Source organism: Microcaecilia unicolor, chromosome 10 (assembly GCF_901765095.1).
Source record: "Microcaecilia unicolor chromosome 10, aMicUni1.1, whole genome shotgun sequence".
NCBI lineage: Eukaryota > Metazoa > Chordata > Amphibia > Gymnophiona > Siphonopidae > Microcaecilia > Microcaecilia unicolor.
This window is the reverse complement of record NC_044040.1, coordinates 84,442,510-84,730,867: the sequence shown is the minus strand read 5'-3', so window position 1 is coordinate 84,730,867 and position 288,358 is coordinate 84,442,510. Positions and strand designations below refer to the sequence as shown.

The 288,358-nt window shown below is 44.6% G+C and overlaps 1 protein-coding gene and 1 pseudogene across 2 annotated transcripts; both read left to right on the top strand.

The window, feature by feature from the left end:
• The first annotated feature begins 97,351 nt into the window (after positions 1 to 97,351).
• On the top strand, positions 97,352 to 277,951 carry RASSF3 (Ras association domain family member 3). Of its 2 annotated transcripts, XR_003943545.1 has the most exons (6): positions 97,352 to 98,116; positions 229,355 to 229,462; positions 238,174 to 238,438; positions 263,341 to 263,456; positions 275,136 to 276,046; positions 276,114 to 277,951. XR_003943545.1 is itself a non-coding variant. In XM_030216006.1 (5 exons), the coding sequence occupies exons 1-5, from the start codon at positions 97,991 to 97,993 to the stop codon at positions 275,283 to 275,285; spliced, it is 765 nt and encodes a 254-aa protein (XP_030071866.1). In that variant the 5' UTR covers positions 97,352 to 97,990; the 3' UTR covers positions 275,286 to 277,951. The 2 variants fall into 2 exon arrangements, 1 of the variants encoding a protein (XP_030071866.1); XM_030216006.1 differs by having other exon boundaries at positions 275,136 to 277,951.
• Positions 229,629 to 231,326, top strand: LOC115478510 (annotated as a pseudogene).
• Positions 277,952 to 288,358: the final 10,407 nt, after the last annotated feature.

Sequence of the window (288,358 nt, the reverse complement as noted above, 5' to 3'; positions counted from 1 at the left end):
TGGAAGTGTGAAGCGCCAGAGATATCCGGTTTCCCCATGAGTAAAGGAAAACAGCACAGCACGAAATCTCTCTCTCTGTAACAGTGAAGGACTCAGAGGGGGAGGGGAGAGAGATGCCCTCACTCTCTCTGTAACACAAACACAGAACAGCAGGAAACTTAACACTGAAGGACTGGACTCCAAGGGGGGAGGGGGAGGGAGAGAGGGCAGGGACACACACTCCCACATGCACACTCTGAAGAAAACCTTGCTAGCCCCCGTTTCATTTGCATCAGAAACGGGGCTTTTTTACTAGTTTTTTATAATCCGACCCTTCCTTGGGTCAAAACAAGCCCCCTAACAGTATTTTCAATGAATCATTGGTGGTGCAATGGTCCCCGATGCTCTGTCACAACTCTGGAGCCATCGGACAAATCTAGAGTGCTGCGCATGCACCGACAACATCATCAATGACATCAGCACGTCTTCCAACGTCGCGGACCCATCGGCAACGTTCCCCAGGCTCCTGCAGGCCTTAGGGAGCTGGGGCTTTTCCTATTTCCAGCTTCCCTCTTCACCAGAGGTGATCCGGAACCCCACAGTTCATGTCAGATGCGGGATCCCACAACAGACCCACCCCTAAACACAAAATGCACACCGGAGCCTCCCTACAACTCCCAGGGGCCAGGTAAAATAAAAAAAATTTATTTTTTCTTATACTGGTTACATTAAGCAAGAGAACAGTATGGACCCCAGACCCCCTTCAAAAAATACTTGTGGTCCAGTAGACCCCCCCCCCCCCCCCCCCCCAAAAACATGGCCCTGGTGGTCCCGTGGTCCCCTGACCCCCCACCCTCCCCATGAAAAAAAGATAAAACCCTGGTGGTCCAGTTACTTGATGCTTTGACTGCTCTTTCATTGGAACAGATTGTACAAGTTGCAGCTCATCATGTGGGGCATATTTTGCGTTTAATATTTGTTCCTTCTATTTGGGCTATAAAGATGTGTGTTGAATTTAAGATGTTAGGATGGTCAGATCATGCTATTTTGCTTTGTACTATCCCTGATATGAATGTTGGTGAGGGACAGATTCCACTGTCCCACTTGAAGAGTCATTGGGTAGAAGGTGACCTATCTGTAGAGGAGTGGGCCCCAAAATTAGGTGATATCCAATACCAATTGAACCAGTAGTGACTCACTGGAATGATACTCTAGACTCTAGAACAAGCCTTAGATGTTATGGCCCCAAGGTGGAATTATAAGGAGAAGGGAGGTTGTAGATCTACACCCTGGTATCGAATGGGATGAGACAGGTTGAAAGGGAGATGTGCCATGCTGAGCTGGTCTGCTAAGGATGAGGATATAAAGGATGATTGTATAGTAAAGAGCTTCTTCCTCTATAACATTAGCAAAATTCGCCCTTTCCTCTCTGAGCACACCACCCGAACTCTCATCCACTCTCTCATTACCTCTCGCCTTGACTACTGCAACTTACTCCTCACTGGCCTCCCACTTAGCCATCTATCCCCCCTTCAGTCTGTTCAGAACTCTGCTGCACGTCTTATCTTCCACCTCGACCGATTTACTCTTATCACCCCTCTCCTCAAGTCACTTCACTGGCTTCCGATCAGGTACCGCATACAGTTCAAGCTTCTCCTACTAACCTACAAATGCACTCGATCTGCAGCCCCTCCTTACCTCTCTACCCTCATCTCCCCTTACGTTCCTACCCGTAACCTCTGCTCCCAAGACAAATCCCTCCTTTCAGTACCCTTCTCCACTACTGCCAACTCCAGGCTCCGCCCTTTCTGCATTGCCTCACCCCATGCTTGGAACAAACTCCCTGAGTCCATACGCCAGGCCCCCTCCCTGCCCATCTTCGTCCTTGCTCAAAGCCCACCTTTTCAATGTCGCTTTCGGCACCTAACCACTACATCTCTACTCAGGAAATTTAAACTGCCTCAACTTGACATTTCATCCTTTAGATTGTGAGCTCCTTTGAGCAGGGACCGTCTTTCTTTGTTAATTTGTACAGCGCTTCGTAACCCTAGTAGCGCTCTAGAAATGTTAAGTAGTAGTAGTAGTAGTAGTAAAATTGATGGAATATAGTGTTGCAATTAAAAATGAACAAGAGATTTATTTTCAAAAATGCATTAAGGTATCGGGTAGTATATTCTCTTATGCAGGTATCTTCTGAGGCTCATTTACTATCTCCTTTTACATCTAAAGAGCTTATGGATTATTTTGAGTTGAGAACAGATGATTTATCAAACAATCGCCCCATCTCAACCTTGCCAATGTTAGTTAAGATCTTAGAGCTTGCAGTTTATAATCAGTTTTATGATATTTTGCAAGAGCATTCAGTGTTAGATGATTTTCAGTATGACTTCTTTAGATTGTAAGCTCCTTTGAGCAGGAACCGTCCTTCTTTGTTTATTTTGTACAGCGCTGCGTAACCCTAGTAGCGCTCTAGAAATGTTAAGTAGTAGTAGTAGTAGACTTCTGCAGGGCACACAATACGGAGGCTTGGTGGCAGCTACAGTTGATATGGTTCAGATGGGTCTGGATAGGCATAATAATTATTTTTTTGCCTTTCTAGACACATCTGCAGCCTTTGATACCCTAAATCATGCTATTTTGCTTTGACGACTCTGTGCTTGTGGCCTTGCGGGAAACATCCTGAAATGGTTCCAATCTTTCTTAGCAGATAGGAAAGCTATGGTCCCGCAGGGAGATAAGTTGTCAGTTGTTGATCTATTGGTGACAAGGGTGCCAAAAGAATATGTATTATCTGCAGTTTTATTTAATATGTATCTGTCCCTACTGTGTCAACTATTACGATCTTTGGGGGGGGGGGGGGGGGTTGAAAAGGATTTATGCAGATGACATACAGTCCTTTTTACCTCATCTCCTGCTGATGTCAATGTGGCATTTCAGCCACAGACAAATTTTGAAGCTGTCACAACATAGCTGCAGCAGAATAAGCTACAGTTAAATGTTTCAAAAACTGAAGTGATGTGGGTGGTTTCAGATGGTACTATGATATTGCCTAAAACAGGTGAAAAATTTGGAAGTTCTTTTGGACTATCTTACCTTTCATCCCCAGGTACGAATATTGGTTATGACTGTATATTTTAAATTAAGATTGTTGAGTAAACTGAAGTCTCTTCTGTCTTGGGTTGATTTCAAGAGGGTGGTGCAAGTAATAATATTCAGTACTGTAGATTATTGTAATATCATTTATCTTGGCCTCCCATGCTTGTGTCTTCAGGCAGAAATCAACTCTACTGCACAACTTGTGTTGGGCCTTTCACAGTTGGAATATCTGACTGTCCACCTGAGTATGTCTGAAATGATTACCAATGTGTAGCAGAATTTTGTATAAGTTAATTATGCTCCATCAGGCATATTAGCAGGATTCTACATACTATTTGCATCATATTTACTGTCTTGGTCTTTAAGATCTCAAGACAAATGTGAACTTGTTGTTCCTGCACATCAGTATATTCGATTAGAGATCAAACAATCTGGTACGTTTTCTGTGTGTGGACCTACTGAATGGAACATACTGCCCTTGTGGCTCAAACTTGAAACTTCTTTGTCCAGCTTTAAGAAAAATTTGAGGGACTACTTGCTATATCATGCTTATCATAAATCTATTTGAGAGGTAAATGTTGGATGGGTACTGGACTCCTTGCTGACTCTGTGTATTGTCATTATTTTTTATTTGTATTTTATATGTATATTTTTGTCTTTTTTAATTAATTATGCATGTTTCTTTTGTACCCCACTCTGGATAAGGGTGGATTAGTAATAATAAATTTAAATTTCAATTATTAAATCTCCTTGGTTTAAGCACATGCTACACAGCAACCACATGTTTGGGAACTTTCTCACCTCAAGTAAAAACTTATTTATTATTAGGGCTCTCAAGGAAACTAACATCTCCAACATATCAAAATGAGTCTCATCTGAACTGTGTGCACACCCCTCAGAATGGAATGCTTGTTTTCTGTTTATTTTTCTTTTAGCCCCTTATAGCTGCCAGCTCCTACAGCTGGGTATTTGACCTTGGTCAGCACTAGAGTCCCCTACCAATGCTGCAAGGCCAGTACTCATTTGTGTTGAAACTAATTCCAATGCTATATGTTAATGTTTGCTTAATGATCAAACTGATTGCTTATTTTCTTGTAAATACCTATAGGCTAAAGCGTACAGTAGTTAATAAGTGTATGCCAGTGTAAAGCTGTTTGTTATTTAACACTGTCTGTTCTTTGGTAAATTCTGGTGTGCAAGGGGATTTGTCACAGAGTTCAAGGACCAACTGTGTCTTTTAATAGCAGCCATCCACATGTTAGCAGACACAAGTCTGAGAAACCTGATTCCTGGTACTGGAAAGCAAAAACCTGAAGATGTATTGGGGCCTGCCTCACAGGGCAGATAGGGTGGGCCTGCATTATGGTATATTTATTTGACATACCATCATTTCACGGATATCACAGCAAAGCAATTTACAATAAAAATCATAAAAAAGAAAAATTTAAAAATAAATATGCAAACAACCTAAAACCAGTTTATAAGCCAATATTTTCATAAATTTCAATGGACAGGGGTAATGCTGTCAAGCAAATAACTAGTAACCCAACATCTCCAAATTTTCACGTTACATAGAAACAATAATTCCCTTTGTAATAAATATGTCACAGACCTCAGTGGCGACTCGTTTCACAAGGGCAAAACTGGTTCGTAAAGACTTCTAACACTTAATAATTTAATCTTTTAATACAATAGTATTCAAACTTAGCTTCATGTTGAGAACTTCTATAAATTTTAAGCAATTTTCTTCATATTTTTCATAAAAAGCCTTTAAACTAAGGACTTATCTTAATAAATTGGGGGCCCATCAACTGACATGCGGCATGTTTCTCATCAGCTGCGTCAGGGACTGGTCCTCTAAAAAAAATAATAAAGACAATAAAAAAATAATGTAAAAATTGTATAATTACTATTACACCCATTCTATATAGCACTCACCAAACTTTGCACACCAGAAACCCGTCATCTTTGCAATGGCAGCGCACACCACATATTTAAATATCTTTAGTTATCTGATTCCCACCCAGTCAGAACCCTAAGCAAATCCCCATTACATCAAGGAATTCCAGTCCAGTTCATTGTTTAACCCACAAGGGGTTAAAGTGTTCAACCCACAACGGTATGCTGGCCAGAATGTCTGCCTCAGACCCCACTGAATTTACATACATGGCAGAACAAGCATCAACTTTATTACAAAGATCCTCTATCTTGGATACGGAAGTAGCGTCTTCTAGCACTAATGCATGGCTGGAATTAGAGAATCAACACAAACGCTTAATTAGAGCAACTTTACAAGGGGTTACTTTGGCCCATTATGTTAAGACTCATATAATTCCTATGGGCCTTCAAATTTATAAACCTCCTAAATTATTTACAGCTGATAGGCATTTGTTCATAAGTGGAATGCTATATTAAACAAATGTAGCACAGACCTGATGCTACTGATTGTAGAGTTCATGGCAAAGTTAGAAAGTGAGCTGAAAATAATGACTTCCACAATTGTGGAGAATCTTAAACAAAGTGTTGTTCTGGATGAGTTTAATACATCCCATACCAAGCTTCTAAATAAATTACAGACTTTTAAGGAGGAGCTTCGCGCAACAAAAATTAAAAAGCTGAAGCGAGATGAGAGAGACTATGAATTACAGAATGTGTGTAATTGGACGAATAAGGATAACACCGCTCGCTTTAACCCTAGACCAGCATATAATTCTGCGTCATCTGATTCAGATCATAGTGGAGGCGAGCAGCATATTGAGGCTCAAAAAATGATCGTTCTTTTACAGGGGGCCGTCGTCCTCGTGGTCGCAATAAGGGGAGAAGTCAGAATGCATTTTCAGGACCAACAGAGGGGGCCAAATACCAGGGCTTGGACATATGTGAATCAACAGTAACATTGATAGCTGATTGCAGGATCACCAAAGCCCAACAGGATGTTCTGGAGTTGGGATTGGAGTTTGTACCCACTTCAAAGTATGATTCGTTTCACATGAGATTGGCAATTGAGCAGTTTATTCAGAAATTACAGTTGAGAAAGTTTTTTGAACATACAGAGACCGCTGTAGATGTTTTCCTTGTGAGGCTTAAATCCAGTTGGTCGCCACTGGGAGCAATGGATCCTGCTATTCAGATCTATCATGACTTACTAGCCAAGCATTTCTGAGAGTTTGAAATGCGATCTACAACCTTTACTGGGAATAATCTGACTTTTGAGCAGAGGCAAGCATTGGACACTAGAACCGATCATCATCTTGTAGTGTTAAAAGCAGATAAAGGAGGAGTAACTATGGTTCAATATTCACAGTTATACTATCATGAAGCAGTAAAACAACTGTCGAATCAAACTACGTATTGCATCTTATTTGATAACCCCTTGCAAGAAATACAAGAGTTGATTTTGGATACTGTAATGGAGGTATACTTGCAAAACATGATTACACAAAAGGAAATGTTTTATTTGATGAAATATCTGAAGACGCCCAGACTCCTTGTACCCAAGATACATAATAATATCATCAACCCTCCAGGCTGTCCAATAGTGGCATTAAGAGATATGGTTTTGGAACCATTAAGTAAGTGCATGGACCTTTTTTGGTGCCTTTAGCCAAACAAGTCCCTTCCTACCTGCAGGACACTACACATTGTTTGTGGGACATTAGTGATTTTCATTTGATTGAAACTGCTATGTTTGTGTCCATGGACTTTGTTTCTCTATACACCCAAATTCTTCAGGGTGAATTATTGCAGGTACTTGCAAAATGTTTGGATGTTCACCATGCACCACAGAGAATTTCATCATTTATTTTGATAAAATTGGTGACATTGGTAGTTGAACAAAACTACGTTCTTTTTGGTGACCAATTTATACTACAGACACCTTCTTTGCAATTCACTATCAGGCTTATTTTCAAAAGAGAAGGACGCCCATCTTTTAACACAAATCGCAAGATGGGCATCCTTCTCACAGGGTCGACCAAATTGGTATAATGGAAAGCCGATTTTGGGCGTCCCCAACTGCTTTCTGTCACGGGGACGACCAAACTTCCCGGAGGTGTGTCGGAGGCATAGCGAAGGCGGGACTTGGGCGTGCCTAACACATGGGCGTCCTTGACCCATAATGGAAAAAAAAGGGCGTCCCTGACGAGCACTTGGATGACTTTACCTGGTCGTTTTTTTTCTTATGACCAAGCCACAAAAAGGTACCCGAACTGACCAGATGACCACCGGAGGGAATCGAGGATGACCTCCCCTTACTCCCCCAGTGGTCACTAACCCTATCCAACCCTCAAAAAATTTATTTTTAAATATTTTTTGCCAGCCTTTATGTGAGCCTCAAATATACCCAGCTCCATGACAGCAGTATGCAGGTCCCTGGAGCAGTTTTGTGGGTGCAGTGCACTTCAGGCAGGCGGACCCAGGCCCATCCCCCTTACCTGTTACACTTGTGGTGGTAAATGTGAGCCCTTCAAAACCCACCAGAAGCCCACTGTACCCACATCTAGGTGCCCCCCTTCACCCATAAGGGCTATGGTAGTGGTGTACAGTTGTGGGTAGTGGGTTTTGGGGGGGTTGGGGGGCTCAGCACACAAGGTAAGAGAGCTATGTACCTGGGAGCAATTTCTGAAGTCCACTGCAGTGCCCCCTAGGGTGCCCGGTTGGTGTCCTGGCATGTGAGGGGGACCAGTGCACTACGAATGCTGGCTCCTCCCATGTCAAAAGGGCTTGCATTTGGTCGTTTCTGAGATGGGCATCCTTAATTTCCATTATCGCCGAAAATCAGAAACGAACAAGTCTAAGGACGACCATCTCTAGGGACCAGGGACGTATCTGACCTTCAGTGGTAGGGGGGACCAGAGCTGAGGTGAGGGGGCACATTTTAGCCCCCCCCTGGCGGCGGCAGCGCCCCCGCCCTCCCCGCCACCGCCATCGCCAACACCCCCCCTGCCGCCGACCCTCTCGACCCCCCTGCTCGCGCGCCATCGCCTATCTGGGCTGGCGGGGACCCCATCCCCCGCCAGCCGAAGTCTTCTTCCTTCCTTTCAGGTTTCTGAGTCTGACGTCCTGGACGTTGTACATGCAGGACGTCAGACTCAGAAACCTGAAAGGAAGGAAGAAGACTTCGGCTGGCGGGGGATGGGGTCCCTGCCAGCCCAGGTAGGCGACAGCGAGTGGGCAGGCGAGCGGGTGGGTCGACAGTAGGGGGGTCCAGGGCCAAATCTACGGGGGCCCTGGCCCCCGTGGCCCCATAGCAGCGACGCCCCTGCTAGGGACGACCTAAATGTCAAGATTTGGGCGTTCCCAACCGTATTATCAAAACGAAAGATGGACGCCCATCTTGTTTCGATAATACGTGTTTCCCCGCCCTTTCTCCAGGACGTCCTATGAGGACGTCCTCAGGAAAACTTGGGCGCCCCTTTCGATTATGCCCCTCCACGTCTTTTGACCATCATAAGATTGATTTTCTAGATGTCAGAGTATATAGTTTTGATATCAAGACTCATACGACATTATACCGCAAACCAGTAGCCTCTGTTTTCTATCCATCCACCAATTATTAATTCACAACAGGGTACTGCCTCTTATTGCACGATTCTTTAATTTTCTCAGGAGTCAAACGCTTTCAGAAAATCTAGATGTGCTACATCAACAAACTCACCTTTATCCATAAGTTTATTCACGCATTCAAAGAAATGAAGCAAATTGGTGAGGCAAGACTTCCCTTGGCTGAATCCATGTTGACTCTGTCCTATTAAACCATGTTTGTCTATGTGTGCCCATAGATAAATTAAAAGTGCTTAATGCAGACTGATGAAATGTAGTTATTGAGTCTGACTCTTCTATGGTCTTCCTATGCATAGCTACTGTTTTCAAAGCTACAGCAGCAGTGGTTGCAGGCCAGGCTCAGTCTCCCCCCTCCCCCCAAACCACCACCAAATAAAAAAGCCTCCAGACAACAAAAGTGGCCGAAAGCTCAGCTGAAGTGCTTTGCCTCCACTCCAGGTTTCAGAGACAGGGTGCACAATTGAACAGCCCTCTGCTGTGTTGTGCTGTCTATGCAGGAGAAACAAGACAGGTCTGACTTAGGTAAGTAGCATAAAGAGCAGCTACAGATGTGCCCCACGGCCATGTGAAATAGTGATGTTGGCTCGGAAGCATGTGGCATGTGTAGGCCTGGCTGAGCACATGGTGGTGTTGCAGTGGACAGGGGACTGTGGATGGTGGACTTGGATTGCCAATGTGTATAGTATACTCAAGTATCGCTGCAGCTTGCAAGTGTGCAGATCATACTGGAAACAGGCTAGCCCATGTCCCTGGAAAGAATTTATCTGGGCTGGTGATGCTCACCCCTATACCACTACTGGGTAGGGATGCACACTCTTTTTGAAACATTTCCCATATTATTTCGTGTTGTTTCAAACAAAAATCACAAGAAAATACACATAATTTTGTATTTTTTCATATGATGTAAATAATATGCATTTTTCCAAGAAAGTACACACTTTCAAAAATGAACAATTTTTTCAAACAGTGGCACTATTCACAAACAGTGCAAAATGGTGCACTCTTTTGGAAAGATGGCTTTCACATGTGTGCACTATCAGGAAACAATATGCACAATCTTTCTGAAAGAGCATACAATCTTAATGACATAGCTCCCATAATGAAGAAATGTCAAAACTCCCACCAAGAAAACCCACACATTCCTGTAAATTGCATGAGAAACAAGAAGACACAAAAACTTTTGGGCTGCGTACCCCTACTACTGGGCCTTGACTGGCACTTTGACTGTGGTCTGATTAATCCCTGCACAGGTATGAAAGAGCCCTGGACTCTTGTCCTGCAGTCAGACAGAGAGGGCAGTCACAGTCCAGTCCTAGTGAGATGTGCTGACATCACAATCACCTGCATGCAGCGTTGCAAAGCATACAACATCAGCATTATTGCGGGTGGGGGTGGAATAACTGGCTTACGGATATATGGGTGCCTGAGACATAGGATCCAGCTCCTTGGTGCCAGTGGGTGCTGAGGACATTGATCAAGCACCTTCTTTATGTCCAGTGAGAAACAATTTATATTGTTTGGCACCCCTTCCTCTCCCAATTATTTTTGAAATGTTAGCACGGTAGCACCTATACTTGTAAAGATCAAGAATAGGGGATAACAAGAACTATGTATGTGTGTGGGGGCTGAAGGAAGCAAAGAGAAGACATCATTAATATGAATGAGCACACTGAAGACACTGAGAAAGAAATAGAAGATTGTGAGTAATTCTGTGTGAGAGGCAGATCAATTGTGATAAATAAATATCACATAAATAGCAGGTCTATCTTTGACTGCTACAACTTAGCTGGTCAGCCAATGAATATTGGCTTAACTGGCTATGTATATAGCAGTCAAAAATCCCTGGAATTTCAGTGTCTGTTGCTGGATATGGCCTAGCATTGAATTTCCAGGTTTACTGCCAATGGTGGGAGTTAGTCAGGCCCCAAGCAAAAAACAGAGGAAGAAAAAACTTCATGTAAACGTGAGCGACAAACAAAGAAGTGAGGTGGATTCAAGGAGGATATCAAGAAGTCTTTGATATGAACAGCATGAAAGTGACCTGACACGGCTGTGTGAGACGGTGTTTGCAGCTCAGCAGTTTTTCCTACTGAGAATTTCACAGAGGTTCAACAGCCAGGACTTTAACTTTACTCTTATGTTAAGCTTTTTCACCATAATAACACAAGAGATCAACCTGACCCCTAAGGTAGGCCTTTGTGCTGAAACATAGCCATGTCAGGTCGCTTTCATGCTGTTTAATATAAACTTCTTGGTATTCTCCTTGAATCCACCTCACTTCTTTTTGCTTGTCACTCAATATCGGCCCCACAGTCCCTATTGGCAACGCTATACTATCTCTTATCCGCAAGCAATTGCATAGTTTGACTATACAAACTGCATGCATTGTCAATCTCATTTTCCAGAATGTCTGTGGTAGCAGATGGCAGTGCTAGTTCTGGTGTGCTCCAGTGTTCAATCAAATAAAAGTTGTAGACCTAGCTGAAAATGTTGTCTTCCATGCTGATGGTTGTCTTTTATAACAATCTGTTATCAACAATGTACGATCATCTGATAACATCTCAGAAACTGGCTTGAGAAACCACAGAAATGTGTTTTGACCTCATTCTGGATGCTTTCTGGGGTCAATGTGACTGGAATTCATTTTGCATTCCTTTCCCAGATAACAGGGTCCTTTTCAGACAAGCATGCTTGGACATGTTTCCAACTACAGCAGAAATCTGGAGAAGTCTTTGAAGCAGGCATGACCCATCACAAATCATAGCAAAGGTCTCTGTATTGCAGCATAGTACACTGCAGGTTTAGTGATCTGAGGCCAACAGAGATAGCATGGCAATCTCTGTAATGCACTTACTATCAGTGGCAGGGGCTCTCACCCCTATAGAGAGAATTCAAGCATGTGTAAGAGGAGACACTGGTAGAGAAAGGAGAGAACAGGAAGGTGTATGTATGTGGAGAGGGGGTAGCAGTGAAAGGAGAGCAAAAGAATTAGTTATTCTGGGGGCACATAAATAAGAGAATATGAGTCTGTGTGAGGCAGAGGAGATCAAGAATTGGGATAGAGCAAGAATGTGAGTAGTGGGGTTGGAGATCAGTGAGAGCAAGAGCAAGAAAGTATACATGTATGTGTGATGTGGTGGGGGGGGGGAGTGAGGTACACAGAGAAAGCAAGAAACTATGTATTGACAATAATCTTTCTAATGAATGACCATTCTTCAGCTACATAATGGGCATTGCTTTAAAATAAATCTTTTAGCAATGATATTGTATACAGTTCTTTATATGGGGCAGGGTTAATGTTGGAAAAATAAAAGGGTTCATTCTCACAAGTTTTCCCATGGCCCCTTGAATGGTTAAAGCAGTCCTAGTTATAAGCCACATTCAGAAGCAAAGACTTACAACTTTGTAATCTAGTTCATACACACTAAATCAACTCCATCATAAACATATACAAGAACTCCCAGGTCTTATGGTGGGGAAGGAGAAAAAGCAGAGGGAGTGGGCTAGGGGAGTGAGAGAAAATGGAGTCATGGAGGAGGAGAGCACATGGAATGATTGTTGGGGAAAGGGGAGGGGAGAAAGAACCCAGAGGAATTGTTTGGGGGGAGGGGAGCATGATGGGGTAGCAGAAGGGTAGGATTTGTAGCTGCGTCTCAGAAGCCCCTTTGCGGTAGAAGAAGGGAGAGATTATGGAGACATTAATGGGGGGAGGGTGGCATAGAGAAAGCATGGAGAATTTGGTGGAAGAGGCACAGAGAGATCACATGCGGGGCATATTAAAGGACTGGTGGAGGAAGAAGGGACAATGCAGATGTGTTGGGCCTGGGGGGAGAGAATAAAAGGGTCAGAGATGGAAGGAGATGTATTTTAGGAATGTAGCATACCTTTTTTGTCCTCTTTTGGCTTACATTTCTTATTTTAGTATTGGTAGTTATCATACGTATATTCTCTTCTTGGACTATCTTTTATGTGGGTTTTCAGCAATATGCTTTTGACAATGGACTAGAGTTATGATTCAGGTTTTTGGAATGTATTGTTTCCTTGTTGAGGGGTGTGTTTATGTGTGTGACATACATACATACACACACACACACACACACACACACACACACACACACACACACACACACACAGACCTCCCTCAACAAGGAAACAATACATTCCTTGGAGGAGTAGCTGGAGTGGAGGAGTAGCCTAGTGGTTAGTGCAGTGGCCTGAGAACCTGTGGAACCAGGTTTGATTTCCACTGTGGCTTCTTGTGACTCTGGGCAAGTCATTTAACCCTCCATTACCCCAGGTACAAAATAAATACCTGTATATAATATATAAACTGATTTAACTGTAACCCACAGAAAGGCAGTATATCAAGTTCTATCCCCTTTCCCCTTATATATTGTGCTGTCTAATTCAAGATGTATACCTTTTGAGGGTGTTTTTTGCCCAAGCACTAGCACCTAATCAGGAAGCTCCATCTGTCAGACTATTTTTCTACCTTTCATATGCATAAGCACAAAGAAACACAGACATGCACGCAGATACCGGTGTCATCATAATGAGATACACTTTACCATGTCTTATTATACTCAGTCCCTGAACAGACATGCATGAGTTGGCAAATGGAAGAAGGGGAAATACACTATTTTGTCACACTGTCAGGCTCATTTTTGAAAGAGAAGGACGCCCATCTTTCGACACAAATCGGAAGATGGGCGTCCTTCTCACAGGGTCGCCCAAATCAGTATAATCGAAAGCCGATTTTGGGCATCCCCAACTGCTTTCTGTCGCAGGGACGACCAAAGCTCACGGGGGCGTGTCGGAGGTGTAGTGAAGGCGGGACTTGGACGTGCCTAACACATGGATGTCCTCGACCCCTAATGGAAAAAAAAGGGCATCCCTGACAAGCACTTGGACGACTTTACTTGGTCCTGTTTTTCATATGACGAAGGCACAAAAAGGTGCTTGAACAGACCAGATGACCACTGGAGAGAATCGGGGATGATCTCCCCTTACTCCCCCAGTGGTCACTAATCCCCTCCCACCCTAAAAAAAAATATTTAAAACTATTTTGTGCCAGCCTCTATGCCAACCTCAAATGTCATACTCAGGTCCATCACAGCAGTATGCAGGTCCCTGGAGCAGTTTTAGTGGGTGCAGTGCACTTCAGGCAGGCGGACCCAGGCCCATCCCCCCACTACCTGACACTTGTGGTGGTAAATGTGAGCCCTCCAAAACCCACTGTACCCACATCTAGGTGCCCCCCTTCACCCGTAAGGGCTATGGTAGTGGTGTACAGTTGTGGGTACTAAGTTTTGTGGGGCTCAGCACACAAGATAAGGGCGCTATGTACCTGGGAACAATTTGTGAAGTCCACTGCAGTGCCCCCTAGGGTGCCCGATTGGTGTCCTGGCATGTGAGGGGGACCAGTGCACTACGAATGCTGGCTCCTCCCATGACCAAAGGGCTTGTATTTTGTCGTTTCTGAGATGGGTGTCCTTGGTTTCCATTATCGCCGAAAATCAGAAATGACCAAGTCTAGGGACAATCTCTAAGGATGACCTAAATTTCAAGATGGATGTCCATCTTGTTTCGATAATATGGGTTTCCTCGTTCCTCCATCGGGACATTTTGTGAGGACGTCCTCAGCAAAACTTGGGCGTCTCTTTCGATTATGCCCCTCCACGTGTTCTTTTCAGGTTAGAATATTTATTTTAAAAAACACACACAATTATGCAGAATTTTAAAATATTCTATGTATAGCTTCTAATTTTTTGTACAAAACTGATTTTTTTGTTTTTGCACAGTATTCACCCAAGATTTAGCAACACTTTTTGTTAGTGCTTTAAAAATGTACCACAGCCTACTAAGACTTTCATGAAACTCAGAATTATAAGAAAACCATACAATGTACATTTTTTTTATTGTTCACATCCAAAAATCTTTAATTTTTGTGAGCCTACGAAAATGTCTCATTCAGTTTCCAACTTCTGTTCAGTGACAGTTCTGTTCTTTTTTCCCTAAAAAAAAAGTCCTGCTAAGCATTGGACTGGGATAGCTGAGCTTTGGAAATGCAGGTGGCTGAAAATCTAGGCTAGATATTAAAATTTCTTATTCAGCCTATTGAATTGTAAGCTCACTCCCTTCTGAGTATTCACTCTACTAGCACATGCTAAGATGGGAGGAGTCTCTTGGACTTCATTTCAGAGCATGAGACTAACTGCTTTTCCCCTGCCCAATTCCCCAAAGCTCAAAGTATCATGTCTGACATGTACTGATCTTATTATCTGACCAGATTTTAGCCAACAGTTAGGGAATTCAGTGCAGGATGGGGAAAGAGCTATAAATATTTTGCTTCTGGACAGTGAAGGTTTGCATCCCTCACAGGCATGATGTCATACTGTTTGCTTTTGGGTGGGGCACACAGATGTTTAATTATTGCAAATCCTATAACTGTAGCTTCATGAAGAGTAAACATTTACTTCTCATACTGTTATGATTTGGTTCCTTTATGTATTCTCTTTGATACTTGTCTTACAGGTCTTTCAGCAATAATATCCACTGCACTGTTTAAATTAAAGCTAGTGGCCTCTCTCTTTCAGCAGTACATATGACTGAAATAAAAATATAGCACCAAAATCATTAGGTTGTCTCAGTGCTGGTCTTGCATGCAGTATATACTTTCTACCATGAGTCTGTGCATGTCCTACTTAGCCTTGCAGTCATAATGAAATTATATTTCTCCATTAAGTAAAATTCTAAAGACTTTTCCCTAGTTTGGTTGAACAGTGAGAAAGCATAGTGAGTTTGGGAATAAGCACTGAAATGGTTAACAGCTCATTAGTTCTACCTGAGTAATGTTGAAAAACAGCCTTTTTCTACATTTTCTTCTATTAACTTTTTAATGGATGCACAGTGTCAAAGTTTCTTTCTTTAATATTCTTTGGGATATGTTTTTCATTCGAGAACATAAAACGTATCATACTGGATTATACCAAAGGTCCATTAAACCCAGCATCCTGACTCCTACAATAGCAAATCCAGATTACCTGTCCCTAGTAGGATCCCAAAACGTACAGTGGTGGAAATAAGTATTTGATCCCTTGCTGATTTTGTAAGTTTGCCCACTGACAAGGACATGAGCAGCCCATAATTGAAGGGTAGGTTATTGGTAACAGTGAGAGATAGCACATCACAAATTAAATCTGGAAAATCACATTGTGGAAAGTATATGAATTTATTTGCATTCTGCAGAGGGAAATAAGTATTTGATCCCCCACCAACCAGTAAGAGATCTGGCCCCTACAGACCAGGTAGATGCTCCAAATCAACTCGTTACCTGCATGACAGACAGCTGTCGGCAATGGTCACCTGTATGAAAGACACCTGTCCACAGACTCAGTGAATCAGTCAGACTCTAACCTCTACAAAATGGCCAAGAGCAAGGAGCTGTCTAAGGATGTCAGGGACAAGATCATACACCTGCACAAGGCTGGAATGGGCTACAAAACCATCAGTAAGACGCTGGGCGAGAAGGAGACAACTGTTGGTGCCATAGTAAGAAAATGGAAGAAGTACAAAATGACTGTCAATCGACAAAGATCTGGGGCTCCACGCAAAATCTCACCTCGTGGGGTATCCTTGATCATGAGGAAGGTTAGAAATCAGCCTACAACTACAAGCTTGACGGAGTTTAAAAAGGGGTTAGATAGATTCCTAAAGGACAAGTCCAAAGACCGCTATTAAATGGACTTGGAAAAATTCCGCATTTTTAGGTATAACTTGTCTGGAATGTTTTTACGTTTGGGGAGCGTGCCAGGTGCCCTTGACCTGGATTGGCCACTGTCGGTGACAGGATGCTGGGCTAGATGGACCTTTGGTCTTTCCCAGTATGGCACTACTTATGTACTTATGTACTTATGTAAGGGGGGAACTTGTCAATGATCTCAAGGCAGCTGGGACCACTGTCACCACGAAAACCATTGGTAACACATTACGACATAACGGATTGCAATCCTGCAGTGCCCGCAAGGTCCCCCTGCTCCGGAAGGCACATGTGACGGCCCGTCTGAAGTTTGCCAGTGAACACCTGGATGATGCCGAGAGTGATTGGGAGAAGGTGCTGTGGTCAGATGAGACAAAAATTGAGCTCTTTGGCATGAACTCAACTCGCCGTGTTTGGAGGAAGAGAAATGCTGCCTATGACCCAAAGAACACCGCCCCCCCTGTCAAGCATGGAGGTGGAAATGTTATGTTTTGGGGGTGTTTCTCTGCTAAGGGCACAGGACTACTTCACCGCATCAATGGGAGAATGGATGGGGCCATGTACCGTACAATTCTGAGTGACAACCTCCTTCCCTCCGCCAGGGCCTTAAAAATGGGTCGTGGCTGGGTCTTCCAGCACGACAATGACCCAAAACATACAGCCAAGGCAACAAAGGAGTGGCTCAGGAAGAAGCACATTAGGGTCATGGAGTGGCCTAGCCAGTCACCAGACCTTAATCCCATTGAAAACTTATGGAGGGAGCTGAAGCTGCGAGTTGCCAAGCGACAGCCCAGAACTCTTAATGATTTAGAGATGATCTGCAAAGAGGAGTGGACCAAAATTCCTCCTGACATGTGTGCAAACCTCATCATCAACTACAGAAGACGTCTGACCGCTGTGCTTGCCAACAAGGGTTTTGCCACCAAGTATTAGGTCTTGTTTGCCAGAGGGATTAAATACTTATTTCCCTCTGCAGAATGCAAATAAATTCATATACTTTCCACAATGTGATTTTCCGGATTTAATTTGTGATGTGCTATCTCTCACTGTTACTAATAACCTACCCTTCAATTATGGGCTGCTCATGTCTTTGTCAGTGGGCAAACTTACAAAATCAGCAAGGGATCAAATACTTATTTCCACCACTGTATATCCATTACTTGTTAGGACACACTCAGAGATAAGCAATGGCTTTCTCAAGTCTACTTGGCTAATAGTTTATAGAATTTTTCACGTTAAAAGTACAGTGGGCCTCGAGCAGAAATTTGGGAAGCAGTCTTAAATTTAATCTACTGTTTAGATGCTGAATCCCTTAGTTTTGTAAGGTCCTCTTGCAAGTCTTCACAATTCCTTCATGATTTTTAACAATTTTGAATAATTTGTGTCATCTGCAAATTTGATTAGCTCATTTGTTGCTTGACTTTCCAAGTCATTTATTAATATGTTCAAAATAACTGGTTCCAGTACAAAAGCCTGGGCATTCCACTCTTTAACCTTTTACATTGGGAAAACTGACCATTTAGGTCTACTCTCTGCTTCCTCTTTTTTAACTAGTTACCAAACTACAATGGAACATTGCCTCTATTCTATAACCTCACAACTTTGCAATTTCCTAAGGACTTTCTCATGCTAAGGACTGTCAAATGCTTTCTGAAGTTCTAGACACTATGGTGCTTTTCTATGCATATGGACATCTCAAAAGGCCGAAATGGACATCCATGTGCTTGAACCGTTCAAGTACTGATTTTGCAAATGCAGAAAAGGGACGTCCAATACTGCAATATGTTCAAATAGCAAGAAGGCATGTTGGTGTGTTTTGGGCGGGATTAGGGAGGGCCTGATATCTGGACATTCAAGAGTGATTACTAAAGAGGAAAAAAACGTCAACATCTAAAGAGAAGGATGTCCTTATGTAGACCTGTTTCAGGCACATCCAGGGTACAAAAAGGTGGCCTGATTTGAGCAGCTGTCCACTGGAGGGATTAAGCATGACACCTCTTTAACCTCCCCCACCAGTGGCTGCTGTCCCCTTCCCTCTCCCCTGAAAGTGAAACCAAAACCAGGGTCTATGACAGCTTCAGATATTATGGACATTCTTAAAGCAGGAAGCTAAATCTGAGGAGTAGCCTAATGGTTACTGCAGTGGACTTGTACTGTTCAAGGCAAAGTGTAGTGTAGCTTAAACAGCCAGCATAAACCATCCCCAAGCAGAAGCTTCACCAGTAGACTCTCAGTTCTAAAGCAAATCTTCTTTATTTTAGTACTCAGAATAAACAAAGAAAATCCAACTTACAGTTCAGTTGCTTGTAAAAGAATTGTGGCGTAGAACTACTGTGACATACTCTGAAGATCTGATAACTGATAAGAGTCCCAGATGGAGGGGGAAGGAGAGTGAAGTATGAGGAAAAAGAAATATATGGAGAAGATGGGGGGGAGCACAAGAACCAGAGGGCTTTTCCTTGGCACTAATTGTTGAATTGGATATAAGTTTGGGGGGGTGGGGGGTGGGAAGGGTAGAGTGAAGGGGTAGAATGAAAATAATTTTCAACGACTAGAATGTTAGATTATACTAGGTGGTTATGGTAAAGCTACAAGCTGGATTTGTTGGCTTATAAAAGATGCATTGTTCCATGTTCATGGATAATAATACATAACAACAACAACAAACACAAAAGTAAAAGTACCATTCAGGGGAAGGATAAAACATGAAAAACTTGTGCTTATGAAGAAAACTGAAAAAGTGTTTTTGAGTGCACAAGGTTTGTCTTTGTATTGATCTATGTGGACTACGTTGCAGTGGCCTGTTTTTAGTTGATAAGATTGTGAAGTTTGTGAGGATTGTTGAACATAGGTGGATCCAAGTATTGCTGCCAAGATGCACTGGCTTTTAGTAATTTTTTTTAGTCTTGTTAGGCTCTAACATTTATTCAACTCAGTCCATAGGGGATTGCAATTTAATTTTTCCACCTGCTTTTGTAGATGGTTTAGTGAGACTGCGTCAAGAAAGATATTGTTCCTCTGCAAATTTGACAGATTGTTCTTTGATACATAATCATAATATCGAGGTCATTGTAGGTAATTGGCCTTCTAAGTGTAAGCACTACTAGGCTGAGAATAAACCTTGGTCTAATATTGTTATTAGGCCTGCATTTCAGCCTGTTTTCTGAAGTTTTAGATTCTGTGTTGCCAATACATTTTTATTTTAATGTTCATTCTGTATGTAATAAGACTACTGTTATTCATGATTTGATAGCAGACTCTCAGGTTAGGGTTAGCTTTTATAGTTGACTTGGATCCCCCAATCTAAGCTCCCCCCATTTGTTTAATATGTGTCCATCTGGCTATAATATAATTATAATTGTCCTCTCCCAGACAAAAGGGGAGGTGGTCTAGCACTCATTTTAAGAGGGGTTTTTTTCTGTCTCTTTGACTAAGAGTTTTGTTGAAACATATTTGGAGTTAATGGTTTGCAAATTGTCTGATCCAGGAAATGGTTATTCATTGGGTTTAGTATTAATTTATAGACCACCTGGTAGTTGGGTTATGGCTCAGGGAAAATTGTTTGAAATTATTTCTTATTATGCAGCTTACTTTGACAAGCTTATTGTTTTAGGTGATATTAATTTGCATTTGGAATGTGAAGGTGATCAGGATTCTAGACAACTTTTACGATTTATGAGTTCATTGAATTTTATGATAGGTCAAATTGCACCAACTTACATTAAAGGACGTGCCTTAGATTTTATATGCTGGTTGTCAGATTTATATTCCTCTTGTGAACCATCTGGATTGGAATTTAGTACCCTGGTCAGATCATTACCTTTTAGATTTTTTTGTGAAATTACCTTGTTCAGTTAAGTCATTAAAATCAAAGGAGATTTCTATCACTAAACATTCAAAGTTCAACCCTGCTATATTTTGGAAACAGCTAGAATTATTCTTAAATAATGACTCAGGGCTTCTTTTACAAAGCCACACTACTGATTCTCAGTGCAGCAAATGAGAGGAAGGTCCTATGGGCTTCCTCTTATTTTTCATGCGGGACTCGCTAATGGTGCTTTGTAAAAGAAGAGGCTTGGAATTCTGGGGTGTTTAAAGTATTGTCAGATTGGTCTAGGTTAAAATTAACAAAGGTTAGGCAATGTAATAACCCTTGGTTTATTGAATCCTTAGTTCATTTAAAAAGAGCTTGCAGGAAAATAGAGCATTTGTGGAGAAAGACTAGGGACCAGTCTCGTTATAAGGCATGGCATGATAATATTAGGAAGTACAAGTCTGTGGTGTCTTTGGCTAAGGTTGAGTATTATGATCAGTAGATAGGGCACTCAGAAAACTCTAAAGAGTTATTTTGGATTTTTAATAAATTAACAAATGTTGACAATATAGTCTCTGTCCCACAAGCATCTCAACCATCTGCTGAAAGTTTAGCCAGCTTTTTTCAGACTAAAGTACAGAAAATTAAACAAAGTTGTAATATAGGGAAGGGGAAATGGGACTTGATATACTGCCTTTCTGAGGTTTTTGCAACTACATTCAAAGTGGTTTACATATATTCAGGTACTTATTTTGTACCAGGGGCAATGGAGGGTTAAGTGACTTGCCCAGAGTCACAAGGAGCTGCAGTGGGAATTGAACTCAGTTCCCCAGGATCAAAGTCCACTGCACTAACCACTAGTCTACTCCTCCACTCCATATAGGAAATGATGCTTGGTTAGATCTCTGAGACCTCTGAGGTAGTGGAAAATATTCCAGGACATAGGCTCTGGAATACCTTTTCTGAGGTTTCTACAGAGACTGTCACTAAATTGTTACACGCTCTAAGAAATCTTGTACGTTGGATGTCTGCTCATCTTATTTGTTACATTCAATTCAATCTAACCTGATGCTTTGGCTGACTGAATTGATTAGGTCACTGTTAAAAAAGGGTTGTTATCCTGAATCTAATTCTGAGAGAAGCCTTACCCCAATATCAAAATCTCCAAGTGCAGATCTGACCATAGTAGAAAATTATAGGCCTGTTGCAGGTATCCCTTGGATTGCTAAACTTATGGAATTTATAGTTTATCAGCAGTTTCAAGCTTTTATTAATGACTGGTTACATTTTTCCCCAACATGGTTTCCATCCTTTATATAGTATTGAGACCTTGCTGTTGACCTTAACAGCTGAAGTCAAAGATATTCTAGGTAGGGGTGGTCAGGCTGCTCTTTTACAGTTTGATATTTCGGCAGCCTTTGATGCCATAGACACTCACTAATGCTTCATCGTCTTGGTGAATTGGGTATGGATGGATGAGTGATTACGTGGTTTGAGGAATTTTTGAAGAAGAGAATATATAGCATTCAGAAAAATGGTGGTGTTTCTGGGCCCTGGCTTCTGGGGTGTGGTGTTCATCAGGGGTACCCCTTGTCTCCTTTGCTTTTTAACATATATATGAGACCAATGGGTGCATTCTTAACTTTACTTGGTGTTCAAGTAATGTCCTATGGTGGTGATATTTCTTTTTTGTCTAGCATTTGACACCTTTGAAAACACTGTAGCTATGCTGACTGAAAGTTTTTTATTGATTGTCTCATGGGATTATAAAAATTTTCTTAAGTTAAATAGGCTGCTAGCAAATATTTTCTGGTTTGGGGATTTTGATTCATTGCCGCAAATATTCCTGCAACTTACTACAGGGGAAATTTTAGATATCACAAATAAGTCTAAAGTTTTAGGTATTATACTGGATTTGAAGTTAATCTTTAAAGACCACATTAATGCTCTTAAGAAGTTTCATTTTCATCTTCGTCAATTAAGGGCAGAATTACTATGAAACTTTTAAGGAGACTACAGCTACTCCAGATCACAGCAGACAGATTAGGGGCCCTTTTACTAAGCCACGTAGGCGCCTATGCATGCCCAATGCGCATCAATTTTGAGTTACTGACCAGCTACCACGTGGCCCTGTTTGATGCGTGTCTGCTAGTTGCGCCGGAAAATATTTTTATTTTCTGGCCCATGGGCGGTAATCGTCATTCTACGTGTGCAGACCATTACTACCCGGTTACCACGTGAGACCTTACCGCTAGGTCTCAGACCCAAAATGGATGCAAAGCAATTTTCATTTTGCCACACATCCATTTTCAGCAAAAATAAAAAAGGCATTTTTTACAGATGCGCTGGAAAATTATTATGTGTGCACCCAGAACACGCGTCTACACTACCGCAGGCCATTTTTCAGCATGCCTTTATAAAAGAGCCCCTTAATTTTTAAGTTGAATACATTTGAGTTTCTCCACTCCTTAAAAAATTACACTGTCTTCCAATCTCATCTCCTATAAAGTTTAAAATCGCTTGTATGGTTTTTAAACTTTTGATGGGTCCAAAACTCATGAAGCCTATCTAAATATTGTCTTTTGTTTTCCTCGGGTAGGACTTCTCATGCAATTCACTCTTACACTTTAATGTTTCTGAGTGCTAGAGGCATGTGCTTGAAAAGCTATTTGACCAATTCTTTTAAATATTTGGTTGTAATGATCTGGAATGATATTCCCCACCAGATTAGGTCTGTTTGTTCTTACTGTGTATTTAGAAAGTACTTGAAGGCTTTTATGTACTTATATACTGATTCTGTTTGATATTGTAATTTTCTTTTTTCTTTTTTGCTTTGTACTTCTGTCTGAATGTGATGTTTTCTTCTCTTGTAATCCGCAATGAATCCAAGTGAGATATGACGGAATATAAGCTTTGAATGGAATGGAATATGCTCATGAATAAAAAAGATAAAAAATCCTATATAATAAAACTCACCCTCAACATTCTGAGGACACTGACGTCACTGTCAGGTCCTCCGGCCACTTCCTTCCAGTTCAAAGCCTTCGTGGTGGTGAAGCCACCGAAAACACTGTATTGGGGCCCCGCCCTCGCGTCAAACGTGATGACATCGAGGGCGGAGCAATGTCAACAGATTGACGGTGGCTACGTGCCGAGGTCCGCAACAATGGCAGACGAAAGCCGACGGGGTGAGTAGGGAGGGGGAGAGGTCTGGGCGCAGCAATGTCAGAAGATTGACGGTGGTGTGCTGAGGTCCGCAACAATGGCGGACGAAAGCCAACGGGGAAGTATGGAGGGGGGGGAGGTCCGGACGGAAACCGTGCTAGCGCCCGTTTCATTCCCGCAAGAAACGGGCATGTTTTACTAGTTTAAAATAAAAGTTGGTATTATATTGGCCACCCTCCAGATCTCGGATACCGTAGCTGATTTTAATACAACTAATAAGTAACAGGTTTACAATTTCATTTTTTAGTTCCTTCTCAACTTTGGGGTAGCTATGTAGTCCTGGTAACTCCCAAACTTTTACTATGGCGGAATCCCTAAAATATTTTTCATACACTGAATAACTCTCAGTTTATGTAAATATATTCATACAAACAGATTCTATAATCTAATTTCTTGATGAACTCCTGAAGAAAGTTTGAGGAACCCAGTTTGGGAATCATTGTTACTCTAATTTTTTAGTTTGCTCTATTACATTTTCCAGGTTTGCTTCAGTTCCTCTGAATCCTATCAAAGAATGATTCAGATGTGCGTTATCTCCCCATCCTCTTCAGTAAAGAATGAAGTAAGAACTAATTTGCTTCTCCCACTATGCCCTTATCTTTGAGTGTCTGTTTTAGTCCTTGGTCATCTAATGGTTCGATTCACTCCCTCGCGGACCTTTTGTTTCAATTTCTATTATGTTTTTGCTCCTGTGGCAAGTGGGCCTTTTCAAATTTTTTTAGTCTGCCTTATTAAAGCTGTATATCTAACTTAGCAATGTTTATCTTCTTTCCTATTTTCTTCATTTGAATCTGCAGTATTTTCCATGTTTTGAAAGATGTCCTTATTAGCTTTACTAACCTCTTTCATCTCCACATTTAACCACGCTAGCAGTAGTGCATTCAGTAGCATGCATTCATTTCATTAAGGTGTTTTAAAAAAAGTTTGTGTAAAATTGATTTAATGCATACTAACATACAAATTAATATGCATAAAATTGATTTCCACACATTAAAAAATTCTAAACTAGGTTAATTTTTTTTAAATGATATATTAAGGCAAATGTGTGAAACAAATGGAAAAAAAATCAATGGAGAAAGACACATTTTCTGCAAAGGAACCACTTTTTTCCCCTTGTGCACATCCCTACCTGGCAGTTGTCTGGCATTCATTACAAAATGTTTTCTACCTTTCCAGAATGTCCCCGGTGCTGATCTTCTGTCAGAATAGCTGTGAGAGCCAACCTGACAGCATCACTGCTGAAATCTGAATAGCTCTGCATACGGCTAGCTTAAAATGTGAAGGGCGATTCTATAACAGGCGCCTGGAGGGCACATGATAGGAGTTTATTCTATAAAGGAAAACAGATGCCCACTTTTCATTAGAGCATGATAGGAGTCTATTTTATAAAGAAAAAAAGATGCCCGCTTTTCATTAGAGCCAGGGGTTCTGAACCCAGTCCTTGGGATACACCTAGCCAGTCAGGTGTTCAGGATACCCACAATGACTATGCATGAAATAAATTTGCATGTGCTGCCTCCTTGATATGCAAATCCATTGTGGGTATCCTGAAGACCTGACTGGCTAGGTGTGTCCTGAAGACTGGGTTGAGAACCCCTGCATTAGAGAATATCAGCATAGCCAGGTATATAGGCACTTATATGCAAGCACTTACACCAAACATAGAGCTGGTGTAAGTATTAGCACCTAAGTGCTGCAGATGGATACAGTATTATGTACATAAGTTAACCTTTAACCCTCACTTAAACCTCTACTGCCTCAGTTAGAAACTTAGGGGGTCTTTTACTAAGCACAGGCCCCCTTTTGCCGCAGGTTAGTAAAAGGACCTCTTCAATTGTATGCCCCCCAGTGACAGGAAAATACCTACTGCACCTGAATGTAACTCACTTTGAACTACAGCTGTAAAATCCAATCCTATCCAAGCTAAACCAGTATTTATATTCTGTCTTATTTCATCCATGATTCAAGGCAGAACACAAGTTAAGAAGTTAGCACAGCTCTGTTACATTAACTTAGATCATAAATATTATCAAACATTACATAAGACATTCTATCAGAACCCATATGATAACAACAATAGATGGGTTTTAAGGGTTTTTCAAAACAAAACGTGGTGTTAGTTAATTCCAAAAATCCCTGGGGTCAATATTCAAAGTGATTTAAGCAAGCAGTCTGGTTGCCAATATTCAGCAGCACTTGCCCAGACAGTGTTGCTGAATATTGGCACTAACTGGCCATCACTGAATTGGGCAGGAGTAAGGCATTCCCAGGACAGAGTCAGGAGTTATATGGATGCCAGCAATATTGATTACCAGTGCACATATATCTAAGTAGGCAGGCAGGACTGCACAAAAGGCAGTCCTAACTATGCCCACTTAGCTATGTGGATGCCACACTGAATATCAGCTGGCATTTGCATAGTTTCTGGGTCCCAGCCTGTCACTGTCCTTATCCTTCTCAGCCTCCCACTCAGCCTCCCAAAGTGCCTAGACTGTCTTTCTGGCCCCTCCCCCAACTCCCACCTTGGTGGTGTTGGTCCAGTGGCAAAGCAGGGCAGGAGTGGCCCCCAGTGGCTCCTGCTCAAAAATAACAGCTGCACCCTCTAGAGGTAGTAACATGAGTGGGATTTACTCCTGCCCCACTTAGTTGCTGAACCACCAATGAAGTTATGGTGGGGGAAGGGGATACCTACTGGGACTTGGGGGGGGAGTTTGGGGGGGTGCCTTCTGTTGTTGGGGGTGGGGCTGAGGAATCTGATATCCCCTAATGAAGATCCTAAGATCAAGGTAAGGTATACACAAAAAGTAGCACATGTGAGTTTACCTTGTTGGGCAGACTGGATGGACCGTGCAGGTCTTTTTCTGCCATCATCTACTATGTTACTAACCAATATTCAGCTGGCACACATGTGCCTTATTCAGGTGCTGGTTGAATATTAGGTGAATAAAATGGGAAACAAAATCTACACATCTTCCCCAACAGGAAATAACAATAATACAGTGAATAAGTATGACACAGGGCAGACCCTAAAGTATCAAATTAAAAAAATTCAAACAAACATCTTTTGGACTAATTAAAAGACACAACAGCATCGGATGTACATAGCAAAAGCTATTAGATCTCTCAGGGGTCCTTTTACTAAGCTGCGTAGGCACCTACACGCACCCAACATGCGCCAATTCAGAACTACCATCTGGCTACCGCATGGCCCGGGCAGTGATTTCATTTTTTACGCACGCCCACATGTGCCGGAACATGTCTGGCACATGACGCTAATCGGGCAGTAATCGGCATTGTACACATGCTGATGATTACCACCCGGTGAACACGTGAGACCTTACCACTAAGTCAGTGGGTGGTGGTAACGTCTCAGGTCCAAAATGGACGCACACCAATTTTCATTTTGCCGCACGTCCATTTTTGGCCAAAAAAAGGCCTTTTTTTTGCAGGTTTGCTGAAAAATGAACCTGCACACGCACTATACAAGCATCTACACCAGTGCAGGCCACTTTTCCACGCACCTTAGTAAAAGGACCCCTTATAGTGCTCAGCAGTGTTGCCAGATGGGTGGGTTTCCCGCACAATTAGGCTCCTTTCTGCGACCCGCTGCGGTGTTTTCACGCTGTGTGCAGGGTGCGGGTTTTTGGGTGGCTTTCATTTTTGGCCGGGCAGGGTTTTTTTGTTGGCTGAGCGTGGTTTTTCGCTCCGCAGGGGTGGGGCTAATGACGGAGGTGGGGTTAATGACGACAGAGGTGGGGTTAATGATGGCGGGGGCGGGGTTAATGACTGCGGGGCAGGGTTGATGATGGCGGGGGTGGGGTTGATGTCGGAGGCGGGGTGTGCAGTTTGGGCGGGGAAATTTTTTTAAATCTGGCAACCCTGGTGCTCAGCTATTTTAGATCAAAGCTTAGTAAGTTGTCAATCACTTGCTGAGGTGTCTATTATTTAACTCTTTAATTGTGTAATTGAAACAATGAATGAAAAAGAAAAGAAAGTGACTACTTATCTTGAATGTGCCAAGTGCACTCCATGCTAGCAACCTGACAAATACTCAACACTCACATTGAGAGAACAATAGCATTTCAGTCCATGACCTGCGTCTAGGGTTAACAGAGGTAGTCACAAATACAATCAAAGTTGCTGGCAATTAAATGACTAGCGAAAGAATGCTCTCTTCACAGGGGACCTAGGTTTGACCCTTCTGAACTCTGCCTCAGCTTTGCCCATATTTCCCCCCCCCCCCCCATTGCAAATATATTCTGTATAGGGTAAGTGAGTATTTACAGAATAGCGTTTAGGTTGGTAGTTAGCATATGTGCATAGTCTGTACACGTGCATAAATGTAATTATTCTAAACATGTACACATGTAATGGGTGTCTAAATGTTAGAACTTTTGTTATAGAATGGCCACCTGGCTAAGTGGTCATCTAGGTTGGCAACTTCTTAGAGGCGGCAAAAGATACCTTCTGTCAAAACAAAACAAGAGGCTGTAATAGCTTTATAGACTCTTGGAGCCATCAGCTTATTCTTTTACAAGCAGAGAGGTGAGTAATTATCAAATAGATTATTTAACTGGGTAAATAGCACTTGGAAATTGCCTTCATTATGTTGTCTATTATGATGTTCTACTGTGTATTGTGTTGACATTATAAGTCACATACTGTGTTATAATATGTTCTTGCTATTTAAATATATTTTCTGCTGTAATTATCTATTGCCTATGTCCAGATTGTTCTTGCTGTACACCACCTTGGGTGAATTTCTTTAAAAAGGCTTTAAAGAAATCAGCCCTGAAATCTACTGGACCAGTGCTTCCCAAACTGGGTGCCACAGTGAATTCACAGGGGCACTTTGGGATATATGTGGTTTTTGAGGGAGATGCAGCGGTGCTCAGTGCCTGTTGAACACCGTGCAAACTGCTGGCAACTTGTGGGCACTTAGAATTTCAAGAAGTTGCAGGCATGGCCAGGGGTGCAATTGAGAACATCATCAAGGGGAGGTGTGGCACAATCTAATTTTGAGGCTATGAACTGCCTCAAGCTAGTGGCTAGTACTAGCTGGCTCAAGGTGGTTCACAGTTTTGGCGCTAGATTGTTCTACATTTCCTTTCGGTGACATTCTTGACTGGGATGTGTTCTTATCTGCTTGTGCTTTCTGCTGCACCTGTGGCTTGTCCGGGTTTCAGGTGTCTGAGAGCTCCTGGTGGTTCTCGTGGTATATGCTGGGTGAACTTTTGTAAGGGTTGATTAGTATGTCATTTCAAATAGGGGTGTTCCCTAGAAATCTGAAACAAACTCAGTTTCCATCCACCCCTACCCCCGTTGTAGAAGGAAAAGTTAAATTTGAGCTAGCCTGTCCACTTGCCAGAATTATTATGTTGATTTGTGCAGAAAGTTGTGAAGAAACAAAAATATCAGAAATATGATGATACTTATCTAGATTTTGGTTTTACTTTGGTAGATGTCAATCATAAAGAGCATCTGCAGTATGTACTATGTCTGAAAATTTGGCTCCAGAGTGTATGATTCCAAGTAAACAAACACCACTAAGAGACCAAATATCCAAATAAGGCTAGTAAATCCCATGATTATTTTACAAGAAAGTTTAAAAATAATTCAAAGAACAAACATGTACATTTTTTAAGCAAGCATCAATACCAAGCAATACTTTGCTAGCATCCTACAAGGTGGCATATAGAGTTGCAAAGTGTAAAAAAGCCTCATACCATTACAGAAGAACAGATTTTACCAGCTGCAGTGGATATGGTCAACATTATGGTTGGTGAATCTGCAGGAAGACTGCTTTCAAAGGTACCTTTATCCAACAATGCTATCAGTTGTAAAATTCAACACATGGCCGAAGACCTCAATGATCAACTAATTGAAAAAATGAAATGGAAGGAACTTGGATTATAGCTACATGAGGCAACAGATAGTAATAAGGATGCTCATTTTGGGGGGGGGGGGTGTCTTTTATAAAGGCACAGTAGCGTTTTTAGTACGCACTAAAAGCTAGAGACTCCCATAGAAATACAAGGATATGGGCATCTCTAGCATTTAGCACATGCTTATTTTTAGCAAATTTTGGAAGACCTTCTCTTTTGTAAAAGTATCACTTCAGGTATAAAGGCACAAGACTTGTTTGAGATCACTGACACTTTTTTGTGTAAACACAACTTAGACTGCACTAAGTGCACTGGTGACTGTACTGATGCCGGTCACTCTATGTCAGGCTGTTACAGAGGACTGCAGGCACTCATATGAAACAAAACCATTGATACACTGTGGATCAGGGCCAGTCCTAGAGTCTTTGGTGCCCCCCTGCAGACTATCAGTTGGCACCCCCCCCCCCCTTGGCGCCCCCCCCCCCTTGGCGCCCCCCCCCCCCCCCCCCCCCGTCTAGCACTCTTTCTGTCCTGCAGGTCTTCATCCCTGGCTACTCCCTTCTAAGCATGTGACACTGTAGCCAGTCGCTCTGGAGCTCCTATGCTGATAGTCTGCTCATTCCACTTAATGGAGGAGCCCTGCAATACATCCAAATCCTGCCATGCCCATGCAGCACCCTCTGCCTTTTAAGTTCTGAGAATCCCAGGTCTACCAAAGCACCTTTCTCCTTCCCTTCAGTGCCTCCTATTTCAGTACAATCCCCCCCCCCCCCCCCCCAATCCAGGTCACAAATACCCCTCTCACATACACACACACACACACGTGCAAGCTCTGCAAAAGACTGCAATACAACTTACTTATGTCTGACTCCTGAGTCCTGATTTGAATGCAACTGCCAGAACTGACTGAGACCTCCCACACCGGGCCACACACAGCTCTGCGGCAGAGCGTGCCGGCCTGAGGACTCAGAGAGATGCGAGAGATGCTTCAGCTTCAAGCAGGGGCCGCAACCGGAAGGCACACACTGGTGCGCGCGCACGAAGGTGCCACAAGGGGAGGAGGCGTTGTCATGACATCGAGAGTGGAAGGCTGGAAGGAGACAAGAGAGAAGCAAGAACAGTGCTGCATTGCGGGAAGCAAGCTAGGAACCGGGAAGGTGCATGGGCAGGCAGGTTTGCACCTGACCCGTCATCGAACAGCTGGGTGGGCCGCGGGAGGGAGGCGCCCTTGAAGGCAGGCGCCCCCCTGCGGTGCTTACCCCGCTTACCAGGTTGGACCGGCCCTGCTGTGGACCCACTGCATAATCCACAGGGAAGGCCCTGTGTCTAAACAACTGAGTCCTCCACTGAAGCTACCAAAGAAAGTGGTTGAAAGTGGTGAACTTTATAAAAATTCAACTGCAGAAGGCTAGGCTTTTATTTATTTTTATTTTAAATGTGTGAGGATATGGAATCTGAGCACACAACTTTGTTGTACTACTGTAGCTCATAAAGACTCTCCTGTGGCAATGTACTGTCCCTTGTGTTCGAATTATGACAGGAACTCTTATCTTGAAGAAGAAGAACATGAGTGTTCCAAAAACTTGTTGGATACTGATTTTTTGTCAAAATTAGGATACCTGTGCGATCTGTTGCAAGGAAGCAACATGCATATTCTGAAACTCACAGAGAAGGTCTCAGCCTTAAAAAAAAAAAAAGTTACTGCTACAGAGAAGACAATTAAATGAAGATGGTTGCAAAGATTGCTGCAATAGAGGGAAACAGTTTGTTACATCCAATGATGTTTATTTGGCTCATGAACTTAAAACACAGCTGAGCCACTGGTTTCAAAAATACTTTCCAGAAGATTTGGAGAAGTTTGTATGGGTCCAAGACCAATTCAAGGCTAAGGCCCCATCTGAATTTACCTCTGCAGAAGAAGACAATCTTATTGAGCTGTCTTGTGACAAGACCTTAAACACAAAATTTGTCAGAATGGAACTGAGTTTTGGATATCAATAAAAGATGAATATCCCCTGCTAAATGCTAAGGTTCAGCGAATCCTAATTTCATTTACGATGTCATATCTTTACAAAGCAGGATTTTCTGTGGTTGCTGTGATAAAACTCAAGTACTGCACAAAAATCAATGTGGAACAGGAAATAGGAAATGAGGGTGGCGGTGTCCAATCTGATTCCAAGATTTGAGAACTTTTGCAGTGTCCAACAAGCGCACAGATCCCATTAGTAAGTAATTGTGGTTATTTAAAAATAAAATATTATTTTTCTTTCAATTTATGTGTACTGTTTTTTTCTAATGGCTACTACTACGTTTTTAGGTTAGGTAGGACATTTAGAGGCATATTTTCAAAGCACTTAGACTTACAAAGTTACATAGGGGCTCATTTTTGAAAGAGAAAAACATCTAAAAAGTAGCATAAAGCAGCATTTGGACGTTTTGCTTGCCAAAAAGTTCAAATCGCTATTTTTGATACCTATTTTGCAGATGTTTATCTATGCATTTTGTCTGCTGTGCATCCAAATCACAAGGGGACGTGTTGGGGGTAGCTGTTAAACTCATTCTGGGCAGATGGAAAGGTCATTCGCCTTCTCTGCCAAGAGCACTAGCTACCCATGCAGGTCTGCATTCAATATAAAATTGTAATCTTGATACACAAGACTCCAATCACTGGCCAGTCTCCCATCCTCTCTCAGTATCGTCAGACCTACATTCCCTCTCGGGCTCTTCATTCCACCACACACCATCTTCTCGTTGTTCCTACCCCTCGAGAAGTATGAGAAGTACCCTTGGCTAACCACAGGAAACTAACTATTCACTATGTCTTAGCATCTCTTAGGATCAACCTACTTTAGTACTATCTTACTACTATCCTAACCACTGAACCATATTTTCTGAAACTGGTCCCATGCTTTGGAACGCTCTCCCTCCTACCCTTCGCATTATATTATCCCATTCAGAATTTAAGACTGCCCTTAAAGAATCATTATGGGACCTCAACCTAACTCTTTTCTGCCCAAACAGGAATTGGGAACCATAATCTGCTACGACTTCTGCTGCCCTTTCCCTAATCTGCAAATTACCCCCCTCTCCCTCCTGTCTCTCTTTTTCCAACTTTTGCTTTCCTTTCCTATGCCCATTGTAGTTCCTTTCTGTAACTCTGTCACTCATGAATTTATGTATATTTGTAAACTACTCTGATGATAATTAACCCTTTAGCGGTATTTCAAGTAATAAAGAAACTTGAAACTTGGGATTAGGGCGTTCCTAACACTTTGACATTTTTCTGCCATAATGGAATAAAACCAAAATGTCCAGGACTAAAACCAAGACGTTCTGAGTTAGACCTGTTTTAATAATGACTAAGCCAGAAAAAAGTGCCCTAAATACATAGTAGATGATGGCAGAGAAAGACTCGCACGGTCCATCCAGTCTGCCCAACAAGATAAGTACATAAGTACATAAGTAGTGCCATACTGGGAAAGACCAAAGGTCCATCTAGCCCAGCATCCTGTCACCGACAGTGGCCAATCCAGGTCAAGGGCACCTGGCACGCTCCCCAAACGTAAAAACATTCCAGACAAGTTATACCTAAAAATGCGGAATTTTTCCAAGTCAATTTAATAGCGGTCTATGGACTTGTCCTTTAGGAATCTATCTAACCCCTTTTTAAACTCCGTCAAGCTAACCGCCCGTACCACGTTCTCCGGCAACGAATTCCAGAGTCTAATTACACGTTGGGTGAAGAAAAATTTTCTCCGATTCGTTTTAAATTTACCACACTGTAGCTTCAACTCATGCCCTCTAGTCCTAGTATTTTTGGATAGCGTGAACAGTCGCTTCACATCCACCCGATCCATTCCACTCATTATTTTATACACTTCTATCATATCTCCCCTCAGCCGTCTCTTCTCCAAGCTGAAAAGCCCTAGCCTTCTCAGCCTCTCTTCATAGGAAAGTCGTCCCATCCCCACTATCATTTTCGTCGCCCTTCGCTGTACCTTTTCCAATTCTACTATATCTTTTTTGAGATACGGAGACCAGTACTGAACACAATACTCCAGGTGCGGTCGCACCATGGAGCGATACAACGGCATTATAACATCCGCACACCTGGACTCCATACCCTTCCTAATAACACCCAACATTCTATTCGCTTTCCTAGCCGCAGCAGCACACTGAGCATATGAGATAAACTCATATGTGCTACTTTATGTGTATACTTGACCTTGATTTGTATCTGTCATTTTCAGGGCACAGACCGTAGAAGTCTGCCCAGCACTAGCCCCACCTCCCACGACCGGCTCTGCCACCCAATCTCCTCTAAGCTTCTGAGGATCCCTTCGATCACTGGAGAAATAAAGGAATAACTCCATCTTACTTCCCTAGTGGTTACTAACCCCCTCCCATCCCCCACCCCCAATGATGTGAAAGAAACAGTACATAACAGCCACTATGAGAGCATCAGATGTTATGGCTAGTCCTATTAGAGCAGCAAGCAGGTACCTGCAGTAGCCTAGTGGTTGATGCAGTGCCCTGTGGAGAAGGAGATTCAGGCCCATAATCCACTCTAACTGCTATACTTGTGGTAAAAAGTATCAGCCCACCAAAAACCTACAGTACCCACATATAGGTGACACCTGCAGCCATAAGGTATATTCTAGTGGTGTATAGTTGGGCACAGTAGTTTTTGGTGGGTTTTGGAGGACTCCCCATATAATATAAGGGGGTAACAGTGAGATGTGTACCTAGGTTTTTTTTAATGTGATGTCTACTGCAGTGCCCCCTAGCAAGTGGCCATTTTTGAAAAACATTTAGCTGTTTTGAAAATCGCTATAAAATGCACCTCATAGTAATCTATGGAATTTTGTAAGTCTAAGTGCTTTGAAAATGAGCCCCTTTGTCATTAGTTAGGACATAAATTTTGGATCTATCTATTTAATAAGCAGAACTGTTAGGTATTTCTTTTGGCTTAGGGTTGCCATGAAAAAATTACCGAGACGCTAAGGGCACTGTGAACTGAGAAATTTTGAGAACCACCATGCTAGACAATGCATCACAGTCTGGAGGTTTTGAAAGTGAGTCAGGTGATGGTGAAGGTTTGAATGGCTGGGATTTCGAGGGAGCACTTGTGGGGGACTAATTTTATAATAGGGCACTTCTATGAAAAGTCCAAGGAAACACCTATGTGCCTTTAGAAATTTGGCTTGTGTTGTGACTCCCAGTAGCTCACAAATACTCTAGCACAAACCTACGTCTGCTCTGAAGGTGTAAATGTGTGCACATAATCTATGCATGTTTAAATGAGTATAGAGAGCTTTAATGGTTCTTCCAGGTAAACAAATTGAAATTGATGGAAATGAAGAATTTTCTATGTCTGGAAAAGTTCCAAATAGTGAGGCTGGAGTCTCATGTATTGGGAGAAGAGGCATATCTACCCCATTACAATGGGGAGGGAGTTATTAAAAGGAGAGTCAGAGATCAGGGTGAGTCTTTGGTTGAATGAGTCACTGACCACTGAAGCTGAGCAATAAGGAGGCAGCTAAAGGGGCTGTGTTCAGCTTGTGGCCTTCTGGAAGTGTTCAGAAAAAAAAACCCTCAGCTTTCCAGGGAGAGAACGAGACAAGAAGAACTGCTGCACAGTAAGGTTATCATCCCTAGAAGTTCAATCAAGTCAGTGTTCATCCAAAGTACTTGATTGTGAATGTTTCAAAGGAGAGAAGAAACATAACTGCTATATTTCTGAGGTTTGAAGGAGAGGAGCTTCAGGGAAAGAATGGGAAGCCAAGTGATCAAGTCTGAAGAAACTGGAGGAGTGAATTGTAAGAGGATTCTGTGTGTTTTCCTGATTAAGACCATAATCTATTTTAGATTGTCTGCTGAAGTTTGTTTGTTAAAGAACACATCAGTAGTTTTTTTTTGTTTTTTTTAGTGTGATAAAGAGTGAAAGATTCCTACATACAGGCATCTCAGTAGTAGCTAGTTCTAGCCCAAGAATACAGAAACCAATGGCTACTGTTTTGAGTTGTGAAATGAAGTGCATTGCCTCTGTCTCCCACAAGGGCATGCACTCTGCAAGGGGTGTGAGACCTGGCAATTACCTAAGTATTTATAAAATACATACATACATAGCAATTCTGCTCCAGCTCCGCCTGAGCCATGTTTCTAGGAATATCTATGCACAGATTGTGTAAAAGTAGGTAGCATTTTGGAGCATGTCTAGTTTTCAGCACGTGTATCTGTTCAGACTAACTGTGCTTTCTGCTTGTGTGTGAATGGTTCTGTCCTATCTTTTTTATTAGAATTCTTTTCCGACTTGATTTTATTTTTTATTGGATTGTAAACTGCTGTGATCTTATGATTTAAGCCTAGCGGTATAGTAAATGAAATAAACTGTAACTGTATAAACATGTACAATTTTATGAGTTGCTTTCTGTGTGTACACTTGGAAAAAACATTTATAAAGTTACACCCTAAATTTGTGTCAAGGACACTGTTGCCAAGTCTATGGTTTTACCCTAAAGTGGGTTAGTTTTAGAACACTGGTAGTTTTTTTTTCCTAGCTATATTATTATTATTCTTATTTTCAAGAACATATCAAGTAAAATCAATTTCAAACATATCATCACCATGGAAAGCAGACTGTGGAGTACCGCAAGGATCGCCGCTATCACCGCTCCTATTCAAATTAATGATGACCCCACTTGGCAAGTCCTTATCAAACCATGGCCTTAACCCTTTCATATATGCAGACGATGTCACAATATACATTCCATACCACTGGCATTCCTGGCCTGGATGGCACCCGGGGCGGAGCACCGATGCGCCCCCCCTCCGGGGAAATGACACCCCCCCCCCGGGTGCATGCCACTGGGGGGGGGGTGCCGCGGCGCGTGCCTTCTCCAAGTTCGCTAAACGTCGCTTCACTGCAGCTCCCTCTGCCCCGGAACAGGAAGTAACCTGTTCCGGGGCAGAGGGAGCTGCAGAGAACGAGCGACGAAGTTTAGCAAACTCGGAGCAGGCGCGCGCCGCGGCACCCCCCAGCGGCATGCACCCAGGGCGGACCGCCCCCACCGCCCCCCCCTTGGTACGCCACTGTTCCTTACAAAGCCAAACTGACAGCAATCACCAACGAAATCAAGCTTGGCCTGAACATCATGGATTCATGGGCAAATGCATTTCAACTAAAACTCAATAAAGAAAAAATTCATTGTCTCATCCTCTCATCCCAACACAGTGCGGACATCCCCACAAGTATGAACTCCCCAGATCACACCCTTCCTATCTCAGACAGTTTGAAAATGCTCGGCGTTACAATGGACCGTAACTTAACACTAGAGAGCCAAGTGGCATCCACAACAAAGAAAATGTTCCACTCTATGTGGAAACTCAAATGTGTGAAGCAATTCTTCCTGAGGGAAACATTTCGCAACCTGATACAATCATTGGTACTAAGCCACTTAGATTACTGCAATGAAATTTATGCGGGATGTAAAGAACAAACCTTAAAGAAACTTCAGACCGCTCAAAACACGGCAGCTAGGCTTATATTTGGTAAAACGCGATTTGAAAGCGTAAAACCCCTCTGCGAAAAACTACATTGGCTCCCAATCAAAGAACGCATCACCTTCAAAATCTGCACCTTGGTTCACAAAATCATCTACGGAGAAGCCCCGAGTTACATGACAGACTTGATCGACTTACCAATTAGAAATACATCCGAATCAGCACGATCTTACCTAAATCTGCACTACCCAAGCTGCAAAGGACTTAAATACAAAACAACTTACGCATCTAGTTTTTCCTACATAAGCACACAACTGTGGAACGCATTACTAAAAGCCCTGAAAACAACGTTTGACCACCTAAACTTCCGGAAATCACTAAAAACCAACCTGTTTAAAAAGGCATATCCTACCGATCCAACTTAAAAGCCTAATCTCTGCAACACAACCAAACTAAAGCACATAATGGACATAACACAACTCTTCTGTTCTCTGATTCCCTAATGTGGCTGTGCCACATGAAGTTGATCTTACCACAACATCACTCTGTATTTGTTCACACCGGAGCCTGTAAAGGCCTCTCCGGTACTATGTAAGCCACATTGAGCCTACAAATAGGTTGGAAAATGTGGGATACAAATGTAATAAATAAATAAATAAATGCACTGCTTCTGACAACATCCAGTGTACCTGAATGTAACTCACCTTGAGCTACTACTGAAAAAGGTGTGAGCAAAATCTAAATAAATAAATAATCAGGACTTTACCCTCCCTGTTTCCACATTGTTACCCAGTTGCTCCATATCTGCAAGGAGTGGAGAAAGGGAGGGGAGCATGCAGGAAGCTGCCATGTGTACACACACGTGCACCCACAACACAAAAATAGTGAGCTCTGTACTCTGCCCTACAGGCACTTCATGGGAATCTTCATAGCCCGAGTTGACATAAGCTGCTCTGCTTCAAGACAGCACAGGACAACTGGAATGTGTTTTAGTTGCTGACCACAGTAAAAACAAAGGTGGAGCTGTTGGATAATCACATGAAAAGCAGTTACAAGGCGTGAGAAGCAGCCTATGCACTGTTTCCAGCAACAGCTATTGTATACCAAAAGCTCAAGAGAGATGAGCTGCAAGGTTTTTTTTTTAATGTTTTGCGTATAAAAGGAGAACATAATAAAACAATATTGGCAAATCAGTAAATAGCGTTGGGCAAGGATCTTTAGTATTGGGCAAGGATCCTGAGGGTAAAAATAAAAGTGAAAAATAAAAACAGAGTCTCTTCAAATTTTTGCGTCTAACCAAGTTTTTCATCTAGCCCAATGCTAATGAGCAGAGCAGAAAATGGATGAAGCTGGGGTGGGGGTGGGGGCGGACAGCAGAAAAGGGGGGATAGAGCAGGAGGAGGATGGGAGTATGAATGAAGATGTGAAATGGGAATGAGAGAAAGGGGATGAAGGCTGGGGAGAGGATAAGACATGAGGTAAATGACCTATAGAATGGTAGAGAGGATGAGAGGCAGTGAAAAGGATTTGAAATAAGAAAAGATAGTGATGAGGGTGAGTTAGGGTGGAAATGGGGCTGAAAAGATGGTAAAAGAGTGGCAACAGGAGGTTGGATAGAGAGAAAAAGATAGAAGAATTGTCTGGAGATAAGGAAAGTAATAAGAGACCAAGAAGGATCTGGAGCTTGTGAAGAGACAAGAGGCAGAGTAGATGAGGGCTGAAAGGATAAGTACAGAAAATGGAAAAGGGAGACATAGGGAGTGAGTGAAAGATAGAGAGGATACAGGAGAGTGGGGAGGGAAGAAAACAGAGGGGACAATGGAAGTGCTGGAGAGAGGGTGAGAGGGAGATTAGAAAAGCCCATAGGTAAATGAGAGTTGAAAAGAGAGAGACTAAGGACTAGCAGGTGAGAGAAAAGAAGGATGAATGGATATAGAAGGAGAAAACAAAAATAAGCATAAAAGATAGGGTTGGACAAATGTAAAGAAGGAAATGAATAAGGCAAAAGGAGAGAGAGAGAAAAGGCAAACCTGGTAAAGAACTTAGGAAAAGAAATGAGTGGTAATGAGAGACTGGAACCAACCCAATTAGAAAAATAAAATGCACAGACTGCAAAGGTAGAAAAGGTATATTTTCAATTGTTAAAAATTAGAATTATGGCTTTGGGACATATGCTTTTCTGTTTTTGTATTTTGCAATACACAGGAGGAAACATTTCTGTTTCTCTTTTTTCAGTAGTGCACTGCTCATAATGTCTGGATTTTGGGGGGGTTTCTGTTTCTTATTTCATCTTAGGTGAGGTCTGTTAATGTTCTGCATATGTGACAGTGGTAAAAGGTTCAGTTAGTATGTAATTCCTTTGTAGGAATCTGTAGGATTCCTATTTATTCTGTTTCCCCTGTTGCAGAAGTACGAGATGTTCTAGGACCTGCTGTAATCTTTTCATAGGTAGTGTTGTTACACTTTCAGGCTTATTTTCGAAAGAGAAGGGTGCCCATCTTTCGACACAAATCGGGAGATGGGCATCCTTCTCTCAGGGTTGCCCAAATTGGCATAATTGAAAGCTGATTTTGGGTGTCCCCAACTGCTTCCCATTGTGGGAATGACCAAAGTTCCCGGGGGGGGGGGGGTGTTTGAGGCGTAGTGAAGGCGGGACTGGGGCATGCCTAACAGATGGGCGTCCTCAAGCGATAATGGAAAATAGAAGGGCGTCCCTGACAAACACTTGGCTGCTCCCCCAGTGGTCACTAACTACCCCCACCCCAAAAAAACCAACTTAAAAAACTTTTGTCTTTTTTGTTTTAGAGTATGGGTGAAAGATGTCCTTTGCTATGCCTCCGTCCCTGTGACAGTAGTTGAGGATGTCCAAAATGCGGATGTTTCTGTGGGAAGGACAGTATGCAGGTCCCGGAGGGGGGGGAGGTATGTGTGTGTGTCAGCGGAGGCATAACGAAGGCGTGGATGTCCTTTCAAACATTTTGGACGTCCTCAACTGCCCCCTCCCCCCCACAGGGACAGACAAATTTCAAGGGCGTGGAGTGGCAGAGTGGCTAGAGCACTGGTCTTGCAATCCAGAGATGGCCGGTTCAAATCCCACTGCTGCTACTTGTGATCCAAAATCCAAATAAATAAAGGGGGTGTCAGAGGCATAGCAAAGGCATGGACATCCTTCTCACAGAAACATCCACATTTTGGACGTCCTCAACTGCCGTCGCAGGGACAGAGGCATAGCGAAGGATCCTTCACCCATACTCTTAAAAAAAAAAAAAGACATCCCTGACAAGCACTTGGACATTTTCACCTGGACTTGTGTTTTTCTAACGGAGGCATAGCGAAGGACATCCTTCACCCATACTCTTAAAAAAAAAAGACATCCCTGATGAGCACTTGGACATTTTCACCTGGACTTGTGTTTTTCTAACGGAGGCATAGCGAAGGACATCCTTCACCCATACTCTTAAAAAAAAAAAAAGACATCCCTGATGAGCACTTGGACATTTTCACCTGGACTTGTGTTTTTCTAAGGTTGTAGATGGTTATTATACCCGCAGCTTGTCTGCATGTATGAAGCCGTCTTTGGCATGCACAGAGCAGCCACACATAACGCTTGGCTGCTGTGCACTGGCTTCCCCTCCTTAGGAAGGAAATCGTTTCTGAGATGGGTGTCCTCGCTTTCCATTATTGCCGAAAATCAGAAATGACCAAGGCCTGGGGACGACCATCTCTGCTGGGGACATCTCTAAGGTTGACCTAAATTTGCTGATTTGAGCGTCCCCGACTGTATTATCGAAAGGAAATATGGACGCCCATCTTGTTTCGATAATACAGGTTTCCCCGCCCCTTCGCGGAGCCGTCCTGTGAGGACAGCCCCAGGAAAACTTGGGCGCCCCATTCGATTATGCCCCTCTTTGAGTACTAAGAGAAAGTGCTGTTTGGTAGGATGTTTGCTATATAGGTTCTGAATGTCTTTTTTTGCAGGGTTGTATGTTACTTCACAAAATGTCTGGCAGTGGAATGAATCATTTATTGTTTATTAAAATTTACTAAATGCATCTTTATCACTAAAACAAATCAAGGTGGGGCACAATAAAATAAAACTAAAATAGGAAAGGAACATCATAATCATATATGGATAGATCAGCATACAACCAAGAGTTTTATACATTAAACACTCTGTGACAGCCAGATAGATATATGTGCGTCTCCCATACAGGAATCTCCATGGGATATGAAGAAGAAAGACAACCAAACTTTATTGGTTAAAGATCCTTCAAATGCCAGGTTGAAAAAATAACTTTTAAGTACGATCTTAAACTGTCGAAAAAAGGGTTCTGATCTAAGAGAAACTGACAATGAGGTCCATAGAAAAGGGGCAGTGAAGTAGAAGGCACACTTTTGAGTAGACATTCAATAGACTTTGGACATATTTGGTAAAACCATCCTATGATCATTAGTGTAAATGTGTCATTCCTGAGATCCTGAGTTTTAATATTTATATATTTTGAATAATTAGTTGGGGAAAATGTCCTTCCCCCATTTCTGTGAGAATGTGGAGAGTAGAACAGAACCGAGATGTGTATGGTTTATACTGAGATTCTATCCCATTCTGTAAAGACTCCAAGTAGAAGAAGTCATTAAATGATAGTATCAAATAATTAAAATAGTACTTTTATTGGGTGTCTGAAAATTAATTGCCATACTGGGACAGACCACAGGTCTATTTAACCCAGTATCCTGCTTCTAAGAGTGGCCAAGCCAAGTCACAGGTATCTGGCAAAATCCCCCAAAGCAGGAAGGTTCTATGCTACCCACCCCCTGGGATAAGCTGTAGTTTTCCTCAGGTCTACCTCAACAGTTCATGGACTTTACCTCCAGGTATTTGTCCAAATCTTTTTTAAACCCAACTACATTAACTATTTGTACCATATGTTATGTTACTTTATGTTATGCAGAGTCTTATAGCCCACCAAAAACCTTTTTATATATGGTTCATGGCAGCTTACAAATTAAAGAGGCCAAAATTTACCTAGAAAGAACAGTTATATGTCAATAATGTAACTAAGTAAATACAATATCTCTTATATCTTAGAATCTTAATGCTTACGCATCATTAAGTCTTGTCTACATATTTTATAAACATATGAAAGGCAATCCTATAAAGGGCACCAAGTGTAGCAACAGCTTACCTATAGAGGTATGTCAAAATGTAATGCCAATATGCCGTAAAGGTCATGCACCCTTTAGTGGCTTATGCAGAATTGGCACCTAGTATCATGCTAATCTGTGTGCCCCATGGTAATAAAGCACCCACTCACACTACAAAGTATGCACAAACTATTACGTGACATACACGTTGACATTGCAGATACAGGACATTGCAAAAATGGCATCTTTCATGAGAATGTTACCCTTCAGTGAAGCTGACATCCTCCTATTGGTCAGGCTGTTTCTCTCTCAGCTGACAAAGCTGTTTCTGCAGCTTGGCTACAGGAGGGACTACATGAAGTTGAGGAGGGCCTAGCAGAGGCTGAGGACAAGTTTCAGCAACAGAACTATCATCCACAGAGAAGTCCCACAGAGTATCGCTGAATTTCATATCTTTAAAACAAAGAAAATCATGACTTGAAACCTTGTAATTAATAGTGGTGGTAGTGTGCTCATCAACATTTTGAAGGACTAACATTGACCATCAAGGTTTTTTCAATGTCCAGCAGAGTTTAATCATTGCACACTGCAAAAAAAAACTTTTTCCTTGCATTTCAAATTATATGTAAATCTAACAGTGAAAAACTTCAAAACTTATTTCACTTATCATAATGAGTCTCTTGGGTCCTGACATGGACCATGTTTTGCATGCCACTTTGTTCAAACATATCTTAAAATATAAACTGGTTAAAAATCATTGAAGCAAGAAGGAACAAGGGGCAATACTTCACATGACTTTCTTAAACCCTCACAGTTTTGGATGTATATATAATTTGAAATGCTTCGAAAAAGTTTATTTCGCAGTGTGCAATGATTATACTTTGTTGGACATTGAAAAGACCTTAATAGTGTAAAACCCCATGCAAACCTCCTCTCTGTGGCACTGAGCCAGCGGCTGGCCTACCCATGGCAATTGAGTGGTAGGGATAGACTGGAATCTTGTATGTGCACACCACATGGCATGTCAGACAAAGTCTCCTGAATATACATATCCCTGTGCTGGCAGGAAATTCCACTGTGTCCTGGTCCCTGCCATGGATAGGATGTGGTGTGTGACCATTCAAAACAAATCAAAGCAGGGAAGAACTTCCACAATCAAAACAGATAAGTACATAAGTATTGCCATACTGGGAAAGACCAAAGGTCCATCGAGCCTAGCATCCTGTTTCCAACAGTGGCCAATCCAGGTCACAAATAACCTTGCAAGATCCCAAAAATGTACAAAACATTTTATACTGCTTATCCCAGAAATAGTGGATTTTCCCCAAGTCCATTTAATAACGGTCTATGGACTTTTCCTTTAGGAAGCTGTCCAAACCTTTTTTAAACTCCGCTAAGCTCACTGCCTTTACCACATTCTCTGGCAACAAATTCCAGAGTTTAATTAAAAAGTTTCTCCAATTCGTTTTAAATTTACTACATTGTAGCTTCATCGCATGCCCCCTAGTCTTGGTATTTTTGGAAAGCGTGAACAGACGCTTCACGTCTACCCGTTCAACTCCACTCATTATTTTATAGACCTGTATCATATGACAATAGTGCGACCTTTACCATCTAATGCATACATGTAAAGAGAGACTTACCTGCCTTGGTGTATATTTCCATAGCTGAATATCACCCAAATGGACCCCCTGAAGGTACTGTTGCAGGTCTGGCCTCAGCTTCCCAGGCCCACCCACTGCAGAAGGAAAGGGAAGAAGAAGAGGAGGCGGAGGAGACAGAAGCGGACACAGAGGAAGAGAAGGAAGAAGGAGAGAAGGAAGAGATGGAATTCCTGGAAGAAGGAATGCAAAGGATGGAGGAGATGCAGGAGGAAATAGATCCAACACCTGTGACTGGGGAACTTCCTGGCATTGCACCCGCCCCTCCGTGCATGCATCTTCCAAAGCAGCTACCTCTGACTCACCTTCCCAACCACTGCAGCCTGTTGTACCTGTGATTCAATCCCTGGGGGAACAGGATGATGTTCAGGTGGTAATTATAATAAGTAATGATTCAGAGGAGGAACATGCTCCCCCCCACCAACATCATCCGTCTTCTCCACAAAATGCTAATGTTCCAGGGGCAGCTGCTGGTAATGCAGCACCTTAGCCTGCACATGTCTCTGGAGATGGTGACATAACATCATTGGTAGAGGAGGTAGAGCTGATGTGGGAAGGCATGGACCACAGGCTGAGGGCCATAGAGGGTCATGAGGAGGGTCTCCAGTACACTCTAGGGAAAATGTTGGAGGCACTGGTGAACCTCAACATGCCCTACAACATCCACCAGCTTGGGCCCTTTTATGGCCTATAGCCTGTGCACTGTCTGGCTCCTGCTCTCCCTAAGGTTGCCGCATTCCCTCCCACAAATCCTCCCTCGCTTTACTCATCCTCCTCCCATGTTGCCTTATAATATGTATATATACACATAGATGAGGAAGACTATACATATTAATAATTGTTTGTAAATATTGTATGCTTGTGGTAACACTGAAAGTCTTCCTCTAAAACCATAAGTAATGTCACATAACAGTACACACAATCACTCGCCAAATCCCAAGCTGGTCGCATACATGCTGTGCTTGCTCAAACAAGGCCACAACCCGATAACTCAATGACATTGACGGTGCTGTATGTTGGACCGTGACGCCTTCAGTGACACTGAATTGTCTACTATACAGACCATGTGGAACTTCACATGATGGCCTTCATCACCCTAACACATTTTCAAGGGATGGCAAAAGGTTGTTAGGGCAAGTTTGAATAGAGGAGTGCTATGGAATAGCCTGACACAGGAGAGCTGCATGTGACCCATATATGATTACCTGCCCAAACTGACCTATCAGTGCCTGGAATAACAGTTCCCAAATCTGATCTGTCTGCATCCATCCATGTTGTGTGGCTCAACAAATCTATAGAGAGGTGTGCATTTCCAGAGGACCCAGGAAATAGTGGCCTCACCTCCCATGTGAACTAAGAAGTCCCCACTAAATGCCTAGCAGGTGGGCTAGGCAACTGACACTATGTACATATGGATATAGAATACTCCTTATCCAACAGTGCACCTATAGGGTGTCATCACAAAATGATTATATGCATGTCCCAGCGCTGTCTTTCTCCTGCTTCCACATCCTATATGTGAAAGGATAGGTGACACAACATTTTCCCTAGCCTACCCCATTATGCAGTTCAACACAGGGGCTGAAAGTGTACTTGTGTTTGTTCAGGAGAGGACCAGAGGCCAGGGGTTGCATGCCTCTTCTGCTGAATCTGAAAAGGTAGATAGTTTGGAAAGCTCACTCCACATTATAGACAAACCAGCAAGTAGGATAACTGAGAAAGTGGATGTTTTCTCAATAGGCAGTGAGGGAAAAAGGCAACACAGGAAGCTTGGATTCTATATGAGGGTTTCACACAGGTCAGATCTGGTCATCACCAAGAGTGAATACAGGTGTTTCTTCCATGGAATGAAAGAACAGGTTTGTGGGGCCTGATAATCACTAACCTTGTCCCCCTGCTATCCAATCATTGCAATATGAGGTGCTGGTTGAAACACATTAGTGTGAGGACAGCTGCTGAGCCTTTCCATGGTGCCAGTGGTATGGAATTCTATGGCTCAATACATAGTACTTCAAACTATGGGCCACATGGGTGCCTATTTGGTAATGCATGCATGTATTGGCACTATTCTGTAAATGAGTGCACCAATTCTTGGAGGGCATCCCTGGTGCCACATTCAAGAGCCATTACTTGCTTCCTATACTTTAACTTCAAAAAAGGAGACTATGATAAAATGAGAAGAACAGTGAAAAAAAAAACTTAGAGGAACAGATGCGAGGGTCAAAAATTTATATCAGGCATGGATGCTGTTCAGAAGCACCATCCTGGAAGCCCAGGCCAAATATATTCCATGTAGTAAAAAAGGAGGACGGAAGACCAAATGACAGTCGGCATGGTTAAAAAGTGAGGTGAAGGAAGCTATTAGAGCTAAAAGAAAATCCTTCAGAAAATGGAAGAAGGAACTGACTGAAAATAATAAAAAACAGCTTAAGGAATGTCAAGTCAAATGCAAAGCGCTGATAAGGAAGGCTAAGAGGGACTTTGAAAAAAAGATTGCGTTGGAGGCAAAAACACATAGTAAATTTTTTTTTTAGGTATATTAAAAGCAAGAAGCCGGCAAAAGAATTGGTTGGACTGCTAGATGACCAAGGAGTAAAAGGGGCAATCAGGGAAGACAAAGCCGTAGCGGAGAGATTAAATGAATTCTTTGCTTCAGTCTTCACCGAGGAAGATTTGGGTGGGATACCAGTGCCAGAAATGGTATTCGAAGCTGACGAGTCGGAGAAACTTAATGAATTCTCTGTAAACCTGGAGGATGTAATGGGGCAGTTCTACAAACTGAAGAGTAGCAAATCTCCTGGACCGGACTGTATTCATCCCAGAGTACTGATAAAACTGAAAAATGAATTGCGGAGTTATTGTTAGTAATATGTACTTTATCCTTAAAATTGAGCGTGGTACCGGAAGATTGGAGGGTGGCCGATGTAACGCCGATTTTTTTAAAAGGTTCCAGAGGCGATCCGGGAATTTATAGATTGGCGAGTCTGACGTTGGTGCCGGGCAAAATGGTAGAGACTATTATTTATTTATTGCACTTGTATCCCACATTTTCCCACCTTTTTGCAGGCTCAATGTGGCTTACAAAGAACTGTTATGGTAATACCAGGGTAAAGAACAAAATCACAGAGCATATTCAAAAGCATGGATTAATGAGACAAAGTCAACATGGATTTAGTGAAGGGAAATCTTGCCTCACCAATCTACTACATTTCTTTGAAGGGGTGAACAGAAAAATCCACGATCAGGCGGAGAACTCGAACGCCCCACAGGAAAGCTTTCAGTGATTTGTTATGAGCAAGTGCGCCACAAAAGGTCTTTTTCAAGACCACTTCTGCATACAGCCAATCACATTACACGGACTAATTGTGTTTTTGGCACCTAAGATTCACATATGTCAAGCCATTGAGGCAGACTCCTGATGCAGGCCTGAAGGCCGAAACACAACAGTTGTGTCAAGTCTTTTCATCAATAAAGAAGCTTTTTTAGATATTCGTCTCCAGGATTTGTATTTCCGTGGTCAAACATCCCACTTTTACCTTTATTTGAAGGGCTGAACAAACATGTGGATAAAGGGGAGCCGGTTTATATTGTGTATCTGAATTTTCAGAAGGCGTTTGACAAAGTACCTCATGAAAGACTCCAGAGGAAATTGGAGAGTCATGGGATAGCAGGTAGTGTTCTATTGTGGATTAAAAACTGGTTAAAAGATAGAAAACAGAGAATAGGGTTAAATGGTCAGTATTCTCAATGGAGAAGGGTAGTTAGTTGGGTTCCCCAGCGATCTGTGCTGGGACCGCTGCTTTTTAACATATTTTAACATATTTATAAATGACCTAGAGATGGGAGTAACTAGTGAAGTAATGAAATTTGCTGATGACACAAAGTTATTCAAAGTCATTAAATCACGGGAGGATCACAAGAGGACCTTACAAGACTGGGAGACTGGGCGTCTAAATGGCAGATGACGGTTAATGTGAGCAAGTGCAAAGTGATGCATGTGGGAAAGAGTAACCCGAATTATAGCTACGACATGCAAGGTTCCAGGTTAGAAGTCACAGACCAAGAAAGGGATCTAGGTGTCGTCGTTGATGATACATTGAAACCTTCTGCTCAGTGTGCTGAAGTGGCTAAGAAAGCAAATAGAACGTTAGGTATTATTAGGAAAGGAATGAAAAACAAAAATGAGGATTTTATTTATTTGTTACATTTGTATCCCACATTTTCCGACCTATTTGTAGATTCAATGTGGCTTACATAGTACCGGAGAGGCCTTTGCAGGCTCCGGTGTGAACAAATACAGGGTGATGTTGTGGTAAGATCAAGTTCATGTGGCACAGCCACATTAGGGAATTAGAGAACGGAAGAGTTGTGTTATGTCCATTATGTGCTTTAGTTTGGTTGTGTTGCAGAGATTAGGCATTTAAGTTGGATTGGTAGGGTATGCCTTTTTAAACAGGTTGGTTTTTAGTGATTTCCGGAAATTTAGGTGGTCGTACGTCGTTTTCAAGGCTTTTGGTAATGCGTTCCACAGTTGTGTGCTTATGTAGGAAAAACTAGATGCGTAAGTTTTTGTATTTAAGTCCTCTGCAGCTTGGGTAGTGCAGATTTAGATAAGATCGTGTTTATTCGGATGTATTTCTAATTGGTAAGTTGATCAAGTTTGTCATGTAACTTGGGGCTTCTCCGTAGATGATTTTGTGAACCAGGGTGCAGATTTTGAAGGCGATGCGTTCTTCGATTGGGAGCCAGTGTAGTTCTTCACGGAGGGGTTTTGTGCTTTCAAATCGCGTTTTACCAAATATAAGCTTAGCTGCCGTGTTTTGAGCGGTCTGAAGTTTCTTTAAGGTTTGTTCTTTACATCCTGCATAAATTCCATTGCAGTAATCTAAGTGGCATAGTACCATTGATTGTATCAGGTTGCGAAATGTTTCCCTCGGGAAGAATTGCTTCACACGTTTGAGTTTCCACATTGAGTGGAACATTTTCTTTGTTGTGGATGCCACTTGGCTCTCTAGTGTTAAGTTACGGTCCATTGTAACGCCGAGCATTTTCAAACTGTCTGAGATAGGAAGGGTGTGATCTGGGGTGTTGATACTTGTGGGGATGTCTGCGCTGTGTTGGGATGAGAGGATGAGACAATGAGTTTTTTCTTTATTGAGTTTTAGTTGAAATGCATTTGCCCATGAATCCATGATGTTCAGGCCAAGCTTGATTTCGTTGGTGATTTCTGTAAGGAGTGTATATTGTGACATAGTCTGCATATATAAAAGGGTTAAGGCCATGGTTTGATAAGGACTTGGCAAGTGGGTTCATCATTAAGTTGAATAAGATCGGTGATAGCGGTGATCCTTTCGGTACTCCACAGTCTGCTTTCCACCGTGATGATATGTTTGAATTTGATTTTACTTGATATGTTCTTGTGGTTAGGAAGCCCTTGATCCAGTTAAGTATGTTTCCACCAATCCCAAACTTATCTAGTAATCTTATTAATATATTATGGTTTACCATGTCGAATGCACTAGACATGTCGAATTGGAGGAGAAGGATGTTTTTGCCTGTTGCTATTTCCTGCTTGAATTTGGCTAGCAGAGTGAGTAATACTGTTTCTGTGCTGTGGAGAGGGCAAAAGCCTGACTGTGATTCATGTAATATTGAGAATTTGTTTATGTAATCTGTAAGTTGTTTGGTTACCATGCTTTCCATCAGTTTGACCACCAACGGGATAGATGCTACTGGACGGAAGTTAGTGATTTCATTTGTTTTTTTCTTGGTATCTTTTGGTATTGGGGTGAGTAGGATATTGCCATTTTCCTTAGGGAAGAGGCCTTGCTGAAGCATGTAATTTAGGTGGGATGTGAAGTCTGCTATGAAACGGTCAGGGGCGGATTTCATTAGGTAGCTGGGACAGGTATCTAGTTTACAGTGAGTTTTGGAAAACCTACTAATCACCTGGGTAACTGTTTCGACGGTAAGGAGGACGAAGTTTAACCAGGTCCGATCTGCCGGGTATTCTCCAATGGGTGGGTCCAATTCATTAAGGAAGTTTTCAATGTCAGTGTTGTTCTGAGGTAGCGTGTTGCGTAGGTTTACAATTTTTTCATTGAAGTATTTTGCAAGTTTATCTGCAGATGGGATGTCTGTATTTATGGTAGTGACCAAGTTGGTGTCTAGGAGTTTGTTCACGAATTGGTATAATTTCATCATGTCTTTGTAATCTGTCCTTATTTTGGTTTTATAGTATGATCTTTTGGCCTGTCTTATTGCGTATTTGTATTTTCTTTGTATTTGTTTCCATGTGTTGAGTGTATGATGCTCGTTCGAGTTTCCTGGTTTGTGTTTTTAACTTTTTCAGTTCATCGTTGAACCATGGTGTCGATTTATGCTTCCGTGGGGTTCTTGTTCGTAAGGGCACAATTTCATCTAGTATGCTTTTGAATCTTTTGTCCCATTCTATGAGGTAGTATATGGAGTCTGTTTGTGTTGCCTATTCGTTATTGTATATTAGTTGCCAGAATGTTTTCGTGTCTACTTGACCTCTTGTGCTGTAGGATGTGTGTTTTAGTATTCGTTGTATACCCTTCTTCTGCCAATGTAGGGATAAGTTTAGTTTGTAGTGGTTGGTCCAGGGTGTGTCTGTCCATTTCGTATTTGTTATTCTTAGGTTCTGGTTTGTTGAGAGTTTGTGTGAGATGAGATAAAGTGTGTGCCCTTTGACGTGGGTTGCTTGCATTTGTGGCAATTTGAGATTGCATAAATGGAGAAATTCCTTACATTCTCGTGCGTTGATAGAATTCGGGTCTTCTAAGAGAAAGGTTGATGTCTCCTAGTACTAGTGTATTGGAGTTGGTTACACATGTTTTTGAAATGAAGTCCATGAAGTTGGTCTGACCTTCGTTCCAATTACCTGGAGGTCTGTAAAACAAGACACAATTCAAATAATCGCGTAGGGTTTTGTTGTGGATTCTGATTGAGGCAATTTCAAGTTGAGGTGTTATGGACTCGGCAGTGGTTTCGGTAGTAAAGTGGGACCGATACATTAGTGCTATGCCTCCGCCTCTCTTTTCTTTTCTGGTCCAGTGTGTGATTTTGTATCCTGGAGGGCACAGGTCTAGAATTATAGGGTCCTTTTGGTCATGGATGTTATAATGCCTTTGTATCGCACCATGGTGTGACCGCACCTCGAATGTTGCATTCAATTCTGGTTGCTGTATCTCAAAAAAGAAATAGTGGAATTAGAAAATGTGCAGAGAAGGGTGACGAAAATGATAAAGGGGACGGGACGACTTCCCTATTAGGAAAGGCTAAAGCAGCTAGGGCTCTTCAGCTTGGAGAAAAAGCAGCTGAGGGGAGATATGATAGAGGTCTATAAAATAATGAGTGGAGTGGAATGGGTAGATGTGAAGCGTCTGTTTACGCTTTCCAGAAATACTAGGACTAGGGGGCATGCGATGAAGCTACAATGTAGTAAATTTAAAACGAATCGGAGAAACCTTTTCTTCACTCAATGTGTAGTTGGACTCTGGAATTCGTTGCCAGAGAATGTAGTAAAGGCGGTTAGCTTAGCGCAGTTGAAAAAAGGTTTGGACGGCTTCCTAAAGAAAATATCCATAGACCATTATTAAATGGACTTGGGGAAAATCCACTACTTCTGGGTTAAGCAGTATAGAATGTTTTGTACTTTTTGGGGATCTTGCCTGGTATTTGTGACCTGGATTGGCCAGTGTTGGAAACAGTATGCTGGGCTTGATGGACCTTTGGTCTTTCCCAGTATGGCAATACTTATGTACTTATAAAATAGGGCATTATTATGTGCCACATCCTGCACAGTGCTATGATGGCAGATAACATGGCAGCACCAAGGATAAGTGGTTTAAAGAAGCCCAACTTCTGTTTGGGTGAGTTATGACTCCTAGTGAGGGTGGTAAAGAGGCACTATGACATCCTCTATAGAGAAGCAAGGTTTACAGTCACATGCCAACATCAAGCTAGCTTAGCGAGAGGCTTTTAGGAAAGCCTTAACTCCATCTATTGCCAAAAGTGTGATATTGAGAATCTCAACAAAGTGGCAGGATTTGTGCTGCAGGGCCTGCAATAAGCAAGCTGCCTGGCATCTTGAGGGCCCTGCCAACTCCATAGCCCTTACCACCCTGAAGAGGGAGGTGCTGGTCACCTGTAGCCCTGACACTGTTGCAGGGGTCAGCCAGCGGGACACAGCTCACCAAAGAGAGGGTAAGCTGATGCCTGTAGATCATTTGGTTGCTTTTGTGTAAGCACTTTGGGTACATGTGCAAAATGACAGGATAGTGGATACACTCTACTAGTGAATAATGGCACTCACAGGTCTAACCATGTAAGATAGTGAGTGATAGAGTTCTGAGACACCAGCCTCAGTGCATGGCACCACAATATCCTTTCAGAGTGGTAACATGGGAGGGTCTATATATAGCTGATACAGCTATATGTCTGCCCTCAGACAGAATATGCTATATCCTCTTGATCTTAGATGCAGGTCATGTAGTGGCACATTTGGGGAAAGTGTTGGGGGGGGGGGGGGGGGACCATGTCCACTGCAAAATACTAGCTGGTTACTGGAGAGAGGCAGTTTCATCTGCACATCTGTTGAACATGCCCTCTCCCATATAGCAGTATTATCTGTTTATGTTCTACTCAGTTGCTTCAGGGCAGGTTCTTCTAGGCATTAAGAGGTTGGACAGATACTTGGCTAGAAACAAAATGTCAACTGAGTTTCTCCTGCCTTGTTACTGTCTGCTATGTGGAGGTGCTGTGTTCATGAAGCTGGTGGCTTAGACCACTACAATTGCAAACTCTCGTAGCCACCCTGTTTATTGACAGAGTGGGGATGGATAAAAGGAGAAATGTCTGGGCATAGCAAAACCTGAGCAATAGAACTGTATCATGAGTTCAATGAAGCACTGTGGGTCTGTATTCAGCATATTGCTCGTAGTGCTGTGGGCCTCATTGCCTTTAAGAAAATGTGTATGTGGAAAATTATCAGGATCAGATGTTGTAAACAGTTGGTGTGGGTACTACATAATCAGAGCTGAGGTGTTAGAAAAGGGTTTTGACCAGCATGATGTCACCGTGTAGGTTGTATGTACATGTTATCCTTTTACTGTACTACATCCAGGGAATTGCTAGTACTGATGATCAACTGTTCTGTATTCTACAGAGATTGTAGGAGAAAGCAGCAGAAAACAGTGCCAGTGCATGGGGGTTACTAGTCCCTTCTCACAGTGTCTGAGTACAAATACTAGAAATCTAAAAAAATAAGACACAAGTGTGACAGGCTGCATATCTTATCACAAGGCAGTGAGGAACACCAGGCTGGAAGATGTGATAAAGATTAGAACCACCTGGATTTGAAGTTAGTCCCACAACCCACCCATACAGTTAGGGTGATGCCCTGGGACCCTTGTATGGGAGGTAGTAGCTTAGCAGGGAAGGCCATGTGGGAGGTGAGGGGGGGGAGGACTAACCCTTCTGGGATCTGTGAGGATAATTCCCTGAGCACTGGAAGCAACAGGCAAGCAATCAGTGATTGAAGTAAAAGCTCATTAACATAAGATTTACATAGGCAAGTAAAGCTATGGATATTCCTTGCTAATAGTGTTGTAGAAGGGAGAAAGGCCCCTGTTAGGCCCCAAAGAGGGGGTATCTTTTCCCCGCTGGACTTTGTGGGCCCAGTCGGGGTGGATTGCTGGGTGGTTACTAACTCACCCTAACCATAAGGTGGAGCCAATTCAAGACCCTGAGGCATTAGAGAGGGTTTTCTCTCCTTATTGTAAGGCTGTGCTGCTGGAAGGAATCGTGGATGGCCTGTTAGTGGATTTTAGTGAAGTGATTGCAGACTACTCCTTGCTCTGAGCTATTATCTTTGCTGTGGAATTTTTGTAGTTGCTTTGAGCTATGATACAAGGATCATAGACTGGCCACTTTTGCTGGGTGATGCAACTGGGGTGGTGTTGAACTTGGAAGAAGAGAGATCTACAAGGTTATTTGGCCCACACTATTGGGTGTGCGGTGGCATGACAAGTTGTGGCAGTGGTGGGAATAATTGAATCCGCCTGGAGAACAGCGTATAAATGTCCCCTTGGGGAAGGCTCTCCTACTCAGGAAAACCAGGTAACTGGTACCTTGGCTGGGGAGTGTGTGCTTGAGGTATTTCTTTGTGATACAGAGGAACAGAAAGTTCCCATATTAGGAGATCCGTACTTGGGTTTTATTTTCTTCATTCCACAGGACCATGGCATCGGAAGCCTTTATGAAGTGGGGTGTGGAGCAGATGCAGGCCCAGCAGAAAGCAATGGACTTGCAGTTTTCAAGAACTTTGCAACAGCAGGCATAACAACAGCAGTTACTTCTATAGCTGTTGGAGACCCAGACCGAGGAACTACAAAAACTTGTGGCTGGACTGCACCAGAGGCAGGTACAACAAAGCTCTAAGGTGGGACATTTAGTTGATGGAACCGGGACACCTACAGCAGAGTGGCAGAAGGGATTGGTCCTCACTAATGGGCCGATGATCAAAAGTCCCACGTTGTTCTGAATAGTGCTGTAAAAATAGTGCCGAAACAGTACGGGGCAATAGTGCCCCTATGATCAAAGCTAATAACATGCAAACGTATGCACGCTATTAGCTTCAATTATCAGGGTACTTCTACTGGAGGATTGTGCCTGGGCACAATCCTATTGCAGAAATTGTTTGACAGGTCCGGACTGTCAAAAAAATAAAAGCCCAGACCTGTCAAACATACCGATGCAGGCTGGAGGTCCAGTAGACCTCCACACCCCCGAACTCCCCCGACAAAGGCAATAGTGGTCTAGTACCACTGCTCCCCCTGGCACAGGAATGACCCGACCCCCCCTGACACAATGGTACAGGGGGCTGGAAGTCTGGTGGATCTCTAACCCCTTCCCCCCCTGACAGAAGAGAAGGCTGGAGGTTCAGTGAACCTCCAGCCCCCACCTGGTGGTCTAGCCATTTTGGAGGCAACGCTGGAAGAAGGAGGGAGTGCTACTCCCTCTTCTGTCTTCTTCAGGTACAGGGGATTCAGGGCCACTAGACCACCAGGATGGGTGTGGGGGTGGTGGAGGTACGGTTTCCCACTGGGCCACCAGGGAGTTTTTTTGTGTCCTCCAGCCCCCCTGCACCCTTGTGTTAGGAGGGGTCATGGGGCTGGAGGTCCACCAGATCTCCAGCCCCCTGTGTCAGTGTCTGGAGGAAGTGAGGGCTTGGAGGGGTACTAGTCCACCAGGGCCTTAGCCATTGGAGGTCTGGGAGTCCACTGGACCCCCCAGCACTGACAGTGGCAGCCCAGGCTGACATTGACAGCCTGGGCTGCCTGGCTTGGTGGGGGGAGGGCGGGGAACAGAGAGGGAAGTATTAACCCTAATGCCAGCTCTGAGCTGGCATAGGGTTAAGGCTTTATTCTGCCCGTACGATCAGAGCACTGATCTCTGATCATACACGTGGAATACCGCAGAGCTCATTTAAATCTAATTTTAATGATCTCTGCAATAGTTCCTGGCACACTTGTTGTTTGTTGTGCTAGGGTCCTCTCATTATGCCACGCTAGTAAATGCAGGCACTAGTCCAGCATTAGTGGCCTCTAGCACCCGCATTTATCTTTGATCATCGGCATGTCAGTTGGGATCTGAGGATGATCCAGAGGCTTTTTTAACTACTTTTGAGCGGGTAGCTAATGTTGCAGGCTGGCCTCTGGAACAATGGGCTATCCAATTAGCCACTTATTTATCTGGACAGGCCCAAACGGCTTATAGGGCTCTGGATAGTGCCAAAGCCCTGGACTATAATTCTTTGAAGTCAGCTATCCAGAACAGATTAGGCCTCACTAAGGAAAGCTAATGGAAGAAATTTCAAGGCCAGATTTTTTTGAAAGGGCATAGGCTGAGGGCTGTGACCTAGCATCTAATAGACCAGGCCTCCAGGTGGTTGGAGCCAGAGAAATGGTCTGGAGAGGAGGTGGCCCAGCTAATAGACTTAGAACAGTTTTTGAACATTCTCCCTCCACCTGTAAAGAACTGGGTGACAAGACAGGGTCCCAGGTCTATTGAGGAGGCTACCTCACTGGCTGAGCGCTACATAGAAGCAGAAGAAGATTGGAGGGAAAAGAAAGATGAGCTTGTCCAGAGAAAAACCCCAGTCAACCCAGTAGGGGGAAAAGGAAGCATACTTTCCTGAGGGATAGAGAAGAGGGTTCTGAGAAAGCCAGAGGGGGTCCTAAACCTTGGGAACCCAGTAAGGTGAAGTGGGAAACTCAAATCCCTGACCCAGACAGGACACTTGCCCGAGCATTAGGTGCTTTGTATGTGAGGAGGAAGAACACTTCCAAGAAGACTGCCCCCAGATGGACTGTTCACTCTCAGGAATGGGGATAGGACAGCCAGGGAGGCTCCCAGGAGACAAGAAGGACCCTGAGAAGGGGGGGGGGGGTGCCAGTGACTGGGGTAGAAATTGAGGCTCTAGTAGATACTGGGAGTAGCCATTCGCCTATGTCAGAAATCCTGGACAGGAGTTGGGAAATATTAAAGGAATAGTGCAGGTCTGCTGTGTCCAAAGGGATGCTTGAAAGTTTTTTCTTTTCCCACCCAAGAGCTTCTAGGAAGTCCCAGGAAAACCAGGAAGAGTAAGGCCAATGAGACAGCCAAAAAATGGAAAGGGTTGTTGTCCCCAACGAACATAGAGGCCCTCAGTCACGATACAATAGATTGTTCTCTAAGGAAATGCTTAAACCTGTCAAAGGACCCAACTCTTAAAACATACTGGGACCAGGTCATAGAGGAGAAGGATGAGGGGGAAGATTGCACTCTCTACTAAGATAAATGACTTATTATACTGGGTGGAAAAGAAAGGGGAGCAAGCGGAGCGCAAACAGCTAATGATTTCTAAGGCGTTTAGGAGGACCTTAATCATGATAGCCTATGACCAACCCTTGGCAGGACATTTAAGAGAACACAGTACCACCAGCCGCATTACCAGGAGGTGAGAGAATACTGTAGGTCATGTCCAGTGTGCCAAAAAGTGTCTCAGTGGTTCCCTGAGAAAAGTCCTTTAATTCCCCTGCATATGGCAGAACAACCCATGGATAAGTACATAAGTAACATAGTAGATGACGGCAGAGAAAGACCTGTACGGTCCATCCAGTCTGCCCATCAAGATAAACTCATATGTGCTACTTTATGTGTATACCTGACCTTGATTTGTATCTGCCATTTTCAGGGCTCAAACCGTAGAAGCCTGCCCAGTACTAGACCCGCCTCCCACCACCGGCTCTGCCACCCAATCTCCGCTAAGCTTCTGAGGATCCATTCCTTCTGAACAGGATTCCTTTATGTTTATCCCATGCATTTTTGAATTCTGTTACCGTTTTCATCTCCACCACCTCCCGTGGGAGGGCATTCCAAGTATCCACCACTCTCTCCGTGAAAAAATACTTCCTGACATTTTTCTTGAGTCTGCCCCCCTTCAATCTCATTTCATGTCCTCTAGTTCTACCGCCTTCCCTTCTACGGAAAAGGTTTGTTTGCGGATTAATACCTTTCAAATATTTGAACGTCTGTATCATATCGCCCCTGCTTCTCCTTTCCTCCGGGTATACATGTTCAGGTCAGCAAGTCTCTCCTCATACGTCTTATAACGCAAATCCCATTTTTTCCCAGAGTTCCAGGTATGACTCCTAAAGTTTTCCTCAGAAATATTTCCTTAATTATTACTTCGAAAGGAGTGAAGCCTGTGGAAACTGGGATTACTTTAATCAGTGGGATTTGAATTAGAGACTTGAGTTTAGTATCGTTAAATAATTTCTGGTTTTTAAAAGAGAGAGAAAGTAATCAGATGTATTATTTCTAAATAAAACCTGGACAATAAGTATGTTCTCAATTAAATGAATTGACTATATGCCGTATTTGGTCTTGAGGAAGCCAACCAGATGATCAATGTGGAATAATGTATTAGATGAATAATGTCTGGGGATAATTATTTATTTATTATTTATTGCATTTGTACCCCACATTATCCCACCTTTTTGCAGGCTCAATGTGGCTTACAGAGTAAGGTTATGATAAAGTCAGTACATGATTTAAATACAGTTGACCATAAGCTGAGGTGAAAGAGGAATTTAGATGGGCGGATGTTGGATCGGTTGTGTGAGAAGTGTTTTAGGAGTGTTTGGGTGGTTTGGGATGATTTGTATCATTGAGGGTGACTTTTGTAAGCTTTGTTAAAGAGGTGAGTTTTCAGAGCTTTGCGGAAGCTGGTTAGATTGTTCATGGTTTTCAGGGCCTTGGGTAACGCATTCCAAGACTGTGTGCTTTTGTATGCAAAGGTCGTAGCATAAGCCTGTTTCTATTTCACTCCTTTGCAGCTGGGGAAATTCAGATTGAGGAATTTGCGGGCCGATATTTTGGCGTTTCTGGGCGGTAGGTTAATCAGGTTAATACCATGTTTTCTTTTTTCTGTTTACTGTTTAATTGATCTCCTTGTCTTATTTCACTCTCCCTACTTTTCTTCACTTTGTGGTCTAAGAAAGAGAAAGATTGTATACAATCCATATATCTAGTTGGGATTGTTTTCTTCTTATATTGTATTAATGTGCAATCATCTTTGTATTACTGTTTGCAAGTGACCCTTGTAAAATGAAAAATTATAAATAAATGATTTAAATAACGCAAATCCCATACCATTTTTGTAGCTTTTCTTTGCACCACTTCAATTCTTTTTACATCCTTAGCAAGATACGGCCTCCAAAACTGAACACAATACTCCAGGTGGGGCCTCACCAACAACTTATACAGGCCATCAACACCTCCTTTCTTCTGCTAGTCACACCTCTCTCTATACAGCCTAGCAACCTTCTAACTATGGCCACCGCCTTGTCACACTGTTTCGTCGCCTTCAGATCCTCAGATACTATCACCCCAAGATCCCTCTCCCCGTCTGTACATATCAGACTCTCACCGCCTAACACATATGTCTCCCGTGGATTTCTACTCCCTAACAGGCAGATGATCAAAAGCCCTGCGCTGTTCCAAACTGCTCTAAACTAGCGCTTGAACAGCGCTGGGCGCTATTAGACCTATGATCAGATATAATGCATGCAAATTTAAGCAGCACAATTATCTCTGATCATGGGGTAGAAATGCAGGCAAATTGTGCCGAGCATGCGCTCAGCACAATCCTCCTGCACTTGTTTGACAGGTCTGGGCTGTCAAAAGCCCAAACCTGTCAAACACAGGGGCTGGAGGTCCATGGGACCACCAGGCCCTGACTACCCCTGCCCCGAGCAACGAGGGCTGGAGGTCCAGCGGACCTCTGGTCCCCCCCGACAATCCCATCCCCCCAGGTTCAGGGAGGGCTGGAGATCCGGTGGGTATCCAGCCCCCCAAGCCCCCAAAAAATGGTTCCTGGTGGTCCAGTGGCCGCTTAAAAAGTGGTTGTTAAAAAGAACCCCCTCCCGGCCCCCCTACCTTAGTTGGAGGAGGGAAGTAGCCTGCCTCCCTCTTCTTCCTTGGGTTGATGCCGCTGCAAAATGGCAGTGCCCAGCCCCTCCCATGCATCCTGGGATGTGCTGGGCGGGGCTACAGACCATATAAGGCTCCCTAGTGCTTTAAAAAGCTAAAAGGATCAGTCACTAAGGCTAGGACTTTAAATCAGGCCATGGGCATTGCTATTCTTTCCACCTTTATTAATACATGGAATACATCTAGTCTGGGCTTCCAAGATGGTATTTTTAAACAAACAACAGCCAGCATGGTTAAAGGAAAAAGTGAAAGAGGCTATTTAAGCCAAAAAACATCCTTCAAAAAAAACTGGAAAAAGGATCTGAATGAAGAAAAGAACACTGGCAAGTTAGGTGCATATCATTGATAAAGAAGAAAAAAAAAAGAGAACATGAAGAGAAACTTGCCAGAGGTGAAAACTCATAGTAATAACTTGTTCAGATATATCAGAAGCAGAAAGCCTGTGAAGGAATCCGTGTGACCAGTAGATTATCATGGGCACTCAGGGAGGACAAAGCTGTATCAGAGAGACTGAATGAATTCTTTGCTACCATCTTTACTGAAGAAGATGTCAGAGATCTGCTTGTACCAGAAATGGTTTTCAAATGTAACAATGTGGAGGAACTGAAAAAATTCTCAGTGGACCTGGAAGATATACTGAGCCAATCGATAAAATAAAGAGCAGCAAATCACCTGGACTGGATGGTACATAATCCAGAGTACTAAAAGAACTTAAATGTGAAATTGCGATCTGCTGTTAGATATCTGTAAAGTGTCATTAAAATCATGTGTCGCACCTGAAGATTGGAAGGTGTCCAATGTAATGCCAGTTTTTTAAAAGGGCTCCAGGGGTGAAATGGGAAACTACAGAACAGTAAGCCTGACATCAGTGCCAGAAAATAATGGGAACTATAAAGAATAAAATTACTGAGCACATAGACAAACATGGTTTAATGGGATAAAGTCAACATGGATTCAGCCAAGGAAAGTCTTGCCTCACCAATTTGCTTCATTTCTTTGCAGGTGTGAATAAACATGTGGATAAAGGTGAGCTGGTTGATGTAGTGTATCTTGATTTTTAGAAAACTTAAAGTCCCTCATGAGAGACTCCTGAGGAAATTAAAAAGCTATGGTAATTAGGAACTGGTTAATGGATAAAAAAAACATGGGGGTGGGGTTAAATGACCATTTCTCTCAGTGGAGGATGGTGAATAGTAGAGTATCCCAGAGATCTATACTGGGACTGGTTCTATTTAACATATTTATAAATGATCTAGAAATGGGAATAGTGAGTGAGGTGATCAAAGGCTCCTTTTACAAAGCTGCAGTACTGTTAGCGATGTGCTAAATGTGAAGAAGCTTATTCTATTCCCATGGGCTTTTTTGCATTCACATACGGATGATCAGAAGCAAACGCCGGTGCTAGAGGCTGTTAGCGCCATACTAGCACCTGCATTTGCTACCACCCCATGATCAGAGTCTCTGAGTGCATGAGACAACACGCTCGTGGGCTCCGAACGCAACTAGCATGCAAATGCATGTAAAACAGGGCTTTTAGCATAAATGGCATGCAAATGCATGCTAAACCTATTCATCCCCAATGATCAGCGACCAGCGTGCCAAAGATTGGGTCGCTGACCACGGCAAACCCTATGCCAGCTCCGAGCTGGTGTTAGGGTTTGTAGACCATTGGGGAGGAATGGTGAGCCCTGTCCAGCATGCATTTGCATGCTAGCAGGCCCCCATTCTCCCCAATGAAGCAACCCCCCCCCCCCCAGGAACTGATGACCCCCCCCCCCCCAGCGACGGGGCTGGAGGTCCGGTGGACCTCCAGTCCCCCCGATGACCCCCCCAGGTTCAGGAGGGCTGGAGATCACTTATGGTGTGAAGCTTTTTGCTGGCCTCCCACTTAGTCACCTCTCCCCTCTCCAGTCGGTTCAAAACTCTGCTGCCCGTCTCGTCTTCCGCCAGGGTCACTTTACTCATACTACCCCTCTCCTCAAGACCCTTCACTGGCTCCCTATCCGTTTTCGCATCCTGTTCAAACTTCTTCTACTAACCTATAAATGTACTCACTCTGCTGCTCCCCAGTATCTCTCCACACTCGTCCTTCCCTACACCCCTTCCCGTGCACTCTGCTCCATGGATAAATCCTTCTTATCTGTTCCCTTCTCCACTACTGCCAACTCCAGACTTCGCGCCTTCTGTCTCGCTGCACCCTACGCCTGGAATAAACTTCCTGAGCCCCTACGTCTTGCCCCATCCTTGGCCACCTTTAAATCTAGACTGAAAGCCCACCTCTTTAACATTGCTTTTGACTCGTAACCACTTGTAACCACTCGCCTCCACCTACCCTCTTCTCTTCCTTCCCGTTCACATTAATTGATTTGATTTGCTTACTTTATTTATTTTTTTGTCTATTAGATTGTAAGCTCTTTGAGCAGGGACTGTCTTTCTTCTATGTTTGTGCAGCGCTGCGTATGCCTTGTAGCGCTATAGAAATGCTAAATAGTAGTAGTAGTAGTAGTAGAAGCCCCGACCAGCGCATTCCAGGATACACTAGGCAGGGCTGGGCACCACCATTTTGCAGGCGGCGTCAAAGGAAGAGGAGGGAGGCAGGCTACCTCCCTCCTCCAACTCAAGGTAGGGGGTGGAGGTAAGGGGATTGACACTGGACCACCAGGCACCCCTTGCTAATGCTGGGGGGGTTAGGGAGGGCTGGATCTCCAGCCCTCCCTGAACTGTGTTGGGGGGTGTCGGGTGGACCTCCAGCCCCCCTGTCACTGGGGGGGGGGGGGGGTTGGTCACCCACTGGTCCACCAGGGACTTTTTAGAAATGCTGACGGGAGTTAGGGGGGTTGGAGACTCACCGGATCACCAGCCCTCCTTGAACCTGAGGGGGGTCGTTGGGGGGACCGGAGGTCCACCGGACCTCCAGCCCCCATTTTGCCATGCTCAGGGCAGGGGTAGTTGGGGTCTGGTGGTCCCATGGACCTCCAGCCCCTGTGTTTGACAGGTCTGCGCTTTTGACAGCCCAGACCTGTCAAACAAATGCAGGAGGATTGTGCTGAGCTCATGCTCAGGCACAATTCTCCCGCACTTCTACTCCATAATCAGAGATAATTGCGTGCTTAAAGTTGCATGTCATTATCTCTGATCATAGGTCTAATAACGCCCCGTGCTGTTCCAGCGCTATTTTTAGAGCGCTGTTTGGAAAAGCGCAGGGCTTTTGATAATCTGTCCGTCAGTGTATCACTAATGGTAGGGCAGCTTTGTAACAAAAAAAATGTTAAAAACTGTTAAAACGCATGCAGACTGTAGAAAGTTGCAGGAAGACCTTAGGAAATTGGAAGACTGGGCATCCAAATGGCAGATGAAATTTAATGAGGACAAATGCAAAGTAATGAATGGAAAGGGATAGAAAATAAGATACAGAATACTATAATGCCTCAGTATCGCTCCGTGGTGTGACCTCACCTTGAGTAATTTGTGCAACTCTGGTCACCATATCTCAAAAAAGATATAATGGATTTAGAAAAGGTTCAAAGTAGAGCAACCAAAATGATTAAGGGTATGGAACTCCACTCATATAGGTTAGGGGTCTTCAGCTCGGAAAAGAGATGGCTGAGGGAGGATATGATAAAGGTCTACAAAATCCTGAGTGGTACAGAACAGGTAAATGTGAATCAATTGTTTATTCTTTTGAAAAGTAATAAAATTAGGGGACTCAATGAAGTTACATGGTAAATAAATAAATAGGAGGAAATACGAACAGTTACGCTCTGAAACTTGTTACCAGAGAATGTGGTAACAGCAGTTAGCATATCTGACTTTAAAAAAGGTTTGGAAAAATTTCTGGAAGAAAAGTCTATAGTCTGTTATTGAGATAGAAATGAGGAAAGCCACTGCTGTTCCTGAGATTGGTAGTATAGAATCTTGCTATTATTATTTGGGATTCTGCCAGGTGCTTGTGGCCTGGATTGGCCACTGTTTAAAGCAGGATACTAGGCTAGATGGACCATCGGTCTGCCCTAGTATGGCTGTTCTTAGAGCAAGCACAGAGATGCCAAGCAACAGCAAAATGCACCAAATAACGCACAGGAGTCATAAGAGATGCTTCCTGTTTTCTTTAGTTGCTATAAGTAGATATCACTGTTGCTATTAACACGTGCTGGGGCTTCCTTCTACCTATCTAGTCAGTAGTACAAACCCTTGAGATGGCTAAAGTGTACACTAGTAGAAGTGATTTGGAAGCCCTGTCTTTCCTCATCCCTTCCCTCAGGTTAGTGGCAACATTGACAAGGACAATATTTAACACAGTAACATAGCAAATAATGGGCGCACCTATTTCACATCACACACTAACACATTGTTTACTGAATAGGCTGTGTGCACTTGCTTTCCAATCATGCCCTGCTCATGCTGCCCATTGTCCATACCAAGCACATCCCCTTTTCTGGTGCATACATATGTGCACCACGGCGTCTTTATAAGTGCATTTCCTTCATTTTGTCCCCGTATCTTCTATTTTCATGTGTGGGGCCTAGGGTTTATAGAAAATGCCTCCATAATAAATTAAACTAGCTTGTAATAATCGAGGACAGGGTTCCCAAACCTGTCTTGAGGGAATCCCAGTCAGTCAAAATTTCAGGATATCTGCAATGAATATATATGAGAGAGATTTACATGCAGTTGGGGCAGTTCATGCAAATCTCTCTCATGAATATTCATTGTGGATATCCTGAAAACCCATCTGACTGGAGGTCTTCCCCCCCCCCTCCACTACAGGTTTGGGAACCACTGCTCTAGGAATAGAATTCCATTCATGAGCTGCCATATACATAAGTGAAAAGTCAAATTATTATGAGAATGTAATGACCTATAATAAAGCAGAAAGCAAAGTATTGAAAGCATATAAGATGGAGCTAATCCATTTATAATTTTATAAATGAAACACAGAAGTTTAAACTTAGAGTAGGCAATCATAGGGAGTCAATGAAGATGGCGTAGAAGGGGCAAGATCTCAAACTTGCAAGTTCCAAAAATTAGCCATGCTGCTGTATTTTGTAAAACTTGTAATTTATAACCCATCTATCTATACCTAAGTGTAATACATTATAGTAATCTAATTATGCAAGTATTAGAGCCTGAACTAGTATCCTAAAATGAACCACAGAAAAAGTAGATCTAAGTAGATGAAGCTGGTGGAGATACTAACAGAATTTCTTAATCAACTAATTAACCTGGGCTTTCAATGTCAAAGTGGAGTAGAACATACTCCCCAGAATTTTCAAAGATGAATCCAAAGAAATCATCTCCTCTGGCATCGAGTTCCAGAGCTTACATAAGTATTGAGTGGAAAAGTATTTTCTCCTATTTGTTTTAAAAGTATTACTATATAACTTCATGGCATGTCCCCTAGTCCATTTGATTTGCATTAACCTATTGTGGTACTGTGAGCGAGCATTGAGGGTGGGCCTTCAAAATAACACGGCCAGACAAGGTTGTAAGCACTTTATTCAGTTTATCCTGAAGCCTGTTATTTCATAGGGTCAGGTAAAGTCCCTATATTTCTATGGAAAAGTCTCAACATGGGCTTCAGGCTGACAGCATGAAAAGTCAAACATAGGTAAAAAAAAAAAAAAAACATTACAGCAGTAAAAATATTCAAAAACTGTACATAGTATGCTGCTTCCTACGTCAACACAATATGAAATAAATCATCTTAATAAAGAGTATAGGGTGTAAGCAAAAGTGGGACACAGAGATAAGATAGAGTAAAAGGAGCTAGAAAATAAAGGGACTAACTCAAAGAAAGTTATACGTGAAGTCAGAAAGGTGTAGGAATATAATCTCATTTAGTGTAGGAGTGGATAAGCAAGTCTTGTTACAGTATGTGCAGACCAGTGTTAGTCCTTGTGTGTGTGTGACTAACAAGTTTGGGGGTCGATATTCAAAGTGATTTAAATGGCCAGAAACAACTCCTGGCTGTTTAAATTGTGTGACCGGGCTAACCGGGTATATTCAGCGGCACTTAACCAGATAATGCTTCTGAAAATGCCAGGTTAGCACCTAGGCTATTTTGTGGGCATTCCAGGGGTGGAGTCAGCACTTAGTTAAGTTCCAATATTTAGCCCGTAACCGGCTAAGATAACTGCATAAGTAGAACTGCATAAAACACAGTGCCTAATTCTTCCATTGCAGAACCAGTCTAAATCAATGCGTAAAAGCTTGTTGAAAAAGGTGGGTTTTTAATAGAGTATGGAAGGTGGTGTAATATAATTTGAGCCAAAGATGTTGTGACAGTGCATTCCATAAAGCTTGTGCAGTGAAAAAGAAAGCACTGGATCTAGTGGATTCCCACCTGGCCTTAGTGGGATGAGGGAGTACTAATCTATTGTCATTCAATGAACAGAGAGTGCAGGAAGGCATAAAGGGGATAACCAGAGAAGCAAGATAGGCAGGAGAACCACTGGAAATTCGCCCACTGGAAATCATTGTGTCATCCCCTACTTCTTCCTTGATCCTTTTGGTCACGTTGTAGGGATCCTTTTCCTGTCTTCTGTTGTGCGTATTTTTTTTTAACAACAATAGAGAGAGTAGTAGCCAAATGGACAGAAAGAGTTCAGTTAGGCCAGTTCACATTCAGTAAGCCAAGTTTATTCTAGGCAAAGGAAATCAAAACTGAAAGACTAGATAAGGTCAGTAATTACCTGTGTTTTAGAGTGCACATTTAAGTAGCCAATTTTTAAGGAGATTATGGTATGACAGGAGAAATAGGAATTTGATGTTAGTGGTTTTATATGTGTGCAGTACCATTTTAGATAAATTGTGGAAGTTGCAATATAGATGTTTTTGCTGAAACATACAGAGCCTGTGAATATTTTACAAATGCAGGGCTGAACGTATAAGTGTATTTTAAAATTTACATATCTCTACTCCATGAGCAAGACATCGAAAAGTCCATCAAAAACCTATGGCACATCAATGACAAGGTCTCAAAATGTGTGAATGTGAAATCTATTAATAGAGAAGTGTACCCAAGGTTGCCCAGGAATCTGAAAATGGCTCACATGAGCCCAGAGCAGAATGTCCTGCCATAAGGTCCCTGAGTTGTCCCAGGTGTCCATTCAGTGCCTGCAGAGGAAAATGTCTAGCGCCGCCTACAGTGGAGACACAAAATGTATAACGCTAGTCTAGGGCACAAAATACATAGCAATAGCTGTCTTGTACAGGGTGCAAAATACATAGTGCCACCCATGGGTGGAAGATGCTTAGCGTTAAATATCTTGCATCTAGCACAAGATGGATAGCACCATCCATGAACGCAAAACATATCGTGCCAAACATCTTGTTCCAGGCGTCTATTGTCCTCCCCTGGTGTTTCCACCATTTGTTCAAGCTGCCAGGATGGCAGTTGTGATGACAGAGGACTCTTTCAGTACTGAGAGCTCTGGTCAGAGTGATGGACATGCTGCAAACCAGAAAGCCAGAGTCTAGGGGTGGACCAAAAAAAATCTTCACAGCCAAATATAGTTCAACAGAGTTTATTCAGCACCAAACGTGTACTTGTCCCGACACAGGGCTGTGTTTCGATGGGACTTACCTGACTGCTTCAGGGGTCATACACTATGACATAAATAAAATACATAAATTAAGATCTTGTTAAAATGTCATAACAATAAAATCAATGTCATTACAAAACTTTAAAAAATATCAAAAACATAACAATCTAAGATAATTATCCAAATAAAACATTAATACAATAAACAAGAAATAAAATAAGAGATGAAAATATTGTGTAGAAAACTAACTTCAAAGTTGAAAACACAAACTTGCAAATGCAGAAGAATAACACTGGTATGTGCGAGAACCTAGGCACAACAGATAAAAAGATGTATAACAGTGATTGAATAAACTCTATTGAACTATATTGGCCATGAAGATTTTTTGGTTCACCCCTACTTTCTGGCTTTCTGTTTTGAATTTCATGTAGGGGTTTTTTACCTTTAGCCTTGGGTTTTGTTTTATGCTGTGAACCAGCCAGGATCCCTGAATGGACCTGTTGTACCCCAGAGGGAAGGGGAGGGCTCAGGTGATGGTGGAGGGATCATTGTGGGCACATAGGACTGAAGGTGAGTGTGGCACAATGGAGAAAGGAACAGGGAATGGGCACTGAGTTGGGAGTATGGCCTTGTACATGTTACACTGTTCATACTGAGTACAAATTAAATTCACAGAAAAGCTCTGTGTATGTGATTAGCCCTTACTGCAAATGCATGGCATAGGTTTCATTCTTTACTCAGGAGGCATTTTCACTCTTAGTCCAGATGATGATATTGCCTCAGTAATGTACTCTGGGGCTGTGTTCTAAACATCTTAAAAATCTTCAATTATTAGAAAACTGCACTGAGGTTAATTTTTAGGGTGAGTAAGTTTACTAATTTTTCTGAATTTATGACAAAACTAGTAAAAAAAGGCCCGTTTCTTAATGCAATGAAACGGGCGCTAGCAATGTAATGAGTTCCTGCCATTAATGTTTCCACGGTTGTATTCTGAATATAATTGTTGTTTACATGTGTAAGATTTCTTTATGTACAATATTTTTTGTGTAAACTGTGTTACAATGTGGTAAAAGTTTTCCTTGTTCAGGCCCTTCAATCAGTTTAACAATCACATCAGAAGAGCTCCTTACTTGTGAGAATGCAACATACAGTTCCCCATGTGACAGACTGAGAGTGACAGTGTGTTTTACAGACAGTGTAAGAGAGAGATACACAGAGTGATTGATTGAGTGTGTGTGTGTGCATGATGTCTGTGTGTGTGTGTGTGTGTGAGTGACAAAGTGACTAAATGTTTGTCTTCCCTTCCGTTCTGTGCACTTGCCTCCACTGATGTTTGTACCTCCCTGTATATGATTGTTTGTTAGAGATTCAATCCACTCCACTTCCCTCCTCCAAGTTCCGTTCTGTCTGAATGGGTCTTCGTTCCTGTGATGTCGCATTTGTTTGCTTGGCAACTATGCAGCGTTCTGTTTCCTCGACGTGAGGGCAGGGACAGTGAGAGCCAATGAAACGCTGAACTACAGACTTACGAACCCTACACTGCCTCAGTGCCACAGAGTCAGCTTCAGAATGTTGGAGGTGCTTTTTATTATATAGGATTACATTGGCTTCCAGTGGCTGAATGTATATTGTTCAAGGCATTTTGTTTGTTGGTCCAGATTATTTATGACTTTACTTCTCAGCTGTTAACAAATATGGTTTCTAAAGCACTGTTTGGTCACTCTTCACGACTGTGGGATCAACTTATCCTCTGTCCTCCCTACTTTAGGAAAATGTGCTTTTTGAGGAAAATGAATACCATTTTTTCTTTATCATTATTGCTGAATGGAATTCTCTTCCATTAGTTATTTGGATGGAACAGAACTATTTGAAGTTTCGCAAAATGCTGAAAACATTCCTTTTTGGTCAGATCTAGTCATTTTATTGATAGAATTACTTGTTGTCATGATGTGTTAGATTGTTACTTGTTTATTTGTATATGTACACCACATTGAACCCTAGATTTGGGAAAACAGTAGTTAAGAAGGATCTCATTGACATTGACATTGATTGTGCAGGATGGAGCAGGCAAGGAAGATCTTGCATAAAATTTCTGGTTTGTAGAAACGCTTCCCTCCAGACTTGTCCAAACACCTGAAATGTGTCTGTAGCAGTCCAAATGTTCTTTCTAAGATGGCCTTCGTGTCCTGGTATGCCTCATGTAGGATGGCCTCCACAGTCCAGAGATTCAGCGATTCTCATGGTTTGACTATCCCACCACCAACACCCACAGGCACAATAGTGATAATGTGAAACAACATAGACACTGACAATCAAAAGGAAAGAACTCTTTTATGTCCCTTCTCTTGCATGCACACACACACACACAGACTGAAGGTGGGCTTGGAGTGTGAGATAGGCTGGGCAGACGCTGGCACCAAGGGTCTGGGATGGAATAGAGGAGGGAAGGAACATGGAGAGGGCTCACAGGTAGTTATGGGATCTGGGGGGGAGGGGCTGTGAAGGCAGGTCAGGGCAGGGGAGTTGGAAGGCATAGGATGAAAGACCTGGGAGAACAGAAATTGCAATCAGGCTCATAGACTCTCTCTCAGCTCTCCGGCAGTCAGCATCAATGCAAGCAGTCACAGGGGCCTTCTGCAACAGCATTATTTGTGATTTAAAGGTAGTCTAAGTCCTGATGTAGATCTTGTGTTGTCTGTATGTCAATGTGCTATCCGGAATTGGGGCTACACATAGCTTCCGGCAGCCCTAGACTTTTTCGCGGCTTAAACATTTTGCCCTGGCCTTTTGTAAAATGCCGGTTCAGATGTTTTTGCTTGTAAAATGACCACAATAGTGTACATCACTTTGAACACTACCTTGTATTAGAGGTATAAAAAAATGAAATAAAACCAACAACCCATGAAGTTCACTGAAGGAGCCTACTGGTTCCCCTTGTCCCCACGGTAAGACACCTCTCCTCAACCTGACCCAAACACTAAGGTTACCAGACATCCCAGATTTTCAGGGATAGTCCCCAAATTTATATAAGTCCTCAGTCAGTCATTCCCAGTAAAGCAGGTGTCCCATATCGAAAAATGTTCAACTTGCACATACACCTTTCCTTCCCTCTTTCTCTATGCAACACAAGAGACCAGTCTTTGGTATCATAATCCACATGCTGCTGTATGCAACCCATAGCAGAGAGAGAGAAGAAGAGGTGAAAGCATAACCCCAGAGCTTACTGGTTGGTGGAACAGGAAGCAGAGTTGCTGTGCTGAAGAGGAGGACAGTAGCCACACACCTGGCCTAATCCTGGCCCCAGTCAGCCTAAACAAACAAGCTTTTCTCTAGTTTTGCACTTCATACACAGTCTGGCTTACTGAGTTTTCCAGTTTAGCTATTGTTTGCATATTTCAGTTTCTAATTTGTGGTCCCTTGTTCTGTATTTGGTTTTGCATGTGTGACCAATATGCGTGATTCTGCTATTTTTTTATACTGGGGAGGAAAAGAAGGGAGGAGAAATTATTGGAGGGAGAGTGCGAAAAAGAAGGCGAGATTGCGCATAGGGTTGGAATAGAGAAAATGCAGGAATAAAACACTGGAGGAGGAGAAGTTGAAGAGAAAACTCATGAGGAGAGAACAAGGGTGAGGAGAGCAGGAAAGATAGGAAAAGGGTAGAAAAAAACAGAGAAGGAAAAGTAATAAAATATCCACTAGTGAAGGAATGATACAAAAAAAAAGAAGAGACAGAGTTGAAACAGAGAACAAGGAGGAAGACACCACAGAGCAACAAAAGGAACAGATAAGACCAAATAGCAAGAAGAGAGGAGAGAAATATTGAACAATAGAATCAGGCCAGAGAAACCAAAGGTTGGATATTTTCATTGTGTGATTTATAACTTATCAGTATAAAATGCATTAGGACTCAGTTCAAGGTTTCAGAACCTAAGTATATATATATCTCACATTATGTTTACATGTTGAACAGCTGGATTTTATCTTGGCTTTTCATTGCATTATGCAGGACATGTCAGCCAACCTAAGACTGTGGTACAAGATCATAAATATGTTATGTTAAAAAGCACAAATAATGTATTTTTAACATATAAAGGAATAGAATTTTTTTAGTAGATTATAATTTTTATGATGGAAAGTTGCTGGGGGGGGGGGGGGGGGTGCCAGCACCATGCCCCTCTGTGCGCTACCCTGTCCTGCTTAAGTGTCCCAGATTTATAAAACAAAAATCTAGCAACCTTTTAAAAAAACACACACACACAAACCCAGAAGTCCATTTGGGGGGGGGGGGGGCACTAGAGTTGGACTGAGTAGGACACGTATTTCTTCTCAACTTTCTCTGTGCCCCCCTACCTATGTTTAAAAATCATACCTTTGCTGGTGGGGATGCCCAAAACCCATCAATCAAAGAGATCCGTTGCTCAAGCCCCTGCCTCTGCTGCCTGGGCCACATGGAAGTAGGCAGCATGCTTCAGCTGCCGAAGATGGTACTTCCATGCATGCTTAGTTCAGTGAATTGAACTGAGCGTGCGCAGGAGTGCCAGTGTCTGCTGCTGAAGCACGCCGCTGACTTCCACACTGCTCAGGCAGCATGGGCAGGGGCTCGAGAAGTGGATCTTTTTGGCTAGCAAGGCTTGGGCATCTCCACCAGTCACTCTCTGTCTCGACCACGACCCCCCCCCCCCCCCAGTTGTCATACCATGTTCTGCAGTCTCTCATCCAGCCTGGCAGGAATCAAGAGAAGCAGCTCTCCTCCACTGTAGTCATATCTATTAGGGGAAGTGAGAGTATTTTCACTTGTGTCTATGCATAGAGGCCAGAGGAGAGTGGGGGGGGGGGGGGGGGGGGGAACCAAGGGTTGCTGCATAGTGTTGTATGTAAGGAGGCAGATAAGGAAAAAGCAGTAAGGCCAGCCACTTCCTCCAGCAAGAGCTGTAACCCATCTGTGTTCTTTTCAAAATAATAAAGATCATTGTTTGTTATCTACTGAGTCTCATTCAATTAAAAGGCACCCTGCTTCTCCCTCCCTTCATGGGAGCTCTGAATGCTGCTAGAAGTCTTGGGAGAGACTTCCCGTCAACTTTCCTCAAAGCAATGAAGCAGGGTACCTACAAAAAAATCTTTTGAGGAAAGGCATAGCAAAAAAAAAAAAGGGGGGGGGGGTTATGAAAACAAAATAATATAAATAGTTCCAAAAACATTCATTAAAAGCAAAGGGAGGGGGGAGCATATGACCCTCTCTTATGCTACCCTAACAGCACTCATGGAGTGAAGTCACCCAAGAAAAATATGAAAAAAATGAAGAAAAAAAAAAGAGAGAGAGAGAAAACTTTTAAAAAGCACATGTTTTTCAAATCCAGTACAATAGCTTCAGCTTTGTTACAAGAAAGGATTTTCCTGCTCTGGGGTACAAAGATCATGTCAGGGAAAGAATTGCTGGAAGTAGCTTGGATGAAGTTCAAACTAAACAGAAGAACATATGCCTAAACCTTTTTTTTTTCTCTACTTATTGCTGCCAAAGAACACAGGTGTCATACAAGAAATGAAAATGCACCACGGAATACCGAGTGATCAGGAAACATTAGAGCCACAGCCTCAAGCAGTTTTCCAGCAAAATGCTGCTACATCAGCACATGCCAGCTTTTACTGAGTGACAAACAGAAAAATCATGTGGCGATAGGAGGCTTAGGCTGTCAAGGGACATAGGTGCATTCAATGTGTTGTGCCTATATGCAACTATGTGGGTTTGTAAAATTACCCCCAAAAAAGTAGGAGCACACGTTTACATCTGCTTTGAGGCAGCTGTAACTATGTGCACATATGTGCCAGACAAAATAGGTGCATATGCATGCTTTTAATACAGTAAGTGCCAATCCCCACCCCAGGATTGCCTCTGCATATCTACTATAATAAAAAGCACCTCCAATGTTCTGAAGCTGACTGTGGCACACTTTAAGTGAAGCTTTTGTATGGTTCATCAGTCTGTCACCATCTCTCTCTGTCCCCCCCCCCCCCCCTCATGTCAAAACTTGATGACGTCGAGGGCGGAACAGTGAGAGGGAAGGGCACGTCACACACATGAGGGTGTCGTCATTCCTCCCTTCCTCCTGTCCAGTTTCAGGCCCCCTCCCTCCGATTTTTAAAAGTCATCTTCACTTACCAAGTCAGGGTTACGGCAGCCAGCAGCAGCGGTAAAACGCGTGCAGGCTCGGCCCTTCTCTCTGTCAGCTGTGGTCCTGCCCTCATTTCCTGTTTCCGCAAGAGTGGGACCACAGCTGAGAAAGAGAGAGAAGGGCCGAGCCTGTACGTGTTTTACTGCTGCTGGCCGCCGCCGTAACCCTGACTTGGTAAGTGAAGATGACTTTTAAAAATCAGAGGGAGGGGGCCTGGAACTGGAAAGGAGGGAGGAAGGGAGGGACAACGACCCTGGAACTGGGAGCGAGGGGGGCCCCTGGAACTGCGAGGGAGGGAGGAGGGGGGACCCTGGAACTGGGAGGGAAGGAGGGAGGGGGACCCTGAAACTCAGAGGGAGGGGGACGACCCTGGAACTCGGAGGGAGGGATGGAGGGGATGACCCTACCCTGGAACTCGGAGGGAGGGGATGACCCTGGAACTCGGAGGGAGGGAGGGGGGAACGACTCTAAAACTCGGAGGAATGGAGGGAGGGGATGACGACCTTGGAACTCGGAGGAACGGAGGGAGGGAGGGAGGATGACAACCCCGGAACACAGAGGGAGGGGGGACACTGGAACTGGGAGGGAGGGAGGGGGGCCCCTGGCACACACTCTCAATCTCACACACACACTCTCTCTCTCTCACAGACACACTCGCACCCAGTCTCACTCTCTCTCTGTCACACACACACACTCGCACATTTATCGTCTCTCTCTCACACAGTCACTCTCACACACACTCTCTCGAACATACACACTCCGAGGAAAACCTTGTTAGCGCCCGTTTCATTTCTTTGAGAAACGAGCCTTTTTTTACTAGTCTTTTAAAAAAGCAAGCACATTTAGATTGTGTAACAAACTGGTTATTGATCACAGACCTAGTGCTTAACAAAGGAAAAACTGTTACATGTTGGATTACAGGCCATCTCTCTCCTCCAACAACCACTATTTTGTTGTTTGGTAATCTTATAGTGCCAGTTGAATCCTTTAAATATCTTGGAGTGATACTTGATTCTAGATTAACTTTTGCATCACAAGTTTCACAACTGTTCAAGACTAGCTTTTTCATTCTTCGACAACTACGATCAGTAAGACAGTAGACAGTTCTTTGATAACAACACATTTCATGGTCTTATTCTATTCCTTCTCATAACCAGGTTGGACTATTGTAATATTGTCTACGCGGGTCGTACACATTCTTTACTGAAAAAGTTGCAGACTATTCAAAACATGGCAATCAGAATTATCTCATGCGAAGAGATCAGATCATGTCGCCCCACTGTTAAGAAAGAATCATTGGTTACCTGTGAAGCAAAGAATCATTTATAAAATTGTTTTTCTCACTTTCAAAGCATTTAAAATGGGTGTCCCAGATTATTTAGCTGCCCTTACCATTCCCTATACTCCGGCACAGGTTCTTCAGTTTATTAATGACTATCATCTTATAGTTCCTGGATATAAGTACATAAGTACATAAGTAGTGCCATACTGGGAAAGACCAAAGGTCCATCTAGCCCAGCATCCTGTCACCGACAGTGGCCAATCCAGGTCAAGGGCACCTGGCACGCTCCCCAAACGTAAAAACATTCCAGACAAGTTATACCTAAAAATGAGGAATTTTTCCAGTCCATTTAATAGCGGTCTATGGACTTGTCCTTTAGGAATCTATCTAACCCCTTTTTAAACTCCGTCAAGCTAACCGCCCGTACCACGTTCTCCGGCAATGAATTCCAGAGTCTAATTACACGTTGGGTGAAGAAAAATTTTCTCCGATTCGTTTTAAATTTACCACACTGTAGCTTCAACTCATGCCCTCTAGTCCTAGTATTTTTGGATAGCGTGAACAGTCGCTTCACATCCACCCGATCCATTCCACTCATTATTTTATACACTTCTATCATATCTCCCCTCAGCCGTCTCTTCTCCAAGCTGAAAAGCCCTAGCCTTCTCAGCCTCTCTTCATAGGAAAGTCGTCCCATCCCCACTATCATTTTCGTCGCCCTTCGCTGTACCTTTTCCAATTCTACTATATCTTTTTTGAGATACGGAGACCAGTACTGAACACAATACTCCAGGTGCGGTCGCACCATGGAGCGATACAACGGCATTATAACATCCGCACACCTGGACTCCATACCCTTCTTAATAACACCCAACATTCTATTCGCTTTCCTAGCCGCAGCAGCACACTGAGCAGAAGGTTTCAGCGTATCATCGACGACGACACCCAGATCCCTTTCTTGATCCGTAACTCCAAGGTTGGAAAGTACAAGGCATTCTGCCTTTTATTTTTTGGCCCCTATTACCTGGAATAATTTGTCATTAACTCTTTATGGTGTTTCCTCATTGAAAGAATTTAAAACTGCACTACAAACCTGGCTTTTTGGGCAGCCATTTGCTACTGACAGAGAGTTGGGTGAGGGCTTTCGCTTTTGGGCTACAGCATTCCTACAATTTTTAGTCTTTTGTTGATGTAATTTTTGTTTGTCGTCCTCCCTCTTATGCTTCGCAGTTTCTTACTTTAACATCCTCTTTCAATCTTCAACTGTACTCCACTGCCCCCACTCACCAGAACGGCCACTGTCTTGATCTTATCCTCTCCTCAAACTGCTCACTCTCCAGTTTCTGTGCCTCAACTCTTCCCCTCTCTGACCATCATCTGATAACTTTCGCACTTAAACACCCTCCTCCCCAGTCCCGTCCAATCTTAACCAATACATTTAGGAATCTTCAGACTATTGACCCTTCTACTCTGTCCTCCAATGTTTCAAATCTCTTCTCTACCACTATGTTATCCAAGTCTGTCTCTTCCTATAATACTATTCTCTCCTCTGCTCTGGATACTCTCGCTCCTCTCATTCCCCGTTCTGTAAAACGTACCAAACCCCAACCTTGGCTGACCTCTAGAATCCGCTACCTACATTTCTGTGCCCGCTCTGCCGAACGCCTTTGGCTGAAATCCCGTGCCCATTCTGACTTCATACATTTCAAATTCTTGCTGACCTCCTTCCAAGTCTGCTCTTTTACTTGCCAAACAGGACTATTACATCCAGTTGACTAATTCTCTTGGCTCAAACCCTCGTTTTCTCTTTGCCACACTGAACTCTCTCCTCAAAGTGCCTTCACCTCCAACCCCCCCTTCACTTTCCCCTCAGACTCTGGCTGAGTTCTTTCATGATAAGGTTCACAAGATTAAACTTGAATTCTCAACCAGGTCACCTCCACCTCTCCTCCCCTTAGTCCATTCTCTCAGCCCTCCAACCCTTGCCTCCTTTTCTTCCTTTTCTGAAATCACTGAAGAGGAAACTACACATCTTCTTTCCTCCTCGAAACTAACTACCTGTTCCTCTGATCCTATTCCCACCCATCTACTTAACACTATCTCTTCTACTGTCATCCCGTTTATCTGTCATATCCTCAATCTTTCACTGTCCACTGCGACTGTTCCTGATGCCTTCAAACATGCCGTAGTCACACCACTCCTTAAAAAACCTTCTGAAAATAACAAGAAACAGCATAAGGAGTGTCAAAGCAAATGCAAGGCGCAGATTAAGAAGGCCAAGAGGGAGTATGAAAAAAAGATAGCATTAGAGGCAAAAAAACATAGTAAAAAACTTTTTTCGGTATATTAAAAGCAGGAAGCCGGCAAAAGAATCGGTTGGGCCGCTGGATGACCGAGGGGTAAAAGGGGCGATCAAGGAAGACAAAGACGTAGCAGAGAGACTGAATGAATTCTTTGCTTCGGTCTTCACCGAGGAAGATTTGGGTGGGATACCGGTGTCGGAAATGGTATTTCAAGCGGACGATTCGGAGAAACTTACTGACTTCACGGTAAACCTGGAGGACGTAATGGGGCAGTTCGGCAAACTGAAGAGTAGCAAATCTCCTGGACCGGATGGTATTCATCCTAGAGTACTGATAGAACTGAAAAACGAGCTTGCGGAGCTACTGCTAGTGATATGCAACTTATCCTTAAAATCGAGCGTGGTACCGGAAGATTGGAGGGTGGCCAATGTAACGCCCATTTTTAAAAAAGGCTCCAGGGGAGACCCGGGAAATTATAGACCGGTGAGCCTGACGTCGGTGCCGGGGAAAATGGTAGAGGCTATTATCAAAAACAAAATTACAGAGCACATCCGAGGACATGGATAATTGAGACCAAGTCAGCATGGCTTTTGTGTGGGGAAATCTTGCCTGACCAATTTACTTCAATTCTTTGAAGGAGTGAACAAACATGTGGACAAAGGGGAGTCGGTTGATATTGTGTATCTGGATTTTCAAAAGGCGTTTGACAAGGTACCTCATGAAAGGCTACAGAGGAAATTGGAGGGTCATGGGATAGGAGGAAATGTCCTATTGTGGATTAAAAACTGGTTGAAGGATAGGAAACAGAGAGTGGGGTTAAATGGGCAGTATTCACAATGGAGAAGGGTAGTTAGTGGGGTTCCTCAGGGGTCCTTGCTAGGACCGCTGCTTTTTAATATATTTATAAATGATTTAGAGATGGGAGTAACTAGCGAGGTAATTAAATTTGCTGATGACACAAAGTTATTCAAAGTCGTTAAATCGCGACAGGATTGTGAAAAATTACAAGAGGACCTTACGAGACTGGGAGACTGGGCAGCTAAATGGCAGATGATGTTTAATGTGAGCAAGTGCAAGGTGATGCATGTGGGAAAAAAGAACCCGAATTATAGCTACGTCATGCAAGGTTCCACGTTAGGAGTTACGGACCAAGAAAGGGATCTGGGTGTCGTCGTCGATAACACACTGAAACCTTCTGCTCAGTGTGCTGCTGCGGCTAAGAAAGCGAATAGAATGTTGGGTATTATCAGGAAAGGTATGGAAAACAGGTGTGAGGATGTTATAATGCCGTTGTATCGCTCCAAGGTGCGACCGCACCTTGAGTATTGTGTTCAATTCTGGTCGCCGCATCTCAAGAAAGATATAGTAGAATTGGAAAAGGTGCAGCAAAGGGCGACTAAAATGATAGCGGGGATGGGACGACTTCCCTATGAAGAAAGACTAAGGAGGCTAGGGCTATACAGCTTGGAGAAGAGACGGCTGAGGGGAGACATGATAGAGGTATATAAAATGAGTGGAGTGGAACAGGTGGATGTGAAGCGTCTGTTCACGCTTTCCAAAAATACTAGGACTAGGGGGCATGCGATGAAACTACAGTGTAGTAAATTTAAAACAAATCGGAGAAACTTTTTCTTCACCCAACGTGTAATTAAACTCTGGAATTCGTTGCCGGAGAAAGTGGTGAAGGCGGTTAGCTTAGCAGAGTTTAAAAAGGGGTTGGACGGTTTCCTAAAGGACAAGTCCATAAACCGCTACTAAACGGACTTGGAAAACTCCAAAATTCCAGGAATAACATGTATAGAATGTTTGTACGTTTGGGAAGCTTGCCAGGTGCCCTTGGCCTGGATTGGCCGCTGTCGTGGACAGGATGCCGGGCTCGATGGACCCTTGCTCTTTTCCCAGTATGGCATTACTTATGTACTTATAATTGGACCCTACCTGTCCTTCCAACTATCGCCCCATCTCTCTCCTCCCTTTCCTATCCAAGATACTTGAACGTGCTGTTGCCATTGCCTTGACTTTCTTTCATATCAAGCTATTCTTCATCCACTTCAATCTGGCTTTTGCCTCCTTCATTCAACTGAAACAACGCTTCCTAAAGTCTCCAATGATCTGTTCCTAGCCAGATCCAAAGGTCTCTATTCTATCCTCATCCTTCTTGATCTATCTGCTGCTTTTGACACTGTTGATCACAGCCTACTCCTTGATACGCTGTCCTCACTTGGATTTCAGGGCTCTGTTCTTTCCTGGTTTTCTTATTATCTCTCCCAGCGTACCTTTAGTGTATACTCTAGTGGATCCTCTTCTACTTCTAAACCACTGTCAGTTGGTGTACCTCAGGGATCTGTCCTGGGACCTCTTCTCTTCTCCATCTATACTTCTTCCCTTGGTACTCTGATCTCATCCCATGGTTTTCAGTATCATCTTTACGCTGATGACTCCCAGATCTACCTCTCCACATCAGAAATCTCAGCTGAAATCCAGGCCAAAGTATCAGCCTGCCTGTCTGACATTGCTGCCTGGATGTCTCAGCGCCATCTGAAACTAAACATGACCAAGACTGAGCTTCTTATCTTTCCCCCTAAACCAACCTCTCCTCCTCCCCCATTCTCTATTTCTGTGGATAACACTCTCATCCTTCCTGTCTCATCAGCTCGTAACCTTGGGGTCATCTTCGACTCTTCCCTCTCCTTCTCTGCACATATTCAACAGACTGCTAAAACCTGTCGTTTCTTTCTCTATAATATCAGCAAAATTTTCCCTTTCCTTTCTGAGCACACTACTAGAACCCTCATCCACGCTCTTATCACCTCTCGTTTAGACTATTGCAACTTGCTTCTCACAGGTCTCCCACTTAGCCATCTCTTTCCTCTTCAATTTGTTCAAAATTCTGCTGCATGACTAATATTCCGCCAGGGTCATCATGCTCATACTAGCCCTCTCCTCAAGTCACGTCACTGGCTTCCTATCCGTTTCCGCATACAGTTCAAACTCCTCTTATTGACCTATAAGTGCATTCACTCTGCAGCTCCTCAGTACCTCTCCACTCTCATCTCTCCATACATTCCTCCCCGGGAACTCCATTCACTGGGTAAATCTCTCGTATCTGCACCCTTCTCCTCCACTGCTAACTCCAGACTCCGTTCCTTTTATCTTGCTGCACCATATGCCTGGAATAGACTTCCTGAGCTGGTACGTCAAGCTCCATCTCTGGCTGTCTTCAAATCTAAGCTAAAAGCCCACCTTTTTGATGCTGCTTTTAACTCCTAACCCTTATTCACTTGTTCAGAACCCTTATTTTATCATCCTCACTTTAATATTCCCTTATCTCTTGTTTGTCCTGTTTGTCTGTCCTAGATTGTAAGCTCTGTCGAGCAGGGACTGTCTCTTCAAGTTCAAATGTACAGCGCTGCGTACGTCTAGTAGCGCTATAGAATTGATAAGTAGTAGCAGTAGTAGTGAAAGGGAATGGGACTTGATATACTGCCTTTCTGTGGTTTTTTTTTGTAACTACATTCAAATCAGTTTACATATTATATACAGGTACTTATTTGAACCTGGGGCACTGGAGGGTTAAGTTTATTTGCCCAGAGTCATAAGGCGCTGCAGTAGAAAGCAAACCTAAGTCCTCAGGATCAAAGTCTGCTGCACTAACCACTAGGTTACTCCTTCACTCCAGCAAATCTCAGTAAATAAATACAGTGCACTCCATTTAAGTGCACGTCGGATAAGCGCATGCTCTGTTTAACTGCATGCCATAGTTCGGTCCCATTTTTGGTGCCATCAATTTCTATGGGGACAAACTTCGGTTTAGCGCACCACTGATAAGTGCAAGATTCATTTACATGCATGGTTTAAGACCACTCCTCTGCAGGGAAGACTCCGCATAAGTGCGTGCATGGAATATGGAAGCCGATTGGCGCATGACAACCAACAAAATTTCAAATTTACCACCCCTTTAGCTGCAACAGGCAGAATAAGTGAAAGAATGTAGTTAAGAGTGTACACTGGGGTCACCGTCATCGCGGTGGAACTGTAAGACTTTAACACTGGCTGGACGAATAGAAGTTCTTAAAAAATTAGAAAACAAACAAAGTCAAGCATCTATTGCTAAAGAATATGGTGTCAATCCCAGTCAAATTTCACGTGTCTTGAAGCAGAAAGACCAGCTTCTGGAAGAATGGCAAAACAATCCAAATCCACAACGGAAACAAAAACGGGCGGGAAAAGCTGAGGAGGTAGAAGATGCTCTTCTTCGGTGGTTTTCTCAAGTCAGGAGCAGACAGTTTCCTGTCAGTGGTCCACTGCTTATGGAGAAAGCTAACCAGCTAGCTGAAAGTCTTGGACTAACTGAATTCAAAGCCACTGTTGGATGGTTGGAAAGATGGAAGGAGAGCAACAACATAAAATTCAAGAAACAGCATGGTGAGAAACAAGATGCTGATGACTTTGGTGCTGAAAATTGGGTTGTTTCAGTTCTTCCTACCATCTTGAATGAGTTTGCACCTTGTGACATTTTCAATGCTGTTGAAAACGGTCTCTACCGGAAAGCGATTCCTGATGGAACACTTGCATTCAAACATGCCGAAACTACTGGAGGTAAAACATCGAAGGACCGACTGACGAACCTCCTTTGCTGCAATATGGATGGGAGTGAGAAGTTGGAACCCCTCGTCATTGGAAAGAGCAAACAGCCCCGTTGCTTCAAGAAAGTAAAGCGACTTCCTGTGTCATACGAGGCTAACGCAAATTCATAGAGGACTGGGGAAATTTTGAAGCAGTGGCTAAAGAAGTTAGACACTAGAATGCGGGCACAAAAGCGTCAGATTTTGTTGCTTGTGATAATTGTGCTGCCTGGATTGGCCGCTGTCGTGGACAGGATGCTGGGCTCGATGGACCCTTGGTCTTTTCCCAGTATGGCATTACTTATGTACACAGGGATGATGTCAGGCTGTCTAACGTCAAGGTGGTCTTCCTGCTACCAAACACTACCTCTCTGATCCAGCCAATTTCAAACAACATTATCGGGCTCTTGTGCTACGTCATCTGATGAGCATTATGGATGACCAGACTGGCAAGGGGCAGCTTTTTTTTTTCCAAGAGGAAATTATGGCCTTTGAAACCGTGCAGGAGATCTATAAGTTGGAACCACGGAATTATTTTGGGTATCTGCAGCTGAGGCATTATCATAATAAAAGGAAAATGGATGCCGAAGGTAAAAAATGTATTTTTGAGGCGCTGTGATTCAGATTATCAGGATGGAAGGGCACTATATTTAAATTATATACATCGCTGATAACACTGCCCGTATCTAGGCCTAGGCATTATCAGAGCATGCTAGGAGTACTTGGAGGAGCCTCTAGAAGACAAGCAATGGGGGAAGATTTATAAAAAAATCGCAAAACTTTCCACAGCATTGAATTTGGTTGAAACTGAGTACAAATGACTTATAGATGGCACTTAATGCCCTTGCAGCTACACAAAACTTATGGTAATAGCTCGAGTCCTGGAGGAACTGTGGGAGATTGGAACCTTTCTCTGCATGTGATGGGAATGTGGGAAGATAAAACCATTCTGGGATAAAATAATGCAATGGAGGAGATCCTGTCGCAGCAGCTAGGCTGGGGTCTGGGACTTCCTACTAAAGAGAGAGGGTCCAGATAAGGGGCAGAAAGACTAACTGTTCCTACAGTATCTTCTGGCGGCAGCACATTGTGAAATAGCAGCATGCTGGAAAGAGGCCAGGGAGCCCAGCTTCCAAAGCTTTTGTAGCAGAATGAGTAATTTCTACTTGTTGAATAGATTAACAGCCCCTTCGATAGGCTAAAGTGAAGGACATGAAAGGAAGATGGAACAAATATCAAACATGGAATGGAGTGGAGGAGTAGCCCAATGGTGCAGTGGGCTGAGAATCTTGGGAATTGGGTTAAATTCCCACCTTGTGACCCTGGGCAAATCACTTAACCCTCCATTGTCCCAGGTACAAAACACATTGTGAGGCAGGTAGGCAGGGCAGCTGGGAGGGGGGGGGTTGCAAAATTCCCCGGGCCTGGCCTCCAAGAGGGCCCAATGTCGGAACCGGGGTCTCTCGCATTCTCTCCTGCTCCTGAAGAAAACTCCAGTGCTGGGCTGGGGAGGAGCAGACACAGCAGGGTTTCAGGTTTGGCCTCTGGCTTGGCTGGCAGGGGTCCCCCCCCCCCCCCCAGGACCCACCAGCAGATGAGGTCTTCCTCCAACAGTGATTCCAAGGGGCAGCAGGGGCGACGATCTGGGGGGAGGGGGAGGTCCTTTCCCCCGGGCCCGGCTCAGTTTCTTGGCAGCCCTACTGGTAGGGACAGAGAAAGTACCTGCATAGAATATGTAAACCACTTTGTTTGTACCACAGAAAGGCAGTATATCAAGTACATGACCCTTTACATAATTTAAGACAGCAATAACTCCTTCAAACATTAATGGGACAGTAACTCATAAGAGGTATTGGAGAAGTCACTTGCTGGCTACTTTGATCATTTTACCATGTGTGTTTTAACTCTCACATCAATGTTTCGAGTTTGTTGAATGTAGATTTTGGGGGGAGGTGGTGAAGAGGGCTCAGAAAGGGTGACCTGTTTGTTAAGGGTAGATAACCAATAGTACTGAGCATAGTATCATTGGAATTCTTCTTGGAATGTAATTTTGGCTCAGATGTTGAGATGTGCTTAATACTCGATAAAACATTAATGATTAAAAAAAATTAAGAAATTGGTTTTCAGCACTAAGGTCATGAGTTTTACTAGGAAATCAGTTACAACTTGTGGTGGGTATGGATCTGCATAATGGGGCGATTTGGCAATTGTGATCATAATGTGATCAAATTTGAATTAAAATCTAGAGGCAGGACACTAAAGAAATCTACTGCTCTAGCATTTAATTGCCAAAAAGGAGTGGAGGGGCATTTTCGTTTTACAAAAAACGTCCAAAATCTGAATAGGAAAGAAGGTAATTTTCAAAAAAAGAAAAACGTCTATCTTTTGTTTTCAAAAATACTGTTTTGAACAAGGTTTTGTGATTTGGAAGTTTTGTTTTTTGGTCCATTTTCAAACAAAAAAGGTCCAAGTGCAAAACGCACAAAATCAAGCCATTGGAATGTAGAAGGAACCAGAAATTTTAGTAGACTGGTCCCCCAGACATCCCAGGAAAGCAATAGGGCACCCTATGGAGCACTGCAGTGGACATCATAAAATGCACCCAGGTACACATCTCACCATTGCTCCCTTATCTTGTCTGCTGAGCTACCCAAAACCCACTACCCCCAACTGTACACCACGATCATAGCCCTTACAGGCGAAGGGGGCACCTATATGTGGGTACAGTGGGTTTCTGGTGAGTTTTGGAGGGCTCACAGTTTCCTCCACAAGTGTAACAGTTAGGGAGAGGTATGGGCCTTGGTCCACCTGTCTGCAGTGCACTGCACCCACCACTAGACTATTCAAGGGACCTGCATGCTGTTCTAATGGACCTGATTATAACATCTGAGGTTGGTATAGAGGCTGGCTAGTAATGTTTTTAATCACATTTTAGGGGGAGGGAGGGAGGGAGGGAGTTAGTGACCACTGGGGGAGTAAGGGGAAGTCACCCCTGATTCCATCCAGTGGTCATCTGGTCATTTAGGGCACCCTTTTGTGTTTTGGACGGTTTTGTTCTGTTTCATTATGACTGAAAAATGTCTGTTAGGAATACCCAAATCCCACCCTTAACACGCCCCCTTGTGATTTGAATGCACTTCTGATGGACTTCATAGAAAAATGTCTAAAAATTGGTTTTGAAAATGCTAATTTGGATGTTTTTGTGAGAAAAACGTCCAAATGCAGATTTGAGCCACTTTTTGTACGTTTTTCTCTTTTGAAAATGAGCCCAATAGTAACATAGTAAGTGACGGCAGATAAAGACCTAAATGGTCCATCCAGTCTGCCCAACAGTCACACTCATTATCAATTCATGATTAAATTAACAATGGATGTGATATTATATACTTTATCAAGAGTCTTTCATTGGTGTTTCTGGGACATAGACTGCTCAACTCTGTCCTTAAATTCCACCTACTAGAGTTGCCGTCAAAGCCCATTCCAGCCTTTCCAAATCCATCCTCTCATTTGCGGGACCCAAACTGTAAAAGTCTTCCCGGCACGGTCCTTGGTTCCAGTTATTGAAGTTGCCATTGAAACACACTTTCCAGCCTATCCTAAACTTTTTATTTTTGTTTTATACCATCTTTTTCTAAATAGAGATAGTCTGTGTTCATCCGATGCCTTTTTGAATTCCGTCACTGTTTTTGTCTCTACCACCTCCCTTGGGAGGGCATTCCAGGCATTGACCATCCTCTCAGTGAAAAAGAATTTCCTGACATTACTCGTAAGTCTACCACCCTGCAACCTCAGCTCATGTCCTCTAGTTTTAAATTTGCCTTTCTCTGGAAGACATTTGTTCCTATATAAATATCTTTCAAGTATTTAAATATATCATATCTCCCCTGTCCCTTCTTTCCTCTAGGCTACACATATTCAGGTCGTCTAGTCTCTTCTCATACATCTTGTGGCGCAAACCCCATATAATTTTTGTCACCCTCCTCTGGACCGCTTCCAGTCTTTTTACATCCTTAGCAAGATATAGCCTCTAAAACTGAACACAGTACTCCAGGTGGGGCTTCACCAGCGACTTGTACAGGTACATCAACAACTTCTTTCTTCTGCTGGTTGCTCCTCTCTCGATGCAGCCTAGCACCCTTCTGGCTACGGCCACTACTTTGTCACAATGTTATTTCGCATAATCCCAAGGTCCCTCTCCCTGTCTGTGCATATCAGCCTCTCACCTGCTAAGACATATGGCTCCTTTGGGTTTCTACTCCACAAATACATCACTTTGCACTTCTTTACATTCAATTTTAATTGCCAAACATTAGACCATTCTTCTAACTTTTGCAGATCCCTTTTCATGTTATCTACACCCTCCGGGGTGGCCACTCTATTACAAATCTTAGTATCATCTGCAAAAAGCAAACCCAACCTTTCAATCCTTCAGCAATGTCACTCACAAATATGTTGAACAGAATTTGCCCCAGCACTGATCCCTGAGGCACCCCGCTACTCACCTTTCCTTCCTCTGAATGAATTCCATTGACCACCCCCTAGTGTCTGTCCATCAACCAGTTTCTAATCCAATTCACCACTTTGGGTCCTAACTCCAGCCTTTCAAGTTTATTTTAGAGCGTCAAAGGCTTTGCTGAAATCCAAGTAGATTACACCTAGTGCACATCCCCCGATCCAGTTCTCTGGTTGCCTAGTCAAAGAATTTATCAAATTTGTTGGCAAGATTTACCTTTGATAAAACCATGTTGCCTTGCATCTTGTAACTCATTGGATTCCAGGAAATTTACTATCCTTTTCCTTCAGCAACGCTTCCATTACTTTTCCAATAAACAAAGTGAGGCTTTCAAGCCTGTTGTTTCCCACTTCTCCTCTGTCGCCACTTTTATGAAGAGGAACCACATCTGCTCTTTTATTGAAGTCAATATGTTTGTAATCCAGGACTTTAAGTTTTGAGTGGCTGCTCTCTACTCTAGCTGTTATATCAAACCAAACCATTTGATGATCACTACTGCCCAGATGGGCACCTACTCAACAGACATTAGACATACTTTCCCCATTTGTGAGCACCAGACCCAGCATTGCTCCTTCCCTTGTGAGATCCATCACTTTGAAAGGCACCCACTATCTCCCTACTTCTTTTGGATTCCGCAGATGGAACTTTCCATTCCACATCTGGCAAGTTGAAATCTCCCAGTAACAGCACTTCACCTTTTTTCCCCAACTTTTGGACATCTACAACCAGATCTTTATCTAGCTGCTCCAATTCTGTTGGAGGTCTGTAGACAACATCCATGTGGATAGAGGTTCTGTCTTCTCTTTTCAAGGCAATCCATATCGCTGCTTCTTTTCTCCAGACCCCCTGAATGTCAGTCGCTGTGATATTAGTTCTCAAATATAGAGCTACTCCTTCATCTTTTCAACTGTCTCTGTCCTTCCTAAATATATTATAGCCTGGTATGTTTGCATCCCATTCATGTGAGTCATTGAACCATGTCTCCGTGACAGCAACAACATCTAAATCTGCACCTACCATCAGGGCTTGCAGATCATGAACTTTGTTGCTTAGACTGCAAGCATTTGTGGTTGTTGCTTTCCAGCTACATCTCAGTGGCAGTCTCATCTTCTGTTTAGTTTTAAACAAGTCTCACCTACTATGGTATTGCTGAGAAGTGAATTGCCAAGATTGTTGTTTTCATTGTTTTCTGTACTACTGTCACAGCTTGACTTTAACTGGGGGTGACTACCTGAATTTACCTGCTTCCAACTACCACCCCCCTGCTTCTAGTTTAAATGCTTAGATACATATTGTCTGAATCTCTCACCAAGGATTGTTTTTCCATGCATTGCCCCATCCTCCATTGTACTTGAAACCTTCTTGGCAACACCAGGCTTTTAGCCACTTATTGAAGATCTCAGTATTTTGTAGTCTTTCCTCTCCCTTTCCATAAATTGGTAGAACTTCAGAAAAAGCTACAGTTTATACCAAAGGGTTTACCTCCTCTCTCAACTCCTGGAAAGCTCTCTGGGCTACAAGCAGGGTATTATTGGCTAGATCATTTGTGCCCAGATGGATAACAACATCAGTGTTAAAGACCATATTCTATTCTCTGATAATAGTCAGTATTTGACTGGTACTCCTGTTACCTGAGGATAATGGAAGGCATTTTACGTTGTTGGGTCCCTGTTCCAAAGTTAATGCCTCTGATAATGGAATCCCCTAGCAGCAACAATTTTCTGGTTTGAGTTTTATTTATGCTTTGGGAGTGTCTTTTCTCTTGAGCTACTTTCATTGGTTCTGGTTCCATCTCAGTTCTTTTTTCTTATGCATCACAACACTCTAGTGCAACAAAAGAATTATGTAGAGGCAGCAATTGTGAGGACAGATGTTTCTGTGTCACATGTCTTAATCTGCCCGAGCCTACTGAGACACATCTATTCCTGGGTTGTTTTAGTCTTCGAGGCAGGGGTGGTAAATTGGTATGATTCTGTGTAGTGGTGGAAGCTGCTTTAATTGCATCCAATTCCTGCTTAAGCTTGCTGAGCTAATTTTCTTTTTTAAACCAAGTAATCTCAATAAATATTGCAGTTTCTTTAATCCCAATTTGCAGGATCCCTACTACTACTGCTGCTTTTCATTTCTATACTGCTACAAGACATACGCAGCACTGTACACTTGAACATGAAGAGATGGTCCCAGCTCAAAAGAGCTTACAATTTAGTCAGAACAGACAAACAGGTCAAATAAGGGATAAGGGAATTACTAAGGTAGGAATGATAAAACAGACATGGGTAATGTACAAGTGAATAGGGGTTTGGAGTTAAAAGCAACATCATAAAGGTAGGCTTTTAGCCTAGATCTGGAAACGGCCAGAGATGGAGCTTGATGTACTGCAGTTTCTTTAATATAATTTCTAACTATAAATTAGGCCAGTTGAAGACTAAATCTACTCTTTACGTAGAACTAGCAATAGAAAATAAACCTTGCAGAGCCAAAGTTAGGAAACTTCAGCAAGAGTTAATAAAGTGATAGACCAGAGACTGTTTGAAATGCATATCCTGTATAAGAGCTAGGGAGCTAAGCAGAGGAAGAGGGGGGGGGGGGGGGGGGTGTTTTTTTTTCTAGGTTAGAAGATAGAGCAGTGCAGCACAATATAGATACAAATATAGATACAATCAGTACAATTTTACTAAGCAGTTAAAGTCCACAGAATAGATAGGCAGCTAAACATATAGCTAGACAGTTGAAATTTTAAGAATAAAAATCAGAAAATCACTTAGCTATATTGCTGAGGTCCTTAAAGGAGGGCACAAGTTTCAAAGTAGCCTGTGTTTCACTTTGCAGACAGACCAGCCCACCTACTACAGAGACAGGTGATTGCCTCCCACTGATTCAGCCAAATACCACAATTAAATATGTTCTCTGGGAGTGGCAAGCAATGAGACAATTTGAAACAAAATCCAGGTTTTGCTAGAAATCTAAGTTTTCTCCGTTAAACCAAGTAATCCGAGTAAAATGGTTAGAAAAAAAAAAACCTAAAAGGAACAGCTGCAAGGGTCAAGAGTTTATGTCAGTCCTAGACCTTGTTTAAAAATACCTTCTTAGAAGCTCAGACCAGATGTATTCCATGCGTTTAAAAAGGCAGAAGGAAGCCAAATGACTACCAGAATAGTTAAAAGATGTATTTATTTATTACATTTGTATCCCACATTTTCCCACCTATTTGCAGGCTCAATGTGAAAGAGACTATTGAATGGAGAGTTGCACAGGGACAGAAATCTAACCTGTTCCCACCCATCCCCGTGGGGAAGCTAACCCATCCCTGCCCATCCCCACCTCAAGTAATCTCCTCCATCCAAGCCCGCCCTGCCTTTGCCGTGCCACAGTCATCTTGACCTCCTTCCAAGAAAGCCAGATTCTAAAAGCAGTAAAAATACTAGCAAAAGTAACATAAATAATTTTCTTCTGTACTCTGCTAAATATAAAATTAAGTAAGATACACATATCCATGAGCAGCACGTCCCCCTCTCCTCTCCATCCCCTTCTATCCCATGTGCTCTATTTCTCCTTTTCCCTTCCCCACGCCTCCATGTATGTCCGCCTTACCAATCTTTTTTCCCTCTTCCCTCAAACCTCACCAGCTGATGATGATCTCCTCCCATTCCTCAGGTCCAGCAACCAGAATTCTCCAAGCTCTGCAGCCGGCAGCAGTATTTCAGAGCTGCTTCTGCCACCCCCCCCCCCCCCCCCGGCAATACCTGCTCGGCTTTCATGCACGCATAAAAACATAACATGCATGGGGGAGGGGTGGAGGCAGCAGTGACAGCTCGGGGATACTGCCACCAGCTGCAAAGCTTGGAGATTTCTGGCTGCTGGACCAGAGGAGGAGGTCTTCAGTTGGTAGGCTTTGGAATCCCCATCAGCTCAGGTATATATATTTTGCATTTGGGAGAGGAGACAATTTAGTGCCTACCCATTTTTGGCTCCCCCCAATCAGCTATCTGGCTACACCACTGAATACAGTATAAAAACATCTGTGATGCACATATCCCAAAGCTAACATATTCCAGTTATTAAATTCAAATAAAACACTATTTTCTACCTTTGTTATCTGGACATTTTGTTTTCCCATCATCTTGGTCCCGGTTTCTCTTTTCTGCTTTCCTGTCTGTCTTCTGCCAATTCCCTTTCCAGTGTCTCCTATTCATTTTTCTTTTCTCCTCTCTTGTTCCATTCCCTCATTTTGCATGTCTCTGACATATTGATTTTTCCCTTTCAGCTCTTTACTTCCTTTTTTTTAAAATTTTCTGCCTCTGTTTACTCAAACTTTCACCCTTCTTTTAAATTTTCAGCTTCCTATCAATTTTTCACCTCCTCTCAGTCCCTAGCTCTCCCATTTCCCCTCTCACTCCTTTCCCAGTCTCCTATTTCCTTCAATCTACTCCCCATTACCACATTTCTACATCTATACTCACTATTCTCCTCTCATTCATCTCCTTGCCACCCCTCCTTTTGACCTCTCACATGGTTCCAACATTTCCAGAATCCTCCCTCTCTCTCTACTGTTGTAGCCCACCCCACTGTCATTGCCTGACATCTCCCTATCCCTTTCACTCCAACCCCTAGAATCTTCTTATCCAACCTCTCTTCCCTCCTGCCCCAAGGGTTCATCTCTCCTCCTCTCATTGTCCACCCCTATGGTCCACCATCTCTCTCTTTCTGTTCTCAACTGCCCTTCCATCCAGCATTTCTTCCTCCCTCCTTATCACCCCTGGGTCTACCATCTCTCCCTTTCTCTTCATTCAGACTGCTATCCCATTGTCCACCATCTATCTCTCCCTCCCTCTCCTCTGTTTCTGGGCCCATCATTTCTTCCCCTTTACCTTCTCCCACCCCGGTCTGGCATTTCTCCCTCTCTTTAACCCCCCCCCCCCCCGTCTGTTTTAAAAATAGCTGGCATGTCTTCCCCTTCTCTCCACCCCCGTCTAACACCAGCCCTGATCATATAACAAAATTCCTTTCTGAATGCAGAGGAACAATACCATGCAATGCTTTAAAAAAAAATTCAACACCTGGAAATTAATTTGAGTCGCCATTAGAAATCAATGTAATGTTTTAAGTTAAGGAGTAATATGATCCTGTTTAGAATAACCAGCCATTAATCTTGACATCACATTTTGAAAAACTTGCATAGAACATATCATAAACCTGGCAGCACAAGATAGATGATGTTGCAATAATCAAAGGTTGATAAAAACACACTTTAAATCACAGTACAAAAATCTGTAGCTGATAAGAGAGGCTGCAATCATCTTAATATTTGCAGCTTAAGGGATCAAGAAATAACAAAGGTTAAAAATGTTTTCTTATGTGGAAATAAGAGTCAGATAAGGTTGTAGAAATACCCAGTGTACCTAAATGTAACTCACCTTGAACTACTACTGAAAAGGTGTGAGTAAAATGTAAAATAAAATAAAATAAAAATAAGTAAATGACATATTAAGTTATCTATTTATTAGATTATATTTCACAACTTTCAAGAGTTATCCTGTCTTCAACAGGTCAATGAAGAGACAATGCAGTTAACATTTAAGGTCTTAGGCTGTCTGCATATGTCATTACAGCTCACTAAAAGGGGTGGGTAAACAGAGGTGATGAGAATAATAAAGACATCTTCAAGAAAGCTTGAGACAAGTACATAGGATCTCTAAGGTAGAGGAAGGGACAGTAGATGGCATGGATGGGCAGACTGGATAGGCCATATGGTCTTTATCTGTCTTCATTTTTCTATGCTTAATTTTTTTAATGTAACATTTTACACCTGCAAAGCCCTATATTATGCCTGATAATGGGTAAGAAAGCCAATGTATGAAACTAACAACAGGATTCAATAGAAAGTGATCATTCCAATTTCAAATAATTTGAAATGATCAAACAGAAAAGGATTTGAGATATGGCTTTTCACCCACTTTCAGACATAGGGGCTTTTCAACTATAAACTGTTACTGTCTCATCCCTTCTGTCTACCCTCCACTCCTCTTTTGCTGACCTGTAATGAGATTTGCAGACAGCATATGCTGAGATGCATTTGTACTATTTAAACCCAGCTTAACTGCATTACAAGTTGTAATATATTGTATATCATTTTGTTGTGGAATATCTTAAAAACCATTTCAGATGTAACATAATGAATGCTGATCTATAGTGCTACAGGGGTAGTCATTATTCTGAATTTTCTCACCTCAGTTTAGATTTTTTTTGTTTAAGTTGAACTTGTGGCATTTTATTGAACCTGCACAAGATCAGCTTTCTAGCCTGAGCGCGTTTCTTTTGCAGATATTATATGGAAAGTTCATGTACATCTTTTGATAAAGTATCCTGGAAAAAATAAACTGCAAAAATTGATTATAAAACACACTACATAAAAAGTCAAAAAGTGCACACCTAGTGTTACACAATGGCAGATTTCCCCTGCCAGGAGCAACAAAACCACCAGAAGGTGGAAAAGAACAACAGTGTCCCACGGAAAATCTCAGGAGGAAGAACAGGAGTGGGAACGGAACCAGGCTCTTCAAAAAACAGACCAGAGACATCCAATATTTGAAATATAATTTATTTGAGAGAAGACTCTACAAGGTACCCTGTTTTGGCACTGGTGGTGCCTTCTTCAGGAGTCTGGATGTTGTCTTGAGAAGTTAATGGGCAAAGCGCTCAAGATGGAGTCTCTTGTGAGTAGCGTTAGGGTCTTGAAAAAGACCTTTGTTGTATATTTGAAGATGCGGCTGCTGCACGTCGCTAGTTTGCTACTCATCTTGAGCGCTTTGCACATTACCTTCTCAAGACAACATCCAGACTGCTGAAGAAGGCACCACCAGTGCAGAAACACATGCCTGTAACTGCCTGACATGACCCAACCCACCCATGCCTCTCCCAGGTCCATGCCCCTCTTGAAGTTGCAAACTCTGAAATTTGAATGCACAACTTATAGAACAGAGACTAAGGGCAGTTATGTGCATAACTGCTACCTGGTGCCAATTAAGGTCAATATTAGCCAATAATTGGCCACTAAATCTAATTAACAGCCAATTATTGAATTAGGTTATTCATGCCACTGACCTTATTCTATCACTGTGTGCACAAGTTTATAGAATTAGAGCGTATGGGGGTTAGTTATTGTGTTACCATGGGTTACATACTAATGAGATGTAAAACACGTAAGTGCACATAAAAACTAATTTGTATGTAAATTTAATATTGTGGCTGGCTGTGAACACTGCAAGCCATTTTCCATCCTGGGAGCACTGGGCTGCTAAGCTGTAGCTGATGCTCCTGGGCACTTCTTAAAGGGGCCAGCCAGGTGACAGTGAGCTCCCCACCCCTATTACTTCCCCAATCACAGTCTCCTCCCCAATGTCCTACCCCAATGCAAGATCCCCTCACTTGGAAGGATCTCCCTCACCCCAAAGACCTCCCCTCTACTCTGCAGACCCTCCCCCATGTAAGGCTTCCCCCATATGGAAGGCCTCTGAATCAGCAAATGTCACACCCATTTGGAAGGCCACTGCAATCATCAAATGCTATCCCCAGCCAGAAGGCCTTTCCAAAGAGGAAATGTCTCTCCATTAGCAACTGCCCCCTCCTCCTTGAAATATCTCTGGTGTCTAGTCTGGAAAAGCAGGAGCAAAACCCAGTCACTCCTGCCTGTACCAGGTTCAAAATGGCAGTATTCTAAAACTAACCCCTGCAATTGCTGCTGCACCACCATCACCCCTACATACTACTCTTCCCAGAAAACAACTATTCCCACAACTGCCCCACCATTCCCCAAACTGCTCCTATCCTGACAATCTACCACCCAACTGTCCCACCACCCCATAAACTGTTTTAACCCCCTAAATCTACTCCCACACTACCCCACATTGTAAACATCACCCCAAAAGCTACCCCTAGATCTGGCCCTTGCAAACTACCCCTACCCCTCTGCCCGCTAAACTGCTCTAAACCCCAGATATAACCCTCCATTGTCTCAGGTACAAACTTAGATTGTGAGCCCTCCAGGGACAGAAAAATACCTATTGTACCTGAATGTACACTACTTCGATAGGCTTTCAGGTTGTATATTAACACCCCCCCCCCCCCTCCACACACACACACAATCCCCCTGGAACTGTCCCACCATCCCGCAAACTGCCCATATTCTGAAACATCTCACCTCACAGCTACCACAACCCACAAAAACTACCCTTACATCTGCCCCAACACATAAACACCTACATGCAGAGGGGTTGTTAAAAATTCCATGAGGGGAGGGGAGGGGAGGAGAGAGGGAGCTCTGAGACCAGCAGGCAGACGTGGGCCTTACTGGAAGGTGTAGCAGCTGACCCAATTGCATCTCTGCTTTCCCGCGGCATCTGACATCATCTCTGAGGCAGCTGGAGTGCTCCCATAAGAGCAGGGGAACTCTGTGGCACGCCAAAGGGGCAAGTCCTGCCCCTTGGAGCACAAAGAAGTTTTAAAGTAAGACTTATATCTTCCTTTCCTCTTTTGTTGGGTTGCATTGGAAACGTTTTCCTCTTTGTTTGACTTTTCTGATATGGAAAAGGAAAGTCAAGGCCAAGCATGTGGAATCCTCCACTCCGGTTGGTGGAGGCCCTATGGACAAACATGTTCTTAGGGGAGAGATGTTACCTGCTTCTGTGGGTGGTCCTTCGTCCAGTGAAACTTATTTTAGCTGCACTTGAAGAACTCCTCCACCTCAAACCAAATTGTTGTCTGATTCATCTCTGAGACTAGGAGGACCTCTGGAGACTAATACCCCAGAGGTTTCCTTCTTTATGCCTAAAGAAGTGTTGCTTCCTACTGAAACTGGCACATCTGATGTGGTGGCATTATCTGAATCTCAAGAAGTTTTTCTTAAAGACATCTGGGCGGTTGTTTTGCAAACTGAAAATTACATGTGGTTCCACAATTATGTCAGCTTTCCTCTGAGGTTGTTGCCAAGTTTAAGGAATGTGATGGAATTTTATTATTTATATCATCTCAAGTCCAGGTTATGGAATCAAGAATTGCTTCATTACAATCAACAAGTACCAGGGCTGGCTTAACCATTGGACCAGGTGAGGCTGTGGCCGAGGGCGCTGGCAACTAAGGGTGCCAAAATACTCAGCCTCTGACCTCACCTGGTCTACAGGTTAAGCCTTTTCTCCCCCTTCCCCCTCGGTCCAGTCTCTCCCTTTCTCTCTTCCCCCTCCCTGTGGATCTGGCACCGTTTCCTCACTTCTCTCACTCCATCATCTTGTAGTTTGTTGATTGCCGGTGGGAGCAGCAGCAGCAGCAGCCTAACAGGCTACCTTCAGCCAGTCCACAAGAGGAAGAGATGCCGAACCCCACGGGAAGGGAGGAGGGAGGTGGTGCCAGAAGCAATGCTATGAGGTTAGGGGGCACTGCCAAAGCAAGTTGACTCAGGACGCCACTATCCCTCAAGCCGGCCCTGACCAGTACTTCAGTGATTACGGATAGCTTAGTCCATCATAAGATTGAGGCTATGGAAAACTCCTCAAGGGCCAGGAACCTTAGGTTTGTGAATTTTCCTAAAACTCATTTACTGTCTGCTGAAAAACTACTTCACAAATTTCTTAAGGAAGTTTTATGTTTATCTAATTATGAACAAATTTCTCTTGTAAACTGTTACTATTTACCAACTTGGAAGGCCGAAGCTCCAAGACAAGAGGAGGATATAGCCCCGTTGGCTCTCTCAGTAAGTGTAGATATTTTCACCTTTCTGGAGAATTCAATGGATAATATTCCATCTACAGCTACTCTCTTGGTGTTTAAAATTTTTTTTTAATAAGGGTGATAAAGTAGCAATTATGAAATCTTATTTTAAGAACAAGAGTAAGATTTTTTGTGGGAATACTATGCAAATGTTTCTAGATGTTTCTCAGGTACACAGTTAGTAAGGAAGGCCTTCTTGGTCTTGCACTCTTGAGTCTTGGCCAAGGGTGCCTCTTTCTTTCTTTTCTTTTTTAATTCCCCTGTAAGTGCTTAGTCATTTATTGGGAGAATCAATATATTCTCTATAACTTTTTACAACTGGAGAAATTTCTATCAGGAATTGATAACGTCACTTAGGGGGCAATGCATTAAAGTTATCTGACCAGCAACGTGCTTTTTTGACCAGTTCCAGCCGGTTTAGCAAGCACATTATTCAGTAGGAGATGCACAAAAGGGGTCTATCGGCTTTTTAACGTTCGTGGCAGCAGACGAGAATAGCATACTAATTTATTTAAATGTGCTGATCTATATTCAAATGTGCATTCTGAAGGATGCACAGCTGTCCCCGTGTGATGCACTTAAAGAAATGCTTAACTTTTACAGGGGAATTTTAACGAGTGGTCAGGAGCTGTTATAGCAATGCTACCTGCATTACTTTAACTGCTCAGGTGTTCCAGCCTTCTTGTGGACGGCCAATATCTTTCCACTTGATTGTTCTAACCATGCCGTAGATGAGGCACCAATATTTTCCACGTATATCTGCACACTCCTACCAAACAGGCCATTTGGATCAGCCATGAGGGAGCCCATAACTGAGCATGCGTGCAAAGAAAAGCAAATAACCATGGTGGAGGCTGCATGCTTTCACCATGCTTTCTTGTTGATTGGCATGTATAGATTGCAAGCAGGAACAGGAAAACAGCAATGAGGCCAGGTCAGAGTGTATTAAAGTTCTATTAAGCTCTCTGGACCCCTGTGTGATGCCCTGTTACATCCATAGTATTTCCTACCTGCCTGTGTCTACCTTCTTCTTGCAGGGCGTTTGTCTTGGGACAGGGATGGGTGGGGAGCTGTGGTGGCCTGGAACAAAAAAGTTTTGAAAAAAAAAGCAGCTACACATGGCTTTTATACATACTGCTTTACATGTCAGAAACAGACAAATGATCTGTTTTGCTACCATATGTGACACACACATATGGTAGCAAAACAGATCACGTGTCTGTTTCTGGTGTGTAAAGCTGGCGTGTATGGAAGCCATGTAGCAGTGGAGGCTGTTCCGTTTCTGGGCATGTGCATAGCAGCTATGCTTACTGATTGACTGCTATGCCCATGCCCTGACGCTTTCCCCCACCACAGTAAAAGTCCGTACAGCTCATTTGCATGCAATTTCTTTAGTGAATCACCCGCTATTTCCACCTCGGTAATTTTTACTGGGGTTAGCAGGCAGTTTCTTCCTGGGACTTTAATGCATCGGCCCCTTAGTGGGTTGCGGTTTGATTTGAGGAGAAAATTTGTTAAAGGGTCTTAAATATGGAAACTATTTCTATTTGCATATAGATTTGTTTCTTAGAGGTTTACTCTTCTCTGTTCTTGTTTAAAGTTTTTTTTTATTTTGAAAAAACAAACAGTTATTTCTATTGTTTCCTCAAATTTTGTTGGGTATGCATTCTCATAAAAGCAAATAAAAAAAAAAAATATCCAGGAGCCATGCTATGCATGCTTTCCCCACTTACTTTTTTTTTTCCAACTTCTCTTGGGTTAGCAAACTGTTTTACATACTCTGTATTTTATCCTACCATAATCATTATGCTTTCCTCCATAAAAAAGTAAAATAAATAATAATAATTTAGTTGGAGGATTAAGGTGAACCTAAACTTCACTCACTTGCCATTGAAAAATCACAACAATTAGTTTTAGTCTGAAGCCTGGCAAACTTTTATTTAGGCGAATTTTAAGTATTCTTCGGCGTGTTTTCAACACGAAGTATTCACTTCCGGACATATTCTGTAACAATAGCGGGTAGTAGTATTTGTGGGAGAAAAGTAATACTCCACGTGCCCTACCCCGGATTCTGTTTTCTTTTGCTTTATGTTTCACTCGTTTGCGTGGGTGTGTAATAGGCAGCGGCTCCTTTACTGATCGCCGGTGATGACTGCGGCCGGGAGGATCTTGGGCTGCTAATGGGCGTTAGAGCCAGAGGGCGGAGAAGCAGCGAGCAGGAAGCGGTTACCGTCAGGGCATAGCCATAGTGACTTCATCATCAGCCGTTTGTACAGGAACATCCCGAACTGGAGTCTTACCACGTCGCATCGAGAGGAAGCTCATAGTTCCGCATTAGCCGGGAAAAGTTTGGCCTCTGTATAAAAGCACCGCTTCAGGCTTCAAGTTTGGGTAGACGGACAGACAGGGGCCAGGAAGTTGTGAGTTGTCAGATCGGAGCCAGCTGGAGACCGTTTCTAGCCGGGAGGGAGGGGACGGTGGAGGGTTGGCAGCCAGGGAAGGTGATCCCTGGCCCCGCCGGGCAGCTGCAGAATGTTGATGCGGCGCGGCGACGGTGGAAGCAGGTGAGGCAAGTTCGTGGTGGTGGGGGCCCCGGTGCAGCCGATGACGTGGACCAGCAGCATGAGCAGCGGCTATAGCAGTCTGGAGGAGGACTCGGAGGAGCTGTATTTCACCGCCAGGACTTCCTTCTTCAGGAAGCCCCTGAGCAAAACGCCCCGCGCCCAGCAAGTAAGTACAGTCCGTGGGCCCTGCCGCTTGCAAAAGTTTGTGGTGGACTTGGACAGAGAGAGGCGGGGCTGCTGTTTAGGTTTGGCACGGCTGAAGCCTTAATTGCAGTAATTGAGAACTGAAAGGGTGTAATTTAATTGAGGACTGTAAAGGTGTAATTAGGAATCTTATTATGGACTGACAGAAGGAATAGTCATGCGCCAATTATTTTAAGGTGCAGTGTGTGGTTCCTTTTTAAGTGAGAAACTTTGATTGTTATAGTGACTTTTTAAAAATTTCTTTTTAGAAGGTTTGGGGTTGATGGGCGGTTATGGATGTGACCATGAGTTTAATTTCCGCTGGTTTATTTTCATGTGTTTGTGTGTTTTTTTTTTTAAATCAAAGGAGTTACTACTAGTTTCTCTAGAACATTGAAATAGTGATTTGGCCTCGCAAACTGATTCTTGTTTGCTGCTATCCTGAGATTAGTTTGTAGACTAGGCTAGCCAAGTTTAGTGTCCCATGCTATAGGTATCAGGAAACATGTTCTGTCTTCTGTCCGCTCCTTTTTTTTTTTTTTAAGAAGTGTTCATGCAGTCTGGTCATAAAACTTTTGCTTGGCCATATCCTGGAGGTGGTTCATAGTTTTGTTGGACACTAACTAACTTGTAAAGGATTTGTGGGTCCTGTGTGAAGTGAAAGTGCCATAAAAAGCATCTGATCTCTTGGTGAAAGCTTTATTTTCTTCATGTTTGGTAAAAAATAATTTATAATAGGAAAATTAAAAAGACATTCTGTTTTATACAGTGGTAAAATATAGACCAGTAGGAGTGGGATGAAAGCAGTGAAGACTTAATGTTCAGAATGAGAGCAAACCTTTAAAGCTGTTTAAAATAAGACATGATTTTCTTGAAAGTAGCATCCTTGCTAGACCGGAAAATGGTCATACAGGGCCAATTCACGATAGCCTATTAAAATGTCTTTCAATCCTGCTGGGTGTTTGTATCTAAGAGAAACATTCATATGACGTTTTTCAATGAGTAGTTTTGGCTATAGTTTGTAGATTTCAGTCATTTTTAAGGCTCTAGGCGGGTTTCTACTTTGACATGCTAAATCATGTTTAATTATGCATTTGTTGATTAGTTTGAAAAAGCTTACTTTAAAAGCTTACTCCTAGAATATTTTCTGTAAGCAAAAATGTTTTGTTGCTTTTTTAGCTTTAGACCACAAGCCCATCAATGGCATACATTTAATGAATTGGGAACAGGGTTAGATGTACATTTTTATAACTGACCTTTTTTTTTCAGGTTATACAGTTAGGTAACCCACATCATAATAAAGTTTTAAACATTTTGAAATGGGGATGCTTTTTAATACTATACAAAGAAATCAGTGGGATTAAAATAATTTATAAAATGCTTTGTTTTGTATTCATTTTGCATTGTTTTCCTGCTTGAGTGACCCGTGGAGGGGCATTTTCAAACGGGGCCGACCATCTCTTAAGGGCGCCCATCTCCAAGGACGGCGCCATGAAGGAGTGGGGCCAACCATATTTTCGAACGAGATGGGCATCCGTCTTTCATTTCGATAATACGGTTGGGGCTGGCCAAATGTCAGAGATGGCCGGGTTTAAGATGGCTGGCCTCGGTTTTTGCCGATAATGGAAACCGAGGCCAGCCATCTCAAAGCCGGCCAAATCCAAGGCACTTGGTCATTGGAGGGGCTAGCATTTGTAGTGCACTGGTCCCCCTGACATGCCAGGACACCAACCGGGCACCCTAGAGGGCACTTCTAAAAATTAAAAAAAAAAAAAAGCTCCCAGGTGCATAGCTCCCTTAGCTTGTGTGCTGAACCCCCAAAACCCACTACCCACAACTATACACCACTACCATAGCCCTAAGGGGTGAAGGGGTGCACCTACATGTGGGTACAGTGGGTTTCGGATGGGTTTTGAAGGGCTCCCATTTTCCACCACAAGTGTAAGGTGGGGGGGGGGGGGGGGGGCTGGGTCTGCCTGCCTGACGTCTACAGCATCCACTAAAACTGCTCCAGGGACCTGTATACTGCTGTGATGGACCTCAGTATGACATTTGAGGCTGGCAAAAAAAGTTTTTAAAGTTGTTTTTTTGAGGGTGGGAGGGGGTTAGTGACCACTGGGGGAGTAAGGGGAGGTGATCCCTGATTTCCTTCGGTGGTCATCTGGTCAGTTCGGGCATTTTTTTAGGACTTGGACCTGAAAAAAAGGGACCAAGTCAAGTCGGCCAAATGCTCGTCAGGGCCGGCTTTCTTTTTTCCATTATCGGGCGAAGCCGGCCATCTCTTAAGCATGCCCTGGCACGCCCCTGTCCTGCCTTCGCTACCCTTCCGACACACCCCCTTGAAGTTTGGCCAGCTCCGTGACGTACTGCAGTTAGGCCGGCCAAAATCGGCTTTCGATTATGCCGATTTCGCCAGCCTTGAGAGATTTATTTTGTTACATTTGTACCCCGCGCTTTCCCACTCATAGCAGGTTCAATGCGGCTTACATATTATATACAGGTACTGGGGCAATGGAGGGTTAAGTAATTTGCCCAGAGTCACAAGGAGCTGCCTGTGCCTGCAGTGGGAATCGAACCCAGTTCCCCAGGACCAAAGTCCACCAGACTAACCACTAGGCCACTCCTCCACTTGGTCGGCCATCTCCCGATTTGTGTCGGAAGATGGCCGGCGATCTCTTTCGAAAATAAGCTGGATAGTGACTTGTGGGCCACTTACGTGCCCCTTGGCAGTTATGATTTGAGATGCCCTATTTATATTTTTGGTAGAACAGCTCCTTAGAAGAAATAAAGTATTGAAGGCAGCATAGGTGTATTCTGTTCTATAACAACATAGTAACATAGTAGATGTCGGCAGAAAAAGACCTGCACGGTCCATCTAGTCTGCCCAACAAGATAAACTCATATGTGCTACTTCTTGTGTATACCTTACCTTGATTTGTATCTGCCATTTTCAGGACACAGACCGTAGAAGTCTTGCCGAGAACTAGCCCCATTTTCAGGACACAGACCGTAGAAGTCTTGCCCAGAACTAGCCCCACCACCCAAATTTGAGCATTAAAATATTTTTGTTGATGTAAGACATTGTTTATCCAGTTTTGGTCTTTTCATTTGCTTTATTGTTTTAATCTTGGAATGGAGGAGTAGTTAATAGAATAGTGGGCTGAAAACTAGGGAAGCCTGGTTCCAGATCCCACTGTGGCTGATTGTGATCTTTGGCAAGTCATTTAACCCTCCATTGCATCAGATACAAGCTTAGATTGTAAGCACTCTGGGGATAGGAAAGTACCTGCTGTACCCAAAAGTAACTCACCTAGAGCTACAGCTGAAAAAGGCACGCACTAAATCCAAAACCCCTTTCTCTTCAGTGATGAGTTTGGGGGAAGTTGTCCTTAGCAAGGGCTGCAATAAGCAATAGTAGTGGAAGGCAAACTGTAGATTTTCTGGAAATAACATTTCAGCTTTATCAAGTTGAAAGGACTGATATTAAGTACATCTCTCAATTACCTCCAGTTATCTCTCAAGTGGGTTGTGTGCTAGCTTCAAAGCAAAGAACATGTGAGCGAATCAGGCTGCTAGATTAATGTGTCCCAACAAGTGTGCCATAGCAAACTGATGTACCTTTAGACCTTCTGTGTGTGCCACAGAAAAAAAAATCATTGCTCCCTGGTGCTGAGGCCCAGATTAGCCCCTGGGTTCTGTTCTCAGTACCTCCCAACAACAAGACTTACCAGCGGCAGCTCTTAAATATACAGAAGCTCCTTTCTGAGCAAAAATGTAGCAACACATGTCTTTCTGTTTCCTAGATTCATCCATAACCCTAGATTGAGGGAATTAACAGCAGCATGTAGGATGTAGCTTTTGAGTCCTAGCCTCTGATGGGACTTCCATTGTCTCCTTAGCTTTTCTTTTGGCCTTATGAGTCATAAGTACATACATAAGTATTGCCGTACTTGAAAAGACCAAAGGTCCATCAAGCCCAGCATCCTGTTTCCAACAGTGGCCAATTCAGGTCACAAATACCCTGGCATTTTATACGGCTTATCCCAGAACTAGTGGATTTTCCCCACGTCCTATGGACTTTTCCTTTAGGAAGCCGTCCAAACCTTTTTTAAACTCCGCTAAGCTAACCCCCTTTACCACATTCTCTGGCAACGAATTCCAGAGTTTAATTGCACGTTGAGTGAAGAAATATTTTCTCCGATTCGTTTTAAATTTACTACATTGTAGCTTCATCGCATGCCCCCTAGTCCTAGTATTTTTGGAAAGCGTAAACAGATGCTTCACATCTACCTGTTCAACTCCACTCATTATTTTATAGACCTCTATCATATCTCCCCTCAGCCGCCTCTTCTCCAAGCTGAAGAGCCCTAGCCGCTTTAGCCTTTCCTCATAGGGAAGTCGTCCCATCCCCTTTATCATTTTCGTCGCCCTTCTCTGCACCTTTTCTAATTCCGCGATATCTTTTTTGAGATGCGGCAACCAGAATTGAACACATTATTCGAGGTGCGGTCGCATCATGGAGCGATACAAAGACACTATGACATCCTCATTTTTGTTTTCTGTTCCTTTCCTAATAATACCTAACATTCTATTTGCTTTCTTAGCCGCAGCAGCATACTGAGCAGAAGGTTTCAACGTATCATCAACGACGACACCTAGATCCCTTTCTTGGTTTGTGACTCCTAACATGGAACCTTGCATGACGTAGCTATAATTCGGGTTCCTCTTTCCCACATGCATCACTTTGCACTTGCTCACATTAAATGTCATTTGCCATTTAGACGCCCAGTTTCCCAGTCTCATAAGGTCCTCTTGTAATTTTTCACAATCCTCCCGTGATTTAACGACTTTGAATAACTTTGTGTCATCAGCAAATTTAATTACCTCACTAGTTACTCCCATCTCTAGGTCATTTATAAATATGTTAAAAAGCAGCGGTCCCAGCACAGACCGCTGGGGAACCCCACTAACTACCCTTCTCCATCGAGAATACTGACCATTTAACTCTACTCTCTGTTTTCTATCTTTTAACCAGTATTTAATCCACAATAGAACACTACCTCCTATCCCATGACTCTCCAATTTCCTCTGGAGTCTTTCTTGAGGTACTTTGTCAAATGCCTCTCATGTCCATACTGTTTGCCACACAGTGTGGTTGGCGTGCCACATAATATTTTTGAAAATGTCAGTGTATATTAAACTTGAAAAGGCTGGTAATCACTGTGCTAGATTACCAAGGAGTAAAGGGGCACTCAGTGGGGACAAGGCCCTAACAGAAAAAGCAATTGAATTCTATTGGGGTGATACTTATACTGAAAACATTCTTTAGTACTCATGATTCAGAGGAACTGAAGCAAATCACAGTGAATTTGGAAGATGTAATAGAGCAAATTGACAAACTAAAGAATAACAAATCACCAGGACTGGATAATATACATCTCAGACCTGAAAAAAAAATCTCTAACGTGAAATTACATATCCATTATTAGTAATCTATAACATATCAGAATTGGGGTGAGACCAATATAATGTGAAGATTTAAAAAATGATCCTACGGTGATATGGGAAACTATAGAATGGTGAGCCCTGTTGTCAGTGCCAGGTAAAATGATAGAAACTATTCAGAAAAACAAAGCTACTGACATATGAATAGATGTAGTTGAACAGGCTCTGAGCAGCACACAACAGCAGAGTTAGTCCAGAGAATGAGAATACTATCAAAGGTTTGTCTCGTGCAACTTTATTGTGCAGTGACCTGGCTTGGCCAAGTTTTGACACTATCGGGCTTATTTTCGAAAAAGAAGGACGCCCATCTTTCGACACAAATTGCAAGATGTGCGTCCTTCTCACAGGGTCGTGCAAATCTGCATAATCGAAAGCCGATTTTGGGTGTCTACAACTGCTTTCCATCGCGGGGACGACCAAAGTTCCCAGGGGCGTGTCGGAGGCGTAGTGAAGGCGTGCCTAACACATGGGCATCCTTGACGCATAATGGGAAAGGGCGTCCCTGACGAACACTTGGACGACTTTACCTGGTCCTTTTTTTCTTACGACCAAGCCACAACAAGGTACCCGAACTGACCGGATGACCACTGGAGGGAATTGGGGATGACCTCCCCTTACTCCCCTTACTCTCGCCTGGACTACTGCAACTTACTCCTCACCGGCCTCCCACTTAGCCATCTATCCCCCCTTCAGTCTGTTCAGAACTCTGCTGCACGTCTCATATTCCGCCAGAACCGATATACTCATATCACCCCTCTCCTCAGGTCACTTCACTGGCTTCCGATCAGATACCGCATTCAATTCAAGCTTCTCCTTCTTACCTACAAATGCACTCAGTCTGCTGCCCCTCACTACCTCTCTACCCTCATCTCCCCTTACGTTCCCGCCCGTAACCTCCGTTCACAGGATAAATCCCTCCTCTCAGTACCCTTCTCCACCACCGCCAACTCCAGGCTCCGCTCATTCTGCCTCGCCTCACCCTATGCTTGGAACAACCTTCCTGAACCCTTACGCCAAGCCCCCTCCCTGCCCATCTTCAAGTCTTTGCTTAAAGCCCACCTCTTCAATGCTGCGTTCGGCACCTAACCCTTACCGTTCAGTGAATCCAGACTGCCCCAATTTGACTGCCCCGATCGGACCGACCGTTCACTTGTCTATTAGATTGTAAGCTCTTTGAGCAGGGACTGTCTCTCTTTGTTAAATTGTACAGCGCTGCGTAACCCTAGTAGCGCTCTAGAAATGTTAAGTAGTAGTAGTAGTAGTAGTAGTGGTTACTAACCCCCTCCCAACCTCAAACAAAATTAAAAAAAAAATTTTTTTTTGCCAGCCTCAAATATCATATCCAGCTCCATGACCAGCAGTATGCAGGTCCCTGGAGCAGTTTTAGTGGGTGCAGTGCACTTCAGGCAGGTGGACCCAGGCCCATCCCACCCCCATCTGTCACACTTGTGGTGGTAAATGTGAGCCCTTCAAAACCCACCAGAAACCCACTTTACCCATATGTAGGTTCCCCCCTTCACCCAAGGTGGGATACAAATGTAACAAATGAATAAATAAGGGCTATGGTATTGGTGTACAGTTGTGGGTAATCTGTTTTGGGGGCTCAGCACACAAGGTAAGGGAGCTACGATCCTGGGAGCTTTTTTCTGAAGTCCACTGCAGTGCCCCCTAGGGTTCCCGGTTGGTGTCCTGGCATGTGAGGGGGACCAGTGCACTACGAATGCTGGCTCCTCCCATGACCAAAGGACTTGCATTTGGTCGTTTCTGAGATGGGCGTCCTTGGTTTCCATTATCGCCGAAAATCAGAAACGACCAAGTCTAAGGACGACCATCTCTAGGGATGACCTAAATGTCAAGGTTTGGGCGCCCCCGAGCGTATTATCGAAATGAAAGATGGACGCCCATCTTGTTTCAATAATACGGGTTTCCCCGCCCCTTCGCCGGGATGTCCTGCGAGGACGTCCTCAGGAAAACTTGAGCGCCCATTTCGATTATGCCCCTCCATGCCTTTGGCAGGGGTCTAAAGTCGTACATAAAATAAATTACAAAATATAACAATTAATATCCGCTAAGTGTATAAAATGGCATATATAACGTAGAAAATATCATTACCAATACATTACAAGCAAGATGTAATGTGCAGTTTTTTGGTCACCCTATCTCAACAAAAAGAGGAACTAAAAATAAAAAAGTACAAAGAAGGGCAACCAAAATGATAGAGGGAATTGGGCAGCTTCTCTATATGAAGAAAGTTTGAACAGGTTAGGGCTTTTCTGCTTAGAGAAGAGATGGCCAAGAGGGATTATGATAAAGGTCTATAAAATGAGTGGGATGGAACAGGTAAATAGAGAATGGTTATCTACCTCTTCAGATAGAACACAGCATTAATTCTTAATACCGAGGGTGTTGGAACATGGTTCCACCCATTTGCTTCCACCTACAGTTGACAGTTAAAGTTTATTTAATATACCACAAAAATACCACTAAAAATAATCAAAGTCATCTAAGAGGTTCACAAAAAAAATGTAAAATAGAAGAATAAAGGAGGAAAACATTTAAGCAATTGGATTACAATGGGGCATAATAACTAAAGCTTAAGGAAAAAGCAATAGTTTAACCTTAATAAGGAAGGGGGAAAACACAATAGGTGGGGAGGAAAGTGAAAAGAATAGACCAGACAGTGATAAAAATGGGATTTTGCTGAAATGGGGTAGCGATGGCAGGGTTAATCTACCTATATATTCTGGAAAAGCTTAAGAAATGGGCCTTTATGATTGCCTTAAAAATTAAAAGGAAAAGTTCCGACCAGAAATGAAGAGGGATATTATTCCAAAGAGGGGGAGACCACTGAAAAAGCAGATGTTCTAGCTGAATGCAAGTGAATCTGTAGAAAGGTAGGCACCACAAGGAGAGATAGCTGAGATGAGCGCAATGAACGGATTTGAAAGTAGGGAATAAGATGCTTAAATAGAAAAAGTGGAATGCCTGAATGTAGAACTTGAAAGGTTATGACAAGAATTGTAAATCAAATGTGATACTGAGAGCCAGTGTTCCGCAAAAAGTAAAGGGGAAACACTGTATTAAACTTTCTAGCTCCATATATCAGCTTAACAGAAGTATTTTGAACCAGTTGTAAGTGGCGTAGTTGATATTGCTGTACACCATGAAGAACAGAATTACAGTAGTCAAGATGCGCATAACAAAGGAATGAATGAGAAAACAGAGAGCTCTAGCCAGCCAAATTTGATGCAGGACAAAAAAAAAGATTTCCGGACAATGGCAAAAATATATTTTTTAAATGTCAGACGATTGTCGATAAGTACTCCCTTCTCCTAATTAAATGCTGGCACTGATGGGTTTTTTTGTGTGGTTAAATTTCAGAGGCGGTATTAGAATTTTCTGAGATTTATGCTTTATTGATGATAGGAGACTGGTAAAGGACATATTTCTATAACTAGTGGGCGAGGCTATTGTGGATGTAAATATCCAGTAAGGAGAGATGAACAACAGCTGGTGTCTATTCCCCTGTGCACATATGATAACAGTATTGAGGTCACAAGGAGGTGTAGTATTAATAGTATGAGGAAGAGGGTAGGAGGGAACTGCAATCATATTCTGATTCTTTGTGTAGATCTGCTAGGAATATTCCACACTAAAAATGCTTTGTTGCTTTCATATTAATGCCTGTTTAGTGTGTGCCAAGCCCTTATCAGGGACATGATTAAAGTTATGCAGGTGGATATAGGTCCAGTGTTGGAAACACTTGTAACCACTCGCCTCCACCTACCCTCCTCTCCTCCTTCCTGTACACATTAATTGATTTGATTTGCTTACTTTTTGTCTATTAGATTGTAAGCTCTTTGACCAGGGACTGTCTTTCTTCTATGTTTGTGCAGCGCTGCGTATGCCTTGTAGCGCTATAGAAATGCTAAATAGTAGTAGTAGTAGTCCACCAGATTTAACTTAGAACACTGTCTCTGGGAGGGTAAAAAAGAAGGTGCAAGTGGCAGACCTTTTTATAAGGATAATAAAGAACTGCACTCCGTTAGAGATGTGCAAGTTTGGGTCTCATGGATAGGATTGGGTTGTTATGCTTTATTACTCCCAAGAGGTTCAGGATTAGAGAATGACACAGGGACAAAGTTTATCCCCATCCCCACCCTGTCCTGTGAGCACTGTCCTTATCTGCAGAAGCCTCAAACACTTATTTTTCAGAAGGCGTTTGACAAAGTACCTCATGAAAGACTCCAGAGGAAATTGGAGAGTCATGGGATAGGAGGTAGTGTTCTATTGTGGATTAAAAACTGGTTAAAAGATAGAAAACAGAGAGTATTTTTATTTATTGTACATTTATACCCCACGTTTTTCCCACAGTTGTGCAGGCTCAAAGTGGCTTACAATGCAATTAAATTCAAATACAATAAAATTAATTAGAATAGGAGGAACGGGGAAGAAGAAAATAGGGAAGGAGAAGAGAGTCTAAAATGGTCCGTAGGTGGAAAATTGAAAACTTAGAGAATGGGGCAAGAAGTTTAAATTTAAGAATTATTTGAATTTTCCTTTTCTTAAATTTACCCCTTTGACAGACTCATTTAATAAGTTTCTTAAAGAAGTTTTTAAGTATTCTGAAGATAATTTCCCTCCCATTCAAAAATTGTATATTTTGCCTAATCGTGGTTTAAAATCAAAGGAACCAGTTTTAGAGACTTTAGATGTTTCTGCTCTATTGGAGCAGTCACAAGAAGATATTGAATATAGATCTACTTTACTGGTGTCTTTTGTTTTCCTTATGGATAAAGAGGCTTTATTGAGACAATACTTAAGACAAATTTCTTCTGTTATATATATATGGGCGAGAATATTCAGATTTTTCCGGATGTATTCAGAACCACGCAAGAAAGGAGGAAGAAATTTCTTCTTTTACGACAAGAGACAATACAATTGGGGGCTAAATTTCAGTTAAGATTTCCATGTAAATGTGTTGTATTTAAATGGTCATTATTCTCAATGGAGAAGGGTAGTTAGTGGGGTTCCCCAGGGGTCTGTGCTGGGACCGCTGCTTTTTAACATATTTATAAATGACCTAGAGATGGGAGTAACTAGTGAGGTAATTAAATTTGCTGACGACACAAAGTTATTCAAAGTCGTTAAATCACGGGAGGCTTGTGAAAAATTACAAGAGGACCTTACGAGACTGGGAGACTGGGCGTCTAAATGGCTGATGACGTTTAATGTGAGCAAGTGCAAAGTGATGCATGTGGGAAAGAGGAACCCGAATTATAGCTACGTCATGCAAGGTTCCACGTTAGGAGTCACGGACCAAGAAATGGATCTAGATGTCGTCGTTGATGATATGTTGAAACCTTCTGCTCAGTGTGCTGCTGCGGCTAAGAAAGCAAATAGAATGTTAGGTATTATTAGGAAAGGAATGGAAAACAAATATGAGGATGTTATAATGCCTTTGTATCGCTCCATGGTGTGACTGCACCTCGAATATTGTGTTCAATTTTGGTCGCCGTATCTCAAAAAAGATATAGAGGGGGATAATCGAACGGGGACGCCCATCTCCATGGCCGCTCATCTCCGAGGATGGGGGCGCGAAGGGGCGGGACAGACTGTATTATCGAAAAAGGTGGGCGGCCATCTTTTCTTTCGATAATTCGGTTGGTGCCAGCCAAATGCCTAGGATTTGGGCGGATTTGAGATGGTCGGCATCGGTTTTCAGCGATAATGGAAACCGAAGCCGGCCATCTCAAAAATGACCAAATCCAAGCCCTTTGGTCGTGGGAGGGGCCAGGATTCGTAGTGCACTGGTCCCCCTCACATGCCAGGACACCAACCGGGCACCCTAGGGGGCACTTTTAAAAATTAAAAAAAAAACATTAAAATACCTCTCAGGTGCATAGCTCCCTTACCTTGGGTACTGAGCCCCCCAAATCCCCCCCCCCAAAAAAACCCACTCCCCACAACTTTACACCATTACCATAGCACTTATGGGTGAAGGGGGGCACCTAGATGTGGGTGCAGTGGTTTTTTTTTTGGGGGGGGGGGGTTTGGAGGGCTCCCATTTACTAGCACAAGTGGAACAGGTATGGGGGGAGATGGGCTTGGGTCCACCTGCCTGAAGTGCACTGCATCCACTAAAAACTGCTCCAGGGACCTGCATACTGCTGTCATGGAGCTGGGTATGACATTTCAGGCTGGCCTAGAGGCTGGCAAAAAAATGTTTTTAAAGTTAGTTTTTTTTTGGTGGGAGGGGGTTAGTGACCACTGGGGGAGTCAGGGGAGGTCATCCCTGATTCCCTCCGGTGGTCATCTGGGCAGTTTGGGCACTTTATTGGGACTTGGACCTAAAAAAAAGGGTCCAAAAAAAGCGGATCAAATTCTTGCTAGGGCCGCTCTTTTTTTCATTATCGGCCGAGGGCACCAGTCTCTTAAGCATGCCCTGGCACGCCCCTGTCCCACCTTCGCTACCCTTCCAACATGCCCCCAAGAACTTTGTTCGTCCCCGCGACGGACTGCGGTTGGGGGCGCCCAAAATCGGCTTTAGATTATACCGATTTGGGCACCCGCAAGAGAAGGGCGGCCATCTCCCGATTTGGGTCGGAAGATGGACGTCCTCTTTCGAAAATGAGCCTGATAGTGGAATTAGAAAAGGTGCAGAGAAGGGCGATGAAAATGATAAAGGTGATGGGACGACTTCCCTATGTGGAAAGGCTAAAGCGGCTAGGGCTCTTCAGCTTGGAGAAAAGGTGGCTGAGGGGAGATACTATAGAGGTCTATAAAATAATGAGTGGAGTTGAACGGGTAGATGTGAAGCGTCTGTTCACGCTTTCCAAAAATACTAGGACTAGGGGGCATGTGATGAAGCTACAATGTAGTAAATTTAAAACGAATCGTAGAAAATATTTCTTCACTCAATGTGTAATTCAACTCTGGAATTCGTTGCCAGAGAATGTGGTAAAGGCGGTTAGCTTAGCGGAGTTTTAAAAAGGTTTGGACGGCTTTCTAAAGGAAAAGTCCATAGACCGTTATTAAATGGACTTGGGGAAAATGCACTATTTCTGGGATAAGCAGTATAAAATGTTTTGTACTTTTTTGGGATCTTGCCAGGTATTTGTGATCTGGATTGGCCAGTGTTGGAAACAGGATGCTGGGCTTGATGGACCTTTGGTCTTTCCCAGTCTGGCAATACTTATGTACTTATGCACTTATGTACTTGTGATTGTCGAATATGTTTACCAAGACTCCTGAGGCAGTCGTGCTGAACAATGGTACCGTGTCAAGTCATCATCAAATGATGGACCTTTGGTCTTTCCCAGTATGGCAATACTTATGTACTTATGATTTTGTATTTAAATCTTTTTAGTAAAGTATAAAAAGGAACAATATTCTGTGCAACTGTTGTTAATAAATTACAAATAGAAAACAATAATGAGAAACTGTAATAAACCCCACCACCGAACCTCAACAATAGCTGACTTCTACTACCCCAAGGAATCCTAACCCACCCTGTTAAAATATCCAGGGGTACAAAATGTAACCCGCTCGGTATGCCCTCGTGGGGGGGGGGGGGGGTATATGCACTACAAAGCACTGTTCTGATTTTTTTAATCTGTGGATAAATAAGTCTCAGGATTTAGTCAGCTTGCTTGTCTTCCACAGTCCTTCCTGCAATAGAAAATGTCTTAGAATATGTGCTGGTAGCAGGAATGCACAGGATTCTCATGCAGATTTTGCCAGTTGTGTCCAGTACTTTTGCTTGTTTTTCCAAAAAGTGAAAACATCATTGTCTGCATCAATTGAACATAAATAACTGTCCAATTCATTAACATTCTTAAAAGTAGAGAATGGCATGGAAACAAAGTTTGTCTCCAAACCCGTGAACTCTGTCCCTGGCTCTTTCCCCAACCCCATGAGCTCTGTCCATATCCCAGTGTCATTCTCTATTCAGGATGTGAAGGACACAAGCATGGTGATTTTATCATGTGATTTGGTAATGCCATAGATTTTGTGGCCAAATGTGTTTCTAGTTTTGATGCAATCCATGGACCTAACAGTTAAATTAGCACTTGATACTGAGAGTTATATATATCATTGTGGATGATTGTTACATCACCATTAATCCGGTCTAATCATTTTTTGATTGGAATTTCAGTTTTTCTTATTGTATGGTGTCTTCTCCATTTGAGAGTCAGCAGGTAAAACGTTTTAGCCTGGAGTAAAATCAGTGAGACTCTGGGGGTCTTTTGTTAAAGATTAGCACATGTTATCTGCAGCAGGGCCCAAAGGAATAAAATTGGTCCTGTGACAGATAACATGTGCAGTACAAGATCCCCTCAGTTTCTTGAGGCTGCAATGGCTGGGCTTTTAGGTGAGACAGAAGGGAGTTCAGATTTCATAACAGAAAGTGCTGGTGACATGATGGCAGCATATTGGAACAACTTGGTGCTGGACTCTTTTTAGATAAAACAGAGTCATTGAAAATCCTGTGGGTGCCTAGGAAAAAATGATCTTTGTGGTATTCAGATGAATTACAAGGAAATAAAATTGTAGAAGATTAGAATGAGGTTGGAGGTTAAATATACTCCTAAAATATTAATAGAAATGAAGAGTGAATATTAAGATTTACTAACAAAATGTATATATTCAAGTTGATCACCAGCAGTTCTGATGAGAATAGAATGTTAAGGTTATCTAATGTTACTCAAACCCTCTAATGTTACTAAGCAGGGCTGTGAGTTGGTACAACAAACCTTTGACTTTGAATCCTCTGTTTTTCTACTGTCTGACTCTGACTCCAATTCCTATTGATATTAGGCTTTAAGAGGTCCTTTTACAAAGGCACACAAGTGTTTTTAGTGCACGCTAAATACTAGATATTCCTATGGGGGTGTGTAGTGTGCACTAAAAATGTTAGCGCACCTTCGTAAAAGACTCCCTAAATCTTTTGTTCTGGATCGAAAGTACTGGTAAATATAACTTTTTAGATCCAGGACAAAGATAAATCAGTGGTATAGCCATTGGGGGGCCTGGGCCCCCACTTTGGGCTCAGGCTCCCTCCAAAGCTACAGCACCCCTTTAAATGGCTGGCAGGGATGCCAAAGCCCTCTCAGCCAAATGAATGCAGTGTCCAAGCCTTTCCTCTCCTCTCACTGTGCTTCTTCTGTAATTCAGCGGTCCACAGTGTGCCTCCTGCCACTGACACCGGGACTTCATTCGCACGCTCAGTTGGCACAAGAATTTGAGTTTAGAAGTCAGTATAGCTTGAAACTGTGAATATAGGACTTTCAGAATTAAGAATGATTTAGGATTGGGTTATAGAAGGAATAATTATAGAAGTGTGTGTTTTTTTTTCCTTCTGCTTGCATCTCTATCCAGGCTCAGGACAGAAAGGGGAAAATGGATGGGAGGGGGAGAAAACTGCATGCTTAAAGAACAAGGCATTTCTAAATAGACAAAAGAGAATGCATTTGGAAATACAACCTTGAGGATACCCCCCCCCCCCAATGAATTTTGAAGGTAGGCTGGTGGGGTTGAATGTCAGATGCATACTGATCAGCAGTGTCATGGCCCCACATGGGAACATATTTGGTGGCTTTCCTTCATCTCATTAGAATCCAAAGTGACCCCAGCTTAAAAGTTTAATGAAAAGCACTGAACTATAGAGCTAGACCTCTGCTGCTTTTAGTTGATTTCACATAACTTATTATAAATTGCTTATCAGCATTATTGAATAAGTATTTGGTTTGCAGTGTTTATTTCAGGAAGATATTTGAGAGTAAAAGGGAATGGCAAGTTATTAAATCTATGGCCCATGAAGTGTGTGTGTGTGTGTGTATGTTTTTCTTAGCACACTTGACTCTGCTATATGGGACAGGGGATATGGAAGCGTATGCTGAAATTTCAATCCAGGAAAAAATTAAAATATTCTGGGTAGGAGGGCTGGGGAAAAAGCCCCTGAAGTTGATCTGTGGGTTGCTGGTATTACTTTGATATCTTTGAATAATTGTATGCAAAACTTAGGAATTTTGATAGGCCCCTCTCTTTCAATGGATAAAAAGATTTCTGTATTGCTTGGAAAAAAACCCCAACATTTTCTTTTTGCTTATGTTTTGTTCTAAATTTAATTGATTCTGTTTACAGCTCTCTTTTCCTTTTCAGGTTTCATTTTGATTAAAATAGTTATGAAACCTTTATTGATCTTACATTGGCATGTAATTTTGCTTGAATAGGATTACCTCAAAAGGGAAATGCAAAGTTGCAGTTAAATTTATAACATGAATGTTAAGATTATTCTGGGAGGCTTGAGATAGCATGGGTGTGGGTGTGTGGGGGGTGGGGGGGAAGCAATTCTGTAATTGATACATTTGGATTGACTTTGTATACTGGACAGTAGTGTTTATGTTGTTTATAATGATGTACAAAATAATTTGGGAGGATAGCCCCAGAGTATTTGGTGAATACAGGTATTGTATGTTCCTAATTGAGTCCTGAGAACATTTACTGGACTCAGAATTTTTTCAGTATGGGAATGTCAACTGGAATTTACATAAGAATGTATGCTGAAGGGAAAAACTCCATTCTTTTGGAATCAGCCTCCAATGGGGTTAAAAATTGAATGATTCTGAGGGGAGGGCAAAGCTGGCAGTGTAAGGAGATACTTGGGAGGCAGTTCTGCAAGATCTTTAGAGTTTTCAGTTCCTTTGCATTACTTTTCTTGTCTGAAAATGGGGAAACTTGAAGCCTTGGTGGGAGCCCTGTGATGAAACAAAAAGGTTTTAATGGTTTTAGAATTGCTCCATTGGTGGCAGCATCTTCAGCTACAGTCACACCCATTAGGTTTGGGTGGCAGCTTGAGGAGCACAGCCTCATTGAGCCCCATAGATGGGCCGAATCTGCTTCAGCCTGGAAGTCCTGCCTGTGTGATGAAGCAGAGTTGCTTCAGTTACCTACATTTCATCTTTAGGACACCAGCAGCTACATCCTTCCTGGTAGATGGGGATGCAGGGAGTCTGGGCCTTGAAGGCATGCCATGTCTGATGGCAGCTACAGAAGAAGGTACTGTTAACACTGTGTGGATATTCAAATATCAGCTGTAGTTATAATAGAGAATGACATGGAGACAGAGTTTTTGTCCCTGTCTCTGTGGGCTCTAGCCTCATCTGCACAAGCCTCAAACATTTTGTGATTTTATATTTAAATATTTTTATTTAAATGATAAAAGGAACAATATTCTGTACAACTGTTTATAAATCACAAAAAGAAAACAATAACATAGTAACATAGTAATTGGAATTGTAATTGTATTAACTATGTAAGCCGCATTGAGCCTGCAATGTGTGGGAAAGCGCGGGGTACAAATGTAATAAATAAATAACAATTCTGTTCAATTCTGGTCGCCGCATCTCAAGAAAGATATAGTAGAATTGGAAAAGGTGCAGCGAAGGGCGACTAAAATGATAGCGGGGATGGGACGACTTCCCTATGAAGAAAGACTTAGGAGGCTAGGGCTTTTCAGCTTGGAGAAGAGACGGCTGAGGAGAGACATGATAGAGGTATATAAAATAATGAGTGGAGTGGAACAGGTGGATGTGAAGCGTCTGTTCATGCTTTCCAAAAATACTAGGACTAGGGGGCATGCGATGAAACTACAGTGTAGTAAATTTCAGCGCTGCTATTTCTGAGGCTTTTCCTGACTGTGCAGCGTGACCGGAGCTCGTGGACTCGGTCCATTGAGGTAAGAGCGGTACTCGGCTCCTCCAGGGAGGGCCCGCAGACGGCGTTCCGATCGGGGTGATTTTGGCGCGAAGCCGCCATTTTGAATTTTATTCCGCCGTTTTTCGGTGATGGCTGCTATGGGAGTTAAGCGCTGTTCCCGTTGTGGCAAGCGCAGATCAGCAGCAGGGCTCTGTAAAACGTGCTGTTTAGACGGTAGAGCCAGTACGAGCATGGCGAGTGATGATTCTTCCCGCTCGATGGAGCTGGCAGCGGGCGCCATCTTGGAAGCGCCGCATGGCTTGACCCTCGTGGTTGCGGAGTAGTCTGAGAGCAGAGGGGCGCCTCGGGCAGAGGCTACCAGAGGAGCTCCGTTCCCCGTGGCTCCTAATTCGGAGACGGGAGGTCAGGGCGAGTTTTTCTCCCCCGAGTTTGTGCTTATTTTACATAAAGCCTTCATGTTGAAAAGAGCTCTGCCGCAGGTGTCTGACACTGCGTTGCTACCTGGTTCCCCTCCGACTGATGATGGCCCAGGGCTGATGCCAGACGTGGATGCCCCTGAGCGTTGGATGCACACTAAGCATAGACGGGTAAATTCCCCGTCGGAGAGTGGCGCTCCCCCTTCTCCCCCTCCCCCCCCCTGTGGTTGTGCTGTGGGGACTCTGAGGGATTCTGCAGGCCTTCGTCGTCTGAAGAGCCAGAGGAAGGGGCCGGTTTGCCACCGGATCTGGATAATCCCACCGCGGTTCGGATTTTCCACTGCGATGAGCTACCAGCACTTCTCTGATGCCTTACAGGCCCTCTCTATTGATGACCCTGTTCAAGGCGAGGCCTCCTCTGGTAATCCGAGGATGGCGAGTACTAAGAAGCCTGCTCGTGCCTTTCCTTTGCATGACTCCATCCAAGAGCTTATTTCTGCTCAATGGGCTGACCCCGAGGGGCCCTTGAAAGTGGCCAGGGCGATGGGACATCTTTACCCAAGCAGATGAAGCCATTACTTATGGGTTATGTCCATCAACCAGCAGGGGAGATAGAGAGCACTCAAACTTTCACAGTGCCCTCTTGGCCAGCTAGCTCCACTGCCTCTTCAGTATTCTCTATCTCCCCTAGCAGGGTGGCTGCAGCTTGTTCGAGCTCCAGAAAAATCTGCCGGGAGGTGGTTCCTGGCTTGCCAGTTGTTAACCGGGGTGTTGGAGGCTATAGCAGCTTCACTTTAAAGGCACATAGGTTAGCCCTTTCCCTGCCTTACCCATACCTCTGTGGATGTGGACATATTGCCTTGCTTTCCCTGTCTTTACCCACCAACAGTGGATGCAAGCATATAGGTTCGCCCTTTCCCTGCCTGTCCCACTCATCTGAGCCTCCGGAGTCTTCAATACCTCTGCTTTCCTCACAGCTTAAAAAAAAAAAAAAAAAAAAAAAAGTCGCGTCGCGTTTTTAAACGCAGAGACGCTGGAACAGAGGTTTTTGACCTGATTTTCAGCAGGATCGTAGTTGTACACTAGATCCTTTGAGGTAAGAGTGTTTTCCAACTCCTCCGGGGTGGGCCCGCGATCGGGGCGATTTTGGCGCGAAACCGCCATCTTGGATTTTACCGCCGTTTTTCGGCGATGGCTGCGGACAATGTAAAGCGCTGTTCCACTTGTGGCAAGCGCAAATCAGCAGCAGGGCTCTGTAAATCGTGCTGTATTGGCGTAGGAGCCGGCCCGAGCATGGCGAGCGATGATTCTTCCCGCTCTGAGCTGGCAGCGGGCGCCATTTTGCTTACACCGCATGGCGCGGCCTCCGTGGACACGGAGAGACCTGAGCCGGGTGGGGCACCTCGAGATGAGGTTATTTCAGGAGTGGCTAGCACCAGACAGGATTTGGGTGCCCAGGGTGAGATTTTCTCCCCGGATTTTGTGCTTTTGCTGCATAAAGCATACATGATGAAAAGAGCCCTTCCTCAAGGGTCGCCTGAGGCTCCTCTGATTGCCCCCCCCAATGGATTCTGGCCTGGGACTGCCCAGTGAGGCTTTTTTCCCCGGATGCTTGGCCTAAAGATAAGCGCAGAAGGGTTAATTCCCCTTCAGATTGTGGTGCACCTTTTTCCCCCCTGTGGTCGGGGTGTGAGGATTCGGAGAACTCTGACAGATGTTCTTGGTCTGAGGAACCAGAGTCGGGTGTGGATTTACAACAGGATCTGGATGATCCCTCCGCGGTGAGGATTTTCCACCGTGATGAGCTGCCAGCGCTTATTTCAGATACCCTGCAGGCCCTCTCGATTGAAGATCCTGACAGTGGCATGGCCTCCTCGGGTAGTGCCTACAGTGGATGCCCTAGTCACTGCGGTGACAAAGAGAACTACCCTCCCTGTTGAAGGAGGCGTTGCCCTGAAGGATGTTCAAGACCATAGGCTGGAAACAGCATTGAAACGGTCCTTTGAAATTGCAGGTCTCGCTGTTCGGGCGTCTGCATGCAGCTGTTATGCTGTGAGAGCCTGCCTAGCTTGGCTGCAACAGGCAGTGGCTCAGCCCGGAGATGGAGCGGAGCCCTTCTTGGATGTGGCTCCGCGGATGGAGGTGGCCTTGTCCTTTCTGGCTGATGCGCTTTATGACCTTGTCAGAGCTTCGGCTAAACAAATGGCAGTAGCAGTGGCGGCTCGCCGTCGTCTGTGGCTATGACACTGGGCAGCGGACATGGCCTCTAAGCAAAGGTTGGTGAAGTTGTCTTTTCAAGGACTTCTCCTACTTGGTGAGGAGTTAGAAAAAATTGTGAAAGGCCTGGGTGATCCAAAACCCCAGCGCTTGCCCGAAGATAGGCAGAGGCCTTCCTCTAAGGGCCAGGCGGTCCACTCCTCGTACAGACCTCGCTTCCGTGAAGCTAGAAGGTACCGCCCGGGGCGTTCTGCTGGGTTCACTTCACGTGCCCGTGGTCAGCAGAGGAACTCCTTTCGCTCGGACAAGCGTTCCGCAGCCGGTGGCTCAAGACCAGGAGTTCAGGGGCGACCCTCTCAATGATGGTGCGCCGGCCCTCTCCTCGATGCCTGTCATCGTAGGACGGCTTTCCCTCTTTGTCGAGGAGTGGGCCAAGATTTCCTCAGATCAGTGGGTTCTGGACCTGATTAGAGATGGATACAGAATAGAATTCAACGCCCCAGTAAGAGACGTGTTTGTGGAGTCCCGATGCGGTTCTGCCGTCAAACGGGCGGCGGTGGAGGAGACTTTACAAGGTCTGATTCAGTTAGGGGCAGTGACCCCGGTGCCTCCCGCCGAGCAAGGCTGCGGCCGATACTCCATCTACTTTGTGGTGCCGCGAAAAGGTGGGTCCTTTCGCCCTATTCTGGACTTAAAAGAAGTGAACAAGTCCCTGAGAGTGCGGCATTTCCACATGGAATCCCTGCGCTCCGTCGTTGCGGCGGTTCAGCCAGGAGAGTTTCTCACGTCTCTAGACCTGAAAGAAGCTTACTTGCACATACCGATTTGGCCCCCGCACCAGAAGTTTCTGAGGTTTGCGGTGTTGGGAAAACATTTCCAGTTCAGGGCCTTGCCTTTTGGCCTCGCCACAGCTCCCCGAACCTTTTCGAAGGTAATGGTGGTAGTAGCTGCTTTTCTCGGGCAAGAAGGTATCAGGGTTCACCCGTACCTAGACGACTGGCTCATCAGAGCAGACTCTGCAACAGAGAGCTTACAAGCTACAGCCAGAGTGGTCTCAGTACTGCAATCTCTAGGCTGGGTCGTCGATATGGCCAAACGTCACCTGTCCCCTTCACAATCTCTAGAGTTTTTGGGGGCCAGGTTCGACACAGTCTCGGGCTATGTGTTCCTACCTGAGCTAAGGCGGTGCAAGCTTCAGAATCAGGTCCGTCTGCTCCTGAGGATGCCCCGCCCGCGAGCTTGGGACATTGTCCAGCTGCTGGGATCGATGACAGCCACGATGGAAGTGGTACCCTGGGCGAGAGCGCACCTGAGACCTCTACAGTATTCCCTCCTCCGGAGATGGTCTCCTATTTCTCAGGATTACCAATGCAGACTTACTTGGCTCCCTGCGGCCCGTCTCAGCATGGAGTGGTGGCTCTCGGACAGCATGCTGCGGCGAGGAATGCCGCTGACCCTCCCCGTTTGGTGCCTAGTGGTAACAGATGCCAGCCTGAAGGGCTGGGGCACACTCTGCAAGGGGAAGCATGCCCAGGGTCTATGGACACCCGAGGAGTCGGAGTGGTCCATCAACCGCCTGGAGTTGAAAGCGGTGTTTCAGGCGCTTCTGGCCTTTCAAGTGACCCTGGAAGGATTGGCTGTCAGAGTGATGTCTGACAACACGACAACGGTGGCCTATATAAATCGACAAGGCGGAACAAGATGCAGAGCACTAGCCGCGCAGGCCGAACTGATTTGCCACTGGGCCGAGCTGCATCTTCAGTGTCTGTCGGCAGCTCATATTGCAGGTCAGAGCAATGTGCAGGGCGATTATCTGAGCAGGCATCAGATCGATCCAGCAGAATGGAATCTGGCAGACGAAGTATTCCTGCAGATCTGTGCCAAATGGGGCAAGCCCGTGATGGATCTAATGGCGACAAGTGCCAATACCAAAGTCCCGTGCTTCTTCAGCAGACGGAGAGATCCTCGCTCGGCGGGGTTGGATGCTTTGGCTCAACCCTGGCCTCCGGGTCTACTTTATGTGTTTCCCCCATGGCCCTTGATAGGGCGCCTGCTCTTGCGGATTCGGCTGCACCCAGGAGAAGTGGTCCTCATCGCCCCGGATTGGCCAAGGAGACCTTGGTATGCAGACCTCCGACAGATGCTCCTGGAGGCTCCTCTGCCGTTACCTCTGGTACCGAACCTGTTGACTCAGGGACCGGTAGCCATGGAGGACGCCGGCCGCTTTGGTCTTACGGCATGGCTATTGAGAGGGCGCAATTGAGGGATAAAGGTTATTCCAATAAAGTTATTTCCACTCTCCTGCAAGCCCGCAAACGGTCCACTTCCGTGGCTTATGCCAGGATTTGGTGTCTGTTTGAGTCTTGGTGTGCTTCCAGAGCCATTGCTCCAATGCGGGTTCCTCTCGCCGATTCTGGACTTTTTGCAGGAAGGTGTACAAAAAGGCTTGGCGTATAATTCCCTGCGGGTGCAGGTGGCAGCATTGGCCTCCCTTCGTGGTAAGGTGGAAGGCGTGTCTTTGGCTGCTCACCCAGATGTGGCACGGTTTCTTAGAGGGGTGCTTCGGCTCCGACCTCCAGTGCGAGCACCCTGTCCAGCTTGGAACCTGGGGCTAGTTTTGAAAACCCTGCAGGCATCTCCTTTTGAGCCGCTTCGGCGAGCATCGGAGAAAGATTTGACACTGAAGGCCGTTTTTCTGGTGGCCATTACCTCGGCGAGACGGGTGTCAGAGCTCCAGGCGCTGTCCTGTAGAGACCCATTTCTGCAATTTTCAGAGTCCGGAGTCACGGTTCGGACCGTGCCTTCCTTTATGCCTAAGGTGGTTTCAGCCTTTCACCTAAACCAGCCTATTTTCTTGCCCTCTTTTTCAGAGGAAGAGTTTCCAGAATCTTTTGGGCAGCTGCACCTTTTGGATGTGCGCAGGACTCTGCTGCAGTATCTGCGAGTTACTAACTCTTTCAGGACTTCTGATCATCTGTTTGTTTTGCTATCCGGTTCTCGCAAAGGGTCTCCCACGTCTAAAGCCACTATTGCCCGCTGGTTCAAAGAAACTATCTTTTCAGCTTATCTGCTGGCCGGCAGGGTTCCGCCCGTAGCCTTGAAGGCACATTCTACTAGAGCGATTTCTTCCTCTTGGGCTGAAACTGGAGCACTCTCTCTTCAAGAGATATGCAGTGCAGCAACATGGGCTTCTAAGCTCTCCTTTGCCCGACATTACAGGCTGGATGTGGCTGCCAGGAGGGATGCGCGTTTTGGTGCACAAGTGCTAGCGCGTGGTGTGGCTTGTTCCCACCCTATCTAGGGATTGCTTTGTTACATCCCATACGTAATGGCTTCATCTGCTTGATGACAAGGAAGGGAAAATTAGGTTCTTACCTTGGTAATTTTCTTTTCTTTAGTCATAGCAGATGAAGCCATGAGCCCTCCCTGTATGATTGTCTGAGTGCTGTGAATCTGTTTTTCAGGTTCTGTTCTAATTTCCTGAAGTTCCTTCCTTGGGAGAAAGTTGGAAAACAATCTTCAGGATTCATGTTCAGTTTAAATTTAGGAGGATGTGTTCATTTCCTCCAGGAGGCGCGTGTGTTCCCCTCCAGTTCTATAAATAGGAGGATGAGTTCATTCTCTCCAGTGTGTTGGGAGGATGTGTGATTCCCTCCAGGAGGCGCGTGTGTTCCCCTCCACTTATACAATAAGGAGGATGAGTTTATTCCCTCCAGGAGGATGTGCATTCCCTCCTTTATGAGTTCATGCCCTTGTGATGGGCCATCGTTCGCTGTGAGGAAAACTCTTGTGATTCCCATTGCGGTTTGCCATACTGCTTTGGAAGCTTCAAATACTGAAGAGGCAGTGGAGCTAGCTGGCCAAGAGGGCACTGTGAAAGTTTGAGTGCTCTCTATCTCCCCTGCTGGTTGATGAACATAACCCATACGTAATGGCTTCATCTGCTATGACTAAAGGAAAGAAAATTACCAAGGTAAGAACCTCATTTTCCCTTTCGGCCCATTCTCGACTTAGTCAACGAGTCACTAAGAGTGCGGCATTTTCATGTGGAAACCCTGCGCTCCGTCATTGCGGCGGTACAGCAAGGAGAATTCCTCCCGTCTCTGGACCTAAAAGAAGCTTACTTGCATATTCCTATATGGCCCCCGCACCAACCAGTTTGCGGTGTTGGGAAATCATTTCCAGTTTCGGGCCTTGCCTTTTGGCCTTGCCACAGCTCCCCGAACCTTTTCCAATGTAATGGTGGTAGTAGCTGCTTTTATCAGGCGAGAGGGTATCCGGGTTCACCCGTACCTCGACGACTGACTCATCAGAGCGGACTCTGCAGAAGAGAGTCGTCATGTAACAGCCAGAGTGGTCTCAGTACTGCAATCTCTGGGCTGGGTTGTCAATATACCCAAAAGTCACCTGACCCCCTCTCAATCTCTAGAATATTTTGGGGTCCGGTTCGACACGGCCTCAGGGTTTGTCTTTCTACCTGACCAAAGGCGGTGCAAGCTTCAGAATCAGGTCTGTCTGCTCCTGAGGATGCCTCGCCCACGAGCTTGGGACTTAGTTCAGCTGTTGGGGTCGATGACGGCCACCTTGGAAGTGGTGCCATGGGTGAGAGCGCACATGAGACCTCTGCAGATTGCCCTGCTTCAACGATGGTCTCCTATGTCCCAGGATTATCAACGCAGACTCGCGTGGCACCCTGCAGCCCGACTCAGTATGGAGGGTGGCTCTCAGACAGCATGCTGCGGCGAGGAATGCCGCTAGCACTTCCCGATTGGTGCCTGGTGGTAACGGATGCCAGCCTGAAGGGCTGGGGAGCACATTACCAGGGAAGCTATGCCCAGGGTCTGTGGACACCCGAGGAATCGGGGTGGTCCATCAATCGCTTGGAACTGAGAGCGATATTCCTGGCTCTTCTGGCCTTTCACATGACTCTGGAGGGACTGGCTGTCAGAGTTCTGTCGGACAACACTACAGCAGTGGCCTACATAAATTGACAAGGCGGCACTCAGTGTCAAGCACTGGCTGCAGAGGCCGCTCAGATATGCCACTGGGCCGAGCTACATCTGCAGCTTCTGTCAGCAGCTCACATAGTAGGTCAGAGCAACGTGCAAGCCGACTTTCTAAGCAGGCATCAAATCAACCCTGCGGAGTGGGAACTGGCAATCGAAGTGTTCCTTCAGATCTGTGCCAAATGGGGAACGCCCGTAGCGGATCTTATGGCCTCAAGCACAAATGCCAAAGTCCCAACCTTTTTCAGCAGACGGAGAGATCCTCGCTCGGCGGGGTTGGATGCCTTGGCTCAACCCTGGCCCCCGGGCCTCCTGTATGTGTTCCCTCCTTGGCCCTTAATAGGGCGACTCCTCCTGCGAATTCGGCCGCATCAAGGAGTGGTGATCCTCATTGCCCCGGATTGGCCCAGGTGACCATGGTTTTTGGACCTCCGGCGGATGCTGGTGGAGGCTCCCTTTCCTTTGCCTCTGGTACCAAACCTGTTGACACAGGGTCCGGTGACCATGGAGGATCCCTGCCGCTTTGGTCTTAAGGCATAGCTATTGAGAGGGCACAATTGAGAGACAAGGGCTATTCTAACAAGGTCATCTCCACTCTCTTGCAGGCCCGCAAGCGTTCCAATTCCATTGCCTATGCTTGGATCTGGTGCCAGTTTGAGGCTTGGTGTGTTTCTAAAGCGATCACACCCATGCGGGCTTCTGTCTCACCGATACTTGACTTTTTGCAGGATGGTATACAAAAAGGCTTGACCTGTAATTCCCTGCGCGTTCAAGTGGCAGCCTTGGCATATTTTCGGGGGAAGGTCACTGGCCTCTCCCTGGCTGCGCAGCCGGACATTGTACAGTTTCTTAGAAGGGTGCTTCGGCTTCGGCCTCCCATGTGGGCCCCTTGCCCAGCTTGGAACCTGGGGCTAGTATTAAAGGCTCTTCAATGTTCACCCTTCGAGCCACTGAGGCGAGCTTCGGAGAAGGATGCGACTCTAAAGACAGTCTTTTTGGTGGACATTACATCGGCGAGATGGGTGTCTGAGCTCCAGGCGCTGTCCTGTCGAGACCCATTTCTGCAATTCTCAGAGTCCGGAGTAACTGTACGTACTGTGTCTTCCTTCCTGCCTAAGGTGGTTTCAGAGTTTCACCTAAACCAGCCTATTTATCTGCCCTCCTTTACTAGGGAGGAGTTTCCGGAATCTTTTGGGCAGTTGCACCTTCTGGATGTGCGCAGGGCTCTGTTGCAGTATCTGCAGATGTGAAATGCTTTCAGGACCTCTGATCACCTTTTTGTATTGTTGTCAGGTCCTCGCAGAGGGTCTCCAGCGTCTAAAGCCACTATAGCCCGTTGGCTTAAGGAAGCCATTTTTTCTGCATATCTGCTATCTGGCCGGCCTCCGCCTGATGCCTTTTAAGGCACATTCCACAAGAGCGATTTCTTCCTTTTGGGCTGAGACGGGAGCACTCTCTCTTCAAGAGATATGTGGTGCAGCTACTTGGGCTTCTCTTTTGCCCGTCATTACAGGCTGGATGTGGCTGCCAGGAGGGACATGCTTTTTGGAGCACAAGTGCTTGCGCGTGGTGTGGCTTGTTCCCGCCCTATCTAGGGATTGCTTTGATACATCCCATTCGTAATGGATTCATTTGCTTCTGATGACAAGGAAGGGAAAATTTAGGTTTTTACCTTGGTAATTTTCTTTTCTTTAGTCACAGCAGATGAATCCATGATCCCTCCCTGATTGACTCTGTTTTGTGTTCAGTTTTTCCTGCAGACATGTTCCCTCATTGGGAGAAGTTGGAAAACAGTCTTCAGGATTTCTGGTCTACTACAGGAGGTTGAGTTTGTCCCTCCTTTGTGTTGTTGTTCCTGTTCTGGGGCGTTCGTTCGCTGTGAGGAAAGTTCATGTTATGCTACTTTGCGGTTTAACACTGCTTTGGAAGCTTCAAAATACTGAGAGGCAGATGGAGCTAGCCATCCTAGAGGCACTATGGTTTTCAGTGTTCTCTATCTCCCTCTGCTGGTAGGTGGACACAACCCATTCGTAATGGATTCATCTGCTGTGACTAAAGGAAAGAAAATTACCAAGGTAAGGACCTAATTTTCCCTTACCGATATCAGTATAAGTTAGATTTTACGTGACATCTGTGGTTGCTAGGAAGGAGAATTACTCTCTTGTTCTTTCCAGCCTGAACAGGTTCTAGAACAGTATTATCAGTCTTCCTATGGCCATGACCCTTGCAGAGGCATGGGCCCACTCAGGTTGTCACCCCACATATGGGCTTTACGATCCTGTACAGAATTCAAATTCTTGTCTTTTATTCTGCCTTCCAGCTGCTGACCACACATGTGAAGTGAGAGCCCTCCAGCCTTCTGATTTAAGTAAAAGACTAGGAGCAGAAAACATGAGAAGCCACTTAAACTCGGTGCTGTACTTTGGGTGCAGCATGCTCCCCATGTCCACAACCTTTTTTTTTTTTAATCAAAGTGACAAAATAAAGTGACAAAACAGGAGAGAAATCAATTCAAAAAAAGAAAACATACCAAAATTCTAACAAGATAATTATATATATATATATATATATATATATATATATATATATATATATACATACACACACACAGTGCAATCCGCTTAAGTGCAAGGGTCTGAGACCAAGGAAATGCATGCAGTTAACCGGAGCATGCACTTAACCGTTGTGACTCAAAGAAGCTTGACATCTGATAAACATATGTACAGTATTGTTTATTATACGTACAGTATACAGTCTCCACTAACTGACGTTAGGCTTTTTTGAAGTAATCAGTTATAGTCCTCTGTACACTATTGGGTCTGTGAGTTCCATAGACTATGTCTGCCAGACGGTAAAAACTGTCATAGCACTGACATCCAGTGGCCTCCAGATAGGCCCGCACGGTGTTGACTCTCCAGCGCTCTTGCAAAAGAGAGAGGGGTAAAGTATTCCAAATATGAGGGAAAAGAAAAGTGTCTAGTGGTTTCTAAGTGAGCGAGTTTGGGGCTAGGTAGCACCAAATGATAGTCATTGATTGGAGAACTCTGGTGGGTGAATAAGCTATCGTAAGATGTGAAAGGTAATCAGGATTGCCAAATCTAAAAGCTTTGAAAGTCAGAAGTGCTATTTTGTAAAAGGCATGACATTCAACGGGTAACCAGTGTTGGTGTTTCAGCAGACGAGTGATGTGATCAGTACGGTGGGCATGATAGAGAAGTCTTATTGCAAAGTCTTGTAAAGTCTGTCACCTTTTTAATGTGGCATGTGGTAGACCTGCATAAATGATATTACAGTAGTCGAGATGGGAAGTAAAGAGCAAAAGAATGAATGTATTACAGTTATTGTTGTCAAAGAAATGCCGAATGGTCTGTAGTTAGCGATAGTATAGAAACAGAGTTATGATAATTTTGAAAGCAGAGATAGGAAGGGGAAAGGGGAAATGGGACTTGATATACTGCCTTTCTGAGGTTTTTGCAACTACATTCAAAGCGGTTTACATATATTCAGGTACTTATTTTGTACCAGGGTCAATGGAGGGTTAAGTGACTTGCCCAGAGTCGCAAGGAGCTGCAGTAGGAATTGAACTCAGTTGCCCAGGATCAAAGTCCACTGCACTAACCACTAGGCTACTAAAGAAAAGGAAGAATCCAAGATAATTCCTAAATAGTGAAAAGATGAAACTGGTTGCATCAGAGACCCAAGAAGGGCAATGGGGGAAGAAAGGGTGGCTGTGGATCCTGAGAACCAGCAGGCAATGGTTTTATCCTTGTTAAGCACAAGTTGATGTTCAAAGAGCCAGTTTCCTACTGAGTCAAGACAGACCTATAGTAATCGAAGGATATTAATTTGTGGGGAAAATGAGAAGAATGTCGTCCGTGTAAAAATATGCTGAGATACCAAACGATTGAATAAGAGCTGCTTGGGGACTTAAGAATAGGTTGAACCAAAGCAGGGAAAGAATTGAGCCCTGAGAAACACCACCCTGAAGTTGTCACTTCTGTGAGACAGAGGTAGGGGCGAGTACCTGGAATCATTTCCCTTGGTGTCACTATAGATAGCCAAGGGAAATTTAAGAAGCCAAGGTTGTTATTCCTGGCATAATTCTCCAAATTTTCACATTTAGACCTCAAGTTAGTCAATAAATTCTTTATTCATACTATCCATACGGGTAAGCAACCCCTTAATTTCTATATCAAGTCCAGAGAGTGTCCAGCCAGAGAGAGGAAGTAGTCTGCTTATAATTTCATGTTGGTCTGTAGGAACTGTAGGAATTTTTAAAGAGGGTTCTAGAGAGATGACCTGGGAAATTATAACAATGTCACTGCTGGTCAAAATGTGTAAAGAAAAAAATACTGAGAATATAGATAGACATGGATTAATGGGACAAAGCCAACATGGATTTAGCCAACTGAAATCTTGCCTCACCAATCACCAATCTATGGCATTTCTGAAGGGTTGAATTAACATGTGGATAAAGGTAAGATGAGTGATATTGTGTATCTGGATTTTCAGAAGGCATTTGACAATGTACCTCGTAAATGACTCCTGAGGAAATTTTAAAAAATCTTTGAGATTGGATGTAGTGCCCTATTATGGATTAAGAACTGGTTAAAAGATAGAGTAGGATTAAATGTTCATTAATCTCAATGGAGAAGGTAAATAGTGCGGCTCTGCAGGAATCTCTATTGGGAATGCTGCTTTTTAACATATTTATAAATGATTAGAAATGAGAATAACGAGAGAGTTGATTAAATTTGCTGGCAACACAAAGTTATTCAAGGTTATTAAATCAGAAAGGATTGTGAAAAATTGCAAGAGGACTCTAATGAGACTGGAGACTAGGCATTCAAATGGCAGATGACATTTAATGTGAGTAAGTGCAAAGTGATGCTTGTAGGAAAGAGGATCTCAAACTATAGCTACTTAATGCAAGATTCCACATTAGGAGTAACCACTCAGGAAAAGGATTTAGGTGTCTTTGTGGATGATACGTTGAAATTCTCTGCTTAGTGTGCAGCACCGGCTAAGAATGCAAATAGAATGTTAGGAATTATTGGGAAAGGATTGTAGAACAAAACAGAATATTATATTACCTTTGTATCACTTCATGGTGTGACCATACCTTGAATATTGTTTGCAGTTCTGATCATAGAATCGCAAAAAAGATACAGCAGAATTATAAAAGGTACAGAGAAGAAAGACAAAAATGATAAAGGGGATGGCACAACTTCCTATGAGGAAAGGCTAAAGAGCATAGGGCTCTTAACTTGGAGAAGACAGCTGAGGCAGATATGACAGAGGTCTATAAAATACTCAGTGGAGTGGAATGGGTAGATGTGAATTGCTTGTTTATTCTTTCCAAAAATACAAGAACAAGGGGGCATGCAATGATGCTACTAAGTAATAAATTTAAAATAAAGTGGGGAAAGTATTTCTTCATTCAACTTGTAATTAAACTCTGGAATTTGTTGTCACAGAATGTGGTTAGCATAGCAGGGTTTAAAAAAAGTTTAGACAAGTTCTTAAAAGTCCATAAGCTGTTATTAAGATGGTCGTGGGAAAATCCACTGTTTATTCCTGGGATAAGCAGCATAAAAATCTGTTTTACTCTTTTGAGATCTTGCCAGGTACTTGTGACCTGCACTTGTTGGACCTTCGATCTGTCCCAGTATGGCAATTCCTATGTACTTGTATAATAATCCAATCACAATTCAGGGACTGTTGAAACTGGTTCTTTCTGGGTTTTGAGATAGAAGCATGCAGGTTTGGAGATACATCAATTTAAACTGGTTTAGCTGGTCACATATTTCCTGACAGCCAGGTTCTCAGTTACACAGGATAGAACTTCAGGATAAGATTGTCTGTCTTTGGTAACACCCAGGCTCTTTGATTATTGTCAGTAAACACAAAGCTGAGGACCATTGTCTGGAAACAGGCATATCCTGTAAGTGAGGAGTGGTGGTAATTATGTTATGCTTATCAAGTACTTTTTCCTATGTAACTTCCTAGTTTCAGGCCTTATTATTCTCAATGGCCCTCTTTTTGTATCAGCTCTGCTTTTCTGGTAGGAGGTGGTTGACAATTTAACATTTCTTTTGTCTAAGCTCACCATAGTCAGATATGAGAGGATGGGTATCATTTGCTTTCTCAGAGCTGAGTTTTCAGCTAGAACGTTTGTGAGCCATTTTTATATTTCTTTATTTCAGCACAATTAAGTGAATAACACAGTGGAAAACTAACAAGGGCCTGCCTGTTCTACAGAAGGCTAACAAATCTGACATTCTTACCCACCATTGTTGGTGGCCCTACATCAGTTGTAATAGAAAAAATGTTGTTTTTAGTATTGGTACCTCCTTCGTGATTTTCAGACTGATAAACTGAGCAATGGCCCTCATAATATCTTGGCCTGTTGTGTTTCCAGTCATAGAGGAAACAGTACAAAAGAACGCAACGAGAGGATCACGGAAAAGATTATCGGATTAAACTGAAAGAAGTGAAGAGGGAAATACGGCTACCAAAAGCGCGAGCGGAAGAAAAATGGCTAAAGATGTAAAGAAAGGTGACAAGACTTTTTTCAGATATATTGGAGAAAGGAGAATAGATAGGAATGGAATTGCGAGACTGAAAGATAATGAGAATGGCTGTGTGGAGAGTGATGAAGATAAAGTGAATGTGCTAAACAATTATTTCTCTTCGGTGTTCACGGAAGAAAATCCTGGAGAAGGACCGCAGTTGGCTGCCGAGGGAACCGTCTGGGAATGGAGTGGATACTGCGCCATTTACGGAAGAAAGAGTTTATAAACAGCTGGAGAATCTGAAGGTGAACAAAGCTATGGGGCTGGATGGGATACATCCCAGGATACTGAAGGAGCTCAGAGAGGTCCTGGCGGGACCGCTTAAAGATTTATTTAATAGATCTTTATAGATGGGAGAGGTTCCGCGTGCTTGGAGACGAGCGGATGTGGTCCCTCTTCAGAAAAGTGGAGACAGGGAAGAAGTGGGAAACTACAGACCGGTAAGTCTCACGTCAGTGGTAGGAAAAATAATGGAGTCGCTGCCGAAAGAAAGGATAGTTAACTTTCTAGAAACCGACGGGTTAGAGGACCCGAGGCAACATGGCTTTACCAAAGGAAAATCCTGCCAAATGAATTTGATTGACTTTTTTGACTGGGTGACCAAAGAACTGGATGAGGGATGTGCGCTAGATGTAATCTATTTGGACTTCAGCAAAGCCTTTGATAAGGCTCGTGAATAAGCTGAAAGGGTTGAACTTAGGACCAAAAGTGGTGAACTGGATAAGTAACTGGTTGACCGACAGGTGGCAGAAGGTGGTGGTAAATGAAATCCGCTCGGAGGAAATGAAGGTGAGCAGTGGAGTTCCTCAGGGGTCAGTGCTGGGGCCTATTCTGTTTAATGTATTTGTGGGAGATATTGCTGAAGGGTTGGAAGGAAATGTGTGCCTTTTCGCGGATGACACGAAAATAGCCAATAGAGTGGATACGCTGGAGGGAGTAGAAACAATGAGAAGGGATCTCCGAACGTTAGAAGAATGGTTGAGGGTCTCGCAGTTAAAATCTGTGAAATCGAGGTTTATCTTCAATGTATGTTAAATACTGCATGTATATTAAATACTGCATATGAAGAAATCTAGAGCTCTGGATGTAACATCTAAAAAATATATTAATTTAAGTGGCTGGTGTGAATGATTAGACACACATGAGTGTATTGAGCGATTGTGAGCGGATGATGAACTAGTAGACTAGGAATACTGAGGTTTCTTTGGGATATATGTGAAGTTTGTACATATCCACACAATATAATTGAATACATTTTACTTTGTATGTAAATTTGATTATACTGTTGAAGTGTGAGTACTGTAGGTGTAAAAGTTAAAATTTAATGCCAAGAAGTGTAGAGTGATGCACTTGGGGTGCGGAAACCCAAAAGAGAGATACCGGATAGGAGGGGAGAGATTAGTAAACTCGACTCGGGAGAGAGAGACCTTGGGGTGTTGGTGTCGGAGGATCTGAAGCTGAAGAAACAATGCGACAAGGCGACGGCCGTAGTCAGAGGGATGCTAGGCTGCGTAGAGAGGGGCATAACCAGCAGAAGAAAGAAGGTGTTGATGCCCCTCTACAAGTCGTTGGTGAGGCCCCACCTGGAGTATTGTGTTCAGTTTTGGAGTCCGTATCTTGCTAAAGATATAAAAAGACTGGAAGCGGTGCAAAGAAAAGCTACGAAAATGGTATGGGATTTGTGATGCAAATACCCATACGAGGAGAGACTTGCTGACCTGAACATGTATACCTTGGAGGAAAGGAGAAACAGGGGTGATATGATACAGACATTCAGATATTTGAAAGGTATTAATCCGCAAACGAACCTTTTACGGAGAAGGGAAGGCGTTAGAACTAGAGGACATGAATTGAGGTTGAAGGGGGACATACTCAGGGCTAATGTCAGGAAGTATTTTTTCACGGAGAGGGTGGTGGATATGTGGAATGCCCTCCAGCAGGAGTTGGTGAAGATGAAAACGGTAATGGAATTCAAACATGCGTGGGATAAACACAAAGGAATCCTGTTTATTAGGAATGGTTCTGTGGAATCTTAGCGGAGATTGGGTGGCGACACTGGTATTTGGAAACAAAACGGGAGCTGGGCAGACTTCTACGGTCTACGCCCTGATCGTGACTGAATAGATAGGGATTGGCTAGAGTGTAAATTTTAAGGGGCTTCGATGTTAGCTTCAGAACTTAATACAAGAACAGTACTGGGCAGACTTCTACAGGCTGTGCCCTGAGAAAGGCAAGGACAAATCAAACTCGGGTATACATATAGAGTATCACATACCATGTAAAATGAGTTTATCTTGTTGGGCAGGCTGGATGGACCATACAGGTCTTTATCTGCCGTCATTTACTATGTTACTACTACTACTTGACATTTCTAAAGCGCTACTAGGGTTACGCAGCGCTGTACAATTTAACTATGTAAGTACACACCTCCTCCATAATCGTGTTGTGTGTTGAGGAATAAAACTGTGCAATTAACGTTAAATGCAAGATATCATTTATATTGGTACCCTCATCTAAAATCAAACTTACAGCATCGCACTTTGGGGTCCTTTTACTAAGGTGCATTAGAAAGTGGCTGGTGCTGTGAGTAGCGTATGGGTTTACCATGCACTCTAACCACTTTCTAGCGTGGCTGAAAAATGGCTGCTATTGGCATTTAATGGCCAGGTACTAATTTTGATATTAACACATGGCCGTTACCGCCACCTATTAAGATGGCAGCTACTCCTGCAGTAATTGGGTAGTGCCCGGTAATGTGCTTGTGCTACCCAATTAGTGCAGGCATGCCTACTCTCAGCCATCCAGACATGCCTCGCATGCACTAAACAGCTCTAGCTGAGAGAGGTATATCGCAAATTTTAGACAGAATCTCGTTTTTGTTTGTCAAACCTTCAAACAGATATTGAGCACATTGTAAAAAGCTCTATTTAAGGAACTCACCATCAGTGAACTATTTCCCCTTTTGTGCAATACAGAGCTCCCCAGTGTAATTTGCTTTGGTAGAACTTTTATGTCTCTTTGTAAGCTTCAGTAGCATGTCTGAATGATTCTACATTTTTTTTAACATACTCAGCCATGTCAGCAGCATCTATAGGTAACAAACATGATTCATTCTTTCTTTTAGAATGTCTCAAAACACTTGATGTACACTATATGCCACAATGTATGCACACTGGCTTGATATACATGCCACAGTGTTTGCAGAGTGTGCAATCTTCTCTCCTTGAGGAATAAACCATACCTCTCTGTCTGTTATTTTTGAAAATGCTGTTCCTTTTTGCATTGTCATATTGGGAAAGGCTATTTTGGCCTCTTATCGTTTAGGTTTTTCATACTTGAAAGTTGTTTTTTCTCCATACACCTGTCTCATGAGTTTTACTAGCAAATATGGCTGCCAGGTGCACCTAACTTAATCATGTGTCAAGACATTTCCATGTAATCTGGCCAAAAACAACCAGCTACTTAGGAGCAGGGGCATATGAGGCATGTGGAAATTCATGTGCGGGATGGCACCGCTGCATGCAGTGAGTGCAGTTGTCAAATATTTGGGAGCTTGTACAGCTTTTGCATGTCTCGCAAAACCCCTTGGTGGCATTCATGTCATAGGTTGCCAAACCCTACATTAGGGCTTGGGAGAAAGGGCAAAACTGGGCTTTTTGTGTAATTCTAGTTTGACTTCCAGGTCCTTTTAAGGTCCTGGAACAGCATTCAGAGGCTGAGGAAACTGCAGGAGCCACTTTTAGCAACCAGCCTCCTGGGAATTATCACCTCCACCCTGGATCAGTATGTCATCCAGTCCGCCTCGCCACACTGCTAATCTCAAAATACTGTAGGTGCCAATCCTCTTCGATACCTACTTGATACTAAGAGACACTGTTTGAAGGAGAGTTGTATAGAGAGCGTTCATATGTTCTCAAAAGGAGAAATAGATAAGAGATTTTGTAAATAGCTGTGTCTAATGCCTCAGCCAGAGTAATTGCCACGGCTGTTACTGTCATTTATTTTCTCAAACAAAAAACTTTAGAAACAAGTTGGTTCAGAACACATCTACTGGAGTGGTGTGGCTTATTGACCTAATGGACAGAGCAGCACATTTTGTAATTGTTTCCAACCTCCTGGTGCATGCCAGTCCTGGGCCCTTGTCCCAAAACGATAAATACTGTTTATGTGCCAGGTTACCCACCATCCAGGTAACAGCTAGACGATTGCCTAGGCAAATTACAACAAATTCCCATTACGTGTAACAAATTAATTGATTAATAAAACATTAGCCAGCCATTTACAACTCCAGCTGTGTGTGACCACTTAGATGGCTGTGACTTCTTAAGCAAGCATCCAGTAACTAGTTTGTAATGTATCCTAGAAGATGAATAGTAATCATAACTTATAATTATATTCTGTGAGCATGCTTGTTAACAAATGATTTTTGGAATTGAAATGGATCTTGGCAAAGAGGAAGAGTCTGGGTATGAGTCTAAGGGAAGAGGAGAGAAATGGAAAGTGGAACAAAGCGAGCAGCAGAGCATATTTCTGTAGTACTGATGAACTATTTTCTGATTCTGAGTGTTCTCGCCCTTCTTTTTTGAAATCTACTGACGAAAGACTTATGACAGTAGGCCATAAGCAGTTTAATTGGGAACATTTTTTAACTTTAATTTTTATCGGTTTTGAAAGAAAAAATACTTTATAAACAATGAGAGTACGTAATATACAGCATCAAATATCAAAGTTATAAAAATTAAAGAAAATCAGGAAACCCTCTAACCCCCTTCCCTCCCCCAGACCGATGGTTGAAAAAGTCCTCAGGACTGCTCGTCCTAACCAATGTTCCAGTAGTATCCAATTATGACCTAAATATTCAAAGCAAATTTTTATTGTGACCATGTCTGTTTTTGTGCAAACCATTCAGTAAAAGAATTCCAGATTTTTTCAAAACACAACAGTCTCTCTTGTCTACATGCAGTCAACTTACTGAGGTAAAAAGCATGTCAAGGCTTGTGTTGTATATCCTTCATCATTGGGATTTGAGCAGTCTTCCAACACTGAGAAATTTCCCTCCTCAGGATAGCAATGTATTGGAAAAAAGCTTTAGCCTGGGGTAAAGTAGATCTCATTGGTTGTACTTGCAAAAGGAGGACCAAGGGTTCCAGTGATATAGTCAGTCCAAACATGCCAGATATATTATCTTTGTCCATTCTGTTCAGAATGCACGAATCGGAGGGCATTCCCACTAGACATAGAAATAAGTTCCTATAATACACACCCCCGCCAACATAAATTTGAGAGCCCCTTACCACATTTAGATATACGCTCTGGTGTCATGTATTACTTATATAACAAACATAGAGTGGCATTTTTGAAAGAAACGTCTAAGTTGGAATTTGGACGTCTTTGTAAAACGTCCAAAATCGGAGGCGGGGAAAAGGTCATTTTCGAAAAAAGATGGATGTCCATCTTTCGTTTTGAAAAAAGATGGATGTCCATCTTTCGTTTCGAAAATACCAAGGATGTCCTTGGATTTGGACGTCTTTGGTTTTCGGCGATTTTCGAAACCAAAGACGTCCAAGTCTAAAACGTCCAAATGCAAGCCATTTGGACGTGGGAGGAGCCAGCATTTGTAGTACACTGGTCCCCCTGACATGCGAGGACAGTAATCAGGCATCCTAGGGGGCACTGAAGTGGACTTCCTAAAATGCTCCCAGGTACATAGCTGCCTTTCCTTGTGTGTTGAGCCCCCCAAAACCCCCAAATGTACACCACTACCATAGCCCTTATGGATGAAGGGGGCACCTATATGTGGGTACAGAAGGTTTCTGGTGAGTTTTGGAGGGCTCGCTGTTTCCTCCACAAATGTAACAGGTAGGGAGGGGGTTATGCCTGGGTCCGCCTGCCTGAAGTGCACTGCATACACTGGACCTGAGTATGACATCTGAGGCTGGCATGTAATATTTTTAATGATGTTTTTTGAGGGTGGGAGGGAGTTAGTGATCACTGGGGGAGTAAGGGGAGGTCATCCCCGATTCCCTCCGATGGTCGTCTGGTCATTTCGGGCACCTTTTTGTGCCTTATTTGTAATAAAAACAGGTCCAGGTGAAAACGTCCAAGTTTTAGTCTTGGACATCTCTGCTTTTTTCCATTATGGCTTAAAGACGTCCTAGGAACGTCCAAGTTCTGCCTTCACCCCCCTCGGATTTGGACGTCCTTGCGACAGACTTTCACTAGAGACATCCAAAATCGGGTTTTGATTATACCGATTTGGATGTCTCTGAGAGATGGACGTCCAAGTGCTGATTCATGTCGAAAGATGGGCGTCCATCTCTTTTGAAAATGAGCCTGATAGTAACATAGTAAATGATGGCAGATAAAGACCTATACGGTCCATCCAGTCTGCCCAACAAGATAAACTCATTTTACATGGTATGCGATACTTTATATGTATACCCGAGTTTGATTTGTCCTTGTCCTCCTCAGGACACAGACCGTAGAAGTCTGCCCAGCACTGTTCTTGTACTAAAAGTTCTGAAGCTAACATCGAAGCCCCTTAAAATTTACACTCTAGCCCATCCATATCTCTTCAGTAACATTCAGATCATAGACCATAGAAGTCTGCCCAGCATTGGTTTTGTTGCCCAATTACCGGTGTTGCCACCCAATCTCCGCTAAGATTCCGTGGATCCATTCCTTCTAAACAGGATTCCTTTATGTTTATCCCACACATATTTGAATTCCATTACCGTTTTCATCTCCACCACTTCCCGCGGGAAGACATTCCACGTATCCACCACCCTTTCCATGAAAAAATACTTCCTGACATTACTTCTGAGCAGAGATCTGCATGGGAATGGGATTCCCGCAGGGACGGAAGCAGTTGTGTGGGGATCCCGTGGGGACGGAAGTAGTTCCTGCGGGGTTCCTGTGGGGACGGAAGCAGTTCTTGTTGGGTACTCGTAGAAGTGTATGGTACACTTGCGCCAGCCTCTCACCTACCGAGTACCAAGTTCTTTGAGTGCTGCCTCCTCCTCCTCCTCCTCCTTGCTTTAACAGCACAGATGCGGAAAGTCTACATTAAGGAGGTAGTAGAGATACAAATGGTGATGAAATTCAAAAAGGCATGGGATGAACACAGAGAATCTCTAATTAGAAAATGGAAGTTATAAAAAACCTAAACTTAAATGGCTGATTGTGTGTGAGGACAATGCTGGACAGACTTTTATGGTCTGTGTCCAGCAAATGAGAAGATGTATATGCTGGAGTGGGCTTTGAGGGCAATTCCAGTATTTGGAACATAAGGATAGGGCCAGGTGGACTTCTATGGTCTATGTCCCAGAAACATCACAGAAGGACCATAATCAAGTATATAATATCACATTCATTGTTGATTTATTCATGAATTGATAATGATTGTGACTATTGGGCAGACTGGATGGACTGATCTGGTTTTTTATCTGCTGTCATTTACTATGTTACTATTATTCCTCTCTGCTCCCGGGCTGATTTGCAGACCTCAGCTCTGACATAGGCATGAGCATCAGACGTCACCTGACCTACTGGCACGTGCATGTGGTGATCTCTTAGCACACAGTGCCAGTGAATCAGAGAAGTCTTACATGTGCGCACCAGAGTGTTCCAACTTCTGTTCCTTCCTTGCCTGCAGTGCTAAGGCTCAAACCCAGAGAGAGACTGAGAGAGCCGACAGCAATTTTTAAAAATGTACCATTAAATTCTTGCGGGACTGGGTGAGGACAGGTTAAATTCTTGCAGGGATGGATTAGATTCCTAGTGGGGATGGACGGGGTTGGGCTAGATTCCCTGTGGGGATGAATGGGGATGGGTTGGATTTCTGTCCCCGTGCAGTTCTCTACTCCAGAGTCTGCCCCCCCCCCCCTTCAAACTCTAGTACTACTGCTTTCCCGTCTCTGGAAAAGGCTTGTTTGCGGATTAATGCCTTTCAAATATGTTTGAATGTCTGTATCATGTAACCCCTGTTTCTCTTTCCTCCAAGGTATACGTGGAGGGGCATAATCGAACGTCGCCGGCCAAATAGATCGCAGGTGATCTATGTTGGTGGCAGCGCTACAGCTGGCTGGAACCGTATTATCGAAAAAGATGGCTGGCTATCTTTTTTTTCGATAATATGGTTTAGCCCGGCCAAATGCCGTGGAGTTCGCCGGGTTTGAGATGGCCGGGTTTGTTTTTCAGCGATAATGGAAAGTTATGTCGGCCATCTCAAACCCCGGCCAAATTCAAGGCATTTGGCTGTGGGAGGAGCCAGCATTTTTAGTACACTGGCCCCCCTGACATGCCAGGACACCAACCAGCCACCCTAGGGGTCACTGCGGTGGACTTCAGAAAAGCTCCCACCACGTGCATAGCTTACTTTGGGAGCTGAGCCCCCCAAACCCACTACCCACAAATGTACTGCACCCACTAAAATTGCTCCAGGGACCTGCATACAGCCTCTAGGACTTATTGCTGCTGTATAACTTTGGCACACCAGTTCACACCTGAAGACTAATCTCTCTGAAAAAGTCCTTTCTTGAAATAACCACGTTTACTCACAGTTAACTGCAGATCAGAGGTTGTGCCCCACTGGCAAAGAGTCCCCTGGTACTAAGATTAGCAGTAGGTCAGAGCTGGCACAATGGTGTACAGTGCCCTCTTTCAGCACCATTGAAGGTAAGAACTACCTTCTCTAACGTGGGTAACACAGGAAAGGGAACTAAAACTGGCTTACAAAAATGGCCACTACCGCATGGACTACAACAGGAAACAAAACAGGGCACACTCTGACCCAGTTAGCAGGGGGGAAAAGCACCATGGGAGTAGAGCCCAGTACCCTACACCCACCACAATGCATTGCTAATGTGACTCTGTGCAGGGCACCTAACAGAAAAGGTGTCACACTCACCCCAGAGCCACATCGCAACCAGGGAAAGGCTGTCGGAGGATACAACACATTCTGCTGTCATGGAGGTGGGTACGGCATTTGAGGCTGGCATACAGGCTGGAAAAAAGGTTTTTAGTTTTATTTTTTTTTAGTTTAGAAGGGGATTGGTGACCACTGGGGGAGTATGGGGAGGTCATCCCCCATCCCCTCCAGTGGTCATCTGGTCAGTTGGGGCACCTTTTGAGGCTTGGTCGTGAAAATAAAAGGACCAAGTAAAGCCAGCGAAATACTGCTTAACGCCGCTTTTTTTCCCATTATCGGCGAAAGCCGGCCATCTGGTAGCCACGCCCATGTCCCGCCTTCGCTAATCTACCGACACGCCCCCTTGAACTTTCACCAGCGAAGCGACAGGAAAGCGGCGATGCTGTCAAAAATGCCGCTTTCGATTATACCGATTTAGCCGCTTTTAAGAAATCGCCGGCCATCTTCCGATTTATGTCGGAAGATGGCCGGCGATCACTTTCGATTATAAGCTGGTTAGTAACATAGTAGATGACGGCAGAAAAAGACCTGCACGGTCCATCCAGTCTACCCAACAAGATAAACTCATATGTGCTACTTTTTGTATATATCTTACTTTGATTTGCATCTGTCTTTTTCAGGGCATAGACCGTATAAGTCTGCCCAGCACTAGCGCCGCCTCCCACCACCGGCTCTGCCACCCAATCTCGGCTAAGCTTCCGAGGATCCCTTCCTTCTGAACATGATTCTTTTATGTTTATCCCACGCATGTTTGAATTCCGTTACCGTTTTCATCTCCACCACCACCCGCGGGAGGGCATTCCAAGCATCCACCACTCTCTCCTTGAAAAAATACTTTGACATTTTTCTTGAGTCCCATTTCTACATGTTCAGGTCGGCAAGTCTCTCCTTGTACTGTTTACAACGCAAATCCCATACTGTTTTTGTAGCTTTTCTTTGCACCACTTGCAGTTTTTTTTTTTTTCTTTTTACATCTTTAGCAAGATACGACCTCCAAAACTGAACACAATACTCCAAGTGGGGCCTCACCAATGACTTGCAGAGGGGCATCAACACCTCCTTTCTTCTGCTGGTTATACCCCTCTCTATGCAGCCTAGCACTATTCTGGTCATGGCCATCACCTTGTCACATTCTTTCTTCAACTTCAGATCCTCGAACACCAACACCACAAGGTCCTTCTCCAGGATTTTCCTCCATGAACTCCGAAGAGAAGTAATTGTTTAGCACATTTGCTTTATCCTCATCACTCTCCACATAGCCATTCTCATTATCTTTTAGTATTGCAATTCCATTCCTATCTTTTCTCCTTTCTCCAATATATCTGAAAAAAGTCTTGTCACCTCTCTTTACGTCTTTAGCCATTTTTTATTATGCTTTTGCTTAGCCATTTTTTATTATGCTTTTGCTTTCACTAGACGTATTTCCCTCTTCGCTTCTTTGAGTTTAATCCGATAATCTTTTCTGTGATCGTCTCATTGTGTTTTTTTGTATTTTTTAAACAAAGCCTGTTTTGCTCTTATTTTTTCAACTACTTGTTTGGAGAACCATATAGGCTTCCTGTTTCTCTTTTGTTTACTTTTCTTGCATAAAGATCAGTTGCCATATTTATAGCAGCCTTTAGCTTTGACCACTGATTTTCCACTTCTCCTACGCCTTCCCACGCCAACAGCTTCTTCTTCAGGTATTCCCCCACCTTATCATAATCAGTACATCTGAAATCCAGTACTTTGAGTTTTGTGCGTCCGCACTCCACCTTTCCCCTTATATCAAACCATATGGTGTAATGATCACTATTACTTAGGTGGACACCCACTCTGGCACTGGAAACATTTCATCCATTCGTGAGCGCTAGATCTTGCATTGACCCTTCCCTCATGGGTTCCGTCACCATTTGTCTGAGCAAGGCATTTTGACAGGCATCCACAATCTCCCTGCTTTCCGATTCTACAGACAGGATATTCCAATCCACATCAGACAAGTTGAAATCTCCCAACAGTAGCACCTCCCTGTTCATACCAACCTTTTGAATATCTTCTATCAGATCCTTGTCTAGCTTCTCCGTTTCTGCCGGAGGTCTGTAGATAACCCCGTGTGGAAACAGGTTCCATCTTCTCTTTCCAGGTCGATCCATAAAGCTTCTTCCTTTTCCCAGGTTCCACGCATTTCAGCCGCTCTGATATTGTCTCTCACATACTGCGCCGCTCCTCCACTTCTTTGGCCCTCTCTATCCTTCCTAAAAACATAGCCCGGTATGGTCACATCCCATTCATTGGAATCATTGAACCACGTCTCTGTAATAGCAACAGTATCCAAGTTTTCCTCAAACACCAGGGCTTGCAAGTCTTGAACCATTTTACTTAGACTATAAGCATTTGTGCTCATTGCTTTCCATGTGCTTAGTGAGTTTAGGTGATTTTCTATATTTAGTTGACCTTTCCCGCTGCCATCATGTTTATTCTGGGGGTGACATTCTGAGTTCCCTTGTTTCCTTTTGTCACCCCCACCCTCTAGTTTAAATGTCTAGAAATGTACTGTCTGAATTTCTCCCCAAGGATCTTTTTTCCCATCACAGAAAGATGTAGTCCATCATTACGGTACAGCCTGTTAATTTTCCACGTATTACTCCGTGCTCCTATGTTTCTAAAACCTTCTTCTTTACACCAAGGCTTAAGTCACTTATTGAATTCCACTGTTTTGCATAGTCTTTCCTCTCTCTTCCCCCATGCAGGAAGCCACAGTCTGAAACAAAGATTTCAGTCCGTCCCCAAGCTTCTGGAACGCTCTCTGTGCTGTAAATTTGCTATAATTGTTGGCCAGGTCATTTGTCCCCAGGTGAATTTACAGCATCATTATTTGAAGCCTTGCTCTCTTCTTGGATTACTTTCAGTATTTGGTCAGTACATCTGGTTGCTGAAGATCCTGGAAGGCATTTCACTAGGTTGGAACCCTTGAACTGTGTTCCTAAATTAATGCCCGTGATAATGGAATCTCTGAGCAGTAAGAATTTTCTGCATTTCACCAATCTGTCATTGTTTGGGGGATGTTTCTTGGGTTGTGCTACTTTCATTGACTCTGGTTCCACCACAGTACTTTGTTTTTCAGCATCATAATGATGCAACGCAGCAAAAGAATTTGACAGTGGCAAAGGTTGGGAGGATGATTGCTTCTGTGTCTACCAGAGCCTGCTGTGACCCATCTATTCCTCTGCTGTTTCATTCTTTGTGGTAGTAGTGGTGGTGGTAAATTGGCTGGGAATTGAGTAATCCTCGATGCTTCTTTAATTGTAGCTATTTCCTTCTTGAGTTTGTTGATCTCATCTTTCAAAGCTGATATTTGGAGACAGATAGGACAGATAGGTTCCAGATAGTTTGCCTTAGGAGTAAAGCAGAACATGTATTGCACTGAATGAAGGTCATGTTATTGTGATTCACTTGAGTGAAAAAGTGAACTATGATAGGAGATAACATGGAGTAGGATTGACCAATTATGGTGTAATGAAGATACTTGTCCCTTGATTGCCCTATATAAAGGGAGTTCACCTAGGGGTAAGTGGGACTATAGAGTCAGACCCTCTGCAAGTGAAAAGACAGGTCTGTTTTTTTTTTCATAGAATAGGAGGTAAAGTCAGCAGTTTATCAGGAAGATATTAGGACACGGGTAACAGTTTACAATCAAACCAAGTCTGAAAATACAGCTGTCAAGGTAAACTTAAGTTCTGTTTTTTTTTTTAACCACATAACAGTATACAGTTGCCCCTCCTCCAGAGGTATGCAGTCTGAGTCACCAGATGCTAAGTAACCAAATTGAATTAAGTCTCTGGCACTGAAGCTTCAAAACACAATTCTAATAAACACACCTTTAAGACAGACACCAGATTCGCCAGAGTCACCAGATTCTGTGTAATTAAATTGATTGGATTAAGTTACTTGGCACAGGTTCAAAACACAGGTCTAATGAGATCACCTTTAAGACAATTCCAGCATAAAAATATGAAATCACTGGCACAGAAGTTCAAAACACAGTTCAATAAAAGCACATTTAAGAGAATACCAGCATAAAAATATGAAATCACAATGCAACAACAATTTTAAGTTATAGGCAATAGGATGAAGACAGATCAGAAAGAGGTCAGTACCTCTGCAAGTGAAAAGACTGGCCTATTTTTTAAAAATAGAATAGGAGGTAAAGTCAGCAGTTTATCAGGAAGATATTAGGACACAGGTAACAGTTTACAATCAAACCAAGTCTGAAAATGCCCAGCTTAGATCAGACAGCTGTCAAGATAAACTTAAGTTCTGTTTTTTCTTTTACCGCACAGCTGTATACAATTGCCCCTTCTCCAGAGGTATGCAGTCTGAGTCACCAGATGCTATGTAACCAAATTGATTGGATTAAGACATTTGTCACAGGTTCAAAACACAGTTCTAATGAGAATACCTTTAAGACAATTGCAGCATAAAAATACGAAATCAGTGGCACAGAAATTCAAAACCTCGTTCTATTAAGTTTGCTGAAATAGAAACCTTAGTGTGGTGTATACCTGGTCTGTCAGTGACACCCCCAAGTAACGTGGAGGGGCATAATCGAACGGCGCTGCAAACAGCAGTTCCGAACCGTATTATCAAAAAAGATGGCAGGCCATCTTTCATTTCGATAATACGGTTGGGGCCGGCCAAATGTCAGAGATGGCCGGGTTTCAGATAGCTGGCATCGGTTTTCGCCGATAATGGAAACCGAGGCCGGCCATCTCAAACCCGGCCAAATCCAAGGCATTTGGTCTTGGGAGGGGCCAGCACTTCTAGTGCACTGGTCCCCCTGACATGCCAGGACACCAACCGGGCACCCTAGGGGGCACTGCAGTGGACTTCAAAAATTGCTCCCAGGTACATAACTCCCTTACCTTGGGTGCTGAGCCCCCCAAAACCCACTCCCCACAACTGTAAACCACTACCATAGCCCTTAGGGGTGAAGGGGGGCACCTACATGTGGGTATAGTGGGTTTTGGGGGGAGGTTTGGAGGGCTCAACACTTACCACCACAAGTGTAACAGGTGGGGGGGGGGGACCTCTGCGCCTTGCATTTGCTTTGACACGCCTTATGCTGCTTCTTGTTATTTTCAGATGGTTCCTTCTTCCATTTTCTGAAGGCGTTTCTTTTAGCCCTGATAGCTTCCTTCACCTCACTTTTCAACCATGCCCGGCTGTCTTTTGGACTTCTGTCTTTCTTTTCTAATTCGCGGAATATGTTTGGCCTGGGCCTCCAGGATGGTATTTTTGAACAGCGTCCATGCCTGTTGTACAGTTTTTACCCTCTCAGTTGCCCCCCTAAGTTTTTTTTTTTTAACCATTCTTCTCATTTTATCATAGTCTCCTTTTTTTTAAAGTTAAACGCTAACGTATTTGACTTCCTGTGTATAGTTACTTTAAGGTTGATATCAAAACTGATCATATTATGATCACTGTTATCAAGCGGCCCCAGTACCATAACGTCCCTCACCAGATCATGTGCTCCACTAAGGACCAAGTCTAGAATTTTTCCTTCTCTTGTCGGCTCCTGCACCAGCTGCTCCATAAAGCTGTCCTTGATTACATCAAGGAATTGTACCTCTCTAGCGTGTCCCGATGTTACATTTACCCAGTCTATATTTATATAATTGAAGTCACCCATTATTATCACATTGCCCATTTTGTTTGCATCTCTGATTTTTTTTATCATTTCTGCATCTACCTGCTCATCCTGGTGAGGCGGACGGTAGTACACTCCTATCGCAGTCCTTTTCCCTTTTATACATGGAATTTTAACCCACAATGATTCAAAGGTTTGATTTGTGTCCTGCTGAATTTGTAATCTATCTGAGTCAAGGCTCTCGTTAATATACAATGCTACCCCTCCATCAGTCCGGTCCACCCTATCACTACGATATACTTTGTACCCCGGTATGACAGTTTCCCACTGGTTATTCTCCTTCTACCAGGTCTAGATCCTGCAGTGCTTGTTAGATTCTATCTGTTAATGCTGTGGTACAAAGCTTTTAAAACTAAGTGGAAAAGACTATGGCGATTAGTTGTTAAAATTTGCTTTTTATATTTTTATTTTGCCTAACACTAACCTACAGTTCCTCCTTTAAACCCCAATCTTTAAGTTCTCAAAGCACAAAGCAAAGTAGCGTTCACTTACCAGAGAAATGTCCTCTTCTCTCAGAACTTCTCAGACGGCAGAGATTTGTATCTGCCATTTTCAGGGCACAGACCGTAGAAGTCTGCCCAGTACTAGCCCTGCCTCCCACCACTGGCTCTACCACCCAATCTCTGCTAAGCTTCTGAGGATCCTTCCTTCCGAACAGGATTCCTTTTTGTTTATCCCACTCATTTTTGAATTCTGTTACTGTTTTCATCTCCACCACCTCCCATGGGAGGGCATTCCAAGTATCCACCACTCTCTCCGTGAAAAAAATACTTCCTGACATTTTTCTTGAGTCTTAGACCCATTTCGTTTGGAAAGTGAGAGGAGAGAGATTCTACACTAAGGGGGGGGGGGGGGGGGGGGGTCATATAGTTTAGAGAGAAGTTTCCTTTGAGTGGTTCCCACCTGCAACATTTCTTCAGTTGGAGTGAGGATACTGCCCAATACAGGGGCAATGATATATCTGAAGATACATGTAAAAATTAGTATTAGGTATATTATATTGTGCACTTCCTTGTCATCAAGCAGATGAAGCCATTACGTATGGGTTATGTCCATCAACCAGCAGGGGAGATAGAGAGCACTCAAACTTTCACAGTGCCCTCTTGGCCAGCTAGCTCCACTGCCTCTTCAGTATTCTCTATCTCCCCTAGCAGGGTGGCTGCAGCTTGTTCGAGCTCCAGAAAAATCTGCCGGGAGGTGGTTCCTGGCTTGCCAGTTGTTAACCGGGGTGTTGGAGGCTATAGCAGCTTCACTTTAAAGGCACATAGGTTAGCCCTTTCCCTGCCTTACCCATACCTCTGTGGATGTGGACATATTGCCTTGCTTTCCCTGTCCTTACCCACCAACAGTGGATGCAGGCATATAGGTTCGCCCTTTCCCTGCCTTTCCCACTCATCTGAGCCTCCGGAGTCTTCAATACCTCTGCTTTCCTCACAGCTTAAAAAAAAAAAAAAGTCGTGTCGCGTTTTTAAACGCAGAGACGCTGGAACAGAGGTTTTTGACCTGATTTTCAGCAGGATCGTAGTTGTACACTAGATCCTTTGAGGTAAGAGTGTTTTCCAACTCCTCCGGGGTGGGCCCGCGATCGGGGCGATTTTGGCGCGAAACCGCCATTTTGGATTTTACCACCGTTTTTTCGGCGATGGCTGCGGACAATGTAAAGCGCTGTTCCACTTGTGGCAAGCGCAAATCAGCAGCAGGGCTCTGTAAATCGTGCTGTACTGGCGTAGGAGCCGGCCCGAGCATGGCGAGCGATGTTTCTTCCCGCTCTGAGCTGGCAGCGGGCGCCATTTTGCTTACACCGCATGGCGCGGCCTCCGTGAACACGGAGAGACCTGAGCCGGGTGGGGCACCTCGAGATGAGGTTATTTCAGGAGTGGCTAGCACCGGACAGGATTTGGGTGCCCAGGGTGAGATTTTCTCCCCGGATTTTGTGCTTTTGCTGCATAAAGCATACATGATGAAAAGAGCCCTTCCTCAAGGGTCGCCTGAGGCTCCTCTGATTGTCCCCCCCGATGGATTCTGGCCTGGGACTTCCCAGTGAGGTTTTTTTTTTCTCGGATGCTTGGCCTAAAGATAAGCGCAGAAGGGTTAATTCCCCTTCAGATTGTGGTGCACCTTTTCCCCCCCCCCCCCCCGTGGTCGGGGTGTGAGAATTCGGAGAACTCTGACAGACGTTCTTGGTCTGAGGAACCAGAGTCAGGTGCGGATTTACCACAGGATCTGGATGATCCCTCCGCGGTGAGGATTTTCCACCGTGATGAGCTGCCAGCGCTTATTTCAGATACCCTGCAGGCCCTCTCGATTGAAGATCCTGACAGTGGCATGGCCTCCTCGGGTAATCCCAGGATGGCTAGTACCAAGAAAGCTGCTCGGGCCTTCCCTTTGCATGACTTCATCCTAGAGCTTGTTTCGGCTCAGTGGGCTGATCCCGAGGGACCTTTGAGAGTTTCCAGGGCTATGGGGCAGTTATACCCTCTGCGTGAGGGACATATGGCTCGTTTTCAAATGCCTACAGTGGATGCCCTAGTCACTGCGGTGACAAAGAGAACTACCCTCCCTGTTGAAGGAGGTGTTACCCTGAAGGATGTTCAAGACCGTAGGCTGGAAACAGCATTGAAACGGTCCTTTGAAATTGCAGGTCTCACTGTTCGGGCGTCTGCATGCAGCTGTTATGCTGTTAGAGCCTGCCTAGCTTGGCTGCAACAGGCAGTGGCTCAGCCCGGAGATGGAGCGGAGCCCTTCTTGGATGTGGCTCCGCGGATGGAGGTGGCCTTGTCCTTTCTGGCTGATGCCCTTTATGACCTTGTCAGAGCTTCGGCTAAACAAATGGCAGTAGCAGTGGCGGCTCTCCGTCGTCTGTGGCTACGACACTGGGCAGTGGACATGGCCTCTAAGCAAAGGTTGGTGAAGTTGCCTTTTCAAGGACTTCTCCTATTTGGTGAGGAGTTGGAGAAAATTGTGAAAGGCCTGGGTGATCCAAAACCCCAGCGCTTGCCCGAAGATAGGCAGAGGCCTTCCTCTAAGGGCCAGCAGTCCACTCCTCGTACAGGCCTCGCTTCCGTGAAGCTAGAAGGTACCGCCCGGGGCGTTCTGCTGGGTTCACTTCACGTGCCCGTGGTCAGCAGAGGAACTCCTTTCGCTCGGACAAGCGTTCCGCAGCTGGTGGCTCAAGACCAGGAGTTCAGGGGCGACCCTCTCAATGATGGTGCGCCGGCCCTCTCCTCGATGCCTGTCATCGGAGGACGGCTTTCCCTCTTTGTCGAGGAGTGGGCCAAGATTTCCTCAGATCAGTGGGTTCTGGACCTGATCAGAGATGGATACAGAATAGAATTCAACGCCCCAGTAAGAGACGTGTTTGTGGAGTCCCGATGCGGTTCTGCTGTCTAACGGGCGGCGGTGGAGGAGACTTTTCAAGGTCTGATTCAGTTAGGGGCAGTGACCCCGGTGCTTCCCGCCGAGCAAGGCTGCGGCCGATACTCCATCTACTTTGTGGTGCCGCGAAAAGGTGGGTCCTTTCGCCCTATTCTGGACTTAAAAGAAGTGAACAAGTCCCTGAGAGTGCGGCATTTCCACATGGAATCCCTGCGCTCCGTCATTGCGGCGGTTCAGCCAGGAGAGTTTCTCACGTCTCTAGACCTGAAAGAAGCTTACTTGCACATACCGATTTGGCCCCCGCACCAGAAGTTTCTGAGGTTTGCGGTGTTGGGAAAACATTTCCAGTTCAGGGCCTTGCCTTTTGGCCTCGCCACAGCTCCCCGAACCTTTTCGAAGGTAATGGTGGTAGTAGCTGCTTTTCTCAGGCGAGAAGGTATCAGGGTTCACCCGTACCTAGACGACTGGCTCATCAGAGCAGACTCGGCAACAGAGAGCTTACAAGCTACAGCCAGAGTGGTCTCAGTACTGCAATCTCTAGGCTGGGTCGTCAATATGGCCAAAAGTCACCTGTCCCCTTCACAATCTCTAGAGTTTTTGGGGGCCAGGTTTGACACAGTCTCGGGCTATGTGTTCCTACCCGAGCTAAGGCAGTGCAAGCTTCAGATTCAGGTCCGTCTGCTCCTGAGGATGCCCCGCCCGCGAGCTTGGGACATTGTCCAGCTGCTGGGATCGATGACAGCCACGATGGAAGTGGTACCCTGGGCGAGAGCGCACCTGAGACCTCTACAGTATTCCCTCCTCCGGAGATGGTCTCCTATTTCTCAGGATTACCAATGCAGACTTACTTGGCTCCCTGCGGCCCGACTCAGCATGGAGTGGTGGCTCTCGGACAGCATGCTGCGGCGAGGAATGCCGCTGACGCTCCCCATTTGGTGCCTAGTGGTAACAGATGCCAGCCTGAAGGGCTGGGGCGCACACTGCAAGGGGAAGCATGCCCAGGGTCTATGGACACCCGAGGAGTCGAAGTGGTCCATCAACCGCCTAGAGTTGAAAGCGGTGTTTCAGGCGCTTCTGGCCTTTCAAGTGACCCTGGAAGGATTGGCTGTCAGAGTGATGTCGGACAACACGACAACGGTGGCCTATATAAATCGACAAGGCGGAACAAGATGCAGAGCACTAGCCGCGCAGGCCGAACTGATTTGCCACTGGGCCGAGCTGCATCTTCAGTGTCTGTCGGCAGCTCATATTGCAGGTCAGAGCAATGTGCAGGGCGATTATCTGAGCAGGCATCAGATCGATCCAGCAGAATGGAAACTGGCAGACGAAGTATTCCTGCAGATCTGTGCCAAATGGGGCAAGCCCGTGATGGATCTAATGGCGACAAGTGCCAATACCAAAGTCCCGTGCTTCTTCAGCAGACGGAGAGATCCTCGCTCGGTGGGGTTGGATGCTTTGGCTCAACCCTGGCCTCTGGGTCTACTTTATGTGTTTCCCCCATGGCCCTTGATAGGGTGCCTGCTCTTGCGGATTCGGCTGCACCCAGGAGAAGTGGTCCTCATCGCCCCGGATTGGCCAAGGAGACCTTGATATGCAGACCTCCGACAGATGCTCCTGGAGGCTCCTCTGCTGTTACCTCTGGTACCGAACCTGTTGACTCAGGGACCGGTAGCCATGGAGGACGCCGGCCGCTTTGGTCTTACGGCATGGCTATTGAGAGGGCGCAATTGAGGGATAAAGGTTATTCCAATAAAGTTATTTCCACTCTCCTGCAAGCCCGCAAACGGTCCACTTCCGTGGCTTATGCCAGGATTTGGTGTCTGTTTGAGTCTTGGTGTGCTTCCAGAGCCATTGCTCCAATGCGGGCTCCTGTCTCGCCGATTCTGGACTTTTTGCAGGAAGGTGTACAAAAAGGCTTGGCGTATAATTCCCTGCGGGTGCAGGTGGCAGCATTGGCCTCCCTTCGTGGTAAGGTGGAAGGCGTGTCTTTGGCTGCTCACCCAGATGTGGCACGGTTTCTTAGAGGGGTGCTTCGGCTCCGACCTCCAGTGCGAGCACCCTGTCCAGCTTGGAACCTGGGGCTAGTTTTGAAAACCCTGCAGGCATCTCCTTTTGAGCCGCTTCAGCGAGCATCGGAGAAAGATTTGACACTGAAGGCCGTTTTTCTGGTGGCCATTACCTCGGCGAGACGGGTGTCAGAGCTCCAGGCGCTGTCCTGTAGAGACCCATTTCTGCAATTTTCAGAGTCCGGAGTCACGGTTCGGACCGTGCCTTCCTTTATGCCTAAGGTGGTTTCAGCCTTTCACCTAAACCAGCCTATTTTCTTGCCCTCTTTTTCAGAGGAAGAGTTTCCAGAATCTTTTGGGCAGCTGCACCTTTTGGATGTGCGCAGGACTCTGCTGCAGTATCTGTGAGTTACTAACTCTTTCAGGACTTCTGATCATCTGTTTGTTTTGCTATCCGGTTCTCGCAAAGGGTCTTCCGCGTCTAAAGCCACTATTGCCCTCTGGCTCAAAGAAACTATCTTTTCAGCTTATCTGCTGGCCGGCAGGGTTCCCCGCCTGTAGCCTTTAAGGCACATTCTACTAGAGCGATTTCTTCCTCTTGGGCTGAAACTGGAGCACTCTCTCTTCAAGAGATATGCAGTGCAGCAACATGGGCTTCTAAGCTCTCCTTTGCCCGACATTACAGTCTGGATGTGGTTGCCAGGAGGGATGCGCGTTTTGGTGCACAAGTGCTAGCGCGTGGTGTGGCTTGTTCCCACCCTATCTAGGGATTGCTTTGTTACATCCCATACGTAATGGCTTCATCTGCTTGATGACAAGGAAGGGAAAATTAGGTTCTTACCTTGGCGCTATAGAAATGCTAAATAGTAGTAGTAGTAGTAGTAGTAGTAATTTTCTTTCCTTTAGTCATAGCAGATGAAGCCATGAGCCCTCCCTGTATGATTGTCTGAGTGCTGTGAATCTGTTTTTCAGGTTCTGTTCTAATTTCCTGAAGTTCCTTCATTGGGAGAAAGTTGGAAAACAATCTTCAGGATTCATGTTCAGTTTAAATTTAGGAGGATGTGTTCATTCCCTCCAGGAGGCGCGTGTGTTCCCTTCCAGTTCTATAAATAGGAGGATGAGTTCATTCCCTCCAGTGTGTTGGGAGGATGTGTGATTCCCTCCAGGAGGCGCGTGTGTTCCCTTCACTTATACAATAAGGAGGATGAGTTTATTCCCTCCGGGAGGATGTGCATTCCCTCCTTTATGAGTTCATGCCCTTGTGATGGGCCATCGTTCGCTGTGAGGAAAGCTCTTGTGATTCCCATTGCGGTTTGCCATACTGCTTTGGAAGCTTCAAATACTGAAGAGGCAGTGGAGCTAGCTGGCCAAGAGGGCACTGTGAAAGTTTGAGTGCTCTCTATCTCCCCTGCTGGTTGATGGACATAACCCATACGTAATGGCTTCATCTGCTATGACTAAAGGAAAGAAAATTACCAAGGTAAGAACCTAATTTTCCCTTAAGTCCTGAAAGGAGCTCAGAAACCCCCTTGAAAAATGGTACCCCACTTTATAGATACCTAATGATTCCCATTTGTTAATTATTACATTGAAATTGTGTTGCATAGAAGTACTTCTTAAAGTCAGGCACCCCAAGACCTCCAACTCTATGCCAGGTCAGAATGATCCTGGCAACCTTGGTGGGGGAGGGACATTTCCTCCAAATAAAAGAAAACATCTTCCTATCTAGGAAAAAAAGCTTAGCAGCAAGAATATTGATGGGTAGAGTTTGGCAGAGATACAGTAATTTCGGCAGAATTACTATCTTATATAGCGATCCTACCCATCACTTTCTGTCAGCTATCAAAGCTATTCATTAATTCAGGTATCAGCTTCCCATAATTTAAATAATATAACTTTCTCAGAACTGCTGGGATCTTGACCTCCAAATACTAGATATAGTCTGAAGTCCATCCAAAGGGAAATTTTAATTTTCAAATCTTGGACCACCTCGGGGTTTAGTAGTTCAGAATTAGAGGCGTTCATTTTAAACCCTGACATGCTGCCATATCTGTAAGTAAAGACGTTAGAGCCTGAAGTGACTGATGAGGCTGACTAATAGTAAGGAAAACATTTTAAACTCTTCACTCCCAACTTTAACTTCATGATTCAATGGACTTTGTCTGATATAGGCTGCTAGGGGCTCCACCACTAAGGTGAACAAAAGAGACGATAGAGGACAACCCTGTCTGGTTCCTCTCGCCAGTGGAAAGGAGTCAAAATATCCCCCATTGACCCTAACATGAACCTGGATCGGTCTCCCCCCCCCCCCCCCCCACAATGGAAACAATTACCCTATTTAATCTTGTAGCCAACACTTCACTAATAATTTAACGTTTAAATTCAACAAGGATATAGGAGCGACACTGGGTGGGATCCTTCCCAGGCTTGGGCAATATAGTTGTGGTATAGATGATGGTAAGGAGTCCCCATTCAGCACAAAGTTATAGGTAGTGGTCAAGACAGGAGCCAATAAGCCAGAAAATTTAGAGGAGAGGCCATCAAGTCCCGGAGACTTGCCCGGCTTTAGAGAAGATATAGCTGCCTTTACCTCTTCCACTGTAATGTCCTCATCCAAAAATGCCTGCTGAAAGGTCGTTACATGTGCCAACCCAGGATCAGTCAGCAGTGCCTCAGTTTCAGTGTTTATAGAGTGTACCTCCTGAAGCATATAAAGCCTAGTAGAACTGCAAAAAGAAGGATCTCATAAGTGCAGGAGTCTCTGTAATTGTGCCATCCTCTAACTTAATAGATGTAATATGAGATTGGACCTTATGTCCTTTCGGTTGTTGTGCAAGTAATTTACTGACTCTATTTCGTTCGGCAAAGAAGACACTATTAGTCAGTTGCATATCATAATTAACTTGATCTGCCCAAAGGCTACTCAACTTTTCCCTTAGTGTCACCAGAAATGCCTGTTTGGTCTCAGTAGGAGCAACTAATAAATCTCATTCACAAGCTTGTATAGTCTTCCATAATGCTTCATTTTGTTCCAGTTTTTTTGAGCTTTAATCTGCTTGCCAATTTAATCATATGAGCCCCTAAGATGTTCTTTAAAGCCATCCCAAAGCACTCCCAGAGAGACCAAGTGGGCTGAGTTATTAGTAAAATAATCAATTCCTTAGTGCCAGCAGCAGATGAATCCAGAGACTAGTGGGTTGTGACCATCTACCAGCATGTGAAGTTAAGACAACACCGAACTGAAGTGCCTCATTTGACAGAGAGCTCCTGGCCAGTCAGTATTCTCTATCTCCAGCAGGCGAGTAGACTGTTTCTCTACTAGCTCTTGGCTTTCTCTGCTGCTAGCTCCTGGCCTTGGGCTTCAGTGTAACTTTAGGGATCTGTGGCTGAAGAGAGTCGCCTTTGGGGATATACCTGGTCACCCCAGGTTACTTCCTCACCCAGTACCACTCTCTTCGCCTGCCTCCTTTCTCCTTTCTCACATAAAAATAAAAAACCCACACCGGTTGATGGCAGACAATTGGGATTTGTTTCTCACTGTGACCTGGTGGCAGTGGAGGTATCCCTTTGTGGAACTTAGCAGTAGAGAGTTGGGCACCTTTCCAGCAGCTCCATGTACTTCAGACAGGACCCCCATCAGCGCTTATCGGCTCATAAGTGTGACTGCAGCTTCTGTGATGGCAGCGGAGCTTGTTAAATGCTGCTCTCACTGTGGTAGGTGGAGATCAGCATCAGGGCAACTTTCGGGGGGTTGTGCCGCATCTCTGGTGGCTGAAGGGGTTGAGCCATCAGAAGCTGTGGATTTTTCCCAAGCAGCTGATTGCGCTCCTTTTCTGCTGGTCAGGGCAGTGTGACGTGGCCATTTTGCAGCACGAATCTGCCTTTCTCGACACAGATGGGCTCACGCTGATTTGTATTGGTTCTGATGCTCCGCCTGTCATGCTTCCTGTGTATCTGGAACATCCAGCGGGACAGGTGGGGGGAGAGGGGTCGGAACCTTTCTCCCCCAAGTTTGTATTCCTGTTGCATCGTGCCTATCTGTTAAAGTAATGGATTTCACTTGCCTTCAGGTAGGTGTTCCTGCTCCTAAGAGATGTCGTGAAGACTCTCTTTCAGAAGGGGCTCTTTCAGGTCCTTCTATTTCCATTTTGGGAAGGGGAGACTTAGGGGAGGACAAGATTCTGCATGAGGAGGCAGATGACCCGCAGTTCAGGTATTTCACAAAGAGTAGTTGACTTCTTTTATTACTAAGGCCCTCTAGGTCTTTAATATTTCTAAGCCAGAGGTTTCTAATCCAGCTACAACCAATCAAAAAATGGCTAGCACCCGTCGCCTTCCTCGTGCCTTTCCAGTGCATGAGGCCATGCACGAAATGATTTTGGCGCAGTGGACTATGCCAGATGCACCACTGTCCGTAACCAAAGCTATGCCTTGGTTGTACCCGCTTGTGTAGGCGCATCTGGACAAGCGCCATCTACCTAGAGTTGATGCCATGGTGGCGGCTGTCACTAAAATGACCAACTTGCTGGTGGAGGGTGGTGTCTTAAGGATGTCCAAGCTAGAAAGCTGGAGGCTTCTCCTCTCAAGATTTTTTTTGAAGTTTCGGTGCTTTCCTTGCAGGCGGCTATCTACAGTTCTTATGCAGCGCGAGTCTGTCTTAGTTGGGCGCAACAAATAGTGGATTCATTCCAGGCTGCTGATTCCGGGATTCCGTTGGAATTGCTGGACGTGGAGACAGGATTAGCATATTTGGCGGATTCTTTATATGACTTGATTTGGGCATCCACAAAACAGATGTCTTTGATGGTCATGGCTCGCCGTTTCTTGTGATTGTGCCACTGGGTGGCGGGCATTGCTTTGAAGTAGTGTCTGGTAAAGTTGCCTTTTAAAGGGCACTTGCTTTTTGGTGAGGATTTGGAGAAATTGGTTAAAGACCCCGGCGATTCTAAGACTCAGCCTGTGCCGGAGGTTAGGGTGAAACCTCTGCCAAAAGCTGGGCCGTCCCGTCCTCATTTCAAGGATACATGCCGATATAGATCATGACATGGAGAGACTGTGTTGGAGTTTTTTTATGTTTAAATCTGTTTTATTGGAAACAATCATAATCTGCAGTACATGTACATAGTTCTTCCATTTGTACTTAAAACCAAATATTTGACAAGACTTTCATCATATGATTATATATATTATAGGTGAATGTTATCGCCTTGTCTCTTAAACTGTTAGTAACAAACATCCGTATTAACAACTTACATTGTACATTTAAGATTGGTTTTCTTTTGTCCTTTTAGGAATTTTTATCTCCTTTCTCCCCCCTCCATTCTAACTCCCCCCTCCCCCACCTCCCTTCCCTCCCCCCCATTCATTGTAAGTCATAGCCGCTTTGTCAGTAATTTAGTATGTGACTGCGTGCTGCAGATGTCATTGAATCCCAAAATGGACTCCAACGTTGTTGGAATTTCTCTCCAGTCCTTGACTCCAAGTCGCTTATGGACATGCGCTCCATACGTAATAGGGACACCATACGAGCGTGCCACTGCTGCCAGGTAGGGTATTGATAGGATAGCCACTCTGCAAGAATCGCTTGTTTACCAACAATTATTACTCTCTGTATAAATGCAGCATATCCTCTTTTTTTTTGAGGACACCCCCAAGTTTGGTTGTCCAAATAGCAACAGTGGTTCATAATGCCATGTCTGTCTCCATATCTTGGTGACCCAGGCTATAATTTGTTTCCAAAATTGCTGTATACCTACGCAAGTCCAAAACATATGGCCTAGAGTGGCTCCTGGGGCACCACATTTTACACAGTCTCCCCAGGGTGATAACCCCATGTAAAATGCTCTTTTTGGTGGGATGTACAGGCGTAGGGCTATTTTATATTGTAATTCCCAGTGAGTCGCAAAATCTGTGATTCGTCTTATTTGTTGAACATGGGATTTCAGTTGTTGCTCCAAGACTGTCATTTGTAAATCCCCAGTCCACAAGTGTGCCAATCTGCGGTATTCCAGTTCTGGAGTTGTATCCCGTATATGCCTGTGATGATACGACATCGGTACCCTCCGCTGTGACTCCAAGGTGAAAGCCGAGGAGAGTTCTTCTTGAACATCTTCTGTCATTGATGTCCATGGCAATGTAGAAATATAGTGGCTCAACTGTCCATAGTGAAATTTATCTCTGTCCGACAGCGTATATTCGCTTTGCAAGTCTGAAAACGTTCGTATATGACCTTCTCTAGTCACCACTTGCAATAAATATACTATTCCTTTTTGTTTCCATTTTTGAAAAACAGAGTACATTTGACCTGGTACAAAAGCAAAGTTATCACAAATTTGTAGATATGGTGTCACTTTTATATCAAAATGGTGTAATCGGCACACCCATCTCCATATTGCTCTAGCCGTTGGCATAATCCCAGTATGTTTTAGAGTATATGGCATGGGTGCGCCTGTAGCGTGTAGATAATTGCTAAAATGTAGTTTCGGGGTAAGGCTCAATTCTAGGGCTGTATTTGTGTAATCACTGGTATTCCTATACCAGTCATTTATGTGCCTCATTCCGCTAGCAACATTAAGATAGCGAAGGTTTAAGAGTCCCAACCCTCCATATTCCACTGGTATACTTAAAGAATTAACAGATAAACGGGCCTTTCTTCCTTTCCAAAGAAATGTCTGTAGCTGTTGATTCAAGATTTGTTCATCTTTTCTCCTCAAATACAGTGGCATAGTTTGAAAACAATAAATCCATCTGGGGGCTATGATCATGTTAAATAATGCTATTCTCCCCAGTAATGATACCGGAAGTGTACTCCAAGTTTGTAAACTTAACTTTGTGTCTGTAAGTAATTTTTGTATATTAAGTTCATATAGCTGTGACAGCTGATCTGGAATGCAAATTCCCAAATACTTAATAAATCTCTTCTCCCAAGTAAGTGGGAATTTATTCTTCCAATCTTGGTTGTCTCCTTTAACTACCTCTAACGCTGACGATTTAGACATATTTAGCTTAAGACCTGATAGTTGTCCATATCTATTTATTTCAGCCAATAGAACTTGCATTGATCTAGGTGGGTCAGTGACAGTCAACAGCAAGTCATCAGTGAAAGCCAATACCTTCACCTGCTGTCCTGCTACAGATATTCCTGTGATGTTTCTTTGTTTCAGGAGTGTACGGATAAGTGGTTCTAATGATATCACAAAGAGGGAAGGCGAAAGAGGGCAACCTTGCCTAGTACCCCTCATAATCTCAAACTCTTTCCCTCGCAATCCATTGACCAACACTTGTGCTCCCGGTTTGTGGTAAAGAGCCTGCGTCGCCCACAGAAACCAGCCTGTAATTCCCATAGCTTCCATAGTATGAAATAGGTATTCCCACCCTACCCTGTCAAATGCTTTATCTGCATCTAGGCTCATTATTACTGATGGGATCTCCCCCTCTTGGCTGGATGCAATCGCCAACAATAGGCGGCGTACATTGTGTGTGGCTTGTCTATTTCGAACAAAGCCCACTTGCTCCATTCCAATTAGTTTGGGCAAATATTGTGCAAGTCTTTCCGCCAATATTCCTGCCAATAGTTTTGTGTCTACGTTCAATAGAGATATTGGTCGGAAATCTTCTGCTCTATTATGCGGTCTTCCCGGCTTTGGTATTAATGTAATTAAAGCTGAGTTGGCATAACGAGGGAGACCCCTCCTCTCTATCACCTCCTCAAAATATTCTAGCAGTGCCAGCTGTGCTTCTAGGGGCAAGCTTTTATAGTATTCCCCGGAATATCCATCGGGTCCTGGTGCTTTACGTAATTTAAGTTTCCTGATCGCCTGTTGCAGTTCTCTCAGGGTTAATGGTGCATTCAGCACAGTCAATTCCTCATTCGTCAACTTTGTGAGCCCCGCCTTATCTAAGTATTCGTGTACCAAGCTTGGTTCTGGTGGGGCACTGGCCGAGTAAAGTGAGGCGAAATGCTTAGTAAAAGCCTGCCCAATTTCATTTTGTGTGACTATAATTTTACCCGTATCCTCCTTTAACGCAGTCACCACTCGAGGTGCACCCCAATTTTTGATAACTCTAGTTAATAACCTCCCTGTTTTATTACCAAAACGTTGCAATCTATATTTGTAATAAATTGAGGATCTGGTCTCTTGTTCATGTAATAAAGTGTTTAGAGTTATTTGGATTGTTTTCATATTCTCTAAAGCAGTTAATGTGTGCTTATGTGCATAAATTCTCTTAGCCTTCGCTAATTGTTTTTCTAGGTGTAGAATGTTTGCCACCCGTCGTTTTTTCCTGATATTACAATGTGCTATGAGGTCACCTCTCAGGACTGCTTTCGAGGCAGACCAAAATAATATTGGGTCTGTTTGTGCATGTTCCTTATTATTAATGGCGTAATCCTCCCACTTATTTGCCAAGTATTTCTGAAATTGGGGGTCGTTATGTAAATATGCCGGGTATCTCCATCCTGCTCCTCCAACACCCCCGCCCGCAACCTCGAGATCTAACCACACTGATGCGTGGTCTGATATTTCTTCCGGTCCTATATGGGCTGCTTTTACCTGGGAGAACATAGATCTTTCTAGGAATATATAATCTAACCTCGCTAAAGTGCCATGTGCTCTGGATCTATGTGTGTAATCTTTTTCCCCAGGATGCATCACTCTCCAGGTATCTACTACATTTAGAGCTTTCATGAACATTTTCAATCCTTTCGCCCTCTGACCTAAATAATGTGATGAAATGGGGTTTGAGGTATCTTCTCTTGGATTAGATACTAAATTAAAATCACCCAATACTAACAATTTAGTTATTTTATGTTGAATACAACTGTTTTCTAGTGATCTGAAAAACCCTGGGTCATATTCATTTGGGCCATATACCCCCACTAATAAAAATTCAGTGCCCTGTATCCATACCTTTAAGAGGAGGGTACGCCCGTGTTCTCCTTTCTCCACTACCGTTATTTTACATGCTAATCCTTTTCAAGTTAACACCGCCACTCCACCTCGGCGCCCTTTGGCTGCCACTGCATAGCATTCTCCTACCCATGTTCTCTGTAACTTTGCGTGTTCCACATCATTAAGTCTCGTTTCCTGAAGGCAGACTATATCAGCCTTATACCTCTTTAAGGCCGTTAAGATTTTATTTCGCTTTATAGGGGACGTTATACCCCCCACATTCCAAGATATTATTCTAATTGGCATACCATGAAAATAATATTATTATTCCCACCATCACCTCTATATAAGGGCGTCCCCTTGTTCATTGAGCACACATTGGAGTTTATCAGATGTCTCATAATCTGTGCACATACATATTCTGTTGATAGATTTCTAAATAAACATTTCCTACTGACCATCTGCCAAATATTTCCCCCTGATCCATGTCCCCTTCCCCCCTCCCATCCCTTTATCCCATCAGCCCCACATATACCCTTCCTCATCCACCTAAACTAGTCAGGTGTTGAGATTAGGACTTCAGTGAACAGTAGAGACCCCAAACTCCACAATTTAACCAAATATGCATACATATACCTATCTGAAAGTTCCTTACAGTGTAACTCCCACAGAGCGCTGTTGCACAAAAGAAATAACTTATGTTCAAACAGCATCAATGATGTTATTTTCGACGAGATATTTTTTCGCCTCTGATACTGTAGGAAATATTTTCCATTGGTCCCGTATAAGCACTTTTAGTTGAGCTGGATATTGCAATACAAAGCGGATTTTCTTAAAGTACTAAGGTTGAGCAAATCGCATGATATTGCCTCCTTTTTTCCTGAACTAGAGTAGAAAAGTCTTGAAAAATCAACACATTCTTTTTGTTATATTTCAACGTATCTCTTTTATGCTTGAAACCCTGAAGGATTTCTAGTTTGTGGCGATAGTTCAGTATTTTCGCGACGACCACGCGTGGGCGGCTATTTTGGCGATCTTCTGTTCGGCGGCCCACGCAGTGTGCTCTTTCCACAATAAGCGGTCCCATCGTATCTGTAACCGCTAACTCTTTTGAGAGCCAGGTTTCCAACCACGTATCAAGGTTTCTTTCTGGAAGTGCCTCGTCTAGCCCGACAATCCGTATATTATTTCGACGTGCTCGATTTTCAAAGTCATCCAACAAGTTTCTCTGATCTGCGAGCTGACGTCGTAGGGCTACAATATCTGGGCTAAATCCACGTGTATCGTCTTCAACGGCTGAGATTCTGGCCTCCAAATCTCCGACCTGGATTCCCATCCCGTCTAATGTGGTTTGGTAAGCTTCTATTTTAGTATTCAGCGCTTCCCATTTCGGCTCCCATGCTTTCGTGATTGCCTGGGTAAGCTGCAGGAGTTGATTTTCAGTAAACGCAGGCTCCACAATCGCGGGTTCCTCCGCCATCTTGGTATCCCCGCTGCTTGTTTTAAGCTTATCTTTTTTTGCGGATTTTTGTGCCATGTCTTTCGGAAGCACTTTGTAGTATTTTTCCATACAGTGAAGTCGCTCCGTAGGGTTTTTTGTTCAAGATTTAGGTTTTAGTGGAGTCGGGGGTCTCAGAGCTTCGACAGCACGCTGCTCCCTAGCTCATGACGTCACCGGAAGTCCGACTGTGTTGGAGTTTAAAGGAGACTGTTTGCCCTGAGGCAGAAATCGAAATGTAGCTGTGTTGGCAACAGGTTCTCCATAGGACTTTAGATAAGTTTTCATTAAAATTGATTATTTTGAAAAACTGTACAAAAATTGTACAAAATTGGACTGATTATGAAGCAATACTAGCTATTTTCTCCCTTTTTGGTGGGAGATGTACATGAAACCAGAGAGAGTGAATTCTGACAGGTCTGCAAAAAATGTTTAAAAAAATGCTACTGTTAAGAATTTATTATACGAGTGATTAATTGAAGTATTTAAAAGTCAATTATACTGTGGAGGTTTGTTGATTTATCTTAGCTGGTGCAACAGTGTAGCACAGTTTCCCATACATGTTATTTAGAAATCACAAACTACAGGCTGTAACTGTGCTTTAGTCAAAATATTTTATGTACGTCTTTCACTTGCATTAAAGGGCGTTTTGTCAAGTTAATTGACTTTCCACTACCATTCTAGTTTTCTTTGTAGGAGAGGAGTGGCTAGTTCTGCCAAACTTAGCAGCTGCGTGACCTACACCTTATCTCAAGACAGGGAACATGAGTGTTTGTACTCTGTTAAAAAGGCAGATTATGATGTTAGGTGAAATGTTGAAAGCGTTTCCAAGAAACAATTCAATACAAACCATTAGCTTTCATATTTTTGATAGTTCATAATTAACTTAAGTAGCCCTTGGATACATAGAGTAATCCCTGTGGATTCTAAATTTACAATTACTTCACTGGTGTGTGTGTATGAAGAGAAAATGATAATTTGGGGGTTAAGATCACCATAAAGCCAACTAGAAGATGCTGTTGATTTTTCAGACCACTTGAAGTGTTTCTGTAGTAACACTAGACAGGAAAGGCACTTGTGAAGCTCTGCAAGCCAAGCTATATTATGCTTGTATAGGAAGGCTTTGCTCCAATATAGAGGAGTAAGTATTCAAAAGCCATTGTCAGCATTGGGTGTTGTCCACCTAAGGACTTCTATTTTTAAAATGCTGGCATGGACAATAGATATTTTGACTATATAAGTTTCCAAGTTTATTTGTGCTTGATATACTATCCATCACAGCACATATTTGACGGTTTCCAGTAAATTAATTACAACCCCCCCCCCCCCCCCAAAAAAAAAAAAAAAAATTACAACAACAAAAAAACCCCAACCTAGTAAATAGCAAAGTTATCATAAGGAGAAATTAAAGGATAACAGAGATGCTTATGTTACTTGTGCCCCAAATCAATGTATGGCTAAAATTTATCTGTATAAAGTGGGGCAGGAATAGTAACATTTGGGGGTAAAGTTAGAAGTTAAACAGAAAATAGTAAAATTTAGCAACTCTCCGTATAACTTAGGTGTTCCTCTGAATGTAGAAAGAGCTGGGATAACTTTATAAAAGCAAGTGTTCGAGATCTCGCGATGCTGTGAGCTGGACGGACGCTTAGCGCTGCAGCTCTGGGACCCCGGCTCCTAAACGCCCCCAAAATAAAAGAAATCAGCTGAGTTGCCTCCCTCCCGCGAACACACATAACGGAGGACTGTATGGACAGATATTTACGCCGCTCACCAGCTCAGATGGCGCATAAAGCGGTGAAAAAAGAAAAAAACAAACTCGCGAGCGAAAACAAAATGGCGGACAACGAGAACGAATTGAGAACGGAATTCTCCGAAGCTCAATTGGCACAGATTACAGCAGCGATCATGAAGGCACTAGCCCCGCAGTGGGACTCCCTGTCCGAAAAACTAGACAGTTACGCGGCGGGCTTTGATGGCTTGCAAACGCGAATGGGAGATGTGGAGACCAGAGTAATGGCGCTGGAGGACGATGTTAGAACGCATGGGCCTGAGATTGTCAGCTTGAAACAGCAACTGATAGATCTGACAGACAAGTTCGATGATCTCGAGAACCGCTCGCGGAGAAATAATATAAGGTTAGTTGGCCTGCCTGAAAGCATACCGGAGGCTAACATGGCGGAGTGGCTGGAACAATGGCTGGGCAAAGAACTGGCTTTGACTGATTCAAGAGGGCCATTGGTGGTAGAAAGAGCCCATAGAGTAGGCCGGAAAAACGAAGATGTTAATCGACCCCGAGTGGTAATAGCAAAAATACTGAACTATAAGCATAAACAAGAAATCCTGCAGGGTTTCAAATTGAAGAGAGACTCACTGACCTATAACACTAAACGAGTACTAATTTTTCAAGATTTTTCCCGGATTATACAAGAAAAAAGGAGACAATTTCACCCCCTCTGCACAATACTGATCAAGAAAAAAATTAAATTTATGCTAACATATCCAGCTCGATTGCGAATCTTTTACCAAGATAAATGGCAATATTTTGACACAGCACAGCCTGCACGAGCATTTCTGAATGGATGTGGATTATTGACGGGAGAATGAGAGTTGCTGGACAGGCGCGGGAGTCTGGTCATGAAGCATAAGCAGATTGTAAGGTGAGGGAAGCACAGGGAACGGGGGGGCAGGCGGGGGTCGGGGCTCCTTAGCGTCACAAGAGATCCCCCACTTTCAGCTAGCGCTGGAAGGGCACATAGGGTTTTGGCAGAGGGTGAAGGGGGGAGGGGAGGGAGGGAGGGACAAGAAGAACGGACAACTAATGATCTATGAAAACCAATCATCAGGGCAGGAGAGACAACGATTAATAACAGAGGACAGATGTTCCAGAGGGATAGGGGGAGGAAGAATAGATAAAGAATTGGATATAATACATAGGATTAAGACTCATGCAATCCAGCATCACAAGACACAAACATGCCAATTAGGCTAGCTACATGGAACGTAGGGGGAATAACTTCCCCCATAAAACGAACAAAAATCTTGACTGCACTAAAGAGACATAAAATAGACATTGCTTGTTTACAAGAAACGAGGCTATCAGACCAAGAGCATAAAAAATTGAGAAAGCAGTGGGTTGAAGAGGTTTATGCAGTTTCGGCCCAGGGACGGAAGGGGGGAGTGGCTGTCCTAGTGAGGAGGGGAGTGACCTGTAAATTTACAATAATTGAAAGAGGAGAACAAGGGAATTATATACTGCTCCAAGGGTGGGCGCAGGGAATAAAATTTCACTTACTAGTAATATATGGTCCTAACGTACCGGATAAAAAGTTTTTCCAAAGTTTGATAGCTAGATGTTTGGCAATCCGGGAGGGAGAGCTGATGGTAGTGGGCGACTTTAACCTGATTTCTGACCCCACCTTAGACTGCTCGGCGACCGCGTCCCCATACTATCGGGGGTATAGAACACAGATGTGGCAGACTTTCGCCGACACTCTGGGATTGGTGGACACATGGAGGACCTTCCATACGGGGGAAAGGGACTACACCCACCGTTCCAGGGCCCATAATACCCAGGCTCGATTAGATTACATACTAACAGATCGTTCCCTGTTCTCCCGGATACAGGCGGTCCACATAGGCCCTGAAGAGATTTCGGACCATGCCCCAGTGTGGGCGGATATTGAATTTGCTGTGGAGGGGGGAGGGGGTGGCCCAGGCTGGCGTTACCCAATTTACTTGGCTAAGGACCCCCACTTCAATCAATATATACATACAAAATGGGCCGAATTTAAAGAATATAATATACAACATAGGGACCAACCCAAGTTATATTGGACAACCTCGAAAGCGGTGCTGCGAGGAGATATAATTGCTTATGTGTGCAGAAGGAAAAAGCAAATGGCGAATAGCATCCTACAGTTAGAGAAACAAACCCAGGTAGCTAAAAGGACATATATCCAAAACCCTAATACACACACAATGGAGGCCCTCAGGGCGACACAAGTCGCTCTAAACACTCTTATCCATGAGAAAACAACCCACTCCATGAATTATCAGAAATACAGACTTAAGCGCTTTGGAAACAGATCAGGGAAACTGATGGCCAGGCTAATTAAGGGATGGGGAGGCTCTAGAATTATAGAAGCGATTAAAGGCCCTAATGGACAGACAATAAACGATCATAAAGCAATAATTGACCAGTTCACGAAATATTTTGCCTCCTTATATGGAGCAGAGGAGGGGGGGCCGGGGACACCCATGGAGATACAACATTACCTAGAACAGGCGAAGGTCCCCAAACTGACGGAAATAGAACTAGAATCCCTAAATGCACCTTTGCAACTTAATGAACTTCAGGCAGCGATAAAGACTTTAAAGACATGCTCGGCCCCGGGACCTGATGGATACTCCGCGGAATACTATAAAAACATACCGATAGAAGTAATGGGAGACTTGCTAGCCTATTTTGAGGAGATAGTTGAGTCAGGTTCATTTCCCTTACACGAAAACACAGCATTAATCACCCTGATCCCGAAACCAGAAAAGCCCAGAGAGCAAGTGACATCTTACCGACCTATCTCTCTCATAAACGTAGAAGTAAAACTGCTGGCTAAGATACTGGCAGAGAGGATGGCAGCACCCCTTGCTAGGATGGTGACCCCAGAACAGGTGGGCTTTGTCAGAGGGAGACAATCTTTATTTAATGTTAGGCGCCTGCTGTTGGCGATGGCTCGCTGCCGGGCGGGGGGGAATCCCGCCCTGGTGGTGAGCCTAGATGCAGAGAAGGCCTTCGACAGGGTCGCTTGGCCGTATCTTTTCCAGACGCTAGAACACATGGGTTTCGATGGGTGGTGTATGGAGGTAATGCGGGCACTCTACAGAGAACCCTGGGCAGGGATATTGGTGAATGGAAGGCAGGGCCCGCGATTCCCGATAATGAGAGGGACGAGACAGGGTTGTCCCCTGTCGCCACTCCTCTTTACTATAGCCTTGGAACCCCTGCTCCGAACTGTTTTGTTAGCGGAGGAGGTAAGGGGGGTGGCGCTGGGACAGGAGCAAGTCAAACTTCTGGCTTATGCTGATGACCTACTCCTAGTGTTAGAGGAACCGGCACGCTCTCTCCGGGGCATGATGACCTGCCTGGAGACCTATGGACGCTATTCTGGATTTAAACTGAACTATGATAAATCTTGGGCGCTCCCACTGATGCCCTCGGTGAAGGGCGACTGGCGTGGTCCCTTCCCTCTCGGATGGACAGAAGACTCCCTCAAATATTTGGGGATTCAGATCCCAGCAAACTTGAAGAAACTTCATGAACTTAATTTAACTGCTTTGCTGTCAGATACTAAATCAAAGCTGGAGGGGTGGGAGAACCTCCCGATATCCCTATTTGGACGAGTGGCACTATACAATATGTTTATTATTCCAAAATGGATATACGTCTTTCAAACAGTGCCCCTTTATCTTACCAAAACGGATGAACGGCAACAGAACAGACTCTTAAATAAATTTCTGTGGAGGGGAGGAAAACCAAGACTCCCGTTGAGGATGATGTGCACCCCAGTGGAATATGGAGGGGTGGGCCTCATGAGCTTACGGCATGTGACTGTCGCCTGCGGAATGCGCCATGTCAACGACTGGCATAGACGAACTTCAGATTTTTCAAACACCCCTCTGGAAAGACGGATGTCCCCGGTTGCGGACTTGGGATGCCTCCTGCATCTGACAGGGAGGGAGACCCCTACGGAACTACATCAGTCAGGTATAATGCCGGCGGCGCGGGCCGCGTGGCGCTGGGTGTGTAAGCTACACCATTTTTCGTCGAGAGTAACACCATTTCTACCCATATGTGGCAATCCGCGGTTTCCCGCGGGAAATCTATACCCAACATTTAAACGCTGGGAGAGACAAGGACTCAAATATCTGTTACAAGCGGTGACTGACGAAGGGAAAATTAAACCCTTTGCGGAATTACAAAGGGAGTACAGTATCCCCAGCAAAGATTATTGGCACTATTATCAACTGGCACATTATATACGGGGGCTGCCTTGGGCAGACCTGGCGGAAGATGTTAGGGAGGAACTGTCGACGGCATTCTCCTTTGAAGCACAACAACGAGTGCCACTGACCTTCTACCACAGACACATCAAGGACTCCGCCTCAGAACTGGATTATAAAAAATTAGCGGAGGCCTGGACCAAGGATCTCGGAACCCCTATTCAGGAGGAACACCTCAAGTCTTTTATCCTGGGCATTCGCAAAAGGTCCAGATTCATTGAGCACTGGGAGACATGGTATAAATTTGCGCTCCGAATGTACATTTCACCCCGCAGAGCATTCCACATGGGGACCTCCCCTTGGGGAGAGTGCCCGAGGTGTGGTACAGCAGGAGTATTAATTGGGCACATGTTCTGGGAATGTAGGAAGGTGGAAGAGTTGTGGAGGGAGGTGCTGTTCCAGGTCTCCTCTTGGTGGAGATCTAAGTGGTACTATGATGTGTTGCTGTTGTTTGGCAGGCCCCGCCTGGGACTGCCAGCACCAAAAGGCTACAAATCTTTTGCAAATAAAGTAACTTTAACAGTAATGCAATTACTCCTGGCAGGATGGACTACTGGACAGTGCCTAAATATTCAGCAATGGCGGGTCAAGCTGATTGAACTGATGAGACTTGAAAGGCTAGACATACAGGACTGGCAATCCGAAAGGGGGGTAGAGTTCCAGGACTGCTGGAACCCCTTCTGGAGAACGTTGTCATCTGGAGTTAGAAGTAGACTTTTAAATGTTTGAATACTTGCCTGTTCTTCTGCAGGGGGGTGGGAGGGGGGGAAGGAAGGGATAGGAATTAACATTGGGGGGGGGGGGGGAGAAAATAAAATGCTTGGTGACGCAGTTGGAGATGATGTTAAATACCAGATTTTATTCATGTTCATGTTGGAACAATGTATAAGTTGTGTTACCAATAAACAGAGTTAAACATAAAAGCAAGTGTTCAGACTTGAACACCTAGCTTCACTGAACCACGTGACGATTTAAAGATCTGTATGTCTCCATGCGGTCCCCTTCGCATTGAATATTGCCCCCATAGTTAACAGAACTTCAGAAATATTCTCTATTCCAACATTGGGTGGGCAATATGCATTTTGAAGGATGAAACTTTAGCCAAAAGTCTATTTCATAACAAGGAATTAAAGTTGTGGATCAAAGTATGGTTAATCCTGCATGCTTGGCAATTTATGTTAGAACTGGAAAGCTTACAACAATGTAATTTTATTAAACTAAATTTAACATTATTTTTGATGTATTCTTTCCTTAGGGGTGTCACTCATTTCAATGTGGGGACCAGTCTGGAAAAAAAATTACATTCAGTGGGTTGACCAGAAAAAGAGGAGGGGGTGATTTGCATAATGTTCCATATATTTTATATTACAATAAGTAAAACTTAACTTTGTTATAAAAATAAAGTGATTTTCTAAATATCTTTGTGTAGTAATTTTATTTATTTTATCTAGTTATTTAGGGGCTCTTTTTACTAAGCTGCATTTGGCTCCAATGTGCACCTAACACAACAAAAGTGGCCTAACTTAGAATGTGCTAAAAAGTTCACATCAGTTTTGCCATCTGCATGCAATGAGTGCATGCGATATTTTTTAGTTGGAGGGAGGGTATGTCGAGGTGGAGAATGGATGTGGATGCAGTAACCAGCCAACATGAAGAAATAGCTATCACATAATAAGGAGCCCTTACCGCTTCCTAATTTGGAGGTGGTAAGTTAAAAGCTGACCGAAACTGCTTATTTCAGCTTCAGCTGAAACCAAAAGTGCCACCGAAACAGTCTGAAAGCTTTCTGCCAAAACTGAAAATTCCAAGTTTGGTTGTGTGAGGGCTGCTAGAGCTTGCAGTCTGCATCCCTCTGCTAAACCCGCAGTATCCAAACCAGAATATAAAAATTTATTATTTATTTGTTGCATTTGTATCCCACATTTTCCCACCTTTTTGCAGGCTCAATGTGGCTTACATATTACCGTTAGCGGCATTAGCCGATTCCGGTCTGAACAAATAATGTAAGACCCTTCAAGCAAATAGCCTTCATTCACATGGACCACAGCTAACGAGAGGGAGGGAAGGCCCGAAGGGAGGCGATCTGCAGACTGCCGCTGCTGTGCTTCTTTTACACGGAGCGAGGTCGAGGTGAGGCGCTATGATTTGAATTCAGGGGGCCCGACCCGGTGGTGGACAGAGGGGGGCGGTGACGACGACGACCTCGGGGGGGGGGGGGGCCCCGGTCTCTCGGTGGCCCTGGTGTCTCTTCACACAAAATAAACTAAAAAATGCCTAATTTTAATGAATACTGGCTGGCAGCAAGTCATAACCCTTGACTAAGTAAATGAATGTGAGTAAAATAAGCTTCCTTTAACCACTTTAAGAATAGCATTATATATTTTCAGAGATGCACAATTTTTTCCTGGTTCGATGACGTAGGAATGCTTAATAATGTAATCTAATGACTTCTTATCACAAATGCAGACCAAGGACCCATTCTGTTCAGGACCTTAAAAGTAAGATGCAAAATTATAATGTGTTTAAAAAAAATGGGAGCTGGTGCAATTTGAATAAAGTTAGGGATTTGCATATTTTTCACAGGTGGCATGCCACTTTTGGTTGTTCCAGTCAGTATTGAGGTCCTACCTTAGTCCCCACACTCCTAAATCTAGCCACACCCCCCTGTATATATCTTGCCTCTTTTGATGACATCACACTTGACAGGGAGTAACATCATCAACATTGCTTCTTCCATAAACCTCATGTAGATAGGTCACATGACCAGAAGTGACGACTTCTGTCACTATAATGCATGGTGTGAACAATTTTTTTTCACTTTGTACGTGTTCAGAATCTGAATTTTTCTTCTTTTTGCTCACTTTGTGATTGTCTACTTCATTCTCTGTGTGAAGTCTACAGCTACTGAGATGTCACATGCTGTGATTTTATGGCCCCCATTCCCCCTTCTCTTCATAGATCAGTTCCAACTACATATAGTCACAAAACATGCTGAAAGATCTTATTCACTTTTTTATTCTCTCAGATAGCATTGAAAACTGTTTTTATGTACACAGGGAGGCACACCACTGCTTTTGCTTTGCTTTGCTTTGCTTGGAACAGTAATTACTTTAGTACTTTTGCATTTTCTGATTCTGTAATTTCAATCAGTAGTTTTAAGTGGCAGAGAGGAAAGAGTCCTGAGGAAGTAGCCTAATGGTTAGGCCAGTGGGCTGAGAACTGGGGGAATAGGGTTCTGTTTCCATTGTGGTTCCTTGTGATCCTGGCCAAGTCACTCAACCCTCCATTGCCCCAGGTACAAAACTTAGATTGCGAGCTCTTTAGAGACAAAGAGAGAACCTGTATGTAATTTGTAAACTTCTTTGGCTGTACTACAGAAAGGTGGTATATCAAGAATCTAATAATAAATGCATTCCTCCTGGTCAAAAACTCACCCTAAGCTTCAACCACATAACTCACCCAAAATAGAAGAAATGCAGGCTACAACAGTCCCCCCCCCCCCCCAGCCCATGATCAGGATACCTCATTTTCAGAAGGTTATGATGAAATGCAAAGCACTCATCCAATAAGTTTCTAAATATTCAGATACACAGAAGCCCACCACCCTGTCCAACGATTTCACTAAGATTGGCTTATTTGCCACTGGCCTGTAAGTTCACACAGCAATTTCTTTTCCATCCCACCTAGCTACAATGAACATGCAACAGTGATTTAATAGAATTGCCTATTGGCCTATAGAAGGGCGGAGATTTCCTCTATAAGTACCTGCTTGTTCTGAGAGCTGATATACGAAGCTCTTGGTGGGCAATTTGGTGGTCTTTGATGCCAATGCAGAGCATAACCAAAATGGACTATTTGAAGAACCCACCAGTCGGTTACAAGAAGCCACCTGTGTTGGTAAAAATTCAGCCTTCCCCCCCCCCCCCCCCCCCCCCCTCCACTACTGGTAAGTCATCTGGGACGGGTACTTTGAGGTGGCAATGCTCTCCTGGAGGAAGTCAAAAGCTCGTCCCCTGGTCCGACTGGGGAGCTGGCTGGGGCTTCTGAGGGCGAGACTGGCAAGGCCATGAACACTGGGCCTGAGGGTTCTGGGCAGAGCGAGGTGGAAACCAATTCCTCTGAGAATAATAGGCCCACTCAAAATCCTCCTAGAAGAGGAGGCTGTAGATGGAAATTGCTGAGACAGAGTTTGGATGGTATCTGTATGTTTCTTGATGAGGTCTGCAACCTCTTCTACCTTAAATCTGAATAGGTTGTCACCTCAGCAAGGCACATCCGCAAATTTCTCCTGAACCACTGGTTCTAGTCTGCGCATCCCCACACCCAAGGCGGAGAGTCTGGACACTATATCAAAAGAGACATATGTGCACCTGGCCAGATATTTTCTACCCTCCAGCTGCTTACTGGCTAACTGGTAAAGCTCTAAAGACTGCAAGTAAAGGCTCGTATAGAGCTTGTAGGACTGGATGCGGGCAATAAGCATTGAGGCCTGAAAAGTTTTCCTCCAAAACGAGTCTAGTGTCTGAGTATTTATCTATTTATTTGTTACATTTGTATCCCACCCACTTTTCCCACTTATTAGTAGGCTCAAAGTGGCTTACATAGTTCTGGAGAGGTGGTTACAGACTCCGGTGTGAACAAATACAGTGTAGGGGTACCGTTACAGTGACAAATACAGTAAAGAAGTATCGGTAAATAGGTTGGGGTGGTTAATCCCAAGCAGAATGCTAGGGTGGGATCATGTGTCATATTTCATTATTCGGTATTTATGTCAGTTCTGTGGGGTATGCCTTTTTGAAAAGGTGAGTCTTTAGGTTTTTTTTTTTCGGAATTTTAGATGATTATTCATGGTTTTCAGGCGTTTGGTAGTGTATTCCAGAGCTGTGTGCATATACCTTTACCCTTTGTCCCTTATACCCTGTTCTTTCTATCTACTCTGACCACCACAATCTATTGTATTTGTATAACTACTGGACTTGCGATAGCCTTTTCTGTCTATTGTAAGCCACATTGAGCCTGCAAACATGTGGGAAAATGTGGGGTATAAATATGATAAATAAAAATAAATAAATATGTAAGAAACTTGACGCGTATGTTGATTTATACTTCAGGCCCTTACAACTTGGGAAGTGAAGGGTTAAGTACGTTCTGGCTGAGCGAAGCATGAGCCCTGGAACTCCTCATTTGAGGGAAGATTCGACCACCAGAGAGTGGGAAGGCAGCTGGGCCTTCTTGAATCAGTTGGAGACGCAATCGTACTGGAATTATCCTTACTATTTACAAGGACACTGCTAGCTCCTATAAAATAGCTCTCCTCACTGCAAAAAGGAAATATTATTATTCTAGGATATCTAAAGCTCCCAACACAGCTATACTCTTATCAGACCCTAAAAACTCTGACTACACCTTGTCTTCCCCCTGTTGATCCATTGGTACTTCATTCTAGCCAAGAACTAGCAGATTATTTTATGGATAAAATCAATACTTATCATATCAGCTTTCCCACAGCATCATCTGCAACACCAATCAGCCCTATAATCATGTTCTTTCCTACCTGATTTCATAGCTTGTCTATATCCAACTTACATCATATCCTACAGGAGATGAAATCTTCTACAACCCTGCATGATCCTATCCCTACTATTTTTCTCAAAACAGTCTGCTCATAAACTAGGTCCCCTTCATCTTAACATGATCACATCCTCTTTTTTTTGTCAGAAACAGACCCTGAGAACTGGTAACAAGCAATCTTAAGACCTTAATGAAAGAATCCTCATAAACCTGTTACAGACAAAAAGAACTATCATCCCATCGCTAATATTCCTTTTATCGCAAAAATCATTGAAACTATCATCCATACACAACTTCAAGATTTCCTATCCAAAATACACACACTCTACCCAAACCAGACAGGATTCAGGTCATACCACAGTACCAAAACCGCTCTTCTAGATATCACTACACATATTCGCCAGCAACTGGACCAAAATAATACCACTATCCTATTGTCTCTTGACCTTTCAGCCGCATTTGACCTAATAGATCACAATCTTTTACTAGACAGACTTTACAGAATAGAGATTCGAGAACAAGAGCTTAACTAGTTTAAGTCATATCTTTCACAACATTCATATACAGTTCAATATCAAAACCAAAAGTCTGAGAAATTCACCTTCAGTTCTGAGGTCCCTCAAGGATCAATCCTCTCACCCATGTTATTTAATATTTTCCTGGCCCTGCTCTTGACGCTTGCACAATCATTAGAATTTACAGCATATGTGTACGCAGACGACATACAGCTTTTGCATCACATAGATACTACAGATACTCAAAAGATACATTCCTTGAATTGTAGTTTAGTTCATATAAATGACTGGCTACAAGAAAATAAACTCGTTCTTAAGCCCAAGAAATCAAAATATATTCTCAAACTCAATGAATAGTACTCTTCCCTCCCCTGTTCTTCTCAACTCAACAACTGCTACTCAAGTTCAAAATACTAAAATTCTGGGCATTAATCTAGATGAAACCCTTTCATTTCGTCACCAGATTTCCACTGTGACCAAGAACTGTTTCTACAAACTTAGGCATATTCGCTCTATTCACCCATTTTTAGACATCTCAGCAATTAATATTCTTATCCATGCTTTCGTGATCTCGAGACTAGACTACTGCAATTCATTGTTTTTAGGTCTTAGAACCACAGATATTAGGCATTTACGAGTAATCCAAAATACTGCCATAAAAAAAAGAAATATGATCATGTTACCCCTCTCCTAAAAACTGCATACTGGCTTCCATTTCCCCATCGTATCATCTATAAAAATTTTACTGCTGGTATATAAGACCCACCAATCTAATTAACCACCTTACCTCTCACGATTACTGATCCCATATACTAACCAGAGATGTCTTCATTCATTGTTCCAAAACCTGCTAGCCATTCCATCCTTTTGTGATATTAGACATGAACACACTCAAAAAGCTATCTTCTCTGTACAGGGAACAGAACACGGGAACAAACTGCCACAACCACTTTGCCAGCAAACCTCCCTACAACAGTTCAAAACTGACCTCTTTCCTGTTCATGGATGCATTCTCTTAACTTTTATACACAGAGACCGTAGGGTTGACCCTGCCTGACTGTTCGACCAACAGCACTCCCTGCCCACTTTCTTCCCCTCCCCCGCTTTCCTATGAACTTTGTAGTTCAACCTCCTTTCCCTTTTCTTCATGTACTGTTGTAGTATTTATATGTTTAGTAGTCAAAATGTACCTTTTAGAGTATAAACTGCCTAGACACTTGCCTGATAGGCGGGGTAGTAAATCTTTAATAAAACTTGAAACTTGAGTAAAACAAAGATTAAAAAAAGGAGTGGAGCTGAGGTGGAAGAAAAGGTGGAAACTTATAAGAAAGGGAGAGTAGCAGCCCAGCATTTCCACCATGGCCAACCAGATGAGGTGTATGGGAGAAAAGGTTGTTCCATGACAGAGATCAGTAACTGAAACAGAGTCCTCAGGGAAAATTCAACTCTTAGTTAAAGCAAGATATAGTGTTTAGTGTCTTCTTATTGTTCCCATCTACCTCTACCTTCCCTTACCCAATTTCTAATTGTACCTGTTTTACACCGACCCAATTCGGTGTCCTGTAAGCCACATTGAGCCTACTAGTATGTGGGGAAAATGGGGGATACAAAAGCTGCAAATAAATAAACAAATGAGGTCCTGAATGTAGGCAAGCTTGTTAGAAATGTAGTGTACATTCCAAAGGAAGCACCAGAAGGGAAGAGGGAGAGAAATAAGACTGAAATAAATTCACAACGTAATGTGCAGAGATATGGTGAGAGTTGTCTTGGACGGTCAGGATTAAGATTTGGATTTGAATCCGCAGCTGAGAGGAAAATGAAGAGTAGGAGAATAGAGAGAGAGGAAAAAGGAATAGGAAGAAAAGGAAAGTATGACAAACAAAAAGGATGAGATGCTCTCAGGGAGAATGGAGATGGCTGAACGCGACAAACTTTGAAGCTCAAGTGCAGACAAACAGGGTAGAAGATAATAAGGCTGATACAGTGAATAATGTAAAGAATGGATAGCATAGTCTTCGGGTTTATAGTGATTTTAAGTAGGGATAAGACTGAAGAATTAGCATCATGAAAAAAAACACAGCAGAGAATATTCAGTAGTTAGAGAATCAGGTTGTGAACAAGAGAAACGAGTTCAGATCTCACTTCTCCCATGGATACTCTGTATGACCTTGGACAAGTCATTTCATCCTCTATTATCTCAGGCACAACTTACATTGTGAATCCATTTGGGCAGGGATGTAACTTGCCTTAAGTTCAGATTTGGAAAAGGTAAGTAAAAATCTCAAATCCAAATCCATAACTAAGAAAGAAAAAAAGAAAAAACTAATGTGAAGTGCCTGGCCAGGAAGGAACTAGTCCAGTGGGAAAGAGAGGGTCTGAAGTACATAAAACAGACAGAGCAAGAAAAAAAGCACAAAAGGACCTTTAGGAGCAGGACACACATTTATTCCTTCCGCTTTGAAAGCGTATATTTGGGATAGAGAATGACACGGGGACGGAGACCCGCAATAACCGCAGGGATGGGAACGGGGACAGATCCCATAGGGACGGGGTGGGAATGGGGATAGAGTCCACGGGGACGGAGACAAACTTTGTCCCTGTGTCTTTTTCTACTTTGAAGCCTGTTAATGAACTGGACTGTTGTTTATGTTTGAGTGATGCAGACAATGATATTTTGATTTTGGGGAGAAACAAGCAAACATGCTAACCACAACTAGCAAAATTTGTAAGGGGGATCCTGTACATCCTGCTATCAGCACATCTTCTAAGAAGGCATCTTCTATGGCAAGAAGACAGGTGAGCTAGACTGAATCTTGAGATGGTTGATGACTTATTATTCATCCACAGATTAAAAAAATCATAACAGTGCTTCATAGGGCATATTCCTCCCCCTCTAGGACATACAGAATGGGTTGTATTTTGTACCCCTGGACATTTTAACAGGGTGGATTAGGATTCCTTGAGATAGTAGAAATCAACTATTGTTGGGGTTGGAAGGATAGAGGGTGGTGGTGAGGAGGGTTATTATAGCTGCTCGCTGTTATTATTGTTTTCTGTTTGTAATTTATATACAATAGTTGCACATCATATTGTTCCTTTTTATACTTTAATAAAAAGATTTAAGTATAAAATCATAATTGTCCGAGGCTTCTGCGGATTAGGACAGAGCCCATGGAGACGGGGTAGGGACGGTGACAGAACCTGATTGGACAGGGCGGCGATGGGGACAGGGCGGGGACAAACTTTGTCCTCATGTCATTCTCTAATTCGGGATTATCAGCAGAATTGCACTGCAACGATTAGCCCAGTTAGTGGCAGATCCGTTACTGTTTTACAGAGAGTCTGCCAACTCTCATGACCCCTGACGCAGGTGAATAGTAGCCGAAACATGGCCCATGTTGGCTCTCTTCAATAAAGAAAAAGTCATTGTCCTGTTTCTGAAGGTCCTTTTGTGCTTTTTTTTGCTCTGTCAGGAAGGAAAGAGTGCAGAATGTCAACAGCTGAAGCCCATATGGATTATGGCAAACTAAAGAATCACCATGAAGGAAGCTGGGAAGAGTATACCAATCAGCTGCAACCTATTCAGCACTCCAAATAACCACTCTGGTCGTCCTACCCAAAGGCTAGCTAACCCTGGAGAGAGGGAGAGAAAGGCTGGTTTAACTCACACCTAAGTTTCCAACCCTGCTTGACCTTCATAAACAGTGATCTAAACTGAGGCAGTATGGTCCACCACTGCTATCCATTAAGGATGGTTCCCTCTTCTTTCTAGGGCCTAGACTGAACTGGAAGCATAGCTCTTTCAAAGTGTCTCTATGTTGTCTGCTAAAAATTGTGGGGTTGTAGTAGCCCAGGAGAGTAAGTGGGAACAAGGGAAGATTAGTAGGCTGATGTCATTAATATTACTCCTTCTCTCACTGGACTGGGGTAGGATGGAAAACAGTGCACTGTCCTTCTTCAGGACATGCACTTTTGGCAATCATATTTTTAGTCATCTGTGTTCACAGCAGTGTTTCAAATATAATCCCATCATAAAAATATCTGATTAACAGCTAGACAGTCTTGGAACTTACAAGAAACTGAGCAGCTCCCTAGAATCAGCAGGAATCATTCTAAATTTGCTAGAGAAAGAATTCTCTCCCCATATTGGGAAAAGCCCCTTAAGTCAGAGAACTGTAAATTTCCCTACCTGGAGGAGCCGAGAAATTGCTTGCCCCACAGAGAAAGTAAATACTTCTCCAGTTCCTGGGGCGGGGGAGGGGTAACCATAGGTGTTCAAAAGCAAGCAAGCCATGTACTATGGGGAGGGTAATGGAAAAGGCAGGGAGCCAGGAAAGAGGAGGGACTCCAGAGACACATGGTTAGAGCCTAGCCCAGAAACCAGTTTCAGGGAGATGCAAGGAGCAGAGAAGCCACCACCCACAGAAAAAGAAGCTCCACCTGACCCAGAGCCAATGGATCCTATGACCCCACTGTTTGAACCTGTGTCAGAAGGTATGGACATTGAACTGGAATTGGAACTGGTTTGTTTTGGACACTTTTTTTTTTTGCCAGCCTAGAAAGGTTGTGGGAAGGTTCTGAAATTGAAGGATTACAGGTGATGACCTTCTTATCCCTATTGTTACCTCGGGGGAACAAGAGGTGAGAGAGGAGTGGTAGCTACTTGGAGGATTTCTATTTTGTTTTCTTGAAAGTTTGGATTTGAATTGGAACTATGAGGAAAAACCCCAGCAGCAAGGTCCAGATTGGCCAAGGTTTCAGAGACTGAACTGGTGATTTCAACCTAAGTGTCTTGGTCAGCCCTAAGAGGCAGGGACTGAGCGATTTTCATTTGGGGGATTTTTTTTCTCTTGAAGCAGGGAGCTGCAGCAAAAGCGGCAGCTAGGAAATGCCTCCTTAGTTCTGTGGATTGAGACTGCGCTAGAGAAGAAGCCAGTCCACTTTGGTGACAATCTCAAACTTTATAGGAACTTACTATAAAGTGGTATTGCATACCTTAAAGCAGTGTATCCCAAGTTCAGTCATGGAGTACCCTTGCCACTCAAGTTTTCAGGATATTCACAATGAATATGTATGAACTTGATTTGCATACATTGCCTCCATTATATTCAAATCTCTTCATGCATATTCATTGTGGATATCCTAAAAACCTGACTGGCAAGGGGTACTCTAGGACCGGACTTGGGAAACACTGCCTTAAAGGATTTACAGTGGAGACTGCTTGGGAATAAAAATTTACTAGCTTCCTTACCAACCCTGGAATGTTCCAAGAGTGTTTTCCCTAGGCATAGAATGGAGAGGCGTAATTGATCTAGAATGGAGGGGGCTCTTCACACACATTACTGTACCTGACCAGCAGGGGGTGAAAGTAGTTAACACAAATTAACCTCTGAAAGGTACACTCTGTATTGATTCCCTACCCACTGCATGTGCCCTAATTGGAATTTCTACATTAGGTGTTTAATGCAGTTCTATTAACACATGGTAAAAAAGTGTTAAACATAATATGTAGCTTAGTAAATAGGCCCCTTAATTGTTGTTATTCTGACAAAAAATTATTTCTCTTTTGTTTAAGCAGAAAACCAGTTACTAGTAAAACAGGCCCGTTTCTGACACAAATTAAACGGGCGCTAGCAAGGTTTTCCTCGGAGTGTGCATGTTTGAGAGAGTATGTGTGACAGTGACTGTGTGTGAGAGAGAGAGAGAGAGAGAGAGAATGTGCAAGTGTGTGTGTGTGACAGAGACTGAGACTGGGTGCAAGTGTGTCTGTGAGAGAGAGAGAGAGTGTGTGAGTGAGAGTGAGAGCCAGGGGCCCCCCCTCCTTCCCTCCCAGTTCCAGTGTCACCCCTTCCTCCGTGTTCCAGGGTCATCGTCACCCCCTTCCCTCCCTCCGAGTTCCAGAGTCATCCCCCCGCTTTTTTTTTTTCTAGTTTTTGTACAGGTGGTGCATTCTCTCCCTCCTCCCCTCTCGTCCCCTCCCCCGAGTTCCAAACCCCTCTCCTCCACCGAGTTCCAGGCCCCCTCCTTCCTTCCATCCAGCCCCCCTTCCTGGCCCCCTCCCTCCCCCCTTGAGCTCCAGACCCCACCTCCCTGCCTCCCTCCAATTTCCAGATCTCCCCTCCGAGTTCATGACCCCTGGACCCCCCACCGCGACCCTCTCGAGCTCCCCTTCCCGCCGCCAACCCTCCCCCATCGCATACCTGTGCTGGCGGGGGACCACAACCCCCGTCAGCCGAAGTGCTCTTCTCGGCCGCGCAGCGTGAACGAATGATCTGATCAAGTTGGAATCTGTTTATGTGCATGCGTCTGACTACTACTACTACTATTTAGCATTTCTATAGTGCTACAAGGCATACGCAGCGCTGCACAAACATAGAAGAAAGACAGTCCCTGCTCAAAGAGCTTACAATCTAATAGACAAAAAATAAATAAAGTAAGCAAATCAAATCAATTAATGTGAACGGGAAGGAAGAGAGGAGGGTAGGCGGAGGTGGAGGTAGGAGGAGTGGTTATGAGTCAAAAGCAATGTTAAAGAGGTGGGCTTTCAGTCTAGATTTAAAGGTGGCCAAGGATGGGGCAAGACGTAGGGGCTCAGGAAGTTTATTCCAGGCGGGTGCAGCGAGACAGAAGGCGCGAAGTCTGGAGTTGGCAGTAGTGGAGAAGGGAACAGATGAGAAGGATTTATCCATGGAGCGGAGTGCATGGGAAGGGGTGTAGGGAAGGACGAGTGTGGAGAGATACTGGGGAGCAGCAGAGTGAATACATTTATAGGTTAGTAGAAGAAGTTTGAACAGGATGCGAAAACGGATAGGGAGCCAGTGAAGGGTCTTGAGGAGAGGGGTAGTATGAGTAAAGCGACCCTGGCGGAAGATGAGATGGGCAGCAGAGTTTTGAACTGACTGGAGAGGGGAGAGGTGACTAAGTGGGAGGCCAGCAAGAAGCAGATTGCAGTAGTCTAAATGAGAGGTGACAAGGGTGTGGATGAGGGTTTTGGTAGAGTGCTCGGAAAGAAAGGGGCGGATTTTACGGATGTTGTAAAGAAAGAAACGACAGGTCTTGGCGGTCTGCTGGATATGAGCAGAGAAGGAGAGAGAAGAGTCAAAGATGACCCCAAGGTTTCGAGCTGAGGAGACAGGGAGAATGAGAGAGCCATCAACAGAAATAGAAAACAGGGGGAGCGGGGAGGTGGGTTTGGGGGGGAAAATGAGAAGCTCAGTTTTGGTCATATTTAATTTCAGGTGGCGTTGAGACATCCAGGCAGCAATGTCAGACAAGCACGCTGAAACTTTGGTTTGGATGCAAGGTGAGATATCAGGGGTAGAAAGGTAGATTTGGGAGTCATCAGCATAGAGATGGTAGGAAAAGCCATGGGATGAGATTAATGAACCAAGGGAAGAAGTGTAGATAGAAAAGAGGAGGGGACCAAGAACAGAACCCTGAGGTACGCCGACAGGCAGAGGGATAGAAGTAGAAGAGGATCCACCAGAGTGAACACTAAAGGTGCGGAGGGAGAGGTAGGAAGAGAACCAGGAAAGGACAGAGCCCTGGAATCCAAGTGAGGACAGGGTATCGAGAAGTATGCTGTGATCGACAGTGTCAAAAGCAGCGGAAAGATCAAGAAGAATGAGGATGGAATATTGACCTCTGGATTTAGCCAGTAATAGGTCATTGGAGACTTTAGTAAGCGCAGTTTCGGTTGAGTGGAGAGGGCGAAAACCAGATTGTAATGGGTCAAGAATAGCATGTGAGGAGAGAAAATCAAGGCAGCGGCGGTGAACAGCACGCTCAAGTAATTTGGAGAGAAAAGGAAGGAAGGAGGGAGATGGGTCGGTAATTAGAGGGACAAGTAGGGTCAAGTGAAGGCTTCTTAAGGAGAGGTGTGACCACAGCATGTTTAAAGGCAGCAGGGACAGTCGCAGTGGAAAGTGAGAGGTTGAGAATGTGACAGATAAAAGGAATAAGAGTAGGAGAGATGGCATTAAGAAGGTGGGTGGGAATGGGATCAGAGGAACAGGTGATACATTTTGAGGAAGAAAAGAGAAGTGTAGTTTCCATATCATCATGCTGATCAATCCATAGACTGGTGGGTTGTGTCCATCTACCAGCAGGTGGAGATAGAGAGCAATCCTTTTGCCTCCCTATATGTGGTCATGTGCTGCCAGAAACTCCTCAGTATGTTCTCTATCTCAGCAGGTGGTGGTCACACACAGCAGCAGCTCTGGCTAGGCCTCCAAGCCTAATTTTTAGGTTTTGTTGAGTGCCTGGGGTTGAGGGCTCTTCTTGAGCAAGTGCAAACCTGGTGGCGCCAGGTCCCTCCTTTTCTCCCCCCTCCCGCTGGCTCCGTTAAAAAAAAAAATTTGGACGTCCTTAAGGGCGTTTATTTCGACGTTTATTTAAACGTTTATTGCAGCTACTCACTGGGACACCAGGTCGTTACAGCTCGGAGCGAGAAGCAGGTAATTTTTACCTTTTTATAGCGTGCAGGGGGTTCCCCGATTGATCTCCACGTGGCCTATGGCGTCAGAGGGCGAGGGCGCGAAGAATCGCTCCCCGGACCGCGTGTGCGCTTCTAGCGGGGATGCGGGGGTTTTAAAGTCTGATTCGCCCTTGTTGGGTGTCAGTTTGGAGGCCGGTCAGTGTCCTGGGTCTTCCTCCAGCGCGGCGGTTTTCCCCGCCATAAACGCCCATCCCCCGCTGCTCGCCTCCGCCATCTTGGCCGGCCACTCTGCTCGGACGGCTTCTTCTTGGGCCGCCCTTGAGCTGGGAGACTTTCATGCCATGGCCGCCCTTGATTTGGGCGACGGCAAAAAAGCGGCTAAAGTTAAGCGCCGTTCTTCCCGCGCGGCTCCTTCGCGGAGTGTCGCGCCGGACACCATCTTGGATGCGCAGCATGTTGCTCCCCCGCTCTTGCGAGCGCCGGTTGAGGGTGCGTCTAGGGCTGTGGCCCAGGCTACTGAAATACACAGTCTGGGGGGTTTCTCCCCCGAGTTTATTTTGCTGCTGCATCAGGCCTTCCTTATGCAAAACGCTGCCCCTTCTCCCTTGTCCGATAACGGGGTTGAGGCCCCCGGAAGTAAACGCCCTTGGGTGGATTCCCAGGCCTTAGAGGACGCTGTTTCCTCTGATGTAGATGAGGGCAGCATATCTGAGTTCTCCCAACGGTCCTTTGGGGATTCCTTGGAGGAGACGGATTCCCGCTCGGATGGAGCGGATGACCCCTCTGCAGCACGGATCTTTCGCTCAGAGGATTTGCCCAACCTGTTACTGCAGGCCATGAGCATTTTGAAGATTTCCTCGCCAGAGGACGTCTCTCCCTCAGCCCCTGTTGGCTCTGCCATTATGCTGGGGACGAAGCGCCCGCCTAGAAACTTCCACGTGCATGATGCCATGCACACCTTAATTTCGGCTCAATGGGATGTCCCGGAAGCGAGCCTCAAAGTGGCTAGGGCTATGTCCCGCCTCTATCCTTTGCCTGAAAGTGAACTTGAGGCCTTTATTTGGCCTACCGTGGATTCTTTAATCACTGCGGTGACTAAGAAAACGGCGTTGCCGGTGGAAGGTGGCACGGCCCTAAAGGACGCCCAAGACAGAAGATTGGAAGCGGCTTTAAGGTCGTCCTTCGAGACGGCTGCCTTAAGTTTGCAGGCCTCAGTTTGCGGCTCCTATGTGGCCAGGGCGTGCCTGACGATTGTGCAGCGGGCTTCCCCCTTGGATCCTTCCTTGAGGGCTGACTGGCCGGCCCTGGAATCGGGCTTGGCTTATTACTGTATGATGTCTTGAGAGCCTCGGCTAAAGGTATGGCTCAGACAGTCTCTGCGCGGCGCTGGCTTTGGCTAAAACATTGGTCTGCGGACCACGCCTCTAAGTCCCGCCTGGCTAAGTTGCCTTTTAAAGGCAAGCTGCTCTTTGGGGTCGAGCTGGACAAAATCGTGACCGATCTCGGCACGTCTAAGGGCAAGAGGTTACCAGAGGTCAGGGCTCGGGCCAGTGCTCGCCCCGGTATCTCCAGAGGACGGTTTCAAGAAGCCCGTCGGTACCGCCCGGGCAAGTCGGGCTCCTCTGTCCCCTCTTCCTTCAAAAGGAACTTCTCCCCCAAGCAGCATTCCTTTCGCAGAGACTGCCGTCCCGGAGGTACGCCCTCCAGTCCTCCCCCAGGGTCTCGTACCCAATGACGGGGTCCTGGTCCATGGCCCAGTGCAGATTGGAGGACGCCTGTCCTCGTTTCTGGGCGAGTGGACCAAAGTAACTTCAGACGCTTGGGTGCTGGAAGTCATCAGAGACGGCTACAAGTTAGAGTTCTGCCGACCCTTAAGAGACGGGTTTGTACTCTCTCCCTGCAAGTCTCCGGTCAAAGCTGTGGCAGTGCAGCAGACCTTGGACAACCTGATCCGCCTGGGTGCGGTCGTTCCGGTGCCAGAAAATCAGATTGGCAAGGGACGTTACTCCATTTACTTTGTGGTACCAAAGAAAGGAGGTTCTGTCCGGCCTATCCTCGACCTCAAAGGGGTCAATCGGGCCTTGAAAGTGCGGCACTTTCGCATGGAGACTCTCCGCTCTGTTATAGCGGCAGTGAAGGCAGGAGAGTTCTTGGCTTCCTTAGACATCAAGGAAGCGTACCTGCATATTCCCATCTGGCCTCCTCATCAATGCTTTCTGCGTTTTGCAGTCCTGGGCCGACACTTCCAGTTCAGAGCCCTCCCTTTCGGGTTGGCTACTGCGGACCTTCTCCAAAGTAATGGTGGTCATCGCGGCCTTCCTGCGAAAGGAAGGAGTACAAGTCCATCCTTATCTGGACGACTGGTTGATCCGAGCCCCCTCTTATGCAGAGTGCGGCAAAGCTGTGGACCGGGTGGTTGCTCTTTTGAGCTCCCTGGGGTGGATCATCAACTGGGAGAAGAGCCAGCTGCGCCCGACTCAGTCCCTGGAGTATCTGGGAGTTCGATTCGACACCCAGGTGGGCAGAGTGTTCCTGCCAGACAATCGGATTGTCAAGCTTCAGGCTCAGGTGGACCAGTTCCTAGTAGCCTCTCCTCTTCGGGCTTGGGACTATGTGCAGCTGTTGGGCTCTATGACTGCCACGATGGAAGTAGTGCCCTGGGCCAGGGCTCATATGAGACCACTACAACACTCTCTGCTGCAGCGCTGGACTCCGATGTCGGAGGATTATGCTGTGCGCCTTCCCTTGGACCCAGCAGTGCGCAAGGCGCTGAGCTGGTGGATGCAGACAGACAAGTTGTCTGCAGGAATGCCTCTGGTGACCCCGGAGTGGATTGTCGTCACGACGGACGCCTCTTTGTCGGGCTGGGGAGCCCACTGCTTGGGAAGGACAGCGCAGGGGCTCTGGTCTCCTGCAGAGGCAAAGTGGTCTATCAACCTCCTGGAACTCAGAGCCATTCGGTTGGCGCTTTTGGAGTTCATCCCAGTACTGGCGTTGAAGCCAGTACGGGTCCTGTCGGACAATGCCACGGCTGTGGCCTATGTCAACCGCCAGGGAGGTACCAAGAGCGCCCCTCTAGCCAAGGAGGCCATGAATCTATGCCAGTGGGCGGAAGCGAACCTGGAACAGCTGTCAGCGGCCCACATTGCCGGAGTCATGAATGTCAAGGCGGACTTTCTCAGTCGCCATACCTTGGAGCCCGGAGAGTGGCAGCTATCTGCTCAGGCGTTCTTGGACATCACGAAGCGCTGGGGCCAGCCGAGCCTAGATCTGATGGCGTCATCGGCCAATTGCCAAATGCCGCGCTTTTTCAGCAGAGGACGGGACCCTCGATCCCTGGGAGTAGATGCTCTTCTTCAACAGTGGCCGACACAAGAGCTTCTCTGTGTTCCCGCCCTGGCCCATGTTGGGCAGGGTGCTAGACCGGGTGGCAAAGCATCCGGGCCGGATAATCCTGGTGGGTCCGGACTGGCCCAGACGTCCCTGGTATGCGGACTTGATCAGGCTCTCAGTCGACGATCCTCTGCGGCTGCCAGTGGAGCAGGGCCTGTTACATCAGGGTCCCGTGGTGATGGAGGATCCCTCCCCCTTTGGTCTTACGGCCTGGCTATTGAGCGGCAGCGTCTGAGAAAGAAGGGCTTCTCAGACAAGGTCATCGCCACTATGCTGAGAGCGAGGAAGCACTCTACTTCTACTGCTTACGCCAGGGTTTGGCGTATCTTTGCAGCGTGGTGTGAAGCAGGCTCACTTTCTCCCTTCACTGCTCCAATTTCTTCAGTGTTGGCGTTCCTGCAAGAAGGTCTGGAGAAAGGCCTGTCGCTCAGTTCCCTTAAAGTCCAGGTAGCGGCTCTGGCTTGCTTCAGGGGCCGCCTGAAGGGTGCTTCCCTGGCTTCGCAGCCAGATGTGGTGCGCTTTCTCAAGGGAGTTAATCACCTGCGCCCTCCTCTGCACTCAGTGGTGCCTGCATGGAATCTCAACCTGGTGCTAAGAGCCTTGCAGAAGCCGCCTTTTGAACCCTTGTCGAGGGCATCTCTGAAAGACCTGACGTTGAAAGCAGTCTTTTTGGTGGCTATCACTTCAGCCAGAAGAGTTTCCGAGCTCCAGGCGCTCTCATGTCGAGAGCCTTTTCTGCAGTTCACTGAGGCAGGAGTGACTATTCGCACAGTGCCTTCCTTCCTGCCCAAGATTGTTTCTCGCTTCCATGTGAATCAGCAGCTCTGTCTCCCTTCCTTTCGTAGGGAGGACTACCCACAGGAATACTCTGCTCTCAAATATCTGGATGTGAGACGTGTCATCATCAGATACTTGGAAGTGACCAATGATTTCCGGAAATCGGATCATCTGTTTGTCCTGTTTGCAGGTCCTCGTAAGGGTCTGCAGGCTGCTAAGCCTACAGTGGCAAGATGGGTCAAGGAAGCCATTGCAGCGGCTTATGTGGCCGCGGGGAAGGTGCCGCCTATCCAGCTGAAGGCTCACTCCACTAGAGCTCAGGCGGCCTCGATGGCAGAGGCCGGGTCCGTCTCCTTGGAAGAGATTTGCAAGGCGGCAACTTGGGCATCGGCCCATACCTTCTCCAGGCATTACCGCTTGACTGTGGCTGCTCGGGCGGAGGCCCGGTTTGGAGCTTCAGTGTTGAGGTCAGGGATTTCAATGTCCCGCCCTGGGTGAGTACTGCTTCGGTACATCCCACCAGTCTATGGATTGATCAGCATGATGATATGGAAGGTAAAATTATGTATCATACCTGATAATTTTCTTTCCATTAATCATAGCTGATCAATCCATAGCCCCTCCCAGATATCTGTACTGTTTATATTCTGGTTGCATTTCAGGTTCAAGTTTAGTCTTCAGTTCCTGTTCAGGAGGACTTCGTGTTCAAGTTTTTCAATGAATTCTTCAAGAGTTGAGACGAATTTGTGTTACAGTGAGCTGCTGCATTCCTCTCCCCTCCGTTTTACGGGGCTGGATTGAGACTTAAATTCTGCCGGCACTCCCTCCCGCTTCGTGCGGCAGTAGGGCAGCTTTGTACCCCTCCCGCTTCGGCGGTGTTAGGGTCAGTCAGCTCCTCCTGCGGTTGCGGTTGCAGGATAAGCCAGATCCCCCCGCATCGGCGGGTGTGGTGTCCCTCCCCCGCTCCGCGGGGATGAGCTGGACGGATTCCCCTCCCCCACTTGTGTGGGGATGAGCTGGGTTAATTCCCCTCCCCCGTTTCTGCGGTGGTGAGCTGGGTAGAGTGTCCCTTTGTGGGTGTAATTCTCTAAGTGCTGAGTCCTGCGGATGGAGCTTGGATATCGACATACTGAGGAGTTTCCGGCAGCACATGACCACATATAGGGAGGCAAAAGGATTGCTCTCTATCTCCACCTGCTGGTAGATGGACACAACCCACCAGTCTATGGATTGATCAGCTATGATTAATGGAAAGAAAATTATCAGGTATGATACATAATTTTACCTTCCTCAATAGTAACTTCAGGAAAGGAGGAAAGGGAATGAGGGGAAGGAGAGAGAGGGGAACGGACTAGTGGAGGGAGAGGTGGTGAGGTAGAGAATGTGGGATACAAATGCATCAAATAAATAAATAAATGAGAGAGGGGGAGGAAGGATCATGGAAGAAGGCAAGCCAAGCATCAAAGTCACTGAGAAAGGATAAAAGGGACTTATCAGGGGGACGATAAATGACCGCTATTCGAAGAGGCAGAGGAGAGAAAAGGCGGATAGAGTGGACTTCAAAGGAGGAAAAACAGTGAGATTGAGGTGGAAGAAGGGGTTGAAATCTGGAGGAGGGAGAGAGGAGTAGTCCACGGCCAGCAGGGCGAGGAGTATGTGAAAATAGATAACCGCCATGGCACAGGGCTGCGACTGAAGCAGAGTCATCAGGGCAGAGCCAGGTTTCTGTTATGGCGAGCAGATGGAGGTGACGCGAGATAAAGAGGTCCTGGATATAGGGGAGTTTGTTGCAGATAGAGCGGGCATTCCATAGGGCGCAAGAGAAGGGCAGAGAAGAGGAGGGGAGTAGAGGAATAGAGATGAGGTTAGAGAGGTCACGGTGAGATCTGTAGAGTTTGGATAATAGTTGGTGAGGAGGGCCAGGATTGGGATTGATGTCACCAGCTGAGAGTAAGAGAAGGAGTAAAAGAGAGCGGAGGAGAGTAGGAGAGGTGTGGCCACGAAGGCGTCGAAGGCGAGAGGTATTTAGGTGGAATGGGGAAGGAAAAATGGAGGGAAGAAAGAGACGGAGATTAAAAGCCAAGAAGGTAGGAGAGAAGGTGAGGTGATGAAGTCAATGGATGGGAAGTGAGTTCCTGTAGCGGAGAGAGGTAGGGGGTGAGAGAAAAGATTAGGAAGGGACAGAGCTAGGAAGAGAATGTGAATAGGGGCCATAAACGATTAAGGTACTTTAGCAACTGGAAAAAGATTAGATACAAAGAGAAAAATGCCCCGCGCGGATACAGCTGTGAGGAAATGCAGAAGGGCTGCAAGTCCTCCACAGCACCTGGTGGGAGCGCTGGGCACCTAGAGCGGAGGCCCTGAGTGGATCGGGGTGGACCTGGGTGTCACCCCGGAGAAGGCTGTAAGGATATGCAGATGAGCTGCAAGTCCTCCACAGCACCTGAAAGGCAGCCGGTGGTAGAGGTGGGCACCTCTCAGCTGAGGAAAGGCTTACCAGGGGTTAGGCCGAAGCCAGCATTCCTCCCCCTGAGGGTCGTCTGACATCAGATGCACGCACACAAACAGATTGCAACTTGATCAGATCATTCGTCCACGCTGCGCGGCCGAGAAGAGCAGAAGGTATAATTTAACTTTCAAGTGATTTTACAAAAGCAAAATACACTTAAGCTAAGAATACCATGATCTCATTCAGAATACTACTAAAAGTTCTTTCATACCCTATATGGCTGTACTTCGGCTGGTGGGTCCCCCGCCAGCACAGGTACGCGACGGCTGCGGGTTGGCGGCAGGAAAGGGGGCTCAAGAGGGTCGCGGCAGGGGGGTCCAGGGTTCAGGAACTCGGAGGGGGGGGTCTAGAAATCGGAGGGAGGGAGGGAGGGATTCTTCTGACATCGCGTTACCATGAACACTACAGGGCTTCAGGGCTTCACTGCCACGGAGTCAGCTTCAGAACGTTGGCGGTGCAAATTATTATATTACTAGTAAAAGAGGCCCGTTTCAGAGCAAATGAAACGGGCGCTAGCAAGGTTTTCGTCGCCAACACCCCCTCCCTCCCTGGCCAACCCCTTCGTTGTTCTGCCATTGCTCCACCCCCGTCATGATGTTTGACGCGAGGGCGGGGCCCGGAGCGATGTCCCACACCCCTCCGCCTCCCTCCCTGCCAACCCGTTCGTTGTTCTGCCATTGCTCCGCCCTTGAGGGCGGGGCCCGGAGCAATTTGGTGGCTTCACCATCACGAACCTTCGAACCTTTTTGAAGGAAGTCAGGGCTTGGCTTCACTGACGTCAGTGTCCTCAGAACGTTGAGGGTGAGTTTTATTATAGTAGATATGCACCTAGCCTTGTGAGGAAAGTTTTGTTGAAAGAATTTCAAAAACAAAACCTTAAATCCTCTCCTGGTTTGGTATAAGCTAGTATTCATTTTTCTGTGGCACTGGGTGCTTCAGTACATTGTGGTTTTTAGACCTTTAATAACTGACTGGCTTGTTTCAGCACTGGCAAGCAACCCAAGTTTGAAGTACAGCCATATAGGGTATGAAAGAACTTTTAGTAGTATTCTGAATGAGATCATGGTATTCTTAGCTTAAGTGTATTTTGCTTTTGTAAAATCACTTGAAAGTTAAATTATACCTTCTGATTAAGAGAAACAAGAGTGGAGATATATATATATATATATATATATGTATATATATGTATATATATATGTGTGTGTGTGTATGTATTACCCAGTACAGAAAAATATCTAGAAAACACAGGTGCCAGCCAAAACTATTTAGGAGCCATGTACTTTTTTTTCCTGTTATATTCTGCTTGTTTGCATTTTACTCTTTTTTTTTTTTTTTTTTTTTCTTTGCTTTTTTTTTTACATTCTCCCCTTCCCTACCCCCAGATCTAGCAGCAATGATTCATGCTCATCTCAGCACTACTAAGCATTTTTCCACTCCAGGATACTGCCATGGAATTAAAAAAAACAGGGGGATGGGGGAGCATAGAAAAAAAGAAGTGAAAGTGGGAATTGCCATTATGAACATTAAGAATTTTTTTTTGTTAGAATGGTCTTTAGAACAACTTTCAAATGTGATCAGAAATAGGGGAGGTAATTTTATCCATCTTGTTTCTAGAAGGACAGATGTTTGCTTATTCACCTTCTCTAGCAGAATAAGAGATGAACCAACGACAAGAGCAATTTCTGTTGTTGGAACAAGATGTATGCACCTTACAGAAAAGAATTTCTAGGTTCATTTATTGTAGATTTAAAAAAAAAAATAGCTTTCAGCTAGGAAACTACTTCTACATGACTTGATGCTATAGATGTCTTACAAAATTTTGCCTTGTAATATAAGAGGTGTGGCAAAAACTTAACATGGCATGCATATTGCAGATAATCTGTATTAGGTTCATACCTCTCTCATTGTTAGAAAGATGCCTTTTGATGAGCTTTGTGTGTTTAGGATGGTAGAAATGAGTCATTCTAAGTTTAATATTTCAGCAGAGCAGAAAAGAAACAAAACTGAGGAAATTAAGGAGATGGCGGCATATGGGAAATGGCGCACACTAAGAACTTTGTGTGCCTCATTCAATTCTGCTTGTCAGAGAAATTAAACAATACTACTGAAAGTACCGTGAACCATCTATGAGCCAAAGGTATCCAATACTCAAGGAGATACGGTGGTACTAAAGGTAGATCATGTCAAACAAATCTGATTTATTTTCAATTGGGTAATTAAAGAATTAGATCAAGGTTGTGCACTAGATTAGGTTTAACTGGATTTCAGCAACGTTTTTCATACTATCCTGAATAGGAAGTTCGTTAACAAGCTGAAAGATGGTGAACTGGATTAGAAACTGGTTGAGTGATGTATGACAGAGGGTAATGGTAACAAAACTCATTCTGAGGGGGGGGAGGGTGATTAGTGGAGTGCCTCTGAGCCAAGTTCTGTGGTCTGTTCAATACCTTTGTGAGCAATCTTACAGGGGGACTAGAAAGAAAAAAAAAGTCTGCCTTTCTGTAGATACTAATAAAGATCTACAAAAGAATGAAAATTCCTCAGGTCAATACCTAAATCCTATATGCAGGCCAAAACAGCTTGACCTTTAGCAGTAGTACTATGGAATTACTGCTAGGGGTCACTGTGCTATTTTATATCCAGTGCTGATAGATGCAGGAGCAACTGGGGATTACTCCTGCCCCATATGCCCCAGACCCCAAGAATTTCTAAAGGCAGACCCAGGGGAAGGACCTAAAGGGGGGGGGGGGCTTTGTTGGATAGGGGGGGCCTCTTCAGGAGGGGGATGTTATGATGACAAAAGCATTTGGCAGTGTCTATGGGGGGGGGGGGGGGGGGGGTGATTTACCTTACATTGCCCAGCCCCTTTAAAATTTGGCCCAGAAGGGTTGGGCTATGGTTCAGTAGCCCAATGCTCCCAGCCTGGAAAAATAATACCAGCCTTTAGGACTCAGGGTGTTAGTGTGTGCTGATCTTAAGATTAGTATAACAGTGCTATTCTGCCAGTGGCTGCAGCCAGAGAAATGCTGGAGTGAATAGACAGAGGCACATTTAGCAGGAAAAAGAGACTATGCCTTAGTAAACGTCATTAGCGAAGTCTTACCTAAAATACTCATTCAGTTTTGGAGACCAAATCTCAGAAAGGGCAGATATGTTAAAGGTGGTCCAGAAAAACAGCAACCAAAACCGTATGGAGTCCTCACAAAAAGCCATATGAGATAAGACTTAAGGACCTAAATATGTATGCTTTAGAACAATACATCTCAACCCTCCTCTGGAAGCATGCCTAGCCAGTCAGGTTTTCAGGATTACCACAATGAAACCGCAAGAAATAGATTTGCATATATTGAAGACCCACTGTATGCAACTCTCTATCAGGCATATTCATAGAGGTAACCCTGAAAACCTGATTAGCTAGTTGTGCCTCCAGAATAGGGTTGAGAAGCACTGCTCTAAAAGGAAAGAGAAGGGATATAATAAATTTGAATTATATTATTAGCACACAAGACATAAATCTTTATCCATAGAAAGAAAAATGTAAAACTAAAGATCATGATACAAAGTTTTGAAGGAATGTCAAGAAATTTTTTCATAGAAACGTGCTGGGAATACCTTCCTGGAGAAGGTGGGGTAGTCAAAACCTATAACCTGGAATTTTAAGAAGCACAAGACAAAGGGTCCCTGGAAATAGGAAGATCATCATGAAGAACTGAGAACAGTAGTATGACCTGCTTTATGTTTTAAAGAAGACAATGGGGTAATCGGCATATTGCAACAGTTACAATCCTAAATAGCAGTATGGTATGAATTGCATTGGTCCTCCAAGAATCTCTGGGGTAAATCTACATAAAGTGGCAGTTACAACCATAGATAGCCCTACTGTCCCTACTAACGGAAGAAGCTCCCTTTCCTTTCCTAGGTTCATCAGAGGGATGAATTGTCCAGTAACATACGACATGCCCAGACTGGTCCACCCTGGTGATGCTATCGGCACACCCATTATACTGCCCTGAAAAGCCAGAACACAGTAACTCAAATTTTTGTCTAAACTATGCTAACTCATCAAATGTCCTTTAGTTATTATGTATTAACTAGTAAAAAAGGCCCATTTCTGACACAAATGAAACGGGCGCTAGCAAGGTTTTCCTCAGAGTGTGTATGTGAGAGTGTGTGTGAGAGACAGAGTGAATGTGCGAGTGTGTGTGTGAGAGAGAGAGAGAATGAGTCTGGGTGCGAGTGTGTCTGTGAGAGAGAGAGAGTGTGTGTATGAGAATGAGAGTGTGTGCAAGTGCATATGTGAAACAGTGTGAGAGAGAGAGAGAGTCTGGGTGCGAGTGTGTCTGTGAGAGAGAGTGTGTGTGTGAGAATGAGAGTGTGTGCAAGTGCATATGTGAAACACAGTGTGAGAGAGAGAGTGTGTTTCACACAGATACAGTGTGTGCGAGAGTGTGTGTGAGACACAGACTCTCTGTGAGACTGAGTGTATGAGACCAAGAGAGTGTGTGAGTGACTGTGTGACACATAGAGAGTGAATGTGATACAGTGTGAGACATAGTGTGTGAGAGACAGTGTTTGAGAGTGAGAGAGAGAAAGACATTGACTGTGAGAGAGAGAGAGAGTGTGTGTGTGTGACAGAGATACCTCCCCCCCCCCCCCCCCTCTGGTGTCAGCCCCCCCCCCCCCCCCCCCCCCTCTCTCTGGTGTCTGAGCATTACTGTGCAGGACGCTGAGCTCTGGCTGTGTTTCAAGGAACTGAACAATCCTATTTAATAGAATGCACCTCCAACATTCTGAAGCCGAGATACCTCATGTGGTTGGTCACTTCTGCTTGTGACGAACCCAGAAGTAAGTGATGTCAATTCAGGAGATGGATAGAGAGAGCAGGAATGCCTCAGCCATGCAGTCAGCTTCAGAATGTTGGAGGTGCGTTTTATTATATAGGACTAGTATAAAAGGCCCGTTTCCGTAGGCAATGAAACGGGCGCTAGCAAGGTAATCCCCCCCCCTGCAGCGTCCTTCCTGTCTCCCCTGCCCCCTCTGCAGCCACCCATCTGGTCTCAGGACCCCCTCCCCAACAACCCTCCTCTGCCCCTGCAACCACGCATGTGCAGCGGCCCTCCTCTCTCCCCTGCTCCCCCTGCAGCCACCCATGTCCAGTGACTCTCCTCTCCCCCTGCCTCCCCTGCAGCCATCCATGTCCAGCAACCCTCCTCTCCCCCTGCAGCTACCCATGTCCAGCGACCCTCCTCTCCCCTGCCCCCCTGCAGCCACCCCTGTCCAGCGACCCACCTCTCTCCCCTGCCCCCCCTGCAGCCACCCATGTCCAGTGACCCTCCTCTCCCCCTGCCCCCCCTGCAGTGTCCCTTCTGTCTCCCCTGCAGCCACCCATCTGGTCTCAGGACCCCCTCCCCACCTCCCTCTTCCCTGCCCCCCTGCAGCCATCCATGTCCAGCAACCCTCCTCTCCCCCTGCAGCCACCCCTTCCCCAGCGACCCCTTCCCCCTCGGCGCATCACCCAAACCCCTACCCCCCCAGCGCATCACCCAAGCCCCTACCCCCCCCCCCCCCCCCCCGCACATCAACCCCCTCGCCACCCCCAGCCGCCAATACTAACGCTGTCCGGCCGCTGCTGAGTCTCCTGTTGAGCAGCAGTGGCCGGTACAAAAAGAAAAAAGCCAAAAAAAGATTTTAAACCTGAAACACGACTCCGTAAGCCATCTGGCATTGGCTGTCATCTCTGCAGCCGCTCCTCCTCTCCCCTCTGACGTTGCTGCGCTCCTCCGGGGTCTTCCTGCAGGGGCAGTGCATGGAGGGGAGAGGAGGAGCGGCTGCAGTGACAACAGCCAATGCCAGATGGCTGTCTATGGAGCTGAGTTTCAGGTTAAAAATCTTTTTTTTGGCTTTTTTCTTTTTGTACCGGCTGCTGCTGCTCCACAGGAGAAGCAGCAGCGGCCGGACAGCGTTAATATTGGCGGCTGCGGGTGGCGAGGGAGTTGATGTGCCCGAGAGGGGGGGTAGGGGCTTTGGTGATGCGCCAGGGGGAGGGTCTTGGGTGATGCATCGAGGGGGGGGGGTTGGGGCTTGGGTGCTGCGCCGAGGGGGGGGGGGGGGCATTGAGAGCTGATTGGTAGGCAGGGGGAGGAGTAGGGAAACACGCTCCCCCTGCCTGGCTCGCAGTTTTGCAGGGCAGAGGCTTGGGTGTTGCGCCAAGGGGGGGGGGGGGGGCACTGACAGCTGTTTCCCAGGCAGGGGGAGGAGTAGGGAAACACGCGGAGCATGTTTCCCTACTCCTCCCCTTGCCTTGGAATCAGCTGTCAGTGACATCACTGACGTCGGTGCATTCTAAACTGCCTAGCAGACCACCTCCGAGGGAACCACGGTACCAGGCACATTAGAACGTTGGAGGTGAGAATTATTATATAGGATATGGAAGCCATTTAACATTTGGATGCATTGTCAAAGCCTGTAGCAAAAGTCCAAAACACCATATCTCTTCCTAATGGTATGTTAAACCAGAACACAGAACTGTTATTAGTTTTGTAAACAATGACATCATGAGGATTTATTGAAAGAAATAATTTTTTTCTGGACTTTTCTCATATTTACATTTGCAACAGTTACTGTGTTTTGGCTTTTCAAAGCAGAATAGGGAAGACATTAGACAGGCAGAGTGGAGAGGGGAGCCATAAGACTACAGCATATACTCAACTATAAATCGATCTCTCGTATAAGTCGAGGGCAGTTTTGGCCAAAATTGGTGTGACCTATGTAGAAGTTGAGGCCACACACACAGCCTCCACTCCAGCCAACAGGTCTTTCTCCCTGACACACACTTTTCCCTGCCTCACTCACACCCCACCACACAGATCCAGCATGCCCTCTCTGCTACCCCCCCAACACAAATATAGACCCAGCATTCCCTCTCTGCTGCCCCCCAACACACAAATAGATCCAATATGCTCTCTCTGCCCCCCCCCCCCCCCACACATACACAGTATACATTTATTCCTCTCTCATAAGTCTCTCACTATAAACTTTTCCAATTTCACTAAAAGAAAATGTATTTTCACAAATCACTTATCCTTCATATCCAAGGAGAATTTTTTATTCGGGAATCAGTATTTCTCAGCACACATATACATTCCTGCTTTACTTAAAAAAAAAAAAAAAAAAAAAAAAAAGTAATCAGAACTTTACTCAGCAACTCTCTCCACACTGCCTCAGCTAAACTTCCTCTTTGAAAAAAACAGTTTGAGCCACCAGCCCAATCAAATGGCTTTTAGCTGTCTCCATGCAAATTTCCTACAGGCATGCCCTCCTCTCAGTGTAAATGCTCAGCACAAAAACTTTCAACCAGCCAGAACATTTACATATTACCCTATTTATTTTTATCACTCCCCAATCTTACTTGCACACTTCCTCTAAACCTCTTCACTTTAACACTGTACAAGCTCACCCTGAATTCTCCTCACACTAGGGACATATATAGCTCTGGCTCTGTCCTGTAAAAGAAATTCAGCACAGCCAAAGTCCGTCTACAGTACTTGCATGAAGCTAACAATAGCAAGAGTGCCATGGTACTGATGAGAAAGACTCACAGAAAAGATGACCCTATTTTATTGATGTGATTTGGACGTCAGATTTTTACAGACAAGTACAAATGGTTAAAGTGGCTTGGGCCTTGCACGGCCACAAGTCAGGAAATGGTAGATGAGAGGAGTATTGGCTATGTGATCTCACTGAATTTTTGCTATCACAACCTCTTAGTGAATGAATCACTTGACCATTTGGGGTAAGCCATCTTAGTCAGGAGTCAGGTAGGTCAGATAGTAACTCCGGTGTTAAAACTGAAGGGACTATAGCTAGTAGCCAATCATGAAATGCTGGCCAGGATTGAGATACGTTTCTAAGGCTGGGTTGATCTGCACAAGTGACCACATTTAAAACCCAAAATTCAATTAGCATTGGGAGTAGAGATGTAAATGTCCTGGAAATTTTGAATTAAAGGAAAAAAACGTCATAAAACTGGGAAATAATTAAACCTAGAGTAGCAATATTTATTACATATTTTTGCTTAAACAATTATGAAGAAATCTGAAGCTCAATTTATACCAAGAGCGGTACTAAAAAACTGAACATAGACCAAACTTCTGCAAAATGACTTGAACTAAGGTGAATTTGCAACAAGATACTACTTAAGGTCCATTAGCTAACTCAACTCTGCAACAGTTACTGCATAGTTATATTTGCATGTATGTTCTGCTCCCTGGCAGGATCTCTGTTCATTTTGTATTTGTTTCTAGCCTTCTCCTCCTAGTTCTCAATCCTTTTCTGTGCTGGGCTCCTGGCCAATTTTCCTCACAGCCATGCACTCCACTTACATAGTCCTGTAATACTACTGCACCATTGAATTCAAGACCTGGAATAGCCCATCCCTCAGTTGACAATCACTGTGTGCAGTTTCTGCCAGCAACATAAGCATTTAAGACTCATGGGCCAGATCTTCCTGGTTACTGATTGCAATATCCTTGAGAGTCAAATTCTGTCATCCTGAGCAGAATTTATTTGTGCTTCCTATTAGTGCAGTTTTACATTTGACCCATACTAAGTTTCTGAGGTAGCAACACAAAGCTGTGAGGGGTCAAAGGTTTAAAGAAGTCACATAGAAGTAGATTAACCTGAGACTGTCAGTGCTCCTCATAAAGGGCCAACTAAATGGTCTAATCAAAACTGCTGCCCTAATGAGAGACGATAGAAGGAACTCCACTGGTTATAGTAGAGCGACTGAACCGTGCTGTCTGCTTCTTCTGCCTGCTCATAACCTCCCTCTGTAGTTTTAGGCTACATTCACCCAGTGGTGTGCTGGTAAATGTTTAACAGGCTCTCTCCACGGTCCACCTCTGCGGCACCCCCCCCCCCCCCCCCCCAAATTGCAGAGCTGGCTATAGCCGTGGAGTGAGCAATGCATTACTCTAGGAAAAAAAATTAAAATGATCCCGGGTTCCAATCTAATTCATATTTAAAGTGGGATAAAATGCCATAAATAAGTAAATAAATAAATATAAGCTTTTAATGTTGAGCACATGATTCTCAAAGTGGACATATTCCAAACACTATAATTAAAATAAAATGATTTTTTTCTACCTTTGTTGTCTGGTGACTTTGTTTTTCTGATCATGCTGGCCCAGTGTCCGATTCTGCTGCTATCTGTCCTCTTAACTCCGTTTCCAGAGCTTCCTTTCCATTTATTTCTTTACTTTCCGCCTTTCTTCTTCATTTCTTGCCCTACATCCGTAAGTAAAAGCTGGGTCCTTCGCAGACTTGACTGTCCAGTGGATTAAGCTTCTGCCTATTTTCTTCATCCATGTGCAGTTTTTCTCTTCTCTTCCTTTTCCCTCATCTCCTTCCTCACTCTTCCCTCCCCTCCATCCATGTCCAGCATTTCTTCTGTCTCCCTTCCCTCTCCTCCATCCATGTCCAGCAACCCTCTTCTCCCCCCTGCCATCCCCTCCATCCACCCATGTCCAGCAACTCTCCTCTCCCCTGCCCTCCCCTCCATCCACCCATGTCCAGCAACCCTCCTCTCCCCCTGCCATCTCCTCCATCCACCCATGTCCAGCAACTCTCCTCTCCCTGCCCTCCCCTCCATCCACTCATGTTAACCATCTCCTTCCAGCCCCCCCCAGCAGCCCATGTCAATCATCTCCCTTCTAGCCCCTCCCCTACTCACCAGACATTTCCTGCCTTCTTCCAGCCCCCCCCCCCCCCATTGCCGCTCCCCCACTCCCCAGGTCGTCCATCATCTCCTGTCTGCCCTCAGCTCCCCAATAGCCCTTGTTTCCTTCCTGCCGCCGCCCTGCCTTTAAATATTGTATTTTTCCTCGAGTTGCGGCACCGGCATTGAAAGCTGCAGGCTCGGCTCCAGCCTTCCCTCGCATGGTTCCGCCCTCTTCTGATGCATTTCCTGTTATATGAATTAAAGTACTCTTGTATTTTTCAGGTCTCATTGTCTGCTGAGCCTTCTTTTTCCCACTATTTTTGTTTTTGTGTTGACTTCACCCAAGGGACAAAAGATGGCTGACTGGAGATATGGTGGAGGTCTACAAAATCCCTAGTAGTGTAGAACGAGTAGAAGTGAATTGATTTTTCACTCTTTCAAAAAGTACAAAGAATAGAGGACACTCAATGAAGTTACATGGAAATATGTTTAAAACAAATAGGAGGAAATATTTTTCACTCAATGAATAGTTAAGTTTTGGAACTCTTTGCTGGAGTAACAGTAGTTAGCGTATTTGGGTTTAAAAAAAGGTTTTGACAAATTCCTGGAGGAAAAGTCCATAGTATGCTACTGAGATAGACATGGGGAAGTCACTGCTGGCCCCGCGATTGGTAGCATGGAATGTTGCTACTAATTGGGTTTCTGCCAGGTACTTGTTGCCTGGATACTTGGCCAGATGGACCATTGTTCTAACCCATTATTGTTATTCTTATGTTCTCATAAAGGGCCAATCAGGAAGTGACCCTCCTTTGGTAGATCTTAAAAAAAAAAAAAAAGGAAAGCAAGAAAGGAAGGGATTGCTAACTGCTAATGCTAATCTTATAGTCCGCTAAATTCCATTTAGATTCGAGGCAGATTACAATAAGAAAGAGGAAAACCTGCATTCCAGGAGAATTACATCAATTATAATAATAGTCTTTAACCTTGAAAATTACACTAATATTCTTTATCACATCATCAATTATAAATACGTTTTTAAAGATTTTCGGAACAGTTCAGATGTTTGATTTTTCTTAATCCGCAAAGGTAGACTGTTCCAGGTTTTTACTCCCTGATATAGAAAGGATTCTAAATAAGATTTCCTTTGTATTTTTCTAACAGATGGATAATTAAGTTTTAAATGGCGTTCCTTACGAGCTGTACATAAAGGTGATGAAAATTCAAGGTAGCCAACTAATCATTTAGAGGTGTCTCCATATATTGATTTATAAATTAGACAAGCTAATTTATATTGTTTCCTAGAGCTAATTTTAAGCCAATGTAGGTTGTATAACATGGGGTAACCGTTTTGTATTTACCTAATCCAACAATCAATCATTATTCCATGTACAAAAAGCTGCCCTTATTGAGCAGCTGACCACTGAAGGGATTAAGGCATGACCCAGTAGTTACAAATAATGTCACATGTTTTTGTGCCTGCTTTTTTGGCATTCATATTTTGGATGTTTCAATTTGGAAAATGGTTATTCATTTTGGACATATTTAGTGCAAGAATGTCATTCTCACATGTTTTCAAACAGGAAATCCTGCTTTTCCTGTTCAAAAATGGCTGAGAAGGACCTTTATTTGAATGTTTATGAGCAGGACGTCCCAATTCTGACTTGGATGTTCCTTCGAAAATGCCTTTCCATGTAACCTGTAGTGTAACTCTAGTGGTAGTTTATTCAGTTGGACTCTCCAGGAAGCCTGTTAAATCCAGACTGCTGGCTGAGAGCACATCAGACTCACCCTCACATTCATTTGCCTGGCAAACTCTTTGGAAAATATAATTTCCTTGTCATCAAGCAGATGAAGCCATTACGTATGGGTTGTGTCCATCAACCAGCAGGGGGAGATAGAGAGCACTCAACTTTTCTCAGTGCCTCATGGCCAGCTAGCTCCACTTCCTCTTCAGTATTCTCTATCTCCCCAAGCAGGGTGGCTGCAGCTTCTTCAAGCTCCATCAAAATCTGCCTGGGGGTGGCTCCTGGCTTGCCAGTTGTTAGCCGGGGTGTTAGAGGCTATAGCAGCTTCACTTTGAAGGCACATAGGTCAGTGCTTTCCCTGCCTTACCCATGCCCCCATGGATGTGGACATATTAGCTTGCTTTTCCCTGTCCTTTCCCACTCAGTGGATGCAGGCACATTGGTTCGCCTTTCCCACTTATCTGAGCCTCCGGAGTGTTTTTATTTACCTCTCTTGCCCCTGCTTTCCTCACAGCGTTTAAAAAAAGTAAACAAATAAATAATTAAAGTGGCTTCATGCTTTAGCGCAGCGATCTTGGAAAAGAGGTTTTTTTTTCTTGAGAGTCTTCTGCAGGACCGGAGCTGTGATACTCGGTCCAGTGAGGTAAGAGTGTTTTCTGACTCCTCCGGGGTGAGCCTGCGATCGGGACGTTTTTGGTGCGAACCGCCATTTTTGAATTTTACCGCCGTTTTCGGCGATGGCTGCGGAGACTGTAAAGCGCTGTTCTAAATATGGCAAGCGCAAATCAGCAGCGGGGCTCTGTAATTCGTGCTGTACAGACGGTAGAGCCGACCCGAGCATGGGGAGCGGCGATCTTTCGCGCTCTGAGCTGGCAGCGGACGTCATTTTGGATTTTCCACATGGCGCGGCCTCCGTTGCGACGGAGAGCCCTGAATCCGGGGGGGGGGGGGGGGTTCCTCTGAGTGAGGCTAATAATAGAGCTGATAGCCCTGGGCAGGATCTGGGCGGTCAAGGAGAGGTTTTCTCCCCTGATTTTGTTTTAATGCTGCATAGGGCATACATGCTTAAAAGAGCTCTTCCACAGGGATCTTCAGACCCTCTGCCTGCCCCCCCCCCCCCCCCCCCCCCCCCGTGGATCCTGGCCTTTTGGAGTTGGCTTTGCCTGTTTCTTATCCTCCTGATAAACGCAGAAGGGCTAATTCCCCTTCTGAGTGTGGCGCCCCCCCCCCTTTTCCCCCCTGTGGTCGGGCTATGAGGATTCTGAGGGGTCTGGCAGAACTTCTTGGGCTGAGGAGCCAGAGTCAGGTGCAGAATTGCCACAGGAGCTTGATGATCCGTCTGCGGTGAGGATTTTCCACCGCGAGGAGCTGCCAGGCCTTTTTCAGATGCCTTACAAGCCCTCTCGATTGAAGATCCTGGGAGTGGCACAGCCTCCTCTGTTAATCCAAGGATGGCTAGTACCAGAAAGCCTGCTTGAGCCTTTCCTTTGCATGACTCCATCCAAGAGCTTATTTCGGCTCAATGGGCTGACCCCGAGGGACCTTTGAAGGTTGCCAGGGCTATGGGGCAATTATACCCTCTGAGTGAGGAACATTTGGCTCGCTGTGAATGCCCTGGTCACGGCTGTGACAAAGAGAACTACCCTCCCTTTTGAAGGAGGTGTTGCCCTGAAGGATATTCAAGACCGCAGGCTTGATTCAGCTCTGAAGCGGTCCTTTGATTTGGCAGGTCTCATTGTTCGGACGTCTGCATGCAGTTATTATGCTGCTAGAGCCTGCCTGGCTTGGTTACAGCAAGCAGTGGAACAGCCCGGTGATGGAGCAGAGACCTTATCTGAAGTGGCTCCGCGGATGATATGGTCAGAGCTTCGGCTAAGCAAATGGCTGTAGCAGTGGCGGCTCGCCGCACTCTTTGGCTATGACATTGGGTGGCGGACATGGCCTCTAAGCAAAGGTTGGTGAAGTTGCCCTTTCAAGGCCTTCTCCTGTTTGATGAGGAGCTGGAAAACATTGTTAAAGGCCTGGGGGATTCCAAACCTCAGCGCTTGCCCGAAGATAGGCCGAAGCCTTCCTCTAAGGGTCAGGCGGTCCGCTCCTCTTACAGATCTCACTTCCGTGAAGCTAGAAGGTACCGCCCGGGGCGTGCTGCTGGGTTCACTTCGCATGCCCGCTTTCAGCAGAGAAACTCCTTTCCTGCCGGTTCAAGGCCTGGAGTTCAGGGGCGACTCTCTCAATGATGGTGTGCCGGCCCTCTCCTCGTTTCCTGTCATCGGAGGAAGACTTTCTCTCTTTTTTGAGGAGTGGGCCAAAATCTCCGCAGATCAGTGGGTCTTGGACCTGATCAGAGACGGATACCGAATAGAATTCGATGCCCCGGTGAGAGATGTGTTTGTGGAGTCCCGATGCGGTTCTGCCGCCAAACGGGCGGTGGTAGAGAAGACTCTGCACAGTCTGTGCCAGATAGGGGCTGTGACCCCGGTGCCTCTCGCCGAACAAGGTCTAGGCCGCTACTCCATTTACTTTGTGGTGCCACGAAAAGGCGGGTCTTTTCGCCCGATCCTGGACTTAAAAGAGCTAAACAGGTCCTTAAGAGTGTGGCATTTTCACATGGAAACCCTGCGCTCCATCATTGCGGCGGTACAGCCAGGAGAGTTTCTCACTTCTCTGGACCTGAAGGAAGTTTTTGGCCCCCGCACCAGAAGTTTCTGCGGTTTGCGGTGTTGGGAAAATATTTCCAGTTTCGGGCCTTGTCTTTTGGCCTCGCCACAGCTCCCCGAACCTTCTCCAAGGTAATGGTGATAGTAGCTGCCTTTCTCAGGCGAGAGGGTATCCGGGTTCACCTGTACCTAGACGACTGGCTCATCAGAGCAGACTCAGAAAAAGAGAGTCATCTAGCTACAGCCAGAGTGGTTTCAGTCCTTCAATCTCTGGGCTGGGTCGTCAATATGGCCAAAAGTTACCTGACCCCCTCACAATCTCTAGAATATGTGGGGGCCAGGTTCGACACAGCCTCGGGCTATGTGTTTCTTCCCGAACAAAGGCGGTGCAAGCTTCAGAATCAGGTCCGTCTGCTCCTGAGGATGCCCCGCCCGCGAGCTTGGGACATTGTCCAGCTGTTGGGATCGATGATGGCCACCTTGGAAGTGGTGCCATGAGCGAGAGTGCACCTGAGACCTCTACAGTATTCTCTACTTCAACGATGGTCTCCAGTATCTCAGGATTATCAGTGCCCGCCTCAGTATGGAGTGGTGGCTCTCGGACAGCATGTTGCGGCGGGGAATGCCGCTGGCGTTCCCCGATTGGTGTCTAGTGGTGAAAGATGCCAGCCTGAAGGGCTGGGGCGCACATTGCCAGGGGAAGCATGCCCAGGGTCTGTGGACGCCCGACGAGTCGGAGTGGTCTATCAACCACCTGGAGTTGAAAGTGGTGTTTCTGGCTCTTCTGGCCTTTCAAGTGACCCTGGAAGGATTGGCTGTCCGAGTGATGTCGGACAACACGACAGCAGTAGCCTACATAAATCGACAAGGCGGAACTCAGTGCAGAGCTCTAGCCGCGCAGGCCGAACAAATTTGCCACTGGGCCGAGCTGCATCTACAGTCCCTGTCAGCAGCTCACATTGCAGGTCAGAGCAACGTGCAAGCCGACTATCTAAACAGGCATCAGATCGATCCAGCGGAGTGGGAACTAGCAGACGATGTATTCCTGCAGGTATGTGCCAAATGGGGCAAGCCAGTGATAGATCTTATGGCGACCAGTTCCAATGCCAAAGTCCCGTGCTTCTTCAGCAGACGGAGGGATTCTCGCGCTGCCGGGTTGGATGCCTTGGCTTAACGCTGGCCCCTGGGCTTGCTGTATGTGTTCCCTCCGTGGCCCTTGATAGGGCGAGTGCTCCTGCGGATTCGGCTGCATCCAGGAGAAGTGGTGCTCATCGCCCCGGATTGGCCCAGGAGGCCTTGGTATGCGAACCTCCGACAGATGCTGTTGGAGGCTCCCTTTCCGTTACCGCTGGTTCCGCACCTGTTGTCACAGGGTCCGGTGGCCATGGAGGACGCCTGCCGCTTTGGTCTTTGGCGCCAGTTTGAAGTCTGGTGTGTTTCAAGAGCACTTTCTCCGTTGCGGGCTCCTGTCTCGCCAATTCTGGACTTTTTGCAGGATGGTGTACACAAAGGCTTGGCCTATAATTCCCTGCGGGTGCAAGTGGCAGCATTGGCCTCCCTGCTTGGCAAGGTTGAAGGCATGTCCTTAGCTGCTTATCCAGATGTGGCACGGTTTCTTAGAGGGGTGCTTTGGCTCCGTCCTCCCGTGCGGGCACCTTGTCCAGCTTGGAACCTGGGGTTATTATTGAAGGCCCTTCAGGGGGCTCCCTTTGAACCGCTTCGGCGTGCTTCAGAGAAAGATTTGACACTGAAGGCCGTCCTTTTAGTGGCCATTACCTCGGCGAGACGGGTGTCAGAGCTCCAGACGGAAAATGAAGAAAATTAAGATTCCTATTTTTCAAAGAATTATCTAATGCTTCCATCTTATAGTTGATAGATAAATTATCCTTGATTACATATATTCTTGTAGCAGGCCACCAGTTGAATCTCAACACCAACATCTTAATATCCAGCTCCTGAAACTTAGTCATGGTTTCTTTTATTAAAATTGCACAATTGCACCACTGTACCCTTGAGCATGTCCTCTGTCCTAGTAACCAGCCAACATATGTGCATTAATGATATTTCATGAAAAAGCCAAATTAATGATCTCCTGAGAAACAGTAACTCTCTTGCGAGTATGACAACTGGAGTCGTGCTCACCACACCCTCATTAGAAACTGAAAAATTGCTCAAGGAGTGAAGAGATAATGCCAAAGAAGTTCTGGAGAAGAAAAAGGAAACATTTCAGCAGAACTCAAAAGAGCTTTATCCTGAGATGACCCCAAGATGTTGCTTCCCCTCTGTCTCACCGGCAAGTTCTTTTCCATGGGGCCCTTTGTAATGGCATTAGCATGTTCTTCAATTTGTTTTTTTGTTTACCATTCCAAAAGATCACAGATCTCGTCGATTCTGTCATCAAATTCGCCACACAAATCACTAACACTCTGTCACCACTCTGCTGCTTCTCCCATTTGGAGCCCCTTTGGGCACACCCCAGCGACTGCAACACTCCCAGGAATTTATGGGCTCAAATTGGTGCTTAGTGATGATGTCCTAGGGCTCCTTCTCTTCGCATGCTTGATGACGTCTGTGCTGGGCAAAATGGTACAGACTATTATAAAGAACAAAATTACAGAGCATATTCAAAAGCATGTATTAATGCGACAAACCTAACATAGATTTAGTGAAGGGAAATATTGCCTCACCAATCTATTACGTTTCTTTGAAGGGGTGAAAAAACATGTGGATAAAGGTGAGCCAATATTGTGTATCTGGATTTTCAAAAGGCATTTGACAAAGTACCTCATGAAAGACTCCAGAGAAATTGGAGAGTCATAGGATAGGAGGTAGATTAAAAACTGGTTAAAAGATAGAAAACAGAGTAGGGTTAAATGGTCAGTATTCTTAATGGAGAAAGGTAAATAGTGGGGTTCCCCAGGGGTCTGTGCTGGGACCTCTGCTTTTTAACATATTTCTAAATGATCTAGAGATGGGAGTAACTAGTGAGGTAATTAAATTTGCTGATGACACAGTTATTCATAGTTGTTAAATTGCAAGAGAATTGTGAAAAATTACAAGATGACCTTACGAGATTGGGAGACTGGGCATCCAAATGGCAAATGATGTTTAATGTGAGCAAGTGCAAAGTGATGCATGTGGGAAAGAGGAATCTGAATTATAGCTACGTAATGCAAGGTTCCACATTAGGAGTCACCGACCAGGAAAGGGATCTAGGCATCATTGTTGATGATATTTTGAAACCCTTGGCTTAGTGTATGGCGGCAGCTAAGAAAGGAAATAGAATGTTAGGTGTTATTAGGAAAGGAGTGGAAAACAAAAATGAGGACATTATAATGCCTTTGTATTGCTCCATAGTGTGACCGCACCTTGAATATTGTGTGCAATTTTGGTCACCGCATCTCAAAAAAGATATAGTGAAATTAGAAAAGGTACAGAAAAGGGCAATGGAATGACTTCCCTATGAGGAAAGGCTAAAGCAGCTAGGACTCTTCCGCTTGGACAGCTGAGGGGAGATATAATAGAAGTCTATACAGTAATGAGCGGAGTGGACCGGGTAGATGTGAATTGCTTGTTTACACTTTTCAAAAATACTAGGACGGGGCATGTATTGAAGCTACAAAGTAGTAAATTTAAAATGAATCGGAGAAAATATTTCTTCACTCAATGTGTAATTAAACTCTGGAATATGTTTCAGGAGAATGTAGTAAATGCAGTTAGCTTAGTGGGATTTAAAAATGGTTTGGATAGCCTCCTAAAAGAAAAGTTCATAACCCATTATTAAAATGGACTTGGGGAAAATCCACTGCTTATTTCTAGGATAAGCAGCATAAAATGTATTATACTGTTTTGGGATCTTGCCAGGTACTTGTGACTTGGATTGGCCACTGTTGGAAACAGGATTCTGGGCTTGATGGACCTTCGTTCTGTCCCAGTATTGCAAGCCCTGATATTTGAAGAAATGGACCTTCGTTCTGTCCCAGTATGGTAAGCCCTGATATTTGAAGAAAACTTGGATGTTGTTGCTCTTACAAAGGTGTGCTTCAACGATTCCCATGAATGGGATGTGACCATACTGGGCTATAATCTGTTTCGGAAGGATAGAGAGAGCCAAAGAGGTGGAGGAGTGGTGCTGTATGTGAGAGACAATATCAGAGTGGCTGAAATATGGGGAAAGAAAGAAGCTTTATGGATTGTCCTGGAAAGAGAAGACAGAAACTGTATTCACACGGGGGTTATCTATAGACCTCTGGTTCAAACGGAGAAGTTAGACAAGGATCTGATAGAAGATATTCAAAAGATTGGTATGAAAAGGGAGGTGCTACTGTTGGAGATTTCAATTTGTCTGACATGGATTGGAATGTCCCATCTGCAGAATCGGAAAGAAGTAGGGAGATTGTGGATGCCTGTCAAAGTGTCTTTATCAGACAAATGGTGATGGAACCCACGAGGAAAGGGTCGATGCTGGATCTAGAGCTCACGAATGAAGGAAGTATTTCCAATATCCGGGTGGGTGTCCACCTATGTAATAGTGATCATCACACCATATGGTTTGATATAAGGGGAAAGGTGGAGTCGGACACACAAAATGTACTGATTTTGACAAAATGGGGGAATACCTGAAGGAGATGTGGAAAATCAGTGGTCAAAACTTAAAGGCTGCTATAAATATGGCAACTGATTTTTATGCAAGGAAAGTAAACAAAAACAAGAGAAGCAGGAAGCCTATATGGTTCTCCAAACAAGTTGCTGAAAAAAATAAGAGCAAAAGAGGCTTTGTTCAAGAAATAAAAAAAAAGAAACGCAACGAGAGGATCACGGAAAAGATTATCGGATTAAACTCAATGAAGCGAATTGGGAAACATGGCAAGCGAAAACGCAAGCAGAAGAAAAAAATGGCTAAAGATGTAAAGAGAGGTGACAAGACCTTCCTCAGATATATTGGAGAAAGGAGAAAAGATAGGAATGGAATTGTGAGACTGAAAGATAATGAGAATAGCTATGTGGAGAGTGATGAAGATAAAGCGAATGTGCTAAACAATTATTTCTCTTCTGTGTTCACGGAGGAAAATCCTGGAGAAGGACTGCAGTCAGCTACCGAGGGAACATCTGGGAATGGAATGGATACTGCGCCGTTTGCCGAAGAAGGAGTTTTTAAACAGCTTGAGAATCTGAAGGTAGACAAAGCTATGGGACCGGATGGGATACATCCCAGGATACTGAAGGTGCTCAGAGAGGTCCTGGCAGGACTTCTTAAAGATTTATTTAATAGATCTTTAGAGACGGGAGAGGTTCCATGGGATTTGGAGATAAGTGGATGTGGTCCCTCTTCACAAAAGTGGAGACAGGGAAGAAGTGGGAAACTACAGACCGGTAAGTCTCACGTCAGTGGTAGGAAAAATAACGAAGTCGCTGCTGAAAAAAGGTTTAACTTTCTAGAAGCCAACAGGTTAGAGGACCCGAGGCAACATGGCTTTACCAAAGGAAATCCTGCCAAATGAATCTTATTGACTTCATTGACAGGGTGACCAAAGAACTGGATGAAGGACGTGTGCTAGATGTAATCTACTTAGATTTGATCAAAGCCTTTGATACAGTCCCCCACAGGAGACTCATGAATAAGCTGAAAGAGTTGAACTTAGGACCGAAAGTGGTGAACTGGATTGGGAACTGGTTGACCGACAGGTGGCAGAGGGTGATGGTAAATGGAATCCGCTCGGAGGAAAGGAAGGTGAGCAGTGGAGTTCCTCAGGGGTCAGTGCTGGGGCCTATTCTGTTTAATGTATTTGTGGGAGATATTGTTGAAGGGTTGGAAGGAAAGGTTTGCTTTTTTGTGAATGACATGAAAATAGCCAGTAGAGTGGTTACCCTGGAGGGAGTAGAAACAATGAGAAGGGATCTCCAAATGTTAGAAGATTGGTCGAGGGTCTGGAAGTTAAAATTTAATGCCAAGAAGTGTAGAGTGATGCACTTAGGGGTGCAGAAACCCAAAGGAGAGATGCCAGCTAGGAGGGGAGCGATGTTGGTGTCCGAGGATCTAAAGGTGAAGAAACAATGTGACAAGGTGACGGCCGTGGCCAGAAGGATGCTAGGCTGCATAAAGAGTGGTATAACCAGCAGAAGAAAGGTGGTGTTGATGCCCCTGTACAAGTCGTTGGTGAGGCCCCACTTGGAGTATTGTGTTCAGTTTTGGAGACCATATCTTGCTAAAGATATAAAAAGACTGGAAGCGATGCAAAGAAAAAACTACGAAAATGGTATGGGATTTGCGTTGCAAACCGTATGAGGAGAGACTTGCCGACCTGAACGTGTATACCTTGGAGGAAAGGAGAAACAGGGGTGACATAATACAGATGTTCAAATATTTGAAAGACATTAATCCGCAAGCAAACCTTTTCCAGAGATGGAAAGGCTGTAGAACTAGAGGACATGAATTGAGGTTGAAGGGGGGCAGACTCGGAAGTAATGTCAGGAAGTACTTTTTCAGAGAGAGGATGGTGTATACGTGGAATGCCCTCCCGTAGGATGTGGTGGAGATGGAAACAGTAATGGAATTCAAACATGCGTGGGATAAACACAAAGGAATCCTGTTTAGAAGGAATGGATCCACAGAATCTTAGCGGAGATTGGGTGGCAAAACCGGTGTTGGGCAGACTTCTACGGTCAATGCCCTGATCATGACTGAATAGATATGGATGGGCTTGAGGCAGTGGCGTAGCCAGACCTGACATTTTGGGTGGGCCCAGAGCTAATATGGGTGGGCACTAGTTGTGAGTAGTGTTTCTTGGGATACTCCTTAATAATGCCTTAGAGTGTACTGGATGATGGATTTCTAAGTAAACAGTCTGTGCAACAGCTCTCCTGCGTTAACACAAACCACATACCTGGTTCATGAAACACCGACATTTTTAAATATAGTGATTTTATCCCGTATCTTAAACTTGACCAAATATGACTGCTATAAGGCAAACATGTCAATGGCACATATCCTTCAAACTTTGCTTTGTAACAAATGCAAATGCCTGATTAAACTGTATTCATAAAACAGGTAAATTCTGAAACTGACATTCCCATTTAAAAAGCCAAAGAAGTCAGACTCATATAGATCCCCACATGAACTACATGCACACAGAATCTTTTACATCGGTCACATGCAGAACACAGACCACCCCTTACCAACTGCAGAATAAAAGACAAAAAAATTAGAAAGTGCAGCGATGCCAAGAACACAGACCACCCCTTACAAATTGCACAAAAAATTAGAAATCACAGAGATGGCAAATTACCCAGTTCCAGGCTTGAGATTTTGTGCAGTCCTGATTTAAACTTTATAACCCAAATCAGTGTGGGATTTGCAGTGCCTGATTCTGCCCATAGAAATCAGTGCTGCAAGTCCCATAACAATGGGGTGGTCAGAAATGCAGGACTGCCCCAAAATCTCCAGCTTGGAACTGTAGCCCATCATCAACCCTGCCCTTCCCCATAGTTTGGCATCAGCCGCGGGAGAAAAGGCAGTGACAGCGATGAAAGCAGTGGCATACTTAGGGTAGTTGACATCGGGGCTGGTCATTTTTTAACACCCCTCTCCAAAATCCAGTACTAGGCATACTGAGAATACAAAACACTCAGGACCTATAGAGCAATTCTAGCATACCATAAGCAGTCATTTCTACAAGTCACACAAGGAAAAGGAAAGCATCTTAAACACTACAGTGAGCACTACAGCATCAATTCACCTATTGTAAAAGGAAACCAGACAGAATAGTACAGATCGTCGATCCTGCACAGTCAATGCCAACTGAAAGCCGTGTCTTTTTCACAAACACAGATACACCCTAATCCACTATTGAATAAGTAATCATAAATTTTCTATTTAAACAAAAATTAAACTGAACCCCCAAGATGCCAGACTCTGCATACAATGCAACACCACAGAAACAGAAAATGTCCCCTAGTACTGTGCAAAATATAAAGACAGCAGATGTAAATTTGAAAAAAACTAACAAATACCAATCACCACTTTACAAATTAACAAATAGAAATAAAACAAATATAGAAAATAAAATAATACCATTTTATTGGACTAATACATTTAGCTTTCAGAGGCCAAAACCTCCGTCCTCAAGTCAATACAGTACAGTGAAACCTCGGTTTTCGTCGACTTCGGATTTCGTCGTTTTCGGTTATCGTTGATTTGTTTCGCAAAATTTTTGTCTCGGTTTTCGTCTGTTGCCTCGGATTTCGTTGGCGTTACCTCAATAATTTCTATATACTGTATATAGCAAGGGCTGGGACGAGTATACAAATCCGGGGAACTTCCGACACTCCTTCACTTTGCATACACGTGAACAAAATCCCACCTTCACGTTGAGAGGAACTCCTTGCGTACAGGCAGCGTTGATTGAGAGATAGGGGCGAGGATTACGTGAAGACTGCTCGCGCTGCCATGGTGCCTCGGTTTTCGTCGATAATTTTCAAATGAATTATCGACAAAAGCCGAGGTTTCAATGTATAGTGATGTTACAGTATCCTATCCTGACCTGAGGAAGGGGGTTTTGTTCTCCGAAAGTTAGTCAAAATGTATTAAAATTAGTCCAATAAAAAGATTACCTTATTTACATGTTCTATTTATACACATTTATTAACACATCTACAATACTACTTTATCCTAAAGCAACACAATAAAAATATATATTTTATTTACAGTTTGTTGTCTCTGGTTTCTGCTTTCCTCATCTTCTTTCACCGTCTTCCTTCCATCCAGCATCTGTCTTTGCTCTCTCTGTCTGCCATCCAGTGTCTGCCCTCTCTGTCTGCCCTTTCTCTCTGCCCCTTCAATTCACCATTTGCCCTCCCTCTCCCATCTATCCAGGGTCCACCCTCCCTCTCACTGCCCCTTCTTTTCGGCCCCCAGTTCCAGCCCCATTATCCCACCTGCCCGTAGTTCCAGCCCCAGCCCACATCTCCCACCTGCCCCTCCTTTTCAGCCCCCAGTTTCAGCCCCACTATCCCACCAGTCCCCAGTTTCAGCCTCAGCCCTTTTCTCCCACCAGTCCGGAGCTTCAGCCCCCAGCCACTCCTCCCTGTCCCTTTTTCAGCCCCCAGTCCCCAGTTTCAACCCCAGCACTTTTCTCCCACCAGTCCCGAGCTTCAGCCCCAGCCACTTCTCCCTGTCCCCTTTTCAGCCCCCAGTCTGCACAGTTTCAGCCCCTGCCCCTTTTCAACCCCTAGTTCCAGTACTAGCCCCTTTATCCCACCTACCCTCCTTTTCAGCCCCCAGTTCCCTTCATCCATATGCCATTCATTAGGGCCCTCCTTTTCAGCCCCAGACCCATTCTCCCACCTGCCCCAGGCATGGCCCCTTCTCCCACCTGCCCCAGGCATGGTCCCTTCTACCATTTGAGCCCACCCCTCCCATCTGAGCCCCCCTCCCCAGTCCCTACCTGCCTACCAGCTCCATTGACGGACAGACGACCCTCTTCTCCTGCCACCCTGCACCCAGCCTTTAAAAAAAAAATCGGTGTAGCGCCTCCCGTCTGTTCTGTGCTGCTGCAGCTGTAAAGCAAGCAAATCGCCTTGTTGCGTCGGCCCTTCCTTCACTGTGTCCTGCCCTCGCGGAAATAGGAAGTTACATCAGAAGGCGGGACACAGTGAAGGAAGGGCCAACAAGGTGATTTGCTTGCTTTACAGCTACAGCAGCGCAGAGCAGACGTGAGGCGCTTCACTGATTTTTTTTTTTTAAGGCTGGGAGCCGGGTGGCAGGTGGGGACTGCGGCGTCAGCGGAGCCCCCCCCCCCCACCTGCTGACACCCGGGGCAGGGCGGATCGCCCCACCCTTGGTAAGAGGATGTTGGCTGGGCGGGCCTGGAGGGAAAGTGGCTGGGCCCCTGGCTTGAGGGTAAATTTTAAGGCGCTTCGACATTAGCTTCAGTACTTTTAGTACAAGAAGAGTGCTTGGCAGACTTACGCGGTCTGTGTCCTGAAAATGGCAAAGACAAATCAAACTCAGGTATACATATAAAATATCACATACCATGTAAAATTAGTTTATCTTGTTGGGCAGACTGGATGGACTGTACAGGTCTTTATCTGCCGTCATATACTTATTTACTTATGTGCAGTGTTGTTTGTGGCTGTAAGGTAGTAGGAACAAAACGGTCCTTATGTGCTGGTGATGCTCTCCAATATCTTCTTTCATGTCATTGGAGAATTCTGAGGTTAAGTCTGAATTTCAGGTGCCACTGGGGCTCATTTTCAAAGCACTTAGACTTACAAATTTCCATAGGTTGATATATAACTTTATAAGTCTAAGTGCTTTGAAAATATGCCTCCATGTAACCTAGTGATTTGTGGTGCTGAGTAAAACTGTAGCAAAACTAAAGGCTAATGTAGTAAACTACAGCTCTTTTTCACAAAGGGGGTTTGATGTGCTATTATGCAAAAACACCTTAAGTCTTGCAGTCGTTGACATTTTCCTTGTCATTTCAAACAAATGCACATCCCTAGTCTGCACATGTTTTACTTTTCTGTTAAATTACAAATTTGACCTTGGGGGCTGGCATGTATTAAGATTTAGAAAAGAAATGTCCTGCTGTGGGTAACTTAGAAAGGGGTTACAAAAGGAGAAGAAAGTAGTTCTCAGAGTGCCAACACTCGAGCACTTATTCACAGCATTAAACTTAATTTTATTTATTTATTTTGTTACAAAGTCTTGATATACCTCCAGTCGCCAAATGACATCAAGGTGGTTTGCAAATTAAAAGCTCAAGAAAGAGCAAAGGAAAAGACACGAATAAAAGTAAAAAGCTGAAGATTATAAAATAGTGTTTAGATGTTGAATACTTGTTGGAAAAGCCATTCTTTAAGGAGTTTCTTGGAAGTAGCAAAAGAAATTTCTGTTTTTAAATCAAAAGGTAGAATATTTCAGAGTTTGAGCGCTGCATAAGCAAATTCAGTGTCCCGAGTGATATCAAGTTTTATGCAGGTTGGGGATGGAAGTTGTTATAGTGCTGTTTGAGAGGCGTGTAGGTTGTGGAAGGAAAGATGTGGATTAAGTAAATTCGAGATGTAATCTGGAGATGAGGATTGTAGCTAGTGTTAATCATTTGTAGCGTATGCAAGCATAAACTGGTAGCCAATTTTCAGATTTTAGGAATGATTATATAAGCACATAAATATTGCCATACTGGGAAATACCAAAGGTCCATCAAGCCCAGCATCCTGTTTCCAGCAGTGGCCAATCCAGATCACAAATACCCGGCAAGATCCCAAAAAAAGTACAAAAGATTTTATGCTGCTTATCCCAGAAATAGTGGATTTTCCCCATTTAATAACTGTCTATGGACTTTTCCTTTAGGAAGCCGTCTAAACCTTTTTTTTAACTCAGCTAAGCTCACCGCCTTTACCACATTCTCTGGCAACGAATTCCAGAGTTTAATTACACGTTGCGTGAAGAAATTTTATCTGATTCGTTTTAAATTTACTACATTGTAGCTCCATTGCATGCCCCCTAGTCCTAGTATTTTTGGAAAGCATGAACAGACACTTCACATCTACCCGTTCAACTCCACTCATTATTTTATAGACCTCTATCTATTTGCTTTCTTAGCCGCAGCAGCACACTGAGCAGATCTATGTGATCTAATTTATGAGCATTGTGTAAAAGTTTGATTGCTGTAGATTGTATGAGTTGGAATTGTTTGAGTGAAGAAAGGGGAAGTCCAGAAAATAAAGAATTACAATAATCTAAGTGAGAAATAACCAATGATTGAAGTAGCATACGAACACAAGACGTGTTAAATAAGGGTTAACATCGAATTTGTTGTAATATAAACAAAGACTGAAGTACTTTATGAATGTAACATTTAAAAGTAAGTTTATGATCAAAGATGACCCCCCAGAATTCTAATTTTCTCGCTATGTTAGAGTGCAACCCTTAAGAATTGGAAGAGGAGGGATAGTACAAAAAGGGTTAGGGAAGTGTATAGTCTCGGATTTAGTGATATTCAGAGATATTTTGTGATTAGCCTGGGAGATATTTATTCTAAGTAGGAGTTTAGTGGAAGAATATCGACAGACTCCGATGCACATCGACAGTCTCAGATGCACAGGTGTAAAGAATTTGTATATTGTCAGCATAACAGTATGGACTGCAGCCAAAAGATTGGATTAGAGTAATTAAAGGAGAAACAAAGAGGTCAAATAGAGACAGAGCGAGATTAGGCCCCTGAGGGACGCCAGAATCTTAAGAATATTGGACCAGATTCTGTATATGGCACCAAAAAATCGGCACCAATAAAAATTAGTACTAAGCTCTATTCTGTAAATGGTGCTCAGAGTTGGATGCTGTTTATAGAGTAGCGTTTGGCACCGGGATTTACATCAGCTGAAACCTGGTGTAAATTCTCACTCCTACATTAGATGTGACTCTCCCTTATTCTGTAACACTGCGCACAAATTCAAGGAACGCCCCTGATCCAACCATGCTCATCCCATGACTGTGCCCCCTTTTTGGATCTGTGCATAAAATTTACACACGGATTCCAGCGCCTAAAGATGCATGTATAAATTTAAATTGATGCCAGTTAGTGCTGATAATTGGCTCGTTTGTCAATTAAATTGCACTACACTTTATGCAACACCACTGGCTCCCGGTATTTTTCCGTGTTCACCATAAAATTCTAACCATGGACGATAAGGCTTTCCATCTAGGTTCTCCCTCTTATCTTTCTTCCCTCCCTTATCCCCTACACCCCATCCCGTGCCCTTCACTCTGCCTCTGCTCACTTCTTGGCTACTCCAGTGCACTGTTCCCGTCTGGTGCTCACTCAACATTCTGCCTTTTTCTTCCAAGCCCCTTCTCATTGGAATTCCCTCCCTCTTGACCTTTTAAAAATATTTGATTCTGAAGCTGCAGATATACTGAGGAGGTTCTGCATATATATAGTTAGGTTATAATTCTTTATTTTGTGTTTATAGTAGTACAGTGTAAATATCATAATATAAGAGTTTCTTAAGTCCTGGAGCCTGAGAAAGCAAGAATGTCTGCATACTATATATGGTATTGATGTAAGTGACTGACAACGGAGTGTATTTATAACATTACTTTGCTATAGTGATACAGACTTACCATAACATCTTGTTTGGATAACTTCTAGCAGCTAGTATATATTTTTTATTAATGAATTTTTTCAGAATCAACCTTTTTTTATATAGCAGTAATAATACCAGTTAAAAAAAGAAGAAAGGGTTGGCAGTTAAAACTGACATTTTTAAACTGTGATACCTTTTTATTGGACCAACCAAAAAAATACTTTGGTGCATGAGGTTTTAGAATTGTATAGCTTTTTCCTTTTTGGGGGCTGATTCACAGTGCTTATTGAGCTTTCAGTGTTTGCTTTAGACATTATTTAGCAAGTAATGCATAAAGGGGTTTTCCGTGGCTCTAATGTGTGCTTAGCAACTACCGAGGACCCTATGCAAATGTATTGCAATGAGCTAATTAGTATTACAAATGAGCATTCTGAGCAATGCACAGACTTGTAATCACCTACCTTTAACATGTGGAATTGTATGGCAGGTCTGGACCTGTTATGGGGAGCTTGCAAGCAGATTGCTCCATATGGTAGGCACTCAACCTGACCCCCTCCCCCCCAAAGATCTTAAAAAATATTCCCTGATGGTTCGGTCGTCTAACCTGAACGCTGCTTCTAGTGGACCTGCTATCAGTTCAAGCTCTGCCCACTTTAGTGACATCAGACACTGATCTCCTTTGAAAGGAGGATAGCGGGAACCTGTCCCAAGTGTCATCTATGCTGAACGCTGCTTCTAGTGGACCTGCTATCAGCTCCAGTACTCTGGGTGCTGCTGTCACCTGCACACGGTGGTTTCAGGCATGGGAACAAGCTCTGCCCACTTGAGTGATGTTGGACGCTGATCTCCTTTTGAGGTGGTGCCTAGAGGTGCACTGCCACAACACATCAACAAAGACACACGACAAAGGCACACTCCTTTGTGCGGCAACATGAGCGGTGATGGTAGGATGTTTTTACTAGCTTTTCTTGATTTTTAAAGTCTTTTAGTACTTCAGTTTGTTTTTTTCAGTTGCTTAGTTGGCATAGTGACCTGGTTTTGTCCATTGGTTTTTGGCCTTTTGGTACTGTGTGGTCTAAATACTTCAAACACTGAGATTTTGTCAATCTGGTTTTGTTGGATGACTTTGCACTGAAATCTGGAAGATAAATTAAACTGTCTAGAAATACAAGAACGTTAATTGACTGTTCCTTGGCAATGCCACATTATATTGAAATAGTTTGTGGTAATAGGCCTTCTTCTTGGAAAAGATTGTTTGGGCATCAAAAGTGCAACCTTAAACGTAAGTACATAAGTAATGCCATACTGGGAAAAGACCAAAGGTCCATCAAGCCCAGCATCCTGTCCCCAACAGCGGCCAATCCAGGTCAAGGGCACCTGGCAAGCTACCCAAACGTACAAACATTTTATACAAGTTATTCCCGAAATTGTGGATTTTTCCCATGTCCATTTAGTAGTGGTCTATGGACTTGTCCTTTAGGAAACCGTCCAACCCCTTTTAAAACTCTGCCAAGCTAACCGCCTTCACTACGTTCTCTGGCAACGAATTCCAGAGCTAAATTATGCGTTGGGTGAAGAAAAATGTTCTCCTATTTTGTTTTAAATTTACTACACTGTAGTTTTATCGCATGCCCCCTAGTCCTAGTATTTTTGGAAAGCATGAACAGACGCTTCACATCCACCTGTTCCACTCCACTCATTATTTTATATACCTCTATCATGTCTCCCCTCAGCCATCTCTTCTCCAAGCTGAAAAGCCCTAGCCTCCTTAGTCTTTCCTTATAGGGAAGTCGTCCCATCCCCGCTATCATTTTTGGCGCACTTTGCTGCACCTTTTCCAGTTCTACTATATCTTTCTTGAGATGCGGCGACCAGAGTTGACCAGAACTGTTTTGTCAGGATTCTTTCTCTGATTCTATTTTACCAATACCCTGTTGCTGTTTTAATGCTAAATCCATATGTAATAAGTTGTGATTTATTGAGAGACTTTGTTGGGGATGCTGATTTGGGCTTAGCTTTTATTGCAGAAACTTGGTTAACTGATTTTTTTCTACACATATAGTTAAGATTTTATGCTCTCCAGGATATTCTATTGCTTACTCTTCTCGAAAGCTAAAGTGGGGGAGGGGAGTGAGGAGGCCTAGCTGTTATTTATAAAGATTTTTTTATCCGAGTTTGCACTCTGGTTCATAAAGTCATTCATGGAAATTCTCTGGCATACATGTCGGACCTTATTGATTTACCACCCAGGAACGCTAAAAGATCAGCACGCACATTCTTGGGTCTTCACTTCCCTAGCTGTAAAGGTCTAAAATACAAACTGGTTCATGCGTCCTGCTTTTCTTACATTGGCACGCAATTGTGGAATGCATTACCACTTGCTCTAAAAAATATTCATGACCTTATTAACTTTCGAAAATCACTAAAGACTTACCTTTTTAACAAGACTTACCATAATAATCAATAATAGGAACTCCAACACATCACTACTTACTAGATAGTCTGTCTGTTTTCTGATTTATTGAATTGATTAATCTATCTGTTTTCTAATTTATTGGATTGATTATATCCATTTTGTTACACTTGTTCTTTATGTAACCAGTTGCTTATCTACTCTTGATTGACGATTGTCATGATGTATTATTGTAAGCCACATTGAGTCTGCAAATAGGTGGGAAAATGTGGGATACAAATGCAACAAATAAATATGTCCTCAGGTTTAGAGACAATGCTTTGTCAAATGGCTACTTCTAATATTGCAAATTCATTAGGATTTCTGTTAGTTCATAGAACACCTGGGACCTGGTCCTCAGTATCATCTATTTTGAATGAATAGATTCTCAATGCTAGTGCTAGATTTTCTAAGTTGATAGTTTGGAGTGATTTTAATGTGCATATTGATAATGTCAGTGATAGTTCTGTAAGAGACTTTTTATCTGTTATGAATAAGCTGCAATTTGACATTCATTCAACAGCTCCCACTCATGAAAAAGATCATAAATTAGATCTAGTGTCTGCTAATGATTCTTCATTATTGACCTTTTGTAAATAGGAGCCTGTGATGTTGTCAGGTCATCATTGTTGTACATTTACTTTGAAGTTTTCCTCTTCCCAATCCTAGCCAAATCTTTTTTGAAATACTAGAGTTGGGAGAGGAAAAATTGATAAGGCACCTACTGGTCCTGTGTTGTTTCCCTTTGGGATGCAACTGAAGCTGATCCAGGTGTTTTACTTTTGAATTGCAACTATTCCACTTGGAAAGTCCTAGATGCTGTAGCTGTAGAACAGTGCTGGCGAACCTATGGCATGTGTGCCAGAGAGGGCACACGCGCCGTCGCCTCAGCCAGTTCCAGCCCCCCTCCGAATAAAAGTCATACCTGGTCGGAGTTAAGGCGTCATCGGCAGCAGCAGCAGTGAAAAGCGCTGGCTCGGGGCACCTTTAGCCGTCCCCTCTGTCTCTCAAGCTCTGGTCCCGCCCTCATTTCCTGTTTCCGCAAGGGCGGGACCAGAGCTTGAGAGACAGAAGGGAAGGCTGAAGGCGCGCCAAGCCAGCTCTTTTCACTGCTGCTGCCGACACCGCCTTAACTTCAACCAGGTATGACTTTTATTCGGAGGGGGGCCCTGGTGCTGGGAGGGAGGGATGCCTGGTGCTGGGTGGGAGGGCAGAGGGGAGAGGAGGGTGGCTGGACATGGGTGGCTGGAGGGGAGGGCAGGAGGAGAGGAGGGTGGCTGGAGGGGAGGGCAGGGGGGAGAGGAGGGTGGCTGGACATGGGTGGCTGGAGGGGAGAGGAGGGTTGCTGGACATGGGTGGATGGATGGAGGGGAGGGCAGGGGGGAGAGGAGGGCAAGAAATGAAGAAGAAAGGAGGAAAGTAAAGAAATAAATGGAAAGAAGCCCTGGAACGGAGTTAAGAGAACAGATAGAGAGCAGCAGAATCAGAGACTAGGACCAATATGGATAGAAAAACAAAATCACCAGACAACAACGGTAGAAAAAAATCATTTTATTTTCATTTTAGTGTTTGGAATATGTCCAATTTGAGAATTTACATCTGCTGTCTTATTTTGCACTGGGTATACTAGAGCTGTAACAGCTTACAGAAATGATTTATAATGAAAACAAATCATGTTATTTTTTTCTCCTATATTAGTCTAATAGTCTCAATGATGTCTGTTTATATTCGCCATGGCTGGTGTAAGGGGTGTGGCTATCGTAGGGGTGGAGTCATATGTGGTGACCCCACCCATAATGAGACCGGCACCTGCAATAAATAATTAGATTTTGGGTTGCTGTTTGGGCACTCGGTCTCTGAAAGGTTCGCCATCACTGCTCTAGAACGTGAAGTAAGGTTAAAAAGAAAAGCTAAATCTCCATGGTTTTCAGTAGAGCTTTTGGAGACAAAATATAAAAGAACCTTTGGTTGAACACTGCATTAACTCCAAACACAAATTTGAAGAATTAAGATGCTGTATCATAGATAGAGTCGATGGTAATATACGTGGAGGCAATAGAAAACTCATTTTGCAAAGGAAGGAAGCCAAATGGACTTATAAATTGAAATCATTGGAACCAAAATTGACTGAGCTCCAGAAGTCAGCACTAGCAGAATTAAGTCCCTGAGGAAGCCACAAGGTGAAACGGTGGTGCCGTTGGACCAAAGCTAAGTGTTGGACCAAAGCACAAGTGTTGTTCTTTATCATCTGGCGCTTCCATTTCAATGTGTATATATGAGCACAGTCATTATTTATGGACTTGATGCCTTATTTTTAATGTTGAGCACGATTTAAAAATTATAAAATAAAACAAGGAATAACCAACAAACCCCTATGATAGAAACTATCAACGGCCAAAATATTGTGGCACGTTGTAACCTAGGACCGTTGTCCGATTAGGTTCTGAGGGGTTTTCTCTTTGTTTAAAAGAAATTATTTGGCACAAAATGTTTGGATAAGTTTACCTTACTGGTGATGTTTTTGTTTTGTATGGTTTTACTATAAATCATAATAACTTTAGCCGTACAATGGATTCAGTTATTATTCTAGTTGATAGACTTTAGGCTACTTTTGATTGTGTTTCTACATTTACTTTGTTTGCATGAGTAAACAAATTATCTTGTTCTAGTTACCCTCTAGATAGAATACCTTCTTTTCTGTTGAAAGACCCCTTCTCAGTTATTGAACTGGTTAGCTTTTTTTGTTAACACTACTTTAGCTTCTGTTTGGTTTACCCATGATATGGGGGAATATTGTACTGACTCCAATTCCCAAACAGGTAGACTGTGATTTATCTCAGGCCTCTAACTTTAGGCCTATTGCTAATATTCCATTTCTTACTAAACTGGTTGAATTTGTTGTGGGGTTTCAGTTATCCAATTATATTGGAAGATTTAATCTACTTCATGGATCTCATAATGGGGTCCGATCTTTATTGTTATCTCTGACCTCTGAGGTCAGACAGGTTCTATGTCAGGGTGGTGAGATGGTGTTGCTGTGGTTTGCCATCTCAGCCACCTTTGACACAATTAACAATGAAATATTACTAAATTTATTATCTATCTGTGGTTTGGTGGACTCCATGTTTCTTTGGTTCAAGTCATTTCTATCAGATACACAATATTTCGTTCTGAAGTTTGGTAAATTTTCAACTCCTTGGACTCCACCATGTGCTGTTCCCCAGGGTTCTCCTAGCTTCCCTGTACTATATAATGTTTACATGAGTACTTTGGGATAGATTTCTCTAGAGCATGGTGAACTGTTAATGTTTTATACTGATGATATTTTTCTTTTAACTCTGGTTAGACAGGGTGCTGACATCTTTTTCACTACTATCTATCTATCTATCTATCTATCTATCTATCTATCTATCTATCTATCTATCTATCTATCTATCTATCTATATTAAGAAAATTGTAAATTGGTCTACCTTCATGCGACTCAAACTGAACGCAAAGAAAACTAAGATTTTATGGTTTAGCTTACATATTACTAATATTCTGCAATTTATTGACATGGAAGGAGGGAAAACTTTAAAGGTAGAAAAAGAGTCCAGAGTCCTGGGAGTGATTCTTGACTCCACCGTATCAATGGAATTTTAGATTAACGATGTAGTTTCCTTTGTCATCAGCAGCAGATGAATCCATTTCGAATGGGTTGTGTCCACCTACCAGCAGGGGGAGATAGAGAACACTGAAAACCATAGTGCCTCTAGGACGGCTAGCTCCATCTGCCTCTCAGTATTTCTCTATCTCCCAGCAGGGTTGGATGCAGCTTGTTCAGCTCCTTCAAGTTTCAGCTGGGGTGGCTCCTGTGCTTTGCCAGTTGTAGCAGGGGTGTTGTGGCTAAGTGGAGCCCACTTTAAAGGCACATAGGTTCGCCCTTTCCCTGCCTTACCCTCCCCCTGGGGTGGATGCAGGCATATAGGTTCACCCTTTCCCTGCCTTTCCCACCCCCCCGTGTTGATGCAGGCATATAGGTTTGCCCTTTCCCTGCCTTTCCCACCCTCTTCTGCCTCCGGAGTGCCTCTGTAGCTGTTTGCCTCCAACTTTCCTCACAGTGCAAAAAAAAAACCCCAAAAACAAAATGCGCTTTTCAGCGCTGCTATTTTTGAGGCTTTTCCTGACTGTACAGCGTGACCGGAGCTCATGGACTTGGTCCTTTGAGGTAAGAGCAGTACTCAGCTCCTCCAGGGAGAGCCCGCGGATGGCGTTCCGATCAGGGTGATTTTGGCGCGAAGCCGCCATTTTTCGGCAATGGCTGCTGAGGGAGTTAAGCAGTGTTCCTGTTGTGGCAAGCGCAGATCAGCAGCGGGACTCTGTAAAACATGCTGTTTAGACGGTAGAGCCAGTACGAGCATGGCGAGCGATGATTCTTCCCGCTCGATGGAGCTGGCAGCGGGCGCCATCTTGGAAGCACCGCATGGCTCGACCCCCGCGGTTGCGGAGGAGTCTGAGAGCAGAGGGGCGCCTCGGGCCGAGGCTACCAGAGGAGCTCCGTTCCCCGTGGCTCCTAATTCGGAGACAGGAGGTCAGGGCGAGTTTTTCTCCCCCGAGATTGTGCTTATTTTACATAAAGCCTTCATGCTGAAAAGAGCTCTGCCGCAGGTGACTGACACTGCGTTGCTACCTGGTTCCCCTCCGACTGATGATAGCCCGGGGCTGATATCAGATGTTGATGCCCCTCAGCGTTGGATGCACTCTAAGCATAGACGGGTAAATTCCCTGTCGGAGAGTGGCGCACCCCCCTTCCCCCCCGTGGTCGGGCTGTGGGGACTCTGAGGGAATCTGGCAGGCCTTCGTGATCTGAGGAGCCAGAGGAAGGTGCCGGTTTGCCACTGGATCTGGATGATCCCACTGCGGTTCAGATTTTCCACCACGATGAGCTACCAGCACTTATCTCCGATGCCTTACAGGCCCTCTCTATTGATGACCCTGTTCAAGGCGAGACCTCCTCCGGTAATCCGAGGATGGCGAGTACTAAGAAGCCTGCTCGTGCCTTTCCTTTGCATGACTCCATCAAAGAGCTTATTTCTGCTCAATGGACTGACCCCGAGGGGCCCTTGAAAGTGCCAGGGCGATGGGCCATCTTTACCCTCTGAGTGAGGAGCACTTGGCCCATTTTGGGATACCTAAAGTGGATGCCTTAGTCACGGCAGTGACAAGAAAGACCACCCTCCTAGTAGAGGGAGGGGTCGCCCTGAAGGACATTCAGGACCGGCGGCTGGAATCAGTTCTAAAACGGTCCTTTGAGATTTCGGGTCTAGCCTTAAGGGCGTCTGTTTGCAGTTCTTATGCTGCTCAAGCCTGCCTCTCCTGGTTACAACAGGCAGTGGAACAGCCCGTGGATGGTGCGGAGTCCCTCGCTGAGGTTGCACCGTGCATGGAGTCGGCCTTGTCATTTTTAGCTGACGCCCTCTATGATCTGGTCAGAGCTTCGGCTAAACAGATGTCTGGGGCGATGTCCCCCCGCTGCCTTCTATGGCTAAGGCATTGGGCGGCTGACATGGCCTCTAAGCAAAGGCTAGTGAAGTTGCCCTTTTGGGGCCTTCTGTTATGAAGAGGAGAAGATTGTTAAAGACCTGGGAGATGCTAAACCCTAGCGGTTACCTGAGGACATGCCGCGGCCTTCTTCCAAGGGTCAGTTGGTTCCCTCCTCCTCCAGACCTCGCTTCCGTGAAGCTAGAAGGTATCACCTGGGGCACTCTGCTGGGTTTACTCAACGTGCCCGCTTTCAGCAGAGGAACTCCTTTCGCTCAGACAAACGCTCCGCAGCAGCAGGCTCAAGGCCAGGAGTTCAGGGCCGTCCTCCATAATGATGGGACGCCGGTCCACTCCTCCTTTACAGCTGTATGAGGACACCTTTCCCTCTTTCTCAAGGAGTGGACCAAGATTACCTCAGATCAGTGGGTCCTGGACCTGATCAGATAAGGTTACCGATTGGATTTTGGTGCCCCGGTGAGAGACGTGTATGTGAAGTCCCGATGCGGCACTGCCGTCAAACGGGCGGCGGTAGAGGAGACCTTACAAGTCTTGTTGCACCTTGGAGCGGTGATCCCTGTGCCTCCCGCCGAACACAGCTTCGGTCGTTACTCCATTTATTTTGTGGTGCCACGAAAAGGCGGGTCTTTTCGGCCCATTCTCGACTTAAAGGAAGTCAATGAGTCACTAAGAGTGCAGCATTTTCACATGGAAACCCTGCGCTCTGTCATTGCGGCGGTACAGCCAGGAGAATTCCTCACGTCTCTGGACCTAAAAGAAGCTTACTTGCACATTTCTATATGGCCCCCGCACCAACGGTTCCTCCAGTTTGCGGTGTTGTGAAATCATTTCCAGTTTCGGGCCTTGCCTTTTGGCCTCGCCACAGCTCCCAAAACCTTTTCCAAGGTAATGGTGGTAGTAGCTGCTTTTCTCAGGCGAGAGGGTATCCGGGTTCACCGTACCTCAACGACTGGCTCATCAGAGCGGACTCTGCAGAAGAGAATAGTCATGTAAGCCAGAGTGGTCTCAGTACTGCAATCTCTGGGCTGGGTCATCAATATACCCAAAAGTCACCTGACCCCCTCTCAATCTCTAGAATATTTTGGGGTCCGGTTCGACACGGCCTCGGGGTTTGTCTTTCTACCCGACCAAAGGCGGTGCAAGCTTTAGAATCAGGTCCGTCTGCTCCTGAGGATGCCTCGCCCGCGAACTTGGGACTTTATCCAGCTATCGGGGTCGATGACGGCCACCTTGGAAGTGGTGCCATGGGCGAGAGTGCACATGAGACCTCTGCAGATTGCCCTGCTTCAACGATGGTCTCCTATGTCCCAAGATTATCAACGCAGACTCACGTGGCTCCCTGTGGCCCAACTCAGTATGGAGTGGTGGCTCTCAGACAGCATGCTGTGGTGAGGAATGCCGCTAGCGCTTCCCGATTGGTGCCTGGTGGTAACGGATGCCAGCCTGAAGTGCTGGGGAGCACATTGCCAGGGAAGCTATGCCCAGGGTCTGTGGACACCCGAGGAAACGGGGTGGTCCATCAATTACTTGGAACTGAGAGCGATATTCCAGGCTCTTTCACATGACTCTGGAGGGACTGGCTGTCAGAGTTCTGTTGGACAACACGGCAGCAGTGGCCTACATAAATCGACAAGGCGGCACTCGGTGTCAAACACTGGCCGCAGAGGCCGCTCAGATATGCCACTGGGCCGAGCTACAACTGCAGCTTCTGTCAGCAGCTCACATAGCAGGTCAGAGCAACGTGCAAGCCGACTTTCTAAGCAGGTATCAAATCGACCCTGCAGAGTGGGAACTGGCAGACGAAGTGTTCCTTCAGATCTGTGCCAAATGGGGAACGCCCGTAGCGGATCTTATGGCCTCAAGCACAAATGCCAGTCCTTTTTCAGCAGACGGAGAGATTCTCACTCGGCGAGGTTGGATGCCTTGGCTCAACCCTGGCCCCTGGCCTCCTGTATGTGTTCCCTCCTTGGCCCTTAATAGGGCGACGACTCCTGCGAATTCGGCTGCATCAAGGAGTGATGATCCTCATTGCCACGGATTGGCCCAGGCAGCCGTGGTATGCGGACCTCTGGCAGATGCTGGTGGAGGCTCCCCTTCATTTGCCTCTGGTACCGAACCTGTTGACGCAGGGTCCGGTGACCATGGAGGATCCCTGCCGCTTTGGTCTTACGGCATGGCTATTGAGAGGGCGCAATTGAGAGACAAGGGCTATTCTATCAAGGTCATCTCCACTCTCTTGCAGGCCCGCAAGCGTTCCAATTCCGTTGCCTATGCTCGGATCTGGCGCCAGTTTGAGGCTTGGTGTGTTTCTAAAGCGATCACACCCATGCGGGCTTCTGCCTCGCTGATACTTGACTTTTTACAGGATGGTATACAAAAAGGCTTGGCCTATAATTCCCTGCGTGTTCAAGTGGCAGCCTTGGCATGTTTTGGGGGGAAGGTCGCTGGTCTCTCCCTGGCTGCGTGTCCAGACATTGCACGGTTTCTTAGAGGGGTGCTTCGGCTCTGGCCTCCCGTGCGGGCCCCTTGTCCAGCTTGGAACCTGGGGCTAGTATTAAAGGCTCTTCAGTGTTCGCTCTTCGAGCCGCTGAGGCGAGCTTCGGAGAAGGATGTGACTCTAAAGACAGTCTTTTTGGTGGACATTACATCGGCGAGACGGGTGTCTGAGCTCCAGGCACAGTCCTGTCGAGACCCATTTCTGCGATTCTCAGAGTTCGGAGTAACGGTACGTACTGTGCCTTCCTTCCTGCCTAAGGTGGTTTCAGCGTTTCACCTAAACCAGCCTATTTATCTGCCCTCCTTTACTAGGGAGGGGTTTCTGGAATCTTTTGGGCAGTTGCACCTTCTGGATGTGCGCAGGGCTCTGTTGCAGTATCTGCAGATGTCTAATGCTTTCAGGACCTCTGATCACCTTTTTGTATTGTTGTCAGGTCCTCGCAGAGGGTCTCCAGCGTCTAAAGCCACTATAGCCCGTTGGCTTAAGGAAGCCATTTTTTCTGCATATCTGCTATCTGGCCGGCCTCCGCCTGACACCTTTAAGGCACATTCCACAAGAGCGATTTCTTCCTCTTGGGTTGAGACGGGAGATATGTAATGCAGCTACTTGGGCTTCTAAGCTCTCTTTTGCCCGTCATTACAGGCTGGATGTGGCAGTCCAGGAGGGACGCGCTTTTTGGAACACAAGTGCTTGCGCATGGTGTGGCTTGTTCCCGCCCTATCTAGGGATTGTTTCGATACATCCCATTCGTAATGGATTCATCTGCTGCTGATGACAAGGAAGGGAAAATTAGGTTCTTACCTTGGTAATTTTCTTTCCTTTAGTCACAGCAGATGAATCCATGATCCCTCCCTGATTGACTCTGTTTTGTGTTCAGTTTTTCCTGCAGACATGTTCCCTCATTGGGAGAAGTTGGAAAACAGTCTTCAGGATTTCTGGTCTACTACAGGAGGTTGAGTTCATCCCTTCTTTGTGTTATTGCTCCTGTTCTGGGGCGTTCGTTCGCTGTGAGGAAAGTTCATGTTATGCTACTTTGCGGTTTAACACTGCTTTGGAAGCTTCAAAATACTGAGAGGCAGATGGAGCTAGCTGTCCTAGAGGCACTATGGTTTTCAGTGTTCTCTATCTCCTCCTGCTGGTAGGTGGACACAACCCATTCGTAATGGATTCATCTGCTGTGACTAAAGGAAAGAAATTTACCAAGGTAAGAACCTAATTTTCCCTTCCAGCTCTATTCTGAAAAGAGGACCAATGGTGATTTCAGTCAGGGCTGGTGCAATTGTGTTAGATACCTCAGGTGCATCTTCAGCCTTACCTCCCCCCGCCACATAAATAAAATTAGTTTATAAAGATGAATATTGGATAGTAATAGGAATTAAAATTCTGCATTTATACAACTGATTTATATGAAACTATAACAGGATATGTAAAAACATGGACTCCTGTTTACAAAGCCGGGCTTTGAATGGGCTGTATCGGCAATGCTGCATGGCAGCCGCTAGCATGGCTTTGTAAACAGGTGGGGATAGTACATTAATAGAGATGTTAAAACTCTCTTTTGAGGTAAATCTGTCATTTATTATGACACACGTTATAGCTATGTGCAGTATTATTTATTTATTTCACATGCTTGATATACTGCATGGGGTCTAGCCAAAGCTTCAGTGCAGTTTACTAAAACAAATTAAAAACTGTGCAATTCTGGTCGCTGCATCTCAAAAAGGATATAGTGGAATCAGAAAAGGTACAGAGAAGGGCAACGAAAATGATAAAGAGGGATGGTACGACTTCCCTATGAGGAAAGGCTGAAATGGCTTGGGCTCTTCAGCTTGGCGAAAAGACGGCTGAGGGGAGATATTATAGAGGTATATAAAATACTGAGTGGAGTTGAATGGGTAGACATTGCTTATTTACTTTTTCCAAAAATACTAGGACTAGGGGGCACTCAATGAAGCTACAAAGTAGTAAATTTAAAACAAATCGGAGAAAATATTTCTTCACTCAATGTGTAATTAAACTCTGGAATTCGTTGCCAGGGAATGTGGTAAAAGCAGTTTGCTCAGCGGGTTTTAAAAAAGGTTTGGCTAGCTTTCTAAAAGAAAAGTCCATAAGCCATTATTAAAATGGACTTGGGGAAAATCCACTGCTTATTTCTGGGATAAGCAGCATAAAATGTTCTGTACTGTTCTGGGATCTTGCCAGGTACTTGTGACCTGGATTGGCCACTATTGGAAACAGGATACTGGGCTTGATGGACTTTCGGCCTGTCCCAGTATGGCAGCCCGTATGTACATATGTAGGGTGTAGAAGAAAAAGAGAAATGGAAAAGAGAAAAAGAAGAAAAAGGGAGAAGGAATTTGGTGGGGGGGGGGGGGGGGGCGGGGAGACACCATTGAGTGAGAATGGGGGAGGGAAGGAGACAGAAAAGAGAGGGAGGAAATCAGAAAAATTGGGCAAAAGGGAAGGGTTTTGAATGAGGGTCAAATGCAGTTCTGAAAAGATGAGTTGTAAACATTTTATATTCTGTAAAGGTAGGCCTGTAAGAAGGGAGTTGCAATAGTCCAAATGAGAAATAGCCAGTGCATGTATAAGTGGACGTAAAAATGTGGCAGGAAGCATGGAGCGGACAGACCAAAGGCGATGAAGAGCAAAAAAGGAAGCACAAAGTATTATAGTGACAACCAAAACATTTGTGAGAAGTGGAACTGATTTGATTTATAAACCGTTTTGATTGTACCACAGAAAGGTGGTATATTAAATATGCAGGTACTTTTTCTGTCTATAGCAGACTCACAATCTAAGTTTTATACCTGGGGCAAAAGAGGATTAAGTAACTTAACCCTGTGTCACAAGGAGCTGCAGTGGGAACTGAATCCAATTTGAAATTGACTATATACACAGCTGTGCATCATTCCTCCAATATCTGTGCACACTGCCCAGCAAGCTGCATAGATCCCAATACAAATAGTATTCAGATCCCATCTTGCAACGGTAGACTACTTTGTGCTAGCTCTGCAAGCCAGTGGCCTAGCCCCGGGGGGGGGGGGGGGGGGGGGGGATGCCTCAGGGGCCTGGGGCTCCCCACACTTCAGGCTTAGGCCCCCTCCGACATTGTGGCAGCCAATACGTGACTGGCAGGGGTGCTCAAGCCCCGCCAGCTGAAGAGTTTTACCGCCGGATCCCTGCCTGAGCAACAGGAAGTCTGCAAGCGGTGCTCTAGCTCCTGATTTTGGCACTTCCGCACATGCTCAGTTTAAGCTGAGTGTGTGGAAGTGCTGATGTAAGAGGCTGGAGCAGCCTGCTTTCCTGCTTCTCAGACAGCACGTGCAGGGCTCTAGCATCCCCACCAGCAAAGGTCTGATCGGGGTGGAGGGTTGGGACTGAGAGGAAATGCTTGACTCCCTGCTGTCTCATCTCTTCTTGTGAGTAAATTAATGGAAACACTGCTAAAACAGAGTTGGATTGAGGTAGATCATTGGTACTTAGGTTTCAGTAAAGCCTTTGTCATGTTTACACATGGGCAACTTATAAGTATATTGAGCGCCCTTACTATGGACACCAATGGCTGACTGGATTAGAAGCTGATTGGAAGGAGACAACGGGTACTGGTGAACAGAAATCATGCTGAGGATATGGGCATTACAAGTGGTATGCCACAGGGATCGATCCATGGTTCAGTTCTTTTTAACGTTTTTGTAAGCAATATTGCGGAAGAGTTGCCTATCTGTGGATGGTACAAAAATCTGTAATATTGTAGATTCTGTGGAAGGTAGGGATCTAGCAAAACTGGAAGAACGGTCTAGAAATTGGCAGCTAAAATTTAGTGTTAAAAAATAGAGGATCATTTATTAGGCTGCGAAATTCTAAGGGAGCAGTACAGTATTTAATTTATTTCATTTATAATCTGCCTATTGTATTACTACTTTGTTTATGGTGCTAGTACAGATCAGAGAGAAACGGTAGAAGCAGAGGAAAGAAAGGTGGAGAGAATTAGAGAGACAGACCTCGTTTCTCTGGAGATGGCTGTGTAAATAATGGTTCTGGGGTAGGAATAGCTCACAGGTAAAAGTGGTGCACATAGCAATAGCATTCAACTGCTTACATCACAGAAAAGAAATTAAAGAAAACCTTGTTTCCTTCTTTAACCAAATCCTGCCACATACTTCATGGATGGGAGTAGATAGCTAAACCAAGATATTCCTTAGTCTCAGGAAGGCAGGTTGGTCCGTAGAAGTAGAAATGGTTGCTAGGAAACCTGAACCTTAAATTGCACATATTTATCTTAATCTGCACCCCTGTTCTTCAATACGTTCTGCCTGAATAATACAGTACATTTAGTGTCTCTTATAAAGCTTTGTGCTATTAGCTTTTAAGAAATTAAAAAAAGCTATGCTCAGCATTTTCTAAAACTGAATCCTGTTGCTTATTTCAGGATGTTGAAAAAGAAAGAGAGAGCCTCCCTTACCTTAGTAAGGAAGAAGCCAGAGAGAAGATCCAGAACTACAATTTGTCCATCACAGACAAATTAAAGATGACCTTGGTAAGAGTTATGTAAATCTATTATTTTTCTTAAATAAAAAAAAACTAGTATAGAAAGATTCTCTCTCTCTCTCTCTCTCTCTCTCTCTCTCTCTCTCTCTCTCTCTCTCTCTCTCTCTCTGTATCTCTGTATCTATCTATATAAAATACACTTTGGCCCATCAGTGATGTCTGTTGAGTCCTGCAATGTTTGACTGGTGGCCATGAGAGATTGGAGGTGGATCAAGTGGATTGACTGACTACCATTAAATGCTGCTTGGATGAGGGACTTGAACCCACCTGCTTTGAGAAAACTGATGATATTGGAGGCCTATGGAGGTTTAATGAAAATCACGATGATGGTAGAGCCTGCATCTATAAATCTGTTATCATTAATACATCCAAGGAGAAGATGTGCTTCAGTGACTTCCCCATTCCTGATGACTACCCAAATTACATGCACAATGCCAAAATAATGGACTATTTCCGGATGTACGCAAAGCACTTTGATCTTCTGAAACACATACAGTTCAAGACTACTGTGTGTAGCATCAAAAAGTGTCCAGATTTTTCCAGCAGCGGCCAGTGGGATGTCATTACAGAAAAGGATGGAAAGCAGGAGTCAGCCATCTTTGATGGCATTCTAGTTTGCAGTGGTCATCATACCTTCCATCATTTACCACTGCACACTTTTCCAGGGATAGACAAGTTCAAAGGTCGGTATTACCACAGCCAGGATTACAAGCATCCATTTGAATTTGAGGGGAAACTGATCATTGTGATTGGCATTGAGAACTCTGGAGGGGATTTGGCAGTTGAACTGAGTGCATTCGCTAAGCAGGTCTTTCTTAGCACTAGGCGGGGTGCCTGGATCGTGAATCGTGTTTCTGACGAGGGCTTCCCTCTTGATGTGGTACTGTTTAGTTGGTTCAAGTCTCTAATCAAATAGCTCATGCCTGTATCTATGCTGAACAGCTGGGCAGAGAATAAAATGAATGCACGGTTTAACCATGACAACTATGGTTTAAAGCCCTGCCACAGAATTATTAGCCAGCACCCAACAATCAATGATGACCTACCAAACCGTATCATAGCTGGTAAAATCCTGATAAAACCCTGATAAAATGTGAAGATGTTTACTGAAACTGCAGCCATCTTCGAAGATGGCACCATGGAGGAGAACATTGATGCTGTCTTCTTTGCCACAGGATACAGCTTCTCTTTTCCATTCTTTGATGACCCTTCCTTAACAGTTCACAACAATAAGACCCCCTGAATAAATTTGTCTTCCCTACTGACCTGGAAAAGGTGACAGTGGCTTTCATTGGTCTTATCCAGCCTGTTGGTGCCATCATGCCCATATCTGAACTTCAGTCTCGCTGGGCTACTCAAGTTTTTAAAGGTCTGATCAAGTTGCCCTTAATGTGCTCGGTTTTTTCCTATCATTGGTGCAGAGCATAGCGGAAGACGGATTGCTCAATTAACGGTCTTTTTCAAGACCATTTTTAATATCCTGTCTGCAGATCTTTTAATTGGGACATTTTCTCCAGCAGTGAGATTTTTTGTTCATAACTGATGATAATCTCAAATCACTGTTTATCTCAATTATCAAGACTCCTGATGTAGGCCATTTGGCCGAAACACAACGTTGTGTCGAGTCATTTTAGTTATTCTCTATGTATAATTGATTTATTATTTGCTGTATGCTATTAAACGTTATATTTCATTTTAATTTTGACTTGGTTTCAGTCTTTGGATAGCCTGGCTCATATTCCCACCTTTTTTTATTTTCATTGCCCTTAATGTATGACATGAAGGTTGATATTGCCAAGAAGAAATGGAGAAACGTAACTGTAAGCCATCACTACAAGTCTCAACTGAACTAAAAAATGTAAACCAATATCAAATGTCAACCAGAATGTAATCTGTAAGCCACTTTGAATTGAAACTTGTTTTTACATAACAGTGGGATACAAGAATGCATAAATAAATAATTCCTTGTCATCAGCAACAGATGAATCCATTAACTGATGGGTTGTATCCGTCTACCAGCAGGTGGAGATAGAGAACACTGAAAAACCATAGTGCCTCTTTGACGGCTAGCCCCAACTGCCTTCAGTATTTCTCTATCTCCCAGTAGGTGTGGACATAGCTTGATCAGCTCCTGGATTTCAGACTGCCTGGGTGGTTCCTATGCTTTTCCAGTTGAGCCAGGGGTGTTGTGGCTGGTGGTGCCCACTTTAAAGGCATATAGGTTCGCCCTTTCCCTGCCTTACCCATTCCTCCTGCCTCCTGGAGTCCCTCTGTTGCTGCCTGCCTCCAACTTTCCTCACAGCATTTAAAAAAAAAAAAGAGCGTGCTTTCGTGGCTATTATGAGGCTTTTTTCAGTGATTCTGGTTCTGTGCAGCTTGACCGGAGCTCGTTGACTCGCTCCTCTGAGGTGAGAGTGGTGCCCAGCTCCTCCGGGGAGGTCCCAGGGACGCCGTTCCAATCGGGGTAAGTTTTGGTGCGAAGCCGCCATTTTATTGCTATATTCCCGTCCTGTCAGACGATGGCTGCTGAAGGAGTTAAGCACTGCTCCCATTGTGGTAAACGCAGATCAGCAGCGGGGCTGTGTAAAACGTGCTCCTTAGACGCTCATGCTAGCATGAGCATGGCGAGCGACGTTTCTTCCCGCTTGATGGAGCTGGCAGTGGGCGCCATTGTGGAAGCGCCGCATGCCTCGACCCTCACGGTTGCAGAGGAGTCTGAGTGCAGGGGGACGCCTCGTTTAGAGGCTGCCAGAGGAGCGCCTATATCCGTTTCTCCTAATTCGGAGGCGGAGGGTCAGGGTGAGTTTTTCTCCCCTGAGTTTGTGCTTTTAATGCATAAGGCTTTGATGCTGAAAAGAGCTCTGCCGCAGGTGTCTGACACTGCGTTGCCTCCTGGCTTCCCTCCGGGTGTTGATGCCCTGGGGATGGCTTCAGAGGTTATTTCCTCCCCTGAGCGTTAGAAACACGCTAAACATAGACGGGTAAATTCCCCGTCTGAAAGTGGTGCATATCCTTTTTCCTCCCCGTGGTCGGGCTGTGGAGAGTCTGAGGGATCTGGCAGGCCCTCAGGGACAGATGATCCAGAGGAGGGTGCCTGTTTGCCACTGGATTTGGATGATCCCAATGCTGTCCGGATTTTCCACCGCAACAAGCTGCCAGCTCTCATTACTGACGCCTTGCAGGCCCTCTCGATTGATGATTCTGCTGAAGGCAAGGCCTCCTCTGTTAATCTTGGGATGGCGAGTACTAAGAAGCCTACTCGGGCCTTTCCGGTGCATGACTCCATCCAAGAGCTTATTTCTGCTCAATGGTCTGACCCCGATGGGCCTTTGAAAGTGGCCAGGGCTATGGGTCAGCTTTACCCTATGCGTGAGGAGCACTTGGCCCCTTTGGGGATGCATTGGTCATGGCAGTGACAAAAAAGACCACTCTCCCAGTAGAGGGAGGGGTCGCTTTGAAAGACTTGCAGGACCGGTGGCTGGAGTCCGCGCTGAAGCGGTCCTTTGAAATTGCGGGCCTTGCCTTGAGGGCGTCTATTTGCAGTTCCTATGCAGCCCGGGTATGTCTTTCCTGGCTACAGCAGGCAGTGGAACAGCCCGCCGATGGTGCGGGCCCCCTTTCTGAGGTTGCCCCGCGGATGGAGTCAGCCCTGTCGTTTTTGGATGATGCCCTTTATGATCTGGTCAGAGCTTCGGCTAAACAAATGTCTGTGGCGGTGTCCGCCCGCCACCTTCTTTGGCTGCGGCATTGGACGGCTGACATGGCTTCTAAGCAAAGGCTGGTGAGGCTACCCTTTTGGGGCCTCCTGCTATTTGGAGAGGAATTGGAGAAGATTGTGAAAGACCTGGGGGAATCTAAACCCCAGCGGTTACCTGAGGATAGGTCAAGGCCTTCTTCCAAGGGTTCTGTGTTTCCCTCCTCTTCCAGACCTCGCTTCCATGAAGCTCGCAGGTATCGCCCGGGGCGCTCTGCTAGGTTTTTTCAACGTGCCCGTTTTCAGCAGAGGAACTCCTTTCGCTCGGACAAATGTTCCGCAGGGGCCGGTTCAAGGCCAGGAATTCAGGGGCGTCCTCCACAATGATGGGACGCCGGTCCACTCCTCCTTGCCTGCAATAGGACATCTTTCCCACTTTCTAGAGGAGTGGACCAAGATTACCTCAGATCAGTGGGTCCTGGACCTGATCAGAGAAGGTTACCGACTGGAATTCGGTGCCCTGGTGAGAGACGTGTTTGTGGAGTCCTGATGCGGCACTGCCGTAAAGCGGGCGGCGGTAGAGGAGACCTTACAAGTCTTGCTGCACCTCGGAGCGGTGATCCCGGTGCCTCCTGCCGAATGCGGCTGTGGCCGCTATTCCATTAATTTTGTCATGCCTCGAAAAGGTGGGTCTTTCAGACTGATCCTCGACTTACGAAGAGTCAACGAGGCTCTCAGAGAACGTCATTTTTGCATGGAAACCCTGTGCTCCGTCATTGTGGTGGTACAGCCAGGAGAGTTTCTCACGTCTCTGGACCTAAAAGAAGCTTATTTGCACATTCCTATCTGGCCTCCACACCAGCGGTTCCTCCACTTTGCGGTGTTGGGAAAGCATTTCAAGTTTCAGGCCTTGCCTTTCGGCCTAGCCACAGCTCCCCGTACCTTTTCCAAGGTAATGGTGGTCGTAGCTGCCTGTCTCAGGCGAGAGGGTATCAGAGTTCACCCTTATCTCTACGACTGGCTCATCAGAGCGGATTCGGCAACCGAGAGTCGTCTTGCCACAGCCAGAGTGGTGGCGGTCCTGCATGCGCTAGGCTGGGTGGTCAATATACCCAAATGTCACCTGACCCCCTCTCAGTCTCTCGAGTATTTGGGGGTCCGGTTCGACACGGCATTGGGGTTTGTCTTTCTCCCCGACCAAAGGTGGTGCAAGCTTCAGAATCAGGTCCGTCTGCTTCTGCGGATGCCTTGCCCGCGAGCTTGGGACTTTGTCCAGCTGCTGGGGTCGATGACGGCCACCTTGGAGGTGGTGCCTTGGGTGAGAGCGCATATGAGGCCTCTGCAGATTGTCCTGCTTCAACAGTGGTCTCCGATGTCCCAGGAATATCAACACAGACTAACGTTGCTCCCTGCGGCCCGGCTCAGTATGGAGTGGTGGCTCTCCGACAGGATGCTGCGCCAAGGAATGCCTCTTGCGCTTCCTTCTTGGTGCCTGGTGATGCCAGCCTTCTAGGCTGGGGAGCGCATTGCCAGGGAAGCTATGCTCAGGGTCTGTGGACACCCGTGGAAGCGGGGTGGTCCATCAGTCGCTTGGAACTGAGAGCGATATTCCAGGCTCTTATGGCCTTTCAAAAGACTCTGAAGGGGCTTGCTGTCCGGGTTCTGTCAGAGAACACGACAGCGGTGGCATACATAAATCGTCAGGGAGGCACTCAGTGCAGGGCCCTGGCCGTGGAGGCCGCCCAGATTTGCCACTGTCCCGAGCTACACCTGCAGCTTCTGTCGGCAGCTCACATAGCAGGTCAGAGCAATGTGCAAGCCGATTTTCTCAGCAGGCATCAAATCGACCCGGCGGAATGGGAACTGGCAGATGAAGTTTTTTTTCAGATTTGTGCCAAATGGGGGACTCCCGGAATGGATCTAATGGCGTCAAGTGCAAACGCTAAGGTACCTCGCTTTTTCAGCAGAAGGAGAGATCCTCACTCGGCGGGGTTGGATGTTCTGGCTCAACCCTGGCCCTCGGAGCTCCTGTATGTGTTCCCTCCTTGGCCCCTGATAGGGCGAGTCCTACTGCGGATTCGACAGCACCGAGGTCTGGTGACTCTCATCGCTCCAGATTGGCCAAGGCGTCTGTGGTATGCGGATCTCCGCCGGATGTTGGTGGACACTACGGTGTCGAACCTGTTGGTTCAGGGTCCGGTGTCTATGGAGGATCCCTGCCGATTTGGTCTTACGGCCTGGCTATTGAGAGGGCGCAATTGAGAGACAAGGGCTACTCTAATAAGGTCATCTCCACTCTCTTGCAGGCCTGCAAGCGGTCCACCTCCGCAGCTTATGCTCGGATCTGGCGCAAATTCGAGGCGTGGGGTGTTTCAAAGGCGATCACACCCACGCAGGCTACAGTCTCGACAGTGCTGCACTTTTTGCAGGAGGGCTTACAAAAAGGCCTGGCTTACAATTCCCTGTGGGTGCAAGTGGCAGCATTATGCTATTGAGGGAAAGTCTCTGGCTTGTCCCTTGCTGCTCATCCGGACATTGCCCGATTTCTCGGAGGGGTGCTTAGGCTCCGTCCTCCTGTCCGGTGGCCCTGTCCGGCCTGCAACCTGGGGCTGGTGTTAAAGGCTCTTCAGTGTTCACCCTTCGAGCCGCTTAAGCGAGCTTCGGAGAAGGATGTGACTCTCAAGACAGTCTTTTTGGTGGCCATGACGTCGGCTAGACGCGTGTCTGAGCTGCAGTCGCTGTCCTGTCAGGACCCTTTTCTGCAATTCTCGGAGTCCGGAGTAACGGTACGTACAGTGCCTTCCTTCCTGCCTAAGGTGGTTTCAGTGTTTCACCTGAACCAGCCCATTTTTCTTCCTTCCTTTTCTAGGGAAGAGTTCCCGGACTCCTTTGGGCAGTTGCATCTTCTGGATGTCCACAGGGTGCTGTTGCAGTATCTACAGATGTCAAATGACTTCAGGACTTCTGATCACCTTTTTGTCTTGTTGTCAGGTCCTCGGCGTGGAGGCCCGGCATCTAAGGCCACTATAGCCCATTGGCTCAAGGAAGTCATTTTTGCTGCGTATCTGCTTTAAGGTCGGTCTCCGCCTGAAGCATTTAAGGCGCATTCCACGAGAGCCATTTCCTCCTCGTGGGCTGAAACGGGTGCACTCTGTCTTCAAGAGATCTGTATGCAGCTTCTTGGGCTTCTCAGCTCTCTTTTGCCCGGCATTACAGGCTGGATGTTGCAGCGAAGCAGGACGCTGTTTTTGGAGATCAAGTATTGGCTCGTGGTGTGGCCTGTTCCCACCCTAAGTAGGGATTGCTTTTGTACATCCCATCAGTTAATGGATTCATCTGCTGCTGATGACCAGGAAGGGAAAATTAGGATCTTACCTTGGTAATTTTCTTTCCTTTAGTCACAGCAGATGAATCCATGATCCCTCTGTCTGACTTGTTTTTTGTTCAGATCTTTCATGCAGATATAAATCTCATTGGGAGAAGTTGGAAACAGTTATCAGAATTTCTACATGATGTTCTACTACAGGAGGTTGAGATCGTCCCTCCTTTGATGCTCCTGTTCTGGGGCGATTGTTCACTATGAGGAAAGTTTATGTGATTATACCTTGATGGTTCACTCTGCTTTGGAAATCTCAAATACTGAAGGCAGTTGGGGCTAGCCGTCCAAGAGGTACTATGGTTTTTCAGTGTTCTCTATCTCCACCTGCTGGTAGGTGGATACAACCCATCAGTTAATGGATTCATCTGCTGTGACTAAAGGAAAGAAAATTACCAAGGTAAGAACCTAATTTTCCCATAAGGTTCACATTCAGGGTAATAGTGTCACAATAGAGGGAGGATGCCAACAATAGTGGTGGCCTAGTGGTTAGAGCACCGGTCTCGCAATCCAGAGGTGGCGGGTTAAATCCCACTGCTTCTCCTTGTGATCTTGGGCAAGTCACTTAACCCTCCATTTCCTCAGGTACAAACACCCATAGGAGTATATGGGTGTCTAGCATTAGCACGTGCTAATTTTTAGCGTGCGTTAAAAAGTTAGCATGCCTACAGCACGGTTTAGTAAACAGCCCATAATTTGGTCTGTAACCAGGCCCCCCATAATTTGGATGAATAAAGGATTGAAGGCTACTGCTGTCTAGTTCGTAGCGTCTGCAAGGCTTCCTTTAATATTTTTAGGGATGGGCGTTAAAATGATCTCACCCCATTCTTTTGGAAACACTTCTGATAACTTAGAATTAAACCACTCTAATAGTGTGTCTTAAAAAAAAAAACCTTCACACCTAAGACTGGTCCACTCAGGAGACCAATCTTCACATCAGTCTCTTGTGCCTCAAGATTATTTTTGTATTTTTTTTGTATGGCAGTTCAAATTGATATAAATGGATTTTTTTGTATGGGAGTCTCAATCTTCTGTATCCTTTCTAAATGGATAATTTCTCATTACCTGTCTTTCACTTAATTGTAGAGTGATAGTATAGAAAACCTGACATTTTGTGATGGTTGTTTAAAGGTAGTTCAGCTTTGCTTCCCAGTGAAAACATAGCTCTGTATTTCCTGACATCTTTTTGATAGAATCCTGACATTATTTGTAAATGAGTATGTAAAAGCTATTAAACTGGATCTCACAGCCTTTTAATTGAACTTGTCTGAACTCCATCTGAGAGCTAAAGCATTTTGATTTCTAAAATATTATATCCAGTTATGCATACTAAGACACACTATTATGAGCCTTTCATCCATTTTTAGGTTTCTTTTTATCATAAATGAGTTGTTTGATTATATTACCTCTTACATCCAAACAAAAGCTCAAGGATGTGTCATAGGTACTGGTAACAAATTGCCAAGACTTTATGGTCCCAAGAAGTGCACAAGGCATTGAGCAGCCTTGGTTTTCAGAGACTTATTCCTAGAATCTTCATTTAAGTCTCACTGTCATACATGTAGAACTTCTGTATGTTGTTTATGGCTACAGGTATAAATTGCTAATTATGAATATTTTTCTTTGGTAGAATTCCAATGGGATTTACACTGGCTTCATTAAAGTTCAAATGGAACTAAGCAGACCTATTACTGTACGAACTCCTGCAAATTCAAGAATCCATTCTTACAATAACAACGAGGCATTTTACCTTCCTAAAGGCTGCATGAACACACTTCACATCAGCAGCACTAACACTTGTCGTGAAGTTATTGAAGCCCTGCTGAAGAAGTTCTTGGTCACTGATAATCCTGCCAAGTTTGCACTTTATAAACGCTGCCAGAAGGAAGACCAAGGTATTATTCATGTTTCATTCTGTGTGGGATGGGTTTGTCTGTATTAAATGTTTGTCAGTTTAAATAAGATACTGAGCTGCCATTCTGCTAATTTTGAAAAAAAAATAATTATAATACTATCTTCTTATTTTATGATTCAAACTGGTTGACTTCATTAGAAGTGTACCATGAGTCACATAAAATAACTCTTCATGTCAGTATGACAGAATACATTTCAAAAATAATTTAATGAAGATATTTGATCCCATCACTGTTCATAACTCCAGTGTTTTGTTGCGATTATATGATACTGTTCAAAGCATTCCCTTATTTTAACTCATGAAAAGATGGCCGACTGGTAAGACGCACTGTGGGGAGCTCCGCTGTGAATCGGTCCAGGGGTCGATTCCCCAGTGCTCCCGCCGTGGTGCGATTTCCCCCCCCCCCCCCCCCCCCCCCCCCCCCCCCCCCCCCCCCAGAACAGCCAGAAGCACGGACCGACGCCCGCTGCCCAGGGTTTGCCGACTTCGGTAGCCGCGTCGCGGACGGGTCCAGATTCAGCCCTCCATTGCTGCGGGGGCCCAAGCTGTGAGATGGCCGCATGCTGTCGTCCGCCGGGCGCCGAATTCGCCGAGTCCGTGGACGAGTCCGGGTCGGCCACCGTGCTCCCCGGCAGGAACTGCCCGGGACCGTATCGGTTGAGAGCACCGTGTGACCCGGGTGAGTCGGAGCGCGCTCACCCGCGGCCTTGTGGTGCGCACCCGACCTCGTGGCGCGGCCCGACCCGACCCAGCGATCCAAGAGGCCCACCGCACCACTGCGGCGCTCCCGGTCCCGGGGGCCCGACGCCCACACTGCCCGTCCTCCCGCGGCCTGCCCCTATCGCGGTGCCGAGTCCTCAGAGTTAGGGCAGTCGTGGCGGAGCACTGTGCTTCGGCGGGGCAGACTTCCACGCGCCTTGCTGCTCTGCTGCTTTGTAGGCACCGAGTGTAGCTGCCCAGCTGCTCCAGCCTGCCCCAGTCCACCCTCCCCAGCTTCTCCCTGCTTGCTTGCTCCAGTTCACCGGCTCCAGCTTTCCCCCTGCTGTTTCCAGTTCATCTGCTAGTGTGTTCCAGTCCGCCGATCCGGCTTTCCCCCTGCGTGTTCCAGTCCATCGACTCCAGTGTGCTCCAGTCTCCGTCCCAGTCCGCCGATCCGGCTTTCCCCCTGCGTGTTCCAGTCCATCGACTCCAGTGTGCTCCAGTCTCCGTCCCAGTCCGCCTGATCCAGCTTCTCCCTGCTTGCTCCAATCCATCTTCTCCAGCGTCTCCCAGCTCGTTTCAGTCCTCCCGATCCAAGCCTGTTCCAGTCCGCCGATCCAGCTTACCTCCAGCTTGTTCCAGTCCATCGTCTCCAGTGTGGTCCAGTCCGCCTGATCCAGACTCTCCAATCCATCTGCTCCAGCGTGCTCCAGCGTGTTCCAGTCCTCCTGTTCCCAGCTTGTTCCAGTCTGCCGATCCAGCTTACCCCCTGCTTGTTCCAGTCCACCGGCTCCAGTGTGTTTCAGCCTGCTCCAGTCCGTCTATTCCAACTTGTTCCAGTTCATCTGCTCCAGCCTTCCCCAGCATGTTCTAACTTGTTGTTCCAGCCTGCCCCAGCTTGTTCCAGTCCATCCATCCCAGCCAACCCAGCTTGTTCCATCCGTTCCTGCATGACCCGCTTGTGCCAGTCCGTCTGTTCCAGAGTGTTCCAATCCATCCATCTCAGCGTATCCTGTTACTCTGTCGTCTTCTGGTCCAGCTCGTCACAGTCCATCTGTTCCTGTCCGTCTGCTCATCCTGACACAGTCCATCTATTCCTTCTTGTTCCGGTTTGTTCCAGCTTGCTACGACTTGTTCCAGCTTGCTCCTGTCCATCTACCCCAGCTTGTTTCTGACCGCTTGTTCCAGCTGCTACCCGCCTGCCTGTTAACACATCGAGTAGCCTGCCTGCTTGCGAGCCTCTCAGCCATTGACTTACCTACCTGCCTGCTAGCTTGTCAGCCACTGACTTACCTACTCGCCAGTCCAAAACCCAGCTTTCCAGCTCTATCTGCTTAACACCTCAGTCACCTCAGTCACTACATAGTCACCTGCCACACCTCAGTCACTACTTATGGTCCCTGTCCACGTTCTCTTCCTTGCCCTGTCCCTTCCTAATCTTCTTTCCCCCCCACTCCCACTGTGTACCACTAGAACTCGCTGCCCTCCCGCCCTGCCCGCCACGGCAATACCCCATTCACCCTCATCCCCCTCCACCTCACCATCCCTCCTGTCTCCCGCCTCCTTCCTAGCTCTTAACCTTCAACACTTCCTTCCTGCCATTAACCCATCCCCATTCCTCCTAAGTACATCTCGTCTTCGTCGCCTTCGCCACCCGACCTCCCCCACCCTCCTCCGCATTCTCCTGCTCCTCCTCCTGCTATCCGCGGGAGACATTAACCCTAATCCAGGTCCCCCTCACCTGTCCCCGTCCTATCCATGCAAACGATTCCGAGATGTCTCCAATCTCTTCTCTATTCCCCTCTTCCCTCCCCTTCTCATGCGCCTTGTGGAATGCTCACTCAGTCTGTAACAAACTGCCCTTCACCCACGATCTCTTCATCTTTCGCTCCCTTCAACTGCTCGCCCTAACCGAAACCTGGATCTTCCCGGAAGACTTGGCCTCAGTCGCGGCCCTCTGCCATGGAGGTTATCTCTTCTCCCACACTCCCCGCCCAGTTGGCCGCGGTGGAGGCGTTGGGCTACTACTCTCGCCCTCCTGTAGTTTCCAACCCCTCCCCCTACCGCAGTCTCACTGCTTCTCATCCTTTGAAGCCCACTCCATCCGGCTATTCTACCCGCTGCCACTCAGAGTCGCAGTCATCTACCGCCCCCTGATAAATCCTTCTCTTCCTTCCTCACCGACTTTGATGCTTGGCTCTCCGTCTTTCTTGAACCCTTATCTCCGTCCCTCATTCTCTGAGACTTTAACATACACGTTGATGACCCATCTGACTCTAACGCTTCTAAGTTCCTCACCCTAGCATCCTCCTTCAACCTCCAGCTATGCTCCGCCACCCCCACTCACCGTGACGGCCATTATCTTGACCTAGTCCTCTCCTCCTCCAGCTCACCCTCCAACTTCCACGCTTCTGCTCTCCCTCTCTCCGATCATCACCTGATCACATTCACACTTCTTCACCCCCCCCCCCCCGCCCCGTCCAACTTTAACCACCACCTCCAGGAATCTCCAAGCTATTGACCCCCCCCCCCACTTTATCCGCTAGTATCTCTAATCTCCTCCCCTCCATCATGTCCTCCGAGACTGCAGACAAAGCGGTCTCCGCTTACAATGCCGCTCTCTCCTCTGCTTTGGACACCCTCGCTCCATCCACCTCCCGTCCCACAAAGCGTACTAATCCCCAGCCCTGGCTGACCCCTTGCATCCGTTACCTTTGCTCCTGCACCCGATCTGCTGAACGCCTCTGGAGGAAATCTCGTACCCATTCAGACTTCCTTCACTACAAATTCATGCTATCCTCCTTCCATTCCTCCCTATTCCTTGCAAAACAGGACTATTAAACCCAATTGACCAACCCTCTCAGCTCCAACCCTCATCGTCTCTTCACCACCCTTAACTCCCTCCTCAAAGTGTCCCCCGCTCCCACCCCCTCTCGCTCTCTCCTCAATCACTGGCTGACTACTTCCCGACAAGGTACAAAAGATCAACCTTGAGTTCACTACCAAGTCACCACCTCCTTTTCAGCCTGTAGCCCTAACCAATAACCAACCAACCATGGCCTCTTTCTCCTCCTTTTCTGAGATCTCCGAGGATGAAACCTCCCGCCTTCTTTCCTCCTTAGTGGTCTGGAGAGCCAGAAGAAGGTGCAGGATTGCCACCGGATCCAGATAATCCTTCCGCGGTGAGGATTTTCCACCACGATGAGCTTCCAGCGCTTATTACTGATGCCTTGCAGGTCCTCTCTATATAGGACCCTGGGAGTATTGAGACCTCCTCCGGTAATCCGAGGATGGCAAGTACTAAGAAGCCTGCTCAAGCCTTTCCTTTGCATGACTCCATCCAAGAGCTTATCACGGCTCAATGGGCTGACCCCGAGGGGCCTTTGAAAGTCGCCAGGGCTATGGGGCAATTATACCTTCTAAGTGAGGAGCATTTGGCGTGCCTAGCAGTACCTAAAGTGGATGCCCTGGTCACGGCTATGACAAAGAAAACTACCCTCCCAGTGGAAGGAGGAGTTGCCCTAAAGGACATGCAGGACCGTCGCCTGGAGGCAGCTATGAAACGGTCCTTTGAAATTTCAGGCCTATCCTTACGGGCATCTGCATGCAGCTGCTACGCTGCCCGAGCCTGCCTTGCTTGGTTACAACAGGCAGTGGAACACCCCGGAGATGGAGCAGAGCCCCTTTCGGAGGTGGCACCGCAGATGGAGTCGGCTTTGTCATTTTTGGCTGACGCCCTTTATGATCTGGTCAGAGCTTCAGCTAAACAGATGGCTGTAGCGGTGGCGGCTCGCTGTCTTTTGTGGCTTCGGCATTGGGCAGCTGACATGGCCTCTAAGCAAAGGTTGGTGAAGTTGCCCTTTCAAGGCCTTCTCCTGTTTGGTGAGGAATTGGAGAAAATTGTGAAAAGCCTGGGGGATGCCAAACCCCCAGCGCTTACCCGAGGATAGGCCGCAGCCTTCTTCCAAGGGTCAGGCGGTTCCCTCCTCTTACAGACCTCGCTTCTGTGAAGCTAGAAGGTACCGCCCGAGGCGTTCTGCTGTGTTCACTTCACGTGCCCGTTTTCAGCAGAGGAACTCCTTTCGCTCGGACACACGTTCCGCAGCAGCAGGCTCAAGACCTGGAGTTCAAGGGCGACCCTCTCAATGATGGTGCGCCGGCCCCCTCCTCGATTCCTGTGATAGGAGGACGACTTTCCCTCTTTCTCGAGGAGTGGTCCAAGATTACCTCAGATCAGTGAATTGGACCTGATCAGAGAAGGCTACAGAATAAAATTCAATGCCCCGATAAGAGACGTGATTGTGGAGTCCCGATGCGGTTCTGCCGCCAAACGGGCGGCAGTAGAGGACACCTTGCAAGGCTTGATTCATATAGGGGTGGTTTCCCCTGTGCCTCCCGCGAATGCGGCTCTGGCCGTTACTCCATTTACTTCGTGGTGCCGCGAAAAGGAGGGTCTTTTCGGCTTATCCTAGACTTAAAAGAAGTCAACAAGTCTCTGAACGTGCGGCATTTTCACATGGAAACCCTGCACTGCGTCATAGCGGTGGTACAACCAGGAGAGTTTCTCATGTCTCTGGACCTGAAAGAAGCTTACTTGCACATACCAATTTGGCCCCCGCACCAGAGGTTTCTGCGTTTTGCGGTGATGGGAAAACATTTCCAGTTTCGGGCCTTGCCTTTTGGCCTTGCCACAGCTCCCCGAACCTTTTCCAAGGTAATGGTGGTAGTAGCTGCTTTTCTCAGGCGAGAGGGTACCCGGATTCACCCGTACCTAGACGACTGGCTCATCAGAGCAGACTCTGTAGAAGAGAGTCATCAGGTTACAGCCAGAGTGGTCTCAGTACTGCAATCTCTGGGCTGGGTCGTCAATATAGCCAAAAGTCACCTGACCCCCTCTCAGTCTCTAGAATATTTGGGGGTCCGGTTCGACACAGCCTCGGGGATGGTCTTCCTACCCGAGCAAAGGCGGTGCAAGCTTCAGAACCAGGTCCGTCTGCTCCTGAGGATGCCTCGCCCGTGAGCTTGGGACATAGTCCAGCTGTTGGGGTCGGCGACGGCCACTTTGGAAGTGGTGCCTTTGGCGAGAGCGCACCTGAGACCTCTGCAGTGGTCCCTGCTTCAACGGTGGTCTCCAATATCTCAGGATTATCTATGCAGACTCACGTGGCTCCCTGCGGCCCGGCTCAGTATGGAATGGTGGCTCTCAGACAGCATGCTGCGGCGAGGAATGCCGCTAGCGCTCCCCGATTGGTGCCTGGTGGTAACACATGCCAGCCTGAAGGGCTGGGGTGCACATTGCCGGGGAAGGCATGCCCAGGGTCTTTGGACACCCAAGGAGTCGGAGTGGTCCATCAATCGCTTGGAGTTGAAAGCGATTTTCCAGGCGCTTCTGACCTTTCAATTGACCCTGGAAGGATTGGCTGTCAGAGTTATGTCGGACAACACAACAGCAGTGGCCTTCATACATCGCCAAGGAGGCTCTCAATGCATAGCACTAGCAGCGCAGGCCGCGTAGATTTGCCACTGGGCCGAGCTTCATCTGCAGTTTCTGTCAGCAGCTCATATTGCAGGTCAGAGCAACGTGCAAGCCAATTATCTGAGCAGGAATCAGATCGACCCAGCGGAGTGGGAACTTGCAGACGAAGTATTCCTGCAGATATTTGCCAAATGGGGAAAGCCCGTAATGGATCTGATGGCATCAAGCACAAATGCCAAAGTCTCGTGCTTCTACAAGAGCAGACGGAGAGATCCTCGCTCTGCAGGGTTGGATGCCTTGGCTCAACCCTGGCCTCAGGGCCTCCTGTATGTGTTCCCTCCGTGGCCCTTGATAGGGCGAGTACTCCTGCGGATTCGGCTCCACCAAGGAGAGGTGGTTCTCATTGCCCCGGATTGGCCCAGGAGGCGTAGTATGCGGACCTCCAGCGGATGCTGGTAGAGGATCCCCTGCTGTTACCTCTGGTACAGAACCTGTTGTCACAGGGCCCGGTGACCATGGAGGACGCCTGTCGCTTTGGTCTTACAGCATGGCTATTAAGAAGGTGCAATTGAGAGACAAGGGATATTCCAGTAAAGTCATTTCCACTCTCCTACAGGCCCGCAAGCGTTCCACTTCCGTGGCTTATGCCAGGATTTGGCGTCAATTTGAGGCTTGGTGTGCTTCTAAAACGATTACACACATGCGGGCTTCTGTCTCGCCGATACTTGACTTTTTGCAGGATGGTTTACAAAAAGGCTTGGCCTATAATTCCCTGCGTGTTCAAGTGGCAGCCTTAGCATGTTTTTGAGGGAAGGTCGCTGGCCTCTCTCTGCCTGCTTGCCCGGATGTGACACAGTTTCTTAGAGGGGTGCTTCGGCTCCATCCTCCCGTGCGGGCTCCGTGTCCGGCCTGGAACCTGGGGTTAGTTTTAAAGGCCCTTCAGTGTTCGCCCTTCGAGCCGCTTAGGCGAGCTTCGGAGAAGGATATGACCTTAAAGACGGTCTTTTTGGTGGCTGTGACATCGGTGAGACGGGTATCTGAGCTCCAGGCGCTGTCCTGTCGAGACCCATTTCTGCAATTCTCAGAGTCCGGAGTAATGGTACGTACGGTGCCTTCCTTCATGCCTAAGGTGGTTTCAGCATTTCACCTAAATCAGGGCTCTGTTGCAATATCTGCGCATGTCAAATGCCTTCAGGACCTCTGACCATCTTTTTGTTCTTTTGTCAGGTCCGCGCAGAGGGTCTCCAGCGTCTAAGGCCACTATAGCCTGTTGTCTCAAAGAAGCTATCTTTTCAGCATATCTGCTATCTGGCCGGCCTCCGCCTGAAGCCTTTAAGGCACATTCCACAAGAGCGATTTCCTCTTCTTGGGCTGAAACTGGAGCACTCTCTCTTCAAGAGATATATATTGCAGCTACTTGGGCTTCTAAGCTCTCGTTTGCCCGACATTACAGGCTGGATGTGGCTGCCAGGAGAGACGCGCATTTTGGAGCACAAGTGCTGGCGCGTGGTGTGGCTTGTTCCCACTCTATCTAGGGATCCCACTCGTAATGGATTCATCTGCTTGATGACAAAGAAGGGAAAATTAGGTTCTTACCTTGGTAATTTTCTTTCCTTTAGTCATAGCAGATGAATCCATGAGCCCTCCCTCAGTGGTTCATTATGTGATTTATGCTACTTTTATGTTCAGTTTTTCCTGTAGATACGTTCCCTCATTGGGAGAAGTTGGAAAATAGTCTTCAGGATTTCTGTTCAGTTACAGGAGGATGAGTTCATTCCCTCCTTTGAATTATAGCTCCAGTTTTGGGGCATTCATCCGCTGTGAGGAAAGTTCATGTTATTATGCTTTGCAGTGTAACACTGCTTTGGAAGCTTCAAATATTGAAGAGGCAGATGGAGCTAGCTGGCCATGAGGCACTAAGGTTTTTCAGTGCTCTCTATCTCCCCCTGCTGGTTGATGGACATAACCCACTTGTAATGGATTCATCTGCTATGACTAAAGTAAAGAAAATTACCAAGGTAAGAACCTAATTTTCCCATGGAGGGGGGAGGGAGCACAAGGAGTTGCAAATGAAGGCTTACAGTATCGTAATCTCAGTAAAGGATCAGCTATTGGTTCTCAAACTATTATAAGAACATAAGAATAGCCATGCTGGGTCAGACCAATGGTCCATCTAGCCCAGTATCCTGCTTCCAGCAGTGGCCAATCCATGTCACAAGTACCTGGCAGAAACCCAATTAGTAGCATCATTCTATGCTACCATTCCCAGGGCAAGCAGTGGCTTCCCCCATGCCCATCTCATTATAGCATATATAGACTTTTCCTCCAGGAACTTGTCAAAACCTTTTTTTCAACCCAGATACGCAAGCCACCGTTACCACATCCTCTGGCAATGCATTCCAGAGCTTAACTCTTCTTTGAGTAAAAAAAAATACTACTACTACTATTTAACATTTCTAGAGCGCTACAAAGTGTACGCAGCGCTGTACAAACACAGAAGAAAGACAGTCCCTGCTCAAAGAGCTTACAATCTAATAGACAAAAAGTAAAGCATTTAAATTTAAAATATTTAAGCAGTCAAGCACAAGAGAACAGTCACAGAAGGACTGAAGATGGTTGAAGGGTGGTCAGTGGTGATTAGGTGTAACTCTGGTTGGAGTAGTGGGAAGGTGATGAAGAATAAAGGGGTTAGGTAAAGTATGATGTTTGATAGGAGGTTATATAAGACATGTCACTCAGGGGTGGGGTGGGTAAGGGGTAAGGTGGCCGGGACTAAGTCTAAAGCAGAGAAGGTATTCTGCTGCAGCCTACTGTGAGTGGAAAATCTCTCTGAAGCTGCTGCGATAGTTGTTGAGTTTTTTCTCTCCCGAAGAGATCCAAGCCACACCCACGAAGTTCAAACTGGTCGTGGGGAGGGTGAGAGGGAGAAATTGCAGTGCTTATGAAAAGAAGAGCTCATTTGATAGACGATTACTATAGGATGTCATTTCTGAGGCGCAGGCTAATCAAGCAGAGAAGGTATTCTCTGCAGCCGATCTGTGAGATGGAAAATGCTCTCTGAAGCTGCTGCTATAAGTTGTTAGTTTCTCTCTCTGAAAGAGATCCAAGCCACACCCAACGAAGTGTCAAAAACTGTCAGTGGGGGAGGGTGAGGGGAGGAAATGGCAGTGCTTGATGAAAAAGAGAGCTCAGTTTGATAGGAGATATACTATAGGATGTCATTCTGAGGCCAGGCTAAGTCTAAAGCAGGAGAAGGTATTCTCTGCAGCCTATCTGTGAGATGGAAAATATTTCCTCCTATTTGTTTTAAAAGTATTTCCATGGAATTTCATTGTTTGTCCCCTGGTTTTTGTACTTTTTGAATGAATGAAAAATCGATTTACCCCACTTCTCACCACTCAGGATTTTGTAGACCTAAATCATATCCCCCTGCAGCCGTTTCTTTTCCAAGATGAAGAGTTCTAACCTCTTTAGCCTTTCCTCATATGGAAGCAGTTCCATCCACTCTGTCATTTTGAACCTTTTCTAATTCCGCTATATCTTTTGCGAGATACAGCAACCAGAATTGAATTCAATACTCAAGGGAGAAATAAAGAGGTATTATAATATTTTTGGTCTAATTTTGCATTTTTCTGCTAATAATTCCTAGCATCCTGTTTGCTTTTTTGGTTGCTGCCACACACTGGATACAAGATTTCACGTATTCTCTACAATGACATCTAGATCTTTGTCTAGACTCCTAAAGTGGACCCTAGCTTCAGATAACTATGATTCGGATTATTCTTCCGAACGTGCATCACTTTGCATTTGCCTGCATTAAATTTCGTCTGCCATTTGGATTCCCAGTCATCCAGTTTCCTAAGGTTTTCTTGCAATTTTTTCACAATCTGTATGCATTTTGTCAACTTTGAATAGTTTTGTGTCATCTGCAAATTTAAACACCTCACTTGTCTTGCCAATTTCAAGATCGTTTATAAATATGCTAAATAGCACAGGTCCCAGTACAGTACTACTACTACTACTACTATTTAGCATTTCTATAGCGCTACAAGGCATACGCAGCGCTGTACAAACATAGAAGAAAGACAGTCCCTGCTCAAAGAGCTTACAATCTAATAGACAAAAAATAAATAAAGTAAGCAAATCAAATCAATTAATGTGAACGGGAAGGAAGAGAAAAATGGCCATTTAACCCTACCTTCTGTTTGCTGTTCAATAACCAATTCTTAATCCACAGAAGGACATTGCCTCCTATCCCAGACACCTTAATTTCTCAGAAGTCTTTCATGAGGTACTTTGTCAAAAGATTTCTGAAAATCTAGATATACTACATCAACTGGCTCACCTTTATCGACATGTTTATTCACTCCTTCAAAGAAATGAAGCAAATTGGTGAGGCAAGACTTCCCTTGGCTGAATCCATTCTGACTCTGTTCCATTAAGCCGTGTTTGTCTACGTGTTCTATAATTGTATTCTTTACAATAGTTTCCACTATTTTGCCTGGTACTGAAGTCATGCTTAGCGGTCTGTAATTTCACGGATCACCCGTGGAACCCTTTTTAAAAATCGGTGTCACATTGGCCAACCTCGAGTCTTCAGGTACCTCGAATGATTTTAACAAAAGGTTACAGATTTGGACGTTTCTGACGGTATTTTTGAAACGAAAGATGGACGTCCATCTTTTTTTTAAAATACGGTTTTCCCTGCCCCTGGATTTCGACGTTTTGCAAAGATGTCCAAATTGCAACTTGGATGTTTCTTTCGAAAATGCCCCTCCATGTAACTTTGTAAATCTATGTGTTTTGAAAATGAGTACCATATTGTCTTAAGTGGCAAATCCTGCAATAAAAGAGAAACTTGAGAAATAGGTAAAAAGGACTTTGGATGTCAAGGATGCATACTTTCAAAACTTAGCAACATATTTCTTCTTTTTTATTATTATTATTTTATTAGTTTTAACAAGGGTTACATCTTGTATTTAGAAACACAGAGTTAAGAAAACATTTAAACATAAGATTTCCAAAATCATTATCTTAATCATTATTATCCTCTTCCTTAGACCTCAATAGTTAGAGGACATTTCTTATAGATAAGGAGATCATTTAAGGGATATACTAAAGAAAATAAGGCAAACTCAATTTCACAATCTTGATTGTTAATCAGTTGTTACATTATTCGCTGGGATTACGCTGGAGAGCCTTTTTTGATCCAAGAAACTTTTAAGCTGGTCAGGCTCAAAAAAAAAAAAAAACATATTTCACATTTAAATATTTGACAATACATTTACAGGGGTATGATGATAAAAAAGAAGCTCCAATTGCCCTGGTTTCCTCTCTAAGCACTAGAAATAACTTCCTTCTTTCTTGGGTCATCTTTGTTACATCCGGATAAATCCAGACCCTAGATCCACAAAAGTTTTTCATATAATTTTTAAAGTATTGTTTCAGTATCGCATTGAGATATTGTTCAAAAACTAATAATATTAATAAAGTTTGTCGCTGAGTTATCTCTGAGAAAGACTGTTCCAAAAATGCCGATATATCTTGTAAATCCTGTTCATTCCCTTGAGAAATGGTCTGAGCACCGACTTGTTTCGCTTCCCCCTCTTTTTTAGGCTTAGGAATATAGTAAATTTTGTTGACTGGAGGTATAAGAGATGGGGAATATTGCAAATTCTCAGTCAAGTACTTTCAAAAAAGTTCCATCGGGCTCAGGCCGGTTATTACAGGAAAATTTAATATCCTTAAATTCAAACGTTTATTAAAATTTTCCATTTGTTCAATCTTCCTCAGTATCATCATTTTATCTTTAATCAGTGCTGTGTTAACCGATTTCAATGTCGCAACTTCTGAGTGAATCGAGTCAATTCTAGTTGTGGTGTCAGTTTCAGTTAAGGCATTAACTTTACTTAGAAGTGATGAGGTCTCCTGGGCTGTATGTGCGACCGTTTTAGTCAAGTCTTGAATGGCTTTCCAGATCAGCTCCAGCGTGACCATCTGGGGAGCTTGTAGCTCCAAGAGTGATTCCTCTGCTCTCGTCGGGGGGGGAGCCGCCATGTACAGGTCCGTCACTCTTGTCTTCCGAGGTAATCGGATCTGAACCCCTCTCCCTAAGACGAGCTGGACAAGGTAGGTGATTAACCTCTGGTGGCGATAAAGATGTTTCTATTTCCAAGTGGGCCGACGCTCCTTCGTCGGCTCTCACAGCGGTCTGCTGCACACCGGTTACTTGTGTGAAATTTGTTGTGAAATGGTCAAGCGTTGTCTGGATTGGCAAAGAGTAGGAACCGATGACGGTAGGTTCTTTACCTCTCCTTTCCTCTTAGTATGAGGCATTTTTAGAAAATAAGAAAGAAAAATCTTAAATCCAGCGAAGCTCGAGCGTTCACACACAAAGTAGAGTCGCCATCTTGGAAAGGCCCTGTTTCCCCAATATATTTCTTTATTTTAAATTTTTATTTTAAAGGAAGTCTTTATTAAACAGCAATGGATGCTTACAGAATAAAGGCACTCAAGAATAGAACAGTACAAATCAACAACATACTATGAACTTCTAAAAAAATTCAACTTTATGGCTCCTCCGTATTTTAACTATTTTCTTTTTCCTATAAACCCCTTTAAGTATAAGAACAAGAAAATGCAGATAAAATTAACTTAAGGGGGGGGGGGGGGACACGACTAAAGAATATAACTATGATGATCTTCTTAAGAAAGGCCCCTCTCACTTAGAAAAATTCAAATTACATACAGAGCCCCCAATTGTTTCCCATCTCCACACAGTGTTACATCTTAGAGTGGTCAACTTTTCCATTCTGTAAACGTGATACAATTTAACCTGCCATTTAAACAAAGAGGGTACTCCTGGGTCCTTCCAAGCTGAGTCATATGAAAACCTAGTATATCCCTATTTAGAAGAAAAATTCCAGGGTCCCAAGGTATTTTCAGTCCTGTAATCCAAAGGATCTGGAATCATACGCTCTTCCAAAAAGCCATAGCCTTTGGACAAGTCCACCACATGTGACCCAGGGTACCCTTAGGTCCACATCTTTGCCAGCATGCTGGTAATGCCTGAGTATACCAAAGGCTGATCGATCTGAGTTTAATACCAGCAATATAGAATCTTAAAATTGTTCTCTTTGACATTTGAGGTTATTGTTATGGTAGCCAATTATTTTTCCAGAGTGCAACTCTTCTGGTGTATACAATATACCCAATTTTTAGCAACATGTTTCTATCTGTTGGCTTATTATAAACTGAAGTCACAAAATGTCCCATCTGTTTTTGAATCTTAAAGCAATCTCCCTCAAGCTGAAGACACAATCAAACTTTATAGAAGGATGCATAGTGTTCAATTCTTACATAAAATATAATTGAACCTCAGAACCTGTCAACAGCATAAAGATATCAATATTTTGATTCCACCCCTGAATCCACTGGAAAAACCTAGACATCTAAATTCTTTTTTTTTTTACCTATTTCTGAAGATTAATGCCCCTCCAATTTTTTTTCATGTAAGCTTGGATCACTGCAGGATCCTCATAGGTTTGCATGGTGTTATGAAGGGTAACTCTCATTCATACAGGGTAAAGTAGTCCACATCTAGCTCCAAGTTTCTTCAGTGGGTCTTAGAGCTAATAGTTGTTACTGCCAGATCTAAGAAAAACACAACAAAATCAGGATTGTTTTACACTTCATGTTAAGGGGTGCTTGCTGTCTCATGGCCTGTAAAATTGCCAGGATTTGTGGATACCACAGCACCTTCATAATGATCAGCCATGTGGTATACTTGGATTTCAGCACAGGTGCCTGATAAATAAATTGAGTGCCCTCGGTATGGGACCTAGCGTAACGGATTGGGTTAAAAATTGGTTGACTGGTAGGAGACAGAGGGTAGTGGTAAATGGAGCTTGCTCTGAAGAAAAGGATGTCGTCAGTGGAGTACCGCAGGGATCGGTCCTAGGGCCAGCTCTTTTTAACGTCTTTGTGAGCAATATTGCAGAGGGGCTGTTTGGTAAGGTTTGTCTCTTTGCGGATGATACTAAGCTCTGCAACAGGGTGGACACTCTGGAGTGTGTGAATAACATGAGGAAGGACCTAGCAAAGCTAGAGAAATGGACCGATATTTGGCAACTAAGGTTTAATCCCAAACAATGCAGGGTCATGCACTTGTGTCGCAAAAATCTGAGGGAACGGTACAGTATAGGGAGTGAAGTGCTTCAGTGTACGAAGGAAGAGCGGTACGGGGGTGATTGTGTCTGATGACCTTATAGCTTTCAAACAGGTAGAAAAGTGACGGCCAAAGCCAGAAGGATGCTTGGATGCATAAAGAGAAGCATGACCAGCAGGAAAAAGGAGGTGATAGTGCTGTTGTATAAGTCTCTGGTGAGGCCCCATTTGGAGTACTGCGTGCAGTTCTGGAGACTGCACCTACGGAAAGATATAAACAGGATGGAGTCAGTCCAGAGGGCGGCTACGAAATTAGTAAACGGTCTTGAATGCAAAAATTTATAGGAACAGGCTTATGAACCTCAACATGCATACGCTGGAAGAGAGGAGGGAGAGAGGAAACATAGCAACATAGTAGATGACGGCAGAAAAAGACCTGCACGGTCCATCCAGTCTGCCCAACAAGACAACTCCATGTGTGCTACTTTTGTGTATACCCTACCTTGATTTGTACCTGTGCTCTTCAGGGCACAGACCGTATAAGTCTGCCCAGCACTAGCCCCGCCTCCCAACCACCGGCTCTGGCACAGACCGTATAAATCTGCCCAGCACTATCCCCGCCTCCCAACCACCGGCTCTGGCACAGACCGTATAAGTCTGCCCCGCACTATCCCTGCCTCCCAACCTCCAGCCCCGCCTCCCACTACCGGCTCTGCTATCCAATCTGCTATTGACACAGTTTTATAAGATACCAACTAGTAGTTTCGCTAAAGGCAGGTCTTGTCAGACAAATCTGATCGATTTCTTTGACTGAGTGACCAAATAATTGGACAAGGGAGGAGCACTAGATGTGGTGTACTTGGATTTTAGCAAAGTCTTTGACAAAGCTCTGCACAGGTGACTGATAAATAAACTGCGTGCCCTCGGTATGGGACCTAAAGTGACTGGGTTAAAAACTGGTTAAATGGAAGGAGACAAGAGGGATGTGGTAAATGGAGCTTGCTCCAAGGAAAAGGATGTTATCAGTGGTGTAGCGCAGGGATCGGTCCTTGGGGCAGGCTCTTTTTAAGATCTTTGTGAGTCATAATGTGGAAGGACTGTCTGGTAAGGTATGTCTCTTTGCAGATGATACCAAACTCTGTAACACATGACAGACTTACCAACCAGAAACACATCAAGATCAACAAGAACATACCTAAATCTCCATCACCCAAGCTGCAAAAGACTCAAATACAAATCAACCTATGCATCCAGCTTCTCCTATATAAGCACACAACTATGGAACACATTACCAAAAGCCGTAAAAACAACATATAACCACCTGAAATTCCAGAAATTACTAAAAACTAACTTGTTCAAAAAGGCATACCCTAACAATTCAATTTAAATGCCTTAACCCAGCAACACAACAAAACCAAAGCTCATACTGGACATAACTTAACTCTTCTTCTTACGATTCCTCAATGTGTCCGTCACACATGAACTTTACTTTACCACAACCTCACTTTGAATTTGATATAACCGGTATTGGCGATCGTCTCTACGGTACTATGTAAGCCACATTGAGCCTGCAAATAGGTGGGAAAATGTGGGATACAAATATAACAAATAAAATAATAAATAAAACATGATAGAAACGTTTAAATATCTCAAGGGCATTTATGTACAGGAAAAGAGCCTTTTTCAAATGAAGGAGAGCTCTGGAATGAGGGGGCATATGACAAAGTTAAGAAAGAATAGGCTTAGGAGTAACCTAAGGAAGTATTATTTCACAGAAAGGGTGGTGGAGGCATGGAATGGCCTCCCGGTGGAGGTGGTGGAGTCTAGGATTGTTCCAGAATTTAAAAAGGCATGGGATAAGCATGTGGGATCACTTAGGAATGGGTAGAATTGGGGGTTACAGAGGATGGGTAGACTGGATGGGCCATTTGGTATTTATCTGCCATCATGTTTCTATGTTTCTATGATTAAAAAATTAAAAAATGAGGTGAAGGAAGCTATTAGAGCTAAAAGAAAATCCTTCAGAAAATGAAAGAAGGATCTGGCTGAAAATAATAGGAAACAGCTTAAGGAATGGCAAGTCAAAAGCAAAGCTCTGATAAGGAAGGCAAAGAGAGACTTTGAAAAGAAGATTGTGTTGGAGACGACAACACATGGCGGGGCATTTTCAATATGACGTCTTAAGTCCAACTTTGGATGTTTTGCTAAAAACGTCCAAAATTCAAGTGGAGAATATAGCCATTTCCAAAATAGAAAAAAGTCTATTTTTTTTTTTTTCAAAAATGGCTATTTGCTACAGTTTTTTTGTGCTCTGTGCATTTATCTTTTTGGTCCATTTCAAAAAAAAAAAAAGTCCAAGGATGTAGGAAGATCCAGCATTCTTAGTAGACTGGCCACACAGACATCCCAGGAGAGAGATGGGGCACTGCAGTGGACTTCAAATAAATGCTCCCGGGTACACATCTCACTGTTGCTCCCTTAATCTTGTCTGCTGAGCCCCCCAACACCCACTACCCCCAACTGTACACCACTACAATAGCCCTTATAGGTGCAGAAGGCACCTGTATGTGGATATAATGGGTTTATGGTAAGTTTTGGAGGGCTCACAGTTTCCACTACAAGTGTAACAGGTAGGGGGGGTATAGGCCTGGGTCCATCTGTCTGCAGTGCACTTCACCCACCACTAGACTACTCCAGGGACCTACATGCTTCTCTAATGGACCTGAGTATAACACCTGAGGCTGGTAAGTAATGTTTGTAATCACATTTTGGGGTGTGGTAGGGAGATTAGTGACCACTGGGGTAGTAAGGGGAGGCCATCCCTGATTCCCTCCAGTGGTCATCTGGTCATTTAGGGCACTTTTGTTTTGGCTTATTTGTTAATAAAAACAGGTCTAGTCCAAAACACTTATATCTCTGGATATTTTTGTTATGTTACAGCCTCATCCCTTTTAGCAAGATGCTTCCTACAGTACATGTTTAGATTTTTGTACAAAATGGTTTATTGATTTACTGGTACAGATACCTCAAATTTTGATTATGGAATTTAACATAATCATGTCGGGGGGTCACGTGACGCGATGAGCAGGAGAGGACGCTAATCGCGCAGCTCCTGCCTTCTCCTCAAGAATCTTTCAAATAAATCGTCTTGAACCCCGACGTATTCCATTAAAAACGACAGATACCTCTAGTATAACCTTTGGAGCATAGCGTACCAGGAAACTCGACGAATATGGCATCTAAGGTGACCAGAAAAGACCGAGAAAAGACACAGCCTCCTGATGACAAAATGGCGGCTCCGGCGAGCCCGAGCTCATCGGCGGTGGGATCCGCATGGGCAGCCAAAATTGTAGGAGAGGTCACTCAGGCGCTGGAAGCCATATTAGAAAGAAAATTAAGTGCGCTGGACAATAAACTGGAACAGCTACATAATAGCGTGAGTCAGATACAAACGGACATGGCGCAATTTCAACAACGGGCCAGCGACACAGAAAACCGAGTGGGCAACATGGAAAGAAGTAAGCCGGCTGACAAAACTTATTGACTCCTACACTGACAAAATAGAAGATCTTGAAAATAGATCGCGGCGTAACAATATTTGTATTGTGGGGCTCGCTGAGGAACAAGGGGAGCGGGACCTGCCTCGATATTTGGAAACATGGCTGACCAACGAACTCCAGCTGCCAACCGAGCTAGGCCAGCTGCGCATTGAAAGAGCACATCACCTGGGTCTCAAACAACAGACAGAAGGAAGGCCCAGGGTGGTTATCTGCCGCATACTTAATTTTGTTCACAAGACCGCCATTCTACAAGCGCTGAGAGGCGGTAAAGAATTGTACAGTGGCAATCGCAAAGTTTTATGTTTCCAGGACTATTCAGCTGCTGTAGCAGCACAAAGAAAGAAATTCTCCCCAATATGTTCGGATTTGGTGAAGCGGAAAATAAAATTTGCGTTACTATATCCAGCAAAGCTGAGAGTAAATCACCAATCGGGCACCAAGGTTTTTACAACTGTGGAAGAGATCAAGGAATTTTTACAGCAGCTGGAAGGGGAAAAATGAAACGCCAACTTGATAATGCGGGAGACGAGCAAGTTCACCGGAAATGGAGGACAAGGACATGAATGGCTGACTCCAGACAAGAGCAGCCTGAACTTAGGACAAGAACAGAAATCAGATTTGTGTTTAAAAAAAATGCACGAATGTTAGTGCCACAAATAAAGAGGATTGCGGTTGGAAGAAATTTAGCTGCAGGCCTGGAACTTTAAGACAACACGACACGCCTGGAAAATATTGATAAGAGAACATTGATCTGTGGAACCAATCAGTTGATGGTTTGAATTATAGATGAGAGGCGATTGCTAAATTTTGTGGAGTGAAACACGGGACGCTAATTCAGGATGATATGGTGCTCAGAAGTGAATCATTGCACCATTAACATGACAGAGACTACCAAGGATGAGAGTGGCCAGCTGAGTATAATTATAAAATGGTTTATGATACTCATGTTATTCTGTTTAGTTGTGTAAAGGTTAAGAACAGTCATAATTGTCACAGAGAGAGGACAACATTAACCTATTAGACGGGAGAGAAAGATATCATGTTGGGGGGAACATCAGAAAGTTTAAAGGGAATGGGGTATAATAATAATACTATACTGATGTTAAGGGGGGGGTGGATAGAAGATTAGGGAACGGGAATATGATAAGGAACACTAGGGGAAGATGACTACTAGATCTTTAGGATTATATTAGGAAGAGGAGAGGCGTTAGTGGTGACCTAATTCCATAAGGAATAAGTGGGGTACAGAAAGGGGGGAGTAGGGTATATGGGGAAGGGGAGGGATTTGGGATGGGGAAGAGGGAGGGGATTCTTAGGAAACAATATTTGACACTACAATTGCTGTACGAATGGAGGGAGAGATTTCTCCCTCTGATTATAAGAATTGAAGGGAGGGGCTGGGGGCTGGGCTGGCTCCTTCTGAGTATTAAGAGCACACAAGATTGGACATGGATGGGCTAAATTGGATTACTAATTAAGGTAGGAGGCATTCCTTCTCCCATTAAAAGATCAAAAATTTTGAGACATCTCCAACGAATCCGAGCTGATATAGTGTTTATGCAAGAAACACATCTGTCAGATATTGAGCACTCTAAACTGAATAGATGGTGGGTGGGAGAATGTGTGGCTTCAGCGGCAGTAGGGCGAAGAGGAGGGGTGGCAGTTCTTATTAGAAAAGGAATAGCAAGTCAAATACATAAGATCGTTCAAGACCCTGAGGGTCGATATATTTTCTCCCTTGTAACAATTAATAGGAAAAAAATTCTGCTGGGCAGTGTATATGCACCAAATGTCTTAGATCTCAAATTTTATAAAAAATTAGTTGCACAAATTACACAACTAGAATCAGTGCCCATGATGCTAGGAGGAGATTTTAATATGACCTGGGATCCTTTACTAGACAGATCGCACCCCCCAGTGGCAAAACAACGACTAAACACTAGGGGGTTACCTGACTTTTGTACAACTTTAGACCTGATAGATGTATGGAGGACTTTGCATCCTGGGACCAGGGAGTATACACATATGTTGAGGGCACATGGATCCTCCTCCAGGATAGATTATTTGCTAGTCTCACGCACACTTTTTACAGAGATCAGGGATGCAGATATAGCACCATGTGTTATTTCGGACCACGCGACGGTACATTTGCTTTGGAGTGGAAGCCAGGTTGAAGAGAGGCTAAAGGGGTGGACGTTCCCAGCTTATTTAATGAGAGACGTGAGGTTCAGAGAGTATCTGCAAGAAAAATGGGCTGAGTATAAACACTTTAATGAGGGGTCAGTAGTAGGACTTACAAATTTTTGGGAAGCTGCAAAAGTAGTATTAAGAGGAGAGAGAATAAGCTACACTACACAATATAAACATTCAAGAGATCGGGAAATATTACGCTTAGAGAAACAACTCAGGGGAGTAAATAGACAATATGCGTTGAACCCTTGTACTCGCCTGCGACAACAGGTGATAGAAGTACAAGCTGCCCTAAACTCTCTACTTCACGACAGGGAAGTGAAATCCCAGGTATATTATCGTTATCAACTATATAAATATGGGAGTAAGGGAGGTAAATTTTTGGCAAGAGTTATTGCTCCTAGATATGCCTCTAGAAATGTTGCTACTCTTAAGACAACAGAAGGATGTTTGATACATACAAACCAGGAGATCAGATCGGTTTTTCAAGCATATTATCAAAATTTATATAGGACTACAGAACAGGAAGGACTCCCAGGTGAGCAGTATTTGATAAATATTAAAACCCCGAAGCTGAGGGAACAGGATCGTGACTGTTTAAATGCTGAAATTAGTGAAGATGAGATAACATGGGCTATAGGACACAGTAAAGCGGGCAAAGCACCAGGCCCCGATGGGTATAAAGCAGAATTTTATAAATTGATGGGGGAATCGTTAGTACCCACGTTGGCCAAGGTGTTCAATGAATGGATAGAGTGTGGCAGATTGCCAGAACACTTGAATTTGGCTCGAATAATTGTTTTTCCTAAGCCTAAACGAGATGCGCAGTTGGTAATGTCATATCGACCTATCTCACTTATCAATCAAGAAGCTAAAATCTTTGCAAAAATTTTAGCAAATAGACTGGGCCGAGTATTACCTAATATTATTCATGAAGCCCAGGTAGGATTTGTGCAGGGCTGCTCGGTCGCAAAGAATATTAGACGCATACTAACATCCGTGGAACATTTGGGGCATACTAAAGAACAAGCCTTAATAATTAGCTTCGATGCCGAAAAGGCGTTTGATAGAGTGGAATGGCCTTTCTTGTACTCAGTGATGGAGGGATATGACTTGCAAGGTAGATTTATGCAGGCGATCCGAGCTTTATATGAAGCCCCCCGAGCGCAAGTAATGGTCAATGGGAATGTATCAGATGAAATTCAGATTGGCAGGGGAACAAGACAAGGCTGTCTGCTATCACCATTACTCTTTGCGCTATATTTAGATCCACTAATTAGGGAGATCCATGAATGCCCTGCAATACCTGGAGTGAGAATACAACAACAGCAGTTCAAATTGGCCGCATTTGCTGACGATCTATTAGTGATATTAACGAAACCGAGAGAAGCTCTGAGTAATTTGTTAGAAATCTTCCATGAGTTTGGAGATTACTCGGGTTTTGCATTAAATCTGGACAAATCGGAGGCATTAGCTTTAAACACTGATACCCACAGTCTCTGGCCAACAGATTTTCCATTAAGATGGGCAACTAATTACTTTAAATATCTAGGTATATTGCTCCCGGTTAGTATGAGGGATTTATATAGTTGAAATGTTAACACACTGCGGGAGCAGACAATTCAACAGTTGGATTCCTGGAGCAATTTAACGGTGTCGTTGGCGGGGAGGATATGTCTTGTGAGGATGGTGATATTGCCGAGATGGCTATATGTTCTTCAGACATTACCAATAAAGCTTAAACAGGTAGATATAAAATATTTTTACAGAAATTTGATGCGGTTTTGCTGGGCTGGGAAACGAGCCAAACTTCAACAGAAATTTCTATTAGGAGGGTGGAAACAAGGGGGAATGGGCATACCAAATATCCAGTATTACAATATGGCCTGTTTGTTGCGGCAGGTGAGAGATTGGCTATTTTCTACTCAGGATCACACCCCTCTTGAATATGAAACAGCATATTTTACTCCATATAGTCCTATCACATTGCTACACACTCAGTATAAAATGCTTCCCAGCAGATTTAAGTATAGTGTGCTGCTGCTGCCCATCAGAGAAGCGTGGAGATTTCTAGGTAAATTATTAGGGGGGGATCCATCCATCACGGAGCTACTAACAATTAGGGGTAATCCGATGTTTCCCCCGGGGTTAGAGAATCAAACATTTATTAGATGGGAATGAATTGGAATAGTTAAATTGCAAGATGTATTAAGAACAGATGGGACCATCAAAGATCTATCACAATTACAGGTTGTAAGGACGGACAATTGGGGGGATCAAGTCGCATACCGTCAACTTCAACATTATGTACGCACTCTCCACAGGGAATCTCTTACTAAAAAGCTGGGTGAAAAATTTGGTAAATTTTATGAGGAAATTTCTGAGAATGCCCCATCCATTTCCAATTTACATTTGAAATTGTGGGAGTTGGTGCCTGGAAGGGGGCTAGCTCAGCTTCGACAGTGATGGGAAATGGATATGGGAAGAGAGCTGACAACATGGAATATTATCAAACAGATTAAGGATATCCCTAGGGTAGTTGGGGGGGCATGCCTTAGAGAATGCGCGTTTAGAATGATACATAGAGCCTATTTCACCCAGGCACAGCTGTTCAGATCGGGAGGAATACAGACAGCTACCTGTGTGAAATGTAACAGGGCAGAGAACACGTTGTACCATGCGCTCTGGGTATGTCCATTAATACAGCGTTATTGGAGACAAATTACTGCATTTCTGTCTACCATTGTGCATAGCAGAATTGAACTGAATCCATTAATGTTATTATTAGATATGCACGAAATGTATCCTAAATTGAAAGCAGACAGAATAATGTTCTGTCGTAAAGTGTGTTTGGTAGGCAGAAAATGTATAATGCAACACTGGACTACAGCACATCCACTGACCTTCTGCCACTGGCGCAATCAGGTACATCAACTGCTGACCTGGGAAGCGAGAGAGGCAAAAGGATCATATAAGCGGAAAACACGTTTTTTAAAAATCTGGGGGTGTTTATTGGATAAGATGACCCACAAAGGGAGGAGTCTAATTCTCAATACTCTGTAATAATAAATGGGATAATTGTAGTGGCATGATAAATATGTAACAGACTGTATAGGGAGGGGAGGATGAGAGGGGGGAAGAGAGAAAATGTGAAAATACTGTTGTTTGGGACAGAGGTTATACCTGTTTGACAGTGAAATCTTTATTATATGTTTAATGACCAGCATGTTGGAATTATTCATTCATCAATAAAAATGTTAAAACATAACATAATCATGTCTTTAAACTGAACTTATTTTGGAAATGTTTATTTCTATGTTGTCCTTACACTATTCCAGAACTTGCGGGTTGGTCATGTCCATCAGCAGGTGAAGATAGAGAACACAGAAGTGAGCTGATGCATATAGCCCTAGCCAGGAAGCTCAACCCTTCAGTATTTTCTGTCTCCAGCAGGTGAAAGGACAAAACTTCAGCCCTGAGCTCTGCTTAGGCTGCTTCTGGTTCAGTTGTTCAACTGACTCCCAGTTGAGCTAGTCTAGCTTCTGCCTTCTCAGGAGGTCATCCCTGGTGGTTCCAGGGCACTTCGTCTTGAAGCCCTGCTCCCCCCCCCCCCCCCCCCTGTTGATCTTCAGTAACGCTCAGCAGCTAGTTTATACCAGCAGCAAGAAGAAAAAAAGCTGATTTAAGGGAAACAGTCACGAATGAGTTTAAGTGGTCTGATCACCTCTTTGTGCTCTTCAGCAAGCAGAAATGGCGTTTAGCAGCATCTAAGCCCACAATTTCATAGTGGGTATGGGGAGCCATTTCTTCAACCTATATTCATGCAAGAAAGCAGCCACCAGTTGATCTGAAGGCACACTCTACAAGGCACACTCTACAAGGAGAGTGGCTACTTCCTGGGTGGAGGCGTCCTCTCGCTGATTGAAATTTGCAGGACAGCGACTTGGTTGTCTGTGCTTTAGTTTGTGAACCATTATAAAGTAGATGTGGTTGCCAGGTCAGAAGCCACATTTGTGGCTTCAGTTCTGCAGGCGGCAGTGCCAGGAGCCCAACCTTGCTCCTGGCACTGCTTTGTGACATCCCGCAAGTTCTGGAATAGTGTAAGGACAATATGAAAGGAGAAATTAGGTCTTACCTGATACTTTTCTTTCCATCAGTCCTTTACACTATTCCAGAAGCCCACCTGGTACTTATGACTCTGCCTCCGTGTGGAGGTCTAGGCTTTCTTCTGCTGTGCTGTCTGCTCTTGCAACTTTCTCTGTTGTCTTGCCAAGACACCAGGCTCGGTGTTCTTTGGAGGATGTTTGTTTACAAAGGAAAAAAATTTTTTTTTTTGTTATGGGTTTTGACTTGTTTGAGTCTTATCTGTCTTCCACACTGCTTGTCTAGATAAATATTGAAGGGCTGAGCTTCCTGGCTATGGTTATATGCTTCAGCTCACTTCTGTGTTTTCTATCTCCACCTGCTGGTCGATGGACATGACTAACACATAAGTTCTGGAATAGTGTAAAGGACTATTGGAAAGAAATTTATCAGGTAAGACCTAATTTCTCCTAAATTCAGATTGACTACATCATTAAACATATAGCTTCACATACAGACACCTAGATAACTATTAATTGACTTTAGAGCTCTAAATATCCACATATTCCTCTTTTTGGTGTATTATCCATTGGTTTGTAGTATATCTTGTCCTTTCTTTCTGTTTTACATTCAATCTGCAACTAATTATTAACAAAACAGGAAAGTAATTTGTGGCGTACAGTAATTGTGGTTCTGTATTATATGCAGAATATTTGTGCAAGCTGTCGGACAGAGAACATCCACTTTATTTGCGTTTGGTGGCTGGTCCTAGTACGGAAGCTTTGGCTTTCATTCTGCGTGAACATGAAACTGGAGATTTCATGGTGAGTCATAGTCATGTTTATTTATGGTTTTCTCTCTATAAAAATTAAAATCACGCTCTTCATATTCAGTCGTGTACTATTTTTATAGCAGCCAAACTTTTTTATAACAAATTTGTTGACTTATACCTTGTTAGAGAAGAGAGATCTAGATATTCATTGCCTCAGATACAAATTTAAGATTTTCAGCCCTCTAGGGACAGAAAAATACCTACCATATCTGAATGTACATCCCATTTAAATAGCCTTCAGGCTTTCAGGCAATGTATAAGAAATTAATTAAATAATGAATAATATGCAGTCTATAATACATACAACACTTTTGTCCATTTTAACCTACACACTCGCTTGTAATTCTGTTGTATGCATTCCTTATACATAGTAAATGAATGAAATGATAGTAGGTAAATACCACTCCATTCAGCAGGTTACCTCTTCCCATCTCTCATGCCTTTGTGCAGAACAGTTGCAACTTAGATACCAGATGCAGTGATGACCAGATTTACTGTATAAATTGTGGATTTTGCCACACTAAAATGATTCACTGTTACAGGAAAAATGTTCAGTTATTCTTATTAGACTGGATAGTCATGACCTGTGGTATTAATGCTTTTGAAATGGTGATTTGAGATCCGCATTTTCAGATTACAAACTGTATTGTAGCACTTCCTGTTTTCCTTGCCTGAACCTCTGCTGGTCTTGGACAATAGGTAAATCAACTATACTTATACCCTTCTCCTCCACTGTCAACTGCGACTCTGTCCCTTCCATCTTGCTGTGCCATATACCTTGAATAGATTTCCTTAGTTGCTCTGTTTCTGACCCTATACAAATCAAGGCTAAAAGTACACCTGGTTGAGACTGCTTTTAACTATTAACCCCTTATTCGCCTTTCAATACCCATGTTGTTTAATCTTTCTCTTAGTAAATGAGACTCTAATCTTTTATACGTTACATAACTTGCAATAATCAAACTTCCAAGATCTTATAAAGTATAACATTTGCAAAAAAAGGTGAATAGAAATAAGAAAAATAAATAAATATACATACCATAATCCTTGCTTTTCAGGCTTAGTACAGTAACTTCTAATGATAACAACTTTTACCAGTGCATTTTATAAATCAAAATAACATTACAAGAGTAAATAAAATAGTTAATTCACTAGATAGAAAGAAGCAAGCATTATACTTCCTGATATACAAGACACTTGACTACCAATGAAAAGGTATTGGAGGCAAAAAACCAATGAGAACAATTCATTTTAAAAAATCTTATATGGACATTCTCAGAAGAATTAAAATATATGCAAGAGCATAGATGGCTCTCTAACATAACATACTACTACTACTACTTAACATTTCTAAAGCGCTACTAGGGTTACGCAGCGCTGAGGCACCTTAAAACTTTCTCTCTCAACTATAAACAAAATAAATTAGAGTGGCGAAAATGTAGTCTATGAAAATATCTACAGTGGTCAAGACCACAACTCTAAAGTTAATTTAAAAGTGTATGTACACATGGATCATCAGTTTTCACTATCAGCTGCCAAACGAAGCATGCCGTATCCTCTAAATAACTTCTGTATGTCAGATAGAGAAATAGCAACACCTTATAGCAATGATGTTTGCCAATCTTTCATGCCAACAAACCAACATCTCTATAAAGGTACATCTTAGAACTAAAGTTAAAATTGCAGCTTGTTTTCACCACCAGTGTTATGACCACTCTGTCCCAGTTCTGAAAAATTAACCGGCAGCAGTGGTCATTAAATACAGACCCCCCCCCCCCACCACCACCACCACCACCCTGTTTACTAAGCCACGTGGCATTAGAACACGGCAGCCGCTATTGCAGCTAGTAAGAGGGGAGAGAGTCTTACTGTGATTTAAACTGCAGCAATTTCTTACTTCCTTATGACAATGGTGTGTATAAAAAATATTCCTTAATACTTACAAATGCACTTTTGTAGCAGGTATGCTCGTAACTACTGTACCTGAATGTAACATGCCTTGAACTACCACTGTGAAGGCATGTGCTAAATAAAAAATAGATTAATTAAATTAAATACACCTTTTGAAGCCAACCTCAAAACTGCTGCTGAATCTTAAACCATCATTTTATCCACCTTGTTCCCTATGCGATGGATTGATTGACAACCATAATCATTGTTACAAAAGTACCTACTATACAATTATTTTTATTAAAGTTGCCATATATATCTTACAGTGATCATAAAATGTACATAGAGAGAGTGTGTGTATACACACAATCTTCATGTGTCTATCATCTGATCTCCGTGTCTCTGTGCAATATAAAAAACAGTTGTGGAAGGACCTAAGCATAATCACATGTAAGAAATAAAACCTATCCTACATAATAAAGCTCACCTCCAATGTTCTGAGGCTGCCTGGGACTGTGGCTTCCGGTGGTGGTCTGGATCATGTAGTAGATAATCGTGACATCAGGGAGAGGGGAGGAGCCGTGAGTGTCCAATGTAGAGGTGGAGTAGGGAAACGTCAGGGAGAGGGGAGGAGCCGCGAGTGTCCAGTGCCCAGGAATCCCAACGGGAGTGCCAGCGAGGGCCAACGGACTGCGTCTTCTTCTCCTGCAGCCGATAACATGGAACGTTGTCAGGCAGGCGAGAAGCTCTACCGGGCCGAGTAGCAAGAGCGGCCGAGGTTCCTACAACAAATGCGGGCACACCATCGCGAAGGACTCGATGCGACTGGCCATCATGGTGCAGGTAGGCACGCGCGCTGCAGCACGTGGGGGCAGGGAGCAGGCCTCGGATACCGGAACTGAATGCTCCCGGGGGGGAGGGGAGTAGGGGACCCTGGAACTGGGTGGGAGGGAGGGAGGGAAAACCCTCAAACTGGGACCCCAAACCCTCGAACTGGGAGGGAGGGAGGGAGAAGACCCTGGAACTGGGAGGAAGGGTGAGGGAAAACACTCGAACTGGGGGGGAGGGAGGGGAGGGGAGGCCCTGGCACACACTCTCATTCTCACACACACTCTCATTCTCACACACACACTCTTGCACCCAGTCTCACAATGTCTGTCACACACACTCACACATTCACTCTCTCTCTATCACACACTCACTCTCACACACACTCTGTAAAACACACACACTCAGAGGAAAACCTTGCTAGCGCCCGTTTCATTGCTTTCTGAAACGGGCCTTTTTTTTACTAGTATTAATATAATATAAATGGGCGTTTTCCAAAGTGCTGTTTACTGCACAGTGTGTTTCTCAAGTAAAATCACATACATACTGTGAAGCAAAAATTTCTGTTAATATCAGTATTCTCAAATTCTATTAGACACATGTAGTTCTAAAATAAAAATAAAACAATTCACACAAAAACCCTTCACCTAAACTGACTGTAACAAATCATTTAAGTGTCTTTCTCTGCCTTTTGGCTAAGATCAAGTGTAGTAAGTGTCTTTTAAAGCTTATTAGACTTACATAGGGGCCCCTTTTACTAAGCTGCTTTGTCTTGTGGTAACTGCCAAATTAGCACACATTATTAATCTGGGCACCAAATAAATATATATATATATATTTTTTTTTTTTCAGGAGAGGGACATGTTTGGGGATGGAGAGTGGGTGTTTCTGTGCTAAAAGTGTGTCCACATTATTGTGAACTAACTATTTAGCGCAGGATTACTGTATGAGCTCTTACTACCTACAAAATGGCCGGCAGTAAGTGCTCACAAAGTAATTTTTTTTAAGGGCCATGTGCATGGCCATTAATACAAAAAATAGAAAATCATGTATTTTACAGCTGTGGTAAAAGGGCCTTAGCGTGTGGGAAAAACCTGTTCAAGGGCACACTAAGGCCACTTTTTGCCACATCTTAGTAAAAGGACCCCATAGTTACTTGATGCATTTATCATAAAAACATCATCAATTATATCAGCATATTTTTTGTCAAGAAAGTTTACTGCTTACCATTTTTAAATATACAAATGTTAAATGCGTAAAAAACAATAAAAAGATTGTTTCATATAAAGGTCTGCTTAAGTAAACTAAAATTCTGTTAAAATGATGTGGAGAGACATTTCCAATAGGGCGTCTAAGTCCAACTTTGGACGTTTTGCTTAAAACGTCCAGAATCTGAATAGCAAATATAGCCATTTTCGAAATAGCAAAATGTCTTTTTAATGGCCACTTTCTAGATGGTTTTGTGCTCTATGCGTTTATCTTTTTGGTCCATTAAAAAAAAAAAAAAACTTAAGTGCAAAGCACACTACATCAAGCCATTAGGATGTAAGAAAAGCCAGCAATCTTAGTAGACTGGCCACACAGACATCCCAGGAGAGCACTGGGGCACCCTAAGGGGCACTGCTGTTGACTTTATATAATAGCACCCAGGTACATGTTTCACTGTTACCCCCTCATCTTGTCTTCTGAGCCCTCCAAAACATATCCAAAACCCACTGCCCCCAACTGTACACCATTACAGGTGCCCTTTTTTATTTATTTATTACATTTGTACCCCACATTTTCCCACCTATTTGCAGGCTCAGTGTGACTTACATAGTACCATGAGGCGTTAGTCGCCTTCGATGATGAAACAAATACAAAGTGATGTTATTATCAAAGAGGATCATGTGTTACGGACACTAGGAGAATCGTACAGAAGAAGAGTTATACAGTGTTCATTACGGGCTGTGGTTTCGTTGTGTTGCTGGGTTCAGGCACTTAAGTTGGGTCAGTAGGGTATGCCTTTTCGAACAGGATGGTCTTTAGTGATTTCCGGAAGCTAAGGTGGCTGTAGGTTGTTTTTATGGCTTTCGGTAGTGCATTCCACAGTTGCGTGCTTTTATAGGAGAAGCTAGATCCGTAAATTGATTTTTACTTGAGTCCCTTGCAGCTAGGGTAGTGAAGATTTAAGTATGTTCGTGATGGTCCAATTGTGTTTCTGGTTGGCAGGTCTATAAGGTTGGTCATATATCCAGGGGCTTCACCATAGATAATTTTGTGGACCAGGGTGCAGATTTTGAAAGTTATAGGTTAAAGTTAAAGTTATAGCCAGTGCAGTTTTTCTCGGAGGGGTTTGGCACTTTCGAATCGCGATTTTCCAAATATAAGCCTGGCTGCTGTGTTTTGAGCGGTCTGTAGTATCTTTGTGGGTTACAGGGTCACCTATATGTGGGTACAGTAGTTTTTTTGGTGAGTTTTGGAGGGCTCATGTTTTCCACCATAAGTGTGACAGGTAGAATGAAATATGGGTCTGGGTCCCCTTCTCCATAGTGCACTGTACCAACCACTACACTACTCCGGGGACCTGCTTGCTGCTCTAATAGAACTGGCTATAACATCTGAAGTTGTTATAGAGGCTTGTAAGTACTATTTTTATTCACATCTTTGGAGGGTGGGGGGGGGAGGTCAGTGACCACTGGGGGAGTAAGGAGGGTCATCTCTGGCTTCCTCCAGTTGTCATTTGGCCATTTGGGGCACCATTTTGTTCCTTATTTTTTCCTATAAAGAGGTCTAGGCCAAAACATTGAAGTTTTAGCCCTAGACATTTTCATTTTGTTTCATTATGGCTATAAAACAACTAATGCCCTAAGCCCGCCCTCATCCCACTCCTGAAACACCCCCTTGTGATTTGGACGTACTACAGATGGAATTGCAAGGATAAACTTTGGGTGCTACGATCACTGTACTGCATTCTGATTTTCATTTCATTCCTGGTAAGGTATTGGAACTAAAATTTTTGGAGTGCCTTACAATAGCATTGCTCACCATTTTTAATCTTAAGGGATCTTTGTGGTTTATCTGTTTATGTACTAGTGTGATATATTTTTTTTTCTTTATTTTTTTATTAAATTGATTTACATCCTGGGAAAATTCATCTCTCTGATCTCCAGTTTCGAGACAAGTACCTCAGCCTTGTTCAGTCTACGTACATTACTATTCTATAACTTTTTTTGAACCCTTTCCCTCTTCCCAAGTCTATAGCATGTATTCCCTACTTCTCCTGCCCTCTCCCTCTGGTATGGTACCATTAGCAGTAGCATCAACATTAGCATATCTATCCCATTAAGGTGTTTTCACATCAGTCCTCTCCAGTTCTCTCCTCTAGTAAGGACCACATTTTCTGATACTCCTCAGTCCAACCTTATAGTCCCAATGTTGACTTTTCATACAGCTGCATTTAAGCTGTGGCCTTATTCATTTTTCAAGTGTGGATCCAGAGTCATCCTTCTATTTTCTTGCTATAGTTAGTTTTACTGCTAACAGTAGCAGTGAAATCAACTTCTGAGTTCCTTTGAGGCATTGTCTGCCAGTGCCATGTCTAACAAACACAGTTTGGGATTCTCTCTCCAATCAGTCTCACCCAACCTTCAGTCCAATCCCAGGCTTGCCCAAAAATTTGTGTACCACATATGTTCAAAAGATCTCCAGCACCACTCATCACCCTCCCTTCTTATTGTAGAAATCTTAACCAGAGTGAGATATAATGCACATACCAAGTTATATTGAAGCCGTTTGTTGCTGTTTATTGCTGAGCATTTGTGCAAATAGCTGTCTGTCATAATCCATCCCTCTTCTCCAAGTTGTGCCTCCAACCATTTCTGCCAGGCCTGTATATTTAACTCTTCATGCAAGGTTGATTATTTCTTGGTACTGTTCCTTTTAAGCAGTACATATTCTCTCTCCAGTGGTTTCCTATGTAAATTAACCGTTGTATATCTTCTCTTTAAAAGCTGGCTCAACTGGAAGGGATTGGTACAGGCGCTAATAAACTCTAGTTTATTAGCATTTGTATTTGGTGTATCGAAATAATACTTCCTGGGAAAATATGCCTAAAAGAATCTCACACCTACCCTCTCCAGCCTCTCCCTCAACTCACAGAAGGCGCGGAGGAGGACATGGAAGGAAAATCCTTAACTGACCCTGTGGGTAAAGACTTCCTGCAAGGCCCAGCTTCTCTCATTGTCTTCCATACTGTGATAAGGGGGTCAATAATAAGTGACTGTCTCTGCCTCACACCCGTGGAGGGGCATTTTTGATATAATGTCTAAATCCGAATTGAAATGTTTTGCTGATAATGTCTCAAAAAAAATGTCTAGCTCACAACCATAATCGAACCAGGAAAGCATCTACATTTCTGGTTTGATTATGGCTTTGAGCTAGACATTTTCATGCTCAACATGTCCATCTATAAGTATCATTTTCAGAAGAAAAAAGTCTGAGAAAAAATGTAGAAAAACAAACCATAGGGACATCTGTCTAGCAGCATTCCTAGTAAACTGGCCACACAGACATCTCAGCAGTTCAGAGGGACAGCCTAGTGTTCAGTGCAGTGGACTTCACATAAAGGGACTCGGGTACAAATCCCACCTAAACCCCCTTCATGTTGTATGGTGAGCCCTCCAGGAACAGAAAACCTACTGTATTTAAATGTCTTTCACTACAATAGTCCTCAGGCTTGCAGGCCACTTATATATTTAGGTACAATAGGTATTTTTTCTATGTTCCATGAAGCCTCACATATTTTTACTGAAATTAAAAAGTTAAAGTAGGAATTGAACCTGGGTCCCATTGTTCACTGTCCACTGCACTGACCACTAGACCACTCCATCCACTTGCTTGCTGCTTTCTTAGGGATGGCCATAATATCTGGAGCAGTCATAGAGCCTGGTATCTAATGTCACTGTCGCATCTTTAGGGGTGGAAGGGGGTTGGTTAGAGACTACTGGGGGGTTAAGAGGGGTCGTTATCATTGATATAATAAAGACTGTTGGACTCAGGTCTCCAGTGGTGAATCGTCTTTTAGTCTCTACTTTTGCCTTCTGTGATTTGTCATCGTAGAGAACTTCTCCTGTTCTATATTTTGGGTTAAGAGGGGGGTCATGCCTTAATCCCTCCAGCGGGTCAGTTAGGGCACCTTTTTGTGACTTAGTTGTGACTGAAACAGGTCTAGATAAAAATGTACTTCTTTTTTGCCCTGAACCTTTTTTTCTTTCCATTATTGCTGCCCAAAACATGCCTCCAACACATCCCCTTATGATTTAGACAAATTGTGGAGTAAAACGTCCCAATTCTGAGTTTCAAAAATTGCTAGACGTTTTTGTGAGAAAACATTCAGTTGCTACTTTGTGCCACTTTTAAGACGTTTTTCTCTCTTGAAAATGAGCACCATGAACACCCTAGTCTCTTTATCTCACTTTATCTTACATGCCTCAAATAATGAAAATGGATCTAAAACCACTTTCTCCAACCAGACTCAATGAGTTTCTAGAGATCCCTTGTGGTGGCTCCTTAATGCTCCTCGCACTGCTGCCCTATAGTATTGTCTCAATATCTCACAAATGAAGAAGTGCAGTTACCTCACTTTTTTTTTTTTTTTGCTGTATTTTAACTTATCCCTAGGTCTCTTGTCCCTCTAGATAGACGTTTGCAGCATCTTGTCTCTCTTGGCAAACTGTTTCACTGGTATGTGTATTGAGAGCTTGATAAAACAGAAGCAGCAGCAGCTTAGGTAATATAACCATTTTAATTATTGCTGCCCTCCTCCACCAGGTCAGCAACAGTTGTGTCCTCCACCCTTTCCAGGTCTGCTCGTTTTCTTTCATAACAGGTTCATAATTCAACTTAAATCTTGTGACTGGTTGGGGATTCTGATACCAGTATTGTATTCCTCTTTGCGCTACTTGAAAGTGAAAGTAGTCTAGGGCATCCCTTTAGGTCAAATTAAAGTCTCTCTTTTGGCTTTGTTAACCTTAAAACATGAGAACAAAGCATACCAATCAGTCTCCTGCATTAAATATGGCTGTGACTCTTTTGGGTTTCTCATAAATATCTATGTGTCTTCTGCATACAGGAGAATTTTATGCTTCTGTACAGATTGTGTCCATCTGTTCGCCTTACCCTTATAGGCGGCTACAAAATTAGTCAGTGGTCTCTGTCATAAAACATATAGGGACAGGCTCATGAACCTCAACATGTTTATGCTGGAAGAGAAGCAGGAGAGGGGATATGATAGAGACGTTTAAATACCTCAGTGGTGTTAATGTACCTTTTTCAAATGAAGGAGACCTCTGGAATGAGAGAGCATAAGATGAATTTAAGAGGAAATAGGCTTAGGATGAACCTGAGGAAATACTCTTTTACGGAAAGGGTGGTGGATATGTGGAATGGCCTCCCGGTGGAGACTACGGAGACGAAGACTGTGTCAGAGTTTAAGAAGGCGTGGGACAGACACGTGGGATCTCTTAGGAAAAAAAAAGGAGTCAGTGATTACTAAGGATGGGCAGACTGGATGGGCCATATGGCCGTTATCTGCCGTCATGTTTCTATGTTTCTAATTGCATGTGCAAATAGCTGTGGTAAGAGAGGGCATCCCTATCTAGTTCTCTCCTGTACAACTGAAATTCTGTTGAAAACTGCCAATGACTTATCTTATTGTTGGGCCTCTGATACAAAATTAGTTCCCAGCCCAACTTGATTAAGTACCTTAATAAAAAGCCCCATTCTACATGGTTAGTAGGCCAGGGCCGTGCCAAGGGTCTCTGGCGCCCCCCTGCAGACTACCAGTTGGTGCCCCCCCCCCCTGCACCTGCCTGGCTCCAAGGCAGCGATTCCCCTCTCTCCCCTGCCCTCCCGCTCCCATGTAGGAACTGCCCGCCCTCTTCTCCCCCCCAAGATCCCGTTCCTTTTTTTTTTCTTTTAAATTTACCTTCCTCCGGCAGCACAGCGTCAGTGAAGGAGGCGGCGCTCCCAGTCCCGACGTCTCTAGCCTTCCCTTGTTCGCTGCTCACTGCCCCGCCTTCGGACATCAGAAGAAGGCGGGGCATTGAGCAGCGAACAAGGGAAGGCTAGAGACATCTGGACTGGGAGTGCCGCCTCCTTCACTGACGCTGCGCTGCCGGAGGAAGGTAAATTTAAAAAAAAAAAAAGGAACGGGATCTTGGGGGGGAGAAGAGGGCGGGCAGTTCCTACATGGGAGCGGGAGGGCAGGGTAAGCACGCAGCGGCGGCGCCCCCCAGAGGAAAGCGCCCCCCTGCGGCGCTTACCCCGCTTACCGCATCGGCACGGCCCTGTAGTAGGCTTTTCAGCATCTAAGACGATGCTCGTAGGCTTAAACATTTTCCTTTTTATATACGAGCCCACTTCCGTGTTATCTCCTAAGTGCTTACCCTTCCCAAACCTAGTTTGATTCAAGTGCACTAAGCGTGACAGCATCTCTTCCAATCTGTTCACTAGTAGTTTTGTGAAGATTTTTATATCACAGTTGCAATGAGCTATCAGCCTGTAGCTCCCACAGGCCATAGCAGGCTTCACTACCACATTTGCTTTGTACATCGAATCTGGCAAATGGTCTCTTTGTATTTTGTAAATTAACCATTGCATATCACTTTCATTAACATTTCCGAGACACTGCTCTTCATAGTCTGATAATATTCCCTGAGGAACCCATCCCCTCCCCCTACCTCCTTCCCTTTGGGCAACCGCTGAATCACATAATCCACCTCTTCTTTACTAATACATTTCCCCCAACCTTTCTTGCTCTTCCTCCCTTAATCTCTGCACTCTTGCTTCTCTAATGAACATATTAATCTTGACATTGCCCACATTACTTTCCAAGCTATATAGGGTCTCATAAAACTTTTTAAATTCCTCTTAATGATTTTCCTTAATTACCCATCTTCCTGAATTATCATGCCAAGAATCTCCCTGCTTTATTAATCTGCTGCCAAAAAGTCTGTCTTAGTCAAACATGGCAAGTGTTTTATTTTATCTACTTCTAAACATTCTAGCTGCTGCCTAACCTTCTCCAACTGCCGATACTCCTGAGATGAACACTCCTGCTTATGTATTATCTTGATATGCTCTGTTTTCTGCAGCATGGTCTGATATTAGTATGTGGTTAACCTAACAGCTTCTGCTTGTTCATCTTCAAAACACCTGATTCAAAATTAATTTAAGCTGTCTTTTCCAAACCTGAGGGGTATTAAATCTATTAAACACTTCAATGCATCATTTTTTTTAATCAAGCAGCATTTTAGAATAGGTCTTTTTCTTAGCTGAAAAATGCATTTTGTCTCCACACATCCATCAAATCACAATCTTTTAAACTCTGATGAAATTCTATCCCTTCTCTACCCACCTCCTCTAGTGCACAGTTCATGTCTCCTCCCATTACCACCAACGCTGTAGCTCCCATGCCAACCAGTCTTAATTTTCTACTGAAGAACACCTGGCCATGTGCATCATTCTATGATTGCAGAGTTTCCTCGCATTCACTCCCTGTTGCTGACTTTGTTGATTCCAGGCCTCTCTCACTGAGCTCTTCTGTGAGGTATTTGAGGTGAGAACATTGGGGAGTTTGCTTACTTGCATCCACTCAGCTCCCCCACCAGAACGGAAATCCTACTATTATGATATCTGTATTGGGTTCTAATAAAAGTCAGCTTAGCAGCACCAATCACTAAAGAGTAAATTAAAAAGGATTTTTTTAAAATCAGGGAACTTCTATAATAATAAAAGGTGTATGCCCCATTTATTTCAGAAATGTAAAAATATAAAGGTGTTAGCAAAAATCTAAGTAAATAAAAGAAAGAAAAGAACTATTTTGAAAAAATAAAACTATTACAGTTCTTGTGTCTTGTCTTTATACCTGTTCATTCACTTCTATCTATGATGTGGTTTTTTTTTTCCGTAGTGGGAAGCCTTTAGTCTTCCAGAACTTAAGAACTTCTTGAAGATATTGGATAAAGAAGAGGAAGAGCAGCTACAGGTCTTAAAGAGGCGATATTCATCTTATAAAGAAAAGCTAGAAGAAGCCTTGAATGGAATGTGGAAACCAGGATAAAGCATGGGCCACAAAAACTATGAAAACTGGCATGCTCACTGCATTTCCTTTTTCTTTCAATGTAATCAGTTCAGTACATTGTACAAAGATTGCAGCAAGAAATGAATGCTCAAAAGATTATTTATTTTGTAATGTTTGGGTACTTATGTCTTGTCTGTTAAGGTAGTCCCATAAACTTGATTTAACAGCTTACATGTATCTATAACTGTTCAGAGGATCCTGCAGACTTGTTTAATCTGTAAAACACCCTGGAAATCCCCCGATTAAGGAGGGAGGGGAAGGCTGTTCCTGGCTGTTTCCCTGCAAGCTGCATGTTTACTGTAATCAACAATCTATCTAGGACCTTCCTTTTGGCAGTGTTCTGCAGTTTTTTTATACCATTTATTCCTGTTTGTTAAAGTTTTCCATTTAAAGTTTGAGCGCATAGAAATTAAATTAAAAAGAAGCAAGAGGATGGTGTGAATAGGAGCATATATTTTAAACAGTTGATTTGCAGTAACTTGGTTTTGTTGTATACAGGACTGGTGTTAGACATTTAGGGGCCCAGGGGAGAAATGAGGAAGAGGCCCCAACACCTGCCTGCAGGCTATGCCTCCTTTAATCTGAGGCAGGCAGGCTTGAGGCCCCCTGTGTCATGGGGGCCCAGGGCAGTTGCCCTGTTTGCTACCCCCTAATGCCAGCTCTGACTGTATAGCCTGCCTAGAGAGCTGAGTGCTGTGAAAGGGATTTGAAACGTGATGATTCTAATGAATTTATGAAAGGTTTACAAAGACGTTAGAGAAGGGGAAAGGGATTTGAAACGTGATGATTCTAATGAATTTATGAAAGGTTTACAAAGACGTTAGAGAAGGTACAGAGCAAGTGATAATGAGAGTTCAAAGAGTTTTGTTAAACGGAAGGACTTTGATGCTGACATGCACACAGTTGAAGAAAGGACTAGGAAGCTGATTATATGAGGATGTGAGTTTGTGGAATGTTAGTTGTTGGAATAGTCCATTATTTAAAAACTGGAGCAAGAATTCAAGAAACAGTTACTAAACTGAAAATAAAGCCAGATATTTGGCTGAAAGAGTAAGTAGAACATAAAGATTGGTAGAGAAACTTTTTCTGTAATTATTGAAGGGTTTGTAAAGTGAGATCTGATGGGAAATACTAACTTACCCCCTGTTTACTAAGACGCGCAGCAATGCCGACATAGCCCATTCAAAGTGAATGGGCTGTGTCAGCATTAGCGCACAGCAGCAGCTAGCGTGGTTTAGTAAACAGAGGGGTTAGTAAGTGAAAGATTCTGTTTGGTCCATGAAATATCTTTGTGTATACAAGGTATTACTCACTAGATGTCTATTCAAACTAACCTATATATTAAAGATATTGCTCTAATATAAATACAGAATCTTTAAAGTATGTATTAGAATTTATGAGGCAGATGAGTTTTTATATTTTACTGCACATTGAATCATTGTTTGGTATGGAACTATTTATTTTAAAAGTTGCACATTATTAGAAACCAAAGAAATGTAAGTGTAAAATAAAAGCCATAATTGTTGAATGCCATACCATATACCAAAAATATGATGGCCCTTGGAGCTAACTTAACTCAAGGAATGGAAATGAATTGAAGATTCAGGGATAATGAAATTGTGCATTTATATTAATTCCTAAGAAATATTGCAGCTCTTGGGCGGCATCTGGAAAATTCTGCAAAATATCTGTGCCTTTTACTTAATCTGCAATCTTATTTCAGCACTGTTATTGAAAGATTTATTTTTGTCATGGTTTCTTGGTACACTAAAAGTTGTGTAAGGGATGCAGATAGCCAGAATGACAATCATTTTTTCAGCTCACAGAAATATCTAAAATATGAAATACTAGCATATTTTGTCTGGGTTTGTTTTTCATATAACAGTGTAGTACATATTTGAGCTTCAGCCACATATCACAATGTTATAAGCAACACTTTAGCCTTAGTTCAGGGAATGCTTTCCATTTTGTGGTGATGTCTGTATTAGTAATGTAGCATGCTGATAGGTCGTTTTAACGTCCCCTTAATTTCTGCATATTCTTCACCATCTAAAAGTAACTACATACTTCATGTCACATGTTTTTCAAAAATCACATTAATATATATTCCTGGGCATGTATTTATATGCAGTCTGAAGGGTATTTATAGATTTTTCTACTGTGAATTTTTTTTTTACTTGAAGTTTCTTTAAACAGATCTTCGGTGTGTTATCCAAAGAGCTTAAATACATTGTATGCACTACATGTTATAATTTGATAGGGAAAAGGAAACTTACTGTATTGTATTTTAGTCTGCAATTCTTAGTAGTTGTAAGACTGAATTTTTCTCACACTGGTAAAAGCAACTTCTAATTTAGAGAGAGATTAGGGTAAATGATTGGAAGAAGCTCAGAAAAGTTTAGTGTTGAACAGTTAAGCTTTGAAAATGTTGATGAAATACTGTTTTACATTAAGTACTTGATGGTACAAGTGAGGTGTGTAACTGACAGGCAATGAAGGGGAAATGTAAAACTTTAATTGTTACACTATTTATAATTTTGAAGCAATTTAAATTTATTTTTTTAGGGACGCGTGTGTTTATTTAGAATTGTTACTGAAATGGAGTGTCTCAGTTCCCTTATTAAAGTTGTCTTGTTCCCACTGTACACATTTGTGTTTTCTTTTCCTCTGAAAATGTAGCAGGTCTGATGGTGCACATTCAGTGTTATGATTTACACACAAACAGAGAAAATGATGACAGAAAAAGACCATGTAGCCTACCCATCTGCCCATTTACACCATCTACTAAGTTCTACAGTCCCTTCTTACATGCTTTGAAAATTTTCTTATATTGCACTAATACTTCAACATATGGTCTTGCTGCCATTGAGGTCTGGCTTTGGAGTGTTTCTGCATTTTGGATTAAAATGTATGCAATCAATACAGAAGCAAGGTCTCTGATATTTAGAGGGGTATTTTAGAAAAGGCATCCAATTCAGAATGCGGATGTCCTAGTCAGTACATCACAAATGGACATTCATGGAGGAAGTGACGTCACTGAGTGGTATGGATGCCTGAAAAGTTAGCTCCGGTAGCCCCATGACGAAAACGGCAATAAATAGAGTTTAAAAGTCTGGCTGGAGAGTCAAACTTACCGAGAGTATAGCCTGGAAGACAGCAGAACGATAGCGCATGAGCCTGTCCCAGTCTGCAGTGGATCTTAAGTGGTTTGCTTTTGTTAGCGACGCGACGACGCCACAAAACAAAATGGCGGCCGCGCAGAAAATGAAAGAGTCCGCACAAGCGGAACGCATCAGACCCCAGGAGACCGCACTGGAACAGCGAACGGTAGCAGAAACCGCGGAGGGGGATCAATTAAGCCTGCAAGTATGGCTGCAGAACATCAGGGCAGATTTTAAAGCGCTGCGTGCGGAGGTGACGACGATGGGATCAGACCTACGGGGTGAAATCCGAGAGCTGGGAGCACGCTTGGAGAGCACAGAGGTGCAGATAGAAGCTCACAGTGAAGCCATAGACACGCTAGACCACCAGATCACAGAAATGCGGAGCACACAACAACAGTTGCTGGACAAAGCAGAAGATTTAGAAAATCGGGGGAGACGCAGCAATTTACGATTCCGAGGTCTGCCAGAAACATCAACCTACCAAGACAGCAAACAGGTGGTCCAAAAAATTGTGCATGAACTGTTTACTCTTAATGGTGACACAGTGGAGCCTGGAACAATAATACTGGAGAGGGCGCACCGGGCGTTGGGACCCGTGCGCAACAACAAACCCAAAGATATCATTGCGTGCTTCTCTAGTTATAAACTCAAAGAACAAGTGCTGAAGATGGCGCGTCAAACCCAGGATTTTAAATGGGACTCATATGCCATTGAAATATACCAAGATTTAGCAGCGGCGACATTGAGACAGAGGGGGGAACTGAAACCCTTCACGAGGCATTTAAGAGACTTAAAGATTCAATATAGGTGGCGACATCCCTTTGTCTTGGTGTTTTATAAGGATGGAAAAATGCACCGAATTCAGTCTATCACGGAAGCATGAAACATCTGCCCGGAGGCAGTGGAACCCGAGGATCGGCAGGAGACCAATTCTGGAACCAGGCCCAGCCTCCGCCCCCTTCCGCCAAAGTGGCAGCGGGTGGGGAAAGGTCCAAAGAGGCTGCAGCATCAACAATCCTCCACACGAGTCACCTGAAGAGGCACAGACTCTCTTGTCTTGGATTTATTATTGACACATGCGATATAGTTGATTTTGAAGTTATATAGGTTGAGCCACTCTCCAGCCTTGGATAAGAGGTAGCTCGAGCTATGTTTTTGTTGTGGGATACATGGGAATGGGTTCTATGCTACTCCTTCCTCCCTGATTAGGCAACCACGGGGGTTTATAGTGGTGCCTAAACTACTTAAGGATAGCAGAGGAAAGGGGAGGGGATTTCTCAAAGGGAGGGGAGGGAGTGACTCCAATATGGTACAAAATGCGAGTAGGATACAGGATCATGACCAAAGCTACTGGGGAAGTACAGGGGTGGATCCATAGCCCTTAAAGAAGGATGGGTGATATGAAATGTTTGTCACTTAATGTCAGAGGTTTGACTATACCTAGGAAGCGACAGCTACTATTCCGCGAACTACAGCGATTGGGGGTGGACATAGGACTGATACAGGAGACTCACTTAAAACCAAGATATGAATATTTATGTAAACATAAGAGATTCCCCATTATCCACTTTGCCTCCAACACTGACAATACAAAAAGTAGAGGTGTCTTAATAGCATTTGGGGGCGGTAAACCCTGGGAGATCAAGAAAGTAACAAAAGATAAAGGAGGGAGGTATCTGTTAGTAGTTTTTGCACTGGCAGGACGCCTCTATACAATGGTGAATGTTTATGGCCCTAACACAAGACATGGAGACTTCTTTACAGAACTAGACCAATTACTGACCAGACACACAGAGGGGTCACTGATAATAGGTGGGGACTTTAATCTTACATTGAACCCGCGTCTAGATAATACAACTCATAACGCAAATTATGCTAAACATGATAGGAAACAATTCCATGAGTTTGTGACACGCTGGCAACTTATAGACTATTGGCGTAGGGACAATCCCACTCAGCGGGCATATACATATTTTTCTACGGTACACCAGTCTTCCTCCAGAATTGATATGTGGCTAGGGGACACCTCCATGCTGGGGGCAGTGGGGGAACATGCCAGCCTTCCCCGCACTTGGTCAGATCATGCCCCGGTGCTGGTTCAATTCAAAGGATTAAGTCCCAATAGAATGCGGCAGCAGTGGCGTTTGGATGACGCCTTGTTAATGGATCCAGCCAATGTAACTCAGATAGAACAGTATATTAAGGAATACATTCAATTCAATGATAATGGGGAGGTCTCTCCAACAGTGCTATGGGAGGGCCTCAAAGCAGAGATACGAGGTCAATTGATAGCTTTGAAGTCTAGGAAGTGGAGGGAGAGAAGCGCTAAAGAAACTGCTCTCCGCCAAAAATTAGCACCCATTGAGAAGCTACTCCAAGAGGAGAAGGCCCAGAATCCCTTGGCACTCAGAGGGCAGGTCCACGAACTTCGCACTCAGGTTCACGAACTAGAGTTAGCAGACATAGCAGAAAAACTACAGAGAGTGCGTCAGGTACACTTTGAGTTTGGCAATAAACCTAGTAGACTCTTAGCTCATAAATTAGTGCAGCATAATAGTAGGAACATGATAGGTGGACTTAAAGATGAAAGGGGAATAGTGCACTCAGATTCAGACTTCCTTGAATCAGCTTTTAGAGAATATTATAAAACTTTATATAATATTGAAGGAGGCAGTAGTGACGAGGAGGGCGACCTATTTAAGGGATATGGACCTCCCGAGACTCCCTGAAGTAGCTGACCAAAAATTAGGGGAACCAATCACACTGGAGGAGGTAGAGCAGACGATCAAGGGCATGGCCTTGAATAAAGCCCCAGGGCCCGATGGGTTTACAAATACATTTTATAAAGCCTTTGGAGGGTTGCTAGCTCCTTTGTTTCTAAGGGTTTTTAACTCATTGGATGAGACTACAGGACTGCCACCTACTTGGAACCTGGCCACAATCACGGTTCTGCTCAAGCCGGGCAAGGACCCCCAGCAGTGTGGCTCTTACAGACCTATCTCGTTGCTGGGAGTAGACTATAAGATCTTTTCAAATATTGTGGCTACTAGGCTACAAATCTCCCTCCCACAGTTAATACATGAAGACCAAGCAGGCTTTGTCCATGAACGCCAGACATTTGACAATATACGGAGAACACTGCAAGTAATTCAAGGGGCTCAGATACTCCAATCACCATTCTGTATACTGTCTCTGGACGCAGAGAAGGCATTTGATCGGGTCCATTGGCCATTCCTCCTTGCAGTGTTGGAAAGGGCGGGCATCGGGGGGCAATACGTGGAATGGCTACGTCTTATTTATAAGACCCCGACTGCAGCAGTGAGAGTTAATGGGACACTGACTCAGCCCTTTTTTTTACACAGAGGAACACGGAAGGGTTGCGCATTGTCATCTCTGCTGTTTGCTCTGGTGATAGAACGTTTAGCAGCCAGAATCAGAGCAAACCCGAGAATTAAAGGCCTTAGAGGGGGAGGCATTGAGACCAAGATACTCCTCTTTGCAGATGACATCCTGCTCACCCTAAAAGATCCTTTGTCAGCATTCCCAGCCCTGGGAGAAGAAATTCACACATATGGGTCACTATCGGGTTTTAAGGTTAACTTCAACAAATCTGAGGCACTAGATATAAATTTATCTCATACTACATTAGAAACCCTGAGAAAACAATTTCCTTATAGATGGGCTAAAAGGTATATTAGGTATCCGGGAGTTAATATAACTCGACAGGTGGCAGATTTATTTGAATATAACTTCCCTCCTAAAACACGAGAACTCTTTAAAGAGCTGGAATGATGGGAAGGGTTAACATTATCCTGGATGGTCAGAATTAATGCTATTAAGATGATAGTTCTCCCAAAGCTGTTGTACTTATTCATGGCATTACCGATTGAAATACCAGATGCCTTCTTTCGAGGTCTACAAGGCAGAGTATTCTCATTTATTTGGAAGAAAAGGCCACCAAGGGTAAACCGGGAGACGATGTACCAAATCCGAGACAGGGGAGGTTTGGGGGTCCCCTCATTTCAGGGATACTATTTCAGGAGGTTTTGATTATTTATGTATTAATCATTCTTTGACTTAATTCTACAAAGGGAACCATACCAGACTATGCACCTTATAGATAACACTTATTTTGTAGTCTGAAGGGGTAAGATAACCTTCTCCGTACCCTAATAGCAGATGAGCAAGCAAACAATACACACAGGGGATCAAAGTGTAGAGGATTAGTTTTCACAGAAAAGAAGCTATCCGATTGTAGCAGTGCATAGCCAGAAAAAGGTGGATCATGACCCAAAACCATCGCAGGCAACTATCCCTGGCCTCTCTGTCTCTTCTCCCTACCTAACTTTACATAGTAGCATAACATAGTGAATGACGGCAGATAAAGACGTGAATGGTCCATCCAGTCTGCCCAACAAGATGAACTCATTTTATTCAAAGTCGTTAACTCGCAACAGGTGTCGTCGATAATACACTGAAACCTTCTGCTCAGTGTGCTGCAGCGGCTAGGAAAGCGAATAGAATGTTGGGTATTATTAGGAAAGATATGGAAACCAGGTGTGAGGATGTTATAATGCCGTTGTATCGCTCCATGGTGCGACCGCACCTTGAGTATTGTGTTCAATTCTGGTCGCCGCATCTCAAGAAAGATATAGTAGAATTGGAAAAGGTGCAGCGAAGGGCGACTAAAATGATAGCGGGGATGGGACGACTTCCCTATGAAGAAAGACTAAGGAGGCTAGGGCTTTTCAGTTTGAAGAAGAGACGGCTGAGGGGAGACATGATAGAGGTATATAAAATAATGAATGGAGTGGAACAGGTGAATGTGAAGCGTCTGTTCACACTTTCCAAAAATGCTAGGACTAGGGGGCATGCGATGAAACTACAGTGTAGTAAATTTAAAACAAATCTGAGAAAATGTTTCTTCACCCAACGCATAATTAAACTCTGGAATTCGTTGCCGGAGAATGTGGTGAAGGCGGTTAGCTTAGCAGAGTTTAAAAAGGGGTTAGGCGGTTTCCTAAAGAACAAGTCCATAAACCACTACTAAATGGACTTGGGAAAAATCCACAATTCCAGGAATAACATGTATAGAATGTTTGTACGTTTCGGAAGCTCGCCAGGTGCCCTTGACCTGGATTGGCCGCTGTCATGGACAGGATGCTGGGCTCAATGGACCCTTGGTCTTTTCCCAGTGTGGCATTACTTATGTACTTATGTACATGGTATGGGATACTTTATATGTATTTCCAAGTTTGATTTCTCCTTGCCATTCTCAGGGCACAGACTGTAGAAGTCTGCCCAGCACTGTTCTTGTACTAAAAGATCTGAAGCTAACATTGAAGCCCCTTAAATCTACACTCCAGCCCATCCATATCTGTTCAGTTATGATCAGGGCGTAGACCTTAGTAGTCTGCCCAGCACAGGTTTTGCTTCCCAATTACCGGCATTGCCACCCAATCTCCACTAAGATTCCGTAAATCCATTCCTTCTAAACAGGATTCCTTTGTGTTTATCGCACGCATGTTTGAATTCCATTACCGTTTTCATCACCACCTCCCGCAGGAGGGCATTTCACGTATCTACCATCTTTTCCGTGAAAAAATACTTCCTGACATTACTCCTGAGTCTGCCCTCCTTTAACCTCAATTCATGTCCTCTAGTTCTACCACCTGGAAAAGGTTTGTTTGCGGATTAATACCTTTCAAGTATTTGAACGTCTGTATCATGTCACCCCTGTTTCTCTCTTCTTCCAAAGTATACATGTTCAGGTTGGCCAGTCTCTCCTTGTACGGTTTGCAATGCAAATCCCATACCATTTTTGTAGCTTTTCTTTGCACTGCTTCCAGTCTTTTTACATCTTTAGCAAGATACAGCCTCCAAAACTGAACACAATACTCCAAGTGAGGCCTCACTAACGACTTGTAGAGGGGCATCAACACCTCCTTTCTTCTGCTGGTTATACCCCTCTCTATGCAGCCTAGCATCCTTCTTGATGCTGCAGCCTCTGCTGCTTCAAGATCTGGCAACTATTGTTCTATGTCTTGGCTTCACTGCTGCATGACCCATGCCTGCAATTGGTGTAAACCAACTGCAGTGGTAATATCTGCCACGGCCATGCCCAGCACCCCGGCTTACCTCCTGCCAGCTGTGGGTGTTGGGGATGGGATCCACAGCTTGTTCCAGGGCTCCAGGTTGCCTGTGCTGCTGCTTTTAGTGCTTCGGGGCGCACCACCAGCTATGAGGGCCGCTCTCTCCGGTGCTGGCCGATGCTGGTTCCTCTAGGTGTGCACACACTGTGGAAGAGTATTTAAAGGTCCAGCGGCAAGAGGACCATCTGAATGCCCGAAAATGACATCATGAGCTTGGGCCTATTTAAGGAACCTTGGACTTTCATGCTCTGCAGCAAGTCTCCTGGTGTGTTTTGCCTGATGTGAGTTGCAACCTTCCCTTGTTCCAATCTGTCAGCCTGCCTGCCCTTATTTCAGTCTGTATCTCCAGGCAGCCTGTCCTTGTTCCTGCTTTCTTCCTCAGATTGACTTTTCGGCTCAGACCCCAACTTACCTCCTTGATTCCTCTGGATCTCAGCCTGCCCTGACTCTTGCTTACCTGACCACACCTTGATCACAGCTTGACCTGAACGCCAGGATTGTTTGGACTTTCTTGAGTCTCTTCAGTACCATTGTTGGTATCTGGAGCAGCTTGTCTGCTGTTGGCCTCTTTTACAGTACTTTCTACTCTCCTAGTGAACCTCAAGACTTGGCAGCCCAGATCCTAGCCTGGGCATGACTGCCTGCCACCAGTCGAGGCCTACCTAGCCTCCAGGATAGTTAAATCAGTGGTATAGTTGGAACTTTTATTATAAAATAATCGCCCGACACAGACTGTGTTTCGCCCACAAGAGCTGATTTTTGTGACCATATGATGTTTCTCCTTTGAGCATAACCTTTTATTGGAAGAAGTTGACCTGCTGGTTTTTTGTTTTGCTGTTCTTTGTTTTTCAGCGATTGAAAGCCCCTGATGCAGCCCTTGTGGGCAAAACACAGTCTGTGTCGGGTGATTATTTTATAATAAAAGTTTCAACTGTACCACTGATTGATCTGCTCTTTTTTGCCTCCATGTTGGATTTTGCGGATCGTCTGCTTTCTTGTTTTTTGGGACCATCTGCAGGATAGACAGCATAAATTTGGCTGCAGTCCAAGGGCTCACCCTTCCTGGCCCATAACTATCTCCATTTTTGTGTCTACCTTCTTAAAAGCTCAAGGGCTTATGAGCTGGCAGCTATTTCTATATTGCTGGCCTGCAAACCTCTGCACCGTTAAGGTGACAGACTCAGAAGAGAGAGGTCAATCAGCCCTAACCAGAACAGGAGGGTGGGGGGGTTGGGGAGGATGACTCAAGGTTAACATGGGTGACCCTGGGCATACAAGAGTGAGCCATGCTAGGTATATTCTTACTAACAAATAATGCACCATAGAGGGACTGTTCCTATGGCTGCTATCTCTCTTTAATCTATACTTTCTGCTGTCCTATCTATAAGTATGGCATTCCTTTCTGCTTTCTCAGTTTTTATTGTAAACTACTCTGTTATGTGAAATGAAGGGTGGTGTACTAAATTGTAAATTAAACATAAACATACACCTAACAAAAGTTTTCAAAGTAGTTTGCAATGGCTGTTATGTTTCATGGATGACAGTTCAAATATTTAAAACTCAATTATTTCTAGCACTTTCCAACACTAAAACCACATATATGTGTAACCCTGGTCTCACCATAAATGTTTCGAGCACCAGCTAGCTCTTCAGGTCAGCACTCGAAACCAGGGTCACAGCAAAAGTTTTAGTTTATTACTGAGCTAGGTGCAGGCCAGGGGCGGATTTACCCTTGTAGGCCATAGAGTATTAAGTCAGACTTTTATTCTTTACCTTTTTCTTTGTTAATCGGGGGGGGGGGGGGGGGGGGGGAATAAACTTCACTCTTGTGCAAAAAATACTCCAGCCAAGGTTTTATAAACCGAACTTGACTTGAACTGTGCAACAAGCAGTTTATCCAAACTTTATGTATTCTGGAGGCAAACAGTTCTTGCAGTATCAAACAAGTTAATATATACCTAACAGATAACTTGCTCAAAAGAAGGTTAAGTGGCAGTTCAAGACTTCGGTGCAATTAAGTAGTCCATTTATAAACCCTAAGGTATTTACATAGTTACATCTTCTCCAGTCCATTACCCATCCTTCTGGGTGGAATAATCGTTGTGGCAGTTTTGCAACAAGCTATCTCCACTTAGGATGTGACCTCCCTATCTGTCCTTCTGTCTCCCAAATGTAGACCTCTCGGGACTGCTATCTTTGTGCTGAACAGACGCTTCCCTGTTCCTGCTCTTGGACTGATTAACTCTTTTTCTACCCCAACCAATCCACACACTCCCCACGGTTAATGTTTTTATTGGCAGAAACCTGCCTTAGGTTATTGGGCCTATCCAGGACACCCCTCTCCCCACATGGGCCCTGGCGGGGGGTAGAAGCAACCAAAAACTATGTGACCTGCACAACAACAGTTATTATTAACCTCAAATACTATCCCCTTCCTTGTCATCAAGCAGATGAATCCATTACGAGGGGGTTGTGTCCATCAACCAGCAGGGGGAGATAGAGAGCACTGAAAAACCATAGTGCCTCATGGCCAGCTAGCTCCATCTGCCTCTTCAGTATTCTCTTTCTCCCCAGCAGGGTGGTTGCAGCTTGTTCAAGCTCCTTCAGAAAATCTTGTTGGGGTGGCTCCTTTGCTTTTGCCAGTTGTAGCAGGGGTGTTGTGGCTGATGGTGCCCACTTTAAAGGCAAATAGGTTAGCCCTTTCCCTGCCTTACCCGGCCCTCGATGTGGAAGTAGACAAATAGGCAAGCCCTGTCCCTGTCTTTGCCCACACTGTGGATGCAGGCACATAGGTTCGCCCTTTCCCTGCCTTTCCCACGCTACTGATCCTCCGGAGTTGGAAATTTACCTCTTTCACTGTTGCCTCAAACTTTCCTCACAGCGTTAAAAAAAAAAAAAAAAGTTGCATCGCGCTTTGGTGCTGCTATCCCAGAAAAGAGGTTTTCTTCTGATTGTGCAGCATGACCGGAGCTCGGAGACTCGGTCTGGTGAGGTAAGAGCATTTTGTAGCTCCTCCGGGGAGGGCCCGTGTTTGGGACGATTTTGGCACAAGTCTGCCATTTTGAATTTCCGCCGCTTTTGGCGATGGCTGCTGAGAAAGTTAAGCGCTGTTCCGTTTGTGGCACGCACAGATCTGCAGCGGGGCTCTGTAAGGCGTGCTTTTCAAACGGTAGAGCCGGCCCAAGCATGGCGAGTGATGTTTCTTCCCGCTCCGTGGAGCTGGAGGTGGGCGCTATTTTGGAACAGCATGGTGCAACCCCCGCTGAGGCGGAGGGGTTTGAGCCTGGAGGGGCGCCTCGTGTGTTGACTTATAAAAGAGCTGTTTCCCCCGGACTGGAACCGGGAGGCCAGGGTGAGCCATTTTCCCCTGAATTTGTTTTATTGCTACATAATGCATACCTGTTAAAAAGAGCTCTTCCGCAGGGGTCCCCTGCGGCCCTGCTTTCTGTATCCCCTTCAGTGGAGTCTGGCCTTGGATTACCGTCAGGCGCATTTTCCCCTGACACATGGCTGCAAGACAAGCGCAGGAGGGTGGATTCCCCTTCACAGAGTGGCGCACCCCCCCCCCCCCCCCCCCCCCCCCCGTGGTCGGGATGTGAGGACTCTGAGGGGTCTGGCAGGCCTTCGTGGTCTGGAGAGCCAGAAAAAGGTGCAGGATTGCCACCGGATCCAGATGATCCTTCCGCGGTGAGGATTTTCCACCGCGATGAGCTGCCAGCGCTTATTACTGATGCCC

Excerpts from the sequence above, each read along its gene's own strand:
- RASSF3 (XM_030216006.1), top strand. The coding sequence starts at position 97,991 with ATGACGTGGACCAGCAGCATGAGCAGCGGCTATAGCAGTCTGGAGGAG. Across the intron at positions 229,463-238,173 it reads ACAAATTAAAGATGACCTTG|AATTCCAATGGGATTTACAC; the intron begins GTAAGAGTTATG and ends TTTCTTTGGTAG. Across the intron at positions 263,457-275,135 it reads ATGAAACTGGAGATTTCATG|TGGGAAGCCTTTAGTCTTCC; the intron begins GTGAGTCATAGT and ends TTTTTTCCGTAG.